A 288,358-nucleotide genomic window follows, 5' to 3' on the forward strand; every position below is an offset into this window, starting at 1 on the left:
CAGATTAACTGAGGAAAGTAAATATGTCCATATTCTGGCTGTGCTATTGTTATTCTAGAAGTTATGAGACATGCTGAAGTTTTAGAGCTATATCTGCTAACCTCTCTGCAGGTATCTGTTAGTTCTTTGGATTGCTCAAGCTTGCGAGAGGGTGATAGTTTTATTAGGGTTTCTAGACATTATTTGTGGATTGGGTAATGGAAAGGTCTGCGTGTCTGAAATTTGCTGCCCCCTCAAAATAATTTAACACGCAGCCATTAATGTCTAAACCACTGGCAACAAAAGTGAGTACACCCCTAAGTAACAATGTCTAAAATTGGGCTCATTTTCTTCTCCCGGTGTCATGTGATTTGTTAGTGTTACAAGGTCTCAGGTGTGAATGGGGAGCAGGTGTGTTAAATTTGGTGTTATCGCTCTTATTCTCTCATACTTGTCACTGGAAGTTCAACATGGCACCTCGTGGCCAAGAACTCTCTGAGGATCTGAAAAAAAGAATTGTTGCTCTACATAAAGAAGGCCTAGGCTATAAGAAGTTTGCCAAGAGCATGAAACTGAGCTGCAGCACGGTGGCAAAGTCCATACAGTGGTTTAACAGGACAGGTTCCACTCAGAACAGGCCTCGCCACGGGTCAACCAAAGAAGTTAAGTGCACGTGATCAGCGTCATATCCAGAGGTTATCTTTGGGAAATAGACATATGAGTGGTGCTAGCATTGCTTCAGGGGGTGGGGGAGGGGGGGGGGTGGGGGGTCAGCCTATCAGTGCTCAGACCATATGCCGCACACTGCATTAAATTGGTCTGCATGGTTGTCATCCCAGGAAGCCTCTGCTAAAGATAATGCACAAGAAAGCCCCTCAAACAGTTTGCTAAAGACAAGCAGACTAAGGACATGGATTACTTGAACCATGTCCTGTGGTCTGATGAGACCAAGATAAACTTATTTGGTTCAGATGATGTTAAGCGTGTGTGGCGCAACCAGGTGAGGAGTACAAAGACAAGTGTGTCTTGCCTACAGTCAAGCATGGTGGTGGCAGTGCCATGGTCTGGGGCTGCATGAGTGGTGCCCGCACTGGGGGAGCTACAGTTCATTGGGGGAACCATGAATGCCAACATGTACTGTGACACACTGAAGCAGATCATGATCTCCTCCCTTCGGAGACTGGACTGCAGGGCATTATTCCAACAGTTTGTCCTTCTGCACATGGCAATACTTCCCATCTCCCCTACCCCAGTACAGGATCATCCAGCACTGTACAAGCACCCACTAGTCCTTGTCACGGTGAGGGGGATACTTTTTTAGATTAGGGGGCTGTGAGTGCCAACACACCCACAGCCTCAACTAGGATGGGAAAAGGTACATTAAACAAAAAAAAGGAGAAAATGCACGAGAAGAGGAAGGAGAGGAGGAGCAAAGACACATAAAAATAGGGAGGAGATAACACCCGGCCCAAATACCATCAAAATTTACAACCTTTCTAGTTCTGTGTTTTCTGAGGCAGAATTAGATCTATTAAGAAAGGGCTTTAACTTTGCACCTCCCAATCTCCTTAATCTATTTGAATTATTTGTTGATTTAAACAAATTCACTCGGAACCTCATGGTTAAAAGATAATATGCCTTAAAGAACAATACCAATAGTCATGCCAGGAACCTCATTGCCTCTCCCTCATCTAAAGAAGACTGTCCAATCTTGAGCATCCTGGAGGATCTGTATACAGAAGGTCATGTTACTGAAGAGGAGGATATAGATCCTCTAGATGAGGGATTCCCAAACTACGTCCCTCCAGTTGTTCAGGAACTACAATTCCCTTCATGCCTAGTCATGTATGTGAATGTCAAAGTTTTACAATGCCTCATGGGATGTGTAGTTCTGCAACAGCTGCAGGGCCGTCGTTTGGGAATCCCTGCTCTAGATGAAGTGTGGAATAACTTCCCCTTAGGTGCCCCTACTGATGGGATGATACATTCCACATTCAAACCTGCCTCTACTTTCTACCCGCATTGGGTTAAAGGCAAAATATCCAGCTACGCCCTATTTCTATCATATCCTTAAGATCCATAAGGATGATAAAAATCCCCCTGGGAGGCCCATTTTGACAGGCATCAAGTGCCTTACCAGCTACCTTGGCTGCTACACCGACTATCATTTACAGGATCTAGTTTATAACCTTCCTTCTTATGTCAAGGATTCCGGCCATATGTTGGATTTATTATATAACTATACATGGCAGGACCAGCTAACTGCATTCCAAATCCAGCTCTGAAGAAGAGGGGACACTCCTCGAAACATGTCAGCTTTATTTGGATTTTTCCATTCCACAACTGTCACTAACCAGCAGACCATGCTGAGTGGAGGACCTGGTGGACTTTTATATATATATATATAAATATATTTTGCTTAACATTTCGTGTTTGTGAGTAGGATGTGTATAAATAAAAACAAAAATGAATCAACGCAAAGGTAATGAGCAAGGCTGGTGCGCCCCCTTTTTTTCCTTTTAGAATAACAAAACAAGGCCTGGGGGGGGGGGGGGGGTAAAATCTTCTGGAGCTGAAGTGTTTAAAAAAAGTGCAGGGACCTTTTTCCCTACAGGAAATGCAGGTGTTCTGTCAAAAAAGCTAACTCGTCTAAATCTCCAATTACGTCACTTCTGGTGACTCTCCAGCAGCAGTAATTGCAGATTTTGATGACGTGGCTATTTTCACAGAACCACATTAGCCTATACACTATAGTACATGATGACTTGTCTGTTTTGATAGAACACCAGCTAAGGAGTAAAAAAGTTGTCACAGTCTCGGAGGCGGCCATGTTGTTAGTTAGTAGCGGGCGAACTAACAATGTTCTTTCATTATATAGTGTACCGTAGTGTAAATGCTGCGGTTGTTCTGTGAAAATAGCTAAGTAATCGAAATCTGCAATTACTGCTGCTGGAGAGTCACCAGAAGTGACTTAATTGGAGATTTTTGACGAGTCGCCTCTTTTGACAGAAACAGGCACAGCAGCCCATTAAAATAAATGTGGCATGCAGAAACGCTCAGATGTGAACCTAACCTTAGGGAAGGGGGCGGGGGCTGGGTAGATTTTATTTAAATAAATATATGTACTTTAAGCCTTTTGAAGGTGAAAGAAGATTTTAGAATACATAACCAGCTGTTATCTCAGATGCACTATACTGAATGCAGCAGTAGGTGGCGTAGTATGACTTTCTTGTCACCTATTAGCATGCAGTTCCTCTTGTTGCTGCATTGGTGTAATCCTCAAGCTCCTGTTTGATCCCAGAACTGAAATTAAATGGAGGTTTGTTCTGCATGTTTTATTTAAGTTTTTCCTATGACTGCTCATTGAATTATTATTATTATTATTCAGGATTTCTATAGCGCCAGCAGTTTACGCAGCGCTTTACAATGTTAGAGGGAGACAACACAGTTACAATACAATAAAATACAAGAGGATTAAGAGGGCCCTGCTCAGAAGAGCTTACAATCTAATGGGGTATGACAGCAAATGAATGTATGCCAACTTCTGGAACAGGACAAAATTTCACATGACAGACTGAAATAATCTCTGGGTTATGACTGCAGTGGATTACAAATAATTTATATTATTAAGTATCTATGGTCAAAACTTATTATTCTATATTCAGCTCCACATTGTATTTCAATTATTTCTAGCCTACTCCTATTAATTTGAACAATCTTGACCTTTGTTAACTTACCTTTCGTATTTTTCCTTAAAGGGTAACTCTACTTTCGTGGGATAAAAAAAAAAAGCAAATAAAGAAAAAACAATATAGCGTGTACAATTGCGACACAAATTATATTGTAATTGAATGTTATTAAAAATTACCTTTCCTTTTCAATCTGCAGCTGTTGTATTTTCTGAAATTGCAATGCAATATGGCTACCTGGAGCTGTTCTGTACACAGAATGTGTACTGACCACACCCCAGAAACATAATTTCCAGCTTGTGTGATTGGCTCACCAATTTTCCCAGAAGTCTTCTTAAGATACAAGTCAGATTTCTGGCATCCCCTGCAATAAAAATCTAATTTTTGGTGAGATAATCCCAATAGAAACACGTCTAAATGGATGCAGGCCCAGCAGCTTTCCTCATTAGAGCCCTGCAGCTGCCACAGCTGATAGATAATTATGAAGCCACTCCCATTAGACCCATTCAGCACAGAGGCACAGAGGAACAAACAATGATTTCCTTAGAATGACAAAAGGTAGGAATCTGCAACAAAGTTTGTTAAAATCCTTGTATTGTACATAGATCACCCAGAGGGGATTTTTTTTTCTTAACAAAAGTGGAGTTACGCTTTAAATTCTGTTACATGTATTCACTATTCCCTGTGAGTAGGCAATGCTGTGTCACACATTTCACAGACCCTGCCTTCTGAAATACAGGGGTGCTGAGAGGAGGAGTTTGAGGAGGCGGAGTCATTGCAGGCAGCAAGATACCATGGGACATATAGTCCTTAGAAATTGAGGCAAAGCTGCAAACATGATAGCCAGCAGACAGGCAGAACTCACAACATGAAAGGAGATTTTTTAGGGAATCTTTTATTGGATTGTCAAAAATAACTATTGTTTGCATTTCTATTACGATGTTATAAAATTAAACTGTATGTTGTAGCCATAGATCCCCTCGAGTTGAATTGAGGAAATGTTTGGATTTAGCACAGTTGCTGTGTTTCCTGTGTAGTATTATTGGATCACTAATTGACTTTTCGTGTTGCCTGGAATTGCTTTTGAATAATTTAGCGATTTGTTTTGTTATTGATCACTGTGATGCTGTACTGTATGTGTGCTCTCTACGTAGCTTGGCTTTCTTGTAATGCGTAGCTAAACCCCAAAACAAAAATGTAAGTTATTGCAGTCTATCAATCCTTAGATGTGTTGGTTCATTAGTTTTCTTTTTAAGGTGTTTTCACTTTATTTTAACCTGTGATCCTGCCAGTAAGTCTGTTATTTGTGCTTTAACAGACCAGACTGTGCAAGCAAAAGTGGCAGTTTGAGGGTTGAGACAAACTATTATTTAATTAACCGGTTGCCGACCGCCGCACGACTATATACTGCGGCGGTCAGCCCCGGCCAGGCAGAGTGACGTATCGGTACGTCACTCACCTGTCACTGACTTGCGAGCCTATCGCGGGCGGGCGCGCGCCCGCCGAGGCGCGCGCCCGCCGCGGCTCGTTCACAGACAAGTCAGTGCGTGTGACCGGCGGACTCGATGTCCGCCAGTCACACTGCGATCGCTCCTGTGAAGGGAGAAAGACAGAGCAGCTTGTGTAAACAAGCTGCCTGTCAGTTCTCCCTGTGTAAAAGTGAAGATCTGTCCGTTCTACTATGTAGAACGGTTGATCTTTGCTTTTACACCAATAGGAATGTCCCTACACAGTTAGAATCACGCCCCTAGGACACACTTAACCCCTCCCTGTCCAATAAAGTTAACCCCTTCCCTGCCAGTGTCATTTTTGCAGTAACAGTGCATATGTATAGCACTGATTACTGCAGTAATGTCACTGGTACCCCCAAAAGTGTCAAAAATGTCAGTCAAGGGTCCGATCTGTCCGCCGCAATGTCGCAGTACCGAAAAAAAAATCGCAGATCACCGCCATTAAGCGTTAAAAAAAAAAACACCAAAAATGACAAAAATCTTTCCCGTAGTTAGTAAACGCGATAACTTTTGCGCAAACCAATCAAAATACGCTTTTTGCGATTTTTTTTTACCAAACATAGGTAGCATAAAACAAATTGGCCGAAAAATGTTAAAAAATTTTGATTTTTACTTTTTTTTTTGGGGAATTTCATATAAAAAAATGTGAAAAATATTGTTTTTTTTGCAAAATTTACGCTCTTTTTTTGTTTATAGCGCGTGATCAAAAAATCGCACAGGTGATCAAATACCACCAAAAGAAAGCTCTGTTTATGGGAAAAAAAGGACGTCAAATTCGTTTAGGTACAGCGTCGCACGACCGCGCAATTGTCCATTAAAGTCACGCAGTAAAAAATCGCAAAAAAAACCCTGGTCCTTTAGCAGCCAAATCCTCCGGGGCTTAAGTGGTTAAGACATTATTTCCAGAAGAAGAACTGTTTCTGTAACTGTCTAAAACGTGTTAGCGGAAAGTAGGCTTTATTGTTAGTCACTTTTGTAGTCCATCTAAATCTACAAGTCTATTAGTCCGCGAGTTGACAATTCTGCTGTCAAAGGGTAGCTACATTGCTCCTCCATAGATGCAGTGGAGAAGTGAGTGTGTAGCCACCTTAGGGCAGGGAGTGTGTTACTGGCTGGATCACCAGGTAGAATAATGGGGGGGAAAAAGTAATGCAACCCCCACTTCTAAGGACTGGTAACCTTTGGATACTATTTATTGAGCAATACTACTAAGACAACATAGCTGCATCACCATCACATTTAAACTATGCTCATTCTGTTTAACCATTTGCCGACTGCGCACAGTATATTTACTGCGGCAGTCACCCCCGGCCAGGCAGAGTGACGTAGATCTACGTCACTCGCCTGTCACTGCTATTAGAGCCAATAGCGGGCGAGCGCGCGCCCGCTGAGGCGCGCGCCCACCTCGGCTCGTTCAGGGAGGAGGGCGGGCGTGTGACCGGCGGACCCGATGTCCGCCGGTCACTCGCCGATCGTCGGTACAGCGGGAGAAAGGCAGAGCGGCTTATGTAAACAAGCCGCCTGTCATTCTCCCCTGTGTAAAAATGAAGATCAGACGGTTCTACTATGTAGAACCGTTGATCTTTGTTTTTACACCAATAGCATTGTCCCACTACAGTTAGAATCACGCCCCTAGGACACACTTAACCCCTCCCTGTCCAATACAGTTAACCCCTTCCCTGCCAGTGTCATTTTTGCAGTAACAGTGCATATATATAGCACTGATTACTGCAGTAATGTCACTGGTACCCCCAAAAGTGTCAAAAATGTCAGTCAAGGGTCCGATCTGTCCGCCGCAATGTCGCAGTACCGCAAAAAAAATCGCAGATCGCCGCCATTACTCGTTAAAAAAAAACCACCAAAAATGACAAAAATCTTTCCCTTTGTTAGTAAAAGCGATAACTTTTGCGCAAACCAATCAAAATACGCTTATTGCGATTTTTTTTACCAAACATATGTAGCATAAAACAATTTGGCTGAAAATGTTAAAAAATTTTGATTTTTACATTTTTTTTGGGGGGAATTTCATATAAAAAAAAGTGAAAAATATTGTTATTTTTGCAAAAATTACGCTCTTTTTTTGTTTATAGCGCATGATCAAAAAATCGCACAGGTGCTCAAATACCACCAAAAGAAAGCTCTGTTTGTGGGAGAAAAAGGGCGTGAAATTTGTTTAGGTACAGTGTCGCACGACCGCGCAATTGTCCGTTAAAGTCATGCAGTAAAAAATCGCAAAAAACCCCCTGGTCAGGAAGGGGGTAAAATCTTCCGGGGCTTAAGTGGTTAATACATGTATTTCTTTTACTGAGAATTTATTAAAATTTTGCAAAATAACAAGAGAAGTAAGGTGGTACAGAAACAAAGTGTACACATAAAATATCAGTACACTTTGTACAAGTATTGCTCCCCAAATGCAAATTTAGAGCAGCAAAGATCTAATACTGTAACAGAGCATGGGTAAGACCGGACATACGGAACATCAATTTGTGAGGATAAGTTGAGCGTCCAAGACATAAGGGTCATTTGTAAACATAAAAAGGCAAAAGAACAACATCTAGGCAATCGAGGCAGTATTATGCAGTCTGAACCACTGATGTCTTCATGATTCTGTGGCACAAATGGAAGATATGAGTGGAAGGCCTGGCCCAAAAAAAAAAGGGGGGTGACATAATATAGAGGGCCATGGCCTATACTATTCATCCGGAGCCTACAGGAGCTCAGCAGTGAGGGAGGAAAGCTCGAAAGGGCAGTCGGCAAGGAAAAAGGGGGTGACATAATATAGAGGGCCATGGCCTATACTATTCATCCGGAGCCTACAGGAGCTCAGCAGTGAGGGAGGAAAGCTCGAAAGGGCAGTCGGCAAGGAAAAAGGGGGTGACATAATATAGAGGGCCATGGCCTATACTATTCATCCGGAGCCTACAGGAGCTCAGCAGTGAGGGAGGAAAGCTCGAAAGGGCAGTCGGCAAGGAAAATAGAGGAAAGAGAGAGAGAAAGCGAGAGAGGGAAGGGAAATAGAGAAGGGAGAAGTATGGGTACCCCTGCTCCCCATTCACAACTAAGACCTTGTAACATTAATGAGTCACATGACACAGGGGGGGGGGGGTGGCTAATTGGGCCCAATTTGGACATTTTCACTTAGGGGTGTACTTTTTTTTGCCAACGGTTTAGACATTAATGGCTGTGTGTTGAGTTATTTTGAGGGGACAGCACATTTATACTGTTATACAAGCTGTACACTCACAACTTTACATTGTAGCAGAGTGTAATTTCTTCAGTGTTGTCACATGAAAAGATATAGTCCCCGTTCACACTAAGCTGCGGACCCGTTCTAATAGGAGCGACACAAGTCGCTCCGACTTAGAAAAAGGGTCCGGAGCTTCTTTGGGGCGACCCGGCGCGACCGTCATAGACTTCAATGTTATGAAGTCCGTGCCGGCCACTCCGAGGTCGCGGCGCGCTGCTCGCACCGCGACCTCGGAGGTCGCCCCCCCAAGTCGGATCGCCCCTGTGTGAACGGGGCCTTAATGAAATATTTACAAACATTTGAGGGGTGTAATCAGTTTTGTGAGATACTGTATGTTTCATGTCGCCCAAATCTGGGCAACCACGGAAGCAGTTGGACGGGTACGCTGGTAGACATTTCCACACGGCAATACATCTATTCCTTGTTCAATTGCAAGCGTTAATTATTATTCCCCGCCCTTCTTACCTACTTCTATTTCACACACAGGTGCACCTAAAAGCTACTCTGCCAGCTATACAAGTTCTACAACATTTTTTTTCTTTTTTTGTAAATGTTCTTTGACGATCTATGCACTTTCACAATTATTGTAATCGCATGGCTATACTGTATCTATGATCACATATGCTATACTACTGTATGTGCACCCCATACCACAAAATGATGGGGTGAGTTTAAAGGGGGTATCTAAAAATACACACTAACTTAGAATTTTTATTTTAAAAGCTTTAGAAAATAATTGGGTTGGTTTACTAAAAGAGTAAAGCATGTTCAGTTTGCAAAGGGAATTGTCACTTAGTTAAGGGAATAAGGTAAAGAGAAAATTAATTTTACAAAGAATACAATATAATTTATTATAAAATGAAAATAAAGAAAACTGGATTTTTACTCACACATGCCTGGATGATATAAATCAACACAGCTTGAGTCACTAAGCTAAGAGAAAATTCACTTTGCTAAGTATACTGCCTATACTCTTTTAGTACATCAACCCTACAGACTACATACTACAGTTAGTTGCACGTTTACTGCAAAAATATATTAAGACTTTTTAGCAGCCTCTGAAAAAATACCAATATGATGTCCTACCTTTTCTGAAAAGAAACATAATTTATCTTCAAAAGAGGTGACTCACCATATTGGCTATAGGAACAAGTATATTTTGTTTACTGAAAATGCAGTTATGGCTTAAAGCGATTGTAAACCTTAACCTTGTAAAGCAACCCATCCAGTTTATTATAGAAATGAAAGGCAAAACATTTGTGTGTGTGTGTGTATACATACATATAAAAACCAACATTAAAAATACCTTGTAAGTGATCACATACCCTCTCTTTTCAACTGCGTAAGAAACAGCAGCAAACTAATCTTCCCAGTGGAAGGCTGTGCAGGTCGGGGATGTGTTAGGACAAATCTGATCATTGGAGGAGAGCACACTAATGTCCCAGCAGAGCTAGAGAACTGACCACGTTGTGCTCTCCTGCTTAGTGTGGTTAGCTTTACAAAGGAAAGCAGAAGAGGGACTGGCAGAAACACCAGGGATTTCACACAAAGGAAGCAATACAAAGAGATCAGGATACTTTCTCATACAACTAATTGGTACAGCAGGCACATATCAGAAATATGAAACGTTGAGTTGTCGCTCCGAAACACACCGCATCTCCAATTTAGGTATAGAGCCTATGACATAGGCTCCTTACCATGTGATCAGCTGTGTCCAATCACAGCTGGTCACATCGTAACTAGGAAGTGCCGTTTATCGTCTTTTTCTCAATTCGACTGACAAAAGGTAGAGGAGGTAGAGGAGAGGCGATCAGCGGCTTTCCTGATAGAGGGGGGTCTGCTCTGATAATAAGCACATCGATTATCAGTGCAGACCCACTAAGGATGCCCACAAGTGCCCAACTAAAGTTCCAACCCGTGCCCAGCAAGGATGCCAACCCGTGCCCATCAGGGATTTCAATCAGTGCCCCCCCCCCAGGGATGCCAATCAGTGGCCCCAGGGATCAGTGCCCATCAGTGAAGGAGAAAAGTACTTATTTACAAAATTTTTCGTCTTTTTTTATTTGTTTAGCAAAAACATAAAAACCAAGTGGTGGTCAAATACAACCAAAAGAAAGCTCTATTTGAGGGAAAAAAATTATAAAAGTTTAATACGGGTACAGCGTTGTCATTCAAAATGCGACAGCACTGAAAGCTGAAAATTGGCCTGGGCAGGAAAGGGGTGAAAGTGACCAGTATTGAAGTGGTTAAAGCTGAACTTCACTTGCTCTATCAACATTGATAAATCCTTATGCTGCTTGCCTTAGTAAATAGTAAGGAAGGTATATTATATTTACTTGTTTTAAACTTTTTTTTTACATTTCTTGTTATTTCCAGGTTTCCTGGTCAAGGCAAATGATGTCATATGTCCCAGTAGTTCTCAGAAGGGGAGGAGGGGTATTCTCAGCTAAGCACACCCTCCTGTCTACATGCCTAAGGTAAGGGCAGATGGATTCCAGGAAGTACTACAGGAATACTAAATTAATTATCTGCCCTTACCCAAGAAGGCCATAGCCAGACATCTCAGGGGAATGATTTTCAAAGCGATTTCTCAAATTAAACATGGAGACATAAATGGATGGGGGAATTTGCACTGAACATAAAAAAAATTGATTCAATAGCATTTTTGGTTTGTGGTGCTCAGATGCAGTGTAGCTCTGCTTCAAAGTCTTAGGCCTCATGCACACTGTAGCTAAAAAAACATCCGTGTACAGGCATTTAGAGGCAGGAGCGTTTAGGTGCAGAAATCAGAACGCACAAAATTCACATTCAGGAGAGGAGCGTTTGGGCAGAAATAAATGCCTGACGATTCTAAACCCTTGTAAATGCATGAAAATGCACCTGAACATGCATTAATTTCAAGAGCCAGAATAAATGAATATTCTGGTCAGTTAAATTAATAAAAAATTTTAATGTCTGGTTTTCTTCTGCCAGGAGAAAAGAGATCAGAAGAGCTGGGCAAACGCCTAATATGCATGAGGTATGGTACAGTTTGTTTTCTTTCTACTGCAGACTAAGCAGAAAAGTCTGTTTCTAATTTGGAGACTGCTCCTTGTATAGAAGCAGAGATTTTTATGCAAAATTTAGGTATGCCCCCTGCAGAGTCAATCCGGTCATGGAGACGCCCAGAAGAGGGGCAAAACGCATTGGGGGGAGTTTCTGGTTGAATAATGCACTTTACTTTGTAATTAATAAAGCTCAACCCCACCTAGTCCCCCACCAATGAATTTTATATATATTTTTATTCATACTTTTTTAAAAAGTCTTCAGGCCAGTGCAGTGACATGACAGACCTCTTTCTCTTTACCCCTTTTTCCAGTGGTGGGCAGTCATCCATGTAGAGAGAGACAATTATGAGTCATTCTCAGTGTTGTTGTACTGCCATAGTAAAGACCCCTTTAGGCCCCTTTCACACATGCAGGCCATTCATTTCATCGGTTCAGTCACGTTTGGATGAAGTGTACATCAGTTTTTCATCAGTTTACATCAGCTGATCATCAATTTCTTATCAGTTTTTGCATCAGTTTGTTTACATCCACTACTAATGCAAAACATATAAATACATCTGTTTTTCATCCTTTCCTTTTTTAATGAAACACAAATAGAGCTTTGTACCATTTCAAAAAACGGATTTTGACAGATGCAGATATAAACTGATGCGGTGGCAGCCCATCCACTGGGGGCGCCGCCCCCCCCCATCCATGCATCCGGCCCCCAAATCTATATGCAGGGCGCCAGACGCATGGATTCCAATGGGTTTTTTTTTTAAGCACGTGATTAGAGCCAGAGGCTCTAATAGACTTAAAAACGGGTGATCTCGGGGCGCAGAGCACTGCGCCCTGAGCCCACCTAGTTGTGTGACAATAGCGAATGAATATTCGCTATTGTCACACGGATTATCCTCCTGGCCAATTCGAAGCGGGTCCTGATTGGCCGTAAGGAGAAGCCATCCTATTGGCAAAGGAAGAGGAGGAGGGAGGAGACGCAGGGGAAGCCCGAACCATGGAGGAGACTGAGGGGGAAGCCGCCACCGCCGCTGCCTGCCCTCCACGTGTCAGTCCAGGGTGAGTGAGCCAGCGACCGTGGGGTGGGGGGGTATGGTGAGCGGGCTGGTGCTGGTGTGGTCCATCTGACGCCCCCCCACCCCCCCCCCCCCCCCCGCCTATGGAGCACATGCTGCCACTGAACTGATGTAAATGGATGATCATCCGTTTACATTCGTTTTTCCATAGAGATGCATTGATGTCTGTTTTTCATTTGTCAACGGATGGATGAAAAACAGACAAATGACCCGCATGTGTGAAAGGGGCCTTAGGGAGTGGGACCATGATGCCCAGCTTTCACAAGAAGTGGGTTGAATAATGTTGGAAAAGGATGGGCACTGGATAGAAGAGGATGGTTTTGCAGCAGGATCCGCTTTTTATATTTTTATACTTGCTGGGTAATGGGTTTTTCTTTTTCTGAAATTTTTGTTGTTTTAAAGAGGTTGTACAAAAAAGTGCAAATATTAGAAGAAAGCATTTTGTAAATTACAATTAATTAAGTTTGGTAAATGCAAGTCTGCTAACATAAAGCAAACTCTTAAACAAGGAAATAGGAAGAATTGTAGGTGGGATGTCTTGTTCCTTGATTCCTGCAAAGGAAACCAGTCAATAATGGGATGGGGGGGATGAATAGGGTGAGATAAAGGAGGTAGGGATACTGTAGGTAACCCCTAGTTCACAATTTGAAAGTTTGAAAGCCAAGGTTGCCATGTCGCCAGGTATTTTTGCATACTGGTGACATGGCAGCTAGAGCACAACCTGGGTTATTCTGGATCTGGTTTCCCCCTGCTTTCCTAGGCATTGCCTATGTTTTCTTTTTCCACTGTACAGATGTTTACATTCTTTAGTTAGAGTTGAGTAATTAGAGTTGTGATCATCTGTTTGTAGGAATTTTAAGTTAAGCAAGGCATATTTTGCTTGTGGAGTCAGTGTGAGCCCCAACACTTTTGGTAGCATTTGAAAAACCTCAAACCAGAACTGTTTGGCTATCTAACATCCACCAGATGTGGAAAAAAGTACCTGTTTCTTCATAGCCTCAGAGGCACCTAGGAGAGTAGCCGGATACATAATAGGCGATTCCAGTGGACACAGGATACTATTGCATAAGAAGTTTGTAATTGGTCTTTACTACCAGAATATTATGTGACAGGACTTTGTTATTTCCCATATTTAGGTTCAAGTCCACAACTATATCTAATACTTATTTCAGGGTTTAAGAGTGAGATTGTTGTTTAGCTGGGGTGGAAAGCATTATTGTAGGCCTCTTTGTATAGATGGGGACAGGGTGTGTGATCTCCAATGAAAAAAAAGGCATCCAAGAGGCGCTGGGATTTTAATATGAGTTTAAAAAAAGTAGTGAGAGGGCAAAAAACATTTGAAGAGACCACTGGCTTATGTTAGGCTGCTCACAACAGGCGAGGCTAACCTACAGCAGGTTACCAGGAAAAGACGTGCATATATGGAAGGGGCGCCAGACCAAAAGATAAGAGTCCAAATTAATTTATTGATGTTTTGTTACATATACAGTAGTTACATAGTTAGTCAGGTTGTCCATCTAGCTAAACCAATAAAGAAAAAAAAAAATACAACCATACAATCCCATATACACAACCCTTTACCCACAGTTGATCCAGAGGAAGGCGAAAACCCCCAAAAAAGCATGATCCAATTTCCTACAGCAGGGGAAAAAATCCTTCCTGGTACCCCGAGTGGCATTCTGATATTTCCTGGATCAACTTTACCTATAAATGTTAGTACCCAGTTATAATATGTACACCTAGGAAAGAATCAAGTCCTTTTTTAGAGCAATCTACTGAGTTGGCCAGAATCACATTTTCACAGCTCTTACTGTGAAGAAACCTTTCCATATTTGGAGATGAAATGTATTTTTGGCTAGATGTAGAGTACCCCCTTGTCCTCTGCGATGACCTTAAAGTGAATAAACCAACACCAAGTTCACTATATAGACTCTTTATGTATTTGTACATGTTGATCATATCCCCCTTAATCTCCTCTTCTCAAGAGAGAATAAATGCAGTTGCTCTAATCTATCATCATAGCTGAGCACCTCCATGCCTCTTATTAGTTTAGTTGCCCTTCTCTGTACTTTCTCCAGTTCACCGATATCCTTTTTGAGAACGAATACCCTAAACTGAACTGCATATTCCAGATGAGGTCTTACTAATGATTTGCACAGGGGCACAATTATAGCTCTCTCTCTGCAGTCCATGCCTCTCGTAATACAAGAAAGGACTTTGCTTGCTTTGGAAACCTCAGCTTGGGATTGCATGCTATTGTAGCACCCTCCTAGGTAGGTGCTAGAGAGAGTATAGTTTTTGAATCCTGTCTGCTTACCAGAGGGATTGCAGGTATTGTTCTCTGCCTATCAGAGAGCAGGATCTGCTAGTGAGGTCTGCTCAAAGTGCTCAGGTGCAACTCAGTCTGTCTGCAGTGTTTTACACTGGTCCAATAGGGAGGTATATTGGACAGTGGGAGGATGAATGAGTGCACAGGCATTTAATACAGCCCTAGTGATTTGGCAGAGGAAAGTGCCTCATTGCATGCTGGGATACTGAATAAAAGCCAGAAGCACATGTGCTTGGGGCCTTTCATCTGGATAGCGTAGTCCCAGAGGGAGGGGGCAGCTGCCTCCTCCTCTGTAAAGGTGTCATGCAGCCTCAGGTAGTCAACCTGAGGGCCTAAAGAGCTAGAGAGGAACTGAATCTGGATGTCCTGTGAAGCTGACTGCGAGGGGAAGACACTGGAGGATCTGATTCTGCAGTATAGTGAGTACAGATCTGTGTCAAGGGGCCTGACCTAAAGGGGAGGCCACCCCTGCAGCTAGAAGAGTCAGTGGACAGGTGTCAGTAAAGAGGATGCTAGTGAGTGTCCTGAAGAGAATTTAGATCACCAAGCCTATTGCTGGACAGAAAGAGCAAGGAGACATAACCCTTTCCATACACGTGGCAGTATGGTTTAAGCAGTAAGACTGCTACCACAAGTAACCTGGTGAGGCCAAGTAAGAGTTGTCTTAATCCAATGTACATAGTTCCAGTTGGAGTATCCCACTATTCCCTTCTCCCATCCAAGTTCCACAACAAATAATAAAAACAAACACCCGTGGACTGTTTATAGAGCAACAAGCTATTGGGAGTAGGGATGAATGTGTGAACTTTACCCTAAGTGACTGTATGATAACTAGGCCCAACTAGTCATCATACAGCAAGCCCTACGGGGACAGTGCTACATTTGGGGGCGTCGTCCTGGATTTCCTCTGAGTTACAGCAGTGGTTGCTACCAGCAACGGCCGAATATTTGCCCAAGTAACGCTATGTCTTTTCAAGCAAAGTGCTGGAGTATCAGTGAAGAAAGTAATGTCTGCTTTACATTGATCAGTGCAAGTGCTTCAAAGTCATGGTCACGGCAGTGGTTGCTATCAGCAATGACCGGACATTTACCTAGGAAACAATATGTCTTCTCAAGTGCTGGAGTGTCGATGGAGAAAGGGTGTGCTGTATTGTAGGAGAAAATCGTGTCTGCTTTACAGTAACCTGAGCAAGTGTGCTTTAAAGTTATGTTCAAGAAAGCAGTGACCCAGGACGGGGGGAAATCACACATCAGTGGTTGTGTCTGTACATGGGCTGTGGAGGAAAATGTCTGCAGTCGGTTACAGCGGGACAATTTCAAACAGCAGCGAGGGAGTTTGGTTGACTTGTGAATGGAGAAGTGAAACAGAAGCTCAAGTACAGATAGAAGAGGCAGATGTATGTGTCTCTGTGGCAGGGAACACAATCTGCATTGCAGTACCATTCGTGCAGGCTGGGCAGTGTTATGGCAGCAGCGAAAGGAATTACTGCACCACGCAAGCAAGAGCGCGCCAAAGAGATCTGCCTTACAGGAGGAGCCACAGCCAGAGAGTCAGTTAATCTGGGGCTGTGGACGGAGTCGCCGTCTGCGGGCTGTCAATCCGAATGTCACGTCACGTTCACATCAACGTGACGCTGAGACGTCACTTCCATCCTCCATGTAGCTGAGGAGCAGCCACATGTGTGGAGGAGCAAAATGGCGGATGCCGGAGTGAGCCGGAGGACAGTGGCTATCCCACATGTTGGTGAAGAACCTGTTGAGCGGACTGAATTTCCGAATTCGACCCTGTTGGGCACTAGGGTTCGATTAGTGCCCAAAGGAAGTCTGGCCTTGTGCAGTGGAGGGGACACGGACCACCTAGGACTGGTATGTAGCAGATGCCTGAATGTGTCCATGTGGCTGCGGGGTCAGTGTGGGCACTGTGGCAACAAGTTGTTACAGATAGAATGGAGTGATTGCCAGCGCAGAAGACTGTATGTGAACTGGGAGGCAGGAACCACTCGTGACCCGCTGACGCCTAGAGTGTCTATTCCTGTTAAAAGAGGATGCAGAGTGCCGAAAGTACCGCTGGGGCCAGGACCAGTAATGCAAACCTGTACTACTGCAAGACCAGGGAGACCCACATCTCAGAGGTGCAGTGCATGCAAGTTGTGAGGGCCGGCAGCGGCCGCAAGATACATCAGTGACAGTCGCAACAATTAACAGTCCAGCTCTAAGAGGCAGAGGGGAGTCAATGGGCCCAGAAGTTGAAGGCTTCCAGTTCATCCAGTGAGGGGGAGGTTGGAGCTCTGCACCCTGTACACCATGCACCCCTGAACAACTGCGCACCCCTGAGCTCCGCACCCTGTACACTACGCACCCCTGAACTCCACACACTATACACTGCACACCCCTGAACTCCACGCACTGTACACTGCCCACCACTGTACACTGCCCACCCGTGAACTCTACACTCTTTACACTGCACACCCTTGAACCCTGCACTCTACACTGAGAACCACTGAAATCTGGACTCTAAACTCTATACATTGTGCACCCACGGAACTCCCCCTGGTTGAGTTCCTGCACCTATTGTCTGAGGAAAAAAGCCATATATATATATATATATATATATATATATATTGTGGGAGATTAGCTCGGTGGCGGGTATGGATGACCCCTTGGGGGGGTGCGTTTACACAGGGAGATAGCCGAGAAGTGGTTGCAAACAACAGTTTGGTTTATTCTCGCAATTTACTTCACACAAGTGCAAGCCTCAAAAACATCAAAATAAAAATAAAACACAAAATAAATCCTGTAGTGGTATTTGGTTCCTCGGACCAGTGGGTGGGACTTTGAGGCAATAGGTTGAAAGACAAAAGTAGTATGCGTTTTCGTTTATTATAAAACAATGTTTATCATAAAACAATATTTAACATGTACAAGACATGAAATATTAAGTGCTTGGATGGGTAAGAGGCCCATCCGTGATGGTGCACGAAAGAAAAGAAATGTGACACTTGTGAAAGATGGTGACTTTTTAGAGACGCAGATTCCTGCCATCCATGGGTGTTTGGATGTTGCAGGATGCGTTTCCATCCGACGCGTTTCGGCTGTGCCTTTTTCAAGGATTTTCACCGTATCTATATGACGATATTTTAGTCTTTATTAGTGTCAAAAAGCGATTTTTAGGCAATTTCATTAGTATAGTCTGAAGTCTTAGCTTACATTGATTTTTTGTGTGCAGTTACTGGATCGGTTATGGAGGTGCCCCCTCTCAGTTTCCCAGGCAACCACAAGATCCCAAAGAAAGGGAGGAATGGCGGTAACGTTTTTGTTCTGAAAGACCAAAAATTGGTGAATGGCATATAGTGTGTATAGGTGTATAGCCCTTTGACTTTACAAGGTTATACTCACAAGGTCCAGATAATGCTGGTTTTCCAGTCGTGAGTGCCCTTAGTTGTATTGGCTGTTCCTGGAATTATATAGGTATTTAATTAACCATGTGTATCCAAATATTAGGAATTTGTTGGGCCGCCAATGCTTGGGTAATAAAATACCTGAGGAGCGTCTTGGTTATCAGATGGTCTCTCTGTGAGAAAAAACACCTGCAGCGCTTCTTGGTTGCCAGCTGTTCTCTCTATCTAGGAGGGACATATACCATTATGACAGGGCTATAAGAATCCCATATGCCTGAATTTTGGTGTAAGGTAATGTAAAATTTTTTTTTAATTTACCTTACGGTACTGCAAAGGATAATTATTCAGACTGCAGAGCATTTGCCTGTAGTGGATAACCTTTCTCTTGCAAGATGATCTCTTCTGTGGAAAAGACACATCGTGTAGCAGCAAGGAGGAATGGATCCTGTGAAGTGCAAGGCTATATAGAATTCTCGAGAGGCTGTATGTGTTACCTGTGTCCAGCAGAGGGAGTCCTGTCAAAGAGTAGGGGTGGTCCGCCGTCCTCCAGGAGGTGCTTTCACTCCAAGGTCTGGAGATGAATGGCACACTGCAGGGATCCCCGACGCCTTAAATATAGGCCGCGCATGCGCAGTACAGCGCCGCACGGTCCTATCTGTCAGGGCGGAAGTGCTTCACCCGTGTCTGCTGCGCATGCGCCTGGGCTGCTGCGCGGTCAGTGACGAGGGATCTTATCCGTTGCCTGGCAGTTAAGGACGCCGCCGACACGGAGGAGGAGGGGCGACCAGGATGCCGTAAGCTGTTGGTGAAACCAACAAGTTTACGGCTTAGATGACAACAGCTGGTGTTTGGCCCCGAACGTTGCCCCGCCATGTGGCGGGGCTTTCCGTGCCGGGGGTTGCAATAGGGTGTTGGGGGGGAGCAAGTCCACCGATCGGGTCTGCATTTACAATTTATATGGTTATATCAAAGAACAATCACTTGGCATTGATTATATATGTATATACTGTTTTAACTTTTCATTCTAACAATAACAGGTCTGGTACATTCATTTTTAAGGAGAATGAAATAAGATGCCTTGAGAAGGGAAATAAACAAGGGGGATGTATGAAAGACTGGGGATTTATATGGGTCTCTGGTGTCAGTATCTAGGGTCTCTCCACTGGTGGAAGGGGAGAGAGAGTGATGGGGATTATATCGATGTACACAGAGCATTTGTATGTAGGGAGGACAATTTGGTCGGGATGGAAAATAGCCCCTCTATTTTCCATCCCGACCAAATTGTCCTCCCTACATACAAATGCATACAAATGCTCTGTGTACATCGATATAATCCCCATCACTCTCTCTCCCCTTCCACCAGTGGAGAGACCCTAGATACTGACACCAGAGACCCATATAAATCCCCAGTCTTTCATACATCCCCCTTGTTTATTTCCCTTCTCAAGGCATCTTATTTCATTCTCCTTAAAAATGAATGTACCAGACCTGTTATTGTTAGAATGAAAAGTTAAAACAGTATATACATATATAATCAATGCCAAGTGATTGTTCTTTGATATAACCATATAAATTGTAAATGCAGACCCGATCGGTGGACTTGCTCCCCCCCAACACCCTATTGCAACCCCCGGCACGGAAAGCCCCGCCACATGGCGGGGCAACGTTCGGGGCCAAACACCAGCTGTTGTCATCTAAGCCGTAAACTTGTTGGTTTCACCAACAGCTTACGGCATCCTGGTCGCCCCTCCTCCTCCGTGTCGGCGGCGTCCTTAACTGCCAGGCAACGGATAAGATCCCTCGTCACTGACCGCGCAGCAGCCCAGGCGCATGCGCAGCAGACACGGGTGAAGCACTTCCGCCCTGACAGATAGGACCGTGCGGCGCTGTACTGCGCATGCGCGGCCTATATTTAAGGCGTCGGGGATCCCTGCAGTGTGCCATTCATCTCCAGACCTTGGAGTGAAAGCACCTCCTGGAGGACGGCGGACCACCCCTACTCTTTGACAGGACTCCCTCTGCTGGACACAGGTAACACATACAGCCTCTCGAGAATTCTATATAGCCTTGCACTTCACAGGATCCATTCCTCCTTGCTGCTACACGATGTGTCTTTTCCACAGAAGAGATCATCTTGCAAGAGAAAGGTTATCCACTACAGGCAAATGCTCTGCAGTCTGAATAATTATCCTTTGCAGTACCGTAAGGTAAATTAAAAAAAATTTTACATTACCTTACACCAAAATTCAGGCATATGGGATTCTTATAGCCCTGTCATAATGGTATATGTCCCTCCTAGATAGAGAGAACAGCTGGCAACCAAGAAGCGCTGCAGGTGTTTTTTCTCACAGAGAGACCATCTGATAACCAAGACGCTCCTCAGGTATTTTATTACCCAAGCATTGGCGGCCCAACAAATTCCTAATATTTGGATACACATGGTTAATTAAATACCTATATAATTCCAGGAACAGCCAATACAACTAAGGGCACTCACGACTGGAAAACCAGCATTATCTGGACCTTGTGAGTATAACCTTGTAAAGTCAAAGGGCTATACACCTATACACACTATATGCCATTCACCAATTTTTGGTCTTTCAGAACAAAAACGTTACCGCCATTCCTCCCTTTCTTTGGGATCTTGTGGTTGCCTGGGAAACTGAGAGGGGGCACCTCCATAACCGATCCAGTAACTGCACACAAAAAATCAATGTAAGCTAAGACTTCAGACTATACTAATGAAATTGCCTAAAAATCGCTTTTTGACACTAATAAAGACTAAAATATCGTCATATAGATACGGTGAAAATCCTTGAAAAAGGCACAGCCGAAACGCGTCGGATGGAAACGCATCCTGCAACATCCAAACACCCATGGATGGCAGGAATCTGCGTCTCTAAAAAGTCACCATCTTTCACAAGTGTCACATTTCTTTTCTTTCGTGCACCATCACGGATGGGCCTCTTACCCATCCAAGCACTTAATATTTCATGTCTTGTACATGTTAAATATTGTTTTATGATAAACATTGTTTTATAATAAACGAAAACGCATACTACTTTTGTCTTTCAACCTATTGCCTCAAAGTCCCACCCACTGGTCCGAGGAACCAAATACCACTACTTGTTCTAATTAAGGGATGTTGGCACCTATACACTATACAATCCTACTCTAAACTCGGGTTTTCTTGAGCTCAACCCAAATCGCTTTACAAAATAAATCCTTGCTTCTGTGGGCAGCTAACTTCTCACATACAGGAACCTACCTACGGAGTCTGTCTCCAACCTACTGTTGGGCAAACTTTGCTGATCCTACAGCAGACACTCAATAGTCCATGTTTTTTCTTCACACAACAAATGTCCATTGATCATGTCCCTTTGCTTTTCTCTTTACATAGAACACATTCCTTTGTTTGTCTCTTCACATAGCAAACAGTGCATTTATTTCTTTCCACATAGAAATAGTCCAAGACCTCACCTTGAGTAGTCTTCAGTCTTAATTAATTTCCCCTTCACACAGGAAATGTCCATTGGTTTCTTTTCACATAGAAACGATCCAAGACCTCACCTTGAGTAGTCTTCACACTTGTTACCCTCCTCAGTGCACATCGCTTCAGGAGGTCTTCCCCATGCTCACACAGCTTTCAGGGGGCACACATCTGACTGTCCTCCTCTCCCCATGCCCACACAGCGTCAGGAGGCAGCAATGCTTAGACTTCCTTTGGACAAATTATAGAGGCCTTCATTCCCTCATTCTGAACAGCTGAATGGTTTTCAACTTCCTGCTGGCTATCTCTGCAGCCGACACCCTATAGTAATTGGTGAAATTTCTAAACCAGGTGGAAATGTATCTCCTGTCTGTGACTACATCCACAGATTTACCTGACTTCCTGTCACAATATATATACATACACACACACATATGCATGTGTGCTTGAGATTTGAGGTGCACACCCTAATGCAATAGGCTGTGCACAACTATGCCAGTGGACCAGAATAATGCTGAAGGAAACCTTGTGCGAGTTGCTACCTTGTGAGAGAAGGGTAGCTGCTCATTGCCTCTTCAGAGAAAGGGATGACAGAGCAGAGGATCTCTTGAAGAGTTCTTACAGAGACTCACAAGTAAGGCAAGCTTTGCTAAGGCTCCAGCAAGAATACCTTGCCGCCAGGAGAAAATGTGTTGCCTCTGTGTTACAGAAGGAAAGGACACTGTGAACACCAGTCGGGTGGACTCCGCATTTCTTCATCCTAACTTGTGGGTCTGACTAGAATAGGAAAGAGTCAGTGCCCTGGTATCTGAGAGGGACTGTGCCTATTGCTAGTCAAAAATGGTTCCCAGATGGAATCTGAGATAATGTGTTAGTTAGTCAGGTTGGCAGGACAAAAATTGTTCTGTTTTGTCTATTACAGGTGCACAACAGAGCGAAGAGTCAAGCGTGCCCTTAGGGGACTGGCAGTTTTGGAGATTTCTACGGGAATGTTAGCTTCAGAGATTTTGTGGGTGAGAAAGTCACCTCTACAGAGAGGCCAGTCTCACTGTAATTCGGTAGAATGTTTTAATTGCTATGTACTTACCTTTTCCCTTGCAGAAGACCTTCTGGCCTTGAAAAGGCCGTCTACTGCCTACATTTGTACATATGTAAAATTGCTGTTTGACAGGTGAGGGTAAAACATCCTAACTGACTAAACAACAGACCGATTTTTGTTTGGCGGGTGGTGCATTGGTTCAAATGCACCCTGTACCTTCCTATGTGTAAATATTGTACAGCAGAGACATATATTTTGTTTCACTTAATTTAGTGTATCCACTGGCTACATATGGGGTATGCCCCATGGCCCTGTACATATGTTATTTCCCCTTTTCCACGTTTGTGGGATACTCCTTGTAAATTTTGTATAGGTATTTTTATAGGGGCGGATGCCCAGAGTCAGTGAGGACATGGCTCAGTTTGGGGGGGGGTGGATGTAGCACCCTCCTAGGTAAGTGCTAGAGAACTGAAATCTGAGGTTCTGTGAAGCTTTCTGAGAGGGGAGACACTAGAGAATCTGATTCTGCAGTATAGTGACTACAGATCTGTGTCAAGGGGCCTGACCTGAGGGGGGCCACCCCTGCAGCTAGAAGAGTCAGTGGACGGGCATCAGTAAAGGGGATGCTAGTGAGTGTCCTGAAGAGAATTTAGATCACAAAGTATATTGCTGGAGAGAAAGAGCAAGGAGACTTAATCCTTTCTATACATCTGGCAGTATGGTTTAAGCAGTGAGACTGCTTCCAAAAATAACCTGGTGAGGCCAAGTGAGAGTTGTCCTTATCCAATGTACATAGTTCTAGTTGAAGTATCCCGTTATTCCCTTCTCCCATCCAAGTTCCACAATAAATACTAAAAACCAACACCCCTGGACTGTTTATTATTCAACGAGCCATTGGGAGTAAGGATGGATGTATGAACTGTACCCTAAGTGCCTGTTTGCTGGTAATCATTGGAGCCCAACAAGTCATCATACAGCAAGCCCTACAAGGACAGTGCTACACTATTATTAAGCTTATGACCTACCAAAACCTCCAGATCCTTTTCCACTATGGATTCCCCCAGTTGTTCTCCCCCTAGTATGTATGATGCATGTATATTTTTAGCCCCCAGGTGTATAACTTTACATTTATCAACATTAAACCTCATTTGCCACATAGTTGACCAATGAAACAGTGCATTGAGGTCGGATTGTAAGTTGTAGACATCCTGTAAGGAAGGTATTCCACTGCATAGCTCCGTGTCATCTGCAAAGACTGAAATTGCACTTTTAATCCCAGACCCTATACCATTTATAAATATATTAAAAAGTAAGGGTCCCAACACTGAACCTTGGGGTACACCACTGATAACCTTAGACCATTCAGAGTAAAAATCATTAACCACTACTCTCTGAATTCTATCTTTTACATTGTTAAAAGACATCCAGTGTGTTTTAGGGGTTCAAAGGAACTTCCCCTTTATCAGGGCTTCAGTTAACAATGAGAATATTGAGTGGACTCAAAGTAAGGCTTTCCTGTTTTAATCTGTGCAGGGAAGCCGATTGCTAGATCAGGGTTCCTGGCCAGCAGTATCTGCATCAGCAGTCAAAGGCTGGGTGATATGTCTGAGAGTTTGATATTGTGTGTGGGAAAGAGTTAGTTTATTTTGAAGAATGTTTATTTTGAAGTAATTAAAAAGGCATCACCCTGTCTTTTTCAACCAGTTTTATACTCATATGGCATCATGTACAGACATTCTCGAAAGATGATAGGGAATTGAAGCCTGACGAGAAGGCCAGGTTGTCATTAAATATCATGAGCGGCTTGTGGGGCATTAATAAGCCTCCTGAGTATTTGAAATTATCCCAGATGTGCATTGCATATTTTCAGCATTGGGTTGGTAAAATTCTGTCTGTTCTGTTTCAAGCATTGTCTTATACACATTGACATACCTCCCAATGATCTTGATCTGTGTGGCCAGTAGGGTCACCTGTTGAATCAGCGCTTCTCCACAGACAGCTCAACTCTCCAAAAAGTCAACAGAAGTTTAATCCAAAGTAGTTTAACTTGTAAAAGGCAATACATGGATGTTCAGAGGTCCAATCTATGTGTAATGGACAATGATCTTCTACAACATGTCTGCTATGAAGGCTGGAGAATATCTAACATGAGGAAGAAGGGGGAGGTTTAGCTAGGGAATAAACTAACCGATGTAGATACAGTATATATACATGAATTATACGATTTTACATGCATTACATTGCAAGTTGTAGTTTTACTGCATTACCACTAGGTGTCAGTAGAAATATATCATGCATTACATATCCGAGTCCAATGCAAGGTGATGGATGCATGATAAGGCTCCTTTTATAAGGGGTGGATTCTGTTCTGATCACCAGGGGATCAGCTCACAGATCCCTTGCTGATCAAAGGAGAGTGGGTGGATGACACATCCATATCTGCTCAGTGTCCCCCTCTGCTGTATGGGCGGTCGTGAGAGAACAGACTCCATTGTCTGTTTACACCTGACTACCTCTGATCTGATCTGAAACAGAGACAGGGAGCAGTGCCATGCCAAGCAGACCAATATTTCCCATAGACGCCAATGTTAAAGACAGGGAGCAGTGCCATGCCAAGCTGACCAATATTTCCCATAGATACCAATGAGCAATGAAAGCTGAAAATTGGTCTAGGCAGGAAGGGGGTGAAAGTGCCCTGTATTTAAGTGGTAAGGGGAACCCTATGACAGAATTTAAAAAAAAAACGGCATGGGGTCCCCCCCAAAATCTATACCAGACCCTTTGGGTCTGGTAAAGAGTTTAAGGGGAACTCAATGCCAAAACATAAAAAAAAGGCACGGGGTTCCCCCTCAAAATCCATACCAGGCCTTTTGGGTCTGGTACAGGTTTTAAGGGGAACTCCATGCCAAAATTGAAAAAAAAAAATGGTGTGGGGTCCCCCCCAAAATCCATACCAGACCCTTATCTGAGCACGCAGCCTGGCAGGCCAGAATGAGGGGGGGGATGAGCGAGTGACCTTCCCCTCCTGAACCATACCAGGCCGCTTGCCCTCAACTTGGGGAGGGTGCTTTGGGGACAATGGCCTTTTCCCGACAACCTTAACAAGGGGGCTCTCAGATCTTGGCCCCCCATGTGAATGGGTATTGGGTACATCATACCCCTATCCATTCATCAAAAAAGTGTACAAAAAAAATAAACACAAAAGACAGTTTTTGACAAGTCCTTTATTCACAAATAAAAAAAATAGTGTCCCTCGATGTAAATCATTGTCAATCACGACGCTTGCCGCACCCGAAAAATAGAAAAAGACACCTCGGCCTCTTCTGAGGTGTACTTGCCAAACGACACTCTTGAGCTTTGACAGCTCTTTTATATACAAGGGGTGGGGCCACCCGATTACGTCACTCGGTGGCACCGCCCCTTTCTGATGTCACATTTTTAAAATCTGTATTGCCGGGAGCCATCAATACATTACAGCCGCAAGCAAGTTTAAATTACATTTCTTCCTTTAAAAATGTCAGTATTGCTGCAACAAGCTACATACATCGTACAGATGCCCCACTTTACAGGCACATTAAGGGGACCCCCCAGGCACAATATTTAAAGGAATTTTTCATTTTTATTGTTTCACTTTAAGCTTTTTTAAAATCACTGCTCCTGTAAAAACGATTGTTTTACAAAAATTTTTTGCATTGCTACATGTCCCCCAGGGCAGTACCCGGGTCCCCATACACTTTTTATGGCAATAACTTGCATATAAGCCTTCAACCACTTGCCGACTGCCCACAGTAATATTACTGCGGCAGTGCGGCTCCCCTGGGTCCAGTCACATAGTTTAGACACAGCGGGAGGCGGGCCGCGGGAGGAGAGGCGGCGATTGCCTCCTTCCTCCCCCGATCATCTAGTAAACGGAGAGAAGACCCGCCTGCTTATGTAAACAAAGCAGGCGGATTTTCTGTGGGAACATCAGGGACTGATCTGAAGTTTCAGCTAAGCTGAAACTGCAATCTGTCTGTGTCTGTCACAGAACCCCCACCCACACAGTTAGTAAGCATACAGGCATACATTAACCCCTTTGATCACCCCCAGGGTTAACCCCTTCCCTGACAATGGCACTATTACAGTAACAGTGCATATTTTTAGCACTGATTACTGTAGTAATGTCACTGGTACCCCCAAAAGTGTAAAATATGTAGGTTAGGGTTCCGATCTGTCCGCCGCAATGTCGCAGCCCCACTAAAAATCGCAGATCACCGCCATTACTAGTAAAAAAAAACAATAAAAATGACATAAATCTTTCCTGTAGTTAGTAGACACGATAACTTTTGCGCAAACCAATCAAAATACGCTGATTGCGATTTTCTTTGCCAAAAATATGTAGCAGAAAACAAATTGGCCTAAAATGTTAAAAAATTTTGATTTTAAATTTTTTTTTGGGGGGGTAATGTCCAATAGCAGAATGTAAAAAAAATATTGTTTTTTTTCATAATTGTCGCTCTTATTTTGTTTATAGCGCAAAAAATAAAAATCGCACAGGTGATCAAATACCACCAAAAGAAAGCTCCATTTGTCAGAAAAAAAGGTTTGGGTACAGCGTCACATGACCGCACAATTGTCCGTTAAAGTAACGCAGTGCCGAATCGCAAAATAGGGCCTGGTCATTAAGGGGGAAAATCCTTCCAGGGCTGAAGTGGTTAAAATGAGGACTTTTGATTTTTCATGTTCTTGTCCCATAGACTTTAATAGAGTTTGCATGTTCGCTAGAACTTTTTCCCTGTTCAAGATGTTCTGCTGGGAACCAAACAGGGGGGTGTTCGGCCCATCACTAGTAGTTAGGGCCCATTAGAAATCAGTGTGATATTAACCACTTCAGCTCCGGAAGGTTTTACATCCTTAATGACATTGCCATTTTTTGTGATTTGGCACTGCATTATTTTAACTAACAATTGCACGGTCATGCAATGCTGTATCCAAATAAAATTGATGTCCTTTTTTCCCCCACAAATAGAGCTTTCTTTTGGTGGTATTTGATCACCTCTGTGGTTTTAAGATTTTTCGCTATAAACAAAAAAAGGCCGACAATTTTGAAAAAAAAAAAACACAATATGTTTTACTTTCTGCTATAAAACATTCCCAATAAAAATACATTTAAAAAGGTAATTTTATATCAGTTTAGGCCAATTTGTATTCTGCTTCATATTTTTGGTAAAATAAAATCCCAAAAAGCGTATTTAAATTGGTTTGCGCCAAAGTTATAGCGTTTACATACTATGGGATAGATTTCTGGATTTTTTCTTTGTTGTTATTAGTAATGGCAACGATCAGTGATTTTTAGCGGGACTGCGACATTGCGGCAGACAGATCAGACCCCCTAACTGACATTTTTGCCACTTTTTGGGGATCAGTGACATTAATACAGTAATCAGTGCTAAATATTATGCACTGTTACTGTAAAAATTACACTGGCAGGGAAGGGGTTAATACTGGGGGTGATCAAGGGGTTAAATGTAAGCCTAAATGTGCTTGCTAACTGTGGAGGGGGAAGGACTCTGTGAAAGGCACACAGACGATCTCACTGTGCCTGTTCGACAGAAGAGCCTTTGTTTACATAGGCAGACGGCTCTCCTGTCAGTTTCTCTGAAGATCGTGAGAGGCAGGCAGTGATGGAGCCCGCTCCTCCCGCGGTCTGACTCCCGCTGTGTCTAATCACAGCAGGAGCTCGGCTCCTGGGGTGCGCGCACCGTCAACACCGCGTGCATATAATCACATAGATCTACTTGATTATGAGCTGCCCTATGCATTAAGATAAAAAGCCTTCTGTGTGTAGCAGCCCCCTCCCCCAGCACCCCTAATACTTACCTGTGCCCCCTCTCTATCCAGTGATGTCCACGAGTCCCTCAGCCATCCTGGGACTCTCCCTCCTGATTGGCTGAGATACAGCCGTGGCGCATTGGCGCCTGCAGTTGTCAATCAAAATCAGTGAGCCAATCAAAAGAGAGCGAGAACGGGGCCAAATAGCAGCTCTGTTTCTGATTGGACACACAGAGCAGCAGCTTGGCTCGGGTGCCCCCATAGCAAGCTGCTTGCTGTGGGGACACTTGATAGGAGGGAGGGGCCAGGAGCAGGAACGAGGGACCCGAGAAGAGGAGGATCCGGGCTGCTCTGTGCAAAACCACTTTACAGAAGGAGGGAAGTATAACATGTTTATTTTATTTTTTTAAACAACCAAGACTATACAATCACTTTAATCTCACCATGCAAGCTAGTGGCTACTCTCCAATCTGTCCTGCACAGAAATCTGGTTCCAAGGTGGAGCATCCTCCCTAAGCAGCCTGGGACTTTTATAGAGCCCAGAGTGTTCAGTCTGCTTCAGCTGAGCTTGTTAACCCCTTAGTGAGCGAAACAGGCTCAATGCAGAGCACAAAAAGAAAAACAATTTATGTACAGCATAAATATGGGACAAATATATCTTACATCCTGGACACAACCCATAGTTTTTCCTGCCTTCCTATCACAGTTGGTAACATAGAGGGTAACACATAGTGGTGGTGGGATAGATTTATTGTAAGTATTTGCAAAAGAGGTTCCTGTGATATTCTGGTTTCTGGTTGCTGCAGCATTTCTCTGGCTCTGAGGAAGGGGGTTCGCCCCTGAAACGCGTCAGCCTAGCCACAGCAGCCCCATGCGACCATCTGCATGCCTATTCGCTATTTTTGGGACCTTGGCTACCTTGGAGATTCATGGTCCCTCAGACACTGTTGGGGGCCAGACTATAGTTTGAAAAAAAATATGAACAAATTCCAATGCGCATATTTTATTTGTAGTGCACAAAAAAACAGGAAAAACAATACAATATTTATTGGGAAAATAGACAAGGCTGCAAACAACCAAAAATGCCAGTTGTATACCCACATCCATTTTAATTGAACAAACAAAAGATAAAAAATCACACTGTATGGGTGTGTGTAGGACCAAAAATGTTACAGTGGATTTACAAAGATTGGACTTTAATGGGTAAGGTCTGGCAGTCAGGGAGCACACATGGGATGTAAAATATTCAAAAACCTTTATTTTAAATGGATAAAAACATAGCAAATGGGCATGAAGAATACATTACATCTTGAGACAGTACATCAAGGAAACCAAATAAGGACAATCACAATACTTCATAAGGTTTGACGCATTTCGCCAGATAGGTGAAAAGTGGCTTCATCAGGAACCATTATGATTGGTTGGTGTCCTTTATAACATGTAGAAAAAATACATAAACAAATGAGAAAAACTGTTTTTTCATAATATTCACCTATATAGGTCTAGAGTGTATATATCTAGCATTATACAGAATATAGACACTGCATGGTGTTTCAGTGTTCACCTATCAACAGAAGGCAATCTACTTTGACATCTGCAATTCCGAATTGCCCATACGGTCTGAAGTAGGTAGGCCTCCAAAATTGACCCTACAGTGGGTCAACCGAACCACGAGAGCATTGTGGACCAGACCAGGCCCATAGATCAACCAAAGAAAGTAGTAATAACCGGCAAAAGGGGTAAGTCCAGCAGGATATAATAGTGGTGAGCGTCCCATGCGCTTTGGGGTGGTAGGTAAAAATACCGGTACTTTCTGAAATGGGACAAGGGGTAGAAAGAGGAAGATAAAATAGAACCTAGGAAGTTGCAAGGAAAGAGAGATAAAAAACAGCAGAAAGCCCTGAACTTTAATGTCTCCCAATTACACTTTAAATAGTTAGCCCAAGCAGCGATCAGTAGATGACTATTCTTCAAAGGCAACACATATTTACTAGGCTGAAAACCTTGTGGTTAAGGATTAAATAGCAATAAGGGCTAAACACTGGTATGTAACAAGGTGGAGGGCATATCATACAGGTAAGATTAATCATGGATCCTCATGAAATATTAGTCTACCTCTCTCTTTCCTTGCAAACCTTTGCCCTTGGGGGCCGCATAGTTTGAGGACCCCTGGGCTAGACAATGGCACCCTGGCTGCCTTTAGGAATCAGAATGAAATCCTTGGACCCATTATCAAACCCTACACTGGTGCATTAGGCCAGTTCCTGGAGAATTAAGGAAATAATACCAATGAATGGCCCTCACGCTCGCCAGACCTAAAGCCAATAGAACACCTCTGGGACATTATGTTTCGGTCCATCCGACGCCGCCAGGTCGCACCTTATTCTGTTTAGGAGCTCAGTGATGCCCTGGTCCAGATCTGGGAGGAAATACCCTAGGACACCATCCATCGTCTCATTAGGAGCATGCCCCAACGTTGTCATCCATGCATACAAACACTTGGGGGCCATACAAACCACTGAGTACCATTTTCAGTTGCTGCAATGAAATTTCAGCAAAATGGACTAGCCTGCTGCATCATTTTTTCACTTTGATTTTTGGGGTGTCTTTGAATTCAGCTCTTAGTAGGTTGATAAATTAAATTTCCATCAAACAATGTCACATCCTTTCATTCCTAACATATTACCCAGTCTATATCAGTATAGATATCCCACGTGGTATTTTTCCCCTATTGAGATCTGATGTGTTTTCATAGTGTTACTGTAATTTTTTTGAGCAGTGTATATAATAAGGATTGGGATCCCTAGAGAAAAAGAGGAAAACATTTGAGAAAAGTGGGTGAAAAGGGATTTTGGGGATCTACTGTTGGGAGTTGTGAAATAATTAGGTACATTTTGGTAATACTTTTTATTTAGCAGATGTATGCAGCCCATGAGAGATAACGACGAATTGCGTCGTGCCTTCACTTTTTTTTTAACATCATGTATCACTGGCATTAATTTCAAAACAATATAATCAGTAGCATTTCTAGAAATTACCACACCTAAATATGTGAATTAGTCAACCCATTGTAGCTGGATTTTCCTAGAAGCATGTGTGATGGCACTTGGGTCTATTTGAAAGAGAAGGAACTTATGCCAATGGACCCATAGCCCAGTAACCCTTAAGGAGTTTCTTAGGACCTGCATTTCTCCTTGGAGACAGGAATCAGCATCACTGAGAACAAAAAAAGGTCATTAGCACACAGAGTCCTTTATCATCTAGGAACACTCTAAGCTTCTGCTATAGGGTCCACAGCTAAGATAACTATAGGTAACTATTGAATAAACCAGTGCAGGAGACCCTTCCTGCTCAAGAGTCAACACTTCTCATACATAAGGCCATTCTACCATATCAAAAGCCTTATCAATGTTGAGAGAGGCAACAGTTCTAGTGCTGGAATTTAAATGTTGAGCATAAATATTGGTGACGAGCGTACCAATGTTTATTTGTGTGGACTTATAGTTAATGAAAGCAGTTTGGTCTTGATTAAAGTGTGAATGAGCCATCTAAGTCTATTGTTGAGAGTTTGGTTAAGATCTTTAGATCACTATTCAGGAGTGTTATGGGCCTGTAGGAGGCACAGGGTGTTTGGGACGTTTGTGGATCAGGATAATGTGTGCTTCCTGCATAAAAAATGGAAGCAGGTCATTCACCAGACAGCAATTGCACAATTTGGCCAGTCTGAGAGCTAGTACCTCAGAGAGCAATTTGAAGTCCATCAGGAGGCTGTCTGTGTCAAGGCCTTACACTGGGGGATTAAGCTAATTACTTAAAGGATTTCATCCTTTTTTTTATATGTCACAAGGTCGCAAAAAAAGTCCCTACTTAAATCAAAGAGCCAGACTCATGCCAGCGGGTCCAGTAAAGAGGCGCGGTCAGAGGGGTTGAGGCCAAGGAAGAAGTATCTCCCCAATCGTACAGGAGAGCCCAGCAAAGGCGTGGGGGCAAAGAGAGGGGCAAGGGGGGGGGGCAGGCCCCCTTCTGTCGCCTGTAAAAGCAATCCAGCAGCTCTAATGCCGCTAGGATTACTTTTAGAGTGTGCAGAAACGCTGGAAAAAAACAATACCATGGGGATCATGACTATAGCTGCATTCATGTATAACTGCTTCAAAACGAGGCCATATATATATAAGGATGTTAGATGGCTATCACATTTTGAGAGACCCTAACCTGGAACGTTTATAGATACAATAAAATAAAAATAACATCCACCAGCTCCGTGATGTTGTCATGGAGGAGTGGAAGAGGACTCCAATGGCACTCTGTGAAGCTCTGGTGAACTCCATGCCCAAGAGGGTTAAGCCAGTGCTGGAAAATAATGGTGGCCACACAAAATACTGACACTTGGGGCCCAATTTGGACATGTTCACTTAGGGGTGTACTCACTTTTGTTGCCAGGGCTTTAGACATTAATGGCTGTATGTTGAGTTATTTTGAAGGGACAGCAAATTTACACTGTTATACAAGCTGTACACTCACTACTTTGCAAAGTATAATTTCTTCAGTGTTGTCACATGTAAAGATATAATAAAATATTTACAAAAATGTGCGGGATTTGCTTGCTTTTGTGAGATAATGTAAATCTATGTGGGTACTAAAGCTGTTAAAGCCAAAGGGTTTTGCTGCCTGTCGGGTGTGTTCGCTAAAAAAAAAATATTATGTATATCCACTTCAGCTCCGGAAGGTTTTACCCCCTTAGTGACCAGGCCATTCTTGGTGATATGGCACTGTGTTGCTTTAACCTGTTTACAACCGCCCGCCGCACATGTACTGCGGCAGGCAGCCGCTCCCAGATGAAATCGCCGTACATGCCGTATACGGCGCTTGCTCTCGGGAGTCTAGGGAGCGCCGCGGGGAAGCCGATGCAGCGGGCAGGCGGCTCCGATTGCCACCTGACACCCACGATCGTTCCCCGCTGAGGGAGAAGGATGGTCGGCTGTTGTAAACACAGCCGACCGTCCTTCTCCCTGGGATGATCATAGAGCTCATGTGATCCTGCTATATAGGATCACATGTCTCTGTGATCATTTCAGAAGCTACGCCCCCCCCCACAGTTACAATCACTCCCCAAGGCTTACATTTAACCCCTTGGTCACCCACAGGGTTAACCCCTTCCCTGCCAATGGCATTATTACAGTAACAGTGCATATGTTTAGCACTGATTACTGTAGTAATGTCACTGATACCCCCCAAAAGTGTCAAAAATGTCAGTTAGGGGTCCCATCTGTCCGCCGCAAGGTCGCAGTCCCGCTAAAAATCGCAGATCACCACCATTACTAGTAAAAAAAAAAAAAGGTAAAAATGACATAAATCTTTCCCGTAGTTAGTAGACACGATAAATTTGCGCAAACCAATCAAAATACGCTTATTGCGATTTTTTTTTACCAAAAATATGTAGCAGAAAACAAATTGGCTTAAAATGTAAAAAAAATTTTGATTTTTAAATTTTTTTTGGGAATGTCCTATAGCAGAATGTGAAAAATATTGTTTTTTTTTCCAAAATTGTCGCTTTTTTTTGTTTATAGCGCAAAAAATAAAAATCGCACGGGTGCTTAAATACCACCAAAACAAAGCTCTATTTGTGGGAAAAAAAGGAAGTAAATTTTGTTTGGGTACAGCGTCGCACGACCGCGCAATTGTCCGTTAAAATAATGCAGTGCCGAATCGCAAAATAGGGCCTGGTCAGGAAGGGGGTAAAATCTTCCGGGGCTGAAGTGGTTAAGCCTAAGCAGTCGTGCAATGCTGTACCCAATTAAAATTAATTCATTTTTTCCCCATAAATAGAGCTTTTTTTTGGTGGTATTTGATCATCTCTGGGGTTTTTATTGCTTGCGCTATTAACAAAAAAAGACAGACCATTTAAAAAGAAAAAAAAAATAAAAAATTTTTATTTTCTGCTATAAAACATTCCTAATAAAAAAATTAAAAAAATCAGATTAGGCCAATATATATTCTGCTACATATTTTGTACAAATCCTAATGTAAGTGTATTTTGATTGGTTTGCGCAAAAGTTAAAGCGTCTACAAACTATGGCATAGATTTATTGAATTTTTATTTTTTTAAATTATTATTTTACTAATAATGGCGGCGATCAGTGATTTTTAGCGGGACTGCGACATTGCGGCGGATAAATCTGACACTAAGTGACATTTTTTGGGGACCAGTGACACCAATACAGTGATCAGCGCTAAAAGAAAATGCACTGTTACTGTATAAATGACACTGGCAGGGAAGGGGTTAACACTAGGGGTGATCAAGGGGTTAAGTGTGCTCCTAGGGAATACTTTTTAACTGTGTGGGGGGATGGATGTGCTAGAGGAAAAGAGAGATCTCGCTCTGTGACAGAACAGGCGTTCTGTCATTCTCCTGCTCGATTGCGGGTGGCCGGCGGCCGCCAGACTCACTGATTGGCTCCTGCTGTGTCTAATCACAGCGGGAGCGGCACTCCTGTGGCGCGCGCGCCCCCCCCCCCCCCCCCCGAGAGCCCCCTGCACAAAATCGTGTACCTATACCTGATTTTACGCTGCTGGGCTGTCCTGCCGCAGTAGATATGCGGTGAGCGGTCTGGAAGTGGTTAAAAGGGGTGTCGAGTTTGACACAATGGAACATCTGCATGCTCTTTTATGGGGAGTTAAGGCCCAGCGAAGACACAGGAAAGTACCTTAAGACACTCAAGCTTGCTATAGGACATGGTAATACAGTAGCTGCAATGTGGAAAGGGCCATAATCATGGCTGGCCACCAGGGGGAAACAGAAGGACATCAAATCCTAGAACAGTAACATCCAAAAGTAAAAAACTTGAACCTCCCTGCAACACTGCTTTGCTGCACCAAGACAAGCAGTGATAGGGCTAATCCCCTGTAACAAAACAATAAAACGCTGTTCTATTTGAGCAAAAACAGTTCACTGTAGAGAGGACATCAGATGAGCGGAAAGCCCACGTCAGGCTCAGGTATTCAAGGTGATGCCTTCTGTAAGGGGCATAGCTACACTCCAAACAGAAAGGACCACATGGCAGGGCAGTTGCCTGTGGAATCTGCTTGAAGGAGCTATAATAAGGCACATAGGAGCGTGAAATTGTATGTCTACAGGGTATAGTAAACAGGAGGATAGTAGAAATACTTCAGAGTTCAGAAGACCAGAGAATTTGGGGTGTGTCCCTAATCAGTGGGCACTGAGCCAAGCTAAAGCCATGGCCAGGGTGTCGAAATGCACAGTGGTTCCCTCCAGGATATGGAGCCAACTTGGGTACAGTTAGCTGTTTTTCAGACCCCTATCTCTGAGCTGTTTGTGAATGTTTGTAAACTATTCTCTGAGCTGTTGTATCTTCAGAGAGAAGTCCAGGAATATAAAAATCTTTGCATTTTCAGGAGAGATCTTTGATGTTTCTGGCAGACGCAAGGAGCATGCGGAGATCTCTATAGTTGAGAAGTCCAATGGAGGAGTACCTGGAATAAGAGGGATAGGTGGTACTTAAGGGGCTCTCCAGACCACAAACATCGGCAGAAAGTCTTTGAGGCCCAGAAAAGTGATAGGAAAGTATTCACAGAAAACCTCCGGTTGGACCCCTCTGTGCGCTTTGGTAGTCCAAGCACTCCAAGCAGATCTTTACCTTGCCTTTGTAGAGCGTGAAGTTCAGTAAAGTAGGACCACATCCTCCACCTTAGAGATTCAGTCCTTAGCATCTGACAAGTGTGAGTAGAACTTATCCAGGTCATTCCTGATGAGACTGATGCCATTAGTCAGGGAGTCGATTTTTGCGGTAAGTGTCTCCGTACAGGCGGTAAGAATGTCCGCTCCTGATGGTCTGCTGTCTTGTGGGAATGGACTTTAACCTCACCATGGATTCAGAAAATGATTGCTGTGTAGTACAGCTAAGCCAGCCATACATGGATCGAAATTTGGCCAGTTCAGCAGGGAGCGGACTAATTTTCATTCATGTATGGGCACCCTGATTGTACACAAGTCGATTCATCGATCAACTTGTGTACAACCAGTCTGCCTGTTTTTTTTTTAGACGATTAGTGCTGCAAACTATAAGCCGGCAACACTAATCATTGTGTTCTGCCAGCAGACAAGGCTCCCCACGCTCCCCACGCTCCCCGACATCAGAACATAAAAGGGCTGTGGGAGGGATTCCCCCATCAACACTGAATGTGTCAATGGGGAAATCAAGCAATTTTCTTTCCTTTCAACTATGGAAGGAAAGTAAATTGCATAATGCTTGGCCTGCTTTAGAGTAGCGGTCAAAAAAAGCTGTATACAACAGCAAGGTCCAAATGGAATGCAAACCCTGTTTATTTGGCCACTGACCGCGTCTAGTCTTTGTCTCTTCCTTGCAGTTTACATTTGGCTTATATCTATAGGGAGGACAGCTAAAAGTAGACAGATGCTTGGCTTCAGTGCCTTCAGCAAATCAAAGGGCCTCAGCCCCATTCATCTTTTGCTCATTTGAACTTAAAGGAAAGTTTAACGCCACAAAAACCCATTATAATAAGTAATGATGACAAGGAATACATGGCCATACCTTCCAAGTGTCTGAGATGGGAAAGAGGAACACCAATTAGCAAAAAGTATTTAGGCAAAGAACACACCCCTTGCCACGCCACTGTCACATGGAGAATGAACAAATTTGATTAGGTAAACCAATAAGTGCTTTTTTACCCCTACCATTCCTCTATTTCGGCTTTGACATTTACAAATGTACCAAATTTAGAAATTGTACAAAAGGTTCAGCACTGTAAAACACTTTTTGATAAATGCAAACACAAAGAGTCAAAATATGAATGACAAAAGAAGCAGTCTCATATAGTAACTCACCCCACGCACAACACTGAATTAAGTCAATGGCAACTGTGATGGAACAATATTTTGAAGACCCAAAGTCTCAAAGCAGCTGCTATACAAAAACAGATAATAGCAAAGGTGTTGTAGAATATTTAAACTCGTAAAATAAAACTATAACACTAGCAGCGCTAGAAATCAGAACTGTTGTGTAAACCCAAAGTCCTTAACAACTCATGTAATATAAAGGCATATAGTCCATACAGTGATTAATCAAGCGAAGTCCATCAACCAGGGTAGGGGAGTGAAGGGTCTTGACTATTCACCAAGCTTCCACCACACTTCGGTGCTCCCCCCCTTATATGGAACACTCACCAGAAGGCGGTGAAAATAGAGCCTTCAAGCATATCCACCAATCGACGGGTATAGGACTCACTGCTGGACATCACCTAGCTCCTTCCTCCTCCAATATTCCTCCGTTCAAAGCACATGCAATTGAACAAAGTGGGGGCAACAATAGTGTAATTCCGCAAGATATTTATTAAAAGAAAAACACAATACAAGCCCCTCTCCCCTCCAGATGTCTACTTACAGGAGGGCAATGGAGTGAAGGCATAAAGCTAAAAATATGTACACCGGATGGCCACCATTCGTAATTCCTGCAAATTGTTAGGAACCCTGGACGTCCTGTGTGAAGTATTGAGCGACCGCGCACATCAGCTCTAGAGTATGGACTATATGCCTTTATATTACATGAGTTGTTAAGGACTTTGGGTTTACACAACAGTTCTGATTTCTAGTGCTGCTAGTGTTATAGTTTTATTTTACCAGTTTAAATATTCTACAACACCTTTGCTACTTTTTGATAAATAGTGCATTCTTTATACATCAGATCAAAATGAGGGACAAATGAGAGGGAAAGAAAGACAAAAGCAGGACTGGCCCAAGACATTGTGCTGCCTGGGTCCAAGAATGAAATACTGCCCCCACCCCCTCAAAAAAAAAAAAATCACCAAAAGGCCCCCACATCCATTATTTTATATAAATATAAAATATGTAGAGATATTATATATACTGTTATCTTGTTCCATAACTCACCACTGGACCGGTCCACCAAACACCAACTGTCTGTCCTCTTGTCTCTCCTGTGTCTGCTGCGGGCACTGCCTTAGAAGATCCAGCCTGCCCTGCGTGAGAAGGAGTGCGCTGATGTCTGACGTCATTGCGCACACCACGATCAGGGAGGGAAGTTCCCAGGAGGAGGCATTCCGCTCATACTCATCAGTTTGCACTACGGGCGGCAGTATGAGAAAGGGAAATGCCGCCCGTAACGCCCTGCAAACTGATGACACACAAAACTGCTGGAAAAAAAATCTTGGGTTTCGATTTGCTGCCCCTCTCAAAGTTCTGCCTGGCTCCAATGGACCCAGTGGGACCCATGGTAGGGCCGGCCCTGGACAAAAGGAATTTGTCCCAAAAGAGGGACAGTCCCTCCAAACCGGGGACAGTTGGGAGCTATGAGGCATACACACAGTTACAACAAAGGCAACTGGTCCTTCGTATTCTTTTCTACTACTAATAAATTGTGGTAAGAACATCTCTTGTCTAATGCCATGGAAAATGTATTTGGCCCCTATTTTTTTTTAGCAGCAGCAGTTCTCGTTTATTGTAGATCCTGAGTATGAAAACATAATTGGTTCCAAATCAGGCTTGACAAAAAGGTATACCAATGCCCAGAATAAGGTAATGGTATGATTAGAACATGAAACTTTACTGTATAATAATAAATATGTGCTCATGTTCCCATTAAGATAGAAATAAGCTTGGCCCACAATTTAATGTTAGGTTTTTTTTTTTTTTTTTAGTAGGCAAGCTCATTCAACATTTTCAAACTGCCACTCTGCATTTTCAGTGCATGTTTATAGCTGCAGTTTATTAATCTTTGTAATGTTTCCTATAAATGTTTGGAACTGGATGGAGTCCTATAATTAGATGCCCTTGCTAGCTACACAAGTATGTTGACCTTTTCTATTACTGGAAAGGAGGCTCTCCAGAATCTGACTTTGGACACATATCATAAACCGGGTCATAACCTTTAGAAGTCAAAAACATAAAATGTGGATGCTATAGAGAAACAGCACTGGAAAACGTGTCTCTAAAAAAAACACTGAACTCATTTAAATGTTCTGTTTTTGCAAGAGTGGCATCAGAAATCACTGAAAACCAAGGTAAATGACCATCTTTTCCAGAATAAATATTGGCATTCCAATTTTGTGAACGGAATACCTGACATAAGGTAAATATGAAGCCTGAAATACTTTGCCTATCACACTACTCTTTCTCTGGTTTTAGTAGATTTTGAGTTTGTGAACCAGAAACAATAGCAAGTGAAATGAGAGCTTCTAATCTGCATATTTGCTCCAGTATATTCATTTAAAGTCAGAAAGTCAGCACATTAACCACTTTACCACCGGAGGATTTTGCTGTCTTACGTCCAGGCCACTTTTTGCGATTCGGCACTGTGCGACATTTCCTGAAAATTGCGCGGTCATGCCACGCCGTACCCAAAAAAAATTTATGTCCTTTTTTTCCCACAAACAGAACTTTTTTTGGTGGTATTTGATCACCTGTGTGATTTTTACTAATTGCGCTATAAACAAAAAAAAGCGACAATTTTGAAAAAATAACAATATTTTTCACATTTTTTATATGAAATCCCCCCCCCCCCCCCAAAAAAAATGTAAAAATCAACATTTTTTATCATTTTAGGCCAATTTGTTTTCTGCCACATATTTTTGGTAAAAAAAATCGCAATAAGCGTATTTTGATTGGTTTGCGCAAAAGTTATTGCGTTTACTAACTAAAGGAAAGATTACTGTCATTTTTGGTGTTTTTTTTTTAACGAGTAATGGCGGCAATCTGCGATTTTTTTCCGGGATTGCGACATTGCGGCGGACAGATCGGACCCTTGACTGACATTTTTGACACTTTTGGGGGTACCAGTGACATTACTACAGTAATCAGTGCTATACATATGCACTGTTACTGTAAAAATGACACTGGCAGGGAAGGGGTTAATTTTTATTGGTGATCAAGGGATTAAGAGTAATGGCGGCGATCTGCAATTTTTTTGCAGGACTGCGACATTGCGGCGGACAGATCGGACCCTTGACTGACATTTTTGACACTTTTGGGGTTACCAGTGGCATTACTGCAGTAATCAGTGCTATATACATGCACTGTTACTGTAAAAATGACACTGGCAGGGAAGGGGTTAATTTTATTGGAGAGGGAGGGGTTAATGTATGCCTGGTGCTTACTAACGTGTGTGGGGGGAGGTGACTGAGTGACACAGGGACAGATCGCAGGTTCAGCTATGCTGAACCCTGCAATTTGACCCTGTCTGTCACTTAGGAGATCCGCCCGCTTTGTTTACACAAGCGGGTGGATCTCCAGACTCGATTCCCCGACGATCGGGGAAGAGCGGCGGTGATCACCGCCGCTCCTCCCCTGGCCCGACTCCCGCTGTAACTGAATACAGAATATGAATACAGTTACTCGCCCACAAGGGGAGGATTCCAGCGACGTAGGTCTACGTCGCTGGACGGGAACGAGCCACTTTGCCGCAGTACAGTCAACGTGACCGGTCGGCAAGTGATTAATAGAGTAATTAGTATTTTTCAAAAGGGGACCTATAGGCTCCACTCACACCATGGCGTTCCAGATTCTGTCCACGATCCCGAATCGTCTTAAAACACGGGACACACTTGCAATCACCGTTACTTTTAGCCTTCGTTCATATTGTAGCAATTTGTCATGCAATTTGACAGGTCAAGTTGCAGCCTATTGCCAGCAATGGCACCGTTCCAATCGGTGCAACGCCGACTTTGCGGCGCCGCACCGATTTGCAAAAGTAGTTCCTGGCGATTTCAGGTTGCCACTTCAATACACATCTGTGGATGAAGCCACAAAGATGTCTTTCAAGTCAAACCCAAAGTTGCACTGAAATGCAGTTTTGAAATTGTGCCATTTCAGATGAAGCCGCACGATTTCAAAGCCACGTTCAATGTGAACGAGGGCTCAATGGCACCCCAATCGCAGAGTGAATTTGCCGCCTGACTAATCGCTGTAAAATCACGCAAACAGAATCACAGGCATCCCGTGATTTTGTTTGCGCTTTTTTATTGTGATTTGTCGGATGCCAATACTGGCAAAATTGAACCGCGATTGGGGTGCAAGTAGGGGGATCGCAAAATTGTGCCTGCGATCCAGAACGCCATGGTGTAAACGAAGCCTAAAATAGATTCTAATCTGCTGATCACAGAAATACTTAAATGGTGGCCATATACCAGGCAATCTTGTGGCTTTAAAGCGGTAGTAAGCTGGAAAAAAAAAAGTTCCTCTGCAGGATAATAGCATAATGTGCTAGTATGCATCGCACATTATGAAAGATTTACCTTAGCGCGAGCCCTCCAGTGGTGTGCTGTCACCACTGACAGGGCTTCCATCTTCACCCAGTCTTCTCGGGCTCGGGCTGTTTGAGTGGCCGGGCCGAGATGACGTCTCTCCTGTGCATGCATGCGGGAGACATGGCCGCAGCATGGTAGACCTGATCGGATCGGATGTGTGAAAAGGGCCTAAATCAACTATCATTCATAAATTGTCTCCTAATGTTCACTGAACAAATTACAAACCCGATTCCAAAAAAGTTGGGACACTGTACAAATTGTGAATAAAAACAGAATGTAATGATGTGGAAGTTTCAAATTTCAATATTTTATTCAGAATACAACATAGATGACATATCAAATGTTTAAACTGAGAAAATGTATAATTTTAAGGGAAAAATAAGTTGATTTTAAATTTCATGGCATCAACACATCTCAAAAAAGTTGGGACAAGGCCATGTCTACCACTGTGTGGCATCCCCTCTTCTTTTTATAACAGTCTGCAAATGTCTGGGGACTGAGGAGACAAGTTGCTGAAGTTTAGGAATAGGAATTTTGTCCCATTCTTGTCTAATACAGGCTTCCAGTTGCTCAACTGTCTTAGGTCTTCTTTGTCGCATCTTCCTCTTTATAATGTGCCAAATGTTTTCTATGGGTGAAAGATCTGGACTGCAGGCTGGGCATTTCAGTACCCGGATCCTTCTTCTACGCAGCCATGATGTTGTAATGGATGCAGTATGTGGTCTGGCATTGTCATGTTGGAAAATGCAAGGTCTTCCCTGAAAGAGACGACGTCTGGATGGGAGCATATGTTGTTCTAGAACTTGGATATACCTTTCAGCATTGATGGTGCCTTTCCAAATGTGTAAGCTGCCCATGCCACACGCACTCATGCAAACCCATACCATCAGAGATGCAGGCTTCTGAACTGAGCACTGATAATAACTTGGGTTGTCCTTGTCCTCTTTAGTCCGGATGACATGACGTCCCAGTTTTCCAAAAAAAACTTCAAATTTTGATTTGTCTGACCACAGAACAGTTTTCCATTTTGCCACAGACCATTTTTAAATAAGCCTTGGCCCAGAGAAAACGCCTGCGCTTCTGGATCATGTTTAGATAAGGCTTCTTTTTTGGCCTATCGAGTTTTAGATGGCAACGGTGAATGGCACGGGGGATCGTGTTCACCGACAATGTTTTCTAGAAGTATTCCTGAGCCCATGTTGTGATTTCCATTACAGTAGCATTCCTGTATACGATGCAGTGCCCGAAGATCACGGGCATCCAGTATGGTTTTCCGACCTTGATCCTTACGCAAAGATTTTGTTCCAGATTCTGTGAATCTTTGGATGATATTATGTACTGTAGATGATGATAACTCCAAACTCTTTCAAATGTTTCTCTGAGAAACTCCTTTCTGATATTGCTCCACTATTTTTTGCCGCAGCATTGGGGGAATTGGTGATCCCCCCAATGCTGCGGCACTTCTGAAACACTGCCACTCTGAGAGGCTCTTTTTTTACCCAATCATGTTGCCAATTGACCTAATAAGTTGCAAATTGGTCCTCCAGCTGTTCCTTATATGTACATTTAACTTTTCCGGCCTCTTATTGCTACCTGTCCCAACTTTTTTGGAACGTGTAGCTCTCCTGAAATCCAAAATGAGCCAATATTTGGCATGACATTTCAAAATGCCTCACTTTCAACATTTCATATGTAATCTACATTATACTGTGAATAAAATATAAGTTTATGAGATTTGTAAATTAGTCCTTTCCTTTTTTGTTCACAATTTGTACAGTGTCCCAACGTTTTTGGATTTGGGTTTGTATTTTAAAACAAAATATTTTAGAATAAATAATAATAATAAAAAAAACTGTTGAAAGCACCTAAATTCGTCTTGAAAAAAAGTTTTTCAATTGATTTTCACCCTAATTGTTTTTTGGAAGTTTGACACAAGATTTAAAATCTAATTGAAAGCAACAAAATTGACAAGTATATGACATGCATAAAGCTCATCATATACCCAAAGATCAGACACAATTAAGATTTGATGTACCAAGTGTGTTGCTAAAGCTTAACATTTTGTCACCTTTGTCCATGTTGTGTGAGAAACAAGAAAAGTTACACAGTAACCACACACGCAGACAGAACTGGCTGTTCTGTAACCCGATTTTCCACCCCATCCTAATATGTTGTTGGGGGATTAAAACAGGTGCAACAGAATCTGGAGTAGCTTTGTATGGTTACCAGATTCTAACCTCAGCTTGTTCAGTTGAAATGGACACAGAGGGGTTGATTTAATAAACGCAAGTAGACTGCAGGTGGCCGCGACTACACGAGTGATAGCAAGCCTATTGTCACCTTTTTACATGTAAGTGCAATCGTCTTTTTATCATAATAAAGTATCAAAAGATAATGCGCTATTGGATACCTTTCTTATTCTCCTAACATACTATGCATCTTGTGGGGGAGTGCTGAGAAGAGGAGAGGAGTGTAAAAAGTGGCATCCCAGATGAGATCCAGCAGCAGGAGTGATCACACACTCTGATTGCTATACAGCTCTGGTAAGAGGCTATATTTTTCTCAGGCTGCAGAGAAATACAAGCGTGTGATTCTCCCATATGGTAAAGGGGTGTTGTCACTTCAAGGTGTTCTTAATTCCGCATTTATATCACTTATCTCTGGTAAGAAGCTATTCCTGAAGGTGGTGGGATTCAAGCGTGTCACTGAGCACTCAATATTGTTTCTTTCATCTTTGGATTGTCACTACTGGATAATTATCGCACGGACTTTATTTTACTTTTAGCACGGATACATATTGTGGACTTGATTTTTTTGTCACAAACCCTTTGGGGTTTATTCACTTCATGGTTCATATTGGTGTATTTGAATATACCCCTTGTTTTAATGGTTGTCACTGCATTGATTGATTTAAATCACATATGACCATTGGCACCTCATTAATTTAGGGCACCAGACCTATTTTTCCAATGTATTATTTGTCCAGATCAGGTATCTGGATCTTTGGTAGCAGCTTCATTTTTTTGCACAGAATTGTCAGCGCACTCACTATTACTTTATCAAGTAGACCAGTGGTCCTCAACTCCGGTCCTCAGGGCCCACTAACGGGCCAGATTTTAAGTATTACCTTGGGGAGATGCAGACTACAGTACTGCAATCACTGAGCAGCAAATGATATCACCTGGGATGTAGTTCAGTTATCTTGCAAACCTGGCCTGTTAGTGGGCCCTGAGGGACAGGGTTGAGGACCACTGAAGTAGACTGTACACTTTGCAAGTGCAGTTGCACTCATTTTGCCCCAGAGCTTAGTAAATGTGTTAAAGTTCTGCTGATTTCCATCATCCAATCATGTGCAAACAAAAAAACTTTTATTTTCCTCGCACCTGATTGGGTTTTCTTAACAAAATGAAGCTTTACCACATTATATTTACTAAGGAAAATGGGTGCAACTGTACTAACAAAGTGCACAGTCTATTTGCCTTTAGTAAATTAACTCTTGTGGAACAGACAAGCAATATCTCTCATGCGCGAAAATAAACTTAACTGCCTGCTCACAATCTTCTTGAAAATGTACACTTAGCTGCGCATGCAATATTCAATTTACATTCTTGCTTGGTGCCTGTGTTCTAGAATGTCAAAATTGTGTAATCTCATGCTGCCCAATCAAGACAGCCAAAGACCGGCACCTAGAAGCTGGGGAGAGGATGCCAGCAAAAGACCTCATGGGTGTAAGACTGTTAGAGCATAGGTAAGCATTGTAGACTTTGGTTCCCCTTTAAAGTGGTTGTTAAGCCACTTTATAGCATCCTGTCTGTTTATAAATCCTGTGTGCCCCTGTGTTTGTGTTTTATAAAAATAAGCCATTCTTTACGCTCACTTGACCCGCCGGCTCTCTCCTCCCCATCTGACAGCTGCAGCGGGTGAAGCTGAGGATTTTCCGCTGATGTCAGTCGGGAGGGGTGAAGGAGGGGAGGAGGAGAGGAGGAGAGAGGTGACAGGTCACGTGAGCGGCGATCTGCACTCTGAAAACTGGTAAAGAACGGCTTATTTTTATAAAACACAGACACAGGGGCACATAGAATTATTAATCAGACAGGATGGTATGAAACTTTAAATGAAACTTGAGCAGCAAGAGGGGAGGGGGGCGGACACTGACACAGGAGCAGACAGACAGGGAAGGAGAGGGGAGAGAGCACAGAGGAGGACAGGTGAGCTGCAGATGACGGAGGCACGTAAACTGACCACGGGGTTAGGGCTCAGCAGCCATTTTACAATGTGTTTAGTTTACAGAGTGGAGGACATAGCCAAGCAGGATCATCCAGGTACAACCAAGCCTCAGCGCTCACTTTGATGATTAGGTTGTCTTGAGCGATGCTGCTCTCCTTGGAGGGGAAACTCCAAAAACAATACAAAGAACGAAAAGGAGGGCGCAAATGCCTAGTGCATCAACTTCAACAACAATGACATTTATTAAAACTGCCGAAAACATATTCACAAACATGGTATGATATCAATCATCAATAATGCAAACCTTCAGTGATGGGGAAACCCCCCCCCCCCCCCCCGACAGTTGTAAATCTGACACGTTTTGGGAGACACTGCCTTCCTCAGAGCTGATCCAACTCAATGAAACCATATTTATACACTATTTCAGACCCAGTGGCGTAGCGTGGGTTGTCAGCACCCGGGGCAAGGCAAGTAATTTGCGCCCCCTATCCCACGGGATTTTAGTCTCTTCCACTAGATTAGTTAAAGAAACCCTTACCCCCTAAGCAAATGTATTGTTTATTATGAAAATACAGATTTAATTAAAATAAAATGCATCTAAATACAAGTTTGAATGACCAGCGTGCCCCCTTTCAATGCAGAGTGACCAGCGTGCCGTGCCCCCTTTCAATGCAGAATGACCAACTTACCCCCTTTCAATGCAGAATGACCAGCATGCCCCCTTTCAATGCAGAATGACCAGCGTGCCCCCATTCAATGCAGAGAGACCAGCGTGCCCCCATTCAATGCAGAGAGACCAGCGTGCCCCCATTCAATGCAGAGAGACCAGCGTGCCCCCATTCAATGCTGAGAGACCAGCGTGCCCCCTTTCAATGCAGAGTGACCAGCGTGCCCCCTTTCAATGCAGAATGACCAGCGAGCCCCCTTTCAATGCAGAGAGACCAGCGTGCCCCCATTAAATGTAGAATGACCCACTCTGTGACAGCGCCAGGCTGCTGACTCACTCGCTGCTAAACTTACTGAGCAGTGAGGAGAGGCAGTATAGGCGGGGCTTTGCTTTCAACGCCACCCCACCCTACACCAATGGATAGGTGATGCACAGTCCAGCCCCGCCCCGCCATTTTCAGCCATAGGGCGGCTGCGCTGGACATCTCCCAGCCTAAAGATGGAGGCAGCCGCAGACAGTGTGTGAACTGTGTATGTCAGAGTCAGACAGACAGAATGACACTGCTGATGCGCCCCCCCAGATGTTGCGCCCGGTGCGGCCAGCCCCCCCTGCACCCCCCACGCTACGCCACTGTTCAGACCTAGGGTACCTCCCATCGAGCAGCTGCACTGGGCAGGGCAAAAAAACTCAAAGGCATGGGATAGTGAGTATCCAACAGATATATACAGTGGGTACGGAAAGTATTCAGACCCCCTTTAATTTTTCACTCTTTGTTATATTGCAGCCATTTGCTAAAATCATTTAAGTTCATTCTTCTTCCTCATGAATGTAAACATAGCATCCCATACTGACAGAAAAACACAGAATTGTTGACATTGTTGCAGATTTATTAAAAAAGAAAAACTGAAATATCACATGGTCCTAAGTATTCAGACCCTTTGCTGTGACACTCATATATTTAACTCAGGTGCTTTCCATTTCTTCTGATCATCCTTGAGATGGTTCTACACCTTCATTTGAGTCCAGCTGTGTTTGATTATACTGATTGGACTTGATTAGGAAAGCCACACACCTGTCTATATAAGACCTTCCAGATCACAATGCATGTCAGAGCAAATGAGAATCATGAGGTCAAAGGAACTGCCTGAAGAGCTCAGAGACAGAATTGTGGCAAGGCACAGATCTGGCCAAGGTTACAAAAAGATTTCTGCTGCACTTAAGGTTCCTAAGAGCACAGTGGCCTCCATAATCCTCAAATGGAAGACGTTTGGGACGACCAGAACCCTTCCTAGAGCTGGCCGTCCGGCCAAACTGAGCTATCGGGGGAGAAGAGCCTTGGTGAGAGAGGTAAAGAAGAACCCAAAGATCACTGTGGCTGAGCTCCAGAGATGCAGTCAGGAGATGGGAGAAAGTTGTAGAAAGTCAACCATCACTGCAGCCCTCCACCAGTCGGGGCTTTATGGCAGAGTGGCCCGACGGAAGCCTCTCCTCAGTGTAAGACACATGAAAGCCCGCATGGAGTTTGCTAAAAAACACCTGAAGGACTCCAAGATGGTGAGAAATAAGATTCTCTGGTCTGATGAGACCAAAATAGAACTTTTTGGCCTTAATTCTAAGCGGTATGTGTGGAGAAAACCAGGCACTGCTCATCACCTGTCCAATACAGTCCCAACAGTGAAGCATGGTGGTGGCAGCATCATGCCGTGGGGGTGTTTTTCAGCTGCAGGGACAGGACGACTGGTTGCAATCGAGGGAAAGATGAATGCGGCCAAGTACAGGGATATCCTGGACAAAAACCTTCTCCAGAGTGCTCTGGACCTCAGACTGGGCCGAAGGTTTACCTTCCAACAAGACAATGACCCTAAGTACACAGCTAAAATAACGAAGGAGTGGCTTCACAACAACTCCGTGACTGTTCTTGAATGGCCCAGCCAGAGCCCTGACTTAAACCAATTGAGCATCTCTGGAGAGACCTAAAAATGGCTGTCCACCAACGTTTACCATCCAACCTGACAGAACTGGAGAGGATCTGCAAGGAGGAATGGCAGAGGATCCCCAAATCCAGGTGTGAAAGACTTGTTGCATCTTTCCCAAAAAGACTCCTGGCTGTATTAGATCAAAAGGGGGCTTCTACTAAATACTGAGCAAAGGGTCTGAATACTTAGGACCATGTGATATTTCAGTTTTTCTTTTTTAATAAATCTGCAACAATGTCAACAATTCTGTGTTTTTCTGTCAGTATGGGGTGCTATGTGTACATTCATGAGGAAGAAGAATGAACTTAAATGATTTTAGCAAATGGCTGCAATATAACAAAGAGTGAAAAATTTAAGGGGGTCTGAATACTTTCCGTACCCACTGTATATATATATATATATATATATATATATATATATATATAAATCTTTGTCCATCACCACGTGCAATGTCTACATCTCAGATTGCATGCGTCTCACCTACAGATATTTTATGGTGTACCCCTTACCCCTCAAGTGTGTGCCTCTTTTTTCTCATGAGTGCTTGCTTCCTTGTCATGTGAAGCGTGGAACGCACACTGATCTCCCTGGCCCACACATTAAACATCCGGCTCTAAGAACCGGAAGCACAGAGTGCGCATGGTGTCCAGGGAGCGGGGCACGTAATCCGAGCCCCACCTTCGGCTCCTATGGGAACCGATCCCCAACTCTCCTGATAGATAGTTGGTCGCACAGGGGCAGGACGCCCAGCTCAAGAACCCGATTCCCCCACCTTGAGTGTTGTATAAAATGTAGGATGTAATTGATCAATTATAGTCCTATCTATTAGACATAGATTATGTGCTTTTACAAGTACTACCATTATACGCTTTTTGCTAATGAATTTTGTTTAGTATTTTTTTATCCTATTTTACTCTTTATATATAGGTTTAGCTAGGAACTATACCAGAGACTTCCATATTTTTATTATGCATTTTTAAACATGTATTAATTTATGACTTCTAGAATTGTCATCATAAATATGCTATGGATGGCCCCTTCTCTAAGACTGTACCAGTTTGTACCCAAGAGAAAAAATTATATATATATATATATATATATATATATATATCTTTTTTTTAAATGGCAATGTCCTGGTATCATTTTGGACTCTTGGATTATGTGTGAATTCAGCACATTTTCTATTTTTGTTGCCAGCAGTTTAGACATGAATGGCTGTGTGTTGAGTTATTTTGAGGGGACAACTAATTTGCACTGTTATACAAGCTGTACACTCACTACTTTACATTGTAGCAAAGTGTCATTTCTTCAGTGTTGTCAGACATAAGATATAATAAAATATTTACAAAAATGTCAGGGGTGTACTCACTTTTGTGAGATACTGTATATGCTAAAGTATAGGGGAGATCCGCCCTCTGTGTCCACCCCATCCCCTATGCTCCGGCATACATGCTTTGTTTTTTAACTGCAGTGGTGAAATCACCTCCTACAGTGCTGGAGTCATGGATTTATGTATTGTGAGAGCAAACCCTGTTGCTGTCAAAATAAACAAATCAGTGCTGCAGCTGAATGGTGTATCTGCAAAGCAAACAACGGGTAATGATAAAACACAATATCAATAAAACATTAACTCAATAAAACAACTTTTTTTTATTGCAATCTGTGCCAAAAAAAGAGTAAAAAAATATATGGCGAAGCATAGGGACAATCCGCCCCTGTGTCCACCCCTGCCCTTATGCTTTGCCATATATGTTCTTTTTTTTTTTTTTTTTAAGTGGTGGTGAAATCACCTCCTACAGCGCTGGAGTCACTGATTTTACGTATTACGATAGTAGTCCCTGTTGCTGTCAAAATAAGCAAATCAGTGCTGCAGCTGAATGGTGTACCTGCAAAGCAAACAATGGTTAACAATAAAACACAGTAACAATAAAACATCACAGTATAGCATAAAATATAGTAAAACAGTAGAAACCGTAAAAGACAATTTTTTTGGCGTGTTTTTTTTTTTTTTATGGTTTTTTTTTTTTTGTCTTTTTTTTAGACTTTTATTGTATCTATAAAAGTTCCAGGTTAGGGTCTCTCAAAATGTGATAGCCATCTAACATCTTCCGAGACCCTGTGTGAAAGTGTGCCCTAGACTGTGCCGTACTATACCCTATACTAATACTCCACTAGTGTGTGGTAGCGATGGAAACAGTCACCGATGCAGAGACCAGGTTCGCCAGGACAGGAGGGACAAAAATAATGACACCTATATCCGCACTTGCTACAGACACGGCATATTTTTTGGGGTGTTCTTTGGGTAGGGGTACCAGGGAGGAAATCCTCGTGAATGGAAGACAGAACAACAACGTTCAGTTTGTCCTTCCACTTCACTGCAAGCAATTCATTGCACCTCAAGCAGGCTCTCTCCCCCTGACTAAGTGGGGCAATTACAAGCCATGGGGGTAGCCCCGGCGATTAGATCTCTTGGTGCCACATGCACCAATTCCTAATTGAAAGAGGTATCTAAAAAGTGGCACGCTTGTATAGAAGTTGTCCATGTATAAATGGTACCCCTTTCTGAATAAGGGTGACACCAAGTCTCAAACAATCTTGCCGCTGCTCCCTATGTAGTCTGGGCAGTTGGGGGACTCCATGCTATCTTTTCCCTCATAAACCAGAAAACTACATGTATAGCCTGTTGCCCTGTCAAAGAGCTTATACATCTTGACCCCATATCTGTTATGCTTGCTGTGGAGAAACTGTTTGAAGCAAGGCGGCCAGAAAACGTAATCAGGGAGTCGTCAACGCAGACATCTTGCTGGGGGACAACAAGGCTGCATATTTTTGGCTTAAGTGGTTTATGAGGGGCCGAATTTTTGTGGAGCCGGTCATATCCAGGGTAACCCCCGAGGACAACAGAGTTCATTGCCAATGAAGTGCATGAACCGCAATATTTGCTCATATCGAGCCCTGGCCATTGCAGCGGAGAACACAGGCAGATGATGAATTGGGTTAGTGGACCAATATGACCGCAACTCACTCTTTTTAGAAATACTCATGTTGAGGGATAGGCCCAGAAAGGTATTACATTTTGGAACCCTTATAGGTTTCCAGCTAAATTGTCTGGCAAGGATCAAATTTGGGTTTGCGGCGATAAATTGATTAGCATACAAATTGCTTTGGCCCACAATAGATCAGTACAGATCTTCAGTGAAGACAGTTAAAAAAAAATCAAGAGGAGTAAAATTGGCAGTTTCCACCTGAATTCTGGGTTGGCCAGTAAATGGGGGGAAGTACAGGCACTGCATAATCTGTGGGCTGCCAATCAGGATTTGCAAGCGCATCAGGGTGGGCACTATGGGCTCTGTGGGCCTGTGTTCGAATTCTTAGGTGGCTGCAGGACTCTACTTGTGCTAGCCTGAACTGCACTTATGGGACTCGCAATGTCACCGAGTGATATTGCAGTGGTGATTTGTCTATGACCAGAATGTACTAGGCCGCTGGTGCTCGCCAGTTCACCAGAAGGTTGAGCAGCCCTAGTACCGACACTCTGCTGCATATGAGAATCATGCAGTTGCTGCACCTCAGAAACAGAAGAACGGGGTCGGGTACACCTGACCTTAGCAGAGACCTCTACTCTGTTGTCAGAGCTATCTGTCAGGGTGCCACTGCACTCTACAGGTTCGTATACTGAGCCTGATTCTGACAGTGAGGCTTCCCGATCTGTCATGCTCAGTATCCTGTAGGCCTCTTCACTTAGTGTACCTTTCGTTTGACATTATAGCCACTAAATTTACAGGTACCTAGTGTAACTCGCAGGTAAAAAAGCATCCGATTGTCGACTGAACCACAGGCTTGACTCTGCTAACGCTGCAGTTTTGTGTGCTGTGTATTGGAAGTGACAGTGATCTATTGATACTGCACTTCTTGGGGGCTGGGCGGAGGGGCTAAATGCAGGTGCTGACAGGTATCAGAGCTGATTCTGCTAATGCCACATTTTTGGGAACACTTAACTATTGGGGACGCTTGTATAGTTCTGATCAGATCAAAGATATTGATCCATTCAGAAACGATACTAGTAATGGAGGTATATAGTGTGTGTGCGGGTGTTACTGGCAATAAAAGGGTTTCAATCTGATGCTATCTGGGATTGACCCTGACGCTGATGCTAACGCTAACTGGTGTCATCCTTGACACTAATACAGTGATCAGAAAAAAAGATCTGTACACTTTACTAGTGACACTGTGACAGGGAGTGAAAGGGTTAACTTGGGGGGGGGGGGGGTTAAAACTTTATTAGAAAATATGTGGCGGGACCCTGAAGCTATACTAAGACTGACACTGACGCTAACTAGCGCCACCCGTGACACTAATACAGTGATCAGTAACTTATCTGAATACTGTATATAGAGACACTGAAAGGGCAGTGAAGGGGGTTAACAGGGGATGATCAAAGGGTTAAATCTCTATTAGGGGATATATGGCAGGTACCCTAAACCTATCTGGGACTGACGATAACTACCGCTAACATCCCCTGGTGCTAACTTGCATCACCAGTGACACTAATACAGTGATCAGTAAATCATCTGTATTCTGTATATAGTGACACTGTAACAGGGAGTGAAAGGGTTAACTGAGGGGTGATCAGGGGGTTAAATATGTGCCTATGTGTACTGGTGTCAGTGTAGTGCTTGTGTACTCACTGTGATGCTTTCTCCTCTCACGCTGGAACCGAAAAGGGCTCCAGGATAGGAGATTGCATAATTTCCTGTGCTTACATTACACAGGCACAGGAGGTTCTGCAACCTGATCACCAGGTCCAGGCCATAAATCATTGGCCTGGGCGTGATGACTGATCTATTCTGAACCGAATCAGATCGCCACAGAGATGGTGGGCACGCATCACATACCTATACGTGATTTTGCGCAGCTGGGCTGCCCTGCTGCAGTATTTATGTATTTTATGCACAGTCCGGAACTGGTTAAAATAATGAAAACAACAACAAAAACAATTGAAAGTGCATTCACTATATCTGGTCTCCCACCGTACACAGAACATGGAAATGCAATTATTTTAGTAAATATACACTGATAAATACCTTTTTTCCATCAGCTGTATATAGCAATTAAATCAATCTTGTGACTTGTATCAGTGAGTGCTGATCGATTGTAGGAGGAGTTTTCATGTATTCCACGATTGTGCTATCAGGCTTCAAGACGCTTGATCCTGTCTGGACAGTTCTGATCACATGTACCCTCCCAAAAAAAAAAAAAAAAAACAACTCTCTAACAATGCACACCAAACTGTACAGCCTGACTCCAATATGTTATTTTTTGGAGTCTGTGGAAGAAGGAGATGATCAGAGAAGACAGGTTCAACTTTTTTACACGATGCAGAGGATTACCCCTTAGGATCCTTAGGGGTATAACAAGCATGCTTTACTGCATATAATGACTGATTTTACTGTTGTGGGTTTAGTAACACATACTCATTCACCTGGGGGGTCACTCTTTGTTATATTGCAGCCATTTGCTAAAATCATTTAAGTTCATTCTTCTTCCTCATGAATGTACACATAGCACCCCATACTGACAGAAAAACACAGAATTGTTGACATTGTTGCAGATTTATTAAAAAAGAAAAACTGAAATATCACATGGTCCTAAGTATTCAGACCCTTTGCTGTGACACTCATATATTTAACTCAGGTGCTTTCCATTTCTTCTGATCATCCTTGAGATGGTTCTACACCTTCATTTGAGTCCAGCTGTGTTTGATTATACTTATTGGACTTGATTAGGAAAGCCACACACCTGTCTATATAAGACCTTCCAGATCACAATGCATGTCAGAGCAAATGAGAATCATGAGGTCAAAGGAACTGCCTGAAGAGCTCAGAGACAGAATTGTGGCAAGGCACAGATCTGGCCAAGGTTACAAAAAGATTTCTGCTGCACTTAAGGTTCCTAAGAGCACAGTGGCCTCCATAATCCTCAAATGGAAGACGTTTGGGACGACCAGAACCCTTCCTAGAGCTGGCCGTCCGGCCAAACTGAGCTATCGGGGGAGAAGAGCCTTGGTGAGAGAGGTAAAGAAGAACCCAAAGATCACTGTGGCTGAGCTCCAGAGATGCAGTCAGGAGATGGGAGAAAGTTGTAGAAAGTCAACCATCACTGCAGCCCTCCACCAGTCGGGGGTTTATGGCAGAGTGGCCCGACGGAAGCCTCTCCTCAGTGTAAGACACCTGAAAGCCCGCATGGAGTTTGCTAAAAAACACCTGAAGGACTCCAAGATGGTGAGAAATAAGATTCTCTGGTCTGATGAGACCAAAATAGAACTTTTTGGCCTTAATTCTAAGCGGTATGTGTGGAGAAAACCAGGCACTGCTCATCACCTGTCCAATACAGTCCCAACAGTGAAGCATGGTGGTGGCAGCATCATGCCGTGGGGGTGTTTTTCAGCTGCAGGGACAGGACGACTGGTTGCAATCAAGGGAAAGATGAATGCGGCCAAGTACAGGGATATCCTGGACAAAAACCTTCTCCAGAGTGCTCTGGACCTCAGACTGGGCCGAAGGTTTACCTTCCAACAAGACAAAGACCCTAAGCACACAGCTAAAATAACGAAGGAGTGGCTTCACAACAACTCCGTGACTGTTCTTGAATGGCCCAGCCAGAGCCCTGACTTAAACCCAATTGAGCATCTCTGGAGAGACCTAAAAATGGCTGTCCACCAACGTTTACCATCCAACCTGACAGAACTGGAGAGGATCTGCAAGGAGGAATGGCAGAGGATCCCCAAATCCAGGTGTGAAAGACTTGTTGCATCTTTCCCAAAAAGACTCCTGGCTGTATTAGATCAAAAGGGGGCTTCTACTAAATACTGAGCAAAGGGTCTGAATACTTAGGACCATGTGATATTTCAGTTTTTCTTTTTTAATAAATCTGCAACAATGTCAACAATTCTGTGTTTTTCTGTCAGTATGGGGTGCTATGTGTACATTCATGAGGAAGAAGAATGAACTTAAATTATTTTAGCAAATGGCTGCAATATAACAAAGAGTGAAAAATTTAAGGGGGTCTGAATACTTTCCGTACCCACTGTATATATATATATATATATATATATATATATATATATATATATATATATATATATATATATATATATATATATATATATATAAAACTTTGTCCATCACCACGTGCAATGTCTACATCTCAGATTGCATGCGTCTCACCTACAGATATTCTATGGCGTACCCCTTACCCCTCAAGTGTGTGCCTCTTTTTTCTCATGAGTGCTTGCTTCCTTGTCATGTGAAGCGTGGAACGCACACTGATCTCCCTGGCCCACACATTAAACATCCGGCTCTAAGAACCGGAAGCACAGAGTGCGCATGGTGTCCAGGGAGCGGGGCACGTAATCCGAGCCCCACCTTCGGCTCCTATGGGAACCGATCCCCAACTCTCCTGATAGATAGTTGGTCGCACAGGGGCAGGACGCCCAGCTCAAGAACCCGATTCCCCCACCTTGAGTGTTGTATAAAATGTAGGATGTAATTGATCAATTATAGTCCTATCTATTAGACATAGATTATGTCCTTTTACAAGTACTACCATTATACGCTTTTTGCTAATGAATTTTGTTTAGTATTTTTTTATCCTATTTTACTCTTTATATATAGGTTTAGCTAGGAACTATACCAGAGACTTCCATATTTTTATTATGCATTTTTAAACATGTATTAATTTATGACTTCTAGAATTGTCATCATAAATATGCTATGGATGGCCACCTCTCTAAGACTGTACCAGTTTGTACCCAAGAGAAAAAATTATATATATATATATATATATATATATATATATCTTTTTTTTAAATGGCAATGTCCTGGTATCATTTTGGACTCTTGGATTATGTGTGAATTCAGCACATTTTCTATTTTTGTTGCCAGCAGTTTAGACATGAATGGCTGTGTGTTGAGTTATTTTGAGGGGACAACTAATTTGCACTGTTATACAAGCTGTACACTCACTACTTTACATTGTAGCAAAGTGTCATTTCTTCAGTGTTGTCAGACATAAGATATAATAAAATATTTACAAAAATGTCAGGGGTGTACTCACTTTTGTGAGATACTGTATATGCTGAAGTATAGGGGAGATCCGCCCTCTGTGTCCACCCCATCCCCTATGCTCCGGCATACATGCTTTGTTTTTTAACTGCAGTGGTGAAATCACCTCCTACAGTGCTGGAGTCATGGATTTATGTATTGTGAGAGCAAACCCTGTTGCTGTCAAAATAAACAAATCAGTGCTGCAGCTGAATGGCGTATCTGCAAAGCAAACAACGGGTAATGATAAAACACAGTATCAATAAAACATTAACTCAATAAAACAACTTTTTTTTATTGCAATCTGTGCCAAAAAAAGAGTAAAAAAATATATGGCATTTACAGGTACCTAGTGTAACTCGCAGGTAAAAAAGCATCCGATTGTCGACTGAACCACAGGCTTGACTCTGCTAACGCTGCAGGTTTGTGTGCTGTGTATTGGAAGTGACAGTGATCTATTGATACTGCATTTCTTGGGGGCTGGGCGGAGGGGCTAAATGCAGGTGCTGACAGGTATCAGAGCTGATTCTGCTAATGCCACATTTTTGGGAACACTAAACTATTGGGGACGCTTGTATAGTTCTGATCAGATCAAAGATATTGATCCATTCAGAAACGATACTAGTAATGGAGGTATATAGTGTGTGTGCGGGTGTTACTGGCAATAAAAGGGTTTCAATCTGATGCTATCTGGGATTGACCCTGACGCTGATGCTAACGCTAACTGGTGTCATCCTTGACACTAATACAGTGATCAGAAAAAAAGATCTGTACACTTTACTAGTGACACTGTGACAGGGAGTGAAAGGGTTAACTTGGGGGGGGGTTAAAACTTTATTCGAAAATATGTGGCGGGACCCTGACGCTATACTAAGACTGACACTGACGCTAACTAGCGCCACCCGTGACACTAATACAGTGATCAGTAACTTATCTGAATACTGTATATAGAGACACTGAAAGGGCAGTGAAGGGGGTTAACAGGGGATGATCAAAGGGTTAAATCTCTATTAGGGGATATATGGCAGGTACCCTAAACCTATCTGGGACTGACGATAACTACCGCTAACATCCCCTGGTGCTAACTTGCATCACCAGTGACACTAATACAGTGATCAGCAAATTATCTGTATTCTGTATATAGTGACACTGTAACAGGGAGTGAAAGGGTTAACTGAGGGGTGATCAGGGGGTTAAATATGTGCCTATGTGTACTGGTGTCAGTGTAGTGCTTGTGTACTCACTGTGATGCTTTCTCCTCTCACGCTGGAACCGAAAAGGGCTCCAGGATAGGAGATTGCATAATTTCCTGTGCTTACATTACACAGGCACAGGAGGTTCTGCAACCTGATCACCAGGTCCAGGCCATAAATCATTGGCCTGGGCGTGATGACTGATCTGTTCTGAACTGAATCAGATCGCCACAGAGATGGTGGGCACGCATCACATACCTATACGTGATTTTGCGCAGCTGGGCTGCCCTGCTGCAGTATTTATGTATTTTATGCACAGTCCGGAACTGGTTAAAATAATGAAAACAACAACAAAAACAATTGAAAGTGCATTCACTATATCTGGTCTCCCACCGTACACAGAACATGGAAATGCAATTATTTTAGTAAATATACACTGATAAATACCTTTTTTCCATCAGCTGTATATAGCAATTAAATCAATCTTGTGACTTGTATCAGTGAGTGCTGATCGATTGTAGGAGGAGTTTTCATGTATTCCACGATTGTGCTATCAGGCTTCAAGACGCTTGATCCTGTCTGGACAGTTCTGATCACATGTACCCTCCCAAAAAAAAAAAAAAAAAACAACTCTCTAACAATGCACACCAAATTGTGCAGCCTGACTCCAATATGTTATTTTTTGGAGTCTGTGGAAGAAGGAGATGATCAGAGAAGACAGGTTCAACTTTTTTACACGATGCAGAGGATTACCCCTTAGGATCCTTAGGGGTATAACAAGCATGCTTTACTGCATATAATGACTGATTTTACTGTTGTGGGTTTAGTAACACATACTCATTCACCGGGGGTGGCATCTTTATTATTAACATAGTGTTCCAAATTTCAATGTGCCCCCATCCAGAGACCACATTACCCACCACCACACATTTGTGGGGAAGAGACCCTTGTCCTCTCAACACTGGAATAAGCTGCTTTCTCAATGTAGGTGTTTGGAAGCTGGCAGTGGGTTATAGGGGGGGGGGGGGGATCAGGATGACAGGGGGTAGTGTATTAGGAAGGTATCGGTGGGTTGCCAGGTGTAATAAAGAGGAGGATGACAGGAGGTAGTGTATTAAGAAGGTTGCAGTGGGGTGCCAGGTGTGATGAGTATGACAGGGGGTGGGGTGTTAGCAAGGTTGCAGTGGGTTGCCAGGTGTGATGAAGATGAGGAGGAGGATGGCAGGGGGTGGGGGTGTTGTGAGGTATTAGTGGGTTGCCAGGTCCGATGAGGATGAGAGGGGGGTGGGGTGTTAGCAAGGTTGCAGTGGGATGCCAGGTGTGATGAAGATGAGGAGGATGGCAGGGGGTGGGGTGTTAGTGAGGTATCAGTGGGTTGCCAGGTGTGATGAGGATTACAGGGGGTGGGTTGCCAGGAGTGATGAAGATGAGGAGGATGGCAGGGGGTGGGGTGTTAGTGAGGTATCAGTGGGTTGCCAGGTGTGATGAGGATTACAGGGGGTGGGGTGTTAGCAAAGTTGCAGTGGGATGCCAGGTGTGATGAAGATGAGGAGGATGGCAGGGGGTGGGGTGTTAGTGAGGTATCAGTGGGTTGCCAGGTGTGATGAGGATTACAGGGGGTGGGGTGTTAGCAAGGTTGCAGTAGGTTGCCAGGAGTGATGAAGATGAGGAGGATGGCAGGGGGTGGGGTGTTACATAGTTAGTGAGGTTGAAAAAAGACACCAGTCCAACCTATGATGTGTGTGTTTGCTTTTACCCGTACATTGTATACCCCTGTATGTTGTGGTCTCTAAGGTGCCCATCTAACAGTTTTTTGAAACTATCAATGCTCCCTGCTGATACGACTGCTTGTGGAAGAGAAATTCACATCCTTACTGCTCTTACAGTGAAGAACCCCTTACGCATTTTAAGGTTAAACCACCTTTCCTCTAGTTTTAGTGAGTGGCCACGTGTCTTATTGCATCTCCTTTCTCTGAATAGTTTGTTCCTTATGCTAGGGTCGCCAGTACAGTATTTGAACATTGATATCATATCCCCCCTCAGTCGTCTCTTCTCCAGAGAGAATAGGTTCAGTGCTTGTAGTCTTTCCTCATAGCTGATGTCCTCCATTCCCCTAATTATTTTTGTTGCCCTTCTCTGGACTCTTTCCAGTTCCAGCACATCCTTCCTGAGGACCGGTGCCCAGAACTGGACAGCATACTCCAGATGTGGCCGGACCAGTGTCTTGTAGAGTGGGAGAATAATCTCTTTATTTCTGGAGTGAATCCCCTTTTTTATACATCCCAGTATTCTGTTGGCTTTACTTGCAGCGGCTTGGCATTGCATGCCACTGACCAAGCCTGTTGTCCCAGTACCCCCAAGTCTTTTTCCATCCTAGACTCACCCAGAGGCTCCCCCCTAGTGAGTAGCTTGCTTTCTGGTTTTTGGCCCCCAAGTGCATTACTTTACATTTTCAACATTAAACCTCATCTGCCATGTAGTTGCCCACCCCGTTATTTTGTTCAGGTCCGCTTGTAAGGTTTCCACATCCTGCTTGGAAGATAATGGCATGCTTAGTTTAGTATCATCTGCAAATACTGAGATTGTACTAGATATCCCCTCCTCTAGATCATTTATGAATAAATTAAACAGGATTGGTCCCAGGGTGTTAGTGAGGTGTCAGTGGGTTGCCAGGTGTGATGAGGATTACAGGGGGTGGGGTGTTAGCAAGGTTGCAGTGGGTTGCCAGGAGTGATAAAGATGAGGAGGATGGCAGGGGGTGGGGTGTTAGTGAGGTATCAGTGGGTTGCCAGGTGTGATGAGGATTACAGGGGGTGGGGTGTTAGCAAAGTTGCAGTGGGTTGCCAGGTGTGATGAAGATGAGGATGGCAGGGGGTGGGGTGTTATTAAGGTATCAGTGGGTTGCCAGGTGTGATGAGGATGACAGGGGGTGGGGTGTTAGCAAGGTATCAGTGGGTTGCAAGGTGTGATGAAGATGAGGATGGCAGGGGGTTGGGTGTTAGTTGCCAGATGGGATGAGGATGACAGGGGAGAGAGAGAGAAAGGGAAAGGCACAGCAAGAAAGAAAGAAAGATCACAAATATGAAAAAAGGAAACAACACATTTTTGGCACGATCTGTATTATTTATGAATTTAGAAATTGGGAAATATTTTTAAAAGTTTAGATACATCTATGACCTCAATATGCATGTCTGCAGGCTGTAACTGATGCTGTTAATAAGTAAAACAAAGAACACTGCAAAAACATGTACAGTATAGGGGTCTTATCTCCTTTATGGAATCACTTCCTCTTGAAATCCACTATAGCCTATGTCCTCGTGCTTTTATGGGAGGTTGATCATCCATCAATCAAGATGTGACCCCCCAACCACTGTTCTTTTTTTTAGTTACTGGGCATGGAGGAGAAGGGATGGACTGGGCTGTTATTTAGGATCCTTATACACGCCCACGTGTGATGTCGATACCATGTGACCTGAATAGCTCAGCTAAAAGCAGGAAGTGTCCTATCCAGCAATAGAGACCAAACTGAGCATGTGCAGCTGAACTACACTTACTGTGCTTATCTGTACTTGTTCAGAGTGAATGTGCAGGAGGGGGAGGATCTGTCCATACAGGATCACACAGCCTTTTAACACAATGCAGAGGATAAATCACTTAAGTTACACAGTGAGTATAACAAGCATGCTTTTCTGCATCTACAGACAGATTTTACGGTTGTGGGTTTAGTAACACTTTAAAGATTGTTAGGCAACATATGCCAAGCAATTCTAGAAATGCAGATGGCATTTCAAAGCTATTTAAATGCATGCGTTCAAAAGGCAACTGTGAGGCTATTCTTGCTGCCGAAGCTTCTATTTTTATTTGGCCACTGAGTATTTAGACTCGCTGTACTGGGTTGGATACCTGCAAAATATACACAACCAGGGTATATTGCATCTAGCCTCAGTTACAGTAGCAATTAAAGTAAACCTCTGAGGAAATGTAGGGATAACGCTGCTAACCTCCTTCTGAAAAAGACTAATTTATTGGGGGTTGTTTCGACTTGTTTGGCTTCACAGTATTTTGAGTCACAAAATCTAACATTTTATCTGCATACTTATTCCAGGTAGTAACATACACATAATGTGTATGTGTATATATATCTCACAAAAGTGAGAACGCCGCTCACATTTTTGTAAATATTTTATTATATCTTTTCATGTGACAACACTGAAGAAATTACACTTTGTTACAATGTAAAGTAGTAAGTGTAAAACTTGTATAACAGTGTCAATTTGCTGTCCCCTCAAAATAACTCAACACACCGCCATTAATGTCTAAACCGCTGGCAACAAAAGTGAGTACACCCCTAAGTTAAAAATGTTTAAATTGGGTCCAATTAGCCATTTTCCTTACCCGGTGTCATGTGACTCTTTAGTGTCTCAGGTGTGAATGGGGAGCAGGTGTTATAGGTTTGGTGTTATCGCTCTCACTTTTTCATACTGGACACTGGAAGTTCAACATGGCACCTCATGGCAAAGAACACTGAGAATCAGAAAAAAAAGAATTGTTGCTCTACATAAAGATGGCCTAGGCTGTAAGAAGATTGCCAAGACCACGAAAGAGCTTCAGCATGGTGGCCAAGACCATGCAGCAGTTTAACAGGGCAGGTTCCACTCAGAACAGGCCTCGCCATGGTCGACCAAAGAAGTTGAGTGCACGTGCTCAGCATCATATCCAGAGGTTGTCTTTGGGAAATTGATGTGGGATTGCTGCAGAGGTTGAAGGGGTGGGGGGTTAGCCTGTCAGTGCTCAGACCATAAACCACACACTGCATCAAATTGGTCTGCATGGCTGTTGACCCAGGGAGCCTCTTCTAAAGATGATACACAAGAAAGCCTGCAAGCAGTTTGCCGAAGATAAGCAGACTAAGGACTAAATCTGGAACCATGTCCTGTGGTCTAATGAGACCAAGATAAACTTATTTGCTTCAGATGGTGTCATGCGTGTGTGGCGGCAACCCTGGTGAGGAGTACAAAGACAAGTGTGTCTTGCCTACAGTCAGGCATGATGGTGGGAGTGTCATGGTCTGGGGCTGCATGAGTGCTGCTGGCACTGGGGAGCTACAGTTCATTGAGGGAACCATGAATGTCAACATGTACTGTGACATACTGAAGCAGAGCATGATCCACTCCCTTTGGAGACTGGGCCGCAGGGCAGTATTCCAACAGGATAATGACCCCAAACACACCTCCAAGATGACCACTGCCTTGCTTAAGAAGCTGAGGGTAAAGGTGATGGACTGGACAAGCATGTCTCCAGACCTAAATCCTTTTGAGCAGCTGTGGGGCATCCTTAAATGGAAGGTGGAGGTGTGTAAGGTCTTTAATAGCCACCAGCTCCGTGATGCCGTCATGAAGGAGTGGAAGAAGACTCCAGTGGCAACCTGTGACGCTCTGGTGAACTCCATGCCCAAGAGGGTTAAGGCAGTGCTGGAAAAAGTTGGAGGCTACACAAAATATTGACACTTTGGGCCCAATTTGATTTCCACTTAGGGGTGTAGTCACTTTTGTTGTCAGCAATTTAGACATGAATAGCTGTGTTGCGTTATTTTGGGGGGACAGCAAATTTACACTGTTATACAAGCTGTACACTCACTACTTTACATGAAAAGATATAATAAAATATTTACAAAAATGTAAGGGGTGTACTCACTTTTGTGAGATACTGTATATTTATTTATTAGTGTTTGGCAATTTGGCTTTTTAGAAGGAAAGCCATGGCAACCTCCCATGTTTCTTCTACTACATGTATTCTTTAACTTTAGGCTAGGTTCACAACCAAGCTGCTCTGCAAGCTGCGCTTATTCAGGCAATGCAGCCCATTCATTGGCATAGGCTCTTGTGCCTGTCTGATGTAGGAAAAAGGTTCCTGCACCTTGTTTAAAATGCAGCTGGAGGGAAATCACAAGGTGCTTTTGTACCATGCTATTTCCTGCAACAGAAAATCCTCAGATGCGTGGGTGCCAAAAAGAATGACTTGCAGCCCCACACGTCTACAAAAGGAGTAGTGCAGTATGCCTGCAGGTGGTTGTGGGAACAGGTGCAATTTACATAGTACCCCACACCCACACATGTGTGAACCTAGTCTAAAGTAATACAAGATAATGGGAGTGGAGGATAATTAAGTCATAGTTGCTGAATACCTTCCTTTCATTTATTTATGTTGGCTTTGCATTTAATTTTGGGTTGAGTAAATTATAAATGAGAAACATCAATATTTCAACTACTGACAATTAGTGTCACCTTGTAAAAGGCTTGTAATACAAGAATAAGGGGCAATTAAGATTTGTCTACAATTCAAGATGCTCATCTAGATTAAACTTCGCATAACATTTGTGTACACAAATAGGGCTTGTCCTAGTCATGTGGGAATTCTTTTATGTGTTTTTGGTGTGCAGGGGGGAAGGAAAAAAAAAAAAAACTACATTCATTAATATATAACCTATTAACTGGTCCTATGAATTTGTTTCTCATAAAGTGATTGTAAAGTCTCTCTCTCTCTGTTATTTAAAAAAAAAAAAAAAAAAAACATGTTATACTTACCTCCTCTATGCAGTTTACAGAGTGGCCCGGATCCTCCTTTCTCCTTACCTCTTCTGTGCCCTTCCCTCCTGTTGAGTACCCCCACAGCAAGCAGCTTGCTATGGGGGCACCCAAGCTGAGTCACAGCTCCCTATGTCCATTCAGACAGAGCCGCAACCCGGCCCGATCCCCTCTCTCTGATTGGCTGACTGATTGACAGGAGCAAATTGCACACTGATGCTGTCTCAGCCAAGGAGGAGGGGGTCCCGGGCAGCTGAGACACTCCTGCAAAATTGCTGGATAAAGATGGTAAGTATTAGAGGGACTGCTGTACACAGGTGGTATTTTTATCTTAATGCATATAAAGCAATAAGATAAATAAAAATAGGATGGGGGGGGGGGGGGAATCTGTTAGGCCTTTCACTGGGGAAATTTCTAGTAGCACTGTGGCAGGCAAAGAATCCTACAGCCCCAATACCAATAAAGTTGGGATGTGGCGTAAAATCTACATACAAACAGAATGCAATAATTTGCATGTCTCATGAAGCCATGTTTTATTCACAATAGAAAACCTATCAAAATGTTTAAACTGAGAAGAAAAAGAAGAAAAAAAAAAAGTACTATTTTAAGAAATAATGGGATTTTTTACTTACTGTAAAATCCATTTCTCTGATGTTCATTGACGGACACAGCTCCTCATTTTCATGACTATATGGGTTATACTGCCCCCTACAGGAGGAGTAGGACAATAGGCAGACAAAAACACGACTATGCCTATGGGGCAGTCCCAGGGGGTATACTCCCACTCTCTGCTATAGGTATTCAGTTTTGTTACAAGCAGTGTCAGAAGAGAAAAAAATCCAAATCCATAAGGGGCAGGTGCTGTGTCAATGATTTTCTGGTAAGTAAGTGACCCTTAATGGAATAAGCCTGAACCAGAGTCTGTCTGATCCATCTGGAAATGGTCGGTGAGTCTGACTTTCTTAAAGACTCTGTAGCTGCCAGGTGCACCCTTATTGCCTGCACCACATCCAGGGAATGCAAATAAACTTCCTTAGGATGCTTAGGCCTGAGACCACAAGGGAAGGCAACACGATGTCTTCATTCAAATAAAAATCAGAGACGACCTTCGGAAGGAACGACAGACATGGACAAAGAACCACCTTATCCTTGTGAACCACCAGGTAAGGTGCACGACAATACAGCACCGCCAGCTTCGACACCCTGTGCACAGAAGTGATAGCCACCAACAAGGCCACCTTCTGGGATAACGTAAGCAGGGGAACCTCCCAAATATCTTCAAAGGGAGGCTTCTGGAGAAACTGAAAACACCAAATTGAGGTCCAACGGCAGCAACGGAGACCGCACTGGAGGAATCAAATGTCTCACTCCCTGGATAAAAAGGTACGCACCAGGGAATGTGTGGTCAACGAACGTTGAAAGAAAACCATCAAGGCCGAGACGTGGGCCCTGCCCAACCCCTTGTTGGAGGAAAGCCAAGACTCGAGTCACCGAAAAGGAGCGAGGGTGAGACCTGAGGGATTCACACCACGCAATGTACGTCTTCCAAGTATGATGGGAAATCTTCCTTGAAGTAGATTTTCTAGCTTTAACCAGCATAGGAATCACCGACTCAGACAAACCTCAATCCTTAAGCACCTGGCTTTCAACACCAAGCCATCAAAACCAGCGACTGTAAAGCAGGATGGAAAATTGGCCATCCTAAAGCAGGATGGAAAATTGGACAACCGATCTTCCAAGGGGCATCAGCGAGCAGCCGTACTAGATCAGAGAGTAAAAACTTTGAAAACTTTCTGATGTTGGAACCAGAACAATCACCCCTTGAAGTAACAAGTCTTGTACTGCCCCATAGAGATCCCCCTATGCGATCTGGGGACATGTGCAGGTTGGAAGGGAAGAACCTCGAACTTGTAGCCGGAGCAAATTACTTTGTGAACCCACTTGTCCAGGGAGATCCACGGATCCGGAAACCAGCAGAGACATCCCCCCACTCCAGATATGGGTGAGGGCGCCCGCTTGTGGCTTGCCAGACCAAGACCTCTTAGAACCCCCGGCGGAAGCCCTGAAGTGCATAGATCCCTGGTCTTGAGACCTTGAGGGAAGAAAAGGCCGCTTGTGAGCCGAAAAGAAAGGCCCCTGTCTGCAAAGGGACTCCTTACCCTTGGAAGCCTGAGGAAGAAGAGTACACTTTCCCCCTGTGAGGCCTTTGATAATGTCCTCCAAAAAAGCTCCAAACAGATGATCTCCTACAAATGGAAGATCTGATAAGGCCTTGTTAGAAGCCTGGTCTGCAGACCAGCAGTTCAGCCAGATAATACGCCGCAGGACCACTGCTGAGACAGACAATCTAGAAATCAAGGGAGAGGCATCCAGAAAGGCATCACAGACAAACTGTAGCCCTATGACCAAATGATCCCCCCAAAGACTCCAAGACCGCTGTCAGTTGTTGGGACCTGAAGGGCCTGACAGCCTCTGAGAGGGGATCAGATGGTGAGTTATGCTCCAGGGACTCAATGAATGGAGAGGGAAACCCACACAAAAGAAGTGTAAACCCACAAGGCCCAGCACAGAGCACTACCGCTGCAATAAAAGAAAGCGTGAGTGAAAACCTCACAAAAGGACTCATCACCACCGGCCAGGTACTCACAGCCCGAACTAACTGCACACCATGCGACGATCAGGAAGAGGAATATCCATGAATCAGCACTAGAGGCAGAGGAAGGGCTCCCACCACCCAATCACCACCCATCCGACTCTAAAAACATGCCTGACACTTATTTCCATTGGAAACCATAGGAAAGAGGCCACAGCAGCCGTGCCACCCCGCTCCATCCCCCATCAACAGTGCAATACCTCAGGCCGACCTAAAAGGTAGATGTGGGCAGAGAGAAAGGGGAAACGCTGACTGGTAGGGAGGGGAGCCCGGGGTCCAACCTTCGCAGGGGGGCCATGTCTACCCCAAAACCCACAAGGGGTAGAGGGGGACAGCTACTTGCCACACAAGGAACAGGGTGGGCACTGCTCCAGACAGACCACTGCTCCATCGCAGTGTGTGTGCTGTAGGCCAGGAGTAATCACTGCGACTTAGGCCGAAGCCAGTTGGTATGCGCCCTCGCGAGACGTTTAATTTGCAGGCCAGCCCCCCATCCAGTGGGGCTATGTCATGGAGCTGCAGTCTGCAAGCGCTTGCTGGGGGGGACCATAAGGATCTAGATTATCCAGGTCGTCGCCCAGTCCGGCACTTGATTGTAGATCTTACAGAAACAAAGTAATAAAAAAGGAGGGAAAAAAAATTCAATTTAAAAGAAAAAAATTGCCAGGAACAGAGATCTCAACAAAGAACTAGGTCCTTACTCCTGATTAAGCAGAAGTAGTTTTACTCCTGTAGGGGGCAGTATAACCCATATAGTCATGAAGATGAGGCGCTCTGTCAATGAACAAAAGAGAAAAGGTAATTTTGAAATGGAAGGCAGCAACACATCTATATATATATATATAAAAAGTTGTCTGGGAGCGGAGACCAGTTGCTGGAGTTTTGGGAGAGGAACGTTGTCCTATTCTTGTCTGATATAGGATGCTAACTGCTCAACAGTCCTGGGTCTTGGTCGTATTTGACGTTTCAAGATGTGCCAAATAATTCTCGATTGGTGAAAGATCTGGTCTGCAGGCTGGTCAGTTAACCCCTTTCCCAAAGACAGTACACACACATACCGCCCCACTGGACTGGGCTTTTTTTTCTTTGGAGCAGAATTTATGCACACTTTGCTTTGTGTTGGGAGCATGCTCCCAGAAGAGACTGGACTCTCATCAAGAGCCCCGGCTCTTGCCTTAATGATCAGGACTCGGGACTCCCGGTTCCAGGTCACCTGATCGCTGTGATAGCCTCCAATTGGCTATTACAGTGATCAGTCACTGTGCATCCACCCGTATTTACTTTCTCTGCTGCATGGAGAGAACAATATGTTGTACCTTCCTCTCCTTGCAGGAGATGAAGCTGTAAACTAAAAACCGTGTGAAAGTAATAATTTATAAAAATTAAATGGATAGATCTAGGTCAGTGGCAGTGTTAGTGGTAGGGTCAAGGTCAGTGTATATTTTTGGTAGGAATTTTTATTTTTTTCTTATTAAAGCATTTTTAAAATTAGTATCAGTGTGTTTAAAGGAAAATGCACACCATTGCTTCTGGGTCTTACTACAGGTACAAACAGCAAATAACATACACATATCTGGTATCTCTGTGATAGTCAGGAGGAGAATTTCTTTTGTTTTATGTGTTGGTGGGGAATTATCATAAAAGCAAGAAATACACAACTAAAAATTTTTTTTTTTTTTTTAAAAAGCTTTTTATTAACCACTGATATTCTTTATCAACAAAAGAAACCCCAATTTGTCCTGGAAAAAAAAGAAAAAGGTACAATTCAGCTGGATACACAAAAGTAGTTTGACATGTTTTGGTAAATCTGTACATATCACAAGTTGCAAAACTGTATTTATTAACATTTTGTTTTACCCTCAGTCACTAAGGGGTTAAGCACCCAGACTCTTCTGCTAGGAAACAATGCTGTTGTCATAGATGCAGCATGCAGTTTAGCATGCCCCTGCTGAAATATGCAAGGTTTTCCCTGGAAAAAAAAAAAAAATGGATTTTTGTCTTACCGTAACATTTTCTCTGAGGTTCACTGACTGACAGCTCCATGTCTTCTAGACCCTTGGGCTTATGTTGAGCTCTCTTCAGGAGTATGACTAGGCGGAAAACTTTTGGCTAAGGCAGGTCCCAGGGGGTATACCATCACTTCCTGCTATAGGACTTCAGTTTGTAACAAGCAATGTTAGAATAATACATAACGCAACAGAGGGGCAGGTGCTGTGCCAGTCAGTGAACCTTCAGAGAAAAGGATTTTACAGTGAGACAAAAATCCAGTTCTCTTTCATTCACTGATGGACACCGCTCCATGTTTTCTAAAACCTTGGGATATCCCAAAGCAATATCAACATGAGGGGTGGGAAAAACACAGCAATGCATATAAATTCCCAACAAGGCTAAACATAGCCAACCAGGTAAACCAGGCACTCAACCAGAAACAACTGTAGCTCACCACCAGGAAAAAATACACCCTCGGGGGGGGCGGGGGGGGGGGGTTTCAACCACAGCCTGCAAATCTTTGCGCCCTAGTAAAATGCACCTAGACAGGGAAAGGAGGAACCTGACCCTTTATAGAATAGGCCTGCACCACTGTCTGCCTGATCCATCTGGAAATGGTCGTAGCAGATGCAGCTTGCCCCTTACGAGGTCCATCCGTAAGAAGAATCGGATTTCCGAATCGACTTAGTCACCGCCAGGTACACCTGATTTGCCCTGACCACATCTAATGTGGAAAAATAAATTTCTTTAGGCTGTTTTGCCTTAGGACATAAGGACGTTAACACAATATTCTTCATTCAAACAAAACCCTGAGACCACTTTAGGAAGGAACGCCTGACAGGGTCTCAACACCACTTTGTCCCTGTGAACCAACAGGTAAGGTGACCGAAAGGACAACGCAGCCAACTCCAACACCCTAAGTGCAGAAGTAATAACTAAAAAAAGCTACCTTCTGCGAAAGAGTGAGCAGAGGGAGTTCACAAATGGTTTCAAAAGGAGGCTTTTGAAGTACTAACAGTACCAAATTGTGATCCCACAGAGGTACCAGGGATCGCACAGGAGGAGCCAGATGGAGAACTCCCTGCACCAAAGTGTGAACCAAGGACTTCGCAGTCAATGGCTTTTGGAAAAATATGGCCAAAAGCGGAATTCTGGCCCTTGATGGTGCCCAGAGTCAAAACGTTGGTCTACACCTAGTTGTACAAACTCAAACAGGGAGAAAGCCCCCGGGACTCACACCAAGTAATGTACGCCTTCCAAACTCTATGATAAACTTTTCTGGAAGTAGATTTCCTAGCTTTTAACAAAGTAGGAATCACCAACTCTGACAGCACTCTGTCCTTCAGCACCTGGCTTTCAATAGCCAAGCTGTTAAAGCCAGCGACTGTAAAGCAGGATGGAAGATTGGTCCCTGAGACAGAAGATCTTCCCTGAGAGGAAGTTTTCCAAGGGATGTCTGCTAGCAGCGTTACCAGGCCTGCATACCAAGACTGGCAAGGCCACCAGAATGACTGGAATCCCTTCTACCTCGATTTTGCGTAGCAGTCTCGACATAAGTTGAATTGGAGGAAAAGCGTAAATCAGACGACACTGACCCCAAGGGGCCACCAGGGCAGTGTCGGCCAGAGGATCCCGAGACCTTGACACAAACCTCTGCACCTTCCTGTTGAGATAAGAGGCCAACAGGTCCACATTGGGGGTCCCCCACCCAAGGCACAGCTGATGAAACACCTCAGGTGAAGAGATCATTCTCCTCGATCCAACGCCTGCTGACAGTCCGCTTGCCAATTCTCTACCCCTAGAATGTGCACAGCAGAGAGGGCACAAATAGTTCTGCCCACCTCAAGATGCCAGATATTTCCCGGGCCACCAGGGCACTCCTTGTGCCCCCTTGATGATTGACATATGCCACAGCCGTAGCATTGTCCGATTGTATCCTCACAGGGAGTCCCTGCAGACGATCTGTCCACTGAGACAGACACCCAAATCTCCAGGATGTTGATCAGCAGACTGGACTCCCCTCAAGTCCAAACACATTGGGCTGAGTACACACCCAAGACACCTCCCCAGCCAGACAGACTGGCATCTTTAGTAATCACTGCAATACAGGGGGAAGAAAGGATTTTTCCAGGCAAAGCGCAAGGGAGCAGAGCCACCATATCAGAGACCGCCGAGGCGAGTCTAGTGCCATCAGAACGACCAGAATGCCTTCCACCACCCACCGGCGAAGAAATCTCGGCAGGAGTATGAACGGAGGGAAGGCATAAATCTGCCGATACAGACCCCCAAGGAGCCACCAGAGCATCTGTGGCGTCGGTCAGAGGATCCCGAGACCTGGCCACAACCCTCTGGACTTTTCGGTTGAGACTAGAGGCAAATAGATCCACCTCCCGACTCCCCCACCGGACACACAGGAGGCGAAACACCTTCGGATGAAGGGACCATTCCATCCAACACCTAACGACTCAGGTAATCTGTTTGCCAATTCTCCACACCCAGGATGTGAACTGCGGAAAGAGCTGGAACATAGGCTTCCGCCCAAACCAGAATATCGGCCACTTCCTTGGCTGCCAGGACACTCTTGGTGCCCCCTTGATGATTGATGTAAGCCACAGCCGTGGCATTGTCCGACTGTACCTGAGCCGGAGAACCGCATAGCAGGCTCGTCCAATGGAACAGGCAAAGCTTGATCGTTCCTAGCTCCAGAATGTTGATCGGCAAGGACTGACGCCCAAGTCCCCTGGGCACAGAGCTTTCCCAGCACTCCACCCCAGCCTGACAGGCAGGCATCTGTGGTGACCACCTTCCAGAACAGTGGCAGGAAGGACTTGCCCTGACAAGGCAGGAGACTGGATCCACCAGGATAGAGTCGACTTCATAAGAGGACTCAAACAAATCTTCTGGTCCAATGACCGAGGGTCCCTGTTCCATTGTGGCAGAATCTTTCTGCAGAGGCCTGGAATGAGTAAACACGACCGCTTCAAAGGTCGACATCATCTTCCACCAGAATTCTTGAAGGGTCTGAACTGTAATAGAGATGTTGTCCAACAGATCCGAATGAGAGCCTGCTCGCAACAGGAGAGCGTCCAGATATCCCAAAATTGAGATTTCTCTGACGTAACAAAGCCAGTACAGGCGCCAGGACCTTGGTTAAAAATTCTGGGAGCAGAGCCGAGACCAAAGGGTAATGGCACAAATTGAAAAATGCTCCTCTGCCACCGCAAAGAGAGGAATCGCTGATGTCCCTCGAAAATAGGGTCGTGGAGATATGCATCCTTGATATCGATGGAGGCCAGAAAATCCCCCTGATTCAAGGATGCCACCACCAACCAAACGGACTCCATTCAAAACTTCTGCACCCACTGAAAGCGGTTCAGAGCCTTGAGATCCAGGAGTGGACGCACCTTACGCTCCTTTCTGGGCACCGTGAATAGAAACCTTGAGAGCGTTCATGCGGAGGAACCGGCGCGATCACACTTGAGCCAGGAGGTCCTGTACAGCTTCCCGAAGATCTTTCAAATGCTCTGGAGACAGGTGAAGATTTGACTGGAAAAACCTGTCCCCTGTCCGGGACCAAAATTCAATTTTGTACCCACAACAAATCAATTTGCAAACCCATTTGTCCTGAACGAAGGAAGTCCAGGGTTTCTGAAAGAAGTGCATTCATCCCCCCACCCCAGAAACGGGTAAGGGCGCCCCTTCATGCTGAAGAGGACTTGCCCGCAGCACCGGACTGACTGGTCTTGTCCCAGTGCTTCTTAAACCCTCCAGAAGCTCTGAACAGCTTAGCTTTTTCTTGCACCCCGGGGGCACGGAAAAACTGTCTATGAGCAGTAAAGGAAGGTCCGCGCTTAGCATGGGGTGTTTTACCTTTGGAGGATTGAGGAAGAAGAGTACTCTTAAGCTGGATACACACTATCCAACTTTTGGTTAGATTTCCTTCAGATTTACCTTTTCTATGTAGTGCAAGGGCCTGCCAGATTGCATACAAATTGAAAGGGTTTAGGTTTGACCTTATATTATATGGTTTTGGTAAGTCTAAAGGAAAAAGTCTTCAGAAAATCTTATAGCATGTATGGCCCTTTACTGCCAGTCAGAACCTGGATCAACTCATCCAGTGAGTCAAACGCTCTCCCAGAAAAGGGCTTTCTTGGAAGCTTGGTCAGCCGACCAGCTCTTTAGTCAAACCAGTCAAGCCATGCGCCGTAGGGTAATCCCCACAGCCGAAACTCTGGCCACCAGGGGAGCCGCATCCAGGGACGCAATACACAGGAACATCATGGCCTGGGCCATCTGGTCCATTAGTTCTGGGGGAACTACGTCAGGGTCCAAGTTCCCTTTCAGAACCCTAATCCATTCCATAACTGTATGCGATACCAAAACAGACACAAAGAGGGCATCCGTGGCGACCACATCAGCCTCTGAATCAATCAGGGGACACCACCAAAGATGGAGAAGGCAGCGGCCATTTTCAGCTATTAATCTTTGTCATGACAAAAATCAACTTTTATTGCCAGGCTTTCCAGAGCTGCTGAAATCGCGGCCAGCGAGTGCAATCCAGACTATCCGGGAGTCGCACAGAGTGGGTCTGAGGGTGAAATCACAGCCTGGGACTCCATATTCAAAGTTACAGAAAAACCGAGTACTGTCACTTTAAGAAGCGCCAATAGAGATCCCCACCGCCCCAATCTGCAGATTCCCCCTTAAATATACACTAACAGCAGAGTGTGCAGGGATATGCCCACAAAGACCCCAGTACTGTACCACCACCAGAGAAAACCCTCCTGAATGGCCTGTAGCAGGAAGAAGAATCACAGGAAGTGACCTTGGCCTGGATGTAAACGGTCACACTGCTAATGCAGTACATAGGACTACACAAAAATGGTTGCCAATGCATTTTAATAGGAAGCTCAGGGAAAATGGCTGCCCCATACAACTCCATGAGAAAAATATTCACATTGCCCACACTTAAGATGGCGGCGCCCACAGCATACCATGCGGCCAGGGACACCCCCCCCCCCCACAATGAAGGCCTCAAGGATCTACAAACAAGACCCAGCAAGCAACAAGGTACTATTGCCACCCCCCTTAGGACACCAGGCACCCCAGTTACATAGCCCCCTGCAGGGCGGGAGACAGACAGGGTACAGAGGTCGGGTACCTGACAGGCCAGGGGTAATCTTTTAAGAGGTACAGGTCCCATTATCCCCAGGAGGGCCCACATCCCCCCCCCACAGGACACCAGGGGCAAAGGGGGGGGGGGGTCATATTTACTCACCATACAATGGACCGGGTGGGCTCCGCTCCAGGCAGACCTCCTCCCACACCAAGTGGGGGTGCTGCCAGCAGAGGGGTACGCTGCGACTCAGGGCGTTCCAGGTCGTTGCGTCCCGGCGAGGCGACCGCTCCTATACTCATCCCTATCTGGAAAGGGGAACCGTTGTGGCAAGGCCTAGTGCGGGACTATAAACCTGCTCACGTTCATAGGCCAGGCTGGCGAGACCAAAAGGATCTAGATTATCCAGTGCGAAACCCCAGCCGCATTCTTTGCAGAACAAGAGGATCCCCCTTACCACTAACTAGCAAGTGAAAATAGAAGTAAAACAAAATATTCTGAAAATAAATAAAAAAAACTGAGACCAAAGTCCTAGCAGGAAACCTAGGTCCTACTCCTTCTCTAGGCAGTAAAACTGGTTTGCTGAGCAGAGGGTGTTTGGGTTATGCCTGTGGGGACAGCCCCGTGGGCATGTGTACATTTACATTTTTCCTGCCTAGACAACTCCTGCAGGGAGTAGCATAACCCATTCAGCTAATGAAGATGGAGGCTGCTTTTTTTTCTTTCAAAAAGAACCCCCCTGCACCCTGCTGGAGCACCATAAGTATAAGCGCACCCGCAGCGCTGTATGTAGCAGAGAAATGATCGTATACCCACTAGAACTCACCACTCCAGAGCTGGAGAGTGCCAAACAGTCTGCCATACTGCGATCAAAGAGGAAATACTGACACTAGAGGCCCCTGCAGCACATCACCGCACACAGACTACAAGAAAATGGCTGCCTCTATTTGCAATGGAAAACCCAAAACATGGCCGCCGAAGCTGGGTAAACATCATCAATGGCAAAAAGGCAGTGCTGCGCAGGACCCCAGGGAAATAATAATCCACCAGGAGGAAACCCCCCCTGCAGCACCAAAGTGACAGGCACCCCTAAAGGGGGTCATCAGCAACACACCCACCACTTTCCAGCCCAGCACCAGTGAAGCCCCCCCACCCGAAAACACACCCATGCTCCCCAAAAGAGGACTGGGGGGGGTGACAGTGGACAGGTGAGGGCGACCAACGCAGGGGAACCCCACTAGGGAGAGGGGGGGGGGAAGAACACAGGAGGGGGCCTACCATCCCCAGGGAGAGCCCACAACCACCCCAGCAATTACCAAAGAAAGGAGGAGGGAACACTACTACTCACCACACCATGGCATTAGGCAGGCACCACTCCCAGCAGTCCATGGCACCATCTTGGAATGGGAGGTGCTGTGACTGCCGTCATTACCAGTGCTATGTGACCTTGCGAGGCATTTCACTCACCGGCTAGCCCCCGTCCAGTGGGGCTATGTCGCGGCCAACCTAGCGTGGAGCTAATAGTTGGGTCGTGCTCACAGGCCAGACTGGGACAACCATAAGGAGCTAGGATATCCAGTGCGTTGCCTAGTCCAGCTGTTGATTGTGGTTCACACCGGAACAAAATAAAGAAAAATTCCATTTAAAAAAGAAAAAAATTCCATTTAAAAAAGAAAAAAATGCCAGGACCGCAGATCCCAGCAGGGAGCCAGGTCCTTACTCCTGACTAGGCAGAAAAGTCTGAAGTCCTATAGCAGGAATTGATAGTATACCCCCTGGACTGCCTCAGGGGCGTAGCCAAGTGTTTCCGCTTAGTCCTACTCCTGAAAAGAGAGCAGCATAAGCCCAAGGGTCTAGAAGACATGTGTCCGTTAGTGAACGAAAGAATATACTTTTCCTGGATGGGAGCATATGCTGTTCTAAAACATGGATATACATCTTTCAGCGTCAATGGTGCCTTTCCAGATGTGGAAGTTGCTCATTCCATACATACTAATGCATCTCTATTCCATCAGAGATACAGGCTTTTGAACTGAGCAATGATCACAAGCTGGAGGGTCCTCTCGCCTTTAGTCCAGGAGGACAAAGAGCCTATGGTTTGCCAAAAAGAATTGTCAAATTTCAAAACACCTGACCACAGCAGTTTTCCCTTTTGCAACAGACCATTTTAAATGAGCTTTGGCCCAGAAAAGTCCATGGCGTTTCTGCATCATGTTTAGATATGGTGTCTTCTTTGCATGATAGACCTTTACCTTACATTTTGGATGGCACAGTGAACTGTTCACTGTAGGAAGTATTCCTTAGACCATGCAGTAAATGTCCATCACAAAATCATGCCTGTTAATGCAGTGCCGTCTGAGGGCCTGAAGATCTTTGCCATTCAATATTGCGTTTTGGCCTTGTCCCTTGCGCATAGAGATTTCCCCAGATTCCCTGAATGAGGTTACTGGCCTGTTTACCAATTAACCTAATTTGTTGCAAAATGTTCTTCCAGCTCTTCCTTGTTAGTTCCACCTATTTCACCAACTTTTTGTTGCCCTGTCCCAACTTCGACTGATTTTCTTAAAATGGAAAATTTGTTAGGTTTTCTATTGTAAATGCATATGAGATTTTGAAATCACTGTGTTCGATATTCCCAAAAAAGTTGATACTGTGTAAAATCTACATGTAAAATCTGGTCTTAACACTTTTTAGCAGATTAGGGTAGGTTGGAACTTCTGTCAGTATTGCCATTTTCCAGACATAAGGGATGGGTGGAGGTGGGCGGGAACATAGAGAATTGCAGCATTACTCCTCACCACTGTCCCAGTTTAGCACTTGAAACGTCTCATCACAGCTGGAGTGCTAAGGTTACCTAAAACTATAGTTGAAAAAAAAAATTAAAATCTGTGCTTCACATCTCCATTGTGCACTGTAGAATTTAGTTAAGCATGAAACAGGTCTTGTATTTTAGGATTGCTTAGGCCTGCTACATATTGTTACCAAACTTGAGTTTCAGGATGATCTACATGGGCTCAGATTTTATCAACTGCATGCTGGATTTAGCGCGACATGGCTGTGGCGTTGCTCTGGGAGTGATGTGAACTAAATCCCCTAGTGGCAGAGGGTTCGTTATTGCATATGTAACATAGTTCGCTATAATGAATATGCACAAACAGAAAATGTACAATTGGAAGGTACAGTTTTATTATCCTTCATATTTAATACAGAAGTGCTGTATAGCCTTATTACATTAAAGGTAAAACCAACGAAGGATAAAAGTGTTTAAACATCACATTCCACATACAGCTTTTCAGGAATGTAAAACCTGGAAGTTTATCCTCTTGAATAGAAATAACAGGGCACATCGCTTTCCAATTCCTCCGAAACATACATCTTTACAAAAAAAGTATTTGCATCAAATGTCCTAACAGTGCAGATCAGGAAAAATATATATAAAATGCATTTCGAACACTACATAGATTACAAATAAATTATTGGAAATCTCAACACACATACAAGTCTTGCAGTCCAATCCATTTTATTTAGTAGAAATATATTGATATAAATTATGAAAAGTATAGGTAATCAAAAGAGAAAAACATTGATGTCTGCATATGAAGGCCCGCTTCTATTAAGAAGAGATTTAAACATTGCAAACATCTTTCAGTGTGTGCGAATCATATAAATCAGAGGCAGGAAGGCAGCCCAGAACATGCTGGTAACCTGCAAGTCTCTGGCTGCCTAACTCTGATATAAAGGACCTAAAATATTGATTTATTTTGTAAACATTTACAAAGTAAATGACACTTTATGGACATGGCAAAAATGAACAGATAAAACATTACCCCCTAGATGCACCAAACAAACAAGTAGGTGCCATTAACATGAAAAGAAAACCAGATTTAAAATACATAAAATACATTATGTACACAACCTTCAGTACGTGCCTGTATCTAGACAAGTGAATCATTTAAATCATAATACATAAAAAAGGAGAAGCAGTGCACTTCTACTACAATTTATATGGTTTTACATATAAAAATATCAGAAAGGGAATTTATAATTTATCTTTTTTTTTTTTTTTACAACTTGGCAGTATACAAGCTCTACAAGGAACCCATGCCTAAAATCCACCAATGCAGGGGATATTCTATACAAGCCCCAAAAGAACATAAATCTGCAGTCAAATAGCTATATTAAATGGTTAACAGGAAACAGACTAGTAAAAAAATGTCCCCACTAGATATTCACATGTGTATATGGTAGGCACAGATCCACAATCCACTTCACTCAGATCTCACTCATTTTGTAATGAGAGAAGATCTGTGTCAATGACAGAACTCATTGGTGGCTTTTGACTTGCTTCAAGTAGGTTTTGCATTCCCATAAATGTGTATGTATTGTGAATGCAAGACCCAACTGACAAAAAAAAAAAAAAAACTGTTGAACCAAGAACAAATTGACTGAAAAGGTCCTAGAACTAACCAAAGGTGTCTCTTGTGCCTCAAGACAGTGTGGTTGTCCTGTTGAAAAAAAGCTTACATTTCTCCGACCACATTAAAACGCAGTTTCAGCAATTTAAACTTAAAGCGAAGTTCCACCCATCTGCTTCCTCCCCTCCTCTGGTGCTACATTTGGCACCTTTCGGGGGGGGGGGGGGGGGGGGCGCGTACCTGTTTGACCACGGCGCTGTCCCTCAGAAGTTAGGCCCCCTCCATCTTCCCCTGCTGCCGAGCCAGTTCGAATGCGCAGCACGCTTAGCACACGCACAGTAGGGAACTGGCTGTGAAGCTTTAGAACGAATGGCGGTGGCAGCTGATCCGAAAACCAGCTGGGGTGCTGACATTGCGGGCTCCCTGGACAGGTAGGTATCTATATATTAAAAGTCAGCAGCTACAGTATTTGTAGCTGTTGACCCAATTTTTTTTTCTCTCCAGCTGGAACAGAACACTGCTTTAACACAGACATTACATGGGTTTACCCGTGTAAACTGCAGATGAATGCAAACCTTTGCATTTCAAAACACTTTAGAGAACATAAAAAGGTCAGACTTGCAAATGATGCTAATATACCACCACCTTGAATAGGTGTTAAAAAAAAAAAAAAAAAGAAGGATAACCACTTGTGTTCATTATATTGCAAGGATTTTATCAAATCGCACTGCAGATTCACTGCCCACTTGGCAGAACCTTACATTACATTGTGTTAAAATCCCCTAGGTCTAAGGGGGGGGGGGGGGTGTATAGTCATATGGTCAGTTCGCAGTTCCTTATTACAACAATTGAATGACATGATCAAGACATTGTATTTGGTATAAAAGGATACAACAGCTGAATGGTTTAGCAGTTCTAGGAAATATGGAATAGGAATATCTGGCTGCAGACAAATGGTAAAATGACTTAAAACCCAAGTTGACAGACTGTTGGCACACCAACTGTAAGAGAACACCCATATACAAGAAAGTCACTTTAATATTGCTTGTCTTAAAAAAAAAAAAAAAAAAGGAACAGCTGGTTGTAGAGCCAGGAAGGGTGACTTGTGCCTGAACTAATCATACAGTTTTACGGAAGTGGGAGTTACCCTTTTAAAGGTTTACCCTCCTGTGATTAAAATTCATAATAAACTGCATTGGTTGAAGAAAGCTATAGTGAAATAACAGTATGTGCAGTCATAAGCTAAAGTGGTATTTTGTCTCATTATGCCATCACAGATACTGTGCCTTTTCCTATTACCTTGCAAATCCTGGCAGACCTAAAAATACAAATACTCTACATTTATTTTTATCAAATGTAATTTGTTGAATTTGACTTCATACCAGCATTTAGCAATCCTCTCTACAGCAGAGCTTAGACGCCGAGATGGAGGAGCAGGACTATGAGTCAGTCAGGTGTGTGGTGTAAACATTAGTCTGTTGCTGCTCTTTTGCTGTCCGTCCACCTGGGTGTGTAATGCAGCTGTGCAACTATTGGGGCTCTGGACAGAAATAAATATCCAATGAAAGGAAAAATATCTTCCATCTATGTAGTTTATCTGTGCATTTACCCGCTTGCAGTCACATAGCCAGATGCTTAGAAAGTTAATGGCCATTTTCACTCATTGCTACAATTTACAGTGGAAGCGCTGTATTAAGATAGGAACCTAGATTACTGCATCCCTATGTGTAATTACCCAAGAAATAGTGCTCACCTCACTTAATGAGAAAACAAAAGATCTCTAACCACTCAGTGGGTTATATTGTTGTATACCTTGCTTGAGAGTTGTGTTTTGGTCAATCATCTCATTTCAAAAACATATTTACCCCTTCCACAATGATTGCTATAGATGCTACAGCAAGCATCTTAGACACTGAAGAAGCTTGCTTCCACTTAAAAGAAGAAAAATACAAGGCGGCAGACTAGGTGTCCATTAAATTAAACAAAGAAAATAGAATCTATTTTAATAGAAAAACATATCAAAATGCCAAAATGTAGATTAAAAGCACACACAAAAACACAATTATTTATGACTGAAGTCCAAAGTCCATATTCTCAAGCTGAATGAAAATTATTCAGTCTTCGCTATACATTTTTTTTTTTTGAGGTAACATTACTTATTCCAAGAAAGAAAAGCATACTGTATAATAATATAGATCTGTATATCAAAACCGATCCCAGAAGTCTAAACCAGCTCTACAAATCAGTTTTTGAGAATATGGACCCATGACTACAACTATATTTTAAGGTGACTTGCATTTGCACATGACATACACATTATACTAGATGCAAATTCAATGGTTAGAGTTCAAAAGGCAGTACAAATTCCAGAAGATTCCTGTGGCATTGGTGAGCCAAAGAACTAATTTTACAACATTTTGTCTGGTGAAATTTCCGGATTAAACTCTTGTTAAAGTGCATGTTTTAGGCCCACAAATTAGTCAAAACTCCCCGGAGGTTGCTTTGTGTAAAAAGATAACCAAAAACATCAAGCCCTAAAATCTATATTTTTGCACTTTTATAACCTTGCACTTTATTTACAGTATATTACACTTTTTTGTATTGATAAGTTATTTTTGTATTGATAAGTTATTTTTTTTTTTTGTTGTACATTTTAAAACAGAGCACTATTTTTTTGGTTATATCTAAAATTGTGTGTATCTGTGAAGCAGCGACTAACTTTGGTACATATTTATCCATAGGCGACACTTGAAAAGCCTTTAAAAAAGGTCCTCCTGTGTAGAGTTAACCATGTATGACGGCCATAGAATTTTTGCTCTCGCTCCAGGATGCGTGACAATGCCTTGTGTGTAACACAATCATTGCTTTTGTACGTAGGCACACCTGAAGAGTTTCTTATGTACATGTACTTGGGGGAGGGGGCTTTAAAATGTTTCTTTGGGTGGTGTTACTTTACTTTTTTTTTTTACTTAACTTTATTGCCATCACATTGAGGGCTAAAAATCTGTGCTGCTGCCAATAAGCCTTACATCGGTGGCAGCAAGTGGGTTAAAGGCACAGTCCTTTTTTGCCCTCATAACTAATAAATGCACCCACATTGATAAAATAAGATTACACATATTGAATGATTGCATTGAAGCTTGCATAGCACTGCAACTGCATAGTGCACTGCGGGTGCAATTTTGTGGTTTACATACCGCATTACACCCTAAATATGGGTTGTAACATGACACATGGTCACAATGGTGGACTTTGCTTTCAAACGTTTAATGAATAAAAGGGAAAATCTCCATATTTCTTACTGATTTGTTCTGTGGATGTACTCTTTCCCCACCTTTTGATCATTACTCTAGTCAAACGGGAGAGTGGAGGCAGAAAGAAGCAAATCCCCACCTCTACCAAGATAGTCATCTCTACAAAGACAGCGCAGAAAGGTGCAAACGTCAGAATTATCGTCCTTCTGCTTACGTTGCCATCTTGACTCCCAACTGCATCAGTGATATTCCAATTGGCAAAGTAGTCAAAGGATAAAGCAAATAAGGGCCTCAGAACTTGCAAACAAAACAATGGCAACAACCATATTTCAAATTCTAAATTGTTCACTTTAAATGCAAATCATTTAGCAGAATTCTTTTAACATTTCACTTGACAATTGAATTGAAAATTAGTCTTTGGCTTTTTCAGTAAAATAACTCACAATGACGATAAAAAGTAAAGTATAATAATGCTTTACACTGCCAATGAGTAGAGGGTAGCTGAATGGCAAATGCATGAAACCTGAATTACACTGAACAGTAGTAACTTGATTATCCAATATCCTCCGCTAATACATTGTTCTTTTGTGACATGTACATGACGCAGAGTGCGTTATACTATACACAGAGTAATAGAATGTTTAATCATATTTGCCACGCAAAGGCCAACATTTGCTTTCATAAGAAACACTTGGAAATTAGTGCTAGTGAAATAAGGCAAATGATAAAACTATTTTGCAGCTGGATACAGTTAGAGTAGCTTATAAAATATATTTAAATGAGATGATAGAAATATATAAAAAAGATTTCCATTCTCACTCTGACTTGGATCCATCTGATTAAAGTGAAACACGATAAACTAGTTTTCCAAGCAGCATTTTCTAAATCTGTGCTTGCACAGGCAAGCACAGACCTGTAACCACCAAGATTAAATATAGCTTAGTTTTCCATTGTATAAAAAGTATGTATGTATAGTAGATATGGAGAATGAAGCCCATTTGAAACTTCATTTGGTGCATGTCCCCAAAATTCTCTAATATTGGCATCCAGAACAAATTATTTCAGTTAACGTTGATTAAATTGGTATTAAAAATGGCAACACAAAAATAAACACACAGCTTTGTACAGTGAAACAGGTTTACGATTTACATACAAATGATAGACATGATAATCTAGTGAATCTCTTCTTCCAGCTCTCGGTTTTTCAGTCCTGCGTTACTTCTTACATCATCAAACGAGTAACATGCAATTATCTTCCCGTTCTTGAACACTGTGTGGAGAAGATCCTGTTAAAAAAAAAAAAAAAAAAAAATCAGTGTTAATAGGACATCCTTCATACAACAAAAACTTGGCAGTTCAGCACAATTTTAACTACACAGATTTCATGAACAAAGGGCCAGACTACCCATATATTGGGTGTAGTCTTCGTACACAAAGATGTTCAAGGCTTATTTGTATCTGTTCATTCAATAAATCATAGTATGTGGATTGCTGCAGCCACAGATGGTTAAAGGCCAAGCATAGTCCACTCTGGACAAAAGTCGGACGATCGGTCGGCCGATAATCGTTGCGTGTGTACGAGGCATTAGTCTTGACTAAAATGGGACTAAAACTAAAATGTGGCATTTCAGTTATCTTTAGTCGAAAATTTGCAGTACATTTTAGTCGACAAATCGAATGGATTTAGTTAAATTGTAATGCATTTTAAGAATTTATCTAGAATTTCCAACTTCATTACATACTCCTGGAGTTAAAAAAAATAAAAAAATCATGTTATGTTGATGTTATTTATGGTATTAACCAATTCAGCCCCGGAAAGATTTGGCTGATCAAGGACCAGGCCCTATTTTGCGATTTGGCACTGCGTGAATTTAACAGACAATTGCGTGGTCGTGCGAGGCTGTACCCAAATGAAATTGACGTCCTTTTTTTCTCCACAAACAGCTTTCTTTTCGTGGTATTTGATCACCTGTGAGATTTTTATTTTTTGCGCTATAAAACAAAAAAAAAAGGAGCGACAATTTTGAAAAAATTATATTTTCACATTTTATATGAAATTCTCAAAAATGTAAAAATCAAAATTTAACATTTTAGGCCAATTTCTTTTCTGCTACATATTTTTGTTAAAAAAAAAAAAAAAAAAAAAAAACCACAATAAGCGTATTTTCATTGGTTTGCGCAAAAGTTATTGCATTTACTAACTACGGGAAAGATTTGTAATTTTTATTGTTTTTTTTTTTTAAACTAGTAATGGCGGCAATCTGAGATTTTTTTTTGCGGGACTGAGACATTGCGGTGGACAGATCGGACCCCTGACTGACATTTGACACTTTTGGGGGTACCAGTGACATTATTACAGTAATCAGTGCTATATATATGCACTGTTACTGTAAAAATGACACTGGCAGGGAAGGGGTTAACTATTGGTGATCAAGGGGTTAAGTGTGTCCCTAGGGGTGTGATTCTAACTGTTAGGGGGCGTGGCTAGTGACGTAACCAGAGACATGTGATCCTATATAGCAGGATCGCATAGCCTCTGTGCCTACTTCAGTGAGACTGACAGACGGCTGTGTTTACATCAGCCGTCTTTCTACCTCTCTTGCGGGAGATAGCGAGTGGCCGCGGCGCCTCGGAAAAGGAGGAACCTGACCCTTTAGTGAATAAGCCTGAACAGTCTAGCTGATCCATCTGGATATGGTCGCAGCAGACGCAGGCAATCCTTTATGAGGTCCCTCAGTAAGGACAAAAAGAGCATCCATTTTCTGAAAGACTCAGTGGCCGCCAGTTAAACCCTGATCGCCCAAACCACATCCAAAGAATGCAAGGCAATTTCCTTGGGATGCTTGGGCCAAAGTGAAGGCAGCACAATGTCTTCATTCAAATGAAAATCAGAAACCACCTTCGGAAGAAAAAGGCTGATTAGGTTGGGAGTACCACCTTATCTTTATGGACTGCCAAAAATGTGAGCGGCAGGACAACGCTGCCAATGCAGACACTCTGTTGGCAGAAGTGATAGCCATTAAAAAGGCAACCTTCTGAGACAATGAAAGCAGAGAAATCTCCGAATGTTCTTAAAAGGAGGCTTTTGAAGAAATGACAATACCAAATTCAGATCCCACGGAGGTAGCGGGGGCCATCTCGTGGGAGCCATATGGCGCACTCCCTGTATGAAAGTGCGAATTAAGGCATGCTTAGCTAACGGGCGGACATATATAGCCAAAGCACTTGGCCTTTGATAGTGCCTAAAGCCAACCGCTGTTCAACCCCTTTTTGCAGAAAGGCCAAAACCCTAGCTACTGAAAACAAGTGAGGGTGCACCTTCAATGATCCACACCATGAAATGTATGATTTCCACATATGATAGATCTTTCTGGAAGTCAATTTTCTGGCCTTCAATAGTGTAGGAATCACAGAGTCAGTAAGACCTCATCTCTCAACATATGGCTTTCAACAGCCAAGCTGTTAAAGCCAATGACTAAAGCAGGATGGAAGATCGGCCCTTGAGACAGCAGATCCTCCCTGAGGGGGGGGGGGGAGTCTCCAAGGAGCATCGTCGACCAACCTTACCAGGTCTGTGTACCAAGAACTGCGAGGCCAGTCTGGTGCCACCAGAACGACTGGAATCCCTTCCACCTCTATCCTGGGAGGGAACTGGGAAGGAAAGGCATAAATCAGCCAATACCTAGACAATGTTCTTTACCCTTTTAAATTCGTTAAATCAGCCAATACCGACCCCAAGGAGCCACCAGTGCATCTGTGGCGTCAGGCCAGGAGGATCCCGAGACCTGGCTACGAACCTCAGAACCTTCCTGTTGAAACGAGAAGCAAACAGATTGACCCCGGAGTCCCCCACCAGACACACAGGAGATGAAAGACCTCTGGATGTAGGGACCATTCCCCTCGATCCAACACCTGATGACTCAGGTAATCCGCTTGCCAGTTCTCTACAACTTGGATGTGTACAGCAGAGAGGGATGGAACAAACTTTCCCACCCAAGCCAGAATCTCAGCCACCTCCCTGGCTGCTAAGACACTCTTGGTGCCCCCCTGATTGATGCAAGCCACAGCCGTGGCATTGTCCGATTGAATCCAAACCGGACAATCTCGCAAACAAGTCGTCCATTGGCTCAGACAAAGCTTTATTGCTCTGAGCTCCAAAAATTGATCGGTAGTTTTGGCTCTTCCACTGTCCAGGTTCCCTGGGCACAGAGCTTTCCCAGCACCCTGCACTAGCCCGACATCCGTGGTCACCACTGTCCAAAACAGCGGCAGGAAAGACTTGCCCGGGCATAGTGCTGGTGACTGAAGCCACCACAATAGAGCAGACTGTGTTGTGGCTCAGCTGAATCAAATTGTCCAAGGACTTCGGATCCTTGTTCCAATAGACAAGAATCTCCCTTTGTTAAGGTCTCATGTTGAACTGAGCAAATGGAATCACCTTGAAGGTTGATACCATCAGACCCAAAGCCCGCATGCAAATCCGAAAGGGAACAGTTTGTTTGCCAACAGCAACCAAATCTCCCCCTGCAACTTCTGCAGCTTGGCCAGGGGTAGAAAGACCCTCTCCAAAGCTCAATCCAGAGTCAGGCCCAGCTATCCAAAGTCCAGTATCAATGAAGGTATCAGGGCGGATTTCTTGAAATTGTTATTTCCACCCGAAATCTTGCAGGGTTCTGACAGTGATCAACAGATCGCCCAACAGGGCTGAATGAGAGTCTACTCTCAATAGGAGATTGTCCAGATACTCCAGTACCACAATCCCTGTTGGTGCAGCAATGTCAACACTGGGGCCAGTACCTTGGTAAAAACCCTGGGGGCGGAGGCGAGACCAAAGGGTAACGCCACGAGTTGATAATGCTCCTCTGCTACGGCAAAGCGAATAAACCACTAATGCCCAGCGTAGATAGGGGATGTGTAGATATGCGTCCTTGAGATCTATGGAGGCTAAGAAGTCTCCCTGGTGTAGGGACTCCATTACCTTGCGGATAGATTCCATCCGAAAAATCCAGGATTGGATGCACCTTGCCCTCTTTTCTGGGCACAGTAAACAGGTTTGAATAAAACCCTCAAAAGCTTTCCTGAGAGCAGGGTTCATACACATTTTTACCAATAAAATTCCATGACTTCACGTAAATATTCATGACCTAAAGTTTCATGAAATGTCTATGTAAACATGTTAAATAAGAAGAAAATCCATGTCACACCCAGCATATTTTTACTAAAATAAATGACAAGCTTTGTAGTGAACAGTACCTCTGCAGTTAGGGTTTTGTTTCTGGATACAGCGCGACTCAAAATGGTCCCTTGTTTTACAGTGGATGAGATGGAAGCACCGCTGCCGCAGCTGGGGGCCGGTTTCACTTCAGGCGCACGGGTGAAAAAGCCAGTGATCGGATTGTAAGCTGTCGAACACGCAGCAGCAGACTGGTGTGTTGCACCTTTAGCATGGCTAGACAGCGCTGCCTCTCCCATGTTTGAAATGTCAAACGTTTTATGACACACTGTATATTTAGCACGTTCCGGGTCCTGATCTTTCGCCAGCCACCTCTCATACTTTTCATCATAAAGCCATACATTTTAAAGCTGCATTTCCCTGGCATTGCTACTAACTTTAGCTGAAACTGTGTTACCCCCATAAAGTTAACTTGTAATTTGACCAATATACTGTAACTGGAGAAAAGATTAATGGCCGCTCCTGCTTGGGGATAAAACTTCAGTTCAGGCAGTCATGATGAAGCTGCAGCCAGACTGGTATGGATGGCACAGTCAGATGCACCAAATGTGGCGCTTACTCTTTAGGCCCAAGCCACAGTCATGGAGGTGCAGGTGGACTGGTATGGATGGCACAGATGCACAAATGCGGCGCTTACTCTGGTCTATACTCAGGGGTCAAGTCCTGGGGAAAAAAGTGTGGGGCTGTGGACATGATACAGGAGGTGGTCAAAGGCTGCGGACATGATACAGGAGATGGTCAAAGGCTGCGGACATGGTACAAGAGATGGTCAGAGACTGCGGACATGGTACAAGAGATGGTCAGAGACTGCGGACATGGTACAAGAGATGGTCAGAGACTGCGGACATGGTACAAGAGATGGTCAGAGACTGCGGACATGGTACAAGAGATGGTCAGAGACTGCGGACATGGTACAAGAGATGGTCAGAGACTGCGGACATGATACAAGAGATGGTCAGAGACTGCAGACATGATACAAGAGATGGTCAGAGACTGCAGACATGATACAAGAGATGGTCAGAGACTGCGGACATGATACAAGAGCACAGGGGAGGGGAAGCAGAGAGCACAGGGGAGGGGGAAGCAGAGAGCACAGGGGAGGGGGAAGCAGAGAGCACAGGGGAGGGGGAAGCAGAGAGCACAGGGGAGGGGGAAGCAGAGAGCACAGGGGAGGGGGAAGCAGAGAGCACAGGGGAGGGGGAAGCAGAGAGCACAGGGGAGGGGGAAGCAGAGAGCACAGGGGAGGGGGAAGCAGAGAGCACAGGGGAGGGGGAAGCAGAGAGCACAGGGGAGGGGGAAGCAGAGAGCACAGGGGAGGGGGAAGCAGAGAGCACAGGGGAGGGGGAAGCAGAGAGCACAGGGGAGGGGGAAGCAGAGAGCACAGGGGAGGGGGAAGCAGAGAGCACAGGGGAGGGGAAGCAGAGAGCACAGGGGAGGGGAAGCAGAGAGCACAGGGGAGGGGAAGCAGAGAGCACAGGGGAGGGGAAGCAGAGAGCACAGGGGAGGGGAAGCAGAGAGCACAGGGGAGGGGAAGCAGAGAGCACTGGGGAAGCAGAGAGCACTGGGGAAGCAGACAGCACTGGGGAAGCAGACAGCACTGGAGGAGCAGAATGGCACGGAGGGGGGGGGGGGGGGACTGGAGAGACTTAAGGGGGGTTTGGAAAGCATTGCAGGGGGGTTGGAAGGCACTGGGGGGGGGAAGCAGGGAAAACCAGGGGGGTGGAGAGCACAGGGGGAGGGAACTGAAGAACACTGTCTGGGGGGGAACTGGACATCACTGAGAGGAGAGACAGGGAGCACCGGGGGGTGGAGAGCACTGGGGGAGCCAGAGAGCATGGGGGGCGGGAAATGAAAAGCACTGTGGGTAGCTGAAGAGCACCGGGGGGGGGGGGGGCGCTAAAGAACACGGGGGGGGGGGGGCTAAAGAGCACTGAGGGGGCGGTTAATAGCACTGAGGGGTGGGGGTTAAAGAGCATGGGGGGGGCTAAAGAGCACTGAGGGGGGCCAGCAAAGGAAGTTGTATAGTAGGGGTATGGGGCAGCTGCATATAGATGAATTGAACTTTCCATATTCCTCCTGCAGCCGCTGAGGAGGAGGAGTAACAAGCATTCAGCGACAACAGGAGGAATATAGAAAGTTCAATTCATCTCTATGCAGCTGCCCCATCCCTCTCCTATCCAGCACACAAAACAAGGCTGCTCAGACACTCTCACTGACCTTCTTCCTGCCGCTGCAGCTGCCTTCTTCACAAGGAGATGCGGGCGGCCCGGCGGAAACCGGCCTAATACCCCCCAGTGCGGCAGCGATGCGGGCGGCCCAGCGGACACCGGCCTGAAACCCCCCAGTGCGGCGATACGGGCGGCCCGGCGGACACCGGCCTGACACCCCCCCAGTGCGGCGATGCGGGAGGCCCGGCTGACACCCCCCAGTGCGCCTCCCCCCCCCCCCGCTGGTACGCCCCTGGGAGCGGGGACAGTAAGGGCACTATTTCTTGGTTTCAGGTTTAAGCGGATCAATCCGCCGCAGAGTTCCTAACCTGTCACGGTCTGTTCATATTGAAGAGGCCAGTGACCAGGCTTCAGCTGTGCAGCGCGCTGCAGCCGATTAATCCGCCTAAACCCGAAACAGAGAAAATAGTCCACTTACTGTCCCCCGCTCCCACAGAATACAGGGGGCCCGGAGACATTTTCTAAAATTAAATAGTTGCACAAATTCCATGACTTTTCCAAAACTTAGTGGGGTTTACTCATTTTCCATAACTTTTCCAGGCCTGGAAAGTGTCATGTCAAAATCCCATGACTTTTCCAGGATTTTCATGACCGTATGAACCCTGTGAGAGGGAACTGGCACAATCACCCTTTGTGCAAGCAGATCTTGTACCGCCTCTCGTAGATCCCTTAACCGTCTGAAGATAGATGAAGATTGGACGGGAAGAACCTGTCCGAAGGTTGAGACCGGAATTCGATCTTTTACCCTGATTGGATCAGTTTGTGAACCCATTTGTACTGAATCAAGGCAGTCCATGGTTCTGGAAAGAAGCAAAGATGTCCCCCCCCCCCCCCCACGAGCGGGTGAGGGCGCCCCTTCATGCAGACGAGGATTTGTCTGCAGAACCAGACTGGCCGGTCTTTGATTTACCTGACCATGGCTTCTTGGAACCCCCAGAAGACCTGAACGGCTTTTTTTTCTTGCGACCCGGAGGTACGAAAAAGCCGTCTATGAGCAGTGAAGGAACATCTAGGACGTGGCGCCTTGCCCTTAGAGGATTGAGGGACACTCTTCCCACCCGTAAGACCTTTGATCAGTTCATCCAGAGAGGACCCAAACAACCTCTCCCGTAAAGGGAAGATCAGTCAAGGCCTTCTTGGAAGCCTGGTCTGCCGACCAGCTTTTTACCACACTACGAGTCTAATGGCAATCCCCACTGCAGACACCCTGGCTACAAGGGGGGCCGCATCCAAGGACACACAAAGCGAGCCCAGAACTCCTCCCCAGCCTGACAGGCTGGCATCCGTGGTGAGTATCGTCAACAGCAGAGGCCAGAAGGTCTGGCCCTGCGTCAAGGGCAGCGACCGGAGCCACCACAAGAGATCCGACCGTACTTGGCGACTCAGAGAAATCCTCCTGTCCAAGGACTGAGGCGTTCTGTCCACCTGGCCAGGATCTACGCTTGCTCCGAGTTCTGGTGTGAAATTGAGCAAACGGGACGGCTTTGAAGGCCGAAACCATCTGACCCAGAGACCGCATGCAGGTCTGCAAAGAGGAGAGATAGTTGTCCCTGAGGGCCCTGATCTCGTCCCGCAGGGTCCAGAGTTTGTCCTCTGGAATAAAAAACTCCTGCCTGAGCAGAGTCCAGGACCATTCCCAGGTACTGAAGACGAGCTGAAGGAGTCAGTGCCGACTTCTGAAAATTGATGGTCCAGCCGAACTCCTGGAGCGTTTGAACCGTCACGGCCAGATCGCTCGTCAAAGTCACACAAGAGCTCGACCTTAACAAAAGGTCGTCCAGGTAACCGAGGACCGCAATGCCCTTTAAACGCAGCAAAGCTAGAACAGGAGCCAACACCTTGGTGAAAACCCTGGGAGCCGAAGCGAGACCGAAAGGCAACGCCACTAACTGGTAGTGCTCCCTAGCCACTGCGAAGCGGAGATATCCCTGATGACCCTCGTATATAGGGATGTGCAGATACGCATCCTTCAAATCGATGGAGGCCAGGAAGTCCCCGGGACTCAATGACTCCACCACCGACTGGATGGATTCCATCTTGAACTTTTGTACCCATACAAAGCAGTTCAGAGATTTCAGGTGCAGAATCGGACGCACCTTGCCCTCCTTTCTGGGCACCGTGAACAGGTTGGAGTAAAACCCACGAAACCTGTCTTGTGAAGGAACGGGTACAATGACTCCTTGGGCAAGCAGATCGTGCACCGACCCCATGAGATCCCTGAGACGATCGGGAGTCAGCTGGAGATTGGACGGGAAGAACCTGTCTGCGGGGCGAGATCGAAACTATCTTGTACCCTGAACGAATCCGCTCATGAACCCACCTGTCCTGAATACTGGACAACCAGGGTTCCTGAAAGCAACGCAGACGTCCCCTCACCCCAACGGGTGAGGGCGTCCCTTCAGGAAGAGGTGGACTGGGCCGCCAATCCAGACTGACCGGTCTTAGGCTTACCTGACCATGGCTTCTTGTGGCCACTGGAAGCGTTTACCCTTATCCTGAACCCCGAAGGCACGAAAGGAACTACGCTGAGTTTTGAAGGAAGGCCCCTGCCGCAAGCGGGAGGACTTACCCTTAGTGACCTGGGGCAACAGAGTACTCTTACCTCCTGTGAGCCCCTTAATCAACTCATCCAGAGTATCCCCAAAAAAGACAACTCCCCACATAGGGAACATCAGACACCGTCTTTTTGGAAGCTCGGTCAGCCGACCAGCTTTTTAACCAGGTAATGCGGCAGATTGCGACCCTGACCGTGGACAATCGGGCGCCTAACGGTGCCTCGTCACACAGGTACATCCCAGTCTGGGTGATCTGATCCACCATGTCAAGGACAGTCGGAGAGGCCGACTCCACCACCAGGGTGCTCCGAAACACCTTGGACCATGCCGTGAGAGGCCATCACCGGTTGTAGCAGGGAACCCGCCACCAGGTAAATGTGGCGGGAAACCACCTCCACGCGCCCATCAGCCGGATCCCTGAACACCGGGGAATCCTCCACTGGCATCAAGGTGGATTTATTTAGCCTAGTCACAGTGTGATCCACTTTAGGGGACACCGTTCAACGTTTGTCCACGGCCTCCAAAAAGGGATAGCGGTGGGAAAAACGCTTAGGCACCACCAGCATATGTTTAATGCGCCGCCACTGGTCATTCATAATTTCGTGAAATTCCTCAGGGCAGGGAAAAAATCGGACCTGACTAATAGGGCCTGCGGAACCCGAACGCAGCCCGCTTACTTGACTGAGATGGCTCATCGTCAAGATTGTGGTTTCTTTTATGGCCCTAATGTGAGCATCCACCGTGGCGCGTTCCCACGCTACAGAGGAGGAAGATTCCTCCTCCCCCTCAGAAGCAGAGGACCGGGACCCCTCAGGAGTGACCGTCAGTGGCAACCAATTCGGGCTCAGAATCTGTGGACGGAGGGCACAGGCTGTTTTTTGGAAGAGTGTTCCGACATCAGCAGATCCACCTCGGACACTAAAGTCGCAAGAGCAGCAGATGAGGCCATGGAAGAGGGATCAGGGGTATCTGAAGCCCCCACCAGGTCTGCAGGGAATTTGTTGTCCCGGGAGTCCATTTTTGCCATATAAATGAAAAGGGACGCTAAATCGGTGGTCCCCCCCCCACACAGCCTGCACTAACTGATAAGAGCCCCTGACAATAGCCACAAGAAAAAAATCATTTTTTCAGAAAAATGGCTTAGGCACAGGTAAAAATCCCCCAGGCTGTCAGTACTTGCCACCATCGCTGCTCTCTAAGATGTGTGAAGAAATGACATTATGCCTCTAGAGGCCCAGCCCTCGAGCCACAGAAAAAGGTGCCTATAAAAACTATGTAAAAAGACACTGGGAAGATGGTAGCTTGCCCTTAATAGGCATGTGCCCTCATCCAAGATGGCGCCGGATTGGGATTTAGAGCAGTATCATAAAATGGCTGCAGCCCATACACAGAGCTTAGTGACCTGCCCACACCTAAAATGGCGGCCGCTCTAAACGGTGCCAAAAAGAGCACATACAAGCATTCTGGCTACCACAGGGGACCCCAGTGAGACCCCCTCAGAGCTATGGAGCACCCCCCCAAGTACCCCCCATACAGCGCCCTCAGCAGGGGCAGGAAGGGAGGGAATTAACCCCAAGCCGGCCAGAAGGGGGATTCCTACAGAGACCACCAGCCCTGCTATCCTCAAAGAGTGGGCCCACAAACCCCCCAAAAGTCTCCAGGGACAATGGGGTATCAGTACTCACCAGTGCAGGGAAGCAGGCACCGTTCTGATACGGGAGACCTCTCACCCCAAGCATCAGCCAAGTAGGAACAGCATTACTCACCAAACCACGGTATACAAGGTGGGCACCATTCCGAACAGACCACCTCCCACCCGGGGTGGGGATGCTGCCAGCCAGGGTGCACGGGCGTTAAGGTCATGTCCCAGCAAGACAGTCCACTCACAGGCTCAACCCCATCCATCGGGGCTCTCTGGTGAGGCCTAGTGCTGGATTATAACCTGCTCACGCTCGCTGGCCAGGCTGGGAGACCTTAAGGATCTAGATTATCCAGTCCAAAACCAAGCTGGCTGTTGCTAGTAGTTCTCCAGGATCTCTAAACTAGTAAATAAAAATTACTAGGTCCTACTCCTAAACTAGGCAGAAGCAAACTAAGGGCTGTAGCAGAGTGTGTGGGGTTATGCCTACAGGGACAGCCTCATAGGCATGGTAAAGCCTTTTCCTGCCTAGTGTCCTATTCCTGATGGGAGGAGCATAACCCAATAGTCTAAGAAGATATGGAGCTGGGTCTCTCAATGAACGATAGAGAAAATTTGCTTTATTTGAATCGATTATGACCATTACCACTTCTCTGGTTATCACTTTATGCACATACTGGATGGAACATACCACAACGAGGATGAGACTCTTATAGGCTCAAATATTTGTAATCTACTTACTGGGCCATATTCCTCTAGATCCCCCTTTCCTTCTTCAAGGGTCACAAATGAATTTGCAGTTTTGTGAAGAGATAAGCGCCCTTTCTTTGATCTTTTGTTTGGGTCTGCCACAGGATCTTTAAATACATTAACCTAACAGAAAAAAAAAAAAAAAAAAAAAAAAGGAAAACATTTTCATTGCACCCAATTTTTTTTCAGAAACATTCAGTCAAAGGCAGCAAAAACTAGATGTAATAGAGGTTATGCGGGTTAAGTGTTAAAGTGTCAAAATCATATACACATACCCCAAGGCCATTGGTCACCACATAGCTACATTTAAATGAGCAATTTAACAAGTCTCTGGTAAGTTTCTGCAGCAGGGCCCCTCCAGATCCAAATGCAATATTCTCAATGCTCCACTTATGTTGCTTCATGCCTTCTACAATCTAAAGAGGAGAAAAAGAAACCTTTATTATAAAACCAAGTCTTCACAGATACCTCGACTCAAGGCGGTAAGTGGTCTTTCAGGACAAGAGGGATATAGATCTTCTGTGTCCTAACACTTACAGAAAGTTGTTCAGCACAAAAAGAAAACTACCGTATTTATTATCATATAACACGCACCTTCACTTTAAGAGGGAAGTTTTAGGAAAAAAAACATTTTAAATATTTAAAAACAGTACACTGCCCATTTCATTAAACAGCCCCCCTATACATTGCACAGTTCCCCCCATGCACACTACATACCTCCTTTTATTACAAAGACCCCTTTACATTGCACAGCCCCGCTGCACTCCCAGGAGACCCTCAGTCTCCTGGGACAGCCCTGACAGCGTACTCTAAAGTAAAAACAAAATCACTGCCAGTCCCTTTCCATAGATACTTCCTACAATGTGTCACTGTTATTGTAAACCGTTGCCTCTAAATACCTCAGTAGCTACGTTCTTTCATGGCCGGTCATGTGACTGCTCTTGACGTTTAATGGCCGGTCATGTGATCGCTCTCCTCCACCAAATCTGAAGCTACACTCAGAGGAGGAGGACCGGGAGGAGGAGAGCAGTCAGCAAGAACGAAGCTAACAAGGTATTTAGAGGCAGCGTTTTTCAATGACAGTGATATAATGTAGTAAGGATCTATAAAAGGGCTGGCAGTGATTTTTTTCTTAACTGCAAAGTATAACACGCACCCACTGTTTACACTATATTTTCAGGGGAAAAAAAGTGCGTGTTATACGCCGATAAATACGGTATATTCCTACTGCCGCCTTAAATTATTTTTTTTTCTGAAGCCTGAAATAGTGATTTTCTACATTGATATGCTGGAGTTGCCGTAGAGCAAGTTGCTCATCTAGAGTGGTGTATGGATATTTCTTTGGATCAAGAAACATCCAGTGTGGCTGCATTGAAAGGGGATAATTCAGAAATTTTCAGCATGAATTGAACAGACTACTGTCTGTATCTAGAATGAAAACGGATTTAGGCAAAAACTCCCAATTTTATTTAACCCCTTAAGGACCAAGTCCATTTCTAACATTTGTTGTTTACAAGTTAAAAACAGTATTGTTTGCTAGAAAATTACACACACACACACACACACACACACACATATACATATACATACACATACATACATACATACATACATACATATACACACACACGTATGGATTTTGGACTTCCTGTAAAATCCATTTCTCTGATGTTCATTGATGGACACAGCTCCTAATCTTAACCATTGGGTTATGCTGTCCCCTACAGGAGTAGGACACTAGGTAGAAAAAAAAAAAAAAAGTCTGGCTATGTCTATGGGCAGTCCCAGGAGGTATACTCCCTCTCTCTGCTATAGGTACTCAGTATTGTTACAAGCAGTGTCAGGAGAATTACAACTCCACAGAGGGGTGGGTGCTGTGCCTGTTAATGAACATCAGAGAAATGAATTTTACCGCAAGTCAAAAATCCCCATTTTCTCTTTTGTTCATTTACAGCTCCTGATCTTTAATTTGGGACGTCCAAAAGCAGTGTTAAAACATGAGGGGTGGTAACAGCGAAAAATAAATCCCCAAGGCCAACTATAGCCAACTAGGTGAACAGGAGCTTAACCAAAATAACTGGAGCTCGTCTGAAAAAACAAAACACCCTCAAAGAAGACCAGGTCCTCTAAACAGCAGCCTGCAAACCCTTGCAAATGAAGCATCCACAGATGCCAACACAGCCACCTTATAGAACTTTGTTAAAGTGTCCACGACCAGGTGGCCACTTTGCAAACCTGCGTAACTGATGCCTGACGGAAGGCCCAGGAGGCATTGAGCGCCCAAGTAGAGAGTGTGCCTTGGCAGGGAACCTGACCCATAATGGAATAGGCCTGAATTACCATCTGTCTGATCCATCTGGAATTGGTTGCAGAGGAAGCGGACATCCCTTTCCGAGGCCCATCCATGAGCACAAATAGGGAGTCTGATTTCCTAAAAGACTCCGTAGCTGCCAGGTACACCATAATCGCCCAGGCAACATCCAAGGCATGCAAAGCAATTTCCTTTGGATGTTTTGGCCTGGGACACAGGGAGGGCAACACAATGTCTTCATTTAAATTAAAATCAGAGACAACCTGGAGGAAGGAACGACGGACAGGGGCGAAGAACCACCTCATCTCTGAACCACCAAGTAAGGTGAACGACAGGTAACGCCGCCAATTCCGACACCCTGCGTGCAGAGGTGAAAGCCCCCAAAAAGGCCACTAACCGGGACAGCCTAAACCGGGGAATCTCCCGAAGATTCTCAAAAGGAGGCTTCTGGAGGACTGAGCACGAAATTGAGGTCCCAAGGTGGCAACAGAGACCGCACTGGAGGGGTTAAGTGCCTTACTCCCTAAAGAAAAGTACGCACCAAGGAGTATGTGGCCAAGGGCCATTGAAAGACGACTGCGAAAGCCAACACCTGACCCTTGAATGTACTCAAGGCCAGTTTCTGCGCAACCCCCGTTGTAGGAAGGTCAAGATCCGAGCCACCGATAAAAGAGCAAGGATGAACCCCAAGAGACTCACACCACGCACTGTACGTCTTCCAGGTACGATGGTAGATCTTCCTAGAAGTAGATTTCCTAGCTTTCAACAGTGTCGAAATCACAGATTCAGATAACCCCCTATCCTTCAGCACCTGGCGTTCAAAAACCAAGCTGTCTAAGCCAGAGACTAAAGCAGGATTGAAGATCGGTCCTTGGGACAGCAGATCCTCCCTGAGAGGAAGCTTCCAAGGAATGCTGGCAACCAGCCACACCGGATTGGCGTACTAAAGCCCGGCAAGGCCAGTCTGGAGCCACTAAGATGATCGGAATTCGTTCTGCCTCGATCCCACGTCAAAGTCATGGCAGAAGCTTGAGAGGGATGCCGTAAATAAAATGATACTGACCTTACAGGGCTACCAGCGTGTGTGGCATCCGCAAGAGGATTCCTTCACCGAGCTACAAAACTCTGCACCTCTCTGATGAGCCGGGTACGCCAACAGACCCACCTCGGGGATGCCCCCCCCAGGAGACACAACTGATGAAACCCCTCCATATGAAGGGACCATTTCCTATGGTCCAACGCCTGCCGACAGAGGTAATCGGCCTGCCAGTTTTCCACCCAGGGAATGGGTCTGGCGAAGAGGGCCATAACGAACCGTTCTGCCCATCTTAGAATGCTGACTACTTTCAGAGCCACCAGGAAACTGTGTGCTTCCTTGGTGATTGACATAAGCCACGGCCGTGGCATTGTCCTATTGAATGCGCACTGGACAACCCTGAAGACGATCCGTCCAATGATCCAGACATAGTCTGATCACTCGGAGTTGCAAGACATTGATCAGCAGTCTGGACTCTTCCAGCGTCCAGATCCCCTGAGCAGAATGCCTGCCTAGGACACCTCCCAAGCTGGACAGGCTGGCATCCGTGGTGACCACTGTCCAATACAAGGGGAGGAAGGATTTTCCCAGTCAAAGCACTGAAGAATGACGCCACCATATCAGGGACTCCCGCATTTCCCGACTCAGCCGGATCCGATTGTCCAGAGACTGCAAAGTCTTCTCCCATTTGGTCAGAATCTCTTTGCAGGGACCTCCTATGGAACAGTGCAAACGGAACCGCCTCGATAGCCCAGCATCTGCATGCAAGTCTGGAGGGACGACCATCTGTTGGACAGCAGGAAACTAATTGCAACCTGAAAATTCTGGAGTTTATCCAGAGGAAAGAGCCCTCTGGCTATGGCCGAGTTCAGAGTTGGGGCCAGATAGTTCAGCCTTGTAGAATGAGCCAGAGAAGACTTCTGAAATTCAGAATCCAGCCAAACTCTTGCAGAGTTCGTATTGTGATCTCCAGGTTTTCCACCAGAGCAGAGGGAGACTCCGCTCGCAGAAGGAGATAGTCCAAGTAGCCCAGTACCGCGATCCTCTGTTGGTGTAGCAAAGCTAGCACCAAGGCTAACACTTTTGTGAAGACCCGAGGAGCACAGGTGAGACCAAAAATATACGCCACAAACAGGTAATGCTCCTCTCCCACAGCAAAGCGGAGAAAACGCTGGTAAATGGCACATATTGGAATATGCATCCTTGATATCGATAGAGGCGAGGAAATCTCCCTGAGACAGGGATGCCACCCACTGTTCGAAAAGATTCCATTCTGGACTTCTGTACAAAGCAGTTGAGCGCCTTGAGGTCCAGGATTGGACGCACCTTGCCTTCCTTTCTGGGGACTGTGAAAACGTTCCAAAGTCTGAATCTGGACAATCACCCCTTGAAGGAACATGTCTTGTACTGCCCCAAACAGACCCTGTAAACAGTCTGGGGACAGGCGCAAGTTGGAAGGAAAAAACCTTGCTGGGGGACAAGAGTGAAACGTGATCTTGTAGCTGGACCGAATGACTCCGTAGACCCACTTGTCTTGCACCAGGGAAGTCCACAGATCCGGAAACCAACAGACGTCCCCCCCCCACCCCGATACGGGTGAGAGCACACCTTCATGCTGAAGGAGCCTTGTCCATGGGTCTGGAGAAGCCCGATCTTGGCTTGCCAGACCAGGTTCGTTTGGATCCTCCTGAAGAGGCCCTGAAAGGCTTCGAGCCCTTGTCAGTCGACCCTGAGGGACAAAAATTGGATTTTTGTCTTACCGTAAAACCCTTTTCTCTGATGTTCATTGATGGACACAGCTCCAGAATCTTCTTGACCATTGGGTTATGCTGCACCCTACAGGAGTAGGCCACTAGGCAGGAAAAAAAAAAAAAATTTACAGTCCCAGGGGGTGTACTCCCATTTTGCTGTAGGCATTCAGTTTCGTTGCAGTGTCAGAAGAAAAATAACCCAACTCAGAGGGGTGGGTGCTTTGTCCGTCAAATATCAGAGAAAAGGATTTTACGGTAAGGCAAAAATCCAATTTTCTTTCGTTCATTGACTGACCGTTTCAGAATCTTGACAATCTGGACGTCTCAAATCAGTGCCAAACATGAGGGGTGGGGGGGGGAGAAAAAAAATAAAAAAAAAAACAGCAGACAAAAATTCCCAAAGGCCAAACCTAGCCAACCAGGTAACATGGAGCTCAACCAGGAACAACTGGAGCTCACCTGAAACACATACACCCTCAAAGAGGACTAGTCCTCTCAAACAGCAGCCTGCAAAACCTTGCGGCCAAAAGCAGCATCTGCAGATGCCGGCACATCTACCTTGTAAAATTTTGTGAAAGTGTGCACAGACGACCAAGTGGCCGCCTTTGCAAACCTGCATCGCTGACGTTTGATAGCTGAAGGCCCAGGAGGCACTAAGCACCCGTGTAGAATGCACCTCAACAGGGAAAGGAGGAACCCGACCCTTGATTGAGGAGGCCTGCACTACCATCCGTCTGATCCATCTGGAAACTGTCGCAGCAGACGCAGCCAAGTCCTTGCAAGGTCCATCCGTAAGGACAAAAAGTGAGTCCAAATTCCTAAAATGATTAGGTTGCCGCCAAGTACACCCTGATCGCCTGAACCACATCCAGGGAATGCAAGGCAATCCTCCATCGGATGCTTAGGCTTAGGACACAGGGAGGGCAACACACTGTCTTCATTCAGATGGAAACCAGAGACAACCTTAGGAAGGAATGACTGGCAAGGGACAATGTAAGCAGAGGAATCTCGCGAATCATTTAGAAAGGCGGCTTCTGAAGAACAGTACCAAACTGAGATCCCATGGAGGCAACGGAGACCGCACAGGTGGAGCCAAGTGGCGAACCCCCTGAACAAAGGTGCAAACCAAGGAATGCGTAGCTAAAGGAGGTTGAAAGAAAATCATCAAGGCCAAAACCTGGCCCTTGATGGTACCCAAGGCCAGGCGCTGTTCCACACCTCTTTGGGAGGAACACCAAAAATCGAGCCACTGAGAACGAACGGGGAGAAGCCCCCAAAGACTCACACCACGCAATATACGACTTCCAGACACAATCAATCTTCCTAGGAGGTAGATTTTCTAGTTTTTAACCGTGTGGGAACCACCGAGTCAGACAACCCCCCATCCTTAAGCATCTGGCTTTCAACAGCCAAGCCGTTAAAGTCAGCGACCATAAAGCAGGATGGAAGATCGGCCCTTGGGCCAATAGGTCTTCTCTGAGAAGGAGTCGCCAAGGGACATCAGCTACCACCTGAATTAGATCTGCATTCCAAGACCGGCAAGGCCAGTCTGGGTCCAATAGGATGACTGGAATCCCTTCTGCCTTGATCCTTCGAAGTCTCAGCAGAAGTTTTAGAGGGGGAAAGACGTATATCAGATGGTACTGGCCCCAAGGAGTCACCAGTGCATCTGTGGCGTGGACTAGAGGATCCCGAGACCTTGCCATGAATCTCTGCACCTTTCGGTTGAGGCGAGAGGCCAACAGGTCCACCTCGGGAGTTCCCCACTGGAGGCACAGCTGATGAAACACCTCCAGAAGAAGTGACCATTCTCCCTGGTCCAAGGCCTGTCGACTGAGGTAATACTCTTGCCAATTTTCCTCCCCTGGAATATGTACAGAAGAGAGCTGGAATGAAACGTTATCGCCCACTTTAGAATGCCGGCTACTTCCTGAGCCGCTAGGACATTTTTTGTGCCCCTTGGTGATTGCCAAATGCCACGGCTGTGGCATTGCTCAATTAAATCTGTACCAGACACACTTGGAAGGCGAACCGCCCAATAGGCCAGACAAAGTCTGATTGCCCAAAGTTCCAGTACATTGATCGGTAGTCTGGACTCCTCCAGAGTCCAAACCCCCTGAGCACATTCTGTGCCCAAGACACCTCCCCAGCCGGACAGGCTGGCATTCGTGGTGACCATCATCCAGTACAGGGGGGAAAGGAAGGATTTTCCCTGTCGAAGAGCTGGACAGCGAAGCCACCATATTAGGGACTCTTTCGTACCCCGGCTCAGCAGAATCAGGTTGTCTAGAGACTGCGGTTTTTTGTCCCACTTGGCAAGAATCTCTGCAGAGGACTTGTGTGGAACTGTGCAAACGAAACCCCCTCAAAAAAGGCTGACACCATCAGGCCCAGCACACGCCTGCAAGTCCTGAGAGATTACCGAGTGCTGGAAAACAGAAGTTGAATGGCATCCTGAAGCTTGTCCAGCGGAAGAATCAACCATGGCTGAGGCCAGGTTCAGAGTCAGACCCAGATAGTCGAACTTGGTGGACGAAACCAGAGCAGACTTCTGGAAATTCAATGTCCAACCAAACTACTGCAGAGTCTGCACAGTGATGTCCAGATTGTCCTTTAGAGCAGTTGGAGACTCTGCTTGCAGAAGATCGTCCAGGTACCCCAGTACCGCAATCCCCCGTTGTCACAACAATGCTAACACCGGGACCAACACTTTTGTGAATACCAGAGGAGCTGAGGCGAGACCAAAGGTTAACGCCACAAATTGATATTCCTTGTTCCTTGCCCATGGCAAAGCAAAGGAAGCACTGATGCCCGACATATCGGGATATGGAGGTAAGAGTCCTTGATAGAGGCCATAAGATCCCCTTGATGAAGGGACGCCACCACCGTAAGGATAGACTCCACCTGGAACTTCTGTACCCGCACAAAGCGGTTCAGGGCTTTAGGGTCCATGATTGGACAAACTTCTCCTCCCTTCCTGGGAACTGCAAACTGGTTTGAAAAACCCCCGAAAACGTTCCGAGATTGGAACCGACAATCACCCCTTGCAGTAGCAAGTCTTGTACTGCCCCGAAGAGACTACGCGGGCTGTCTGAGGACAAATGCAGGTCGGAAGGAAAAAAACGCTCTGGAGGATAAGACCGAAACTCAATCTTCTAGCCGGACCAAATCAACTCGTGGACCCACTCTTGAGTCAGAGAGGTTCACAGGTCCAGAAAAAACAAAGACGTCCCCCCACTCCAGATACGAGGTGAGGACACTGCTTCAGGCAGAAGAGGGCTTGTCTGCAGGTCTGGAAGGACCTGCTCTCGGCTTGCCAGGCCAGGGCCTCTTGGAACCTCCGGACACATTCCTGACGAATTTGGATCCTTTGTCTTGAGACACTGAGGCATGAAAAAGTCGCTTATGAGCTGATAAAAAAAGAAGAAAAAAAGGACCATGTCTGCGACGAGACTCCTTGCCCCTGGAAGCCTGTGGGGGGAGAGCGTTCTTCCCACCTGGGACTCCCTTAATGATTTCATCCAGGGAAGGCCCAAACAGGCAATCCCCCACAAAGGGGAGAGCCGATAAGGTCTTATTGGAAGCTTGGTCCGCAGACCAGCATTTCAGCCATATCATGCGCCAAAGGACCACTGCCGTTACAGACATCCTAGAAACTAAGGGAGCCGCATCCAGAGGCATCACAAACTGTAGCCCCTGGACCAACTGGTCCAGCAACTCCGCAAAGGCGGGGGGAAATGCCATTCCCCCCCTCCAGATCCTGGCGCAAAAGCTTTGCTCACTCCGTCAAGGTCAGGGACACCAAGGCAATGGTGAACACCGGCCTAAGAACTGAACCAGCCATAGTAAACATGTGCCAGACCAAGGTCTCCACCTTCCTTTCGAAAGGGTCCTTAGAAGCCAGAGACTCCTCCACCAGAATTAGAGTGGATTTGTTTAGCCTCGAGACTAGAAAATCCACCACAGGAGGGACCCTCCACTTTAGCAGGGACTCTTCAAAGGGGTACCGTCTAGCGAAAAGCTTAGGTACCGCCACATTGCGTATTGGGCAACCCCACTTGCTCGCGACAATTTTGTCAAAATATGCAGGAAAAGGAAAAGCCCTGGCCACTTGAGGATTTTTGGGTACCGAAGATGACCAGTGCCTCCAACGCAGCCAAATCCTCAATTTTTAAAGTTTCCCACACCGATACAATCAATGCATCCACCAGCGTTTTCATTTGCAGCTGTAGTAAAAGAGGAATCATACTCACTATCAGAGCACTCAGGGTGTGTGGACGCATACCAAGCAGGGTGACTTGTGTCCGCGGCGGCCAGATCAGACTGAATCTGAGGAGACAGAGGAGGCAGGTGAAGGCGGTGGACGCTTTTTGCAGGACCATCGACCTCGGACACTAAGGACTCCAGAGCTGCCACCATAGCAGACAGGGTGGACTGGGACCCAGAAGGGCCCGCCTCCTCTAAGATGGGATCAGGGGGTGAAATGTTCTCCAGGGACTCCATGTTAACCAGGGAACCACTCAGGCAATTGAGAAAAACATTGCTAAGAGACCTCCACCGCCACGCTAGCGGCACCACAGGTCCCAGCACAACCAAATTGCTGATATAGCAGAGAGTGAGCCGCAGGGCACCCCCAGGAACTCACCACGCCCGGTCAGCACAGAGCAGAGCGCCGGATGATGTATACCATGTGGCGATCCAGGAGAAAGAGGAAGCCCAGGAGTCAACACTGGAGGTCCACAATAGCAATCACCGCCCACAAGGCTCCAAAAACATGGCCGTCGCTCTATTCAATGGGAAACCACAAGAAAATGCCCGCCGAATGTACAGTTAGCCATCCAAGGCAAAATGGTGGCTCCCGGGACCCACAGAGGACACCAAGGGACATCTGTACAGTAAAGGGGGACCCTGGAAGGAGCCCCCATTAGGACACCCCCCTGTACAGACTGTGCGTTCAGCTGCTGGCCCCCGTTCCCCAGCTCGACACCCCCAAAACCTGGAAGGGCATGGCCGCCCCCGGGGGGGGGGACAGGAGGGGGGAGCTAGGTGTGGGTAGATGGGGGGTAGTCCACAGAGGACCCAGACATATGGAGGGGGACGCCACCATGCAGGAAGGAGGGGGAATGCGGGGGTCGGACCATCCCAGGGAGGAGCCCCAGTCCACCCCGAAAGGCCATCAGGGAAGGGGGAGCACTACTTACCATACCAAGGAACAGGGTAAGCACCGCTCCAGGCAGACCACTTCTCCATTGGAATGGGGGTACTGCGGGCCAGAAGGCACGCTGCAACTCAGGCCTTGACCAGGTCGTATGCGTCCTCGTGAGATGTTTAACTTGCAAGCCAGCCCTTGTCCAGTTGGGCTACGTCGTGGCCGACCTAGCGTGGAGCTGAAGTTTGCACAGGCTCGCTGGCCAGACCATAAGGATCTGGAATATCTAATCCTTTGCCCTGTCCAGCAGTTGACTATAGTTCTCACAGGAACAGAAAAGAAAGGTGGAAAAAATATTTAAAAAAAAAAAAAAAAAAATGCTAGGACCAGAGATCCCAGCAAGGAACTAGGTCCTTACTCCTGACTAGGCAAAAAAAAAACAAGTGGCTGTATCCCCCCTGGGAATGCCCATGGGTGTAGCCAGAATTCTTTAAACTTTTTTTTCCGCTCTGCTCACACACACCACCAGAATTCTTTTCTGCCAAGTGTACTACTCCTGTAGGGGGGGGGTTAACTAATGGTTATGAATACCAGGAGCTGTGTCCCGTCAATGAACTAAAGAGATAGGTATTTGATCTCCTAAAGAAAAAAAATGACTTGCTACTCGGTGGAGAAAACTGGAATTTTTGTCGTACCGTAAAAGCCTTTACCCTGATGTTCATTGAAGGACACAACTCCATATCTTCCTTGACCAATGGGTTATGCTGCCCCCTATAGGAGGACACTAGGTGGAAAAATATTGACTACGCCTATAGGGCAGTCCTAGGGGGTATACTCCCACTTTCTGCTATAGGATCTCAGTTTTGTAACAAGCAGCATCAGAATACATAGCCCAACTCCACAGAGGGGTGGGTGCTGTGTCCATCAATTAACATCAGAGAAAAGGATTTTACGTTAAGCCAAAAATCCAGGCGTTCTTTTGTTCACTGACAGACACAGCTCCATATCTTTCTTGACTGATAGGTCGTCCCAAAGCAGTGTCAGAATGAGGGGTGGGAAAAAACAGCAAAATGAGGGGTGGGAAAACAGCAAAAAAAAACTGAATTCCCAAAAAGGCTAAACAGAGCCAACCAGGCAACCAAAGAGCTTAACCAGAAATTAACTGGAGCTCACCTACCAGGAAAAAAAAAAAAAAAAAAATAACACCCTCAAGGGACAGGAGACTGGCAATGGCCTGCAAAACGTTGCGGCCAAAAGCAGCATCCGCAGATGCGAGAACATCCCCCTTGCAAAACTTTGTGAATTTGTGCACCGACAACCAGGTGGCCGCCTTGCAAACCTTAACCACTGACGCCTGATGACGGAAAGCCCAGGAGGCACCAAGCGCCCTCATAGAATGCACCTCAACAGGTAGAGGAACCTGACCCTTGATGGAATAGGCCGGCACCACCGATCCATCTGGAAATGGTTGCAGCAGATGAGGCCTGCCCCTTACGAGATCCATCCTTAAGGACAAACAAGGAATCCAATCTACGAAATCGACTCAGTCACCGCTAGGTACACCGAATGCCGGAACCACATCCAGGGAATGTAAGGCAATTTCTTTAGGATGTTTTTGCTTAGGACACAAGGAAGGCAACACAATGTCTTCATTTAAGTGGAACCCCGAGACAACCTTAGGGAGGAAAATGACTGACAGGGACGTAGCACCACTTTGTCCCTGTGAACCACCAAGTAAGGTGACCGACAGGACAGTCCAGCCAGCTCAGACACCCTGCATGCATAAGTAATAGTCACCAAGAAAGCCTCCTTCTGTGACAGTAAGCAGAGGAAGTTCACGAATATTTTCAAAAGGCGGTTTTTGAAGAACTGACAGTACCAGATTAAGATCCCACAAAGGCACCGAGGACCTTACCGGAGGAGCCAAGGGGCGAAGCCCCTGCACTAAGGTGTGAACCAAAGAATGTGACCAACGGCTGTAGTAAGAAAATTGACAAGGCTGAAATCTGGCCCTTGATGGCGCCCAGAAATAAATGCTCATCTACACCTTTGTAGAAACTCCAGCAAACGTGCTACTGAAAAGGAACGGGGGGAAACCCCCCTCCGAGACTCACACCAAGTAATGTACGCCTTCCAAACTTGATGGTAAATCTTCTCGGAAGTAGATTTCCTAGCTTTTAACAGAGTAGGAATCGCCAAATCCGACAACCCCCTATCCTTCAGTGCCTGGCTTTCAATAGCCAGGCCGTTAAAGCCAGTGACTAAAGCAGGATGGAAGATCGGTCCTCGAGATAAAAAGATCTTCTCTGAGAGAAAGCCGCCAAGGGGCATCAGCTACCAGTCTTTACCAGGCCCGTGTACCAAGACAGTCGAGGCCAGTCTGGGGGCCACTAGAATTACTGGAGTCGATTCTGCGCAGAAGTCTCGGCACAAGCTGTAGCGGAGGAAAGGCATAGGTTAGGCGATACTGGCCCCAAGGGGCCACCAGAGCATCTGTAGCGTCTGCCAGAGGGTCTCAAGACCTTGCCACAAACACTGGGACAGGCAAAGCCTGATCACCCTGAATTTCCAGGATGTTAATCGGCAGACTGAACTCATCCCGAGACCAGAACCCCTGTAGCCAATTTTTGGACAGACGCAAGTTGGAAGGAAAGAACATTGCCGGGGGCAAGGACCGAAACGCGATCTTGTAACCAGACTGGATCAGCTTGTGGACCCATTTTTCTTGAAAGATCCACGGGTCAGGAAAGAAGCAAAGATGTCCCCCCACCCCATGTATGTGTGAGGGCGCCCCTTCAGGCAGTGGAGGACTTGTCTGCAGGGTCAGCGGAGCCTGCTTTTGACTTCCCAACCCAGGGTCTCTTGTAACCTCCCGCGAAGGCATGGTAGGATTTAGGACCCTTGTCCTGCGGGACGAAAGGGCCGCTTGTGGGCCGAGAAAACAGGACCACTTTTGCAGGGAAGCTCTGCTTTTAGTAACCTGCAGAAGCAGGGTGCTCTTACCTCCCGTGAGACCTTCAATGATCTCTTCCATAGAAGCTCCGAACAAGCGGTAACCCACGAAGGGGAGATCCGTCAGCACCTTCTTGGGAGCATGGTCTGCAGACCAGCATTTCAACCAAATCATGCGGTGCAGAGTCACCGCTGTCACAGGCACCCTGCAGGCTAAGGGGGCCGCGTCCAGAGAGGCATCACAGATATACTGTAACCCCTGTATCAACTGATCTGCCAGCTGCGCTAGTTTAGGGGAATGCGGACACCTTCCGGATCCTGGCGCAGAAGCTTTTCCCATTCAGTTATGGCCTGGGAGACCAAGGTTATGGCAAACACTGGCCTCAAAATAGAACCTGCCCTGGTAAACAGGTAGCGGACCAGAGATTCAGCCTTCCTGTCTATAGGGTCTTTAAAGGACGGACCGTTCTCCACCGGTAACAGTGTAACTTTATTCAACCTGGAGACCTGAGAATCCACCACCGGTGGAACTGTCACTTTAAGAGGGACTCTTCAAAAGAATACCTCCTAGCAAAACACTTCGGTATCCCAACCACGCGTTTCGGGGAACTCCACTGGCTAGCGACAATCTAGTTGAAATAGGCAGGAAAGGGGAATACTTTAAGTCACCTTGGATGGTCTGCGGGTGCAAATTGCACCGGCACGACTGATGCAGCATTTGCTGTGTCCACCAGTTTTAAAGTTTCCCGCACTGATACAATCAGTACCTCCACAAGGGCCTTTTCTTGCGCAGATGTAGTGGAAGAGGAATCATCCTCACTATCAGAGCATTCAAAGTGCGAGGTGTGCAGACCCTGTGGGGTGATTTATGTCCACGGCGGCCAAATCAGCCTCAGAATCTGAGGATTTTTACTAGGTCTCTTCTGGGGAGCCATATCCACTTTTGACACCAATGACAGGACCGCCGTCATGCCCGCCAGGGCAGACTGGGACCCAGAGGGTGCCGCAGCTTCTGAGAGTGGGTCAGGTGGTGACGCACTCTAGGGGCTCCATGGTAAACTGGGGCCCCCCCAGCAAGCTCAATACAAAAAATTCTGTAAAAATGCTGTAAAAACCCCCCATCGCTGTACAGATGGCACCACAGGTCCCAGCGCACCAAGCAGTGCTGCTAGAGCAGAAAAGCGGGAGTATATACAGCCCCAGGAACTCACCACTACCGATTTAGGATGGACAGAGATCACCCAGCTGCCTGCCAATCAGAAAAGAAGAGGACAAAGCTGTACCGCCACTAGAGGCCCCCTGTCGAACACTGCTCCATTTGGCTTCAAGAAAATGACCGCTGTATAAATGAAGCCACCAAAAACATGGCCACTGGCCTACAGAAACATGGCCGCAGAGCTCCCATGCATTAGGCTATGGGAAAATGGTGGCGACTCCCAGGACCCTTTAGGTATTTTTAGTCGGCAAGGGGGGCCTAGACAGGGTCGCTGCGACTTAGGCCTCGACCTAGCGCAGAGCTGTGGTCTGCACGTGCTCACTGGCCAGACCATAAGGATCTAGGATATCCAGTGCATCACCCAGTCCAGCAGTTGATTATGGTTCTCACTGGAACAGACTTGATTGTAGAAAGAAAAACAGAAGGAAAAATGTTCAGTTTAAAAAGGAAAAAATGCCAGGACCATAGATCCCAGCAAGGAACTAGGTTCTTACTCCTGACTAGGCAGATAAAAACTGAGATCCTACAGCAGGAAATGGGAGAATACCCCCTAGGGCTGCCCTATAGGCATATCCAACTTATTTTCGCCTAGTGTCCTACTCCTGTAGGGAGCAGCATAACCCATCGGTCAAGGAAGATATGGAGCTGTGTCTGTCAATGAACGCAAGAGAAAACCTTGTTGGCAAGCACAGAGGTAAGACGTTTCCTGTAGTCAGTGACCAGTTAGTATTTGCACACATCTCAGAAGGGATTATGGTCCACTCTTTTCCTTTGAGTTGTCAAGCAACAGCCAAGAAACCTAAAGTGTTAGCTCCTGCCATACATTTTCTATAGGATTAAGGTCTGGAGACCGCCACTCCATAACCTGAATGTGCTCTTTGAGCAACTCCTTTATTGCCTTGGTGGAATGTTTTGAAGAACAATTTCCCCTAAACGGTTGGGACTTTGAAGCTTCAAAGTCCCAACCGTTTAGGGGAATTTTTTCATTATGTCACACAAGGGATGTGGCACATGCAGAGTTTTACCACCATTAATTCTTTGATGGCGGTATGTTTTGGGTTATCATCATGCTGAAACACCATTTTCAGTGTTCTGGCTGAAGGAAGAAGGTTCTCATCCAAGAGTCAGCTTGTACCTTTAGAGAAACAGCCCCATAGAATAATGTTTCCACCTCCATGCTTGACTGTAGGGATGGCGTTCTTAGGGTCAAAGTCAGCATTTTTCTTCCTCTCCACCAAGTACTAAGTCAATTTTTGCATGAGGATCAAATACTTTTTACTCACTGAACTGCAACCTAAATTTATAGCAACTGTTTTTATGGGTTTTTATGGATTTTTGGTTAATATTCTGTCTCCATCATTTAAAATACACCTATGATAAGAACTATAAACTCTTTAATGCTTTGTAAGTGGGCAAACTTACAGTGGGTGAAATTATTTGATCCCTGCAGGTTTTGTATGTGTATAAATCTAAATGCCTGCTGGTAATTTTTGCTCATAATACAGACTGCTGGGAAAAACAAAGATTAAAAATCAAAAATCACATGCATCCACTCCAACAGAAGATGATTTTAGGCTAGAGATATGTTAAGTTTTGACACCTAAAGGGATGCCATTTTCTTATTACTACACCTGTATTAAAAAAAGGCAAAGCCCCCAACTTAGCAATGAAGGGGACATGGGTAACCGGCAATTTCTTCAGATCTTACAGTATCTAACAAAGGTGAGTACACCCCTCACATTTTTGTAAATATATTATATCTTTTCATGTGACACTAAAGAAATGACACTTTGCTACAATGTTAAGTAATGCGTGTACAGCTTGTGTAACAGTGTAAATAAGCCGTCCCCCTGAAAATAACTCAACACAGCCATTAAAGGTCCAAACCGGTGGCAACAAGAGTGAGTATACCCCTAGCTGAAATGTCCAAATTGGGCCCAATTAGCCATTTTCCCTCCCCGGTGCCATGTGACTCGTTCCTTTTTCTCATGTGTGAATGGGGAGCAGGTGTGTTAAATTTGGTGTCATTGCTCCCACTCTCATACTGGTCACTGGAAGTTCAACATGGCACCTCACGGCAAAGAACTGAGGATCTATGAAAGTAAAAAAAAAAAAAAAATATATATTATATAATCTCTCTCTACATAAAGATGGCCTAGGCTATAAGATTGCAAACACCCTGAAACTGAGCTGCGGCACGGTGGCCAAGACCATACAGCAGTTTAACAGAACAGGTTCCACTCAGAACATCCCTAAGTGAAAATGTCCAAATTAGGCCCAAAGTGTCAATATTTTGTGCGGCCAACATTTACCATTTTCCAGTCTTAACCCTCTTGGGCATGGAGTTCACCAGGTTGCCACTGGAGTCCTCTTCCACTTCATGACGACATCACGGTGCTTGCACTGATCCATCTTGCGTTTGAGGATGCCCCACAGATGCTCAATAGGGTTTAGGTCTGGAGACATGCTTGGCCAGTCCATCACCTTTACCCTCAGCTTCTTTAGCAAAGCAGTGGTCATCTTGGAGGTATGTTTGGGGTGGTTATGTTGGAATACCGCCCTGCGGCCCAGTGTCCGAAGGTAGGGAAACAAGCTCTGCTTCAGTATGTCACAGTACATGTTGGCATTCATGGTTCCCTCAATGAACTGTAGCTCCCCAGTGCCGGCAGCACTCATGCAGACCCAGACCATGACACTCCCACCACCATGTTTGACTGCAAGCAAGACACTTGTCTTTGTACTCCTAACCTGGTTGCCGCCACACACGTTTGACACCATCTGAACCAAATCAATTTATCTTGGTCTCATCCATGTCCTTAGTCTGCTTGTGTTCAGCAAACGGTTTGCGGGCTTTGTGCATCATCTTTAGAAGAGGCTTTCTTCTGGGACAACAGCTATGCAGACCAATTTTATACAGTGTGCGGCGTATGGTCTGAGCACTGACAGGCTGACTCCCCAACCCCTTCAACCTCTGCAGCAATGCTGGCAGCACTCATACGTCTGTTTCCCAAAGACCACCTCTGGACAGGATTCTGAGCAAGTGCACTCAACTTCTTTGGTCCACCATGGCGAGGCCTGTTCTGAGTGGAACCTGTCCTATTAAACCCCTGTATGGTCTTGGCCATCGTGCTGCAGCTCAGTTTCAGGGTCTTGGCAATCTTATAGCCTAGGCCATTTTTATGTAGAGCAAAAATTATTTTTTCCAGATCCTCAGAGTTCTTTGGTCACTGGAAGTTCAACAGGGCACCTTATGGCAGTCAGAGTGAGAGCGAGAACACCAAATTTAACACCAGCTTCCCATTAACACCAGGGACCTTGCAATACTAATGAGTCACATGACACCGGGGAGGGAAAATGGCTAATTGGGCCCAATTTGGACATGCACACCTAGGGGTGTACTCTTTTTGCCAGCGGTTTAGACATCAATGGCTGTGTGTTGCGTTATTCTGAGGGGACAGCAAATTTGCACTGTTATACAAACTTTACACTCACTAACTCACATTGTAGCAAAGTGTCATTTCCTCAGTGTGGTCATATGAAAAGATATAATAAAATATTTACAAAAATGTGAGGGGTGCACTCAGTTTTGATTTGAGGGTATTTACATCCAAATCTGGTGAAGGGTGTAGGAAGTACAACAGTTTGTATATGTGCCTCCCACTTCTTAAAGGGACAGATTAACAATCATAAATCAAACTTTCACTTTTTAATACTTGGTTGCAAATCCTTTTCAGTCAATTACAGCCTGAAGTCTGGAACGCATAGATATCACCAGTCGCTGTGTTTCATCCCTGGTGATGCTCTGCCAGGCCTCTACTGCAACTGTCTTCAGTTCCTGCTTGTTCTTGGGCCATGTTCCCTTCAGTTTTGTCTTCAGAAAGTGAAATGCATGCTCAATCAGATTCAGGTCAGGTGATTGATTTGGCCACTTGCATAACATTCCACTTCTTTCCCTTAAACTCTTTGGTTGCTTTCGCAGTGTTTCGGGTCATTGTCCATCTGCACTGTGAAGCGCTGTCCAATGAGTTCTGAAGCATTTGGCTGAATATGAGCAGATAATATTGCCCGAAACACTTCAGAATTCATCCTGCTGCTTTTGTCAGCAGTCACATCAATAAATACAAGAGAACCAGTTCCATTGGCAGCCATACATGCCCACGCAATGACACTACCACCACCATGCTTCACTGATGAGGTGGTATGCTTTGGATCATGAGCAGTTCCTTTCCTGCTCCATACTCTTCTCTTCCCATCACTCTGGTACAAGTTGTTCTTGGTCTCATCTGTCCATAGGATGTTGTTCCAGAACTGTGAATCCTTTTTTAGATGTTTGGCAAACTCTAATCTAGCCTTCCGGTTTTTGAGGCTCACCAATGGTTTACATCTTGTGGTGAACCCTCTGTATTCACTCGTGAAGTCTTCCCTTGATTGTTGACTTGACGCACATATACCTACCTTGTGAAGAGTGTTCTTGATCTGGCCAACTGTTGAAGGGCGTTTTCTTCACCAGGGAAAGAATTCGGTCATCCACCACAGTTTTCTGTGGTTTTCTGGGTCTTTTGATGTTGCTGAGCTCAATGTGTGTTTTTTTTAAGGATGTTCCAAACAGTTGATTTGGCCACTATTTTTGCCATCTCTTGATGGGTTTTTTTTTTCCCAGCCTAATGATGGCTTGCTTCACTGATAGGGATAGCTCTTTGGATCTCATATTGAGAGTTGACAGCCACAGATTACAAATGCAAATAGCACACTTGGACCTTTTATCTGCTTGTAAATGGGATAATGAGGGAATAACACACCTGGCCATGGAACAGCTGAGCAGCCAATTGTCCCATTACTTTTGGTCCCTTAAAAAGTGGGAGGCACATATACAAACTGATTTAGATGTAAATACCCTCAAATTAAAGCTGAAAGTCTGCAGTTAAAGCACATCTTGTTTGTTTAATTTCAAATCCATTTTGCTGGTGTATAGAGCCAAAAAGATTAGAATTGTGTCGATGTCCCAATATTTATGGTCCTGACTATATATATATATATCTATATATACACACACACACACACACACACACACACACACACACGTGTCAAGTATTGGGACGCTTGCCTTCACATGAACTTTGATGGCATACCAGTTTTAGCCTGTAGAGTTCAATATGGAGTTGGTCCACCCTTTGCAGCTTTAACAGCTTCAACTCTTCTAGGAAGGCTGTCCACAAGGTTTAGGAGTGTGTATATGGGAATGTTTGATCACTCTTCCAGAAGCACATTTGTGCAGTCAGACGATGTTGGACAAGAAGGCCTGGCTCACAGTCTCCACTCTAATTCATCCCAAAGGTTTTCTATTGGGTTGAGGTCAGGACTCTGAAGGCCAATCAAGTTCCTCTACGCCAAACTCGCTCATTCATGTCTTTATGGATCTTGCTTTGTGCACTGGTGTGCAGTCATGTTGGAAAAGGAAGGGGCCACCCCCAAACTGTCCTTACAAAGTTGGGAGCATGAATTCGGCCAAAATGTCTTGGTATGGTGATGCCTAAGTATTCCCTTCAATGGAACTAAGGGATCAAGCATAACCCCTGAAAAAAGACTCCACCATAATCCCCCCTCCACCAAATTATTTGGACCGGTGCACAAAGAAAATCGATAAAGACATAGATGAGCGAGTTTGGGGTGGAGGGACCCGAGTGGCCTGCACAGAGTCCTGACCTCAACCTGATAGAACATCTTAGGGACTTTTTAATCAGAGTATAGCATCAAAGCAATTAAACTCCAGGTATATTGATCTGGTCAGTTAAGTAGCAGAGGGGGTTGATACTCCGTTATAGCTGAAATTAATGACAGTTGCACTAGATGGGCAACAATGAGAACCCCAAAAACAGGAACACTACTGGTAGCATGAAAATACCTGGACCCTCTAGAGGTTGCACAGGCAATCCAACTCCTCCAGAAGGCACATCAATACGTTCCATTTCTGGAAGGTTTGCTGTCTCTCCCAGCAGTCTCAAAAGCATGGAGAATTTTCCATGAGACAGGCAGTTACTCAAGGAGAGCTGGACAGGGCTGTAGAAGGTCCTTAACCCATAAGCAGGACCGATACCTGCTCCTTTAGGTAAGGAGGAATAGGATGAGCACTGCCAGAGCCCTACAAATTTACCTCCAGTAGGCCACTGGTGTGAAGGCCTCTGACCTAACAATCAGACTTCATGAGGGTGGCCTGAGGGCCCGATGTCGTTTAGTGGGCCCTGTTGAGCTCGATTGGCATTTGTCATTGAACACCAGAATTAGCAGGTCCGCAATAGCACCCTATGCTTTTTACAGATAAGAGCAAGTTCACCCTGTGCACATGTTGATAGGCATGAAAGGGTCTTGAGAAGCCATCGAGAACATTATGCTGCCTATAACATTGTTCAGCATGACCGGTTTGGTGGTGGGTCAGTGATGGCTTGGGGAGTCCTATCCATGGAGAGAGGCACAAACCGTCTACAGGCTAGACAATGGCACCCTGACTGGCATTAGGTATTGGAATGAAGTCCTTGGACCCACTGTCAGACCCTACGCTGGTGCAGTGGATCCTGGCTTCCTCCTGGTGCACAACAATGCCTGGTCTCATGTGGCGAGAGTATGCAGCCCAATGAAAGCCTTAGGAGAAAAGCTACATTTTAGGCAACAAAATCCAAACAATAATCCAACTAGAGTCCAAATATTAAACAGGTTTCCAGCAGACAGTTCTAAAAGGGCTTTACTTAAATTCTGAATAGTCTGAAAAGTCAGAATACTGTAGCAAAAGTGATACAAAAATTTAACAAAGATGAAACTGCAACCATCTCACAGGGACGTCAACGGAAGTGGACAGGATCATCTGATGAAAAGGGTTGAAGAAAATCACCATGCAAGTTCACTGCAGTTAGCAAAAGTGGAAAGCCAAACTGGGGTGATTGTTTCCCGTGACAATACAGCGTACACTGCAGAGGAATGGCATGCATAGGTGTCATCCACGAAGGAAGCCTCTCCTAAAGCCCATGGTACAAAAAAGCCTGCCTAGAATTTGTGAGGGGCCCATGCTGAGAAAGAAGAGGACTACTGAGACTCTGCACTCTCGAGTGCGGAGACAAAGGTAAAGGTTTTTGGAACTGACGGCTTTTAAAAACTGTATGGTGTCACAAAGCTGGGGAGTACAAAGAAAAATACATGGTGCCTACAGTGAAACATGGTGGTGGCAGTGTCCTTCAAGGGGGCTGCATGAGTGCTGCTGTCAGGGAGCTTCATTTCATTGACGGTATCATGAATTTACAGATCTACTGCTCTATATTAGAAAAGATGCTACCATCACTCCGTACCCTTGGTTGTCGTGCACTTTTCCCAGCATGACAATGATCCAAAACACACATCCTTAAGGGCCATGCACACTAAGATTTTCTGAAGACTTTTTCCTTCAGATTTACCTTTTCTATGTAGTGTAAGGGCCTGCCAGATTGCATACAAATGGAAAGTGTTTAGGTTTGACCTCATATTATATGGTTTTGGTAAGTCTAAAGGAAAAAGTCTTCAGAAAATCTTATAGTGTGTATGGCCCATAAGGCCACTGCTGTATTTCTGAAGAACAGGGTGAAAGTGATTCAGTGGCCAAGTAGGTCTTCTGATCTGAACCCAATCGAATAGAGAATTCTGAATAGACATGTTGAGTATCACTCTCCATCCAGCATCTAGGCTCTAAAAGAGGTGGTTCTTGAAGAATGGAAAAAGCTAGATGTTGCAATATGTCACAAACTTGTTCATTCCATGCCTAGAAGACTTGGTGCTGGCCTTCTAAATCATGGAGGTCATACAAAATACTAGATGTAGCAGCTTTTGTTGTGGGTGTATTCATTTTTGCATCCACTAATAAGAGGAAATTGAATATTTTGTAATCCCAGTTTTATTATTAACCCTTACGTTCATGTAATAAGCTAAACAAATGCTCTATAAAACTCAGTTTTAAAAGGAACATTTCAAAAAGGAGTGTACACTTTAAATGCGGAGCACTGTACATACAAACACACACACACACACACACACACACACACAGTGAATGGCCTTCTACTGTGAGCACTATGATCGCTCACAGAGATCACAATAGTAAGCAAGCGGTCATGCATTAAAGCCATTCATGACCCTTGTGTTTACATGTTATGCGATTGCTGTGATTAGTCACAGCGAACACAATACTTGGGCTATTCACAGCGGCCGGCTACCTAGCAGAGTGATCCAGTTTCCACTGGACACCGTGATCTCAGGATCATGCCGCTGCGCGCTCCAGGGGAGCCTGCACAAGCCGGAGGATGTCCCTGCCGTATCACTACAACATAGAGGGCGGGTAGTGGTTAAGGCAACAGACTGCAGCATAAAAAAAAAAAAAAGAAAAACACAACACACTTGCCTCTTGCAAAGTATTTATATCCACGCCGTCTCCCTGTATCACACGAAGATAAGGAGGCAACACCTTGTAACCTCTGGAGTTTTCTTGCGCAGGGAATTTCCTTCCTAAAATCTCCAGAACCTGCAATTACAAAATATTATAACATAAAGCATATTTTGTGTTATTTATTTGGCTTCCAGAAAATTTACAGTACAACTTTTTACCTTTAAAACGGTGTCCAGAGGATCTCCGGAATCTGGCCGAACTATTAAAGGAGCATCTGGGCTTCTTGATACAATCAAACTTCTTAAATCTTCTCCCCAGATTTTCTCACAAGCATTGTAAATGTCATAACTGTCACTAACTATTGAAACCGGTACTGAAGAAAACTGTGTCACAATATGCCTAAACGCGTCCGTCTCATGGTCTTTACCCCAGGCTGTGATTGTACTGAATATAGGAACAGAAGACCAAAAAGGTAAATCAGGGTTATTGTATTTACAGAAGATAAAACAAGTAAAAAAAAAAAAAAAAATTGGAAAATGTCCCACCCCCCCTACAACCACTGAAACCTAACAGACTATATTTTATAAAAACAGACAGAGCTGGCCATAGACAAGTTGAAAACCAAACGAAACTTGTCGATCGTCAGTTTTTCGCATCATTAGTGTGCCAGCTGTGACATGCTATTTTTTTGCCACAATGGCTGAAAAAACATGGATTTTTTTAAAAATAAAAAAAACTAAACAAATGGAGCCATTTGTTTTTCGATCGACAGAATGTTTGGGTTTTCAACTAGTCTATAGCCAACTTAACCCCTGAAGGTAATCTGCGCAAAGACAAAATGTAGCCTGTCACTGCTAACCACTATTTCTAAAAATGCTAGACCCCTGGCTCATTCTGAAGCATCATGAGTCACTGACCAGAAGTATGCAGACAGTTCTGATTTTGTTATATGCTTGCTCTGGCTCAAAGTATAGAAGTAGACACAGCAAAGCAACTAATATTTTCAAGAGAGATCAGAGCTGGCAGCCTCCCTTTCTCCCAATAACCTTATCCTGCAGCTTTCCTCATCTGTGAGGGGAAAAGTATCATTCAATGGCACTGGAACATAGCTCATATGAGCAACAGCAAAAGGAACATCAAATACTATTCATAGTAAAGTGTGTAAACTAGTTACTGATAACAGACCTCACACAAAACCCATATGTTTCCATACAAAAATCACTGACAGCACTTTATCATCATTTAAATATTTGTCTTTTAAGTTTGGTTTGTACACCATCTTTTTTTGAGACGCTCATTACAAGCCGATTACTGCAGTTAACTGAAACAGGAACAAAGCAACTAATGTCCACACATTTCCTTCTCTATTCCTTTAATTGTTCAGGAAACCATCTCCATTTTGAAAACGTATACAGCTTATTCATCTCCGAAATCATTTCAGATAAACATCTAAAAACGATCCATCCAAGAGAGCCATAGAACATTTTATAACTCAAGACTTTCATTAATCACAATTTAAAGCAGTAATAAACCCAACATATTGCAGCTTACCAATTCTTAGATGTGATGGCTGCATTAGTCTATTTAGGCTTTTAGCCACCAAGTCTGCTATTCAACAGAAACACTCTTGCAGATTTAGCAGTTATAGAGGAGGAGACCAACTAAAGAAGTGCTTAAAATGATCAGCTTTTATGTACAACCTGTGTCCCAAAAGGTTAAAACAGTTCACTAACTGATTATAATAAGTATTAGGGCTCAGTTCACACTGCTGCAACTTGGGATCAGACTTGTGAGACCCCAAGTCACATGACGTGTGAAATCCCATGTTGGCCAATGAGAGCGGTCTTAATTAGCACTCTGAAGTCACTACAACTTTAGAAAAGGTTCCTGTACTACTTTTAGGCAACTTCTATCCAACTTGTGCCCATAGACTTTAATGGAAGTTACCTCCAAGTCGGATCCTCTAGCGATACGATTTGTATTCGACATAACAGGAGGATTACCCAGGCATTCACAAAAGTCGCATAAAGTCTCAAAGTAGTAGTGGCCAGCAAATCGCTTGGAAGTAGCCTGTAAATTGTATGACTTGTCGCAGTAGTGTGAACCGAGCCTTGGCGGGAGTTTACCTTTAATTTGTTACTGTATTTAAATCTGCTAGTCCATCTTACAATCCCCTCCCCCCCCCCCCAGACTAACATGCTGCTGTCCAAATCTGCCCTTTGCTATCCTTCATCCAGTGGTATCTGCATAATACTGGTGTGTTACTGTCCAGATCATTAGAAAAACCAAAAAAAAAAAAAAAAATGAAAAAACGAATCCAGCCATCACATCTGATTGGTAAGCTGCAGTATATTATATTTTTGGTTTGGGGTTTGATACAGCTTTACTTTAAGGCTATACCAATCAAAATTGCGGAATTTTTTTGTCACTAGTTCAAAAATTAATAATATAATAATAATCTCACAGGCATATAGCAGAAACAATTTTTAAAATTTTAATTTTCAATATTATTGAACCGGATGCCAAAAACATCCAATATTAGGGTAATCTGCACACAATTCATTTTTGACACACCAGATGGCCAATGATCGAAGCAGTATAAAAACACAAAACCACAAATGTAATAGATTGCAGCTTACCAATCATTAGATGTGGTGGCTGCATCAGTTCTCTTTTCTTTGGCTTTTTCCCCTCTGTTTTCACCTGGTGATCTGGCCAGTAACACACCTCCTGTATTTGTGAGAAAACTCTGAAGGAATGCGCACAGGAAGCACAGCAGACAGCAGCACTGTCAAGTCGGGCGGGACAGGGAGTTTGAATGTTTTAGCAGATTTAAATAAACTAATTGAACCCAAACTCCAGCTCACTTTACAAGCAAGAAATCAAAAAAAAGGTTGGCACTCACATAGTTGTGCACATCAACACATTTGTTTAACATAGTGACAAAATCCATTAAATGCATGCAAATCATCTTTCAATCAATCAAATGACATGCCTTTACATAATGTGCCAATTAATCATAAAATATATATTTTAGAAAGCATTTTAGATCACAAAGCTGTATTTCTTCTGCTGTAATCACTCCAAATGGTTAAATGATGGAGATGCAGGAAATGCCTCCACAGGAGACAAAGTAAAACATTTCCAGTGTAGTATGTTTATTATAAGTGTTAAAAAGAGGCAAGTAAGTATTTGCACTCACATGGACAAGTGCCTTATTGGCATAATACGGTGAAACGTATGCGAGAGTGGGGATGTCACTTCCGGACCCTGTGTGACATCCCATCTGGGCTGACAGTTAGAACGAGGCTTGAGCCGCACGCCAGTGTCGGCAACTACGAGTATCCGCACAAGCTGTACACACCTGTGCCGGTCTAAGGCACTTCTACATGTGAGTGCAAATACTTACCTTGCTTCTTTTTAACATATAAACATACTACACGATTGAAATTTGTAACTTGTCTCCTGTGGAGTAATTTCCCGCATCTTCATCCCTTAACCATTTGGAGGAATTTAGCGGAGTGATCACAGCAGAGGAAATATAGCTTTGAGATCTAAAGCGCTTCCTGACACTTATTGAATGCGGCTAAAGCCTGCATACCAGCATTGTGGAGACAAACACAGCCGCCTACTGTGCGGCTATGGGTTGCCAAAATTGGGGAAATTCATAGGATGGAAATGTTAACAGCCGCACGTACATGCAGGGAAGAACGTTGTAGGTTTAGATGGCAGGCATGGTCACAATATACGTGCTCAGAGGAATATTTACGACTGATAAGCTAAATACGGAAATAGGAAGTCCAGGAGACCGGGGACAGAGGAAGGTGGACTGGAGAGAGGGAAGGGGACTAGAGAGTAGAGGAAGGGGCTTTTCCCCGTCTCCTCTATTCCCCCCCCCTTTTTTTTTTTTTTTTCTTTTTTTTTTTTTTTTTTTTTTTTTTTTTTTTTTTTCATGTCCTTTTCCCCCTGATCCCGCCCCCCTTACGGAGTGTCAGTGGAGGGATCCTTAGAAGCCTGACGTGCGCGTCAGGAGGGACAGTATAGATGGAATACATGAGGATGATATAGAATGATGATTGTAGAGTGGTAAATTGGCTGAGCTTCCCACCCTCTAGGGCGAGGGGGAGGCGGGGGGTTTTTCTTTTTTTTTCTTCTTCTCTTTCATCTGCCCCCCCCTCCCCGTTCTTCTCTCTCTTTTTTTTTTTTTTTTTTTTTCCTTGGGGTGTGTATTGTGTTTTTTTTGGCATGAAGTGGGGGGGGGATGTTAAGTAATTTATATGTGTGTTTTTGAATTTGGATGGGGAGGGTAGGGGGGAGTATCATGATGTGGCACATAATAATTATGTCACTTAAGATGGTGCAGGGGGGGGATTACCCCCCCTTTTTTTTTCCTTTTCTCCTTTTTTTTTTTTTTTTTTTTTTTTTTTTCTCTCACAGAGCACAATAATTTAATAACTCCAGTATATATATATATGCAGGAGGAATACAATGGAAGGAATTGTAACACGATTGGGGTTTTTTTTTTTTTTTTTTTTTTTTTTTTTTTTTCCTCACGATGCAAGTTAATTTCCTCAAGATGCGAGGATCATAGAAGTAGTAAATTTTTCATTAATTCACCTTTTTTTTTGGGGTTTTTTTTTTTTTTTTTTTTTTTTTTTTTTTTTTTTTTTCTTTCTTTTTCTTCTTTTCACGATGCAAGGTAACTTCCTCAAGATGTGAGGATCATAGAAGTAGTAATTTTTTTCATTAACTCACTTTTTTTTTTTTGGGGGTTTTTTTTTTTTTTTTTTTTTTTTTAGGGGGGGGTGAGGGTGGGAGGGGGAGGCCAGGAGAGTACTGCTATATGCTTTTGAGAGTATTGTTTGTAGGTTTTGATGTATGTTTGGTGGATTTTATGTAATTAATATGTAATGTATTGAAAAAAACAATAAATGTAAAAATTAAAAAAAAAAAAAAAAAAAAAAAAAAAAAAAGCGCTTCCTGATCCTCTTGTAAAAAGGGGGGGGGGGGGGTCGGACACCTCTGGTGAGTTCACATCCATTATCTGAACACTGGTGGTGAAGACAGAAGAATATTTTCCATTAAAGAGCATTATTGGTGTTGGGAACAGTCACATTGGACACATACATACTATGATTAACAGGCACATTATGTAGAGCCATACCAAAGATCAGGATTATATGCATTTAATGGATTTTGTTGCTATGGTAAACGAATGTGTTGATGTGTACAATTAGTTATGTGAGCACCAACCTTGGTTTGATTTCTTGTTTAGAGAGGAATCATTATTCACTATTTAAAGGGGCAGCCACACTTTTTTTTTTAGAATCTTAGGGCACCATACACTGGTATTTTATTTATTACACTTTATAAGCAGTTACAACCAACAGTTTCATTCCCCATTTTTGGGATAAGTTTTGCTTGAATAAATAAAAGCTGATCATTTTAAACGCCTGCCAGTAAGGGATTGGTCTCATCTTGCTGATACATTCTGCTGGAGAGTGCTATAAAAAAAACAACAAACTTGCTGGCTGGATTACTAGATGAAAATAGAAAGCATAAAGAAAATAAATAAAAACTAATACAGCCATCGCGTCTAAGAACTGGCAAGCCGCAATGTAATAAAAGGTTTATTTTTATTTTTTACACTTTAACATTTAATGTTCTGTTGACTGACACCAAAAAACTTTTGTATGCTAAGCTATTTGAAAATGCTCAGGGCAAAAATATGCACTAGGACAGTTACCATTTTTCATTTTAGCTGTGCACATCCCAAGAATGTGCCACTAAACACGTATTTAAAAAAAAAAAAAAAGAATTGTGTATTTTATTCAGTAAACGAGTAGAATGTACTCTTTTCCTTCATTTCGTCTTTGAAATGCAAGCTTTATTCTGGTATTCTCAGACTAAGTTTGTTCTACATGCTCCAGTCTTGTGTATGTGAAGGTAGCAACCATTTACTGCTTGCACCCCAGATGGACGACACATCTATGTACAAGAAGAATTTAGCGCAGGTGTATAACATCTAAAAAGATAAAGGAAAAGGAATTGGCAGCACTCCAGGTTGAGTCAAAATCCAGATTTATTGACTGGACATCCAAATATGACAATCGTGACAAGGTAGACGCGTTTCACACACTGACTGCTTAATCATTACCTTAATGATTAAGCACACAGTCAGTGTGTGAAACGAGTCTACCTTGTCACGATTGTCATATTTGGATGTCCAGTCAATAAATCTGGACTTTGACTAACCTGGAGTGCTGCCAATTCCTTTATCAAGTTTTCACGGAGGCGAGCCGGGGCATGCACCGGTGTGAGTCATCAGGCAATCACACCACCTTGAGCAGTGAGTTCTTGTCTTTTCAATAACATCTAAAAAGGTTCCTCCCTTTCCTCATAACCATCTTATTTGTTTCAGCTCCCAGGCTCTTGATTGAGCTAGCCTATACTGATAGCATCTTTCTCCCACTGCCTCTGAGCTGTTGGGAGTAGTAGGGTGGGAGGAACCCGAATTTGTCATTTTTATTTTGACACATGTGCAGTGGCTTGATTTAGCCCAGAGAGCCATGAGAATTATCGTACGCAGAGCAGGTAATCTGAAACAATGAGCACTACTCGTTTTACACTAGTAGCGGTGAGGGTCATTAAGTGGAGGATCGGGAATGCTCACAGAAAAATTGAAGCATGAAAACAATCGGAAAAGACTTAAAAAAGAAAAGGGGGGGGGGGGTGCGTGTGTGGAAGTACAGCTGTGGTATACTGGACATTTTAGAAGCATTGATCGAAGAAAAAAAGCGAAGTGTGACATAAAACATATCTAACATTTATTTACCTGTGTTCAGCAGCTGGCACAGAAAAGCCCGGAACTGGGTCTTTTGTTCCATAGTATCGCTTTATTAAACAAATACCAGCTACAGTATCTGTTCCTTTAAAGTTCACCAAGTGAGCTGATGCTCCAATCCCAGCAGTCTGAAGAAGGGGGGGGAGAAAGTGTTCATATTATGTTCTTATTAATAGTTCGTGCTTTAGGGTGCCATTTATAAAAGCCTAAAAAGGTATATATAAAGGCCTCATGCACACTGCTGCTGTTTAACTCACGTTTTGTGAGTTTGGACATTTTTTTAAACAGCCCTTGAACTCCCCTCTGTTATCCTATATGTCCATGCACACGGACGTTTTCAGCAGTTTATCAGCAGGGGAGTTTATAGGCTTTGTGTCTGAACCTTCCAAAAATCACATTCAAGAGCAGTTCTTTTGACCACAAAAAAACACATGCGCATCAACTCTAGGCAAGTTTAGCACATCAGCATTTATTTCAATGGCCAGAAAAAAAATTTAAATTTTACCCAATAAAAAAACTCCCAAAGCTCTGCTAAACTAAAAAAAAAAAAAAAAAACCTTAGGTGAGTTTAACCTGCTGATTTCTTCCTGTCAGGATAAACAACGTTTACAAGAAACCAGTGTGCATGAAGCCTAAAACAATTCATATTCAGAACTTTAGCAGTTTGAGCTTAAAAAAAAAAGTAGGACTGGGAAAAAATGTTTTATACTCACCTAGGCGGCTGCATCTGTCCCCCACAGGCTCTGCACTGAGAACTGAGCAATCAAACACGGCCGATTGCTCAGTTCTCCCTTGGGTTTTGAGTAGAGAGGTGACCATCAGTCAACAGCTCTGTCCTGCCCCTTTAGCACTCACTGGAGCACTGGGTAGTGGAGGGGGCAGGAACGGCTGGCTCAGGCATCTAGGTTGATCCCCACCCAGTCGGGATAGATTGATGGACCTTACAAATATCCACCTCTTCACTAATATACTGTATAATCATAGCTGGGGGGAAAATAATAATAAAAAAAAAAAAAAACGGAAATTCGTGACAAAAACAAAGGGTGGCAGTCTATCCTTGTGAAAGTAATTTAATACCTGGTGGGCAGCCATAATACATACAAAAAAAACTGAAAACCTATTATACTTACACATTTCCTCCATATAAACTAGTCAGATTCTACTTGTAAAATGTGCAATTACGCAATGCGAGTATTGAGGGAGGCATTTATCTGCCGAGAGGCTGCTGTTATCAAATGGAACACAGGGGAATCGGGTTAGGTCTACTGCTATGAAAACATTTACAGTAGATCTTAAGATTTCTAGTTTAGCAGATCATTTAAACCACTTCCCACTCAAGGACGTACCCGTACATCCTGGGTTTCAGTGGTTATACTGGGATAATGCCTACACCTACAGGCATCCCGGTACCATTATTTTCAGCCAGTGATTCTGTAGAAGGCAGAAGTGATCCCGAGTGGCTAATTAGCCACTTGACCACTTCTGCGGGTGGCAGAAGGGGGTCCCACCCCCCCTCCTGCTGCCTCCTTCGGGGCTCTCTGGTCTTATTGCGGAGGCCAGGAGCGATGCTGCCTGGGACAGAGAGGAACTCGCGTAGTTGCCCTCTCTCTGTAATCCTGGAAATCAGGAGCAATGAGTATTCGTCAGTTCAGGTTCCGCCCCTTTGTTTACCTGGTCACCAGCGGCCAGAGAAGCACCCGAATGGACTGATCTCTAATAGACCCCAAATCTCTCCATAAAGAAGACCAGTCATGGCCCATGCTATCACAAGGGATGTAAAAAATGTGAAAAAAAAATTTCAATACACCATTATATTCTCTAGGGTCTCTGCTTAAAAAAATATATAATGTTTAGGGGGTTCCAAGTAATTTTCTAGCAAAAAACAAAAGATTTTTACATGTAGGAGCGAAGTGTCGAAATAGGCTTGGGAAGAAAGTGGTTAAATTCTACAAGTACCATTTTTACATGCTATGTTAAAAAGTCTGGTTATGAGAGAAGCACGAGAAATGCCATTAAGGATCTCTTCTGCTTTTAAAAAATTTAATTTCTGGCTTTTATACCAACCCTGAAATACAATAAGGTGGAGAGGATGTGCTCTAATTACTGTGCATTCATGCACTTGGACCTAAAATGTAACTTTTTTTTTTTTTTTTTTAATTTAATAAACAAGTTTCACCTTTATTTCATAAACTTACAGAACAGAGCTCAATACCAACAGGGCTAGCAAAGAGTCCTAATCAGAGGCTCTCACCTGTCTGTAGCTGTAAAAGAGGTAGGTATTCTAATCTGAGCCTACTCAAACGTGTCTAAGCACGATTCAAATGAACCCATATAGTTAGCCTCTATATAGGAGTTTTTTTTTTCAAGAGTGAACAAAACATAAGAGCAATAAACGTCAGAAATGCCACAAGGCTGACGAGAAAACATGTCGGGCTCACGTTGGAAGATTTGGAGAATGTTTTGAGCACAACCCAAACATTGTGTCTTTAAAAATTGGATTTTTGTACTTAATTTCTCTGAGTTCGACAGACAGCGCTCCGTGAATCATAACTACTGGGTTATATTGCCTCTTCCAGGAGTAGGACTAGGTAGAACAGAAAAAACACCTGGCTATGCCCATGGGAAATGGGCCGTCCTCAGTTGGTATATACCCCCCCCCCCCCCCGCTCTAGGTAATAAGTTTTTTTTTTTTGCAAGCAGTATTAGAAGTATCAGAACTCCATAGAGGGGTGGGTGCTGTGTCTGTTGAACTCAGAGAAATAGATTTAACGGTAAATACAAAAATCCCATTTTCTCTTTCGTTTGACGGACACAGCGTTTCATAAATCATAACTACTGGGACATCCAAGAGCAGTGCCAAAAAGGAAAACGAGGGGTGGGAAAAATAAACCAAGGCTAAACATAAGAGCTCTTAACCAGGACACAAGAGCCCCATGTAAAAAATTTAAAGCTTAAAAGAAAAAAACACCCCTCAAGAGGGAACAGCCCCTCAAACAGCAGCCTGCAAAACTTTGCGACCAAAAGAAGCATCCGCAGATGCCAAAGTATCTACCATTTAGAATTTCGGGAAGGTATGCACCAACGACCAAGTGGCTGCCTTGCAGACTTGCGATATTGATGCCTGATGACGGAAAGGCCCAAGAAGCACTCAGCACCCGAGTAGAATGTGTCGTGACATGGAAAAATGGAACCTGACCTTTAATGGAATAGGCCTGAATCACCGTCTGCCTAATCCATCTGGAGATGGTAGCCGAAGAAGTAGCCACTCCTTTCCTAGGTCTGTCCAAAACCACAAAAAGCGAGTCTGACCTCCGAAAGGACTCCGTAGCTGCCAGATGTAGTACACTCGAAAAGCACAAACCACAACCAAGGTATGCAAAGAAAATTCCCTGGGATGAGCCAGCTTGGGACACAAGGAAGGCAACACGTCTTCATTCAAATGGAAGTCATACAACTTTGGGCAGGAATGGACAGGGACGAAGAACCACTTTATCCCTATTGGCCACTAAATAGGGACTGCAACAGGATAATCCCGCCAATTTTGATACCCTGTGGGCCAAGGTAATAGCCACCAAGAATGTCACCTTCTGGGATAACGTAGGCAAGGGAATTTCCAATTCTCAAATGGAGGTTTCTGGAGAAGCAAAAGTACTAAATTTAAAACCCATGGCGACAAAGGGAGCTAGTACAGGTGGAGCCACATGTCGAACCACCTGAATGAAGGTACAAACTAAAGAGTGCGTGGCTAGGGGTTGCTAAAAGAAGATTGCCAGGGCAGACACCTGGCCCTTGATGGTACTCGAGGCCAACTTCTGATCAACGCCGTGTTGAAGAAAGGTTACGATCCGAGCCACAGAAACGGGTTACGATCCGAACCACAGAAACTGATCGAGGATGGGGCGCCAATCGACTCACACCAAGAAATGTACGCTTTCCACATACGATGGATATCTTGCTGGAAGACTACTTCCTCACCTCCACCATAGAAGGGATCACTGATCCAGACAGACCTCTATCCCTCAGAACCTGGCTTTCAATAGCTAAGCCATTAAAACCAATTACTAAAGCAGGATGGTAGATCAGCCCTTGGGATACCTGGTCTTCTCTGAGAGGAAGCCCCCAGGGGACTTTTATGGAAGATCCTCGCCCTCGATTCCTCGCAGGAACTGCGGAAGCAGCCGGAGCCCTTGGACGCCTGCAGTGTCTGCCAGAGGAACCCGTGATTTTGCTACAAACCTCAGTATCCTCCTGTGGAGCTGAACCTGCTGAAGGAGCTGCATGTAGGACTGTGCAAACAGAACTAGGGCTGGGCGATATGGCTGAAAACTGTATCACGATATCAGTGTTTCATATCGGTCGATATCGATATATATTGATATTTTTTATTACCCATTTAAAATAAGGACCCTAGGGTGAGAATGCAGGGCGGCGGGCATGGTGCAGGAGAATGCAGGGTGAATGGCATGGTGCAGGAGAATGCAGGGTACTGGCATGGTGCAGGAGAATGCAGGGTACTGGCATGGTACAAGAGGATCCGGGGTTGTGGGCATACTACAGGAGATGCAGTGCTGTGGGCATGGTACAGGTAGACCATGCCCGCAGCACTGCATCCCTTGTAGTATGCCCGCAGCCCTGCATAACGGCAGGTAGTGAAGCTGTTTCACTTACCTGTTCCAGAGGCGCCTTAGTTTTAAAAATGGCGCCGATACGTCATTGCGCACGCGCCTTCACCGCTCGTGTAATTTCGGCTATTCCCAGCCTCTCCCGAGCGGCGGCGGCGCGTGCGCAATGACGTGTTGGCGCCGGGCGGCGCCATTTTTAAAGTTTATCGTTCAAGTTTTCTTATTGCTATCAAGCACGGCACTATCGCGATACATATCGGTATCGTTTTATCGCCCAGCCCTAAACAGAACTGTCTTGAAAGGTGGATATCACTAGACTCAGAACCTGAATGCAAAATGGGAGAGAACTATACCGGTGAATCACAGCCTGTGGTTCCTGAAGTTTGTCCAGAGGAAGGACCACCTTGGTAAGAATTAGAATCAGACCTAGGTAAATCGATTTCCTGGACAGGGATAGGGGGGACCCTAGGTAGTTAAGATTATCACCTGAACCTTTGCAGGAATAAAATCCGCACAAGGAAACTCCGGACCTAAAAAAAACCTAAAGGACAAGCTTTGTCCCCCTTTCTGGGTATCCCCCAAATAATCACTTTGTGGATCCCCGTGACGCTCATGGAGGTCCAGGAGGCAGGAAACCAGCAAAGATGTCCCCCCCACCCCAATATAGGGTGAGGGCTGACCTTCATGCTGAAGGGGTCTTGTCTGCGAATCTGGAGAAGCTAGCTCTAGGCTTACCAGACCAAGCATGCTTGGAACCTACCGAGGAAGATTTGAAAGATCCATTTCCCTTGTTCTTCGTCCAAAAGCATCCAAAAGCATGAATTCATTTTCTAAGGGCTGAGAAGGAAGGCCCCCATCTGCGACGAGGCTCCTTCCCTTTCCTAGACTATGGCAGGAAGGTACTCTTCCCCTCCATGTGAAACCCTTAATGATGTCATCCAGGGTAGCCCCAAACAGGCGATCGCCTTGAATGGGCAGATCAATGAGCGCTTTCCTAGAGGCTTAGTCTACAGACCAACTATTAAGCCACAGCACGCGTCTAATCACCACTGCTGAAATAAAGTTTGGACAGCACAGGAGCTGTATCCAAAGCTGCATCACAAATAAACTGCAGCTCATGGACCAACTGGTCCACTAATTCAACATTGGCAGCGGGGACCTGCTCACCCCCCCAGGCCCTGGTGCAAAAGCTTGGCTCATTTAGTTAGGGTCTGACACACCAGGGCTGAGGCAAAGACTGGCCGCAACGTCGAACTAGCCATAGTAAACATGCTGCATGCCACAGCCTCCGCTTACCTGTCATGGTAGCTTTGTTCAACATAGAAACAGGAGGGTCCACCACTGGTGGACTAGTTCATTTTTTAAAAGTGACTCCTCAAAAGGGTAACATACAGCAAAATGTTTGGGGACCACAAAAGGTAAATTTTTGTTGTTCGCATTCCTTACAGAAAAACCTGTCAAAATAAGGCACATAAGGAAACCCTTTGGCGTGCGAGGTGACTTATGCGTACCAAACGACACAGCCCCGTCTGTGGCTATATCAGCCGCACCCTCCATTTTTAAAGTCTCACGCACTGCAGTGATAAGTGAATTCACCAGCGATTTTTAATTCGCTATTGGGACCATGGTCATCCTCACCATCTGATGGATCTGGGGGTGGGATATTAATCTTCACTATGGGATGGACCTGGGGGTGTGATTTTAAGCCCCCCTGGACGGGCCACGTCCACAGCGGCACCAGGCTCAGAATCAGATGAGACAGACTGAGCAGGGAAAGGTGGGGGGACGCTTCCTCCTGGGCCTTTGCCCACCCGCCACTTCCACCCGGGACACTAAGGGTTGCAGGACCACCGTCCGAGCAACCATGGGTAGCTGGGGTTCCGAGGGACCTGCCAACTCCATGAGCATGCCAGTGGGGGACGTGTGACCTTGAGGCTCTATAAAGGAAAGGAATGGGAGGAGCGCAGAGAATTGGGACCCAGCATTACCATGGACGCCATCTTTGTTCATATGTCCCGGGCACAGGAAGAGGAAACAGAGGTGCTTCGGCATCCCCACGAGGCTTCGGTCGTCTCCAGGACTAAAGTTCTAAACCAGCTGAGGACGGGCCGAGGACGGGCCATGGGTGTAACCAGGTGTTTCTGTTCTGCCTAGTCCTACTCCTGGAGGAGGCAACATAACCCAGTAGTTATGATTTATGGAGCTCTGTGTCAACAATGAACGAAATAAATACTACACAAAACACATTGTTTGAGTGAGTTCAGATTAGAATACCTACCCCTTTTACAGCCACAGATATTAGTATTGAGCCACATTGTCCTGTCAATTTATGAAAAAAAAAAAAAAAAAAAAGTCGAGCACATCATCTCCACTTCATTATTAATCCACATTGGGGCTGTTTGATTATTGATAACATGATGCTCATGCTTGTTACCCAACATTTTTTGCCAACAGACTTAAATTCTTTGAGTAATTGACCTGGAAAAACTATGCAGATAAAGACCTCTTGCTTTGACTTTCGTCTGCATACTTGTACCAGGTCAGTAACTCAAACTAGCAACACCATTGGATCAAAATAACCGGCAAGACATTAAATTGTTCCTGAAACCAGTTTTGTGATTTTTATCTACAGGTAAACCTATAATAAAGCTTACCTGTAGATAAATTATCCACAAGATATTCACACTGGATGCAGCCAGTGACATCACCAGCTCATGCCCTCTGAATGTCTGGCATACCCTGCCGGAGCCCACAACCAAGACTGGGGGAAGATGGATGTCCTGTCAGCAGTGACAGTGTGCCGCTGGAGGGCTTCACTTCAAGCAAATATTTCATGTTTTCAAAGCACATTATGCAATTGCCCTACAGGGAGTTTTTTTTTTTTCTTCCTACAAACACATTAACATTTTAAGAAGCAGGTAAAAAGAAATATCAGCCCCACCTTATGTCTCCTATGTGATACAATGTCAGTCAGGATAATACAATACATAAAAACCACCTCAATGTTAACACCACGAAACCCTCATATCAGAAACAGATTAAATAGTAAAAATCAATGAATAATGTCTTACCTCTTGTGAAGAAACTCCTCTGTAGCCAAAGTCATGTAATTTATACTCTAGTCCTGTCAGGCTACCAGATGTTTCCAGCAAATACTTTGCAAGAATTTTCTTTTGCTCTCTTGAGTTTGTTGCTACAGTGATGGGATACCATGTTTGAACAAGGATGGTCTAAAAAAAAAATAAATAAAAAAAAGGATGATTAAATTAACTGCTGGCATACAAGCATCTAGTGTGCTTTAATATATATACATACACACACACACACACACTGCTCAGCATAAGAAGAGTACAACCCAACAGATTTGTCAGAAAACCTTTACTTTCCTTTCAGAATCAACATTTTCTATGGGACGCTATACTACAAAACACTCCTACAAACGAAGGAGATTAATTGCAACCAAGATTTTGTTAATTTGCACACACAAATTCAAGACCATGTTGCAAAAAATGAATACACCCCAATGAAAGTATTAGGTACAAAGCTAAATTGGACAAGAAAATCCGAATTACCAAAAATTAAACTACAGGAGAGTCCAATTATTCATTAACCGCTTGCTGACCAGCTGCCGTAGTTTTACTGCAGCAGGTCGGCTTTGTCCCACGAAACAATGTACCTGTACTTCACTTTGTGGGATCGCGTGCACCCATTGGCCACAGGGGGAGCCAATCAGCGGGTCTGGCTTCCCGTGGAGGCAGAACAGCGGTCTGCGGTTGTAAACACAGCAGACCGTTGTCCTGTTAGTTATGAATACAGGGATCCTCCGTTCTTATTTAGGAACACAGGTCTGTGTGTCCATGCAGAAAGACCATCCCCCCTAGTTAGAAAGCACCCCCCCCCCCCCCGGGACACATTTAACCATTTGATCGCCCCTGGTGTTCACCTCTTCCCTGCCAGTGTCATTAGTACAGTAACAGTGCATATTTTTAGCACTGATTACAGTAGAAATGTCACTGGTCCCCCAAAAGTGTCAATGTCCGTTCGGTGTCCGATCTGTCTGCTGCAATGTCCCAGTCCTGCTAAAAATCGCTGATCGCCATCATTACTAATAAAAAAAAAAAAACTGGATTTCTGTCTTACCGTAAAAATTTAATTTTTGCAAGAACTTACCGTAAAATTATTTTCTCCGAGTCCTCTGACAGACGCAGCTCTGGAAGTTTCTTCACTAATGGATTATGTGCGCCCTCCTGAGGTGTAAGCTAGGCAGTGAAAGCTTTCTCTAGGCATGTCTTTAGGGGCAAGTCCTATCCACATGACCCCAGACACACCTGCTCATCTAATCAGTTTCGTAGCAAAGCAGTGAAAGAACACAACCAACCCCAACAGTGGCAGGAGCTGCGTCTGTCAGAGGACTCAGAAAATTATTTTACGGTAAGTTCTTACAAAAATTCAATTTTCTCTTACGTCCTCTGACAGACGCAGCTCTGGAATTTTCTTCACTGATGGGATGTCCCATAGCAGTGCAAGCATGAGGGGTAGGAAGAACGCAGTCTCTTCAGCAAACAGTGGCCTGCAAAACTCTGCGGCCAAAGGAAGCATCCGAGCATGCCATCACATCAATCTTGTAGAATTTTGTAAAAGTGTGTACAGACTACCAGGTCGCCGCTTTACACACCTGAGCCACAGAAGCCTGATGGTGAAAAGCCCAAGAGGCAGTCAGCGCTCTAGTAGAATACGCCCTCACAGGGAAAGGAGGAACCTGACCCTTCAATGAATAGGCCTGAGCAATAGTCTGATCCATTTTGATATGGTTGCAGCAGACGCAGCCAAACCCATACGAGATCCCTCAGGAAGGACAAACCGGGAATCAGACGTCTGAAAGGATTCCGTGGCCGACAGGTAAACCCTGATCGCTCTAACCACATCTAGTGAATGCAGGGCAAATTCTTTAGGATGCTTGGGCTTCGCACAGAGCGAAGGCAACACAATATCCTCGTTGAGGTGGAAAGCCGACAACACCTTGGGGAGAAAAGTTTAGTTAGGTCTTATAACACCTTATCCCTATGAACGACCAGATAAGGCGAACGGCAAGACAGAGCCGCCAATTCAGACACCCTGCGAGCAGAGGTCATAGCTACCAGAAAGGCAACTTTCTGTGACAACAAAAAGGCAGAGAAAGTGCTCTAATATTTTCAAAGGGAGGTCATTGTAGAATGGACAAAACCAAATTCAGATCCCACGGAGGTAAAAGGGGACCTCCTCGGCGGAGCTAGATGACGCACCCCCTGAATAAAGGTTCAAATCAAGGAGTTAGTCGCCAAGGGACGTTGGAAATAAATGGCTAAGGCCGACAACTGACCTTTAATCGTGCCTAGAGCCAAACGTTGCTCCACTCCTTTCTGCAAGAAAGCCAAGACCCTCGCCACCGAAAAGGAACGAGGATGCAACCCTTGCGACCCACACCAGGCAATATACATCTTCCAAGTACGATAAATTTTCCTGGAAGTAGCCTTCTTAGCTCTCAACAAGGTAGGAATCACAGCCTCAGAGACCTCTGTCTCTCAACACCTTGTCTTCCAACCGCCAAATCCTACCAAAATGTGATGCGCCAGAAATATAATAAAAAAGTGATGACTTTAAATACAATAAATCATATCCAGTTCATAAGGCACATAGCAATGTGTGTGCTTCCAATAAAGTGATATGAAGAGTGTCCCCGTATCCAATTGAAGAAAATCCAGTGATGAAAACAAGTTGTAAACACCAATTAGTGAATCCCTCCACCAGGTGAATTAGCCTCTCACCTTCCTAAAGGACCCAAACGGGCCAGCAATCACATGCATCATGGATCAGACTTCCAGGAAAGAGCCACACTGTATTGCACCTCGAGGGATCCCGGGACATATAAAAAACAGATGAAGAAATCTAGTGCTCTCTGCTTACTAATAAGGGTGTGCTTTATTAGAGAAAGGCAGATCAACTCACATTTGTTGGGCACTCAGCCGTGCCTGCTGTATAAGCGATGTCAGCGATCTGTTACCAGAGAGAGACTCTGCATCGGCCACGCACGCTCCGTCCCCCTATACGCGTTACGTCGAGCGTAATGCTCCTTTGACTTCCTCGGTAGCCGACGCAGAGTCTCTCTCTGGTAACAGATCGCTGACATCGCTTATACAGCAGGCACGGCTGAGTGCCCAACAAATGTGAGTTGATCTGCCTTTCTCTAATAAAGCACACCCTTATTAGTAAGCAGAGAGCACTAGATTTCTTCATCTGTTTTTTATATGTCCCGGGATCCCTCGAGGTGCAATACAGTGTGGCTCTTTCCTGGAAGTCTGATCCATGATACATGTGATTGCTGGCCCGTTTGGGTCCTTTAGGAAGGTGAGAGGCTAATTCACCTGGTGGAGGGATTCACTAATTGGTGTTTACAACTTGTTTTCATCACTGGATTTTCTTCAATTGGATACGGGGACACTCTTCATATCACTTTATTGGAAGCACACACATTGCTATGTGCCTTATGAACTGGATATGATTTATTGTATTTAAAGTCATCACTTTTTTTATTATATTTCTGGCGCATCACATTTTGGTAGGATTTATAGTTTATTGTGATTTGTGAAACACGATTGGTGTATGCTGCCGGATACCACTTATATACTTTCACACACCTGATTTATGCACAGTGAATTGAGGTTGAGTTATTTTATCACATATATTGGGTTTGCGCTGATAGTTTTTTTGTATTCCAACCGCCAAGCCATTAAAGCAGGATGGAAGATCGGCCCTTGAGACAGCAGATCTTCTCTCAGAAGCAGCCGCCATGGAGGCTCAATGGCCATCCTCACCACGTCTGCGTACCAAGACCGGCGAGGCCAGTATGGTGCTACTAAAATCACCTGCACTGTCTCCACCGCCAACCTATGAAGGAACCGAGGCAACAGTTGTAGCGGAGGAAAGGCATAGATCAGCCGATAACGGCTCACAGGCCCCACCACCAGTGCGTCCGCGGCGTCGGCCAGAGGATCTCAAGCCCTGGCCACAAACCAGGGATGCACCGAAATTTAGAACACCGAAATTATCGGCCGAAAATGAGCCTATCCCATTTCGGCCGATAATGGGTTAACATTGCCGAAATTAATATGGCCGCCGTGAGGAAGGCGGAGGGCGCAGCGCAGGGCAGGTTTTAAAAGTCCCGCCTCTGGCCGGCCGCCCGCCTCTCAATGACGTCCCTACTACTATGATCTGTGTATTAATGAAGGGACATACCAGACGGGAGGGCAGGGCGAGCGACTGCTAATAGATATAACTATGTGATCCTTCCCTGTCAGCGGGACTGTGTGTGAATGAACTGACCTGACACCGGGCGGGGGGGAGCGGCCGCTAATAACTAACTATGTGAGCCTTCACTTCCCTGTCAGGCATGTATCTCCGCTGACAGGGAAGTGAAGGCTCACATAGTTATAGTTATTAGCGGCCGCTCCCCCCGCCCGGTGTCAGGTCAGTTCTCATTCACACACAGTCCCGCTGACAGGGAAGTGAAGGCTCACATAGTTATATCTATTAGCGGCCGCTCGCCCCGCCCTCCCGCCCGGTGTGTCACTTCATTCATACACACATCATAGTAGTGACATCACCGGGAGGCGGGCCGCTGGCCAGAGGCGCTTCTTTTGAATGAAGGACACCCGAGGAGGGACGTTGAGGCAGTGGGGGAGGAGGGGCTGAGGCAGCTTACCAATGGTATTTGTATTATGAAGCATGAGGGGTTAATGTATTGTCACTGCTGGTCACTGATGCATTAGTGACCGACCAGTGGCAGTTAATTAACCCCTTTGTGCTGCATTAGCGCAACCCGTATCAGTGTTAATTAACACTGGTTGCACGAATGCAGCACAAAGGGGTTACCTGCCACTGACTGGTCGGTAACTAATAGATGAGTGACCAGCAGTGGCAATACATTAACCCCCTCATGCTGCATAATAGAAATACCATTGGTAATTAATTAAATTAACATTTTGCCAACCCGTCACAGTACATATACTGTGACAGGGTGGCAGCGACAGGTGTACGTCGCTACCTGTTTTTGGTGTATGCCCCTCTTCTACCCATCTTAAATTTTTTTTGGGGGAAAAGTCATTTTCGGTTTTCGGCCAAGGGCATCCTGCATTTTCGGTTTCGGCCCAGAATTTTCATTTTGGTGCATCCCTACCACAAACAGCTCTACTTTTCTGTTTAGACGAGATGCAAACAGATCCACCTCCGGAGTTCCCCATCGGGCACAGAGGAGGCGAAAGACCTCCGGATGCAGGGACCATTCCCCCTGATCCAGAGTCTGACAACTCAGGTAATCCGCCTGCCAGTTCTCCACCCCTGGGATTTGAACTGCAGAAAGAGCTGGAACGCCACTTTCTTGGCCGCCCGAGCACTCTTGGTGCCCCCTTGGAGATTGATGCAAGCCACAGCCGTGGCATTGTCCGTTTGAACTCGAACCGGGAGACCCTGTAACCGAGGCGACAACGTTCCTTGGACGCAAAGAGTGTCCAGTACACCACCCCAGCCCGTCAGGCTGGCATCCGTGGTGATCATCTTCCACAACAGCGGCAGAAAGGACCTGACCTGCCCTGTCTCAGAGCGGGTGACAGAAGCCACCACAAGAGCTCTGACCGTGCGAGACGGCTTAGCCAAATCATCCTATCCAAGGACTGTGGATCCTTGTTCCACTTGGCAAGAATCTCTGCTTGCAGAGGTCTCGTATGAAATTGGGCAAACGGGACAGCCTTGAAGGCAGACACCATCAGCCACAGAGCCCTCATAAAAGGTCCACAGGGAAGAGAGATAGTTGTCCTTCAGGATCCTGATCATGCCCAGATACCTCAGTCGTACTGACGGAGTCAGCGCAGACTTCAGGAAGTTGATGGTCCACCCGAACTCTGAATGCCAGGTCGCCCGACAGGGTGACACAAGAGCTCGCCCTTAACAGGATATCGTCCAGATAACCGAGGACCGCAATCCCCTTCTTGCCGAGCAAAGCTAAAACCTTGGTGAAGACTCTGGAAATGGAGGCTAGACCAAAGGGTAATGCCACAAATTGATAGTGTTCCTCCTCCAACGCGAAACTGAGATACCGGTGGTGGCCCTGGTAAATAGGGATGTGCAGATACGCATCTTTTAAAATTGATGGAGGCCAGAAAAATCTCCTTGTTGCAAAGACGACATCACCGACCGGATGGATTCCATCCGAAACTTCTGTACCTGCACAAAGTGGTTCAGCGATTTGAAGTCCAGAATTGGACGCGCCTTGTCCTCCTTCCTGGGCACCGTGAACAGGTAAAAACCCCAAAACCTGTCCGGCTGAGGAACCGGGACAATAACGTCCTGTGTAAGGAGATCCCGCACTGCCTCCCTGAGATCGGCCAAATGATCCAGAGACAGACGGAGATTTGATGGGAAGAACCTGTCTGCTGGGCAAGACCGGAATTCGATCTTGTACCCTGTACAAATCAATTTGTGAACCCATTTTTCTGGAATCAGAGACGTCCAGGGTTCCCGAAAATGGCTCAGACGTCCCCCCACCCCTGAACTGGGTGAGGGCGTCCTTTCATGCAGAGGAGGACTTGTCCGTCGAACCAGACTGACCGGCCTTGGGCTTACCCGACCGAGACTTCTTGTTTCCTCCAGAGGCTCTGAACGGTTTGCCTTTTTCCTGCGCCCCCCCGAGGCACGAAAAAGCCCCCGGTGAGCTTTGAAGGAAGGCCCCACCGCTTACTGCGAGGCACCTTACCTTTTGAGGATTGGGGGAGAAGAGTACTCTTGCCCCTTGTTAGGCCCTTGATTAACTCATCCAAGAAGTCGCCAAAGATGCTTTCACCCAAAAAGGGAAGGTCGGCCTTCTTAGAAGCCTGGTCCTCCGACCAGCTCTTCAGCCACACCATGCGGCGTAATGAGACCCCTACTGCAGACACTCTGGCAACCAGAGGGGCCTCGTCCAGGGCCGCATCACACAGGTAGACCAACCATGGCCTGGACCATCTGATCCGTGAGTTCAATTGGAGTCGGAGGAACCGACTCAGCCTGCGGGTTGCTCTTAAGCACCTTGATCCATTCCGTAACAGTCTGAAAAACTAAGATGGAGGCGAACACTGATTTGAGCAGCGAACCTGCCACCAAGTGTAAGTGGCAGGAAAGTGCCTCCGTACGCCTGTCCACCGGGTCTTTAAACGGGTACCACAGTTAATTTATTCAACCGGGAAACAGTGTAATCCACCTTAGGTGCCACTATCCAGCGAGTGGAAACCGAGTCCGCAAAAAGATAACGGCGCAGAAAGCGCTTGGGTACCACCAGCATGCGCTTAATGCACCACCATTGCTCATTCACAATTTCGTGAAAGTCCTCGGGACGAGGAAAAACCTGACCCGACTTTTGGGCTTTGCGGGAGCCAAAAGACAACCCGCTTTCCTGACTGTGTGGGCTCCTCACCCAGTTGCTTGCAATCTGTGCCACCTACCAGTGCTCATCATTGCCTTCTCTTCAGTGCCCATCACTGCAGCCTATCAGTGTAGTCTCATTAGCGCAAATCAGTGGAGAAAAACTACCCGTTTACTAAATTTAACAAACTATTTCAATTATTTTGCAAGAAATAAAAACCCCAGTGGTATCTAAATACCAACACAAAGCTCTATTAGTGTGAGAAAAAAAAAGGATTATAAAAAAAGTTTTGTTTGGGTACAGTGTTGGATGACCAAGCAATTGTCATTCAAAATGCAACAACTGAAAGCTGAGAATTGGGCTTGGTAACACGGGGGTACATGCACAGTAGGCAAGTGGTTAAATAGGGGCACCCTGGAGGAGCAGAACATAAGGGGGAACTCTGCAGGAGGATGTAAGGGGGCACTCTGAAGGTAGTAACTCCTCCAGAGTGCCCCTTAGTGCTTCTAGAGTGCCCCCTTATTTCTTCCAGAGTACCCCCTCAACACTTGAGGATGTAAGGAGGCACTCTGGAGGATGCAAGGGGGGTTCTGTATGTTATAACCTCCAGAATGTCCCCTCCTTTCCTCTCCCGTCAGCAGCAGCTGCAGATAATTGTGTTTCCTATGCTTCAGTTCATGAATGGGCAGCAGCCTCTGTCTCCTGTTTATTTTTCTGCAGTGCAGCTAAGGCTACAAAGAAAAGGGACTGGGGAATGCGTCCTTTGTCCCTTTCTCCGTCTCAAAAAGGGACTTCAGGGGTCTATGTAGATCCATGATACTTCATCGAAAATCTTATATTAAAACAAAAATTTAACATTTAAAATAAAAAAAAATGAAACAAAATGTTTTATTGGTTTAAAAAAAAAAAAAAAAAAAAAAACACAATAAGGCTGCATAATTTAGCCACACCAACTGCACCACAGCACAATATGCACACCACAGATCCCCACCTCCTTGGTAGGGAACCCCAGTGCATTACTTTTCCCAGGGGCCAATGATGCTGTAAAGGTGGCACATTCCACATGAGACTCCTGGTGCCCTTATTGGGTCGCCAGCTTTAAGTCTCCTGCCACTCTGCATGCCACGGAGCTTGGTGCTCCTCCACATGGCCCTGCCACATTGTTGCGTCATTAAGATGGCTGACGCGTAGTGGCCATCATTAAACCTGGGGGCCCCCATGATCTCCGATTGCCCGGGGGCCGCATTAGTTGTCAGTCCGCCCCTGCACAGGAGATTAAAACACCTCCTGGTGCAGGGACCACTCCCCTTGAAACACCTGACTCCTCAGGTAATCCGCTTGCCAGTTCTCCACACCTGGAATGTGTACAGCAGAGGAGGGCTGGAATAAATTTTTCCGCCCAGGCCAGAATCCCAGCCACCTCTTTGGCTGCCAAGACACTCTTGGTGCCCCCCTGGCGATTGATGTAAGCCACAGCCATAGCGTTATCGGACTGAATCCGAACCAGACAATCTTGCAGACGAGTCGTCCAATGGCTCAGACAAAAGTTTATTGCTCTGAGCTCCAAAACATTTATCGGTAGTTTTGACTCTTCCATCGACCAGGTACCCTGGGCACAGAGCTTCCCCAGCACCCTGCCCGATAGGCTGGCATCCATGATCACCCCCATCCAAAATAACTGAAGGAAGAACTTGCCCTGACAGTGCTGGAGACTGGATCCACCACAACAGAGCAGACCTTGTGTTGTGGCTTAACCGAATCAAAGAGTCCAAGAACTTTGGATCCTTGTTCAATTTGACAAGAATCTCCCTTTGCAAAGTTCTGGTATGGAAGTGAGCAAACGGAACCGCCTCGAAAGGTGGATACCATCATGTCCAAGGCCCGCATGCTCTAAGAGGACAGATTGTTCACCAACAACCACCGAATCACCTCCTGCAACTTTTGCATCTTGTCCGGGGGAAGAAACACTGGCCAAGGCTGAATTCCAGAGTCAAGCCCAGATAATCCAGTCTCAAGACAGGTGTCAGCGCGGATTTCATGAAATTGAAGTGCCAACCAGAATCCTGCAGAGTTCTGACAGTGACTGTCAGATCCCCCAACAAAACTGAAGGAGAGTCCGCTCTAAACAGGAGATCGTCTAGGTACCCCAGTACCACAATCCCCCGCTGGCGCAGCAATGCCAATACCAGTGCTAAGACCTTGGTTAACACTCTGGGAACTGAGGCGAGACCAAAGGGTAAATGCCAAAGATAGATAATGCCCCTCTGCGACCGCAAAGCGAAAAAAAAAAAAAAAAAAAAAAAAAAAAAAAAAAAAAAAAAAAAATCGCTGGTGTCCAGCTTAAATAGGGATGTGTAGATATGCGTCCTTGATATCTATGGAGGCTAAGTCGTCTCCCTGGTGCAGCGACACCACCACTGTGCGGATGGATTCCATCTGAAACTTCTGTACTTGCACAAAGCAGTTCAGGGCCTTGAGATCTAGGATGGGACGCACCTTGCCTTACTTCCTGGGCATGGTGAAGAGGTTTGAATAAAACCCTTGAAACCACTCCTGAAAAGGAACCGGTACAATCACCCCTTGCGACAGCAAATCACTGCACCTCGCAAGTCCCTTAATCGGACTAGGGATAGTCGAAGAATGGATGGGAAGAACCTGTCTGATGAGCGATACCAGAATTCGATCTTGTACCCAGATAAGTTCGTGAACCCATTTGTCCTAAAACAAGGAGGTCCAGGGTTCCAGAAAGAAACAGATGCGCGCCCCCCCCCACCCCAGAATCGGGTGAGGGCACCCCTTCATGTAGACTAGGACTTGTCTGCAGGTCCAGATTGGCTGGTCTTTGCTTTCCCCAACCACGGCTTCTTGGAACCCCCAGAAGACCCGAATTATTTACCTTTTTCTTGCGAGCCTCGGAAGTTTCAGTGGAGAAAATGCATAGATTGGCCGATATTGACCCCAAGGAGCCACCAGTGCACCTGTGGCGTCGGGCAGAGGATCCGAGACCTGGCTACAAACCTCTGTACCTTCTCATTGAGTCGAGAGGCTAACAGGTCTACATCAGGTGTCCCCCACTGGACACAGCAGGTGAAACACCTCCGGGTGTAGGGACCATTCCCCCTGATCCAATACCCGACGACTCAGGTAATCAGCTTGCCAGTTCTCCACTCCGGGGATATGCACGGCGGAGAGGGCTGGAACAAAAATTTTCTGCCTACTTTAGGATCTCAGCCACCTCCTGGGCAGCCAGGACATTCTTGGTCCCCCCTTGATGATTGACATAAGCCACGGTCGTGGCATTGTCCGATTGTCCAGTGACTCAAGCAAAGCTTTATTGCTCTGAGTTCCAGAATATTGATCGGGAGTCTGGACTCTTCCAAAGTCCAGGTCCCCTGGACACAGAGCTTTCCAAGCACTCCTCCCCAGCCGGTCCAATACAATGAAAGGAAGGACTTGCCCTGATGCAGGGCCAAGGAACAGAGCCACCACAGAAGAACACTTCTGTGTTTTGACTCAATCTAGTTAAGATTGCCCAAGGTTTTTGGATCCTTGTTGCACTTCACAAGAATTTCCCCTTTGCAGAGAGTCCAGAGTCAGCCCCAGATAAACCAATTTGGAGGTTTGGACCAGAGCAGATTTTCTGAAATTCATGGTCCAAACAAACTCTTGCAGAGTCCGTACAGTGATTGACAGATCGCCCACCAGAACAGAGTGGGAGTCTGCCCTTAAAAGGAGATCGTCCAGGTACCCTAGTACCATAATCCCCTGCTGTTGCAGTAATGCCAATACTGGAGCCAACACTTTGGTGAAGACCCTGGGGGCGGAGGCGAGATCAAAGGGTAACGCTACAAATTAATAATGTTCCTCTCCTACCGCAAAGCGAAGAAAATGCTGGTGTCCAACTTAAAATAGGGATGTGCAGATATGCGTCCTCGATATCGATAGAGGCCAAAAAGTCCCCTTGGTGTAGGTGATGTGTTGCCACTACAGTGCAAAAGGACTCCATTCGAAACCTCTACCTGCACAAAGCGATTCAGAGCCTTGAGGTGCCGAATTGGACACACTTTCCCTTCTTTCCTGGGAACAGTAAACTGGTTTGAATAAAACGGAATTTTTGTAAAATCTTACCTGTAAAATTCCTTTCTCTGAGTCCTCCGACAGTGCCCGCCTCTTCATAATCGTCACATATGGGGGTATTAGACTTTAATCCGAAGGAGTAGCTAGGCAACAGAATATGTTAACATTAAAGCTTTTAACATATCCCACCCTCAAGGGGTGGTCCCCTCAGTCAATACCCTCCTACTTCCTGCAACCATATCTCAGTTTTAGTGGAATAGCAGTAGAGTATACAACCAAACCCCAAAAGAGGGGCGGGGGCGGCGACTGTCTGAGGACTCAGAGAAAGGAATTTTACAGGTAAGATTTTACAAAAATTCCGTTTTCTCTTACGTCCTCCGACAGTCGCCGCCTCTTCATATTCGTCACATATGGGGACGTCCCAAAGCAGTGCAAACATGAGGGGTGGCAAACGCATCCGCGCCGAAAGGCAACGCAGTCTCCGCATCAAAGAAAGGAACCTTACCAAAGGAAGGAAACCAGCTGGGCAACAGAAAAAAACAAGCGCTCAACAGGAGCAACAACCCAGGAAAAGACAAAAAACCAGGGGATACAAAACTTATCCCAACAGCCAGAGGTCCCCAACAAGGGACCCTAGGGAACTGCCGCACTAAGAACCTTGCGGCCAAAGGAAGCATCCGCCGATGCCTGAACATCTACTTTGTAGAATCTTGTGAACGTGTGTACGGTCGACCAGGTCGCCGCCTTACACACCTGGGCTACAGAAGCCCCATGACGACAGGCCCAAGACGTACTCAAAGATCTAGTAGAGTGCGCCTTCACAGGCACAGGGGGAACCTTCCCCTGCAAAGCATAGGCCTGTTCAATGGTCTGCCTGATCCATTTTGCGATGGTAGAGGCCGAAGCCGCCATGCCTTTCCGAGGACCCTCTGGCAGAACAAACAAGGAGTCCGTCTTTCGAAAAGACTCAGTCGATTTAAGGTAAACCCTTATCGCCCGAACAACATCCAGAGAATGCAATCTCACCTCCTTTGGATGTTTAGGCTTCGCGCACAGCGAAGGTAAGACAATATCCTCATTAAGATGGAATTCCGAAACTCGTTTCGGAAGAAAAGAAGGATTAGGTCGCAAGACCACCTTATCCAAATGAACGACCAGGTACGGAGACTTGCAGGACAAAGCTGCCATCTCCGACACTCTGCGAGCCGAAGTGATCGCCACCAAAAAGGCGACCTTTTTGGACAACAGACAACGAGATCTCCCTGATCTGTTCAAAAGGAGCACGTTGCAACACAGACAGAACGAGATTCAAGTCCCAAGGGGGCAAAGGATCCCTCCTAGGAGGAACCAGATGCCGCACACCCTGAACAAAAGTGCCAACCAAGGAGTTGGAAGCCACGGGACGTTGAAACAGAACGGCCAGCGCAGACACCTGACCCTTTATCGTAGCCAGCGCCAAACGCTGATCAACACCCGTTTGAAGAAAAGACAGCACACGGGAAACCGAGTACGTGCGGGGTGAAAACCCCCTGGACTCACACCAGGCAAAATAGGCCTTCCAAGTACGGTAATAAACCTTCCCCAAGGAAGACTTCCTCGCGTTGATCAAAGTATGAACGACCTCTGGAGAGAGACCCCTCTCCTTCAGGACCTCGGTCTCAACAGCCAGGCCGTCAAAGCCAGCGACTGTAAAGCAGGATGGTATATCGGTCCTTGAGACAGTAGATCGTCTCGAAGAGGCAGACGCCACGGAGCGTCGACCGCCAGATTCACGAGGTCTGCGTACCAGGACCGGCGAGGCCAGTCCGGTGCCACAAGAATCACCGTGCTGCGTTCCGAGTGTAACCTGCGAAGGAACCTGGACAGCAACTGAATCGGTGGAAACGCGTACATCAGCCTGTACTGATGCCACGGGGCCACTAACGCGTCCGACGCGTCTGCCCGAATGTCGCGCGTCCTTGCCACGAACCTTTTCACCTTGTTGTTGAGACGAGACGCGAACAGGTCCACATCTGGAAGACCCCACTTCGCACACAACATCTGGAAGACAGCCGGGTGGAGAGACCATTCCCCCTGATCCAGGGTCTGGCGACTCATAGTCCGCCTGCCAATTCTCCACTCCCGGAATGTGAACCGCCGTTATCGCCGGGACATGAGTCTCGGCCCAAGACAGAATGTCGGCCACTTCTCGAGCCGCTCGGGCACTCCTGGTGCCCCCTTGGTGATTGATGTAGGCCACCGCCGTGGCATTGTCAGTCTGCACCCGAACCGGGCAGCCCTGCAGCCGGTCCGTCCAGCGATGAAGACAGAGATTTATCGCACGCAATTCCAGAATGTTGATCGGAAGGGAAGACTCCCCCTCCGACCAAGTTCCCTGGGCGGATAGAACGCCCAGAACACCACCCCAGCCCGACAGGCTGGCATCCGTGGTGATCACCGTCCACGAGACAGGACGAAAAGACTTGCCCCCGGACACCATCGGGGACTGGAGCCACCACAGAAGGTTTCTTCTGGTGCGATGACTCAACGAGATTTGAAGATCCAGAGATTGAGGTCGCCCGTCCCACCTGGACAGGATCTCCGCTTGGAGACCCCGCGTGTGAAACTGGGCGAAGGGAATCGCCTCGAAGGCCGAGACCATCAATCCCAGACATCTCATGCACGTCCGCAGGGACGAGTGCGGAACGTCCCTGAGGGACCTGACTTCCTCCTGAAGAGTTCTGAGTTTGTCTTCCGGCAGGAAGACCTTCGCCTGCACCGAGTCCAGAATCATTCCCAGTAGGGAAGACGAACCGACGGACTCAGTGTCGACTTTGGAAAATTTATCGTCCAACCAAACTCCTGCAGAGTTTGCATCGTGACAGACAGGTCCTTCTCCAGACCCTGGCTGGTCACAGACCGAACCAGAATGTCGTCCAGATACCCCAGGACAGAAATGCCCTGGGCCCTCAATAATGCCAGAACCGGTGCAAGCACCTTGGTGAAGACCCGCGGAGCCGAGGCGAGACCAAAAGGCAACGCCACGAACTGGTAGTGATCCTCCGCAATGGCAAATCGAAGGAACCTCTGGTGACCCTCGAAAATGGGGATGTGAAGATACGCATCCTTCAAATCGATGGAGGCCATGAATTCCCCCGGAACCAGGGCAGCCACCACCGACCGCAGGGATTCCATGCGGAACTTGCGAACCCGCACAGAGCGGTTCAGAGCCTTCAAGTCCAGAATTGGACGAACCTTGCCCTCCATTCTGGGCACGGTGAACAGATTGGAATAAAACCCCCGAAATCTGTCCCAATGAGGCACCGGAACCACCACTCCCTGAGCCCTCAGGTCCCGCACCGCCAGGTGCCGGTCCCGCAAACGCTCTGGAGACAGTTGAAGATTTGAGGGGAAAAATCTGCTCTCCGGCCGAGAGAGAAACTCGATCTTGTAACCAGATCGAACGATCTCCCGAACCCATCTGTCCCGCACGCGGGCCAACCAGGGTTGAAGAAAACCGAGCAAGCGTCCCCCCACCCCAAAACTGGGTGAGGGCGCCCCTTCAGGCCGAACTGTTATGGGCTGCAGATCCGGATTGGCCGGACTTCTGTTTCCCAGACCAGGGCTTCTTCTGAGAGCCTTGACCTTTGAACGGCTTGCCCTTGTAGTGCAGCCGAAAGGCACGAAAGGACCCCTGAGGGGGCCGAAAATTAGCATGCTTCTTCCCAGAAGCCCCCTTAGCCTTGGGGAAATGGGGCAAGAGAGTGCTCTTACCCCCGGTGATCCCCTTAATCAACACATCCAAGGACTCCCCAAAAAGGCGAGACCCATCATAAGGTAGATTGGCTAAGGTCTTATGCGAAGATTGGTCCACCGACCAACATTTTAACCAAACCAGGCGGCGAGATAACACCGCCATGCTGTGCACACGTGCAGCCAATGGAACCAGGTCCAGGTCCGCATCACACAGATACATGACACCCTGGTGGATTTGATCCACCATATCCAGGGTCGCCGGCGAGGCCGAGTCGGCCACTAGGACGCGCCTAAGCATCTGCGTCCAACTTGCGATCGCCTGGGCCGCCATGAGAGAAGCAAACAGAGCTTTAAGCATAGAACCCGTAACAGAATAAGTATGACGGGCAAGAGACTCCAATCTCCTATCCGTGGCATCATGGAACACAGGGGAATCCTCTGCAGGAATCGCAGTGGCCTTGTTTAAAACCGCAATTGCGTGATCCACTGGGGGAGGCACACACCACCTCTCATCAGTGGAAGGCGAGAAAGGATAACGCAGCTTGAACCTACTTGGTACAGCAAAAGGTTTGCGCAGATTGCGCCATTGTTCCTTAACAGCGCGCTGAAAATCATCATTGCAGGGAAAAACCTGCGGTGTCCTGCGTTTCCTCTGCGTCCCATAGGCCGCCAAGGCAGCGGGGGGACACACTTCATCCTGCAAACGCAATGTTTGCTTTATGGAAGCAATCAATTCATCCATGATTGCAAGCTCTTCAGGCGAGCCAGGGGGAGGAATTATCAACCCCCTCAACTTCAGCCTCCACTTCGGACCCCACTAGATCTAGGGAGGAGCGGGACCCCGATAAGGAGGCCCCCGCCATAACAACCCCATCACCTTCACCCTCAGAATCAGAGGAAAGAGCAATTCTGGGTCTTTTAGTAGATTGAGCAGCCACCAGCATCTGCACCTGAGCAGCAAGGCCAGCCACAATAGTGGCTAAATCCCCCCCTGGGGGGGGAAACAGCGGTCCCCTGGCTTTCCACCAAGGCGGTAGGAAATTTGCCCTCCTGAGAATCCATTGCCCCTGTAATACCAGACAATAAAGGGTTAACTGCCCCTTTAAGCAAGCGCGGCAAGCGCAGCCCACCGCACCACACTCAAGCACAATGAGACCCCCACAGGGAATATGCAAACTGAACACAGGCAATGGATAGCAAGAACAGAAGGATAAAACCTGAGGAGACCCTCGCCGCTGCTGCTGCCTCGATTGGTTGTTCCTGGAAAGAGGAAGTGATGCTGCCAGGGCGCTCTATGAAAGCCTATGGAGGCTACAAGAAAATGGCCGCCATGCATGTAAAACATGCGGCCGGAGCGAGTGTAGGCAAAATGGCGCCGTTTGGCGCCGAAACCGCCGCTCCACAGTGCAGTAATGCACACATGTCATCCATGTATAAGAACACATGTCAGATCGCCGCAGCGATCGCTGTATATGCCCAAACATGCCAAAAAAACATGCCCCACAGCACACAGCTTTTCACACTGACCAGGCTGACACACACAGTGTCACACAGCTCCCCCCCCCCCCCTTGCAGCCCACAGCATGCAGCCGAGAGATAGGGAGACAAGCAGTGTGAATAGAGGCAGGTTACACAGTCCCAGACTGACACCCCCCCAGACAGACAGGTCCCCACATAGATACACTTACCTCTCAATGGCGTGGGGGACCCGCACAGGCGAACAAGCCGCTGCACATGAGGCAGGGAGAGTCGCAATTCAAGACACACAAAATGGGGGTTAAGAAACCGCACGGCGTCCAGTGAGGTAGCCACCTCACCAATCATCCCTGCACCGAACAGGGATGGGTCGTTCACTGTGCCAGGAGCGTTACCTGGCTGAACGCTCGATGGCAGGCTGGGAAGCCACCGACCCACGACCAGGGGGGATCAGCCCGAGACCCAGCCCGCATGATCCTCTTCATCAGAAGAACTAACGCTGACAAAAATAACAGCTAAGTAAAGGTAGAGAGAAAACTCAAACAAAATTTCAAAAAGAAGAAAGAGTCTGGGGCAGAAAGCCCCAGCACAGGAAAAGCCAGCCACTCCTGACAAGCTAGACATTAAAACTGAGATATGGTTGCAGGAAGTAGGAGGGTATTGACTGAGGGGACCACCCCTTGAGGGTGGGATATGTTAAAAGCTTTAATGTTAACATATTCTGTTGCCTAGCTACTCCTTCGGAGTAAAGTCTAATACCCCCATATGTGACGAATATGAAGAGGCGGCGACTGTCGGAGGACGTAAGAGAAAACCAGTTTAACAATCTATCCGACGGTCGGGATCTGAATTCGATCTTGTAACCCGGTCAGATCGTGGACCTTTTTGTCCTGAATCCAGGAGTTCCATGGTCCCGGAAAGAAACAAAGACGTCCCCCCACCCCAGATACAGGCGAGCGCGTCCCTTCATGCAGACGGAGATTTGTCTCTAGATATGGAAGGGCCTGCTCTCAGCTTACCTGACCAAGTCTTCTTGGAACCCCCAGTTGATCTAAACGGTTTAGATCCTTTCTCCTGCATGTCGGGGGCACGAAAGGGTCGCCTGTGTGCTGTGAAATAAGGGCCCTGTTTATTACGCAATGACTTGCCCTTAGCGGATTGAGGAAGAAGAGTACTTTTTCCACCTGTGAGTCCTTCGATCAGTTCAACCAAGGAAGACCCAAATAAGCAGTCCCTTGTAAAGCGGAGATCTGATAGAGCCTTTCTAGAAGCCTGGTCAGCAGACCAGCTTTTTAGTCACACCATGCGTCTAATGGTTACCCCTACCACGGATACTCTGTCTACAAGAGGGGCCGCATCTAAAGATGCATCTGGTCCGTTAGCTGTGCCAGGCCCGGAGGAAGCTGTTCTGTTTCCAAGTCACATTTTAGTAACTTTGCCCATTCTGTTATGATCTGGGACACCAGAGTGATAGCAAAGACTGGTCTAAGTATTGAGCCCGCTATCACACGTAAGTGGCGAGAGAGTCTCAATCCTATCCACAGGATCTTTAAAGACCGAAGACTCCTCCACTAGGACCACAGTAGTAGATTTGTTTAGTCTGGAGACTGGATGGTCCACCTTCGGGGGAACGGTCCATTTATTGGTTAGAGCGTCCGCAAAGGGATAGCTCCTCTTAAAGCGCTTCGGCACCACTAACATGTGTTTGAGGCACCCCCACTGTTCAGAGACAATTTTGGCAAAAATTTCCGGACAAAGGGAAAACCTTGCCCGACTTGAGGATTTGCGTGTGCCAATTGACACCTGCGTCCCTGACGCTGCAGAATCATTCGCCATTTTTAGAGTTTCCCGTCCTGACACTAAGTGTCTCCACCAGCGAGTTTTCCCACGCGGCAGCAGATGATATATTGTCCTCACCTTTAGAGTGCGATAACGCAGAAGCCTCAGGGTAGCACGTGTCCCCGGCGGAAATATCACCCGGAGGTTCCCCAAACCCCAAGGAGGGGGATCAGCAGGTGAAACTTGCTCCTGGGACTCCATGTGGACCCAGACAGTGCAGTGTCTTTAACCACTTTAACCACTTAAGCCCCAGAAGATTTTACCCCCATTCCGACCAGGGTTTTTTTTGCGATTCGGTACTGCGTGACTTTAACGGACAATTTGCGCGGTCGTGCGACGCTGTACCTAAACAAATTTGACGTCCTTTTTTTCCCCACAGAGCTTTCTTTTGGTGGTATTTGATTACCTGTGCGATTTTTTGATCATGCGCTATAACCAAAAAAAAAGAGCGTCAATGAAATTCCCCCCCCAAAAAAAAAAAAAATGTAAAAATCAAAATTTAACTTTTTCGGCCAATTTGTTTTAGGCTACATATATGTTTGGTTAAAAAAAAAAAAAATGGCAAAAAGCGTATTTTGATTGGTTTGCGCAAAAGTTATCGCGTTTACTAACAAAGGGAAAGATTGTAATTTTTGTTGTTTTTACGCGTAATGGCGGCGATCTGCGATTTTTTTTGCGGTACTGCGATATTGCGGCGGACAGATTGGACCCTTGACTGACATTTTTGACACTTTTGGGGTTACCAGTGACATTTCTACAGTAATCAGTGCTATACATATGCACTGTTACTGTAAAATTACACTGGCAGTGAAGGGGTTAACTTTTTTGAGAGGGAGGGGTGGTGTGTGTCCCTAGGGGCGTGATTCTAACTGTGATTGGCTGTGGCTTGAGCTGTAGGAACAGTGATCAACGGTCCTACATAGTAGAACCGTATGATCACTGTTTCTACACAGGGGAGAATGACAGGCGGCTTGTTTACATCAGCCGCCTGACTTTCTCCCCTTGCACCGATGATCACCGAGTCACACACGCGGGGGGGGGGGGGGGGGGTCCGTGACCGCGCGGGGGCGCGCGCTCACTCCCTAGACCCTCACAGGCTAGCGACGTAGTACTACGTCGCTCTGCCTGTGAGGAGCGGACCGCAGTAAATAGTCGTGCGGCGGTCGGCAAGCGGTTAAGAATACTGCAACAAAAATGGCCCCACACCGCTGCACTACAAGTCCCAGTTACTAAGTACTGCAAATAGCAGGGCGAGAGCGACCCACAGGGACCCCCCCAATAGACTCACCACCTCCTGATATCAAGCATAGCAGAGTCTGTCTGAAATGTGCAGAAACGATCCTCACAGGAAGAGGAAGTACCTGGGTCAGCACTAGAGTAAAGACCTAGCCACTCCCTGCTGTGCAGCATTCAAGGACTCCTGAGAAAATGGCCGCCCAATGCATTTCAATGGGATACCACAACAAAATGGCCACCCATGCATTTCAATTGGGACTTTTAAAAAATGGCTGCTGAACGATCTATAAGAAAAGTGGGCATCCATGGAGCCCCATGCGGTCTCCAGGGTCCCCTGATGGGTCCAGCAATCAATTTGCATCGGGGGGGGGGGGGGGGACAACGGCAGGGACCCCCACCAGGATTACCGCCCCAAGCAGATCAGGCAATAGCGGCATTGGCGAAAAAAATGCTAAGACCGAAGTCCCAGCAGAGAACTAGGTCCTTACTCCTGACTAGGCAGAAACAAAATGAATCCTATAGCACAGTGGTCCTCAACTCCGGTGCTCAGGGCCCACTAACAGGCCAGATTTTAAATATTACCTTGAGGAGATGCAGACTAGAGTACTGCAATCAATGAGCAGCAAATTAGATCACCTGGGATGTATTTCAGTTATCTTGCAAACCTTGCCCGTTAGTGGGCCCTGAGGGCCAGGGTTGAGGATCGCTGCTATAGCAGAGTGATTGGATGTATGCCCTCAGGGACTGCCCCATAAGCATGGTAAAAGTTTTTAAAGCCAAATATCTGTTTGACGTGTATCATTGCAATTTTTTTGCATGCGGTGACTTGACCTGCAGCTGTTACTGGACTGGTCCCGTTGATTTGTTTTCTTTTCCATTTTAGCAAGCTGCCAGAGACCCTATACCTATTAACTTTATTCTAGGACAGTGGTCTCCGAACTGCAGCCCTTTGGGGCCCATTTCTCCCACTGGTGCCAACAGCAGGGCTCCGTTTCTCCCACTGGCACCAACAGCAGGGCTCCGTTTCTCCCGCTGACACAAAGGGGAACTATTTCTCCAGCTGACACGAGGCCACGTTTTTTTCCACTGATGCTGGGCCTGAGACTTTCTTCCCCCACTGGCCACAATCCACCCCCTCCTAGAAGTCTGGCCCTTTGTTTGAAACGTTTGGAGACCTGCTCTAGGACAAGACAGAAGAACATAGTGCCTCCGATTTAGCGCAATCCATCTTCTTACCACCTCTGCTGCAGAGGAGGACTCAAAGTGTGGGTCAACTGTAAGCATACACAGCAGGTGCACTGCCAAGATACCATGGAAAAAAAAAAAAAAACCAACAGATGAGAAGCAAAGCTCATAAAAGCATTACCATTAAAAAAAAAAAAAAAGAAGATTAATGTCACAAACCTCTATCCAGTTTGTAAGCCAGTAGCATTCAGGATCTGTATTCTCTACTGTGAACAGGACATTTCCCCTGGGGATAACACTACCTTCAGGCACAGCCTTCACTTCAATAGGCAGATGTCCATCATATTTCTTAAAAAAAAAAAAAAAAAAAAAAAAAAAACACACAATATGTTAATAGGAGCAATGGGACATTTTTGTTACAAACATGGCAGTTTAATACAGTGAAGTAGTATCACTGAATTAGACATGTTTACAGTACTTGTCCTTCACATAGTGTTCTCAAGCTAGAGCACAGAAGGCTGAAAAATTCCAGGCCCACAAATCGCACTGTGCACTAAAGTTTAAGTGCCATTTTCCCCCAAAAAAACGGTACAAATGCTACAAATGTGACAGCATGGACATTTTACAAGGTTATGTTGTCCTTCAATGTTATCACATATACAGTTACAGGAATCAGTGGTCTGTACACTTTTTTTTTTTTTAAATCAAACACAAGTTTGTGGTAAACATAACCAGGTACAAAAACTTGGTATGAGTATGAAACATTCAAAAAAAGGAGCACACAATGGGTACAACATTATACATTTCATAAGCACATGTCCATAACATAAGGAGACTAAACAGTTAAACATTGCTGTCAAAAGTGTGTGGTAATACATGCATATGGAAAAAAATACCGAAGTCTCAGGGAGAACACTACACTCGGTGGTGAGGGGGGGGGGGGGGGTGTGTGTATGTCCTCAACGGCTGAACCCAAGCAAACGTACAGGTGTGATAGTTCGCATTCCAGCAAGATTCCTAGTCCCTACAGGTCTGTGCGAGCTCCAGTCATCTAGTCCAAACCTTGTCGAATTTGGCAGGACACCCTCTATGTCTATAGGATTTTTGTAAAATCTTACTGTAAAATTCTTTTCTCCGAGTCCAGACAGTCGCCACCCATTCATACAGTCTTCACAATTGGGTATTGGCCTTCTACGCAGGAGCAAGCTAGGCAGTAATTTTTTGTTACAACAAACATTAACTAGACACACCCACAGGGGGCCATCCCTCTGGCCTATATCCTCCAGCCAGTACCACTCTAATCCAGTTATGTAGCAAGCAGTCCATGAAAAACCATCAACCCCAAACAGAGGGGAGGGAGAAGACTGTCAGAGGACTAAGAGAAAATAATTTTACGGTAAGATTTTACAAATATTCTATTTTCTTACGTCCTCTGACAGTCGCCGCCCATTCATACAGTCTTCACAAGTGGGACGTCCCAAAGCAGTGTAGGATGTGAGGGGTGGGAAGACGCAACCTTAAAATAGGCAACGCAGCACCCAGGTCAGTGAAAAAAAATAAAATAAACCCCATGACTAAGCCATTAAAAAAAAAAAAAAAAAAAAAAAAAAGCATGTCTCTAAACCACTGCCGCACTCAAAACCTTGCGGCCAAAAGAAGCATCCGACGATGCCAACACATCAAGTTTGTAAAACTTAGAACAGGTGTGTACAGAAGACCAGGTCGCCGCTTTGCACACCTGAGCCACTGACGCCTGGTGGCGAAAAGCCTAAGACGCACTAACCACTCTAGTAGAGTGCGCCTTAACAGGGAAGGGAGGAACCCGATCCTTAATCTAATAGGCCTGCACAATCGTCTGTCTGATCCATTTGGAAATTGTTTTGCCGCCGATGCCACTGTACCCTTCCGAGGTCCTTCAGGAAAAGTGAAGGCAACACTATCCTCATTGAGATGGAAGGCTAAAACCACCTTAGGAAGAAAACTGGTTTGGTCGCAGGACCACTTCATCCCTATGAACAACCAGATAGGGGGAGCGGCAAGACAGAGCCGCCAACTCATACACTCTGCGAGCAGATGTGATCACCACTAGAAAGGCAACTTTCTGTAACACAGGCAGAGGGATCTCTCTGATGTTCTCAAAGGGACGTCGTTTTAAAAACGGACAGACCCAGATTCAGGTCCCAGGGAGGTAAGGGAGCATTTTTCTGGGGAGCCTTCCTCTGGGGAGCCAGATGACACACCCCCTGAATAAAGGTGCGAATCAAGGAATTAGTCGCCAAGGGACGCTGAAAAAGAATGCCCAAGGCCAACAATTGGCCTTTGATCATGGTCAACGACAGGCGCTGATCCACATTCTGTAGGCAGGCCAAAACCCTCGCCACTGAAAGGAGCTGGGTTGAAGACCTTGTGACTCACCAGGCAAAATATGCCCTCCAGGTGCGATGATAAATCTTCCCAGAGGAAGCTTTTCTAGCTTTTAGCAAGGTAGGAATGGCAGCCGACGGGATACCCGTCTCTCAAGACTTGGTTTTCAACAACTATGCCGTCAAAGCCAGCGACTGTAAAGCAGGATGGAAGATCAGTCCCTGAGACAGAACATAGTTTTAGTGGAAGCCGCCAGGGAGGCTCGACAACCATCTGCATAATGTCCGCGTACCAAGACAGACGTGGCCAGTCTGGAGCTACCAGAATCGCCAGCATTCATTCCGAGGGTAACCTGCAGAGGAACTTGGACAACATTTGAATCGGAGGAAAGGCATATATCAGCCGATACCATGCCATGGCACCACCAGCGCGTCCGAGGCTTCCGCCAGAGGATCGCAAGATCAAGCCACGAACCTTTCCATTTTTTTGTTGAGACGGGATGTGAGCAGATCCACGTCCGGAGACCCCCACCGCATATACACAGAAGGTGAAACACCTCGGGGTGTAAGGACCATTCCCCCGGGTCCAGGGTCTGGCGACTCCGATAGTCCGCCTGCCAGTTTTCCACACCTGGAATGTGGACGGCCGAAATTGCAGGAACATGCGATTCGGCCCATGACAGAATCTCGGCCACTTCCCTGGCCGCTCGGGCACTCCTGGTGCCCCCGATTGATGTATGACACCGCTATGGCGTTGTCCGTCTGCACTCGTACAGGGCAGCCCTGAATCCGAGCCGACCAACGGAACAAACGGAGTGTGATTGCTCGAAACTCCAGGACATTTATCGGTAGGGAGAACTCCTCTCCCCGACCACGGCCCCTGGGCACAAATCGTGCCCAGAACTCCACCCCAGCCCGACAGGCTGGCATCCGTGGAGAGCCCCGTCCACAATAACGGCCGGAAGGACTTGCATTGTGTCAGAATCGGTGACTGGAGCCACCAAAAAAGATCCGATCTCACCTGGTGGCTTAGAGAAATCCTTCTGTCCAAGACGGAGGATGCCTGTCCCACCCTGCAAGGATCTCTGCAGAGCCAACACAGGAGCCAAAACCTTGAACACCCTTGGAGCCAAAGCGAGACCGAAGCTGTTAATGCTCCTCTGCGATTGCGAAGTGGAGATACCGCTGATGACCCTCATAAAAAGGGATATGCATCTTTTAGGTCGATGGGAGGCCATTGATTCCCCTGGACTCAGATGCCACCACTGACCGGATGGATTCCATCCAATGAAGCGGTTCAGTAACTTTAGGTCCAAAAATCGGACGCACCTTGCCCTCTTTTCCGTGCATTGAACAGATTGGAGTAAAACCCCCGAAACCTGTCCCGCGGAGGGACCGGCACGATGACCCCTTGGGCGAGAAGATCTTGAACTGCCTGTTGTAGATCCCAGAAACGATCGGGATTAAGATGGAGATTTGATGGAAAGAATCTGTCTGCGGGGGGGCGAGATCGGAACTCGATCGTGTACCCTGAACTAATGAGCTTGCAAACCCACCTGTCCTAAATATGGGACAGCCAGGGCTCGGGAAAACAACGCAGATGTCCCCCCACCCCGGATACGGACGAGGGCGTCCCTTCAGGAAGGGGTGGACTAGGTTGCCTGCCCAGCTTGACCTGTTTTGGGCATACCCGCCCAAAATTTCTTGGGACCACCAGAGGCCTTGAAGGACTTACCCTTTTCCTGTGCCCCGAAGGCACGAAAAGGACCCCCGGTTAGTCTTAAAGGAGGGACCCCGCTTAGCACAGGGAGATTTACCTTTCAAGACTTGAGGCAAGAGAGTACTCTTACCCCCAGTAAGCCCCTTGATCAGCTCATCCAGAGAGTCACCAAAAAAAAAAAAAAAAAAAGACGATCCCCGCATAGGGGATGTCAGACACTGTCTTCTTAGAAGCGTGGTCGGCCGACTAGCTTTTCAGCCAAATGCGGCGGATTGCAATCCCAACCGCAGATAGACTTGCGACCAAAGAAGCCTCGCCCAAAGCCGCGTCACACAGGTACATCAAGGCCTGTGTCATTTGATCCAACATGTTCAGCGCAGCAGCAGAAATCAACTCTGCTACCAGAGTGCGCCTCAGAACCTTTGCCCATTCTGCGATAGTCTGAGAGACCATCACTGAGGCGAACACCGGTTTCAGCAGGGAACCCGCCACCATAGACATGTGGTGGGAAAGCGTTTCCACCCTTCTATCCGCTGGGTCCTCAAACACCGGGGAGTCTTCCACAGGCATCAGGGTGGATTTATTCAGTCTGGAAACAGAGTGGTCCACTTTAGGAACCACAGACCAGCGAGTATCAACCGAATCCACAAAGGGATAATGGTACTTCAATCTCTTCGGTACTACCAGCGTCTGCTTAATGCGACGCCATTGGTCATTTACCGCTCCTAAAACTCCTTGGGACAAGGAAAAACCTGACCCGACTTCAGGGCCTTTGCGGGTCCCGAAGGAAACCCGCTTACCTGCCATGGAAAGCTCATCATCAAGATTTAAAGTCTCCTTAACGGAGCTAATAAGTGCGTCTACCGCAGCACGGTCACGTGCCATCCCAGAGGAAGAATCCTCCTCCTCCACATCCGACTGAGAAGACAGGGACCCCTCAAGGGGGACATCGCCCGTGGCAACCAATTCAGGCTCTGAGTCAGAAGACTGAGAGGGCATAGGCCGTTTCTTTGTAACTCGATCAGACATCAGCAGATCAACTCTTGACGCTAAAGTCGCAAGTGCAGCAGATAAAGAGGCTAAGGAAGTGGGATCGGGAGTATCTGAACCACCAGCTAGGTCTGTGGGGAATTTGCTATCCTGGGACTCCATATTAGCAAAAATGACAGTGGCCCTTTAAAACGGTGGTTCCCGCAGACCCCTATCGCAAACTGCACTACAGGTGGAGACCCTTCCCTTAACTAAAGCTAAACTGACAAAAGAGTGCTAGCAGAAATATAGCCAGAGAAAACCAGTAAAATCTCCCCACAGTGTCCCTATACATGCCACGCTGCTTTTGAGAAGGCTGATTATAAAGAAGAAGTGACCTCACGCCCCTAGAGGCAAAAGCCAGCCATGAGCCACAAAAAAATGGTGCCCCGATAGAGTCAAATGGAGGAAAAGCATTTAGAAAATGGCCACTGCTAAGAAAGGACATCCGCCCACACTAAAGATGGCGCTGGCAATGATGGAAAATGGCCGCTGCCCTCACTCTAAGGCCAAACAGCCAGCCCTTACCAAACATGGCGGCCAGGGGAAACCGTGCCAAACGCTGCAGAAAACGCCCGCACTGGACCCAACTGGAATCTGCACAGAGCACCCCCAAGGAAGCCCCCACACCCCCCCCCCTTATGGCGGTCTGCACCGCAGGAGCGCCCCCGCAGGGACAGGGAAGGTAAGACACAGGAGGCCATCCCACGGCCATGAGGGGGATATTACAGCAAACTTTACATGTACTGCCATCCCCAGAGTGGGCCCACTCAATACCCCCTCAAAAACCTGTTCCCAGGGACAGAGGGGTAGTCGTACTCACCATACCACAAACGTGGGCACCGCTCAGACACGGCAGACCTCCCACCTGGGTGGGGGTGCCGTCAGCCAGGAAGGATGCTAGCAACCCCGGGCGTTCCGACGTTGAGACATCCCAGCGAAGATAGAAAAACTTTGCAGGTTCGTCCCCACTTCTAGGGGCACTGTCGTGAGGCCTGGGCGTACCAAAAGCCTGCGACGCTCGATGGCAGACTGGGACTCCGTAAGGGTCTATATTAACCAGTATGAGGCCCAGTTCTGCTGACGCTTTTAGTCCTCCAAATTCTGACTAACTAGCGTAGGTGAGAAAAAATAAAAAGCTATTTTTAAAAGAAAAAAAAAAAAAAACAGACACTAGGTACCAGCGGGGAAAACCTAGCCTACTAGTGACACTAGGCAGCAAAGAACTGGATTAGAGGGGTACTGGCTGGAGGATATAGGCCAGAGGGACGGCCCCCTGTGGGTGTGTCTATATGTTGTATTAACAAAATTACTGCCCATCTTTCTCCTGCGGAGAAGGCCAATACCCAATCGTGAAGACTGTATGAATGGGCGGCGACTGTCAGAGGATGTAAGAGAAAATGTATCTATGTCATCGTCAGGTAAGAGTCCAAAGGGCCCGTATCAGGCAGCCAACGAGTCTGCATCCGTTCCACCGTCAGATCAACATCAGCACTGTGCAGCTCAGTGTACAGTGCAGATATCAGGCCGACATGGGTGTCACCAACACTCAGACTTGTATAAAGTACTCGAAACCCATACTTGAGTAAAAGTACAAGTGCTCGATCAAAAAGTGACTTGAGTAGAAGTGGAAGTGCTCGATCAAAAAGTGACTTGAGTAGGAGTACTAAAGTATTCAACATTTTTTGTACTTAAGTATTGCAAGTAGTTTTTTTTTTTTAATTTTGCTACTCAAGTACTGAAAGTAAAAGTACCAGTAGTTTTGAAAAAAATTGCTACTCAAGTACTGAAAGTAAAAGTACAAGTACTGTGTTATGTAGTTATTAAAAGAAAGAAGTCAAAACTTTGAACATCATATTGTTTATACATATTCGCACTGCGACCAGTACCTTTCCTGGAAGGAGGGGAGGATTTTTCCCTGGTGTCGCTGCTCACAGGCTAGCGCTTCCTCCCAGAGTTCAAAGCGGATTGAATCATGCCATCCCAGCAGGACCTTCTCTGAAAAACTGGTCCCCTGTGCTGTATTTGCATCTCTCGCAACCTCCTTCCAAATTCCTCTTCCATGGCGGCTATCTGTACCTCTCCTCTTCTGCTCCCCGGACCTGGGATCCCGGTGGAGGTTGGAGGTTTGGATGTTGCAGACTGCAGGAAGCATCCCACCGCTGCCACCAATGCAACAGAATCCAGACACCACCGACTGGGTATCTCCGCCAGTAACCTGCTTCCTAAAGCTCTGAACACGGGATCTGCGATTCTGGCTATAGTTACCCCAAAAATTCCACAGTACAAGCTTTGGAGTCATCCAGAATCAAACTGTTTATTCAAAACACAAAGCACATGGATATGAACACTTCAGGGACAACCCCTCCCCCTTAGTCAATCCACTCAACATACCCATCCCATAATAAAAATATAACAAAGGAATGCAGGTATTCAACAACAACAAACCCCCACTAGCAAGCGTGTGATTAGTGCAGAGCCGGCCTGACTGGGGTTTTTGGTCACCCTGTGCTCCTTACAGACACAGGGTGACTTACACATAAGAGGCACCGGAGATGCTGGACAAGGAGTCTCCCAACCTCCCTAAAGCAATTGGGGTTCCACAAGCCCCCCAACCAAAGTGACTCACGTCACAGTAGTCAATGGCGTAGGACCCCGGCCCTGTAAGAGCACCTGCATAGGAGTAAAAGCCGGTTGATGTGGTCTCCTACAGACAAGCATTTGGTAGCTGAGTTCCTCCAGTTTGCGGAAATAGTAGAAGTGTGAGTTGGGATGCTATATAGTACGACTGAAAGTCTGGCAATGCCACTCCACCCCGTGTAGTTGGATTTTTAAGTGTAGCCCAGGGCAATTTGTGTTGCTCACAAAGGAATTCAGAATATCAACAATTTTGAACAGTTTTAAAGGGATTAGGATCGGTGAATGCCAGAACACAAAGAAGTTTGGGTAAAAATAATTTTAATGAGGTTCACCTGCCCATAATCCCGAGGGGAGTTGTGCCCAAGTCTGAGTCCGCTGCTTTAACAGGGTAAAACAGGTTCTATTGTCCACAATGTAATCCGAGGGTGATCTTGTGACTATTCCCAGGTAACGTATTGCCGCGACCCTCTGCAATTGGAGGGAGTCCGAGGGGGGGGGGGTGCAGAGACGGGTAGAGGGGAATTGAGATTTGGACCAGTTAATTTTCAAACCGGAGTGAGACCCCAAACTCCTCTATGACCTGTAGCGCAGTTAGAAGGAAAGCATCAGTGTCCTTTAAGTTCAAAAGCCTATCGTCCGCATAAAATACCTATAGTTTCCTTCAGGGATGATTGGCAGACCATGTATAAGGGGGAGAGTGCGAAGCGCGATCGTCAATGGCTAGGGCATAAAGGGGGCACCCCTGTCGGGTCCCACGGCCAAGGGGTCCGACATCCAACCGTTCACCAAGATCCTAGCCACCGGTAGATAGAGTGCCTGCACCCACCTAATGAAGGCCGTGCCGAACCCAAAGGCATGCAAGCACTCCCATAAGTACCTCCATTCCACAGAGTCGAAAGCTTTAGCGGCGTCCAACGCCACCACCACCCTAGTGCCCACCCAATCATGGTCAGCATGAAGATTCATATACAAACGTCGGCCATTCATGGCAGGGTTTTTTCCCAGCATGAAGCCAGTTTGGTCAGGATGTAGAAGGGCGAATATTATCTTATTAAGACGGATCGCAAGGAGTTTCGCCAGGATTTTGACATCTGCCTGGAGTGAAGATACGGTGGGGGATAGGATTCAGGGTATTGGGGATCTTTACCGGGCTTGGGGAGCACTATAAATGGTAGCCTTAGGTATGGAGTCCGGTAGGCAGCCCGAGTCATAAATGTGGTTATATAGAGACAGTAACTCGGGGGAATAGAGATTCAGAGAAGGTCGCACAAAAGTCAAGGGGTAAACCGTCAGAGCCTGGGGCTTTGGCCGGGGCTAGGGAAGCGATAGCAGCAGCAATTTCATCAGCCATCAAGGGAGCATCCAGCTCTTCCTGCTGAGCTATGGACAGCTGAGGGAATGAGATGCGCTGAAGGAACACACGAGTCTCCTGGGCGGTAATAGTCGTCTGAGAAGCATACAGCGTGACATAGGAGCGAATTTCTGCAGCCACCAGCGGTGGGTCAGAAATATTGGACCCATCGGGACCTCACAGCTGCACCACTACTGGAGGGCTAGTATCCTGGTGAGCCAAATAGGCCAGCAGTCTGCCCACCCGTTCGCCCTGTTCAAACACCCGCTGTTTGCAAAAGAATAGCTTTTGTTTTGCTTTCTCATATAGCAGTTGATCAACAAGTCGGGCGTGGGATTTAAGCACCCATATAGTTTCAGGCGACGGGGCATTGGAGCAAGCGTCTGTCAGCGAGGTCAAGTGGGCTTGTGCATTTGTAAGGAGAGAGTGAGACTTTTCAGGCAGTTGGCTAGGGTTGCCTGAACATGAAGCTTAAAAGCCTCCCACACCAGGGCCGCATCTGAGGACCCAGTGTTGGCAGTGAAATACTATGACTATTCACGGGCTAGTCCCTCCTGATCCTCTAGGGCAGTGAGCCAAAAGGGGTGAAGACACCCCTGGCGGGGAACTGTCTGGGGGGCTATGCGGTGCGAGGCCTAGCATGGGGCATGGTCTGACAAAGACCGGAGTTCAAACCAAGAGTCTTGCAGCAGGGGGGAGCAGGGGATCTGAGACCACAATAAAATCTATATGTGAAATCGTGGAGTGTGTAGCCCGAAAAGCAAGCGTAGGAGCGTGTGTTAGGGTGCTGGTATCTCCAGGTGTCAGTCAGTGCTAAGTCTCTGAAAGGGCGGGTAGGAGGAGGGGGCCCATGTGGGTGAGAGCAGTGTAAATAGTCCAAAGTCAGGTCCAACACCATGTTAAAATCACCCATCCACACAGACGGGACATTTGGATATTGGGCCATAAAGGACAAACCTTTTATCACCACCGAGCTGTAGGGAGGAGGGATGTAACAAGCCAGGAGCAAATATTGCTTATTCTATAGTGTTACATGCATGAAGGTAAACCTGCCCTGGGGGGGTCGGAACGAACGGATATAACTGACAGATGAGTATTTTCTGAAAAAAGAATTGAGACACCCCTGGAATTAGCAGTGTAGGTGGCGTGGTAGGTCCAGCCTATCCAGGGGAGCTTAAGTGCCAGCTGGAGTTGGCCTGTGACATGTGTTTCCACCAAAACCACAATGTCCGCTCTGTAGTTAAGGCAACCAAAAACAGCGGAACATTTCAACTTATCCCTGAGACCGCGGACATTTCACGTGAGGAATTTCACGGTAGCCATAGTGGTGAAGCAGGAGGAGAAAAAAAAAAAATATCCGCGATGGGTGTCCCCAGAGCAGGTTTATATGAAGTCATAGCGTAGTTTAAAAATAACCACAGCAAGAATAAGAATTAGAGTTGGTTCACACTAGCGCGACTTGTCAGCCTGACAAGTCGCGCTCCCTTGCGGTCCATTGACCGCTACAGTACCCATTCTAATAGGAGCGACACAAGTCGCTCCGACTTAGAAAAGGGTCCTGTACTACTTCGGGGCAACCTCGGAGTGACTTGCATAGACTTCCATTATGTGAAGTCCCTGCAAGTCGCCCCTGAAGTCATGGTGCATGGTAATGCACAAGTCGCCCCCGAAGTAGTAAGGAGTCGTGTCGCAGCAGTGTGAACCGGCTCCAAGACATAGAAAATAAACAAAAACAAAACAATAATAACATTCCCTCTCCGCGACCCCAACTTTTCGGGAGCATAAACACACAAGCCAATGAAGAGTAAGCACATAAGGATATAGGTTTAGAGGGCCGCAGGCACACAGTCAGCCCTAAGAACAGGCAAAAGAAAGGCCATCTCTCCGTTGCATCCAGTAACTGATTGGGTCAATCACTGGTGGTTAACGGAATGGTAGTAGGACACATGGTGCAAAACAGGTTCAAACGTGTTCAGAGCAAGGCAGCAACGCTCCTTATACAGGCTCCCAGTTCTCGAAGGAAAAAAAAAAAAAAATAGGGTTGGGCATTTGGAAACGCCTGTCATGTGTGTGAGTAGGGATCATACGGAAGTCCAGGAGTGTGGTGCACGCAGGGTCCCAGAGTTCAAATCCGAGTAGAGGACATCAACAGCCAGTATATAAAGGCCAGGTCAAAAGGATAGGCAATATAGGAGGCATATAAAAGTGCTGTGCCTACCTAGGCCAAGAAAGACAGTACAGTGCGGGTGCACCTAGCTGAGAAGGGTACAGCGTCTCATGCCGAGCAGTAAAATGAAACAAAGGTATAGGATAACCTGATGACGGCAAGAAACAAGCTTCTCAAGCAGGGCAGTTTCCCAATCGCATCTGTTTGGATCTTCAAAGAAGTGTGCTCTGTCATCGGATACCACTCTCAGGCAGGCAGGGAACAGCATGGCATACTTTAATGGTGCACGCGGAAGCGCCTTTTGACGTCAGTGAAGCGGGAACATTGTTTCTGAACTTCCACTGAGAAGTCTGGAAAAGCTGCTATGCTGCCATTTTGAAAAGGAATGTTGCCGCGTTCACAGGTTAATCGAACTATAGCATCACAGTCACGATAATTGAGGAATGTTGCGATAAATGTGCGATGTGGTGCACCCTCAGGGGGGCATACGGTGGGCCCTTTCCACTGCAAATGTCGCAAAGAAGGCATCTCTGCCAAAATGGTTAATCAGTAGAGTTTCTAGAAAGTTAGCTGGATCAGGCCCCTCAGGCAGCCCAATAAAACGCGAATTGCAGCGGCGTGCCCTGTTCTCCAGGTCATCCTGTTTCTGGGCTGATTGCTGTATCTGGCGCTGCATAGCTTCAGCTGCATGTTGAATGGGGTTCTCATCCTCAGCCCTGCTAATCCAGACCTCAGTCTCCACCACCCTGTCCCTTAGCCTAGCCATGTCCTGTCTAATGTCCACCTTTACCTCCTCTATCTTTGTAGTCCGCGTGGCTTGGCATGTGGAGATGGCCTCTAGGACCCTGCTGGTATCGGCTGCGGGAGTCTGAGGGAGCGGTGCCATCTTCGGTCTCCATGTAACACTCCTGCTGGCAGAATTTGTCTAGCTGCTGGGCGGTAGAGGAAGCTTTCCGCGGCGGCATGGTCCCAGGGTTGGCGGTGATCTCCCCACGGATAGCAGGTAAGGGTCAGGCAGGGAAGGGCATGCAGGATGAGAGAACAGAATACAGGAGCGGAGCTCAGCTCGTGTGTCCTACTCCATTGCTGTCCAGGCCATGCCCAACAGTGGTCTGTACACATTTATACTGCCCTTAGGCCTCTTGCACACTATGCTCTTCTGAACCTTTTACTCTTGACAGGAGAAAAGCAGCATTAAAAACAGGTCTAAAGTCACATTTTTCAAACTAGTTTAGATGGGTCAAGAGTTTGGACACGGTTTTCAATAGTAATTCCGGCCAATGAAACAACCCCCCAAAATTCTCATCTTTTCAGTGACTAGAGCTGCACAATTATTCATTAAAAGATTGATCTCGACTCAACCCATCACACAATCTTATTTCAGCATTTCCATGATTCATGTTAACAAATGCAGTTCCATATCGATAACCAAGATTGGAAAAGAGGTAATATTTATTATTCGCTTCAATTTAGCCAGGTGCAAGGAAGAAATTTGTAATCTAAAGACAGCTTATGTATTGTTTGAGAAGGGGAGGAAATGGTCAGGTTTACCTTTCAAATACTTCTTTAGAATATACTGCAATCCATAAAAGACCGTTTCATCATATTTCACCTTCCTAAATTTAGAGTCCTCGGTTTTCTTTTCCCTCAGTAAAAGGCACATGACAGTCCGCCTGGAGTTTGCCAAAAGACATCTGAAGGACTCTCAGACCATGATTAACAAAATTCTCTGGCGTGATGAAACAAAGATTGAACTCTTTGGCCTGAATGGCAAGCAACATGTCTGAAGGAAACCAGGCACCGCTCATCACCTGGCTAATACCATCTCTACAGTAAAGCATGTGGTTGCATTTCAGCAGCAGGAACTGGGAGACTAGTCAGGATGGAGGGAAAAGATGAATGCAGCAATTATTCATTAAAAGATTGATCTCGACTCAACCCATCACACGATCTTATTTCAGCATTTCCATGATTCATGTTAACAAATGCAGAGCAGTTCTCTGCTCACAGCTGTCAAAAAAAAAAAAAAAAAAGAAAAGCCAGCAATGTTTATCAACAGTGCTCAGCCATAAAAGATAAAAAGAAACATTGTATCTTTAAGCTTATTTACAGATCAAAAGGGATGAACTTCGGTCTGTAAATAAAGTCAGTTTAGCCCCCGTTCACACTAAGGCGACCTGTGAGGCGACCTGGTCGCCTCACAGGTCGCCTCCCATAGGGAAGCTGCGGACCCGTTCTAATAGGAGCGACACAAGTCGCTCCGACTTAGAAAAAGGGTCCGGAGCTTCTTTGGGGCGACCAGGAGGCGACCGCCATAGACTTCAATGTTATGAAGTCCGTGGCGGCCGCTCCAAGGTCGCGGCGGGCTGCTCGCACTGCGATCTCGGAGGTCGCCCCGGGAAGTAGCGTCGCGTGTATGTGAACCGGCGCTTAAGCAACCTTTGTGTTTTTTAAAATTGTTCCTCTGTTTAACCTCTTATTAACCCTTAATTTACTCTAATCAACCTCACCGACTCATTCATTTATTATCCTGTCTTTATTTTATAAAACTATTAATATTTAAAAGAGAATCCGTTTGCTTTGCTCAATAATATTTTTTTTACACCTTTAACATATTTACACGCTTCACATTTCAAAATTAAAAGAAAAAAAATATATGTTTTTATTTGTAAAATAACTTTTCAATGCTTTGTACCATGGCGGACAGCTGAAGAGTAAACAAAGTTGCAGTAGGCATTGGTAATTGGTATCGGCGAGTACCCAAAAAAAAAAAAAAAAAAAAAAAGACCCTAATATAACTTGATAAAAATGTTATTTCTTTACACATTTACATTTATTTTTCATTACATTTGATTGGAGTAAAGCGTATTAGGTCTTATTTTATTGACATCTTGTTTGATAACCTAATGCTCATTGGCATGTACATCTGGTGTGCCATTTCTACCCTAGCAAATCTGGCAGCAATTCACATCTTTAGCCATGTTAATTGAGGGATTAACATGTATGCAGACTTCCTGACACCAAGGATGGGATTATGTAACTGGATCAGAGAGGTCCCACAGCTTCACAACTCCCAGTCTACTCTGACAATTATTCTACATAATTGTGTTACCTCTATATAAATGTTATATTTCTGACAATTTATTTTAATCTCCAAATCTGGACAACAAAATGATGCTCACCTCAAGGATGTAATTCCATCCTTTCTCATTAAAAACGTCATCTTGGAAGTGCTCTCTATAAACTTCTTTGGCTTCTTGAATTTTTTCTTTGGTCACAACCTTTCCTGTTGGTGAAGAAAAAAAAAAAAAAAAAAAAAAGCAGTAGTAATGCAGTGTCAAATGGAGGTGAGATGTCAGTTTTCATAAGGGTGAGCTCCCGTTCCATATCGATAACCAAGATGATTGGAAAAGAGGTAATATTTATTATTCGCTTCAATTTAGCCAGGTGTAAGGAAGAAATTTGTAATCAAAGACAGCTTATGTATGGTTTGAGAAGGGGAGGAAATGGTCAGGTTTACCTTTCAAATACTTCTTTAGAATATACTGCAATCCATAAAAGACCGTTTCATCATATTTCACCTTCCTAAATTTAGAGTCCTCGGTTTTCTTTTCCCGACACTCAAAGTAGGAATATACTTTGGTTGTGTTTGGAGGATATTGTTTATAGTGAGTAACCTGAAAAAGAGGAAGAAAAGAGAATGTACTTAAAATACAAATCACCCACTGAATAGTAAAAATACAAATCACCCACTGAATAGTAACTTCTAGAACTCTTTTAGATCAAAAACACAAAGTCCCTACAGTGAAATCAATACATACAGTGCATCTTATTCCAAAATGGATTAAATTCCTAATTTTCCTCAAATTTCTACAAATACCCCATCCCCATGACAATGGGAAAGAAGTTTGCTTGAAATCTTTGCAACAAGAAGAAAAAAAAAAAAAAAACACCACATGTACACAAGTACTCACAGCCTTTGCCATGCCACTCAAAATTGAGCATCCTGTTTCCACTGGTCATCCTTAAGACGCTTCCACAACTTGGAGTCCACCTCTGGTAAATTCAGTCGCTTGGACATGATTTGGAAAGGCACACCCCTGTCTATTTAAAAAGGTCCCATGGTTAGCAGTGCATGTCAGAGCACAAACCAAGCCATAAAGTCCAAGGAATTGTCTGCAGACCTCCGAGACAGGATTGTTTTCAGTAACAGATCTGGGGAAGGGTACAGAAAAATGTCTGCAGCATTGAAGGTCCCAATGAGCAGCACAGTGGCCTCCATCATCCGTAAATGGAAGAAGTTTGGAACCACCAGGACTGTTCCTAGAGCGGCCCACCCGGCCAAACTGAGCTATCGGGGGAGAAGGGCCTAAGTCAGGGAGGTGACCAAGAACCCGATGGTCACTCTGACAGAGCTCAAGCCTTTCTCTGTGGAGAGAGGAGAACCTTCCAGAAGAACCACCACCTCTGCAGCATTCCACCAATGAGGCCTGTATGGTAGAGTGGCCAGACGGAAGCCACATGACAGTCCGCCTGGAGTTTGCCAAAAGACATCTGAAGGACTCTCAGACCATGATTAACAAAATTCTCTGGCGTGATGAAACAAAGATTGAACTCTTTGGCCTGAATGGCAAGCAACATGTCTGAAGGAAACCAGGCAACGCTCATCACCTGGTTAATACCATCTCTACAGTAAAGCATGTGGTTGCATTTCAGCAGCAGGAACTGGGAGACTAGTCAGGATGGAGGGAAAAGATGAATGCAGCAATTGACAGACATCCTTCATAAAAACCTGCTCCAGAGCACTCTGGACCTCAGACTGGGGCGAAGGATCATCTTCCAACAGGACAACGACCCTAAGCATATAGCTCAGATAACAAAGCAGTGACCAAAGGACAACTCCGTTAATGTCCTTGAGTGGCCCAGCCAGAGCCCAGACTTGAACAAGATTGAGCATCTCTGGAGAGATCTGAAAAAGGCTGTGCACCAACGCTTCTCATCCAACCTGATGGAGCTTGAGAGGTCCTGCAAAGAAGGGGAGAAACGGTCGAAAAATAGGTGTGCCAAGCTTGTAACATCATTCAAAAAAAATTGAGGCTGTAAATAGTGACAAATGTGCTTCAACAAAGTATTGCGCAAAGGCTGTAAATACTTATGTACATGTGATTTTTTTTTCGTTTATCATAAATAAATTTGCAAAGAATTCAAACAAACTTCTTTCACGTTGTCATTAGGTGGTAATGTTTGTTTGTAGAATTTTGAAGAAAATAATTTAATCCGTTTTGGAATAAGACTAACATAACAAAATGTGGAAAAAGTGAAACACTGACTACTTTCCGGATGCACTGTATGATGAAAAATACTGGAACATCTGACTGGATAAACTAAAATTTTTTGCTGTTCATGTATTTACGAGAGGCCTGTAATCAGGACAATCAATGGACACTCGAAAGCTGGCCATACACTGAGCGAAACCTTGACAGTTCAACAGGGACAATATGAATTTTGATCAGTGTGTGTCCCTGCTCAGAGGTTGATCATTTGAATTAAGGGGGGATGGGGGAAGAATTTCTCCATCCTCAATTGTATGGATGGAGGAATCAAAGTCCTTTAACTACACTTGTTCCTTGCTGTTAATATAGTGAAAAAAGCAGCCAAAGTGAAAAGGATGACTGCTACCAGGAAACAGTCTATTTTCTTATATTACCAAGGAAAATACCAATGCTGCCACTCACAAGATAGCACACAGCAGGCGCCTTGAGACAAGACAGAAGCCGTGATATGCAATGTGTATCACAATCTATGTTTTCAGGCGCAAGAGCTCCGACGCATGCTTTTACATTTGTACTTGCATATGTTGGGGGGGGGGGGGGGGCGGTTGTGTGCTTGGGTGTAACCTTTAATTTTTTACAATTAAACTTTTTCCCATCACAGGGAACAAAAAGTCCCCTATGTGATGAGTCTTGATAAAAGGTTCTCTTTAATGAGACATCCAGGGTCTCCCCTGTGCTCCACTGAATGTATTGCAATGCACACCACAATGCATTACATTCTTTTCCACCGATGATAGCCGGGGAAACTAAACGGAGACACGGAAGTGAGGTCATACACATCACTTCTGGGTTTGCAACAAGAAGGGGGGGGGGATGAAGAGAGGACATACGTCCGCTCTCTTCCCTCCCCTCTACCCGGCAGCACCGGCTGTGCTGGTCCAAGGCCATGGCAAGTAGATCCTGGGATACATAGGGGAGGGGGCGGGTGGAGTGTGTGGAAGCATTCAGGCAGCAGCACAACCACACTAATGCTTCTATCCAACATATAAACCCTGCTTTTTGTCGCAGCAGGGCTAAATGTTAAATACTACCTGACTGGTGCCCGGAACTACATTTCCCAGGCATAGAGTGATAGGAATTGTGCAATCCTGCACCTTGTGCGAACAGTGACAATAGCCCAGGGGCCAGAATGCAATTTCTATTTGCCATGGTGACATGGGATTTATCGCATCCTGTTTTACTATAGAACATGAAAATTTTGGGCAAAAAAAAAAAAAAACTCTATAAAGCCTACACATACATACATATACACACACACACACACACACACACACACACACACACACACATCTTTTGAAAAAGACAAAAAAAAAAAAAAAAAACACCCCCACACAAAATAACTGAATATTGTGCCAGTGTGAAAGTAATTATGGTAATCCTGGATCAGCAGCCATGATTACACCATGGACAGCACATTTTGGCTTCATGTACACTACAGCTACTAAACTTAACCTTAATGTGCTAGCATGTGCTTATCAGCTCCTAGGGGGCATTTAATGCACTGCTCAAAAAAATTAAAGGAACACTCAGTGGGGAAAAATATCATGCTGGATGCCTATACTGATATGGACTGGGTAATGTTAGGAACGAAAGGATGCCACATTTGATGGAAATGAAAATGATCATCCTACAGAGGACCTGAATTCAAAGACACCCCAAAATCAAAAGTGAAAAAGATGCACCAGACAAGTCCATTTTGCTGAACTTTCATTGCAGCAACTCAAAATGGTGCTCCATAGTTTGTATGGCCCCAAGTGCTTTGTTGCATGCCTGACGATGTCAGGGCATGATCCTAATGAGACAATGGATGGTGTCCTGGGGTATTTCCTCCCAGACCTGGCCATAACTGAGCTCCTGAACAGACTGAGGTGCAACCTGGCGGTGGCAGATGCACCGAAACAATGTCCCAGAGGTGTTTGATTGGATTTTGGTCAGATGAGCATGGGGGGCCATTCAATGGTATTGATTCCTTCATCCTTAAGGAGTTGGCTGCATACTATCGCCACATGAGGCCGGGCATTGTCCGGCACCAGGAAGAACCCAGGACCCACTGCACCAGTGTAGTGGGGTCTGAGAATAAGTCCAAGGATTTAATCCCGATACCTAATGGCAGTCAGGGTGCCATTGTCTAGCCTGTAGAAGTCTGTGCGTCCCTCCATGGATATGCCTTCTCACACCATAACTGATCCACCACCAAACCAGTCATGCTGAATAATGTTACAGGCAGCATAATGTTCTCCACGGCTTCTCCAGACCCTTTCGAATGTGCTCAGAGTGAACCTGCTCTCATCTGAAAAGCACAGGGTGCCAGTGGCAGACCTGTCAATTCTGCTGTTCAATAGCAAAAGACAAATCAAGCTCCATGGAGTCGGGCAGTGAGCACAGGGCCGTCAGGCCACCCTCATGAAGGCCGTTTCTTATGCCCCATACACACGTGCAGATTATCTGCAGACTTTTGTCTGCAGACTTACCAAAACCATATAATATGAGGTCAAACCTAAACACTTTCAATTTGTATGCAATCCAGCAGGCCCCTGCACTACATAGAAAAGGTAAATCTGCAGACAAAAGTCTGCAGATAATCTGCACGTGTGTATGGGGCATTAAGGTTTGGTCAGACATTCAAGACCAGCAGCCTTCTGGAGGTCATTTTGTAGAGCTCTGGCAGTGCTCATCCTGTTCCTCCCTGCACAAAGGAGCAGATACCAGTCCTGTTGATGGGTTGAAGACCTTCTGCGACCCTGTTCAGCTCTAGAGTAACTGGCTGTCCTAGAATCGCCTTCATGCTCTTAATACATGGCATTGCCAGAAGGTTTGATGTGTCTCCCAGCAGTTTTGATGTGCCCTCCTGGAGGACTGCCTGTGCAACCTCTATATGTTCCAGGTGTCGCCTCATGCTACCAGTAGCGACACTGAACAGAGCAAAGTGCAAAACTAGTGAAAATCAGTCAGAAAAAAAAAAAAAAGGAGTAGGGGCGAAAAAAAAAGTCGTTGTCCACCTGTAAAACAATTCCTGTTTTGGAGGTTGTCTCATTGTGGCCCATCTAGGGCACCTGTTCATTTAACACCAAAGCATCTGCAACTGATTAACAACCCCCTCTCCTATGATAGAGTTTGACTCAATGTGATACTCTGATTAAAAAGTGTACCTTTAAAGTTTTTGAGCAGTGTATCTATCTTTTTTTTTTTTTTTTTTTCTACTTGTCTTAATGGATTGATTTAAAGATTACCATAATTATTTAGGTTATATATTAGGGGTAAGTGCTGTACATATCCTATTTTACATCCGTATTATCAGACAATTACTGTGACCTGGGGATTTTGGGAGGGGGAAAACACACACACTTTACAACCACATCTTGCAGGGAGACAGAATAGCGAGTGACAGCAGGTGCTGCTCTACAAACCAGTACGGATATTCACAACAGGTCATTCAGCTCAGTGCGTCTATCTGTGGCTGTTTCCAAACACACAGCCTTGGCAGATGGATCACACAGCCCCTGCAGCTTTAAGTGATCTTTTAGGATTGTGAACAAGCAGCGTTGCGTCATCAATTTCACCAGCTCGGACAACGCTAATTGTTAATTAATAGTAAAAGATCATACAGCAACATCTTGTGTAGTTTTTAAAAATGAAGGAAACCCTGCTTTCTTATATAAAAAACATTTTGAAATATTCCCCTAGAATGCCATAAAAAATAAATAAAGTCAAAAATAGGTGCTAGGACTATACACAGAATATTAGATGGCAGAATGTAGCATCCATCATACAGACATCTCAAATGACTGAATCACCATCAGCTTCATTGTACCAAAAACACTATGTAGGATAGAAGCCAATTACCGTCCCTTGGTAATCCAGTGGAATACTGCATAAAATGTTCATAGGGATGTGCCTTAAGGGCTTGTTCACAATAGCAACCACTAACACATGCCACTGTGCGCTGGGAGTGCTGATGAGCCTATACCGACAGTTTATTTTTTTTCCCCTAAACCTTAAATGAAATGTCACAAGTGACAATTCATTAGGTTCTGTTGGCCCCAGTGTGGTGCGATACGGTGGATTGCATTGCACCATGCTGTCCTAAAGTAAAATTATTGCATGCTGTTATTTTAGATTTCATACAAAGCATTAATTACCCATCATAACACAGTCGCATTAGGGAACTGGCTGTAGAGCCGCAAAGCTTCACACTGCCGGGTTCCCTTACCGGCAACGGCAGCACCCGACAGCATCAGCTGGGGTGCCAACATCGCTGGATTCCAGGACAGGTAAGCGTCCCAATATTGAAAGTCAGCAGCCACAGTATATGCGACTTAATTTTTTGGAGGTGGTGGTGGGGCGGGGTTAAGGGGTGTAACTCCGCGTTAAAATGGCTATAAATAACGCAACCACTTTCAGATTGGAGGATTTGGCTGCTTAATGACCAGGCCCTATTTTGTGATTCGGCACTGCGTGACTGTAACGGACAATTGCGCGGTCGTGCAACACTGTACCCAAATGAAATTGATGTCCTTTTTCTCCCCATAAATAGCAGCTTTCTTTTTGGTGGTATTTGATCACCTGTGCGATTTTTATTTTTTGAGCTATAAACAAAAAAAACGCGACAATTTTGAAAAAATATTTCACATTTTTTTTTATATAAAAAATTCTCAAAAAAAAAGTAAAAATCAAAATTTAACATTTTAGGCCAATTTGTTTTCTGCTACATATTTTTTTAGGCCAATTTGTTTTCTGCTACATTTTTTTTTTTTTTAACCAAAAAAAAGTAAAAATCAAAATAACATTTTAGGCCAATTTGTTTTCTGCTACATATTTTTGGTAAAAATCGCAAGCCTATTTTGATTGGTTTGCGCAAAAGATATTGCGTTTACTAACCGTGTTTTTTTTTTTTTTTTTTACTAGTAATGGCAGCGATCTGCATTTTTTTTTGCGGGACTGCGACATTGCGGCGGACAGATCGGACCCCTAACTGACATTTGACACTTTTGGGGGTACCAGTGACATTACTACAGTAATCAGTGCTAAAAATATGCACTGTTACTGTAAAATTGACACTGGCAGGGAAGGGGCTAACAGTACTGATGATCAAGGGGTTAAATGTGTCCCTAGGGGCGTGATTCTAACTGTCAAAGGGCATGGCTTGTGAAGTAATCACAGAGACATGCGATCCAATGTAGCAGGATCACAGTCTCTGATCACTTCAGAGAGAATGACAGGCGGCTGTGTTTACATCAGCTGTCTGTCCTCTCTCAGCTGCGGGAGATCGCGAGTGGCCAGCAGCCATCGGAGCCGCCGGTCACATGCACTGGCTCCCCAGCTGATGAGCGGGGGCAGGAGCGCGCCTCCGGCGGTGCGCGATCGCCGTACATGTGCGGCACTTTGCCTGGGAGCGCCAGCCTGCTGCAGTACATCTGCGGTGGCTGGGGCTAAAGTGGTTAACAACTTTAGGGCTCTTTCACACGGGCATTCCGCATGACCGTATATTATCCTTTTTTTTGCGGATGAAATATGGACATAATGTAGGTCAATGGCTTTGCGGATGTCAGCGGATGACCATCCACTGACATCCGATTTGCGTCCTTTCAGTTCTGTTCCATTTTTTGGAACGGAACAGAACCCTATTTTTGTTCCGTTTAAAAAACAGAACGGATGCAAAATCGGATGTCAGCGGTGTCATCCGCTGAAATCCGCATTGCCCATAGACATACATTCTGTCCGTACATCATCCGCAAACGGATGGGATGATATGCGGACATACGGACCGGATGACACAAGTGTCATCCGTGTCTGTAAAAAAAAAAAAAAAAAAAAAAGTGCCGCAGCGGAGAAAAAAATCCGGAGCGGCCATGTGAAAGAGGCCTTAGGTCTTTGCTAATGTTAGAAAGCATAAAAAAGACAGAATGATCCAAAAATGTCCTTATTTATGGGATGTTCATTAAAATCCTAAAAGATAAAAGCAAAGCCATGCATGATGCATGACTGGCTGGCAAAAATGCAGCAAATTCCACACACCATTGTGAACTTGGCATTATGTAAACGTTTAATTCATAACAAATACATCATTCATGCCGAATATTCAGAAAGCTGGAAGGAACACACATGTTCAGACACTATAATTGATGAAACAATATAAGTTTCATTCATCCAAAACATAGGGTGGTTATAAGTCAGCAAGTTTAACTAAATTGTTATTTTAAAAGCTTAAAGCTGTCAGAACATCTCGACTCCTCTACTCCTGCTTATTATGGTGTGAGGGGAAAAACATCCACAAGGACAAAGCCCTGTCGTGATAATGGAACTCGCTGGTCTGTGGGTACTGGCCTATGATTAATTTAAACAGCAGAAAATGGTCCAAAGGAAGATGCTACGCCATGTATTTTTTCTTTTTACTATTGACTTGAACATACTATATTGCATTTCAATTACAGCAACCTTTTAGGCCCTTTTCACACTTGTGCGACCTGAAAGTTGCACAATTTTGCATTGACTTACAGCAATACCTGTGTAATCTTGAGGTCTATGGACCTCAGGTCGCATTAAAATCAGACCAAAGTAGTGCAGGGACTACGTTGAAGTCGCACAGATATGAACGGTGCTCATTGGAAATCAAGGGGTATGACTTGTCATGCAACTTTGCAGTCCCAAGTCGCAGGACAAGACGCAAAAGTTTGAATAGGGCCTTATGGTCAACTTGCAGTCTATGTTGTAGTAGTAGTAGTAGTAGTAGTAGTAGTAGTAGTAGTAGTAAAGTGCTTACCATAGCTTGCAATCTAGCTTAGTCTTTGTTTACAAAACAGATTGCTAGATCATATACTTAAAGGCTAAGAGACTAAGGCCCCTTTCACACTAGTGCGACTTGTCCCGCAAAAATCGCATGACAAGTCGTTTTCCATTTTTTTCAATGAGCACCATTCATATCAGTGCGCTTTGAAGTTGCACCGACTTCAAAGTAGTTCCTGCACTACTCTGCCACGATTTGATTGCCTTTTGAGCCATAGCTTTCAAAATCGCGTCGCATAAGTGTGAAAGGGGCCTAAAGCCCCATACACACACACGATACGAAAATCGGAAGGAAAATTTCGTCCAAACTGCCGATTTTCGGATGGTTAGTATAGTGCTTTCAACAGCCGATTACGGATTTTCGGACAACAAAAACTGGATGCGCAGGCTATAAAATTATCGTACGTCAACACAACGACCGATTTTCGTTTAATTAGTACAGTTTTCGTCTGAAAAAAAAAAAAAAATCGTAAGAGCAAGACTAGGTATGCTCAGAAACGAAAAAAAGAACACATACAAAAAAATTCAACACATGACATCACTTCTGAAGTTGAATTCTGTCGTAAGGGAATTTTCGTATGAAAGTAACCTCTTCACTTTCCACATGAGACTAGCATGCAACAAAAAAACGGATGAAAGATCGTTCGATAATACTTTAGGCTGTGGATACATTATACAATTTTCTTTAGATTTACTGTCAACTATGTAGTACAAAGGCCTGCATAATTGAATACAATTGAAAGTTGTTTAGTTTTGACCTCATTATATGGTTTTTGGTAAATCTAGCACAAGAAAATTGAACATGTATGGCCAGCCTAAGTTCACATTTGTTCATCTTTTTTTCTAAATTCCAGCTCCCCTTTGTACCAATATAGCATTAATGCAATTCTTTTAACCAAGCTTTCCATGTATTCTACACACACTGACCTCATAGCGGTTTGAAAACCCTCCTCCATTACTTCTGCCTTACTTCCTGGACACACTTTAGGAAGGAGTTGACTAGCTGACCTCATTAGCACACACCCTGCATCATCTACCCTCCTACCCATCTCCCACTTCAAGCTGCACGTTTTTTTAAATGAAATTCAATCAGTGATCAACTAAATACACAGGCATACATTTTTCTTTCTTCCTACCTTAAAAAGGAGAAGTATAGCCAAAGCTCATGGATCAGGAGTTCGTTGTGCACTTCTGTGATCCGTTTTCAGCAGAGAGCGGGCTAAAGTCTCCTTTTTGCCGATGTCATTGCCAGTCCAGGCTCGGGCATTATCACGACCATGGAGTCGGGATCCTCCCACATGCCTGGACCAGCACCCGGCACTGTCTTTCAGCGAGCCGCCCGCTCCTTCTGCAGCCCAGCCCTCCAGTGAGCGAGGAGGGGCAGAGCAGAGAGCTGCTGACTGACCACTGCTGAACTCCCCCCTCCAAAATCACTTTCCCATTGGATAAAAAACTACATGTACTTTGTTCTATTTATCTTTCTAGGGGAAGCTAGCTATGATGTCAAGACTGGACCCTTTACCTCAGCACACGACCGTCCGACACCACAGCTAGCAGGAAGGCAGGCAGTAGGGGATCCGGCAGTGTAGCCGATGTCAGATGTGACCACCAGCAAGAGTGTCCCAAGAAAAAAAAAAAAAAGGCTTTGGGGGACCAGTCTCATGGAAGAACAGGCCTGCGGTAGCTTAGGCAAGTAAAAGTCCCTTTTCCTGGTACCCTAGACAAACATTTGCATTTAAGGCAATTGTAAAGTCGCTTTTTTTCCCCCCCTCTATTAAAATAACCAACATATTATACTTGCCTCCTCTGTGCAGTGGTTTTGCACAGGGCAGCCCAGATCCTCCTCTTCGCGAAGTCCCTGGCTGGAGCTCTTGGCCCCTTCCTCCTGTTAAGTGCTCCCACAGCAAGCAGCTTGCTATGGGGGCACCACAGCCAAGCTACAGCTCTGTGTATCAATTCAGACATGGAGCTGCCGCCATTCGGCCCCACTCGCTCATGATTGGATAAGTTTGGCGCCGCTGCTGTGTCTCAGCCAATCAAGAGAGAAAGCCCCAGCCAATCAAAGTATACTCTCTCTCTGCTATAGTCAGTTTTGTTACCAGCAGTGTCAGGAGAATTATAACTCCACAGAGGGATGGGTGCTGTGTCCGTCAATGAACATTAGAGAAATGGATTTTACGGCAAGTCAATCCGATTTTTGCTCTTTCGTTCATTGACAGACAGCTCCGGTCATTCTTTAAAATTGTGACGTCCCAAAGCAGTGTCAAACACGAGGGAGGGGGAAAGAGTCAAAAAATTCCCAAGACTAAACAACCAAAAACTGGAGCCCACCTGAATAAAAAATACACCCTCATAGAGGACCAGGTCCTCTAACAGCAGCCTGCAAAATCTTGCGGCCAAAGGAAGCATCCGCATATGCCAACACATCCACTTTATAAAACGTTGTAAAAGTGTGCACCGATGACCAGGTGGCAGCCTTGCAAACCTGCGTCACTGACGCTCGATAACAGAAGGCCCAAGAGGCACTAAGCGCCCTAGTAGAGTAACCCCCTGGTTGATAGGCCTGAAACTGTCTGATCCATCTGGAAATGGTCGCAGAGGAAGCGGAGAACCCTTTGCGAGGTCCATTCGTGAGCACAAAGTCTGACTTACTGAAAGGGTGTACCTGGAAGCTACGGAGTCCAATTGCCAAGACCACATCGAAGGCATGCAACGCAATTTGCCTAGGATGTTTAGGCCTGGGACACAGAAGGCAACACAATGTTTTCATTCAAATGAAAGTCAAGAGACCAACTTAGGAAGGAATGACGGACAGGGGCGAACCATCACCTTATCCCTGTGAATGACAGGATAATGCCGCCAGTTCCGACACCCTGCGCGCAAAAGTGATAGCCACCAAAAAGGCCACCTTCTGGGAACGCGTAAGCAGGGAAATCTCCCAAATAATTTCAAACAGACTTCTGTAGAGCTGAAAGCACCACATTAAAGATCCCAAGGCTGTCACGGTGCCCGCACTAGAGAAACCAAAATGACAGACATCCTGAAGAAAAGTTCCCACCAAAGGTTGTAGGAGAAAAAAAAAAAACAAAAAAAAAAAAAACAAAAAAAAAAAACGCCAAGGCCAATACCCTGCCCTTGATGGTACTCCAGGCAAATTTCTGTTCAACTCCCTGTTGAAAAAAAGGTTAAGACCGAGTCCCCGAGAAGGAGCAAGGAAGAACCCCAAGAGACCCACACCACGCAATATACGTCTTCCATGTACGATGGTAGATCTTTCTAGAAGTAGATTTCCTAGCTTTTAACAATGTAGGAATCACCCACTCAGACAAGCCTACCTTTAAGCACCTGGCGTTCAGCCAAACCATCAAAGCAAATGACTAAAGCAGGATGGAAGATCGGCCCTTGGACAGCAGATCCTCCCTGAGGGGAAGCTTCCAAGGGAGGTCGGCGACCAGCTGCACTAGATTGGCAAGGCCAGTCCAGGGCCACTAAGATGACTGGAATCCCTTCTGCCTCGAGCCTAGGTAGGAGTCTGGGCAGAAGCTTGAGAGGAAGAAGACATAGATCAGAGGATACTGACCCCATGGGACCACCAGCACGTCTGTGGTGTCTGCCAAAGGTTACCTTGACCAGACCACAAACATCTGCACCTTTCTGTTGAGCCGAGATGCCAAAAGATCCACCCCAGGGGTGCCCCACCAGAGACACAACTGATGAAATATCTCCAAATGAAGGGACCACTCCCCTTGGTCCAATTCCTGCCAACTGAGGTAATCTGTCTACCAATTTTCCCACACCAGGAATGTGCACGGTGGAGAAGGCTGGAACGAACCGTTCTGCCTACCTTAAAATGCCGGCTACCTCCAGAGCCACCAGGGCACTTGTGCCCCCTTGGTGATTGACCTAAGCCACTGCTGTGGCATTGTCCAATTAAATGCGCACTTAGCATCCCTGAAGGCAATCCGTCCAAGGCACGGGAGTTCCAGGACAACAGTAGCCTGGACTCGTCCAGATGCCCGGAGCAGAATGCTTGCAGAGGACGCCTCCCCAGCCAGATAGACTGGCATCCATGGTGACCACTGTCCAGTACAAGGGGAGGAAGGATTTGCCCAGCTGAAGCACCAGAGAATGAAGCCACCATATCAGGCACTCCTTTGATCCCCAGCTCAGCCAGATCGGATTGCCCAGAGACTGCAGTTTTGTCCCATTTGACCAGAATCTCCCTTTGCAGTGACCTGGTATGGAACAGAACCTCCGCGAATGTAGATACCATCAGGCCCAACACCCGAATGCAAGGCCGGAAGGATGACCATTTGTTGACAGCAGGAGGCAAAATGCAGCCTGCAATTTCTGAAGTTTGTCCAGAGGAAGGAGCACTCTGGCTACGGCCGAGTCCAGAGTCAGGCCCAAAAAGTCCAGCTTCGTGGACGAAACCAGGGCAGACGTCTGAAGAGTCAGAATCCAGTCAAATTCCCACAGAGTTCGTATTGCGATCTCCAGGTTCTCCACCAGAGCAGAGGGAGACTCCACTCTCAGAAGATCTTCCAAGTATCCCAGTACCACAATCCCCCGTTGGTGTGGTAAGGCTTGCACCGGAGCCAAAACTTTTGTGAAGACCCGAGAAGCAGAGGCGAGGCCAAAGGGTAATGCCCCAAACTGATAAGGCTCCTCTCCCACAGCAAACGGGAGAAAACACTGGTGACTGGCACATATTGGAATGCGAATCCTCGATATCTATAGCGGTGAGAAAATCCTTATGGTGCAGGGATGCCACCACCATTTGAATGGACTGCATTCTTCTCCTGCACAAAGCACATCAGTGCCTTGAGGTCCAGGATTGGATGCACTTTGCCTTCCTTCTTTTTGACTGAACAGGTTTGAGTAAAAACCCTGAAAACATTCCAAAGTTGGAACCGGGAGGATCACCCTTTGAAGGAACACATTTTGTACCGCCCCAAACCGACCCTGCAAACGGTCCGTGGACAGGCACAGGTTGGAAGGAAAAAACCAAGCCGGGGAACAAGAGTGAAACTCGATCTTGTAAACGGGCAAAATGACTTAGTGGACCCACTTGTCTTGCACCAGGAAGGTCCATGGTTCCGGAAACCAGTGAAGTCGTCCCCCCACCCCCGATACGGGTGAGGGCATAGAAGGCGCATTGTCAGCGAGCCTGGAGAAGCCCGCTCTCAGCTTGTCAGACCAGGGTCGCTTGGATCCGCCAGGAGTCTCTGAAAGGCTGAGGGACGAAAAATCTTATGAGCCTAAAAGGAAGGTCCACGTCTACGATGAGGTTCCTTGCCCTTCGTAGCCGGCGGAAGAAAAGGTACTCTAAAAGGCTGAAGGTTTACATATGCGTTTGCAAATGCGTGTCAACTAAATCCCTGTTCTTTATGTATATTGAGACAGGTCTACTTGGTTGGTGGCAGACTGGAGGGTGAGTACATCAGACTGGGGGCTGGCTGGCTTCCATGCACCTCTTTTAATCCTTTTCAATTCGTTTTTTCCGATACAGGGATGGAGACGCTGGGCATACCTGCCAGTGTCTCATTTAAAGTCCCACATAGCCCACATTGTCCTCGATATCTATAGCGGTGAGAAAATCCTTAGGTACTCTAAAAGGCTGAAGGTTTTTACCTTCATGCATTCAAGCAGTGCCCCCTGGGCAAGATGCTTTCTATGGGGGCACTGCTCGAGGGGGGGAGGAGCGAGGAGCACCAGCAGAGGTACTGGGGAAAAAAAAAAAAAAAAAAAAGAAGGATCAGTGCTGCCCTGTCCAAAACCACTGCACAGAGCAAGTATAACAGGTTTTTAATAGGGCTGAAACAACTAATCGATTATAATCGTCAACTAATCGATGAAAATAGTTCAAAACTATTTTCGTAATCGATTAATCGGTCAGCCGATTAGTTGTCCTGCATACAGAATGCATTATTTGTTTACATATCAGAAAATACAGTGCAGCGCACATACAGCTCAGTAAACCATCCATGCATGTCAGTAGATGACAGAGAACTTGTGAATGTGTGAGGAGCAATGCCTCATGGGAAATGTAGACCTGGGCAAGAGAAGGAACCAAGTGATTCTAAAGGCAGAGGTTTTTTAACCTTGCTATAGGGACACTCTATACAGTACTATACTTTGCTGCTTCCTATAGGGGCACTTTGAAGGCAGGAGAAGCCGGAAGTGCCGTGGGGGGGGGGGGGGGGGCGCAGAAGAGGAGAATAAGTGCTGCTCTGTGAAAAATCATTACACAGAGAGGATAAGTATGACAAGATTGTTGTTAAAAAGAAAAAAATCCAACGTTTACAATCACTTTAAGGGCTCTGTGCTGGGAAGATCAGCATCTGAACCCAGAGAAGGTGGAGGCCGATAGACTAGAGGTGATATAAGGCATTACAATTACATTTAAAGTAAAAGTTTACTAGTATTGTGCATTATATTTAAATTTCTTTTTTTCATGGATATAATAAAGTCTCAGCTTTTAGTACTACTTTAATATATAAATGTTATTTTTCCCCCTCCACCCTTCATATAGCTTCATGTTTGACTCCAAGTTAAAATATCCTGCATATCCGACTTCTGGGCATATTTTTTTTATATACATACACATAAAAAAAAAAAAAAAAAAAGCATGCTGCTGCTACTAAATGTCTTCTGCTGCCCATACATGTATTGGATTTTTGGACAAAAATATTTGCATCTATATTTGTTCAAAAAGGATTTGTATATTTGTTGAATAGAGGAGTGTTGTTTGAAAATTCCCTTTGCTCTTAACAATAAATTTTAAAATGAATATAACTTCTGAACAAAAACCACATACACTATTTGAAGATTTGTTTGATCGAGAAGTTTTCTATTCTGCTCCTTCAAATTTTCCTGTCACTGTGGTTGACACCGGACACCAAATACACTAATTGTTAGAAAAATTGGATGAATGTTTTTAAAAATTTTCTAAAAAAAAAAAAAATTTAGTTTGCGTATTACCAGCATAAGTGACAGCAGGCACAGGGAGCTTGTATCAAACTACCTGCCTATTAATAAGGGAGTCTATCATGATTATATACAAATCCGGTCTGAAAATTTGCAAAACAATGTTTTAGGTCTTTTAAAAATATTGGTCTCTGAGTCTGATATGTACCACATTTAAACCTCTAATAATACATATATCTGTTTCAGAGTGGATTAACCACTTGCCGACTGCCGCACGACTATCTACGTCGGCGGTCAGCCCCTCACAGGCAAACTAACGTAGGGCTACGTTGCTTGCTTGTGAGGGTCTAGGGAGCGAGCGCGCGCCCCCGGAGGCGCGCTCCCGCGTGGTCACGGACCCCCCCGCGCGTGTGACCAGCGGACCCGATGTCCGCCGGTCACTCTGAGATCGGCGGGGGAGAGGGAGAAAGGCAGGCAGCTTGTGTAAACAAGCTGCCTGTCATTCTCCTCGCTGCAAAGACACTGATCACATGGATCTACTATGTAGATCCGTTGATCAGTGTCCTTACAGCTGAAGCCACAGCCACAGTAGAAAGCACGCCCCTAGGGACACACACAGCCCCTCCCTCCCAAATAAAGTTAACCCCTTCACTACCAGTGTATTTTTACAGTAACAGTGCATATATATAGCACTGATTACTGTAGAAATGTCACTGGTAACCCCAAAAGTGTCAAAAATGTAAGTCAAGGGTCCGATCTGTCCGCCGCAATGTCGCAAAAAAAAAAAAAAAAAAAAAAAAAAAAAAAAATCGCACAGGTGATCAAATACCACCAAAAGAAAGCTCTGTTTGTGGGAAAAAAAGGACACCAAATTCGTTTAGGTACAGCGTCGCACGACCGCGCAATTGTCCGTTAAAGTCACGCAGTGCCGAATCGCAAAATACCCCCTGGTCGGAATGGGGGTAAAATCTTCCGGGGCTTAAGTGGTTAAAGATCCAACTATATAGCTGGATATTTATATTTACCACTGCATACAGATATTCAAGAATATTTACTAAATTAACCACTTTTTTTTTTAGGTTTTTATCCGATTAGTCGATTAATCGAAGCAATAATCGGCCAACTAATCGATTATGAAAATAATCGTTAGTTGCAGCCCTAGTTTTTAAACAAAAAAAAAAAACCAGAAACAACGAAGCTTTAATATCACTTTAAGGCTCAGGGTCTCTGTGAAATAGCACAGCAGTCTGACTTGAAGATGAAGTGACCCATTTCTACTGCACAGTGACACTTTTAATTGTAGGTGTAGTTTGAATTAGAAACATTATTTATAAAGAACACCACCACTTTACACAGAGTCCATCTGAAAAAAGTAAAGGTTGAACTGTTTCCTCGAAAATTAATGCTGTCTGATAGACAGCACTAGATTAAGAGAATAGCGCAGTAGCAAGAATTCTGTCGGTCATCATAATGGGTATTTCCAGAGCAACTTCCATTGTGGGGATTCCACAATGACACACACTTTCTGCTGCTCCCAACTTTCAGTTTCTTTTCTGTAGAATAGCGCTTCCCAGAATTCTAGCTTTTTGACAAGAACTGGGTGAGCCACGATATGTACAACTGACAAACCTACATGTGTGCCAAGTCCTATGAAACTGGGACAGGGTTTACTGGATTCACAAGTTGTAATTGTAAAGAGAAATGCAAACATGAAAGGCAATTGTATTCAAACTGAACTGTGGGATAATCCTTGAGTGAGAGACTGCACTGTAATGGTTAAATGTTCACTTTGTCAATGGAGGAACATGAAAAGCAACTAAAGTTTAGGGCTGCAATTAATGATTTTCTTAATCGATTAGCGGGCCAATTGTTTATATTAAATTAGATAAAAACCTAAAAAAAAAAAAAAAAAAGTGTGGTGTATAATTATTATGAAAAAAAAAAAAAAAAACAATTCTTGATTAATCTACACACAGTGATAAATCTAAATAACCAGCTATATGAGTGGGGAGCAAAATATCTAATCCACTCTGAGAAGAACAGAAGAGATATGTACACATTATTAGAGGCCAAATCTGGCACATTTCAGACTCCGATCCAATTTATTTTTTTTTTTTTAAATACAAAAAAAAGGGACCTAAAACACTGTTTTGCAGATTCTCAGACAGCACTGCATTATAACATATCATACACAATAAAAAATATATCCAGAAGTAGGATATACAGGGTATTTTAACTAGGAGTCGCCCATGATGTTCCATTTGGGGGGGGGGGATTTATAGTACTAAAGACACTTTTTGCTTGGATATACCATAACCATTTTAAATTTATTGCACAATTTTATTTTAAAGTGGAAGTAAACTCTTCCTTTTTTTTTTTTCATTTTTTACTTCCCCATCAAAGTAAATGCATAATGTACTAGTATGCGTCGCATACTAGCACATTATGTGACACTTACCTTAATCTCCGCCTGTCTTCCTTCCGGGTCTGCGGACTCCGACTGTATTAGTGGCCAGAGCCACGTGATGTCCCTCCCACGCATGCGCGCAGGAGCCGCCGGTCACGGCACATGGCTCTGAAGAAAAAGGCACAGGCAGCTGTTTCTTCAGAGCGCAGGTGCCGATGAGGTCATCAGCTGCATGCAATGTAAATATCTCCTAAACGGTACACGTTTAGGAGATATTTACAGTACCTATAGGTAAAAAAGTTATAAAGGTGGGTTTACAACCACTTTGAGTACATTTTTGACATTGGACTAAAATTTTTAATGCCCCTATAGCGTTCGTATGGGCTTTAGACTTGTGTTAATGAGCTTTAGTATGTGAGTTAGACTAGCGTTTTACAAGCATCAGTGAAGAGCTAGAAATGCTCCCCAAACACCCTATGGGCAATATTAAAGTGTTTGAGGAGTGTTAAGGCCCGTTAAAAACAGTTCCACAAACGCCTATTTTGAAATGGGACATTAGAGGAAATCAACTAATTTTAACGCCCCCGCAACCACACACGCTTGTCAGAGCGTTGTCTATGGTAACTCTTAGCATTGTATGGGAGGCGTCCAAAGGCTTCCCTGACTCGACATGAGGCTTCAATATTGAAGTGACGCAACGATAACGCTTCATGTTTTGATAATGCAAACAGCACTGTGTTGTTCATTATATCGTTTGCATAGGAATTTTAGGGGCATTTTTAGCACCCCATAAAACACCTTCAAATGTCAGTGTAAAAACTTAACTCCACTTTTGTTGAGGAAAAAAAAATTCCCCTCTGGGTGATTGTGTATATTGTCGTGATTTTAGCAACTGTTGCAGATTCCTACCTTTAATTATTTTGAAGAAATCGCTACGTTTGGGTCCATGTGGAATATGAATTCAATGGGAGTGGTTTCATACGAGGGGTGTTCAAGCCAAACCAGGACTTAATTTTACAGGTATAAAAAAGGGACTGCTAGCGTGGCAGTATTACACGAAGTAAAAGTGGCAAGTGTGTCCTATTACTGATGTACATGTCGTGGGCCAGTGCAGAGACCGGTAATCAAGATAGACGACAGCGCTTCTGTGTACATGGAACAGCGTGTGGTGAAGTTGATGAAGTTTCTTGTGAACAAAGATGTAAAACCAACGGATATCGATGAAGGACTTCAAGCACAGTACAGCGATGAGATGCTCAGCCGCAGTAGGACACCTGACCGGCACTGAAGAGCTGAAGTCTGCACTGCGTTGAAGGATCATTTTGAAAGGGAAGGCCAGGATTTTCTAGATCACGGACTCCAAATATCCGAATATTTACAGTCTATGGAGTCAGGATGCTCAGTTGTGTGTATTGCTAGAGTTTTTTTATTCTAGGGAGGGTACGTGATCACCACAGGGCCAATCAGCACTGTCCAGACATGTTCGGACAGAGAATCAAGGGTCTTGAAGCCTGATAAAACAATCGTGGGAGAAATGAAAACTCCTCCTACAACTATCAGCACTCACTGATACAAGTCACAAGATTGCTCTAATTACTAAATACAGTTGGGAAAAAAAAAAAAAAAAAAAGGAGTATTTCAGTTTATATAGTTGCATTTCCATGTTCTGTGTACTGTAGGAGACCAGAAATAGTAAATGCAGGATCTGCAAAAAAAAAAAACACCTTTACTACTGCTTTACAACATTCTCACAAAAAGGCCTTGCATTCAGCAGAAAAGTTCTACAAACTGTGGTAGGCTTATGTTAGTCAGTGTTCCCCCTCATGTTGCGGTCCTGGATGATTGTGGAAATCCCCTGTTCTACCACTAACAGTATTTCTAGGAATCTTCCCTGACATGATATCTTCCTCCGACCCCTTCAATTTTTGTCCTAGTGCACTAATGGAGGTATTCTACCTTATCCTCAACCAAGGAGACAAGGCAGGTTGGAGGGGTTTTATCACTATTTTGCTTGCATTTCCCAAGGAAAGAATATATAAAATGAAAAAAAAAAAAAAAAAAAAAAAAAAAAAAAAAAAAAAAAATGGGGGCAGACTCGATTGACCACTTTTCAAGAAATGGGCCACTGGAACACTAAGCATACACTAGCCTTTTATTTGTGATCACATTTTTTTTATTACATCATGTGGATGGCCAGGTGCGTGCCAACTCTTCATGGAAACTGCCTCTTTTAGGAGGATAATGCTCCATGCCATACTGCGATAATGGTTTGAAGAACACGAGTTTGAGGTGTTGACCAATCCTCCAGATCTCAATCCAATTGAACATCTGTAGGATGTGCTAAAAAACAAGTCTGAACCATGCAGCCCCCACCTCGCAACTTACAGGACTTAAAGGATCTGTTACTGACGGTTTGGGGCCACATACCAAAGCACACGTTCAGAGGTCTATTGACATCCATGCCTTAATGGGTCAGATCGCTAATGGTTGCAAAAAGGGGTCCTACTCTGTATTAGGTGGGTGACCGGTATATTTTACACTGTGCTTTAAAACGTCACTTTAAAGTGGAACAAAAACTTCCCTCATCTCCAGTAATGCAAATTCTGCTTGCTCCCTCACTGGTGGCTCACATCTTGTTGGCTTTTTCCAGATGCAGGATCTACAGCCATCTTGATTGGCCAAGCTGAGATGATGCAACTCTTATGCACATGCACTGGATTTAATTTACCACTGTGCTCGGCAGATGCTAGATCTGTACAGGGAGCTGCAAATGTGAGGCACTAAAAATAAATGCAAAAAGGGAAACTATGTTCCTGCTGGTAAACTTTAACGTTCTCCTTTAAGGTCATGTATGATTCAAATGACAAGAGGGGGTGTGAGGGCAAGGGTATGCTGGATTTGGGTTTTAAACTTTCATCAGTGCTAACCTTCTACAATGTTCTCACTACTGCTCCCTGTCATTACCTACTATTTCATACAAGATTCTCTTATTACATCCTGATTATATCCTGTAGATACCCAATTCCAATCTCACAAGGTTTCTTAACTCAGAGGGCTCTAGATATATAGGAAATTCAGCCATAAGTGACAAAATTGCTTACATTTACCTTGCAATACCGCTTAGAGAAGATTTCTTGTTGACTGCACTACCAATATGCAACTTCATTAGGCCCTTTTCACACAGGCTTTCCGATCAGGTCCGCCTGTCAGTTTGTAGGCGGATCTGATCGTATGCTCTACGCACCCCTATTGAGCAGGGGATGTCAGCGGTGGCAGAAGTGTAAGGTTTTTCACTTGGGGACTAAAACATAAAACCACAATACACTTTAGGGGGGGGGGGACCTTTCGGGGAATCAAAAATGGAGAAAGACCTGGGAGTCTTGGTAGAGGATAGACTAAGCAATAGCATGCAATGTCAAGCGGCAGCTGCCAAAGCCGGCAGAATATTAGCATGCATAAAGAAAGGGATGTATGCCAGAGATAAAACTATAATCCTACCACTTTATAAAACTCTGTGCGATCGCATCTGGAGTATTCTGTCCAGTTCTGGTCGCCAGTCCTCAGGAGGGATGTGTTGGAGCTGGAGAGAGTCTAGAGAAGGGCAACTAAACTAATTAGGGGATTGGAGGACCTTAACTATGAAGAGCATTTACAATCGCTTAATTTATTCTCCCTGGAGAAGAGACGCCTGAGAGGAGACGTGATAGCAATTTATAAATACCTCAATGGTGATCTCAGCATAGAAAAAAAGCTATTCATTCGCAAGGATTGCATGAGGATTCGAGGACATACAATGCGATTAGAGAGCGTTTTGACCTCAGGCAACGCAGGGGGTTCTTTACTGTTAGGGCTACAAGATTGTGGAATTCTCTACCACAAGAGGTAGTTTCTGTGGGAGTATGGCTACTTTCAAAAGACTGACGTACATCTCAAGGATCAGAACATTAAGGGGTATGAGAGATGATTACGGCCACGCGCATCTACACAGGTTAACCTGGATGGACCATTGTCTTTATTCAACCTCAACTACTGTAACTATGTAACATGTCCGCTGACAGCCGATATCCAAACCTATTCTGTTCTGTGAAATCCAGACGGATGGAAACCCTATTTTCCATCCATCTGGAGGATCGGATGAAATCTGACAGGCGGTCCTTTTTCATCCGATCTCCCATTGAGGAGAGCAGGGATCTGACAGGTCGTCTCTGCAAAGTAAGCGGAGACGGACCTGTCAACCGCCTGCTCAGCAGGGGATCAGCGGATCCATCTGATCGTATGCTCTTCAGGCAGCAAGAAAACTTGCACTAGAAACAAAAGTTGTTGAATTTTGCCCCTTTCACACGGGAGATCCAATCCGCCTGTCAGTTTTTCAGGTGGACCTGATCGGATGCTCCATGCATCCCTATGGGGGAGCGGGTGTCAGCAGAGACCTCTCCACTGACACTTGCTGCTATCCGGACGAATGGAAACCCTATTTTCCATCCGTCTGGAGGATCGTATCGTATTGGATGAGAACTGACAGGCGGTCTGTTCTCATCCGATCTCCCCATAGAGGACAGCGGGGATGTGACAGCTCCATCTCTGCACACTGAGCGGAGACGTCATCTGCCTGCTCAGCGGATCAATCCCCCACTGAACAGAACAGACTCAATCGGGCGGTGCGCCCGTGTAAAAGGGGCCTTTCCGTGATTTTGTGCCAATGAAGTCTCACCAGCGACAGCTGTTCTTTTAACATGGCCATAGGGTAAATTTGTCAGCTGCACATGGTGATTCAGAGTTCTGTCACAGGATACATTTTTGGGAAACTCCGTTATAGAAAAAAGAAACTGAAAGTAGAGTAGCAGGGAAGGGAGTGTCAGAAGTGGTTTCAAAATAGTTCTGAAAACCGTTAAAATACATACGCCTACATGTTCTCCATTGCACAATCCAGTGCCGTGTGTAGAACATGATTTCCAGAACATTTCAACATTAACCTTTTTGTTGGAAGACTGCTAAGCATTATAAATATCTGAACTCCAGAAAAAAAAAAAAAAACACGGAAGTAGTGTCCGTATAACAGGGGTGGGGAACCTCCGGCCCGCTGGCCGCATGCGTCCCGCACGATTCTTCTGTCCAGCCCGCACAATCGTTGCGATCCGCCCCCCCCATGCCGCTGTGTCAGAAGGAGCCGATGGCTCCGTTCTGACACTGTGGGTGGACCCGAGGCGCAGCAGAGCAGTGCACCTCGAGCCCGCCCATTTGTGTGACAATAGCAAATGAAAATTCGCTACCGTCTCACGGATCCGCCTCCTCCTCGGCCGAGGAGGAGGCGGGACGCGGGAGGACTCGAAGAGACGTTAAGTGCACTGGGGCTTGGCATGCAGTTCACTCTGCATTGTGGTCAATCCCTCTGCATTGAAAGGGGGGGGCACGCTGTGGTCACTCCGCATTGAAAGGGGGGGGCACGCTGTGGTCACTCCGCATTGAAAGGGGGGGGGGGCACGCTGTGGTCACTCCGCATTGAAAGGGGGGGGCACGCTGTGGTCACTCCGCATTGAAAGGGGGGGGCACGCTGTGGTCACTCCGCATTGAAAGGGGGGGGCACGCTGTGGTCACTCCGCATTGAAAGGGGGGGGGGCACGCTGTGGTCACTCCGCATTGAAAGGGGGGGGGCACGCTGTGGTCACTCCGCATTGAAAGGGGGGGGCACGCTGTGGTCACTCCGCATTGAAAGGGGGGGGCACGCTGTGGTCACTCCGCATTGAAAGGGGGGGGCACGCTGTGGTCACTCCGCATTGAAAGGGGGGGGGCACGCTGTGGTCACTCCGCATTGAAAGGGGGGGGGCACGCTGTGGTCACTCCGCATTGAAAGGGGGGGGGCACGCTGTGGTCACTCCGCATTGAAAGGGGGGGGCACGCTGTGGTCACTCCGCATTGAAAGGGGGGGGCACGCTGTGGTCACTCCGCATTGAAAGGGGGGGGCACGCTGTGGTCACTCCGCATTGAAAGGGGGGGGGCACGCTGTGGTCACTCCGCATTGAAAGGGGGGGGCACGCTGTGGTCACTCCGCATTGAAAGGGGGGGGGCACGCTGTGGTCACTCCGCATTGAAAGGGGGGGGCACGCTGTGGTCACTCCGCATTGAAAGGGGGGGGCACGCTGTGGTCACTCCGCATTGAAAGGGGGGGGGGCACGCTGTGGTCACTCCGCATTGAAAGGGGGGGGCACGCTGTGGTCACTCCGCATTGAAAGGGGGGGCACGCTGTGGTCACTCCGCATTGAAAGGGGGGGGCACGCTGTGGTCACTCCGCATTGAAAGGGGGGGGCACGCTGTGGTCACTCCGCATTGAAAGGGGGGGGCACGCTGTTATACCTGAAGGGTTTCACATGTACTGTCACTTTAAGGCTGGCTCCACCCAGGAGTGATGACAAGGGTCAAGGGGCAGAGTGGCCATCTTTAGACACATGTAGAGATGTATTGATATGCAGAGCTGTCCTGTAATGCTGTACAGTGAGTCCTGAATAAACAACCGTTGTTCCAGACCAGAGTCCTGTGTCTCTCACAACACGGAGAATATAACAGTGGCGACGAGGATGGGATTTACAAGGTTACTATCCGTGTGAGAAAGGAAAGGAAGAAAAAAAAACTCTGGATTGTCAGGAATACAAACACCCACAGAGCCCAGCAGGAAAATGTCATTGATCGGGACATTAAGTGAATTTGATGGCGAACAGACAACGTGGATTTCTTGGATTGAAAGATTAGAACAATATTTCTGTGCAAATGCCATCCCAGGCGACAGGCAAGTAGCAGTGTTTCTGACAGTGGTTGGTGCTAGGACATATGACACTCTTAGGGATCTCCTTTTCCCTGAAAAACCAGCAACTAAGACTTTGGCAGAGCTCCTGACACTGTTAGGGAATCACTTCCAGCCTACACCACTAGAGATTGCAGAAAGATTCCGGTTCTATCAGCGGCAGCAGCAGCCGGGTGAAGATATTAAGGCTTATGTGCTCGCCCTTCGCAGACTAGCCTCAACTTGTTCTTTTGGGGAGTATTTACCAACTGCACTGAGGGATAAGTTTGTCATGGGACTGAATAGTGAGTCTAGCCAAAAGAGACTGTTAACAGAGAAAGACCTTACCCTTACAAAGGCAATTGAGATAGCTTCAGTGATGGAAATGGCTGTGAAAGATACAGAAGCTTTGAACCCCCAGAGCAGAAGGGAAGAGGTTAAAGAGGAAGTTTTCAGAACAGCAGTCAAGCAAACTGCAGCTAACTGTAAATATAGAACCTCACCAACCAGGACGTCAGCTTGCTACCGTTGTGGGAATACAGACCATGATCACAAAGTCTGCCGGTTTAAGGATCAGCTCTGTCATAATTGTGGAAAGGCAGGCCATCTGAAACGAGTCTGCCGTAGTAAGAAGGTGCGAAATAAACAACCTCTGAACCCCAGGACAAAGGCATATATGGTGGGAAGATATACATCGTCATCTGAATCAGAGGATGAGGAAGTGCTCCACAGATTGGACATACATCATATGCATTCAGCACCCTCAGCAATGACTGTAGAGGTAACCGTGGAAGGAAAGAAACTCAAGATGGATGTAGACACAGGAGCAGCAGTTTCAGTTATCACCCAGAAACAATGGAGAAAACTTCTGATCCGAACAACTGTCCGTCCAACACCAATCAAACTGCAGACATATTCAAAGCAGATACTCCACTCACTGGGGTACGTGAAAGTACAGGTATCCTACAAGGGTCAGACAAAGAGAATGCCATTATATATCCTAGAACATGGGGGACCCCCTCTTTTTGGGAGAGACTGGATTGCTCACTTTGGCATGCCAGACATCGCCATTAACCCCTGCAACACCGTGACCATCCCATCAGGGGATGAAGAGGGATGGGTGAAGTCCCTGAAACAGCGATTCCCGCAAGTCTTTGATAACCATTTGGGAAAAATAAAGCATGACTGTGTGAGACTCAGGCTGAAACCCAATGCCCAGCCTAGGTTCTTCAAAGCTCGGACGGTACCTTTCGCACTCCGAGCAGGTGTGGAAGCTGAACTAAGCCGGCTGGAGGAACAAGGTGTCATCTCAAAGGTAGAGCACAGCGAGTGGGCATCACCAGTTGTACCAGTAAAGAAAGCGAATGGGGACTTACGCATTTGTGGCGATTTCCGCATGGCACTAAATTCTCAACTGGAGATAGACCAGTATCCCCTACCCAGAGTAGATGACATTTTTGCCTCTCTTGCAGGAGGTCAAAAGTTCACCAAGCTTGATCTCAGGCAAGCTTATTTACAGTTTGAGGTCCACCCTTCGTCCCGCAAGTTTCTAACAATCAACACTCACAAGGGACTGTATGAATACAATCGGATGGTGTTTGGGGTAGCCTCCGCCCCAGCCATTTGGCAACGCAAAATGGATGAGATTTTGGCGGACATTCCTTTCACACAGTGCCTGTTAGATGACATGCTCATCACGGGCCTGACGGACCAGGAACACAAGCGTAACGTGGAGCTTGTGTTGGCCAGACTCCAAGAGCAGGGTCTAAAAGTGAACTTAGCGAAATGCCAATTCATGGTACCTAAATTGGAGTTTTGTGGCCACCTTGTGGATGCAGAGGGTATACACACCACGGAAGCCAAAGTTGATGCTTTAGTAAAAGCTCCAGCCCCGACCAACGTCCAGCAGCTGCGATCATACCTGGGCTTGCTGAACTATTACCACAAATTCCTGCCGGATCTAGCACACACTTTGTTTCCATTAAACAAGCTTTTGGAGAAACACTCCAGATGGAACTGGTCGGCTGCATGCCAACGTGCTTTTGAAGTTTCTAAGCGAAAGCTGTTGGCGTCACGCATGCTCGTGCACTATGACCTCCAAAGGCCTCTCACCTTGGCTTGTGATGCCTCACCCTATGGTCTAGGGGCTGTACTATCTCACGTTTTACCAGATGGGTCAGAGAAACCTGTGGCATTCGCCTCCAGGTCCTTGACAAAAGCAGAAAGCAATTACTCTCACATTGACAAAGAGGCTCTGGCGCTCATATGGGCAATTAAGAAGTTTCATCTTTACCTGTATGGTAGGGAATTCACCATACTGACTGATCATAAACCACTCCTTCAGATCTTTAGCCCTGACAAAGGCATCTCCCAGACGACTGCAGCCCGTCTTCAACGCTATGCCCTATTCTTGGGAGCATATAGCTACAAAATCCAGTATCGCAGCCATGATGCCAACGCTAATGCAGACGCCATGTCCTGTCTGACAAGGACATTAACAGACTCTTCTCCACCTGTCAAGAGTTGTCGTTACACTAGCCTGTCCTTTCTGTCTTCCGGGGAAGTAGCAGCCCATACAGCCAAGGATACCTTCCTTAAGACAATACTCTCCTGGGTACGGTACGGTTGGCCTGCAACTGTCACACAGGATTATGAGCCTTACTTCCGTAGGCGTCTGGAATTAACTGTGTCTGGCAACTGTGTTTTATGGGGAGACCGAGTGATCGTTCCACAGACCCTCCGGAGACACATTCTGGAATTGCTACATACTGGTCATCCCGGGGGCACACGTATGAAAAAAAAGGCCCGAGGCTATGTGTGGTGGCCAAACCTCGACTCCGATATCACGACATATGTGAATGCACGGAGAATATAACACACGCTGTGGTCACTCCGCATTGAAAGGGGGGGGCACGCTGTGGTCACTCCGCATTGAAAGGGGGGGGCACGCTGTGGTCACTCCGCATTGAAAGGGGGGGGCACGCTGTGGTCACTCCGCATTGAAAGGGGGGGGCACGCTGTGGTCACTCCGCATTGAAAGGGGGGGGCACGCTGTGGTCACTCCGCATTGAAAGGGGGGGGCACGCTGTGGTCACTCCGCATTGAAAGGGGGGGGCACGCTGTGGTCACTCCGCATTGAAAGGGGGGGGCACGCTGTGGTCACTCCGCATTGAAGGGGGGGGCACGCTGTGGTCACTCCGCATTGAAAGGGGGGGCACGCTGTGGTCACTCCGCATTGAAAGGGGGGGCACGCTGTGGTCACTCCGCATTGAAAGGGGGGGCACGCTGTGGTCACTCCGCATTGAAAGGGGGGGCACGCTGTGGTCACTCCGCATTGAAAGGGGGGGCACGCTGTGGTCACTCCGCATTGAAAGGGGGGGCACGCTGTGGTCACTCCGCATTGAAAGGGGGGGCACGCTGTGGTCACTCCGCATTGAAAGGGGGGGCACGCTGTGGTCACTCCGCATTGAAAGGGGGGGCACGCTGTGGTCACTCCGCATTGAAAGGGGGGGCACGCTGTGGTCACTCCGCATTGAAAGGGGGGGCACGCTGTGGTCACTCCGCATTGAAAGGGGGGGCACGCTGTGGTCACTCCGCATTGAAAGGGGGGGCACGCTGTGGTCACTCCGCATTGAAAGGGGGGGCACGCTGTGGTCACTCCGCATTGAAAGGGGGGGCACGCTGTGGTCACTCCGCATTGAAAGGGGGGGCACGCTGTGGTCACTCCGCATTGAAAGGGGGGGCACGCTGTGGTCACTCCGCATTGAAAGGGGGGGCACGCTGTGGTCACTCCGCATTGAAAGGGGGGGCACGCTGTGGTCACTCCGCATTGAAAGGGGGGGCACGCTGTGGTCACTCCGCATTGAAAGGGGGGGCACGCTGTGGTCACTCCGCATTGAAAGGGGGGGCACGCTGTGGTCACTCCGCATTAAAAGGGGGGGCACGCTGTGGTCACTCCGCATTGAAAGGGGGGGCACGCTGTGGTCACTCCGCATTGAAAGGGGGGCACGCTGTGGTCACTCCGCATTGAAAGGGGGGCACGCTGTGGTCACTCCGCATTGAAAGGGGGGCACGCTGTGGTCACTCCGCATTGAAAGGGGGGCACGCTGTGGTCACTCCGCATTGAAAGGGGGGCACGCTGTGGTCACTCCGCATTGAAAGGGGGGCACACTATACCTTGATTATTGAAGGCCCCTTTCACACTTTTGTGACCTCAAAGTCACGCAATTTTTTACAGCGTTTTTTGCCGCAAAGCAATGCCTATTACATTTATGCATACATTTTGTGCGGCCCCCGAATGATGTTACAAAAATCCAAATGGCCCTTGGTAGAAAAAAGGTTCCCCACCCCTGCCGTATAAGGTAGAAATTGGTCACTTTAAGACTGCTGGGTCTGTGAACACATGCCTTTAGCCCTTAATTACACTTGCACTCCTGCGTTTAGATTTTGTTCTCTGAAAAGTATAAAATGGGATTGGACGTACCGTAAAATCCATTTCTCCAATGTTCATTGACAGACACAGCTGATATTCATAAAACATTGGGACGTAGAAAAGTGGTGTTAAACATGAGGGGTGGGAACCAAATACCCAACCAGGCAACAGGAGCTCGACCAAACTGGAGCCCACCAGAAAAAAAAAAACCCTCAAAGAGGATTAGGTCCTCTAAACAGCAGCCTGCAATACCTTGTTACCATTTGCTACCAAAAGAAGCATCCGCAGATGCCAACACATCCACTTTATAAAAAAACTTTGGAAAAGTGTGCACTGACGACCGTGGCCGCCTTGCAAACCTGCGTCACTGATGCCTGATGAAGGAAATCCCAGGTGGCACTAAGCGCTATAGTAGAGTGCACCTTGACAAGGAATGAAGGAACCTGACCTAATAGAATAGAATAGGCAAGAACCACTGTCTGATCCATCTGGAAATGGTCGCAGAGGAAGCAAACCACCCTTTTTCGAGGTCCATCCATGGGCACAAAGATTTTGAATTCCTGAAAGATTCCGTAGCTGCCAGGGACACCCAATTACCCGGACCATATCCAAGGCAATTTTCTTTGGCGGATATTTAGTCCTGGGACACAGGGAAGGCAACAAAAGGTCTTTATTCAAATGAAAAATCAGAGACAACCTTTGGAAGGAACGACAGACAAGTGTGAAGAACTGCCTTATCCCTGTGAATCACCAGGTAAGGTGGACAGGATAACGCCGCCATTTCCAACACCCTGCATGCAGAGGTGATAGCCACTAAAAAGGCCACCTTCTGGGACAGCGTAAGCAGAGGAATCTCCCGAATATTTTCAAAGGGAGGCTTCTGTAAAAGCTGAAAGCACCACATTAAGAAAGGTATGCACGAGGGAGTGTGGGGGCAAAGGCAGTTGGAAGAACACAGCCAAAGCAGACACCTGGCCCTTGATGGTAGTCAGACCAATTTCTGTTCAACGCCTCGTTGAAGGCAGGTCAAGACCAGAGTCCCTAAAAAGGAGCGAGGAAGAACCCCCCCACCATGCAATATACGTCTTTCACGTACAATGGTAGATCTTCCTAGAGGTAGATTTCCTAGCTTTTGACAGTGTAGGAATCACTACACTCAGATAAACCCCTATCCTTCAGCACCTGGCATTCAACAGCCAAGCCATTAAAGCCAGCAACTAAAGCAGGATGGAAGATCGGTCTTGGGACAGCAGATCCTCCCCGAGAAGGAAGTTGCCAAGGAACGACAGCGACCAGCTGCACCAGATCAGTGTACCAAGGCCAGTCCGGAGCCACCAAGATGATCCAACCCCTGCCGACTGAGATAATCCGCCTGCCAATTTTTCAACCTGGGAATTTCCAAGCCAAAGTGCTGAAAGCTAGGATATCTACCTCGTATGGAACGGCTCAAACAGAACCACCTCGAAGGTAGACCACATCAAGCAGAGCACCCGCATGCAAGTCCGGGGAGCTGACCATTTGTTGGACAGCATGAGGCGAATTGCAGCCTGCAATTTTTGGAGTTTGTCCAGAGGAAGGCGCACTCTAGAGAAGGCCAAGTTCAGAGCCAAGCCCAGATAGTCCAGCTTTGTGGACAGAACCAGAACCCAGCTGAACTCCTGTTGGAGTTCGTATTGTGATCCCCAGGTTCTCCACCAGAGCAGAGGGAGACTCCGCTCGCAGAAGGCGTTCATCCAAGTAGCCCAGTACTGCGATCCCCCATTGACATAGCAAAGCTAGCACCGGGGCTAACACTTTTGTGAAGATCCAAGGGGCAGATGCGAGACCAAAGGGTAACGCCACAAACCGATAATGCTACTCTCCCACAGCCAAGCAAAGAAAACGCTGGTGACTGGCACATATTGGAATGTGAAAGAAGGCATCCTTGATATAGGAGGCGAGGAAAACCCCCGATGCAGAGATATTACTGCCGCTCGAATGGACTCCATTCTGAACATCTGTACCCGCACAAAGCAGTTCAGCTTCTTGAGGTACAGGATCGGACACACTTTGCCTTCCCTTCCAGGGGACTGAACAGGTTTAAATAAAACCCCTGAAAAAGTTTGAGGTCAGAACCGGGACAATCACCCCTTGAAGGAACAGGTCTTGTACCGCCCCAAACCGGCCCTGTAAGCGGTCTGGGAACAGGCGCAAGGTGGAAGGGAAAAATCTTGCCGGGGGACAAGAGCAAAACTCGATCTTGTAGCCAGAATGAATGACTTAGTGAACCCACTTGTCTTGCACCCAGGAAGTCCACAGGTCCAGAAACCAGTGAAGACGTCCTCCCACCCCCCAAAACGGGTGAGGGTGTACCTTCATGCAGAAGAAGCTTGTCCCCGGGTCTGGAGAAGCCCGATCTTGGCTAACCAGACCAGGTTCATTTGGATCCTCCAGAAGAGGCCCTGAAAGGCTCCGAACCCTTGTCAGTCGACCCTGAGGGACAAAAAAAAAAAAACACAACAACAACAACAAGTATGAGCTGAGAAGAAAGACCCACATCTACAAAGAAGTTCCTTGCTCTTAGTAGCCTGTGGAAGAAACGTATGCATCCCCCCCCCCCCCCCCAGTAGATGTTGAGGTCATTCAGAGTAGCTCCAGACAGGCAATCCCCTTTGAAAAGGAAGATCAGTCAAGGCCTTTTTTAAAGTCTGATCCTCAGACCAGCATTTGAGCCAAAAAACACGCTGAATGACCACTGCCAAAACAGAAGGGAGCCGCATCCAAAGAGGCATCACAGATAAATTGCAGCCCCTGGACCAGCTGTCCCACCAGCTCAGCAAAGGCAGGGGAGAGCTGTACCCCCTCCAGGTCACAGTGTAGGACCTTAGCCCCCTCAGTAAGGGTTTGCATCATTAGGGCAATGGTGACCACCGGCCTCATGCCTGAACCAGAGTGTACATAGCGCGGGCCACAGCCTCCGCCTTCCAATTAGCCTGATCCTTAAAGACTGGGGACTCTAACCGGAATCATGGTTGCCTTGTTTAACCTGGAGACTGAAGGGTCAACCACCAGTGGCACAATCCACTTAAGCAGTGACACCTCATAGGGGTAACACCTAGTAAAGCGCTTAGGACCCCACGGGGATGCTTTGGAAACCACTCTGTCAAAATAGGCAGGGAAAGACCTGAAATCCCTTTGCTGCTTTGGATGGCTTGTGAGTGCCAAAGGGCACCTGTGCCTCAGTTGCAGCTTCAGCTGCATCCTCCAGCTTCAGGGTCTCACGCAAATATACAATCAGCGCATCCACTAGCGCCTTTTCGTGCACAGTCGCAGACATGGAGGGATCCTCCTCACTATCAGAGGATTCCAGGTGCATGGTTGCAGACCAAGCAGGGTGACCGATGTCCGTGGCAGCCGAATCAGATTCAGGATCTGATGAGAGATGAGGCCAGGGAAGGCGAGGGGCGCTTTTTGCTAGCCCGTTGCTCGCAAGCCACCCGGGACACAAGGGACTCCAGGACCGCCACATGGATGGATTCTTGGGACCCGGGAGGCCCCACAGCCTCAGAGGGGATCAGGTGGAGAAATGTGCTCCAAAGACTCCATTAGTCACCAGGGAGACACCACTGGTAAGGGACAACCCCCACCACGCTGGCAGCACCACCCAGTCCCCAGTCACAAAAGCACGAAGCGATCCTCAGCAGAGAGGGAGAGGACCCCACCAGACTCACCACGAGAATCTGCACTACACGTGCAGCAATTAGAAGTAAAATGATCCAGGAGTCAGCACCAGTGGATGAGGAGGGACTCCCACCGTCGAAATCGCCACCCACAGGGCTCCACTGTCATGGCCGCCGCTATTTCTAATGGCAAACCACAAGAAAATGGTTTGTCGGACTACACAAGCATGGCCGTTGTGTATAGAAACAAAAGCTACAACAAAATGGCAGCACCACAAGGCTTTCAGGGACTCAGGAGGGAGACCAGGCCTCAAGGACAGATCCAGAGGCAGGACGGGGGGGGCTGGCAGGAGCCCCCACCAGGTCCACACATTTGATCCCAGGAAAGTGACCAGACCACCCAAATAGCCCCAGCATGGAGAGGCAGGATGAGAAACGATGCGACTCGGGCCGAGACCCGGTCGTATGCAACCTTGCGAGGCGTTTAACTCACAGGCCAGCCCCCGCCTAGTGGGGCAATATTGCGGCCGACCTAGTGCAGAGCTGAGGTCTGCGCATGCTTGCTGGCCAGACTGGGGTGACCACTGGATCAAGATTATCCAGCCCGTCACCAGGTCCGACAGCTGATTGTAGATCTCACAGGAAAAAATCCACGAGAAAAAGCAATTCTATCTAAAAATTTGTGCCAGGACCAAAGATCCCAACAAGGCAAAAGATCCTTACTCCTGACTAGGCAGAAAAAGTTAAAAAAAAGAGGGAGTCTACCCCCTGGGATTGCCCATGGGTGTAGCCAAAATCCTTTTCAGCCTAATGACCTACTTCTGTGGGGGGGGGGGGATTTTTTTACACTGCAAAGCCAGTGTTTAAGACAAACATAAAATTTAAAGGTGAATCAAAAATATCATGACAAGGGTCTGAACCTTTTCCCAACTCAGTGATTGTTTTTATTTGACAGGTTGGGGTTATATCTTCCACTTGGATGCAGTGGCGTCGGCAGGGGGGGGGGGGCTGACCGGGGCTTCAGCCCCGAGTGTGCCCCCAAAAAGCCCCCCGGTGTCTCGTGTGAATCGTTTTCAGTTATTAGCCCGGGGTGTCAAATATGCTCCTCCTTTCGGCTCTCAGCTGAGCAGCGCTGCAGCCAGAAGACGGAGGGGGGTGGAGGCGGAGCCAATGCTAGACGGCAAGGAGAGGAATTTGAAATCCTCCTCTCGTCATGTGACAGCAGAAGAGGTTCTCGGAGCGGAGGAGGATTTCAAATTCCTCTCCTTGCCGCCTAGCATTGGCTCCACCTCCACCCCCCTCCGTCTTCTTCTGGCTGCAACGCTGCTCAGCTGAGAGCCGAAGGAAGCGACGGACCAGTAAAGCACGGGGGGGGGGGGGGGTGGAGAAGGAGGAAGAAGAAGGCGAGTGCCTGGGGGGGGGGGGGGGGGGAGGGGGAAGTAGGTGAGTGCTTGAGGGGGGGGGGGGGGGGGGAGGAAGGAAGGAGGAAGAAAGTGAGTGCCCGAGGGGGGGGGGGGGGGGGGGGGGGGGAGGAAGGAAGGAGGAAGAAGGGGAGTGCCCGAGGGGGGGGGGGGGGAAGAAGGTGAGTGCCTGAGCAAGTCTCTGTGTGACTGGATAGGAGGGGCATCCTTGGAAACCATCCACATAAGGTTGTAAAAGATCCCCAATCAGTGGCGGCCGGTGTACAGAGGGCGCCGCCCCCCCAATCTGCATGCAGGGGCGCCGGACACAGTTCAATGGGATTTTTTTTTGGCATCACCTGATTAGAGCCAGAGGCTCTAATAGGGCGATGCAAAGAGTGGACCCGGGGCGCAGAGCAGTGCGTCCCGAGCCCACCCATTGCGTGACAATAGCGAATGAAAATTCGCTATTGTCACACCGATCCTCCTCCTGGCCAATCAGGAAGCGCATCCGATACGCACTTCTTGATTGGCCGCAAGGCAAACCCCTTGCCATTAGCCGAGGAGGCGGCGGAAGGACTCGGAGACGCGCCGCCAGTCACCAGGACTCAGAAGAAGCCGCCCGCCGCTGCTGGAAGGACTCGTGGAGACGCGCCGCCGGTCACCGGGACTGAGAAGAAGCCGCCCGCTGCTGCTCCAGGTAGGTAAGGGGGCACGGACGCTGATCTCTGCATTGGGGCACGCACGCTGGTCACTCTGCATTGAAAGGGGGTGGGCACGCTGGTCACTCTGCATTGAAAGGGGGCAGGCACGCTATACCTTAATTACTGAAGGCCCCTTTCACACTTTTGCGACCTCAAAGTCACGCAATTTTTTTTACAGCGTATTTTGCCGCAGAGCAATGCCTATTACATTTTTCTGTTTGCGTTCCCCCCCCCCCAAAAAATGTTTTCAGCAACAGCCGCCACTGTCCCCAATATACCTAGAATAATGTGCACATATTAATCTGCAAGTGTTCACAGATATGTATAGGTCAGAGTGTTTAACTGACAAAGAATGATGTGCCACAGAACTGCTGTTGATTTATTTTTCTGCACTGTATCTAATAAATGCATACTTAACACCATCCCCTTTCCAGTACCCCCAGAGCTCTTTCAGGCCCCCCCCCCCAATCAGTGCTCTTTAGCCCCCCCTCCCCCAGGGCTCTTCAGCTCCCCACAGTGCTTTACAGCCCCCCCATGCTCTCTGACCCCCCCCCCCCTCCCCGTACTCTGTCCCCCTGGTTTTCCCTGCCTACCCCCTTGCTTTATAACCCCCCTGCAATGCTTTCCAACCCCCCCCCCCCCCATTTCTTTCCAGTGCCCCCTCATGCCCTTCAGCTCCTCCTGTGCTCTCCAGCCCCCCTAGTGTTCTATCTTCTATCATGTCCACAGTCTCTGACCATCTCCTGTATCACTTCCACAGTCTCTGACCATCTCTTGTACCACGTCCACAGTCTCTGACCATCTCTTGTACCACGTCCACCATCTCTGACCATCTCCTGTAGGATGTCTCCAATCTCTTACTCAAATTTAAACAAACACATTGCGAATAGTATTAGCTAGGGCTGGGCGATTTTGCCTAAAAAAAAATCTTCGATTTTTAAAGAAAAATTTGAGTTTCATTTCGATTTTTTTTTCAATGCACTTAATGACTGCAGACATCAGATATAGTGTCAAAAGTGCAACTTTATTGCTATGATTGTCCTCAAGAGTTAAAATGCGTAGAATCCCAAAACAAAAAGTAAATGAGGCTCTGTCATTCAACAATTTCAAGCTTTAACCCAGGTTTAAGCAAAAGTGCAACAACTTCACAGTAGCTTAAATTTTCTGTTCAAGAAATCAGATACAAATTTTGTAACATGTATTACAATTAAAAAAAAAAAAAAAACTCTTCTCAGTATATTGTGAACTGTGAATATAGAAAATGAAACATGCCTGTGGCAGCGCAGACATATAGCCTGCTCAAAGAGTGAACAAATGTAAACTTTTATCAATAACAAAACACGTGCTTGTTAGCCCCCGTTCACACTGGGGCGACCTGTCAGGCGAACTGGTCGCCTGACAGGTCGCCTTCCATAGAGAAGCTGCGGACCCGTTCTAATAGGAGCGACGCAAGTCGCTCCGACTTAGAAAAGGGTCCGGAGCTTCTTTGGGGCGACCTGCATAGACTTCAATGTTATGAAGTCCGTGCCGGCCACTCCGAGGTCGAGGTGCGAGCAGCGCGCCGCGACCTATGAGGTCGCCCGGCAAAGTAGCGTCGCCCCAGTGTGAACGGGGGCTTAGATCTCTGAAACATTGTGCATGCTTATTCTAAACATTTTTTGCAAGAAAGATGAGCCTGTCCACAACCTCTGGCTTAATGCAGGCCCGGTTGCAGGTAACTATTCCCCCACCCACACTAAATACCCTCTCTGAGGGGGCACTAGTGGCTGGAATAGAAAGATATATTTTTTAGCCAGTAAGCTTAACCTTGGAAAGTTGGGCTGATGCAGCTTCCACCATTCAAGAGGATCTGTGTCTGGCTCTATGTCTGGACAGGTGTGGCTAATCTCTGTCTGTACCTATCACAGCCCCTGTACAGGTATAACCCTGCCTCCCCTCAGACGCACCGCCCGCTTCCTCTCCCGGCAGCTGACGTCACATCCAGGCCTGGCGGTGGCCGCTGATTGGCTCGTTCCTCGTAGACTCTGAGCAGAGATGGCAGCGGCGGTGGTCCGGTTACTGGGGAGTTCTCGGTGTGTTGTGGCCGTTTCCCTGGCCTGGCTGTGCAGTGTGCAGCGGACTAGGAGCTGGCTGGAGCCCAGGGCGGCCCGCCTGTACAGGTAAGTGTCCCGCATGCAGGCCATAGGGCCCCTGAGTGACCTCTAGTGTGTGTGTGTGTGTGTGTGTGTGTGTGTGTGTGTGTGTGTACTCTCTATGGTTACGCGGGGCGGGGGCTGGCTCATATCACGCTATGGAAAAACTATAGTGGCAAAAAACTCGAGTTTGAAAAAAAAAAAAAAAAAAATCGTTTTCCACTAAAAAAATCAATTTAATCGATTTTTTGCCCAGCCCTAGTATTAGCGATCCGTTTATGCCAAAGGTAGGACTGTTCAGGGAAGGCAGAGAGTGCAAAAGGGGGCGCTGTGATTAGAGAGATAGGGGGCTGTGAAATGTTTGCAATAAATATTCTTGAAAACATTACAAATTTTTTTGGGTGTTTGTACATTTTTAAGTTTAGGGGGGGGGGGGGTGCCAGATATAGGATCCGCCCCGGGTGCCAAATGCTCTAGGTACACCACTGCACAGATGGCTGTGGGTGAGTGACGGAGGGCTGATTTTTGAAACCTTAGCCCATATTAGCCTTTTAACTTAATTTACTGAAAATGTACAAAAGGCACCCTAAACCATGTGGCAACCAATTAGAATTCATCTTTTGGTAGTGTGATGTCAGATAAGTAAATGCTGATTGGTTGCCGCATTTTGCACGGTTTCTTGAAGAAGCCCTTGATGTTCAACTCTCCCAGGAAGTCATAGAGGAGCTGACTCCCCATTTTCTGGTTACAGCTACTTTGGAAAGATTTGGTGTTAGTGCTTAATCTAGACTACTGGGAAATCATTTCTCTTGTGTGTTGTGGATGTTCTGGGACCTCTGCTATTTCCAAAATGGCTGAAGAAGTTCCATAGGAGCCTCCAGAAAGGCTTCTACATGGGGCACCCCGATTGCCATAATTGGTGCTCTTAATTGCTTTATGGGAAGAGTTACAAGTAAAAGTGGAGATTAGAAAGTTGACAGATTAACATGCGTGTGGTCACATTTTATAAGATTTTATGGTGGGGCATTGGGCAGGGCTGGGGGGGGAGGGGCATTGGGTGGAGCTTGGGCGGGGCTTACTTTGAAATGTGGGAGGGATTATCAAATTTACCTTCGGGCTGAAGCCCCTGGTCTTTTTCTCACCTAGCAACGCCGCTGCTTGGATGTTTTAAAATTGCTGGGAAAAAAAAAAATTGTTATATACCCACTGTACATACGCATACTAGGGTCAGTTTAAACTAGATGTGATAGTGAATGTGGGTTATTGCACTCAGCAGTATACTCACAATAAAGTGCTAATGCATAAATAACATAAACATATGAACCAATTATTTAAAGGTGAATATTCCAATGAATATAGCAATAATAAAAATAATAAACATAGTCCTTGAAAAGTGCTCGGTGCAAACTTTAAGTTCCAGCAGCAAATACAATTGGACTTGATGTGAAATGCCTTCACCAATCACCATACACCCAGTGCTCGGATAAAATACTTCTTACCAAAAGAAGTTGACCCCTTAATTATAGGGGGTCATGATCGCAATGTATCTCCACAAGAGCTCCAAAATCTCCTATTACAGTCTTCACATCCAGTGTGTGATAAGCCAGAAGTAAACAGATGACTCCGAGACTCCGGACTTTGCTATAGTCATGCAGCTGTCCTCAGGTGCTGCCCTGTACACGGCCCGCTGCAGCACTGCTCTGGGATCACACACAAGCCCCGCCCACTAGCCCAATGCTGCTCCACACTGGCAGCTCTCCTCTCCTCAGGCTGCTCCTCTCTGCTATCCCCTTGCAGGCTCTGCCCAGTCAGCCGGTCACGTTGATTCATAAATCATCACAGAGGATTGTATTTTTTTATAACGTGTGATAAAAAGCAGTGCTGCAGCGGGCCGTGTACAGGGCAGCACCTGAGGACAGCTGCATGACTATAGCAAAGTCCGGAGTCTGAGTCATCTGTTTACTTCTGGCTTATCACACACTGGATGTGAAGACTGTAATAGGAGATTTTGGAGCTCTTGTGGAGATACATTGCGATCATGACCCCCTATAATTAAGGGGTCAACTTCTTTTGGTAAGAAGTATTTTATCCGAGCACTGGGTGTATGGTGATTGGTGAAGGCATTTCACATCAAGTCCAATTGTATTTGCTGCTGGAACTTAAAGTTTGCACCGAGCACTTTTCAAGGACTATGTTTATTATTTTTATTATTGCTATATTCATTGGAATATTCACCTTTAAATAATTGGTTCATATGTTTATGTTATTTATGCATTAGCACTTTATTGTGAGTATACTGCTGAGCGCAATAACCCACATTCACTATCACATATTGCGTTTTCACGTTTTTATTGCTGCTCGCTAGAGGAAGAAATTCCCTAATTTTTCACATTTATATATTTATTGTTAAATATCACTCCATTTGCGCAGTTCTTTTTTCGGTTACACCGAATTTTGTTTTTCAGTTTAAACTAGAGTCAATTAACCTACCAGCATGTTCTTTGGAGTGTGGAAGGAAACAGGAGTAACTTTTTTCTTTGAACTTGGTGCTCCTTAGCTGCTGCAAGTTTTAGACACTTCCAGATGAGCAAAGAGCTGCTACCCTCGCCAAACGCTGTGGCTCTTCCTTCTAGCACACAAGTCCACTACAAGCCAGCGAGAGGAACCACATGTGGTGAAAGTAGTGATTATTCACTTTGAATACTTACAGCGGCTAAGTAGCAGAAAAACCGTGGCGTTTGGAAGACATGGGCCACCATAAAAGGTTGTACTTTTACATGTACACTTTGCAAGGGACCCTGTGGTGATGGGGTCAATTAAAACAAACCTGTTGCTTTGCTCTGAACAGAAGCACAGAATTTCTTTAAAGGGTACGGTCATTCAAAACTTGTGTTTCAGGTTTTAATAGATGCCTTTAAGGCCCCTTTCACACTTGTGCAACTTGTCATGCAACTTTGGACATCAGAGTTGCACATGTCATTCCCCAGGTTTTCCAATGATATCCATTCATATCTGCACAAGTTAAATTTTCAGCAACTTCAAAGTAGTTCATGCACTACTTTGGACTTCAATTTTAACCCTCAGAAGTTGCATGAAAGTCAATGAATGTTATAAAATAAAACTTGTGTGCAACAGTTGTCCAATAAAACTGGTTAAAAGCCAAAGTCATATCTAAGTTGCATCCAGCCAAAGGTGCGCCAAAGTCGGTGCAACGTTGGATTCGTACAAGTGTGAAAGGGGCCTAAGTTGCATCACATGCAGCCTTCCTGTATTGCTTGGAAATTGTGGAGATAGCCTCCATTTACACTTGTGTGACTCCAAAGTTATGCAACTTTGAATGGGTGCAACTTTGACCACTGATGGACAACTGTTGCACAAATGTTCAATGTTGCATGTAAAAACAGTCAGGCGAGACTTTCAGGTGACTTGAGAGTAAATTCACACCTGAGCGTAGCATTTTCGCACGTTTTTTTACCGCGATTTTACTGCGATGTTTACAGCAATTTACAGGCGTTTTTTGTGCAGGCGTTTTTAGATTGAATAGAGACCATTGGAAAAAGCCTGTAATCTGTCCAAAAAGAAGCTCACGTACTTTTTTGAGCGTTGGGCGTTTTGCTCACAGCGTCAAAACGCTCAGATGTGAACAGGGGCCATTGAAATGAATAGGATTTGTCTTGTTGGGCGTTTTGAGAGCTGATCCTAGAGCAGAAAAACTCCCCAAAAACGCCCCAAAACGCCTACATGTGAACGGAGCCTTAAGATTAAAATCTATGGATCTCAAGACGTATAAAAAACAAACTAAAGTAGTGCATGAACTACTGTAAATTGCATACATATGAATGGTACTTACTGAAAAACATGGGTTGTGACTTGTCAGGCGACTAATGCCCAAAGTCACACGTGTGAATGGAGCTTGAGTGACTTGGATTCACATTTCCTGGTGTGGTCCTTGCTGCGCTTTGGGCAAAGCCCAATTAAACATGCAGGTTTTGTCCGGGTTAGCTCTGCTTTCTCAGACTAGGATGTCCTGCGCTTTTAGTGCAGTTTTATAAAGTGCACAAATGATGCAGCATGCAGGAGTTTTGATGTGCTTTCTTAAACGACACCAAAACCGCAGGAACTCAAAAGTCTTTGGGAAAATGCAGCTAACCCACATGAAAGCATGGGCTAGCTGTGCTTTAGAAAAAACGCATTGGGCAGTGTGAAACCGCCCTTAAGGTCTACAACTGGGTTAGCCAGGTCCACACGCCAACCATGGCCATTATAAATGGCATAATCCTTTTAATTTTTACATTTATACTTGTTAAAAAGATTTCCCATCACTTCACATCTAGAAGAGAAATACCCCAAATAGGGTCATACACAGCAATAAAAATCTAATAGAGGCTCTAACCCTTCCCGGCATCAGGAAAAAAGCCTAAATCTCTAGCTGGAGATGTGTTTGTGTACATTTCATGGGGTATCAAACCTAAACTGTAGTTATTTTTAGCCTTAATGCAAACCTATGCTAAGAATATGCAGGCTGCCATTGCCGACCAGCTGCCTGCTTGTTATTTTGACCCAGTGTCTTCTATGTTTTACCCCCCTTGAAGTAGTTTGCAGTTTTGACTTTACTTTGACATTCTAAATGGCATTACTGTTCCAGGTCAGTGATTTATCAAGCACTGAAGGCTGAGATTGTATTCTTAGAAAAAAGGTCAACAATAGCAGCCCCTAAATCTATCTCTGTACTGTACAAGTTTCCTTGGAAAAAACACCACACACACTATAGATTGTCCTGGTGTGAAAGAATGTACATTGAAACTGCAAGTGCTGCAATCCTTTTTCCATTTGTGCCATCACAGGTTTAACAGAATTGGGAGTTTCTCTGGCAATCATGCAGATTGTAGAAATGCGGAAACTTAGCAGCACAAGATCTTTCAGACAAGGGATGCAAAGGGCACCGGTACACATACCTCACCCACACTGAAAGATCTTTTATTGCTGGTGTATTCAAATTTCAACTGCAGTAGACCAGATACTCCAGCAGCCAGACCTCTCTGCAGTTATTTGTTTTGCCACCCCACAAGTCCAATAAAGGCATTACTCATAACACTGAGGCTACGTTCACATCTTGGCGTTGCTATTACAGGCGTTTGATTGACTAGAGACTAGGGCTGAACGATTGTCGATGTGATATTGACTATCGTTCTGCGGGCGTGGTCGATATTCATATCGCCGAAGACACGATATTTATCATTAGGCAGGGAGAAGTCGGGACTCGGGGGAGAGGAGTGTGGTTATGAGTAAGCAACTGGGAATGTCGTGAAACGTGTCAACCTTGCACGTCTGTCTGTACATTGTCTGTCTGCCTTCACCTTGAGGAATAAAAGGAACTACTTTTTTATTTCAACTTGTGACCAGAGTGCGGTCTCATGTTAGTAATTTCCTTACGTCTTGAGAGGAGGACGACACAGTGCTGGCAGCCGTCCCACGCGTTCAGCGGTGAGCAGCACGCCGTGAGCAGCTGCACAGCTAACCAATCACGCGTGCCTGCACACCTGATTGGTTCCCTGCGCCGCTACTCACGTGATTGGTTCGCTGTGCCGCACTCACCGCATGGTCAAGAGAACTAGCTCCAGGGCGGCAGAGGGAACGTGTGGGACAGATGTCATGTCGGGCTATGTTCTTTTACCTCCTACCACAACTGTGAGTCCCGACTCTGCCTAATCCGTCTTCTGCATTCCACCCAGAGAAATATCGCGATATATATCATTGAAAACGAAATATCGCAATGTTTTTTTTTCCCCCCCAATATCGTGCAGCCCTACTAGAGACCAATGGAAAACGCCTGTAATCTGCCCAAAAAGAAGCTTGTGTACTTTTTTTAGCGTTGGGCGTTTTGCTCACGGCGTCAAAACGCTCAGATGTGAACAGGGGCCATTGAAATTAATAGGATTTGTCTTGTTGGGTGTTTGAGCTGATCCTAGAGCAGAAAAACGCCCCCAAAACGCCTACATGTGAACGTAGCCTGATGGTCAATTAGTTTATTCTACAACATAGCTGTCTAAAGCTTATATGCAGCTTGATTTTCAGACAATGCAGCAGGAAATTCAAGCCATGGGTGGCCTGCATTTTTAAGGTGACTTTTGTCAAAGAAGTGGGGTGGAAGTAGTCCTACACAAGTCTACTAGACCACTACACAGACCTACCCGATTACTATACTGATCACTACAACAACCTACCTGACCACTACACAGACACCTACACTGACATTCCTTATTCCTACACTAACTAACCTGATCACTACACTGACCTACCTAATTTCTATACTGAACCCTACACAGACCTACCTACACTGACCTGACCCCTACACTGACCCCCCTTGCGGGCATGGTACAGGAGAATGCAGGGCTGAGGGCATGGTACAGGTGTACCATCCCCGCAGCACTGCATCTCTTGTAGTATGCCCGCAGCCCCGCATAATGGTAGGTAGGATTAGGATGTAGTGTGAAACATTTTTAAAGATTTGTATCATTCATGACTTTTAAACAGTGCCTAACTGAGGGTGACATCAAAAACTTTGTCTAAGCCCTGGAAATTACTCACGAGAACATGCATGGTCTACCAAGATTTGGGATGCTCAGCATTTCCCAGGATCTTGCTGGAAGACTTGTGGTGTAAGCCTGTCCAGTGCAGAAGCTGGGGGTAAAGTAAATACAGCTTTCCCCCAACGGGTGCGTTATTCTACAGCCATCAGATGACTTTAAAGGAGGGAGGGAGGTCTGTTCTTGCTTACCTGTTCCTGAGGTGCCATGGATTTAAAAATGGCGCCGCCAGGCAACAACACGTCATTCGCCCCCGCTCGGGAAAGCATGTATATGTTAGGCTATTCCCAGCATGCGCTGTGACATGTTGGTTCCGGGCGGCAAGTCGGCCCGGCGACATTTTTTTTTATGACTGTTTAAGTGACACTGGCGTGGCCGCGGGAGCGCCCCCCTCCCCCCCAGATTTTGCACCCAATGCGGCTGCCCCACCCCAGCATACCCCCCCCCCCCCTCGCTGTGCCACTGGCTGAACAGTTACTACCCAATCAGATGGAGTCACTGTTCAGATATTCTGACAGCTGCAAGCTCTGTGGCAGTTAGGATGCAATAGCCAGCGGGGGGAGATTCCTTCATCCACATAGAAGTACTACAGCGTATGCCCATGCAAGAGCCTTGTTTGCCACAAGGGGATGCACAGGTGTTCCGTGCAACTCGGTGTAGGCAGACCCATTACTTTCAATGGGGATGCTGCAGCCCAGTTTTACAGCTGTGCAGGTGAATGGCCCAGAATGCAGACAGTAAGCATTTAGGGCCATGCATAAAAACCAAGTGTGGAGAGAGACACTATATGTGAGTGGTTAGTCTAACTGGCATAACAGCAGCAATATGGGGCTTATTCTTGCTCCCACTGACAATAGGACTTTTTACTCCTCGCACAGACAATAGTGAATGAGGGGGATACAGCATCAGTATGCAGGTGGGTAGAGGGGGTCCCTAAGAATGGAGCTTCCTGGAAGGGGTTCTCTCTATTAAATACATGGCCTTAGTTTTTTATCCTTTAAACCACCTTGGGGTCCACTTTTTTCCATTCTAGGAGTTTACTACTTTAAGTGAAGGTGACCTTTTTTAAACGTGCATATAAATCGTCAGGCAAGTAGAAAGTTAAGAAGTTTTTTTTTCCTATTTAGTTATCAAGCCAAACTCATGCTTTAGCAAATAGTGATGCATGCGAGTCACAAACAGGTTAACAAAGTCAGCCTATTCAAGAATTAATTGCTGAGCAAATCCTTGTCAGCAACTTGTCCTTAAATGCCACAAGCTAATATGTTTATATGACAGTGTATGACTAAGCAGGTTATGATCTTGTGACAAAAAAAAAAAAAAAAAAAATTTTATTATATATATATATATATATATATATATATATATATATATATATATATATATATATATATATATATATATATATATATATATATATATATATATATATATATATATATATATATATATATATATATATACACACACACATACACACACACATATACATACATTTACATACACATACATAAACCATTTAGGAACTTGTGAGATATTTTTCACTTTCAGTTTAATAGAGAACGCAGAATGCAGAAACAGAGGTAAATACTACAAATACGTTCAATTTCTCGCATCAAGCCTAACAAAAAGGCATTTACTTCCTATTTTGCATCTTTGACTGGGAAGACAATGGTGATACGGTCATACAATTCAGGTTTAACACAAAAAAAGACTTCCATTCATACACAGGGAAGTTTTAATATTCGATTTTAAAAGTGTAACCAATAAAAGTGCCTCATTTTTTTAGGCCATGTCAACGGTATAAAAAGTGCACTTAAGTGATAAACCTCAGGATTGTCTGGCTTTATGCCAATATGCAGATGTAGATCTTTACTGGGTAGTAAACTCTGGGTAAAGAAACTTCATAACGGGAAATGTACTAAACCTACTATAATAAAGTAGTATTCCAGACCATCAGTACAAGCCCTGGTTGGTGTCATGTAATAGTATTGCATACATTAGATTTGCCCATGTGTACTGAATTACTAACACAAGAACTGCAATGTCATAGTTCAATGACATTTCTATCACCGGAGGCAAATACCAACAGAAAAACATAGGATGATTAATTTACAACACGCCATCATATCTACACACTTGTAAAATGCATGTCTCCTGTTCCAGATTTGTCATTTTTCCATTTTCACCACACGGAGCTGTGTTCACATTTACCACAACATGCAGATTTATTTGACTTATGCAGGAGTTGCGGCATGAAAACTTCACAAGAACATCATTCAGCTACAGCTCCCTGCCTAAGTATGATAAAAATGGCAGAAGTACTGAATATTTTTTTAAGTGGTGAGCCACAGGTTTTTCATTGTTCAAAGACCCTGAGAAGATGGGTCCCCAAAAACCCAAAAATTTTAACACATAAGAACCCAGAGACACGGACGCCCTTCACACCCCTCCCCCCCATGACATAGGAGAGTAAGATGGTGGAGCAGGACGTGCAGCACAGTAAAGTCACTGGATGAATGAGTATGATTCTAGAGCACAACCTAGCATAACAAGTAAGAAGGGATGGCGGGAAAAAAAATAAAATAAATTGAACTGGTGGTAAAATTATTTTTTAAAAGGCCAATTACAGTAAACCTAAAATGCTCCCTTGCAGAGGGACTGCACCTGCACTGCAAGGGTTCACTACTCATTTATGTCCAAGGAACAGAAAAGCCCTTACCTGATCCTCTGTGCCCTCATGGTAATTGCTACAGACTGTATGGTTTTGATGGTGCCAGAGGACTTCATCAGCTAGAGGGCAGAGAGACTGGTCTAGTAGTGTAGGAGTAGAGGGTCAGGTAAGTAAAACTGCTTTATCATGCCCCGTAGGTTTGCTGGAGTTTAGCTTATGATCCGGTTCACACTTATGCGATGCGGGAAGGCTGCGAATTCGCAGCCTGTTCCCGCATCGCACACGCACCCCCAGCAGTTCACACTGCCATATGCGATACGCTGGGGGTGTCAATGTAATCTTAACGACACCCCCAGTTTGATCGCATATCGCAGTGCGATCGTGCAGTTCGCACAGGATCGGATCGCACAAGTGTGAACCGCTGTGCGATCCGATCCTGATGCGGCTGCCAAAAAGGGTCCTGTGCGAGTTGGGTGCGGGTGTGAATTTAGCCATACAAACTGTATGGCTAAACTCGCACCGCACAGCCGATCGCATGTAATGAAGGAGCAGTGCGCTCCAACATTACATGCGAACCCCGCACTCGCATAAGTGAACCGGGGCTAAATACTAAGGGGCCTTTTTACACTGATAGGTTTTTCCTGCGTTTCTTTTTCTTTGCAAGAAAAATGCAGGAAAAAAGGTTTCCCTTTAAATCCTATGGGACTTGTCACACCACTGCGTTACAGGTGCAGTGCATTTTGAAAAGTCCTGCATCTTAAGTGCAATTTTGAAAACCACACAAAAAACGCAGCTTCTCATTGAAATTAATAGAAAGTCGCTGCAAAAAAATTGCAGGAAAACGCACCACAATTTTGCATTTTTGAGTCACATGTCCATTTTTCACAGGTGCAGGCAACCCAAAAAACACCAGAAATGCACCTGAAGCACAGAAAAATCCCAGTAAAAACATTTATGCTTTTTACCACGATTTTGCTAGAGAAGTGTGAAAGTACATCATGTCAGCACAATCACTTTTCATTTCCTTTAACAAAAAGTGTAGAAAATATGTTTATGAACATGAAAAGACTGATAACCACTTCAGTAGGAAGAGGAACTAGAGACTGGTAAATGCTTTTCTAACATTGACCTTGGTGGAGCCCTCTGCCCCAGACCTCATTCCACAGATCAGATGACACTGCTATGGTTGTTCGGAAGTGAAACTGCACGAATAGAACAAGGATTGGCTAACCATGGAGTAAGTAAGCTCTGTACAAGTAGAACAAGGATTGGCTAACCATGGAGTAAGCCCTGTACGGGTAGAACAAGGATTGGCTAACCATGGAGTAAGTAAGCCCTGTAAGAGTAGAATAAGGATTGGCTAACCATGGAGTAAGTAAGCCCTGTACGGGAAGAACAAGGATTGGCTAACCATGGAGTAAGTAAGCCCTGTAAGAGTAGAATAAGGATTGGCTAACCATGGAGTAAGTAAGCCCTGTACGGGTAGAACAAGGATTGGCTAACCATGGAGTAAGTAAGCCCTGTAAGAGTAGAATAAGGATTGGCTAACCATGGAGTAAGTAAGCCCTGTACGGGAAGAACAAGGATTGGCTAACCATGGAGTAAGTAAGCCCTGTAAGAGTAGAATAAGGATTGGCTAACCATGGAGTAAGTAAGCCCTGTACGGGTAGAACAAGGATTGGCTAACCATGGAGTAAGTAAGCCCTGTACGGGTAGAATAAGGATTGGCTAACCATGGAGTAAGTAAGCCCTGTACGGGTAGAACAAGGATTGGCTAACCATGGAGTAGGTAAGCCCTGTAAGAGTAGAATAAGGATTGGCTAACCATGGAGTAAGTAAGCCCTGTACGGGAAGAACAAGGATTGGCTAACCATGGAGTAAGTAAGCCCTGTAAGAGTAGAATAAGGATTGGCTAACCATGGAGTAAGTAAGCCCTGTAAGAGTAGAATAAGGATTGGCTAACCATGGAGTAAGTAAGCCCTGTAAGAGTAGAATAAGGATTGGCTAACCATGGAGTAAGTAAGCCCTGTACGGGTAGAACAAGGATTGGCTAACCATGGAGTAAGTAAGCCCTGTACGGGTAGAACAAGGATTGGCTAACCATGGAGTAAGTAAGCCCTGTACGGGTAGAACAAGGATTGGCTAACCATGGAGTAAGCCCTGTACAAGTAGAACAAGGATTGGCTAAACATGGAGTAAGTAAGCCCTGTACGGAAAGAACAAGGATTGGCTAACCATGGAGTAAGTAAGCCCTGTAAGAGTAGAATAAGAATTGGCTACCCATGGAGTAAGTAAGCCCTGTACGGGTAGAACAAGGATTGGCTAACCATGGAGTAAGCCCTGTACAAGTAGAACAAGGATTGGCTAACCATGGAGTAAGTAAGCCCTGTACGGGAAGAACAAGGATTGGCTAACCATGGAGTAAGCCCTGTACGGGAAGAACAAGGATTGGCTAACCATGGAGTAAGTAAGCCCTGTACGGGTAGAACAAGGATTGGCTAACCATGGAGTAAGTAAGCCCTGTACGGGTAGAACAAGGATTGGCTAACCATGGAGTAAGTAAGCCCTGTAAGAGTAGAATAAGGATTGGCTAACCATGGAGTAAGTAAGCCCTGTAAGAGTAGAATAAGGATTGGCTAACCATGGAGTAAGTAAGCCCTGTAAGAGTAGAACAAGGATTGGCTAACCATGGAGTAAGTAAGCCCTGTACGGGTAGAACAAGGATTGGCTAACCATGGAGTAAGCCCTGTACAAGTAGAACAAGGATTGGCTAACCATGGAGTAAGTAAGCCCTGTACGGGAAGAACAAGGATTGGCTAACCATGGAGTAAGTAAGCCCTGTACGGGTAGAACAAGGATTGGCTAACCATGGAGTAAGTAAGCCCTGTAAGAGTAGAATAAGGATTGGCTAACCATGGAGTAAGTAAGCCCTGTACGGGTAGAACAAGGATTGGCTAACCATGGAGTAAGTAAGCCCTGTAAGAGTAGAATAAGAATTGGCTAACCATGGAGTAAGTAAGCCCTGTATGGGTAGAACAAGGATTGGCTAACCATGGAGTAAGTAAGCCCTGTAAGAGTAGAATAAGGATCGGCTAACCATGGAGTAAGTAAGCCCTGTACGGGTAGAACAAGGATTGGCTAACCATGGAGTAAGTAAGCCCTGTACGGGAAGAACAAGGATTGGCTAACCATGGAGTAAGTAAGCCCTGTACGGGAAGAACAAGGATTGGCTAACCCATGGAGTAAGTAAGCCCTGTATGGGTAGAACAAGGATTGGCCAACCATGGAGTAAGTAAGCCCTGTAAGAGTAGAATAAGGATCGGCTAACTATGGAGTAAGTAAGCCCTGTACGGGTAGAACAAGGATTGGCTAACCATGGAGTAAGTAAGTCCTGTAAGAGTAGAATAAGGATCTACCACTACTGGACTGCCAGTGCTGGACAGATCATCAAACATACCTATTCTAAGATTCCAAGCTTATGGCTTACCACTATACATGGGTCAGGTGCAAGATTTGGAAAAGAATAGTCCTTTCTTACCCAAGATCTCAAGGATAAGATTACTGTGGTCCTGTCCTGCACATACCACAAGGTAAACCAAATCAAGGAAACTCCTCTGCAAGATTCCATTTATAAATATAAATGGCCTGATGAGTTCAGAGCGCAGCCAGCATTCAGGAGCTAATGAATGACCACACATCATAAAAGCTCAAATCAAAATGGATAAAATTGAATAAACACTTCATTACACCCAACCTGCTTTATAAGGACTGTAAATTCAGCAAAGCGCTGTACACCATTTCTAGACAAAGATTTCAACATTTCACCCAAGGAGGAAGTTTTTTTTTTTTTTTTAAACATTGTTTAGTGCCTGATGGGACAAAGTTTTGACAGGTACACAGGGACTCTTGTGCATGGCCCTTAAGGAGGAGCACGTCTGGGCCCATGCACCAGCCTGCACGCCTGTTCTACTCATATGTGCAGGTGAGTAGGTTTCACCGCTGCATCGCCTTTCATTAAAATTGGCTGCCTTCACGCTGCACTGGAAACATTAATAGCTGGTTCACATATATGCGATGCGGAAACCCTGCAAATGCACTGCAGGTTCCTGCATCGCATTCATATCACAGGCAGTTCACACTGCCATATGCAAATCAATACAAAGTTAACGACAACCCCCAGATCAGTTCGTTCATGAATCGGATCGCATAGGTGTGAACACCCATGCGTACAGATTCTGCTGCAGACCCAAAAAAGGGTCCTGTGCGAGTTGTGTCCAAATGCGATGCAAATTCAGCCATACATTTTGTATGGCTGAATTTGCATCACACAGACATCGCATGTGATTGTCAGAGCAGTGCGCTCCGAATCACATGTGACCGTCGCACTGATGTGAACCAGTAGTAAAGCCCCGTACACACGCACAAATTGTTGGCCGTAAATTGTCGGCCAACGTCCGATCTGCCGATTGTAGGCTTGTTAGTATGATGCTTCCGACAACCAACTGCGAATTTTCAGCCGAAAAAAATCTGGTGTGCATGCTTTAAAATTTTTGTTGGCCAACAAAGAACGGCCGATTGTTCCTCAGTCAGTACAGATTTCGGCAGACAAAAAATCAGATGAGCAAGACTGGGCATGCTCAGAGAAGAAAAAACACACGGAAAGTCAACCATCACATGACATCACTTCTGGCCTCCGGCCTGTTTTAACCCCTAAATGCCGCAACAAAGCACCACAACTATGTGTATTGCACACAGTTGCAGGCGTTGGAGCACATCTCTATTTGCTTGATTAGATCATGTTCAGCAGTGACACCATCCACAGGAAGCAACGGAAGGGATACATTTTGACACCTTATGATATGATGGACGCTAAATAAAATAAACCTACCTTCCTGTTTGCAATCCACTGTGAAATGTACACGGAGGTGCGTGTGCACAGCTCCATTTACATTTCAGGTGCAGTGCAATTTGCCAGGATGAATGACGTCATCCCACACTGGCCAAAGACCAGCACTTCAAAGAAGCTGGGGAGATGTCCCCCCCAGAACCTTGTGAGCCTCAGACCGTTAGGCCCCTTTTACACTGGCGGACCGTTTAGATCCACCGTCAGTTTTTTTGGCGGATCTGAACGGGCACCCCAAGCATCTCTATGGGGCATCGGACGTCAACGGAGACATGTCCGCTGACATCTGATCCGTCAAATCTGGACAGATGGAAACCCTATTTTCGATCCGTCCAGCGGATCGGATGAGAACGGACAGACGCCAATTTCCCAATAGAGAACAGTAGGACCTGACAGCTCTGTCTCCGCACACAGCGAGGAGACACAGCTGCCATCTGGCTGCTCAGCGGGGGATCGATCCCCCGCTGAGAAAAACTGAGTCCACCTGACGGACTCCCTGTGTGAAAGGGGCCTTAAGCATAGGTGGCCAAAGACTAATACCTGGAAGAAGCTGGGGAGAAGATGCTGGCGTGTGACCTTGTGGGCGTCAGATAGTTGGAACATAGGCGAGTATTCATTCATTTAGTTCCACTTAAAATGGCTTAAAACAGGCGCTAAGTTGGCAACATGTTACCTCCCAGTCATCCTCTGAAAAGCAATCCACCGCAGATCTCATTACAAAGGGATGAGGGGATAAAGCAAACAAGCCCTTAAAATAGAATTACAGGCTCTACTTACCTAATCTTAAAAAGCTCCCTCTTAACCCCTATGTTAACCCGTGTAAAGTCAGCCATACAATGGTTCGAATCTTGGCTTGTTCAGCAGGAACAGGCAAAGATTCAACCATTAATGGACAGGCTAAATGTACCAAGTTGATTGATCAATTTGGGTACAACCAGCTTGCCGGATTCTCTTACGATTATTGCCAACAGCTGCTATAGCCGCTAGCGATAATCACTGGGTGAGCCATCACCGCCAGGAGAAGACAATTGCTTGGCAGGACGGATTTCCCTGTCAGCACTATCCGTGTTGAGGAAATCTTATGAATTTCTCTCTTGTAACCCATAGTTTCAGGAATGAAATATACAGTGTACGGTCTGCTGAATGCTAGAGGAGTCACACCTCTTTGTGCAGGTGCATTTGTGAAAGCACAACATTCCATTCATTTGTACCTGCAGGGAAAAAAAAAATAAAAATGATCGGTCCCTTTTAAAAGCACGATGGCAGGCCATCAGCAAGGAGCTGCACAGTGCTGTGGCACTATTAAGAATGGCACCCTCACAGGTCTGCTAACATTGCGTTTTCTATGCGGGTCGGAAACCAGTGCGATTATACACCGGTTCCACAACAGCAAAATGTGTGAACCTAGGCTAAGAAAGATCTGTATGCTTGCTTATTTTCAGCTCGCTCCAGTCACTAGTAGCAATGGGTTCGGCCGTGTTCAGTCTGAGATCGCCAGGAAGCCGGTGTTCTGCTGAAAACTCCAACTTGCCAAAATCTCTAACCACGTCATTTACAGTAACTGTACAGCAGCAGTATTTGAAGATTGAAATGTTGTTTTTTTTCACAGAATACTGGCAGCCTATACACTCCGGTACACAATGAAATGAGTGGACACAGTTTGCCCGCCTGCTACAAGCCAAAAACATGGCCGCCTGCAAGACAGTGACACCTTTTTCCCTACTTACCCGGTATAGTGTCAAAACACTCTACTCGTGTACCGGAGTGTAAAGGCTGCCGGTGTTCTGTGAAAACAAACTCGTCAAATTCTCCAATTATTGCTGCTGTAGAGTCACAAGTGATGCGGTTGGAGATTTGGGCAGAACACCGTCACTGCACACCGCCAATCACAGGCAGCGTGTGTATGTGCAGTTGCCGGTCAGGAAATGCCTCACTGCCTATGATTGGCAGTGTACAGTGACAGCTTTCTGGCAGGCTTGATACGAACACACCCAAGCCCATCACTGGTTACAAGACCTCCTATGTCAGGAGGGACCAGCTGCAGGAGAGGATAGAACAGCTGGTAATGCCTGGGAGCTGTGACACCACCCATAAGATCCCATGGTGCAGCAGTTGTTGGTGCTCCATCCTCTTCCCTGCAGCTGCCACTAGCTGACACAGGGGAGATCAGGTGAGCAGAACAGCCTGAAAAAAAAAAAAAGTACGTGGATGTTTCTTAGACAGGATGGACAGTATAAGTGTTGGGGGGGCATCAGGATGGGACTGGTCCAAGGGGGCAATTACCGCCCCAGACTGCTCTGATGCCCCGTAAAAAGGCTGCACCGCTTCTGTCACAGACATGCCTAAAGGAATCTTGGTGAATGGAAGTAAAAAGTCCCCTGTGCTGACTTCCTGAGTGCAGGATGAAGACAAGGACAGAGCGCAGGCCTCCCCCTAGCATGGATGGTGTAAACTGTGTGAGCAGAGGCCGGTTCCATGCCCCACTGGAGACTCTGCTTTGCCAGGCAGCTCTGACCGAGCTGTCCCAGGTCCCCAACTGCCCCCTGCTGGCCAGGTCAGGAACCCAGATACGGCCAGTGAGTAGAGTACCTGGAGCGGAGCTTCAGCCTGAAATGTCAGGAGGAGGCTGGCAGAGTCACTGCACCATGGGCCTATGGTTTTTACTTACCCCCTGGGCCAAAAGTTGCCAGTCAGCCCACCCTGGAATTCTACAATGTATGGGGCCCCTGTATTACACTGACAGCATTGTAGGTGTGGAGGTCACCCCATGTGTGAGTAGATCTAACAGAGGAACCCTGGACAGCACTTCCTGGTGTCAGGAATGAATGACATGTACAAAGCCAGCTACATGTCAGTCATTCATGACGTCAGTGAGGCAGAAATTGAGCCCCGAGCAGCCTCTGGAGGCACTGTATAGTGATAGGAGAAGCCTGGGGTAGAAGAGGAACTCCTCACATCCTGCCTATAGGGGGAGCCCTTCCTATTGATGTCCACCTTCCCCTATACCTGTAGTGGAGAGGCCTCCTATGAGGACACCCTCCATACACTGACACAGCTCAGCACTGACCTTCACCGTGCCCGGGTCACCTCAGCGGATGAGGGGGCTGAGCGCTCTCACACAGGCCGTATACTCGGCTGAGGTGAAGGCAGGCTATGGGCACCTTCCCGGGTCCGCTCACCTTGTACGAGTCAGTGGCCAGCAGAATATTGAACTGCGGTTCCCCGACCTCCATGTCTGCTCCGGGCACTGTCACCATGCTTCGCGGGCACTCTGCTCTGAACAATACTGAACCGCGCGGCGTTCCGTTCTTCTATACCTTCTACAGTGCCAGGCCGGGGGGCGGGGAGGCTGCCGTGACGTACAGGGGAGTGGCCGCCATCCCGAACCTATTCTACAGTAGCGATGCTCGGAAAGAGAGCGGCTTCTTTCTTGTAGGGGGCGGGGCTTACAACAAGGTGACGTCAAATCGGCAGCCGGACTGGTTACTGATTGGTTGTCCTCGACACACCGGGGTTCGCCTAGCAGCACGTGTGTAGGCCACGCCCACCCCAGGTCTGCCTGCTGTCAGTTTCGGTTTTAGAGAACAAGCGGAGGAGGATAAGAAATGAAAGTGGTGTGATCCTTCAATACCGTGCGGCCTGAGCTTACTGCTCTCATTTCTTCCTCCATGTACAGGAGACGTGATAAACGATGCCCCATGACAGGCAACAGAACGACTATCACTTTCCTTTAGGTCCCTGGGGGGGAGGCAGCTTGGGACAGGTGGAGATCCACCTGATCCACATGAAGGAGAACCCTGGGGTGCAGCACATGGCCACCTCATGGTAAGAAACAGAAATTTACTAGCCAGACCCCAATGCAAGTGAAAATGGCACGAAGAAAACTTACAATTCTAATATAAGGCAATGTCACTGCAAATACAATAAAACCTTGGATTGAGAGTAACTTGGTTTCAGTGTTTTGTAACACAAGCAATTTTTTTTAAATACATTTTGGTTTGATTAACAAGAAACTTCTTGATATAAGAGTAGCGTCATGTCACAACAGAGTATAAAAGAAGAGAGGTGCCTCTAAGTGTAGCAATATGGTTACATTTAATGAAGGTACAACATTTAGCAACTCACATGGTTGATGATTAAAACAGGTACATCTAAGTATGCAGGCATCTGGGGTAAAGCTGTGCACATAGACTGTCCTCCGCACCGCCATCAACGTCATCCCTTCCACGCTCAAGTCTTGCTTTCAGATCACTCTACTGCAGGGTAGTCTTCCTGGTCACAATTGCAGACCGAGAGCCGGCGGTAAGGACAGTCTATGTGGACAGCTTGACCCCGGATGCCTGCATTCTTAGATGTGTCTCTTTTAATCGTCAACCATGTGAGTTGCTAAATGTTGATAAAGAAAAATATCAAGTGGTATTGGTGTTCCGATACACCAGACCCTGACTGAGCCCCACAGGGGACTGTGTATCGTGAGGAAACACCACAACCTGGGACTTTGTAGGCAGGAGTTAATTGGCATAAATAGAAAACCAGTTTAAAATGTAATAGTTTTATTGATACATGTATACAAAAATGTTAAAAAAGACACAGATGCAAATACATCAAAGACAAACAATGTGCAAAATATGTGAATACATGAAATTATGAACCATGTCCTAGAATTGTGCGGTCACCCAGGTACAACATGTTTCGTCGACTCTACGGGCTTCTTCGGGGACCATGGATACTGGTGACCTCTATACAGGTTCTAGGTATAGATAACATATTATCAGTACATAAATATATTGACTTCTTAAACATCATGTTGAAAAAATATAATAAAGACATGACACTATATATGTTGATCATCTGAGTGTAGATATAAAGTCAAACACTCACCATTATTTTAGGATTTGGGGCATAGTCATGGATCGACAATTGATGGCGTGGTCTGCAAACACAGCCGGGAGATAATCCCAACCCCGGACAAAATCCAGGCAGAAAAATCCTCAGGGGATAGTGAATACCGGACCAGGTTAGACCAGACATCGGTTCCAATATGGCAAAAAGGGAGAAAGGAGATATATCTGCTCCCTGCCTTCAAAAAGAAAACGCAGGAAATAACAAATGTATGGTCAAGATGGAGGAACAAGGCAAAGCGCACCCAAATTGCCAGGACACTGTTATGGTCATCGTTTGATCGGTGTGGCAAACATTAGTCAGGTAAGATGCCCAAGGAGAATATAGTACACCTGGAAAGTGCATCGAAAAGACCAAGAGATATGGCCAGAGTCGTCATTAACAATTCCACTCCTGTGTTCCCAGTAGTGAATAACCAGGTAAAGATAGTCATGCAAGAGGCAGGATGAGATGAAATAAAGTAAGACCCAGACAACCAGATAACCTAGCCAAAAAGGAAGTGTAAGAGGTAGATGGGAATGATAAAGGGAGGGGTGCCCCTGAAGATAAGAGAAGAGAGCACGGAAGATACAGGTGTTCGTAATGTTTGCCAGACAAGGTTCATAATCAGTCAGGTCACTTACCGAAGTAGCAGCGTGTCCAAAAATATGCTAACAGCTCGGCGGATTACACCAGTCAGTAGTCGTGTCCTACCTGAGCTGTACCGTTGCTGGTCATTAAGTACCTGGTCCCACCGGAAGTGATGCGGCCGTAACTGGCCTCTGTAAATCACTTCCGGTGCGGGCGCCATTTTGCGGTCCCGTTCAGCATAGCCCGCCAAAAACAGGGGAGGCGGGGTGCCGAGCCTGGATCGCCACATCCGTCCAAAATAGGGGGCGGACTCTGGGAAACTGGGGAGGAGGCGAGAGATGTTCAAACAGCCTCACATACCCTCCCCTGGCTTGGCGCCCGAGCATCCACCATCAAAAAAGACCTACAAGGGGGAAATTTTGATAATGCCATCCTCAAGAGTGAAGTAAGATGGATTTATCAATTGCAGGCCACCAAACCCCCAGGGTTAAATACCGCATTATCGTATAAACCCTTTCTAGAATAATAATGAAAATATTCTGTAGTGATTGGAGACGAGATTGTCCCTTTTTCTCTTTTTTGTAATTTTTTTTTTTGTGTTTGGATTTTAACCCCCTTTCTTTTATGTTCTTTAGACTTTGCAGGCATCCTCGGATGCCAGTGTGTGCTGATTAGCACACCTATAGTATTGAATCTATATAATTGTGTATTGTTCCATTTCAAACAATTATGTATATACAACCAATTGTAGATTACTACATGTGAGTTTGATGTGTTTCATTGTCTTGTATATAGTGGCAATATGGTCTGTGGGAAGCCAGCCGGAAATACCCAAGATCCTCTTTTTTGATGGTGGATGCTCGGGCGCCAAGCCGGGGGAGGGTATGTGAGGCTGTTTGAACATCTCTCGCCTCCTCCCCAGTTTCCCCGTGTCCGCCCCCTATTTTGGACGGATGTGGCGATCCAGGCTCGGCACCCCGCCTCCCCTGTTTTTGGCGGGCTATGCTGAACGGTACCGCAAAATGGCGCCCGCATCGGAAGTGATTTACAGAGGCCAGTTACGGCCGCATCACTTCCGGTGGGACCAGGTACTTAAAGAGGTTGTAAACCCGTACAACCTTTTTTTTTCTTTGGGCAACCTGTAAGAGAAACACATAATTATGCAATACTTACCTTAGAACGAGCCCCCGCCGTGCAGCCCGCTCACATGTATGACGGGCGACATGTCCAGTCGCCCGTCTTCCGGGATTGCGGCATTCGGCCATCTGATTGGGCGGAGCCGCGGTGACGTCACTCCCGCGCACGCGCGTGGGAGCCGACAGTCACGGCACGGGTCTCTGAAGAAACGGCACCAGCGGCCGTTCCTTCAGAGCGCATGCGCCAGTGATGTCACTGGCTGCATGTAAGGTAAATATCTCCTAAATGGTACATGTTTAGGAAATATTTACAGTACCTATAGGTAAGCCTTATCATAGGCTTACCTATAGGTTAAAGTGTCAGAGGAGGGTTTACTTTAATGACCAGCAACGGTACAGCTCAGGTAGGACACGACTACTGACTGGTGTAATCCGCCGAGCTGTTAGCATATTTTTGGACACGCTGCTACTTCGGTAAGTGACCTGACTGATTATGAACCTTTTCTGGCAAACATTACGAACACCTGTATCTCCGTGCTCTCTTCTCTTATCTTCAGGGGCACCCCTCCCTTTATCATTCCCATCTACCTCTTACACTTCCTTTTTGGCTAGGTTATCTGGTTGTCTGGGTCTTACTTTATTTCATCTCATCCTGCCTCTTGCATGACTATCTTTACCTGGTTATTCACTACTGGGAACACAGGAGTGGAATTGTTAATGACGACTCTGGCCATATCTCTTGGTCTTTTCGATGCACTTTCCAGGTGTACTATATTCTCCTTGGGCATCTTACCTGACTAATGTTTGCCACACCGGTCAAACGATGACCATAACAGTGTCCTGGCAATTTGGGTGCGCTTTGCCTTGTTCCTCCATCTTGACCATACATTTGTTATTTCCTGCGTTTTCTTTTTGAAGACAGGGAGCAGATATATCTCCTTTCTCCCTTTTTGCCGTATTGGAACCGCTGTCTGGTCTAACCTGGTCCGGTATTCACTATCGCCTGAGGATTTTTCTGCCTGGATTTTGTCCGGGGTTGGGATTATCTCCCGGCTGTGTTTGCAGACCACGCCATCAATTGTCGATCCATGACTATGCCCCAAATCCTAAAATAATGGTGAGTGTTTGACTTTATATCTACACTCAGATGATCAACATATATAGTGTCATGTCTTTATTATATTTTTTCAACATGATGTTTAAGAAGTCAATATATTTATGTACTGATAATATGTTATCTATACCTAGAACCTGTATAGAGGTCACCAGTATCCATGGTCCCCGAAGAAGCCCGTAGAGTCGGCGAAACATGTTGGACCTGGGTGACAGCACAACTCTAGGACATGGTTCATAATTTCATGTATTCACATATTTTGCACATTGTTTGTCTTTGATATATTTACATCTGTGTCTTTTTTAACATTTTTGTATATAGTACATGTACCAATAAAACTATTTCATTTTAAACTGGTTTTCTATTTATCTATTTATGCCAATTAACTCCTGCCTACGAAGTCCCAGGTTGTGGTGTTTCCTCACGATACACAGTCCCCTGTGGGGCTCATTCAGGGTCTGGTGTATCGGAACACCAATACCACTTGATATTTTTCTTTCTCACATGTCCTTAGGGATGTGGCAGGATCTTTCTTGGCTTACTGGCATCTAGTGTCGGCACCCAATACCTTTGATTGCTAAATGTTGATGTAACACCCTCCTAGGTAGGTGCTAGTGAAAGAGTATAGTTTTTGGCTCTGTCTACTTATTAGAGGGGCTACAAATAATATATATTTAAATAACAGCAAGTTTATTAATGAAACATTTAATTTATAATCGTCCAGACGAAGCTACGCCATTTGGAAGCGAAACGCGTTGACGTCATCATCACCGCCGGCACACCCACCAATGTCTTAGACACGGACAACGGAGCAAGCGAACGGAAGCAAGAGGTCGGGGATCGGCGACCGCAACTAGGAAGCAGCGGAAGGTAGAAAATGGAATGAGCAGCTATAGAGTGCAGGTCAGGTAAGTGCAAGACTGTACTGGAGCACATTGGAAGAAGGGGTGAAACATCAGCGATATAACTGACAGAGTGTGGAGAAGACAATAGGTGTGTACCGAAGGAACCATATCGAAGGAACCAATACCTACCCGCCCTACAAAAAGCACACTCTGCATAGTCCCCAAACGCACTGAAACAGATCGGTAGAGGGGTGAAATATCAGCCATACGGCTAACAGAGTGGGGAGAAGGGAATAACGGTGCACTGAATAGATGGGTACCGAAGGAATTACATCGAATTAACCATTACCTATCCGCCCTATAAAAGCACACTCTGCATAGTCCCCAAACGCACTGAAACACATCAGTAGAGGGGTGAAGAATCGGCCAATGGCTGACAGAGTGGGGAGAAGGGAATAACAGTGCACTAAAGAAATGACACAGAAGGACCCAACACCTATCTGCCCTACAAAATACACTCTGCATAGTCCCCAAAAGACATACTGAATTCTTAATCATCAACTAACACCCCTGACACCACTCTATACACCCGCAATAAAGGGAACCATACTTGACAGTAAATCACAAGAAATCCCCATTTTCCCTACCTACATACCGCTGAGAAATCAATTATCCAACCAGCATTCAGAAAAAGTAAAAGGGAAGAAATAAAAAGGTGTAGCAACGGTAACTACCACTGGAGTCAAAAGTATTTGTACAGACTCTGGACTGCACACCAGCACCCCGGAATTACTTTTCAATGATGCTAACTGGAAAATAGCCATCCCACTAGACCTACCTTCCAAAAAACCCCAATTTTTTCAGAACATCTTAGTCGAAAACCCCCCCCCCCTTTTTTTGAATTATACCCTGTTTGTCCATAGACACAAATCGCAGGAAGATATACTTTCGGTATTTGACCAGAAACAGTGAAAATTAGCCCTGTGAATGAATTATTATGCGTCGGCCGGTACTATGTTAAATGTCTATTGTTTTATGTTGTATGTCTTGTTCCTCATGAATATACTGGTACACAAAGAATTAAACACTGTACGGTTATGATTATAAATTTAATTTTTCATTAATAAATAGATTAGGCAACAGCATGCAATGTCAAGCGGCAGCTGCCAAAGCCAGCAGAATATTAGCATGCATAAAGAAAGGGATGTATTCCAGAGATAAGACTATAATCCTTCCACTTTATAAAACTCTGGTCCGACCGCATCTTGAGTATTCTGTCCAGTTCTGGTCGCCAGTCCTCAGGAGGGATGTGTTGGAGCTGGAGAGAGTCCAGAGAAGGGCAACTAAACTAATTAGGGGATTGGAGGACCTTGACTATGAAGAGCGTCTACAATCGCTCGATTTATTCTCCCTGGAGAAGAGACGTCTGAGGGGGGACATGATAGCAATTTATAAATATCTTAATGGGGATCCCAGCTTAGAAAAAAAGCTTTTCATTCGAAGGGATTGCATGAGGACTCGAGAGCATACAATGCGATTAGAGGAGAAGCGTTTTAACCTCAGGCAACGTGGGGGGTTCTTTACTGTTAGGGCTACAAGATTGTGGAATTCTCTACCACACGAGGTGGTTTCTGCGGGTAGTATGGTGGCTTTCAAAAGACTCTTAGACTTACATCTCAAGGATCAGAACATTCAGGGGTATGTGAGATGATTACAGCCACACACACCTACACAGGTTGAACTGGATGGACTATTGTCTTTATTCAACCTCACCAACTATGTAACTATGTAATAAACTTGCTATTATTTAAATATATATTATTTGTGTCCTCAAATTTGTTTTGACCATTTAACCATCTTTAGTTCTGACCGCTGCACAGAACACCTCTTTATATGCATTTTTAGGTTAGGTCAAACACGTATTATCAAAATACAGGGACCTCTAATAGCAATTGTGAACCCAATGCTCCTTGCAGTAACCTTATGCTATTATTAGAGGGGCTGCAGGCAAATCTATATTGCTCTTTGCTTACCAGAGAGCAGGAGGTCTGCTCATTGTGCTCAGTATGCGATTCATTGTGTCTAGAGAGTGTTTCACACTGGTCCAGTAGGGAGGCCTGTTGGACAGTGGGAGGAAACCTGACAAATGAATGCATAGGCTTTGATACAGTCCTGGTGATTGGCAGTGGCAAGTTGCCTCAGTGCATTCTGGGATACTGTATAAAAGCCAGGAGCACATGTGCTGCGGGGTCTTTGGCTGGAGAGCAGTGTCCCGGAGGGAGGGGGGCGTCTGCCTCCTTTGTAGCAGTGGCAAGTGATCGCAGGAGGTTATCCTGAAGGCCGGAGGAATGGATGAGAGGAGCTGAACCCAGAGGTCCAGGAGAGCTGACTGAAGGGGGACACTGGAGACCCTGGAAAAACAGTATCGTGAGTACAGGGACTCCTGTCAAGGGGCCTGACCTGAGGGGGGGTCACCCCACATGTAGGATAGTCAGAGGACGGGTGTCGGCAGTAAAGTGAGAGAGAGGATGCTGAGGAAAGTGTCCTGAAGACAACCAATAGTTCACCAAATCGTCTTAAGAAAAGGGATTTAATTCTAATTCACCTTTAGTGCCAGGGTGAATCAACAGCCTGGCTGTACATGAAGATAGAAGTCCTCCAACATTGTACATAGTTAATTCGGAGTATCCCACTGTTCTCTTCTCCTATCCCTAATATATAATAAAACACAAAACAACCAAATACCCCTGGACTGATTATTGAAACGAGCCAAGGAAGGAGAACAAAAAAACTGTTTGCTGGTAGCCCAGGGGGACCCGGAAAGTGTGATTCTGGCAGTCCTTAGGGGAGTAGTGCTACATTGAACCTTCATTAAATGTAACCATATTGCTTTACTTAGAGGTGCCTCTCTTCTCTTTTATACTCTGTAGCTCCTGCTGGATTTTGCTTTTAATCCCCTTGTGGAGGCTGCCATTTGTGGATGGACATTTTATGGTTACACAACCTATCACATTGCTAGAATCTTTTTATATGGATTATAAATTGAAGGACTTATGAATAAATGGTTGTGGAACGAATCATCTGAGTTTCCATGATTTTTTATGGGGAAGTTCGCATTGATATAAGAGTGCTTTGGATTATAAGCATGTTTCCGGAACAAATTAAGTTTGCAATCCAAGGTTTTAGTGTTTTATTAATATTATACAGGATTTCTATAGCGCCAACAGTTTTCCCAGCAATTTACAATAAAAAGTGAGACAATACACCAACAATACAAGAGGGTCAGAAGGGTTCTGCTCCTGCCAGCTTACAATCTACTAGGAATGGGCTGTTGGAACAAATGGTAATAGACGAAGGCAGGATAGGCTTTCCTGAAGACTCCCCTAAAAGTGGACAGAGTAGGAGATATCCTGACCGATTTGGGTAGTGAGTTCCAGAGGATGGGAGAGGCCTTTGGAGAAGTCCTGGAGACAAGCATGGGAGGAGGAGGCAAGTATAGAAACTTATCCCACCTTATAGGGTTAGGTTGCCTAGTACACACAATCAGAAAATTGGACTAAAAATACAGCTTTCGAAGCGATTGTCTCATAATCTGATTGTTAGTACATAGTTTTCAAGAACCGATTATGACAGCTTATGCAAAATTATCAGAAGAGACAAACACGAACATTTTTCTCATACAATATCAGAACAAACAGATTTTGTTTATTCAGTACAGTATTTGTCCGAATAAAATCCGAAGACCAAGACCACGCATGCTCAGAAACAAACGAATGGGAAAATTGTATCAAATACCATAACTTTCCTTTCCTGACACCAATCCATGGCAGCATATGTGTGATATAGCTCTGCCCCTGAATCCACCCACAGGACCTGTTTATATATCTATAAAAGGAAAAGAAGAGCAACCTCCCACATTCTCCATAAAAATAACATAAAAAAGGGAGGGTGCATATACTGCCATGGATTGGCATCAGGAAAGGAAAATTACGGTAAGTATTTATTACAATTTTCTGTTTTCCTGACACCAATATAGCAGCATATATGTGAGCTAAACAGGGAGGGCTGAAAATGTATACTCAAACTTTATTACAATAGACATGGAAGCCTGTACCGTCATTTGACATATGAACCCCTGGATCTTCCCTGTAGCGCCTGAGGCAGGTGCATTGCGCCAACCAGCCTGCTGCTTTGCATAACCTCCATAAACATTGTGCATGCACTGTCCAAACTTAAAGATGTAGAGATGGACCTAGCTGAATGAGTCTCTGCCACTTCTGGAGGCTCTTGCCTGGCCCCACTGTATGTTATCTGACACTTGGACTTTGACACCTCAAGATGACAAGGTTTTGCTATAGCTCCCCTCCCCCCTCCAAATTCCCCTTCCTAGCAAAAATACTCTCCCCCCTATGACAAATTCTTTCTCTCCCTAAATCTCCCCTCCCAGCACAAGGCCTTCACCCACAAATTCCTGTTCCTCTGAATTTGCTTGATGAAAACATGAACAGTCTCCCAGAGGATTTTAAGTAGGAAGAGGCATGAAGGTAGGCATTTTAGACAGTTGGTTCATCCAGGTTGTGTGGGTTAGGTACTGTCTCTGCTGGAAAGGATGGAACCACCACGGCGCCACTTTGTAAAATGAAAACAGAGGGCACTTTGAGAACAAATGTGCTCAGGGGCATTAGGCACCAACTTGTCCACAAGGTATTAGATGTAGGACTCTGTAGCCCCAAGGGCTTGCAGATCCAATACTCTGCCCCTTGAAGTTATCACCTGAAGTTTTTGAGGGACACTGACTCTCGAGTGATGTCCCACTGAGGACTGCCTTCTGTTGGTGCAAACAGAGTCCTGGCAAGGAAATCCAGGACCAGAATAAAAACCCATTGGGGAACGTTATTCCTACTCAGGGCAAAGTCTCATATGCGTTCGCCTGGCAGCTCACATGCCCATTTTCCTTAGTGAAAGCTGAAATTTGAGCTCTTACAAAACTAGACTGAGCTCCAGATCCATGTGAAGAAATTATAGCAACTGGGCAACCTACGGGTCGCGAGGATCAAAATTCTGCTTAACTGCAAAAACTGTGAACCTGTTCCAGACTTCGGAGTAAATAGCATTCGTTGACTACCTTTCTGGATCCTTGCCAGGATTGAACCACTTCCAGCGGATGGCCCAAGTCCTCCAATCCTTCTTTCAATTTCCAGTCCATCCTGGGACAGGCGTTGTAGAAATATTGGTAGCTGAAGTGCTTGGTCTGGACTAACTTCTAAAGCTAGAGTAAACCCAAACTCAATCGGGCATGCTTGCTATCACAGTGAGACTCTCAGACAACAGTCTCCTCTGAAACTTCATGACCAAAGGTAGTAGAAGAAAGGCATCTGCTAGGTGACTATTCGCTGGGTGAGTGGGAGCATCCACCTCCTCCAGCAACAGGTGAGGGTAGCAAGAAAGGCACCTTGTGAATGGAAGGTGATGCTGAGGGAGACCCTATATTTGGGTGATATTGGAAAGATCTTCCAATGAAAGACTCATTATTTGGGAACCAAAAACACCTGGTGTGATAGTACCTTTCAACATCCTGGGCGCCCAGAAGATACACTGCCCATAACCCCTGAAGATTACAGTCAGTCAAGGACATGACAGTTCTACTTCTATTGGAACTTGTCATTGGTTCTCCTTTGTTTCTGAATGTATGACACTGCTGGTGGGTTGACCTCATGCAGAATAACCAGTAGAGCCCAAATGTGAGGCAACAGCGCATATAGTGTTATCCCAACTGTTCAGATTTTCTGTACATTGGAGACTACCCTGTCTGACAGGAAACTCCACCTGTCTTGTGTTTTCCGAGATGACTGCAGGTGGCGATCCACCCTGTAGCACTGGCATCAGTGGTGACATTGTTCCAGGATAATGAACCTACCAGACAGGATCGAGTGAGGGTCCCCTGACATACCCATCACCAGAGGCTCCTGCGCATTTGGGGAGAAGCACTTTAAATCGGCTTGAATTGCCTTCTGTGTTGTAAAAAGGAAATTTTTGGAACGTCCAGAGAATCCAGTGTTCCCAGGATAACATAGGAATGCAAGACACCATAGTTTCCAGGAGACCCCTGCATTGGGAAGCTGACAACTACTTGGCCCATTTGGGAAAGGAGGAGAAATGTAGTTGCTTGAGCAGTGAACTGGGCCTCCGTATCGATAACTAGTCAGATCTGCTTCAACACAGAGATTAGGACCTCCATAAAGGTCATTGGTGAGGTGGATTGTCCTAAAAGGAAGGCGCACAAACTGGAAATGTCCATCTCCCACTGAGACTGAGCTTCTTTAAATTCAACACTTATTACAGTAAGAGCTACAAGACTGTGGAATTCTCTACCACAAATGGTAGCAACTGCGGGGAGTATGGCTACTTTTAAAAGACTCTTGGATGTACATCTCAAGGATCAAAACATTCAGGGGTATGTGAAATGATTTACGGCCACACACACCTATACAGGTTGAACTGGATGGACTATTGTCTTTATTCAACCTTAACTACTATGTAACTATGTAACTATTGATTTACTGAGAGGACATCCACCTCCTGAGTGGAATGTGCTATTCTGGTCAGGATTAAGACATTTTCTAGAGGGTGATGTCTAAACCATGAAATGTAACCAAGTTTTACTGTAGAAGTCACCCACAGATCCCAAAAATGGGCTTTACCATCTATGCACACAATTGGCCACCCTGGCCCCCACCACACTAGCCATCAACAAGACTTCTACAGAGGAAAAGGGGTTGAAAAGAACCATGGCTGTGCTTCTTCTAGAAAGGTGTTCTTGCATACCTTTACATCTCCTCTTGAAGTTTTCCATTCTGGCAAAAGGATCAGTGTGTTAAAAATAAGGGGAACTAATATCCTATGGATGTGTGATAAATTCTGAAGCATTCTCCGATGCATAGGCCAGGTTGGGAGGGACCCTGGGGACAATGATAACTAGCGTCTCTTTCAACTCTATCTCTGCTGCACACACAACATTTCTTTTGGTGTCTTCTTCCTGATTCTGTGGGGGGGAATGTTATAGGGAATATGTTGCTCATGAAGTCGACTTACACTATCATAGGGAATGCTTCCTGGGGCAGGTCCTTACTGGTAAATCAGGGCAGTGACGATATCTTCAATATGCATCATATGGTGGGAGGTTATCTAGGGGTGAAAACCGACATGGTGAGCTTTTCTGTTAACAGTTCACTGGGTTTCTAGGTCATGAGAATAATCCACTGGCCAGAACTTGCCCAGTATGCAAATGAGTTGCTGGGCTGCCCTGCATCCAGCATGCTTTCTGAACAGGCATTCAGTGCTGCCGGGTGCTTTGTGACATATAAAAGAGTGTGTCTGTCCACAGACTCCATTGACTGTCTGACATTTATCAAAATGCATCATTCCTGGATTAGCAGCAGCTATCAAGCCCCTGATGCCGATGTCGCCCAATAAGTGTTTTTGGGATGTGGAATCTCTGCAAGAGTGTCTATGCTGCCTAGCTTTGTGGGTGTTGATTTTATCTTTAAGAAACATTTTGGTAAAACGGAATTTTTGTAAAATCTTACCTGTAAAATTCCTTTCTCTGAGTCCTCCGACAGTCGCCGCCTCTTCATATTCGTCACATATGGGGTATTAGACTTTGCTCCGAAGGAGTAGCTAGGCAACAGAATATGTTAACATTAAAGCTTTTAACATATCCCACCCTCAAGGGGTGGTCCCCTCAGTCAATACCCTCCTACTTCCTGCAACCATATCTCAGTTTCAGTGTAATAGCAGTAGAGTATACAACCAAACCCCAAAAGAGGGGCGGGGGCGGCGACTGTCGGAGGACTCAGAGAAAGGAATTTTACAGGTAAGATTTTACAAAAATTCCGTTTTCTCTTACGTCCTCCGACAGTCGCCGCCTCTTCATATTCGTCACATATGGGGACGTCCCAAAGCAGTGCAAACATGAGGGGTGGGAAACGCATCCGCGCCGAAAGGCAACGCAGTCTCCACATCAAAGAAAGGAACCTTACCAAAGGAAGGAAACCAGCTGGGCTACAGGAAAAATAATTGCTCAACAGGAGCAACAACCCAGGAAAAGACAAATAACCAGGGGATAAAAAACTTATCCCAACAGCCAGAGGTCCCCAACAAGGGACCCTAGGGAATTGCCGCAATAAGAACCTTGCGGCCAAAGGAAGCATCCGCCGATGCCTGAACATCTACTTTGTAGAGTTTTGTGAAAGTGTGCACGGTCGACCAGGTCGCCGCCTTACACACCTGGGCTACAGAAGCCCCATGACGACAGGCCCAAGACGTACTCAGAGATCTAGTAGAGTGCGCCTTCACAGGCACAGGGGGAACCTTCCCCTGCAAAGCATAGGCCTGTTCAATGGTCTGCCTGATCCATTTGGCGATGGTAGAGGCCGACGCCGCCATGCCCTTCCGAGGATCCTCTGGAAGAACAAACAAGGAGTCCGTCTTTCGAAAGGACTCAGTCGATTTAAGGTAAACCCTTATCACCCGAACAACATCCAAAGAATGTAGTCTCACCTCCTTTGGATGTTTAGGCTTCGCGCACAGCGAAGGCAAGACAATATCTTCATTAAGATGGAATTCCGAAACTCGCTTCGGAAGAAAAGAAGGATTAGGTTGCAAGACCACCTTATCCAAATGAACAACCAGATACGGAGACTTGCAGGACAAAGCCGCCAGCTCCGACACTCTGCGAGCCGAAGTGATCGCAACCAAAAAGGCGACCTTCTTGGACAACATAGACAACGAGATCTCCCTGATCTGTTCAAAAGGAGCATGTTGTAACACAGATAGAACGAGATTCAAGTCCCAAGGGGGCAGAGGATCCCTCCTAGGAGGAACCAGATGCCGCACTCCCTGAACAAAAGTGCCAACCAAGGAGTTGGAAGCCACGGGACGTTGAAACAGAACGGCCAGCGCAGACACCTGACCCTTTATCGTAGCCAGCGCCAAACGCTGATCGACACCCGTTTGAAGGAAGGACAGCACTCGGGAAACCGAGTACGTGCGGGGTGAAAACCCCCTGGACTCACACCAGGCAAAATAGGCCTTCCAAGTACGGTAATAAACCTTCCCCGAGGAAGACTTCCTCGCGTTGATCAAGGTATGAACGACCTCTGGGGAGAGACCCTTCTCCTTCAGGACCTCGGTCTCAACAGCCAGGCCGTCAAAGCCAGCGACTGTAAAGCGGAATGGTATATCGGCCCTTGAGACAGGAGATCGTCTCGAAGAGGCAGACGCCACGGGGTGTCGACCGCCAGATTCACGAGGTCTGCGTACCAGGACCGGCGAGGCCAGTCCGGCGCCACAAGAATCACCGTGCTGCGTTCCGAGTGTAACCTGCGAAGGAACCTGGACAGCAACTGAATCGGTGGAAATGCGTACATCAGCTTGTACTGATGCCACGGGGCCACCAACGCGTCCGACGCGTCTGCCCGAGGGTCGCGCGTCCTTGCCACGAACCTTCTCACCTTGTTGTTGAGACGAGACGCGAACAGGTCCACATCTGGAAGACCCCACTTCGCGCACAACATCTGGAAGACAGCCAGGTGGAGAGACCATTCCCCCTGATCCAGGGTCTGGCGACTCAGATAGTCCGCCTGCCAGTTCTCCATCCCCGGGATGTGCACCGCCGTTATCGCTGGGATATGAGTCTCGGCCCAAGACAGAATGTCGGCCACTTCTCGAGCCGCTCGGGCACTCCTGGTGCCCCCTTGGTGGTTGATGTAGGCCACCGCCGTGGCATTGTCCGTCTGCACCCGAACCGGGCAGCCCTGCAGCCGGTCCGTCCAGCGATGAAGACAGAGATTTATCGCACGCAATTCCAGAATGTTGATCGGAAGGGAGGACTCCCCCTCCGACCATGTTCCCTGGGCGGACAGAACGCCCAGAACACCACCCCAGCCCGACAGGCTGGCATCCGTGGTGATTACCGTCCACGAGATAGGACGAAACGACTTGCCCCCGGACACCATCGGGGACTGGAGCCACCACAGAAGGTCTCTTCTGATGCGATGACTCAACGAGATTTGAAGATCCAGAGATTGAGGTCGCCCGTCCCACATGGACAGGATCTCCGCTTGGAGACCCCGCATGTGAAACTGGGCGAAGGGAATCGCCTCGAAGGCCGAGACCATCAATCCCAGACATCTCATGCACGTCCGCAGAGACGAGTGCGGAACGTCCCTGAGGGACCTGACTTCCTCCTGAAGAGTTCTGAGTTTGTCTTCCGGCAGGAAGACCTTCGCCTGCACCGAGTCCAGGATCATTCCCAGGTAGGGAAGACGAACCGACGGACTCAGTGTCGACTTTGGAAAATTTATCGTCCAACCAAACTCCTGCAGAGTTTGCATCGTGACAGACAGGTCCTTCTCCAGACCCTGGCTGGTCGCAGACCGAACCAGAATGTCGTCCAGATACCCCAGGACAGAAATGCCCTGGGCCCTCAATAATGCCAAAACCGGTGCAAGCACCTTGGTGAAGACCCGCGGAGCCGAGGCGAGACCAAAAGGCAACGCCACGAACTGGTAGTGATCCTCCGCAATGGCGAATCGAAGGTACCTCTGGTGACCCTCGAAAATGGGGATGTGAAGATACGCATCCTTCAAATCGATGGAGGCCATGAATTCCCCCGGAACCAGGGCAGCCACCACCGACCGCAGGGATTCCATGCGGAACTTGCGAACCCGCACAGAGCGGTTCAGAGCCTTCAAGTCCAGAATTGGACGAACCTTGCCCTCCTTCCTGGGCACGGTGAACAGATTGGAATAAAACCCCCGAAATCTGTCCCGATGAGGCACCGGAACCACCGGAGCCAGGTGCAGGTCCCGTAAACGCTCCGGAGACAGTTGAAGGTTTGAGGGTAAAAATCTGCTCTCCGGCCGAGAGAGAAACTCGATCTTGTGTAACGCTCCTGCGTTTTTATATGGTGTGGATTTTCAGCTGCAGAAATAGTTCCACGTCAGTAGCCATGTAAGAGATATGCTGAGATACCATTCCCAACCTCAATGACTCATCATGTGTGGAAGGTCTTATTTCAGCCAGTAAATACACACAATTAGCAAGCTGGTTCTTAGAGTGACTTTATGCATGTGGTAACACAATGATGAAGGTTGTGGGATAGGTTGAGTGGAGGTGGTAGGTGATAGACACTTGAAGGTGAGACAGTAGCAGATGCATGCAGGAAGGTTTAGCAATGTTGTATGATAGCAGATGATAGAATAGCAGGTGGACATACAAAAGAGATCAACCCAGTGCAGAAAAGTAGCAGTAGTCTCAAGAGCTAGCAATCTAGTTTATGCAGATGTGATAAACAGTCTCTACTATGCAGAGCTAGATAGTGTAAGCTTAGTATAAGTTTATAGAGAATTCCCCTGCGGGGTACTTAGCACTATTAGCGATACAGCCGAAGGGTGGTTCAGGAGAGGCGGATGATCCAGTAGCGGGATACAGGGATCAGCGCAGCGAGGTTCCGTCAGCGAAGTAAGCTTGCAAGCATGGAAGCTTCAAGCAAGGTTAGCATCCAGATAAGGGTGTTTGAACGAACACATGTGAGTGAGAACCGACGCCTTAAATAGCCATCTAGTCCGGCGCTGAGTGATGACAGCTCCAGTCTTAAAGGTGTATGCGCACCTTTCCAAAAGTAAATGGTAGGGCGCATACACTTGTGGAAAGTGTAATTTAGGGTACCAAAGGTACCGGAACATTACAATACCCCCCCCTTAAGGCCTGCTCCTGAAGGCCTCTGGAGCTGGTTTGTCTGGGTATCTCGCATGAAAATTGCGGATTAATCTAGGGGCATGTATGTCAGAGGTGTTTAGCCAGGTGTCGTCTTGGGGCCCATAGTTCTTCCATCTAACCAAGTACTGAAGTCTTCTTCTGTAGATACGAGAATCCAGAATCTCTTTTATCTCGTATTCTTCTCCACCTTCAACTTGTACAGGAGGGGGAGGTGGAATATTAGGCCTTATTCCTTGGTCCGGAACATGGGGTTTTAGTAGCGACACATGGAAAATGGGATGGATTTTTAGGTCCATTGGCAATGTAAGCTGCACTGCAGCTTTTCCAATAAGTTTCTTGATTGGGAAAGGTCCCAAGAACAGAGGTCCAAGCTTTTTGCTAGGGATCTTCAGTCTCAAGTTTTTTGTTGAGAGCCAAACGAGGTCCCCGATAGTATACTGTGGAGAAGGTCTTGTACGAAGATCATAGTACTTCTTTTGTTGACTGTGAGCGTGTGCAATGGTAGTATTTAGTAAACCCAGAGAATCCTTTATTTGGGAAAGATAGTCTGAGGCTACTGGGTTATTTGAAGGAAGGATGCGTGGAGGGAGAATAGAGGGATGGAACCCATAGTTCAAGTAGAACGGACTCTGCTTGGTTGTACTGTGAGTTGCGTTGTTGTAGGCAAATTCTGCCAGGGGGAGAAGATCCAACCAATCATCCTGTTGGTAAGAAGTGTAACAACGTAAATACTGCTCGATGCATTGGTTGACTCTTTCAGTCTGTCCGTTGGTCTGCGGATGGTAAGGAGAAGTGAGCTTCCGCTCAATCCGTAGTATGTGACATAGTTCTTGCCAGAATTTAGAAATAAATTGGGATCCACGGTCAGACAAAAGAGTTTTTGGGATACCATGTAATCTGAAGACATGTTTCATCAGGAGTTCTGCCGTTTGTTTGGACGAAGGTAGTCTGCGAATAGCAATGAAATGTGCCATCTTTGTCAGATGGTCCACTGACACCAAGATGGTATTAAATCCTTTGGAAGGAGGCAATTCTACGATGAAGTCCAATGACAGAACCTCCCATGGAGTTTGGGGTATTGGTAGACTGCATAGTAGACCGGATGGTCTCGTAGTGTCAATTTTGGACCTGGCACAGACATTGCATGAAGAGGCGAATTTTTGTATAGATGTTTTCATGTCAGGCCACCAGAATTGCCGAGAAATCAAATTGAAAGTCTTTGTCATACCCATATGTCCTGCCATAGGCACATCATGCGATAATTCCAAGATCTTGGTGCGTAGGGTAGGTGGTATGTAAAGTTTGTCGTTGTAGTAGAGGAAGCCTTCTGCATCGGTAGTTAGTTGTGGTGGGGGTGAATCCAACCTTATACCATGCAGAACCTCTTCCTTCAAGGAACGGACAACTCCAATAATGCGTTTGTGAGGTATTATAGGAACGGAAGGAAGTTCAAAGTCGTTTTCTTCAGTTAGTCGTGATAGTGCATCCGCCTTTTTGTTCTTATCTGCAGGTGTGTAGGTCACTAGGAAGTTAAACCTTAGAAAGAATAGTGACCATCGTACCTGTCAATGCGAGAGAGTTTTGCTAGTCTGAAGATATTGGAGGTTTTTATGGTCGGTGTATATAATTATTGGTAATTGGGTGCCTTCGAGTAAATGTCGCCAATTCTCCAGAGCCAATTTTATAGCAAGCAGTTCCTTCTCACCCACGGGGTAATTTATCTCGGGACTGCTCAGGGATTTAGAAAAAAAGGCGACTGGATGAAGTGGTGAAGTGGGGGTAGGTCGTTGGGAGAGTATTGCTCCTACTGCCAGGTTTGACGCATCTATCTCCAGAATGTATTGGAGGGATGGGTCTGGATGGCGTAATATGGGAGCGGAAGTAAACCTTGTCTTTAACAAGTGGAAAGCCTTATTTGCTTCTTCTGACCATTTAAATGGTATTTTTATGCTAGTGAGCTGTGTGAGGGGTCTCACAATAGCAGAAAAGTTTTTTATGAACTTCCTGTAGAAATTTGAAAATCCCAGGAATCGCTGTAGCGCCTTGCGTGTAGTTGGTGTAGGCCAATCCTGAATGCAGGATATTTTACTCATGTCCATCTCGATTCCTGTTTTGGATATGATGTAGCCTAGAAAGAGTACCTCATCTTTATGGAACAAGCATTTCTTCAGCTTCACATAAAGATTATGTGCAAGCAATCTCGATAATACAAGTCTTACATGTCTTATGTGTTCAGACAGGGTCCGTGAATATATAAGTATATCGTCCAGATATACCACAACACAGACATCTAGTAAGTCTTTAAAAATATCGTTTATAAATTGTTGGAAAACTGCAGGGGCATTGCATAGGCCGAATGGCATCACAAGATATTCGAACAATCCGTATCTAGTTCTGAACGCAGTCTTCCACTCGTGTCCATCACGGATTCGAATGAGATTGTATGCTCCTTTCAGGTCTAATTTTGAAAAATAGGTAGCTCCACGCACCTGCTCAATGAGCTCAGGGATAAGCGGTAGAGGATAGCGATCTTTTATTGTGATAGCATTCAATTTCCTGTAGTCGATGATAGGTCTGAGACTTGAATCTTTATTGCGAACAAAAAAGAGTCCTGCTGCTGTGGAAGAAGTGGAAGGTCTAATAAAACCTTTTTCCAAGTTCTCATCCAAATAGGTTTTGAGATGGGCAAGTTCATCCTGTGAAAGAGGATAAACATGACCGAACGGCAATTTGCTATTTGGGAGTAGATCAATGCTACAATCATAGTCTCGATGAGGAGGTAATGCTTGAGCATTTTTCTCAAGAAAAACCTCAGAAAGATCCTGATAACATAGTGGTGCAATCTCATCTGTCACCACAGACAGAATCTTCCCGGAAAATGGGAGGTTACACGTTTCCTCGCAATAACAAGAAGGGAAGGTCAAGGACCGTTTCTTCCAATCTATGGTTGGTTGGTGTGTGTGCAACCAGGGAAGTCCCAACACAATGGGAAAGTGGGGTGATGGTATTAAATCGAAGGTAGAAGTCTCCCTATGAGACTCGTTAATAGTGACTAGAAGTGCTTGTGTCTGATCGGTGATCGGACCAGAGGATAACGGAACACCGGTAATAAGACTTACTGAGACAGGTTTGAGTTTAGAAATAATAGGAATTTTATTTAAAGCAGCAAAACATATATCCATATAATTTCCACAAGATCCTGTGTCAATCATGGCCTTAGTAGTAATCCTGTTCTGGTCCCACTGTAATGTCAAAAAAACAGAAATGTAGGGGTTAGTGAATGAAGTTGTCAATCCTCCTAGAGAGACATGTGAACACTCACCCTTCTTTTTGTTGACTAGGGGACAGACGTTTATCTTGTGATCCGGGGATGCACAGTACAAGCAGAGATTTTCATTTCGTCTTTTGGCTTTTTCCATAGTTGATAGCGGTGGGCGTATGGTTCCTACCTCCATAGGAACGGCCAGACTCCGAGAGGAAACGGATAATGGCATTCCCATCTTTTCAGCCTTTCTTTCTCGTAGTCTTCTATCTATGGTAATACTGAGTTGTATTAATGCATCCAGGGTTTTTGGCAGATCCGCTCGGGCGAGCTCGTCCTTAACGGCTTCTGATAGGCCAAGCCTAAATTGGGTTTTCAGAGATCCATCATTCCATTCTGAATCAAGGGTCCATCTCTTGAACTCTGCGACAAAGTCTTCCACAGGCCTCCTTCCTTGTTTCAAGGATCTTAACTGAAGATCAGCAGTACTCTGCCTATTGGGGTCATCATATAGGCTAGTGAGCTCTGCCAGGAACAAGGCATAGGAGTTGAGAAGCTGGTCGTTTTTCTCAAAAAGAGAATCTGCCCAGGCTCGAGGATCGCTTGATAGGTAAGAAATAATAGTACAAACTTTAATGTGATCAGTAAGGTAGGTACGAGGTTTTAGCAAAAAAAGTAACTCACATGCGTTTTTAAATTCGCGAAATTTTTTGCGATCGCCTGTAAATACCAAAGGGGGATTTATCTTGGGTTCAGGGGACTGAGCAGAGGTAAGTTGTGTCAGTCTAATTACCTGCTGCGACAGAGCCTGATTGTCTTCTTTTAATTCAGCAAGTGCGTGTATTAACGCAGATACTTGCTGTTTTAATTGTGTCACCTGAGTGGTTATTTCTGGAACTATTTCTGCTGAATCCATTTTTAGGTTCGTTCAATCTGTAACGCTCCTGCGTTTTTATATGGTGTGGATTTTCAGCTGCAGAAATAGTTCCACGTCAGTAGCCATGTAAGAGATATGCTGAGATACCATTCCCAACCTCAATGACTCATCATGTGTGGAAGGTCTTATTTCAGCCAGTAAATACACACAATTAGCAAGCTGGTTCTTAGAGTGACTTTATGCATGTGGTAACACAATGATGAAGGTTGTGGGATAGGTTGAGTGGAGGTGGTAGGTGATAGACACTTGAAGGTGAGACAGTAGCAGATGGATGCAGGAAGGTTTAGCAATGTTGTATGATAGCAGATGATAGAATAGCAGGTGGACATACAAAAGAGATCAACCCAGTGCAGAAAAGTAGCAGTAGTCTCAAGAGCTAGCAATCTAGTTTATGCAGATGTGATAAACAGTCTCTACTATGCAGAGCTAGATAGTGTAAGCTTAGTATAAGTTTATAGAGAATTCCCCTGCGGGGTACTTAGCACTATTAGCGATACAGCCGAAGGGTGGTTCAGGAGAGGCGGATGATCCAGTAGCGGGATACAGGGATCAGCGCAGCGAGGTTCCGTCAGCGAAGTAAGCTTGCAAGCATGGAAGCTTCAAGCAAGGTTAGCATCCAGATAAGGGTGTTTGAACGAACACATGTGAGTGAGAACCGACGCCTTAAATAGCCATCTAGTCCGGCGCTGAGTGATGACAGCTCCAGTCTTAAAGGTGTATGCGCACCTTTCCAAAAGTAAATGGTAGGGCGCATACACTTGTGGAAAGTGTAATTTAGGGTACCAAAGGTACCGGAACATTACATCTTGTAACCAGATCGAACGATCTCCTGAACCCATCTGTCCCGCACGCGGGCCAACCAGGGTTGAAGAAAACCGAGCAAGCGTCCCCCCACCCCAAAACTGGGTGAGGGCGCCCCTTCAGGCCGCACTGTTATGGGCTGCGGATCCGGATTGACCGGACTTCTGTTTCCCAGACCAGGGCTTCTTCTGAGAGCCTTGACCTTTGAACGGTTTGCCCTTGTAGTGCGACCGAAAGGCACGAAAGGACCCCTGAGGGGGCCGAAAATTAGCATGCTTCTTCCCAGAAGCCCCCTTAGCCTTGGGGAAATGGGGCAAGAGAGTGCTCTTACCTCCGGTGATCCCCTTAATCAACACATCCAAGGACTCCCCAAAAAGGCGAGACCCATCATAAGGCAGATTGGCTAAGGTCTTACGTGAAGATTGGTCCACCGACCAACATTTCAACCAAACCAGGCGGCGAGACAACACCGCCACGCTGTGCACACGTGCAGCCAACGGGACTAAGTCCAAGTCCGCATCACACAGATACATGACACCCTGGTGGATTTGATCCACCATATCCAGGGTCGCCGGCGAGGCCGAATCGGCCACTAGGATGCGCCTAAGCATCTGCGTCCAACTTGCGACAGCCTGGGCCGCCATGAGAGAGGCAAACAGAGCCTTAAGCATAGAACCCGTAACAGAATAAGTATGACGGGCAAGAGACTCCAATCTCCTATCCGTGGCATCACGGAACACCGGGGAATCCTCTGCAGGAATCGCAGTGGATTTGTTTAAAACCGCAATTGCGTGATCCACTGGGGGTGGCACACACCACCTTTCATCAGTGGAAAGCGAGAAAGGATAACGCAGCTTGAACCTACTTGGTACAGCAAAAGGTTTGCGTAGATTGCGCCATTGTTCCTTAACAGCGCGCTGAAAATCATTATTGCAGGGAAAAACCTGCGGCGTCCTGCGTTTTCTCTGCGTCCCATAAGCCGCCAAGGCAGCGGGGGGACACACTTCATCCTGCAAACGAAGCGTTTGTTTTATGGAAGCAATCAATTCATCCATGATTGCAAGCTCTTCAGGCGAGCCAGGGGGAGAATTATCAACCCCTTCAACTTCAGCCTCCACCTCGGACCCTACTAGATCCAGGGAGGAGCGGGACCCCGATAAGGAGGCCCCCGCCATAACAGCCCCATCACCTTCACCCTCAGAATCAGAGAAAAGAGAAACTCTGGGTCTCTTAGTAGATTGAGCAGCCACCAGCATCTGCACCTGAGCAGCAAGGCCAGCCACAATAGTGGCTAAATCCCCCCCTGGGGGGGAAACAGCGGTCCCCTGGCTTTCCACCAAGGCGGTAGGAAATTTGCCCTCCTGAGAATCCATTGCCCCAATATCAAATGCCGGATAATAAAGGGTTAACTGCCCCTTTAACCGCTTGCCGACTGCGCACAGTATATTTACTGCGGCAATCGGCCCCGGCCAGGCAGAGTGACGTAGGTCTACGTCGCTCGCCTGTCACTCCTTCCAGAGCCAATAGCGGGCGGGCGCGCGCCCGCTGAGGCGCGCGCCCGCCTCGGCTCGTTCACGGAGGAGTGCGGGAGTGTGACTGGCGGACCCGATGTCCGCCGGTCACACTACGATCGCCGGTACAGCGGGAGAAAGACAGAGCGGCTTGTGTAAACAAGCCACCTGTCAGTTCTCCCTGTGTAAAAGTGAAGATCAAACAGTTCTACTATGTAGAACTGTTGATCTTTGTTTTTACACTAGTAGACCTGTCCCTGCACAGTTAGAATCACGCCCCTAGGACACACTTAACCCCTCCCTGTCCAATACTGTTAACCCCTTCCCTGCCAGTGTCATTTTTGCAGTAACAGTGCATATATATAGCACTGATTACTGCAGTAATGTCACTGGTACCCCCAAAAGTGTCAAAAATGTCAGTCAAGGGTCCGATCTGTCCGCCGCAATGTCGCAGTACCGCAAAAAAAATCGCAGATCGCCGCCATTACTCGTTAAAAAAAAAACACCAAAAATGACAAAAATCTTTCCCTTTGTTAGTAAACGCGATAACTTTTGCGCAAACCAATCAAAATACGCTTTTTGCGATTTTTTTTACCAAACATAGGTAGCGTAAAACAAATTGGCCGAAAATTTTAAAAAATTTTGATTTTTACATTTTTTTTGGGGGAATTTCATATAAAAAAAAGTGAAAAATATTGTTGTTTTTGCAAAAATTACGCTCTTTTTTTGTTTATAGCGCGTGATCAAAAAATCGCACAGGTGATCAAATACCACCAAAAGAAAGCTCTGTTTGTGGGAAAAAAAGGACGTGAAATTCGTTTAGGTACAGCGTCGCACGACCGCGCGATTGTCCGTTAAAGTCACGCAGTAAAAAATCGCAAAATAACCCCTGGTCTTTTAGCAGGAAAATCCTCCGGTGGTAAAGTGGTTAACAAGCGCGGCGAGCGCAGCCCACCGCACCAATGGATAAGAAGGATATAACCTGAGGAGACCCTCGCCGCTGCTGCTGCCTCGATCGGTGTATCCTGGAGAAGAGGAAGTGATGCGGCCAGGGCGCTCTATTAAAGCCTATGGGAGGCTACAAGAAAATGGCCGCCATGCATGTAGAACATGCGGCTGGAGCGAGTGTAGGCAAAATGGCGCCGTTTGGCGCCGAAACCGCCGCTCCACAGTACAGTAATGCACCCATGTTATCCATGTATAAAAAAACATGTTAGATCGCCGCAGCGATCGCTGTATAGTGCCCAAACATGTCACAAAACATGCCCCACAGCACACAGCTTCTCACACTGACAAAGCTGACACAGACAGTGTCACACAGCTCCCCCCCCCTTGCAGCCCGCAGCATGCAGCCGAGTGATAGGGAGACAAACAGTGAGAACAGAGGCAGGTTACACAGTCCCAGACTGACACCCCCCCAGACAGACAGGTCCCCACATAGATACACTTACCTCACAATGGCGTGGGGGACCCGCACAGGCGAACAAGCCGCTGCACATGAGGCAGGGAGAGTCGCATACAAGACGCACAGAATGGGGGTTAAGAAACCGCACAGCGTCCAGTGAGGTAGCCACCTCACCAATCATCCCTGCACCGAACAGGGATGGGTCGTTCACTGTGCCAGGAGCGTTACCTGGCTGAACGCTCGATGGCAGGCTGGGAAGCCACTGACCCACGACCTGCGACCAGGGGGATCAGCCCGAGACCCAGCCCGCATGATCCTCTTCATCCGAAGAACTCACTAATGCTGACAAAAAGAACAGCTAAGTAAAGGTAGAGAGAAAACTCAAACAAAAAATCAAAAAAGAAGAAAGAGTCTGGGGCACAAAGCCCCAGCACAGAGAGAGCCAGCCACTCCTGACAAGCTAGACATTGAAACTGAGATATGGTTGCAGGAAGTAGGAGGGTATTGACTGAGGGGACCACCCCTTGAGGGTGGGATATGTTAAAAGCTTTAATGTTAACATATTCTGTTGCCTAGCTACTCCTTCGGAGCAAAGTCTAATACCCCATATGTGACGAATATGAAGAGGCGGCGACTGTCGGAGGACGTAAGAGAAAAAAGGTTTCATGGCCACAATTAACACCCAAAGCCCAATTTTTCTGCCGCTGTTTGACCAGGGGGAAGAAAATTAATTTTTTTTACAGCAAGCAAATTCTTGCTTTCATCAAGAGTACCTTTATTGGGTTACGGTGTGAAGGCACCAGAAACATCCAAAGCCCAATTTCTCTGCACCTGTTACTTCTATCCAAAGTCTCCGAAACAGACACCAGAATTTATCCAAAAAATCTTTAATCTTGTTTCGAGTGCACTAAATTGTGGTCTCATCATACAGACTGGCTCCCCAAAAAAGTAAAGAAAGCTTACAGGGAAAATGTCATTTTTTTTTCTTTATAAATATAATTTTTGCTGCAGCAGGTTCTATACAGACACTGTATTTAACCGCTTAAAGACCAGCAGATATACTGCGGCAGGCTGGCTCTCCTGCGCAAACCGACGTAGGGGTACGTCGGCTCACAATAGCGGGTCTCGGGCGTGTGCACGCACTGCCGGCGGCACGATTGTGTGGGCATCTGAAGCCGCAGTGTAATCTGCTGTATCCTTCTTCCTGATTCCAGGGAGTGTTCTGGGAGTTCTTCCTGATTCTAGCCTCCTGGGAGTGATAACAAACAGCTCCCAGGATGCAATGCAAAGGCGGAAGTGATGTCGGTGGCCGTGGCCACAGAGGGGGAAGAAGGAGGAAGGACAATCAAAAATGCCCTGAAAATATGGTAAGGGACCCCCGAAAAAAATTGAAAATGCCCAATTGTTGATCAGCATAGCGAGCACTCCAGGAATCACTAAAGTTGCAAAATAGGCCGAAACTAGTCCATGGAATATTTTATATTTTGCCACAAGATTCGGAAAAAGGACAAACATTCTTTGTCATTTTGTCATCACAACAGTTTTTTTTTTTTTTCACACAAAGTTGTCAATTAAATGCTATATTGCTCACACATGCCATGGGTATATGTGAAATTACACCCCAAAATACATTATGCTGCTTCTCCTGAGTACAGGGATAACCCATGTGTGAGACTTTTTGGCAGTCTAGCTGCGTACCTCCTACAGCGCTGGAGTCACGGATTTATGTATCGTAAGAGCAAACCCTGTTGCTCTCAAAATAAATAATTTAGTGCTGCAGCTGAATGGCGTACCTACAAAGTAAACAACGGTTAATGATAAAACACAGTACCAATAAAACATTAACTAAGTCTGTGCCAAAAATAGAGTAAAACAGATATGGCCAAGCACAGAGGAATTTCGCCCCTATGTCCACCCCTGCTCCTATGCTTCGCCATATTTGCTCTTTTTTTAATTGTGGTGGTGAAATCACTCCCTTCAGCACTGGAGTCGCTGATTTTACGTATTGTGAGAGCAAACCAGGTTGCTGTCACCATATGCAAATCAGTGCTGCAGTTGAATGGCGTACCTGCAAAGAAAACAATGGTTAACAATAAAACACAGTAACAGTGCAGTAAAATCATAAAATTACATATCAGCAAAGCAAATAATAAAAACACAGTAACAATAAAACATTAGAGTATAGCAGAAAATACAATAAAACAGTAGGAAGAATAAAATGACAGAAGAATAATACGACAACTATTTTTGGCTTTTTTATTTATTTATTATTTTATTTTATTTTATTTTTTGTCTGTGGCAATATTTGCAGGCATTGGGCCTGAGGTGGGTCTGCCATTGTTACCGGAAACACTTCCAACACATTATGAAAACCCAAGTGTGAGAACTGAGACAATGACCATTTCGGCATCTTTGGTTTGTGTTGTTTATTTTATAATGGGGATGGGAAAAGGGAATGAGTGGGATACTCCTCTGGCTCAACTAGGTTCAACTGGGACTCTGTACAGAAAAATGCCTGTTGGCGCTGTCCTGACACCAGCTGAATGCCGACCAATGTGAGTAGCACAGGCTAGCCTGAGGTGCGGAGTCTAAGCATCCACCTGTCTTCACCAGAGCCTCTGATGGTGAGGATGGATTTGGCTGCAGGTGGATACCAGGTCACGATCCCCAGGGTCGCCCCCCCAGAGGGTAACCGGTCAACGTCTGAAGATGGATGAGCAGACAAGGAGGATCCAGAAGAGTAGGCAAAACAAGCCGGGGTCAGGACGGGCAGCAAACAAGTGAGGTCAGGGATGAGCCAAAGGTCAACAGGAATCAGACGGGAATCAAAAGGAAGCAGGTTCAGGAACACAGAAGAGCTGAAGACAAAACAGCAAAGTGCAAATGCACCAGCTGCCTTTAAATAGGCCTTCTTTGGCGCCAAAACGTCCGGGTCAATGCATGCAAACATGAGAACGCATAATAGCGAACGCGCATGCGCATTGGCTAATGCGTATTAGCCAGGAGCTAATTCGCGCATGCGCATTAACCAATTAGCGCTTGAAAATACTGTTATGCTGAACTTGTGCTAGAACTTCAACTCCTTGGTTAACTCAGAAGATCCAGGACTGTAATGATCCTTGACTCTTGACACTCTGTCTAGCTCAAAAGTCCTGTGTATCACTCCCTCCAGCCCTTCACTGACTGGGGTAGCTCCTTGTAACTGCTTGTACTGCTGCAACTCTTAACTCTGCACACTTGACTCTTCAGGGCCCAACCGTTGGCGCCCCCTCTACACTTCCAGGGTCCTCTCACTAGGCAACCTCCTTTACACTTCAGAGTCCTTTCACTAGGCAACCCCCTTTACACTTGCAGGCTCTAGGATCCCTGGGACCTTCACCGGAGTGGTCCCCTCTACACTAGGCAGACCCCAGGGGCATTTCACAGTACTCATGACCTTGGAATGCTTTCCTGGAACTGAACCCCTCTTTCTCCACTGGTCCTCGGCACACCGGATCCTCTCTGCAGCTCAGCTTTCCTTTCTGGATACTTAGGCAGCCACCAAAGACACTCAATCTTTCTGACAGGAGGAGAGTTAGCCGTACTCTTCCCGCCAAAGATGCTGCGTCATGCGTTCCCCTCAAACTTATACCCACTCCCAGAATCCTTTGCGGCAGAATCTGCCTTCTGGGGTAGATACAAGCCCGAATGAGCCACTGATTGGATTTCCTCCACTGCCCAATGAGAATCCTCTCACAGAGCCAGTGGGGAGACTCCCCTCTCAGTAACCACTCCTGGGAGACATGACAGCCCAGCTGAAATCATGACCCCGCTGTTAGGTCGCCAAGGCCCATTATACTTTTACCTAGCACCTACCTGTAGGGTGCTACATCCACCCCACACCAAACTGAGTCAGGTCCCTCTGACTCTGAGGCAGCCGCCTCCTATCAAAAACACTGCCAAAAATTCAGGAGTATCCCACAAACCTGGAAAGGGGGAGAAGGGAAAAACGAATGTACAAATAAATTACGCTGAAAAAATATAGCTTTACATACTCTGCTATACAAATATACAAACATTTTAAGGTGCATGAGAACTGATGCACCCCCCACTAAACAAACTCACTTGGTGGGGACCACGAAGAAAAATACAATGCAAATCTCCTAACTAACTATCTCTAAGATGATCCCACCTGTAGAGAGAAATGGAAGAAAAAGTTAGTCAACTGCATACACATGGGAACATACAAGACTAACTATCTTGACAGTTGAATGGAAAGATCCTCCATTTAGCTTTAAGGACGACCTTTCCACTCCCTCCCTGTCTACCTCTGCTGACCAGTATCTTGACTCGCCGGGTCCACTTCTTTCCAGTAAGAAACCTGTACCCTGTCACTGGCTAACTAGGCAGAGTCCTTTGATGAAGTAAAACACAGCGCCCTCTTGCTGCCTTTAAAAGTACTTCTTGAAGGAACAGGGCAAGTCACATTGCTGTATGACCTGCAGTCCTGCTGAGTCAGGGAAGTAGCACAGGGGTCCTGTAGGGCACCCCCCACCAGAATTCCTGGTCACACTTGAACTTGCAACAAATTACATCTTCCCCTTGTCAAAACTGTGGACAATTTCCCACACAGTTATTTGTAAGGACAGAGAAGGACAAGAGAGCTGCGGATGACGGAGGCACGTAGACTGACCACAGTGTCAGGGCTCAGCAGCCATGGTATACTGTGGTCAGTTTACAGAGGGGGGGACATAGGCAGGCAGGATCAGCCAGGTATTTTAGGTGATAGAAAGGGACAAATTACACAGCAAAGCACGGTGCTGTATAACATGCTTTAAGGGAACAGGATCATTTTTTTAGGTCAACAAATGCTTTAAAAATAAATGCTGCTGTTTGATCTTTAAAAATAAATACTCAAAATAAGTATAATGACTAAGCCCCTCCCCTTCATGACTATGTTGAAAAGGGGCGTAGCATGGGGGACCTTAAAATGATGCCCCCCCCGCCTCCCCCTGAAAAAAGTTCTGCGGATGCCCATGTTTGGTATATAGAAATATTTCCATTATCAAAATAGTTTGGAACATTTCCACAGTATATGTAGTAAAGTGTCCATCTCAGCATTACATTGTGGGCAGTTAGGAGTATCTTTTCTATTACATTTATATATTTTTTGAGGTGTGTGATAGGTTCTATGAACGATAAAGAGTTGGGTAAGTTTCTGTGTGGGGAGAGTGAGACCTGAAGAACACTATAAAGAATATTCGTTCATTCAGAATCTGAGATAGGACAAACAACTGCTTACCACCTTTCTCCAGAATGAAGTGCCTGGCTCTATGTTGTATAATGGAGCAGTGTGAAGAGATTGAACCACTTTTAGTTAGAGCAGCACTAATATATTGCCATTTACTAGTTTTTGTTTGTGCATATTAAGCATGTCTTGATTGTAAATATTAAAAAAAAAACATTGTTTATGCCATCCAAACTCATCCTCTAAGTATGTATGGTATCAATAGAGTTGAGGGATATAAAGTATTTCCCGCTTGGTCCACACTTCAAAACCCTTTAACCACTTTACCACCGGAGGATTTTGCTGTCTTACGTCCAGGCCACTTTTTGCGATTCGGCACTGTGCGACTTTAACTGACAATTGCGCGAACATGCAACGCCGAAATTTACGTCCTTTTGGACATTTTTTTTGGATACAGCATCGCACCACCACACAATTTTCTGTTAAATTAACGTAGTGCTGTATCGCAAAAAATGGCCTGGTCATTAAGGGGGTAAAACCTTCCGGTCCAGAAGTGGGTAAATAACAAACATGTTATACTTACCTGCTCTGTGCAGAGGTTTTGTACAGAGCAGTCCCGATCCTCCTCTTCTCGGGTTCCCCACTGTGCTCCTGGCCTCCCTCCTGCAGTGTGCCCCCATAGCAAACAGCTTGCTATGGGGACACCTGAGCAGGGTCGCTCCCAAGCCACTGCCACGTGTGTCCATTCTCACACGGATCATGGCTTGGTCCTGTCCCCCGCTCTCCCCTCATCGGCTCACTGGCTGTGATTGACAGCAGCAGAAGCCAATGGCTCTCGCTGATGTTTTAGCCAATAAGGTGGAAGAGATCCAGTAGAGCCGCTGTTCTCGTGCACATCACTGGATCAAGATGGGGCTCAGGTAAGTATTAGGGGGGCTGCTGCACACAAAAGGTTTTTTATCTTCATGCATAGAATGCATGAAGGTAAAAAAAGCCTGCAGCCTTTACAACCACTTTAATTTTAATAATTCAGAGTAATTATAATTTTTTAAGAACATAGTGTAAGATGTATGTCAGGATTCAGTTGCAGACATGGCCAGATCTGCTACAGTCAGAAAACTGGGACCAGACTGTGTATGCATTAAGTGAGATTTATTTACAGTGAAACAAAATCCTTCCAAACACCAGCACACAGCAAACATAAAAATATGAGTGAACCAAAAAACCCAGTGACAGAATACCTGACTAATAACTAACAAACAGAAGCCTAACTAACAACTAACTATTTACAATATATTGAAATGGGGAACATTGAAAAGCAGGTGAAAACTGGAAGTGCACTGAGCAGATGGGAGGGGGGAAACAAAACTGGGATCAGGAACAAGAGGGAGCGGGTATAAGGCAGCAGGATACAGGGTACAGCAAACCGGGCAGGAGCAAGAACAGGAGAACAGCTATCAATATCTGGAAGCAAGCAAAACACTGGAGCAGGAGGCACTTAGTAGGGGAGGACCTAAATACCCTTCCAGCAGCCAGCATCAGGCGGAAACTGATTACTGGGGTATGATGGCTGCTGGAAGACACCCACTGGTGGATATCACAACCTTCTGCCCAGGGAACCATAGTGCCACCAACAGGTGATCAAGGGCCTAAATTATCTATCGCCTTGTCTTTAGGGAAAATAGTACTAAGTATCAATTTTATAGGAACGTGTTGGGTACAGCAAAACCTCCAGAATCTTTAGGAAACTGCAAGGATTCCAGTTTGATCCTTGGATTATGCTTTCTCCTGAGGAAGTCCCTAAACATTGTGTTTATTCCCTAGAGATTTTAGGTATCCACAGTGGAGCATTATGTATAATCTACAATAGTTGTGCAGCCCATATTATTTTGAGTAGGTTAACTGCCTACCACCGTAATCGGTATCTTACACTAGCTGGTGATCCTCTGTTGAAATGTATTTTAACAATAGTAGAGATTCAAAGCTATATGTTTGGAGGTATCTGGTGTAATTTGAAATTATAGATACATGAATAAGTCCACTATTTTTATCTGGTAAGCTGTCACAGGAGAGGTTCAGTGATAGGGTCAACTGGCAATAAAGTTGAATGAGAATAAGTTGAATGAGAATCCCTAGAATCCCTAGAATAAACCAAATTCTATAAAGAGGTGCATTATTGTCTAAATAGTAGAGGTTGTATTTCCCCAAAACAGCAGGGCAATACTGGCATATACTGCCAGTTTTGCCTCGGTCTCCCCTACTGAAGACCACAATATTTGGATCAGCATAGATAAGTGCAGCTAATGGCTTTATTGCTGGGGCAAACAGAAGCGGGGAAAGTCAGCACCTCTGCCTGGTACCTCTCCATAGTATTAATTACTAAGTACTAATTCAAACTTGTGGATCAGTAAACAGTATAGCAGTTTGACCTAGGAGATAAACTACTGTCCCAAATTGAATGTTTCCAATACCTGCCAAAGTTAGCACCATTCCACACTATGAAATGCTTTAGCGGTGTCCATTGAAAGTATGGCTCTATTTCCCATATACATTGCCTTGCAAAAGTATTTGGCCCCCTTGAACTTTTCGACCTTTTGCCACATTTCAGGCTTCAAACATAAAGATATAAAACTGTAATTTTTTTGTGAAGAATCAACAACAAGTGGGACACAATCATGAAGTGGAACAAAGTTTATTGGATATTTTAAACTTTGTTAACAAATAAAAAACTGAAAAATTGGGCGTGCAAAATTATTCAGCCCCTTTACTTTCAGTGCAGCAAACTCTCTCCAGAAGTTCAGTGAGGATCTCTGAATGATCCAATGTTGACCTAAATGACTAATGATGATAAATAGAATCCACCTGTGTGTAATCAAGTCTCCGTATAAATGCACCTGCACTGAGGTCCGTTTAAAGCGCAGAGAGCATCATGAAGAACAAGGAACACACCAGGCAGGTCAGAGATACTGTTGTGGAGAAGTTTAAAGCCAGATTTGGATACAAAAAGATTTCCCAAGCTTTAAACATCCCAAGGAGCACTGTGCAAGCGATAATATTGAAATGGAAGGAGTATCAGACCACTGCAAATCTACGAAGACCTGGCCGTCCCTCTAAACTTTCAGCTCATACAAGGAGAAGACTGATCAGAGATGCAGCCAAGAGGCCCATGATCACTCTGGATGAACTGCAGAGATCTACAGCTGAGGTGGGAGACTCTGTCCATAGGACAACAGTCAGTCGTATACTGCACAAATTTGGCCTTTATGGAAGAGTGGCAAGAAGAAAGCCATTTCTTAAAGATATCCATAAAAAGTGTCGTTTAAAGTTGCCACAAGCCACCTGGGAGACACACCAAACATGTGGAAGAAGGTGCTCTGGTCAGATGAAACCAAAATCGAAATTTTTGGCAACAATGCAAAACGTTATGTTTGGCGTAAAAGCAACACAACTCATCACCCTGAACACACCATCCCCACTGTCAAACATGGTGGTGGCAGCATCATGGTTTGGGCCTGCTTTTCTTCGGCAGGGACAGGGAAGATGGTTAAATTGATGGGAGGATGGATGGAGCCAAATACAGGACCATTCTGGAAGAAAACCTGATGGAGTCTGCAAAAGACCTGAGACTGGGACGGAGATTTGTCTTTCAACAAGACAATGATCCAAAACATAAAGCAAAATCTACAATGGAATAGCTCACAAATAAACATATCCAGGTGTTAGAATGGCCAAATCAAAGTCCAGACTTGAATCCAATCGAGAATCTGTGGAAAGAACTGAAAACTGCTGTTCACAAATGCTCTCCATCCAATCTCGCTGAGCTCGAGCTGTTTTGCAAGGAGGAATGGACAAAAATTTCAGTCTCTCGATGTGCAAAACTGATAGAGACATACCCCAAGCGACTTACAGCTGTAATCGCAGCAAAAGGTGGCGCTACAAAGTATTAACTTAAGGGGGCTGAATAATTTTGCACGCCCAATGTTTCAGTTTTTTTATTTGTTAAAAACGTTTGAAATATCCAATAAATTTCATTCCACTTCATGATTGTGTCCCACTTGTTTATTCTTCACAAAAAATTACAGTTTTATATCTTTATGTTTTAAGCCTGAAGTGTGGCAAAAGGTTGAAAAAGGTCAAGGGGGCCGAATACTTTCTCAAGGCACTGTATATAGTTGGCAATTGGAAGTTTAAATACAGTCTCCCTATATTGATACATGGAGAACTATTTGGGATACAACCTGACTGATCTCAATGAACTAGTTTATGTATATTGCTTGATAAACAGTTGGAAAGGACTTTGGCAAGTATTTTTAATATTTGATGTTAACAAGGATAAGGGTCTACGGAAACTCAGGTGTGTTGGGTCTTTCCATGGTTTGGGCAGTACTACAATATTTGCTTCATGCATTAGTTGGAGTAAGGATCTGGAATCCTTAGCAGATATTAAATGTGTCAGTAACTCTTGAATTCAAATATTCCTCTAGATACCACTAACTGCTCTGAAACATTAGGCCTTCAACACGCATTTCAAGGCCCCTTTCTTTATTCTGTTTTAATTGTGAACGAGTGTAAAACCATAGCCTTCCTCTTACTTCTCCCTTTCCACCTAACCGTCCCTCTTGATCCCCTCCCTACCCCCCGAATTTTCTACTCATGTTATTCCTTAACTGTTCCTTGACATAATTTCCCCCGTTTCTGAGGTTTTCCCCTCAGACATTTTTTGTTCTTCTCTTTCTGGAAATTTGAAAACTTTTGGGTGACATTGCACATCCCATTGTTCCAACTGACAGTTATTTGTTTGACATCTTGAACAGCCTGTAGGAAACACAGGTTATTTGTTTGTGCCATCCAGTTATCATGTAATGTGAACATTCCCTTGTCGGGAGAACTGTGTAATTGCTGGTCATGATGTGACCCTTTCAAAATAAAGAATTTAAAAAAAAATGTGTAAGTAACTCAGGGAATGGGAGATCAATGTATTTTTTGTAGACTTCCATGGATAGGCTATTGCTCGTTGCTTTATTATTCTGGAATTTGGAGACCACCTGTTGTAGCTTCTCAAAAGTAATTGGGGCATTTAACATACCTCTGTTCTTGTCCTCTATCCTAGAGAGGGGAGCTTTATGGGGGAAATTAGGAAAAATAAGAACTTCCGCGCTATGGACTAAATGGATAGATAAGTGAATAATTAAGTGAAAAAAATGTGTATAAATAAATAAATAAAAAATATGTAGTAAATGTATAAATTATAAAATATATATATATATATAGATATATCTAAAAATAGGCTGCAGCCTCCCTGGATGATAGTCCAGAGACTATGCACTGGATATAAAAGGAATAGGGGTAATGGCGCTGCCTATATAATTTAGATATAATAAAAATGTAATAAGCTGTGATGCAAAGTGCCTTAAGCTAAAAACAATAATGTGTAATATTCAAACAATAATATATTCCATAAAAACTTCAATTAAGTGCAAGTGCAAGGTATAAAAGTGCCTGCAGAAAGATTGGAAAGTGACTGGTGCAATAATTGTATGAGCAATAAATAATATTTAACATGCAATATTAATGTGCTAAAAAATAAGGTGCTATATAAAGTGAGCTGTTCCACTCATACCACGTGTTGATATGGGGAATAAAAAAGTGCCAACAGAGCAAAAATAGAAAAAAGTTATTATTTTAAAAAATACAGCTTGCAATGTCCAATAAGGAAAGATCCAGTAGAAAAGTCTATATCATGTGCGGTGACTTCAAAGGCAATAAAGGTGACAGCACTCGGAACAAACCAACACTCAGGTGAAAAGGTGACCCCGTGGTGGGTGGTAAGGTGCTGGGATTCCTTTGATAAAATCGCACACTTACCAGAGACACCCACCCCACACAGGGGTATAGAGCGGGTGTATTTATGGGTCTGGCAACCTAGCGGTATCCTCCTATCCCTGGGTGGAGGGCGTGTGCCGAGGATCAGGCTGGTCCTGGTGTGGATGTACCCTAGGATGGTCCCCTGTGTGCCTTCCTGCCTAGGTATGTTCCGAGGGATCCACTCAGCTCCACTCCCGATATTTAAACCAGAAAATAAATGGTGGACATAGTGTAATTCCGCAATATGCTTTATTGAGCAAAAAAATGAAAAGGTACTCACATTGAACAGGGAAAAAAACGAGCGTGACTGTATTGTCCGAGCGCTTGCGATCCAAGCCTCATTCCCATATAGGTTTACCGGAAATGACTTGACACGCTGTACGCGTTTCGTAGCTTGTACGTCATCAGCAGCGTGACGTCACGCTGCTGATGACGTACAAGCTACGAAACGCGTACAGCGTGTCAAGTCATTTCCGGTAAACCTATATGGGAACGAGGCTTGGATCGCAAGCGCTCGGACAATACAGTCACGCTCGTTTTTTTCCTGTTCAATGTGAGTACCTTTTCATTTTTTTGCTCAATAAAGCATATTGCGGAATTACACTATGTCCACCATTTATTTTCTGGTTTAAATATCGGGAGTGGAGCTGAGTGGATCCCTCGGAACATACCTAGGCAGGAAGGCACACAGGGGACCATCCTAGGGTACATCCACACCAGGACCAGCCTGATCCTCGGCACACGCCCTCCACCCAGGGATAGGAGGATACCGCTAGGTTGCCAGACCCATAAATACACCCGCTCTATACCCCTGTGTGGGGTGGGTGTCTCTGGTAAGTGTGCAATTTTATCAAAGGAATCCCAGCACCTTACCACCCACCACGGGGTCACCTTTTCACCTGAGTGTCGGTTTGTTCCGAGTGCTGTCACCTTTATTGCCTTTGAAGTCACCGCACATGATATAGACTTTTCTACTGGATCTTTCCTTATTGGACATTGCAAGCTGTATTTTTTAAAATAATAACTTTTTTCTATTTTTGCTCTGTTGGCACTTTTTTATTCCCCATATCAACACGTGGTATGAGTGGAACAGCTCACTTTATATAGCACCTTATTTTTTAGCACATTAATATTGCATGTTAAATATTATTTATTGCTCATACAATTATTGCACCAGTCACTTTCCAATCTTTCTGCAGGCACTTTTATACCTTGCACTTGCACTTAATTGAAGTTTTTATGGAATATATTATTGTTTGAATATTACACATTATTGTTTTTAGCTTAAGGCACTTTGCATCACAGCTTATTACATTTTTATTATATCTAAATTATATAGGCAGCGCCATTACCCCTATTCCTTTTTTATGGGGGAAATTGTTGCTAATCACAATCCATATGTTGTACCTTTGTGACATACAAGGGTTTTAAGTAACATTTAAATTCTCATAAAATAGATGGTTTATCTCATGGGTGTCCAACCTTTTAGCTTCTCTGGGCCACATTAAGTGTAGAGAAATTTTTCTCGGGCGGCATATATCAGTAATAAAATGTCGCCGCACCCTTCCCGCACCGGTGCACCCCCCGTACTAATTTAACACAACTAGAGGATGATCAAATTAAATGGAATCAGTATACAGAGGGTTACTTCTTCTGAGAGATAATAAAGGAACACTCTAACCACCCTGACCACTTCAGTGATTTGAAGTGGTCATGGTGGTAGGGGTCAGAAACACTGCACATGCTCGCCCCCCCCCCCCCTTTAAGGCAGCCTCTGCCTACCGTTAGTTGGAAGCCGCTGTGGCCATGCCCCCGACTCGACTTCCTTCCTCCCTAGCAAAATAAAAATTGTCAGGGGGCAGTGGGCCCCATTGCCTGGGGTTCCGGGCCGCAGGTTGGACATGCCTGGTTTATTTGATGAGGCCTGGACCATGTTCGAGTGCAGGAAGTCTACAAAGGATCGAGTTATTTGTGACTTTGCAATCATTGCCAGCAATTTGCGAGTGTACTCCCCTTCTTCAAAATATTTTGAGCAGTGAAAAACCTTTTAGGCTCCATTTACACCTGAACGTATCGTTTTCAGGCCTTTTTCTTGGGCTTTTTTCAGGTGTTTTTTCTGTCTTTTTTTCAGGTGTTTTTTTGCAGGTGTTTGGAGGCATGCATTGACATCTAACTAAAACGCCTGTAATCTGCTAAAAAAGAAGCTAATGTACTTTTTTGAGCTTCAGGGATTTTGCTTCAGGCGACAAAACTCTCATAACAGGGGCCATTCAAATGAATAGGATTTTGCTTGTTGGGCGTTTTGAGACTTTCGAGATTATCATTTTACGAGCTGAAAAACGCTCACGTGTGAACAGGGCCTTACGCTTTTTACAAATACTGTATGTCCAAAGATGGCATCAAGCCAGGTCTTTTCATTCTCATAGAATCAGTATGTTTATTTCAGCCTCTTCTATGCTACGCATTATATCGATTTGCCTAGTAGAGGTTATAACCCTCGATATTTCTTTCATACACCTCTAATAATTGCTATAAAGTTGTCCCACACAATGCAATAGGAGGTTGTGTGTCTATTTACAGTAAGAAGTCCTGAAGTTGATTAAAAGTACTCTTATTGTTTGGAAAAGGAGATAGCCAAAATTAATTTAAACTAGTATTTAACCCCTAAATAAACATTTCTTTTTTTACAGCTTGCCAGTTCTTAGACGTGATGGCTGCATTTGTTTTTAGGCTTTCCTTTTTCTGTTTTCATCCGGCGATCCTGCCAGTAAGTTTGTTGTTTTTCAAAAGACAAGCTCTCTTCCAGATGTATATATTTACAGGTATGTGACAAACCATTAACACTGGTGGGAACTTTCAATGATAAGTGTCTATTTATTCATGTAAAAGGCCAAAAAGAAAAACAAAAAGTTTGCTATAACTATAAAGTGTGAGCTACAGTTTGGTTTCAATTGGTTAGGTTATTTTCATCTGCTAGTATATTAACATTTAACATTTAATATTTAACATTTAACATTCCCCTCTCCACAGACTGACAATGTTGCTGTCTGTTGTGCCCCCTGTGCTTCTTCATCCAGCTTTCAGATAGACAATACAGGAGGTGACAACAGAGGAAAAAGGCCTAAACAAATAAACGAATGCAGTCACCACATTTAATTGTGGTGATTGGTAATTTGACAATGGTCACCAGGAAAATTAGAGAGAGTAAATATCCGCAGCTGTGGGGCAGACAGTAAAACAAATCTGACAGATGTTCGAACCGCTAGTCCAAAACTAAAAAAAAAAAAAAAAATTGGGGGGTTTTACATACACTTTAAAAGTATCATACACAAGGATATTTGATGGTTAGCTGAAAAAAGTTGACCCTTGGACGCTTGCTTTAAATATAATATGGGCATGCACGAGCATGAAAGGAAAAACACGACAGGATAAACCTGTTAGGTTTCTGATCTGTTTTTCTTTTGTTCTGAACATGCTAGTTGCCTGGCTATAATATTTACACTTTAGCTTCAGTACTTAAACCAAGAAAAGATAACATGCACAGTGGCCAGCCCAAAGATCATATATAAATAAGGATTGATGAGTGATGACTTTCACATATTCCTGAGGAGCATACTGTAATGCTACCCCTGTAGGAACCACAAAGTAGATTGCCATGGTCCTTTTCCCAATAGTTTTCTTGCAGTACAACACACAGTTCCAACCACTCTTCAGGCTCATTAACCAGTCTAGGAGTATGCTTTTATTATTCGTAGAACTTGGATAGGTAGTGGGTAAAGTTAGGATACTCTAGTAACCCTTAGCAATGATTTGAGGACACTGAACCTTCTTTTACAGAACTATGAGCCAAGCCCTTGTATAATTAAATACTGGACTGGACTTTTCAACAACTTTAATAGAATTATCTTTCTCTGTGGACAGTCCATGCAAAGTCATTTCACTAAGAATTAAATGCACTACGCTCTTCAGGACACAAGACACAATGTCCCTGTCAGGAACTTGTTGGCTATAGCGCAGCTTTTTGAGACACATGCAAATGCACAGGTACCGCCTTGCAGGTGCCTGTTTTGCTGTGCACAGGCGCACACAGATGCGCACGCGCTTGAGCATGTTTATACACATGCATTTGTCGCATTTACCATTGATACTGACGCCAAGTGACCGATGTTAGTGCAGCAACTGCACTAGTCCATTGCCGTCTGATCTCCAGCTATAACCATGCTCCTGTATCTGATTCTATTGACTTCTGTGTTTGATCTGGATAGCTCTTGACTTTGCTTCAATGCTACCTGCACTGACCTCGACTTTTTTCTGGAATTTGCTCTGCCTGATCTTGTGTTGCCAACCTCTGCCTGTACCCGGACACATAAGTGTCCCTCATTCTCAAGTTCCAGGTATGCTATCATACACTCTGTACTCCCTTCCCACACTTAATGGCATACACTCTGCCATCCTTTCCTGGACATACCATCATACCCTTTCTACTCCTCCCCTGTAACATGACTGCTGAGAAGCATAGGCTCAGTTACAACCAACTAATAACCATGCCTTGCCCAAAAATGACACAGAGGTTGATAAAGGGCAAAGCCACAGCTTTACTGAAATTTTCAAATATAACAAAAATTTAGTGCCAGTCACAGTTATACTATGATCACACGTAAGCAATAAATTGACATAGACTAAGAAGCCTGTCCTTGCCATGAGTGCCAGACAGGCATTAGACTGGTGTCCCTCATTGCCATCTCAAAATGTTGGGAGGTATGATTTATTGGCAGGTTCCTCTAACCTGCATTTGACCTCTTTTTGATCGGCATTTGATCGTCTAGGCTGCATCAACCTGCTGCAATCTAACTTTGTGTTTTCATTGACTTCTATGGAGAGAGAAGCAGATCTGATGTGAACATAGGCCTTAAGGTACTGTAGGTATTGGTGTAGTCCAATACTGAAAACCAGTATTCAGTCACTGCATGCAGTCAATGGGCTGCAGGGCTGATCAGCGTATTCTGACAGCCCTGTTGTCCTGCTGTCAGAATGCAATGACACAGTGGGAGGATTTCCCCATCCACCTCGAGTGTGTAGATGGGGAGATCAGCTCAGACTTTTTCATTCAGCAAGGTGGCAAAAATACTGAGCCATATTTGGCCAGCTTCAGAGATTGGAGACGCAGTGGCTGTATGGACTTACCCACAAAACTGAGTTTGATAGGTGTAAGGGGACATCTCCATTCTCTAACAAAACCAGCTTAACCACAGGGAAGACAAAACACTGCTCCAGGTCAGTCTCTTGCTCCACTTCCACTACCACACTAATAGGTGCTGGCTCTATTTGCAGCAGTGCTACCCCCGCAGGAGCCACTCAATAAATGCCCAGGATTCTTTTCCCAATAATTACCACACAGCCAAACACAAAGTCCCAGTCACTCTTCACTCATTAACCACTTATTGACCGCCCACAGTGTATTTACATCGGTACATTGACGTTAGCTGCCATAACCCAGGCATTTTTTTAAATGGCGTGCAGTCCGCTTTAACAAAAGGGTAGTCCCAGTGGCAGATTTGCCACAGGATCAACTTTATGGGCTTCCTGGTTCTTTTCCCTGCTTACCAGAGCCATCGGTAGCGGGGAAAACAATCTGGTCTGCTGTCCTCTCAGGCAGGAAGTTGAGTGAAGATAAGATGCCCCCACTCGACTCTATGGCCTTGGAGGACCGGAGCAACGTCATATGTCACTTCCTAGCAACAACCTTAAAGAGCCCATTTTTTTCATCATGAAAAAAAAATTTTTTTTTTCTTTTATAGTGTAGATGTGAGGTCTTTTTGACCCCAGATCTCACATTAAAGAGGTCTTGTCATTCTTATTTCTATTACAAGGGATGTTTACATTCCTTGTAATAGGAATAAAAGTGATCACAATTTTTTTTTTTTTAAAAAAGGACAGGTGTAAAAATAATAAATAAATGATAAAATAAATAGGAAAATAGAGAAAAAAAATGAAAGCGCCCCGTCCTCATTAGCTCACGCGCAGAATCAAACGCATGCCTAAGTCGCTCCCACATATGTAAATGGTGTCCAAACAACACATGTGAGGTAACGCCGTGATTATTAGAGCGAGAGCAATAATTTGAGCCCTAGACCTCCTCTGTAACTCTAAACTGGTAACCTGTAGAAAATTTTTAAGTGTCGCCTATGGGGATTTTTAAGTACCAATGTTTGTCGCCATTCCACGAGTGTGCGCAATTTTGAAGCATGACATATTGGGTATCTATTTACTCAGCGTAACATTATCTTTCACATTATAGAAAAAAATTGGGCTAGCTTTACTGTTTTCTTATTTTTTAATTTAAAAAAATATATTTTTAAAAAAGAAAATTGCATTCGTAAAACGTCTGCGCAAATACGGTGTGATAAAAAATATTGCAACAATCTCTATTTTATACTCTAGGGTCTCTGCTAAAAAAAATATATATAATGTCTGGGGGTTCTAAGTAATTTTCTAGCAAAAACTGATTTTAACAAGTGTCAGAAATAGGCCCGGTCCTTAAGTGGTTAAAAACTTGAACATGAAAAAGTAAAGGGTAGTTGTCAGATACTCCAGTAACTCCTAGCAACAAACTTGAGAACACTAATCTTCCTCTTAGAAATGTAAGTCTTTGCTTGTAGCAAATGTTGGACTGAGCTTTTCAAGAACACTATAATGGTTCATTCTCTTTAGGTAGAATGTATTCTATTAAAAGAGATTTAGCAGAAGCAGTAATGTGAGCAAAAGTCCTTGTACAAGAAGCTAATGGACTGAGCTCTTCAGAACACCACAGACAATGTCCCCTTTGAATAACACTGACTCTAGTACAAGAGGGTTTGCAGCAGCGCACAGTTTCAGGTATCTCTCACACCAGCCTGTATTCATTAATCTCCTTGGAAAATTGGTTGCCTCCTTCCAATATCTTCCAAACACTTTCTCAGTGATACCAGACTAGATCCCCAGACCAAAGTCCCTCAGCCAGCTTCAGCAAACTTTCAGTAGAACAGGCCCCAGCTAGCCCAGCTGTGTCTTCAATAAACAGCAGACATGTGACAGGCTTGCCTAGGGGCAAACAGCCCTCTCAAACTGTTATCTCCTACTCAGGGACAAGACCCCTCTGTTCTAGGTATCAGAGTATTTATACACATTCCCAGCCACCACCTGGACAATTCTCCCCAGAGATTGGTCGGGTCTGCATAAACATGCGGCTGCTGTATTTGACTCTCCCTGCCCACTATTTTCCAGAACATTTCCAGACAGACAGAGGGAAGCACTCAATTCTGAAGCCACTTAAACACAGAACAAGCCTAACTAATCACACACAGCTATACTGACTACAGTGAGCCAGAACTAAATTTACCTAACCTTGCACCTATCTAAGAGGGTGCTACAACGGAAAAAGAAGAATATTCTGGTTGGCTGCATGTCTAAAAAAATCATCTTTATTCACAAATTCTTCATTAAAGAGAATTGCCAGCTCTAAATAATGATTCATTGCTGCCCGAGATATCACCCTTCTTATCCAAGAACATACGGGTAGGAGGTGGTAAAGCAGGCTTGAAAAATGAGAAATATGCTGGCCGCACGTCTAAAAAAAGTACCTTTATTTCTTCATAAAAATACATATCCATAAGACATAACGGGGTAATACAGCATCTGCAGCTAATACGTTTTGTGCTAAATTAACACTTAATCATAGTTTAAAAACGTACATCTCACACAGGTAAATATACTGTAAGTATTACATGTTTGTTATTTTTATTAAAAAAAAAAAAAAATCGAACCTTTACAACCCCTTTATTGCATAAAATACATTAAGATAAAAACACTCCTGCCTTTACAACCACTTTAAGGTATACCAATTTTGAAAATTCATGAGTACTTAGTTTACTGTATATATAGATCAAGATATTTTAAAATCAGTCATCAGTTTTCTAAAGCATGTAAGATAGTTAGGAAAGTCCCCAATCTCATAATGCTATGATATACTGTCTGCCTTTAGGCAGTCTCTGAAAACTCATCTCTTCTGGGAAGCCTATCCCACCTCCACCTTACAACTTTACTTTTACTTTCTCCAATAACTTATTACCACATAGTTATTACGTTTTTTATTACTTGCCTCTCCCTTTGAAATTGTAAATTCTCAAGACCATGGCCCTTCTAATCCTTTTCTATTGAATTGTATTGTAACTGTACTGTCTCCCATTATACTGTAACGCGCTGCACAAACTGTTAGTGCTATATAATCCTGTATATTAACATTCTTAACATTACTATACAGATATTGCTCCTATAACACTAGGGCTGTTTTTATAATGTAACATATGTATACAGTGCATCCAGGATGTATTCACAGCACTACACTTTTTTCACATTTTGTTATGTCCCAGCTTTATTCCAAAATGGATTAAATTCATTCTTTTTCTCAAAATTCTACAAACAATACCCCATAATGACAACGTGAAATAAGTTTGTTTGAAATCTTTTCAAATTTATTAAAAATAAAAAACAAAAAAATCCCATTTAAATAAGTTGTCAGAGCCTTTGCCATGACACTCAAAATTGTCTACAACTTGATTGGAGTCCACCTGTGATAAAGTCATAGTTACATAGTTACATAGTAGGTGAGGTTGAATAAAGACAATAGTCCATCTAGTTCAACCTGTGAAGGTATGTGTGGCTGTAATCATCTCCCATACCCCTGAATGTTCTGATCCTTGAGATGTAAGTCTAAGAGTCTTTTGAAAGCCACCATACTACCCGCAGAAACCACCTCTTGTGGTAGTCAGTTGTCTGAACATGATTTGGAAAGACACACACCTGTCTATATAGGGTCCCAAATTAACAGTGCATGTCAGCATGTCAGAGCAAAAACCAAGCCATGACGTCCAAGGAATTGTCAGTAGACCTACGAGACAGGATTGTATGGAGGCCTGCCTGGAGTTTGCCACAAGACACCTGAAGGACTCTCAGACCATGAGAAACAAAATTCTCTGGTCTGATGAAACAAGTATTTAACTTTTTGGCCTGAATGGCATCATGTCTAGAAAAAAACAGGCACCACTCATTACCTGGCCAAACCCATCCCTACAGTGAAGCATGGTGGTAGCAGCATCATGATGCAGGGATGTTTTTCAGCGGCAGGAACTGGGAGACTACTCAGGATCGAGGAAAAGATGAATGCAGCAATGTACAGAGAAGTCCTTGATGAAAACCTGCTTCAGAGTGCTCGGACTGGGCCGAAGGTTCAACTTCCAACAGGACAGCGACCCTAAGCACACAGCCAAGATAACAAAGGAGAGTCTATGGGACAACTCTGTGAATGTCCTTGTCAAAGCCCAAAATTGAACCTGATTGAACATCTCTGGAGAGAGATCTGAAAATGGCTGTGCTCTGATGCTTCCCATCCAACTAGATGGAGCTTGAAAGGTCCTGCAAAAAATAATGGGAGAAACTGCCCAAAAATAGGTATGCCAAGCTTGTAGCATCATACTCAAAAAGACTTGAGGCTGTATCTGATGTCAAAAGTACTTCAACAAAGTATTGAGCAAAGGCTGTAAAAACTTTTGTAAATGGGACTTATGTTTATTTTTGTTTTTTTAATAAATTTGCAAAAATTTCTAACAAACTTCTTTCACGTTGTCATTATGGGGTATTGTTTGTAGAATTTTGAGGATAATAATTAATTTAATAATTTTGGAAAAAGGCTGTGACATAACAAAATGTGGAAAAGATGAAGCGCTGTGAATTCTTTCCGGATGCACTGTATGTGTTTAGCATATTAGGCATTTCTATGAAGAAAAATATATTTTACAGCTTGTTATTGAGCATCGGGTTTGGATTATAACCGTATTTGTTTCAAAAGTCTCTAGAAAATTAGTTTTTTCTTCTTTTTGCATAGAGTGGATGTTTGAAAATGAAAGGACAAGAAATTAGGGCAGCAGGGGTCACTGTGACTGAAAGATACAGAGGGCAATAAATACGTCATAGCGGGACTATCAAAAGGTACTAAAAACAATGTTTTTGTTCTATTCTCTGTATTCAATTCTGAAATACAGTTTGCTAAATCCAATGAATAATTGTCTCACAAGCAATAAACTTTAGAAAGTTGAACCTGTCAAACTTGATCACTTGATCAAACTTGTCACCTGTGCATCACACAATTAACGACAATAGATCTGCTCAACTAATATTGTGGACACTCCTATGCAGGTTTGACAGGTGTTTCCAAATTTTTGCTGGTTTCTGTTAACAAGAGAACACGTTTATCCAGGTTTACAAAAAAAAAAAAAACCCTATCTTTACAGCAAATTAAGGTAAAAGAATAAAAAAAAAAAATAGCTTAAGTACTTTGCCAATGCTGAGCACATTAGGCACCCTCAGATTGATAAAGCCAACATATGAGGCATTCTGGCAGAGACTACAGTGGATTTCGTTTTTTGCAATTGCAATTGTGTGGTGCATTGATGGGTGCCAATTTCCTCCTTCCCTGGCAAAATGTATATTGATTGGAGGGAGGAATTTTATATTTTTTCCCATCTTAATCCATTTATAGTTATTTATTTTGGTATGGCAGAGTCAATAATGATCTGCTTATCATTTGGGTTAGGAATAATGCTACTTTTGATATTGCGCCACGTAAATGCCAATGATCTTAATTAAAAGTTTACTGGTAATTGTCTCAACAGGGTCATAGATTTGCGTGATGTCACATTGGAAGGTGATCCCTTTTCCCAAACTGTTTCCTCTAAAACATTTTGTAATCCCACCACGGGTAATACCACTTTACTGGCCAGTAGTTGCCAACCAGCCCACACTCTAAAGGCCATACCGGTAGGTGAGTTTACTAGAGCAATAAGAAACTGCTCCACTGAGGTTTCTTTTAATAATGAATGTCAAGTAATCAGCAACAGTATGCGTTAAAAACAGGGGTTTAGTTAGCACACATTTGTGTAAGCTACAAGGCCCCTTCACAACACCCTGTATCACTTGCAGTCCTAACCCTTTTAAATTTATGAGAGTCTCCACAATGGGAGCACATACATTCTAATAGATAGATAGAGGGCAGGTGGGCCTGGAGGTAGCCCAATCCTCCTTAAAGGCGCAGGGACACCCTGGACACCCAGCACATAGCACAATGGCAGCAAAGGTGTCTAGTGTGTCCCCTTAGCAATATTTACACCAGTAACAAACAAGTGGCCCCTGCCCCCATCTATAACTGGCCTTCACAGCAAAGAGCACATGGAAGGGCAAACGCATGAAAGACAAAACCAGAGAAATTTGCAGTTCAAATCACCAACCAGTTTGCTTACCAACCAAATTAACCTGTGTTATGTGTTAAAAACAGGGGTTTAGTTTGCACACATTTGCAAATGCATGCGTAAGCCACGGCACCCTTCACGGCACCCTGTATCACCTTTTAAATTTATGAGAGTCTCCACAGTGGGAGCACATGCATTTTAATGGATAGATAGAGGGCAGGTCGGCCCAGAGGTAGCCCAATCCTTCTTAAAGGCGCAGGGACACCCAGCACATAGCACAATGGCAGCAAAGGTGTCCAGTGTGCTTCTGGTTTTATCTTTCATGCGTTTGCCCTTCCATGTACTCCTTGCTGTGAAGGCCAGTTATATGGGGCAGGGGCCATTTCTTTGTTACTGGTGTAAATATTGGTAAGGGGACACACTGGACACCTTTGCTGCCATTGTGCTATGTGCTGGGTGTCCAGGCTGTCCCTGCGCCTTTAAGGAGGATTGGGCTACCTCCAGGCCCATCTGTCCTCTATCTATCCATTAGAATGCATGTGCTCCCACTGCGGAGACTCTCTTAAATTTAGAAGGGATAGGACTGAAAGTGATACTGGGTGCCGTGAAGGGGCCTTGTAGCTTATGCATGCATTTACAAATGTGTGCTAACTAAAACCCTGTTTTTAATGCATACTGCTGGACAGGTTAATTTGGTTAGTAAGCAGACTGGTGATATAAGCTGGGAATTTCTCTGTTTTTGTCATTCATGCATTTGCCCCTCCATGTGCTCCTTGCTGTGAAGGCCAGTTATAGACGGGGTAGGGGCCATTTCATTGTTACAAGAGTTCCAAACAGCCTGTCACCTTTGTCACATCGTAATCGGTTGAAAACCATCAAATTACTGACATCATAAAGAGGAACCTCCCTACTCTGTTTTCTGATTTTATCCAATGGTGTTAGTTTTTCCAGCCATCGCGCACCTACCTTTAGGTCCCTTTTATCTCCCAGTCTTGTGTCTTTAGAATGATAATAAGATAATAAGAAAAAAAGCTTGGTTATCCTATCTGGGTTCTTGTAAATGTGGACTCAAAACTTGTAGATATTGTCGCATACATACTGTGCTCAAGAGTTTCGTTTTTGCCAACACTAAGGAAGAGTTCAAAATACAGGAATATATCATATGCTGCACAGATCATGTCGTTACCTATTCAAATGCACTGCTTGTAGTTTGCAGTACTTTGGTTGTACGATTTATCCACTTCGTTCCCGTATAGCAGAACATTACTGTGATAGTTTTAATTAAAGTGCTAAAAACAACTTCACTGTATCCAAACACTTTAAGGATTAGCCTAAAGGCAATATGAGTTCTTTCAGCTTTGTTGGTGTTGAGAGAGTGTTGCCGGCAACACGTGATGGGGAGATAAATACCATTGATTATTAGAGCATGAGGTCTACTGGATTTTCCCATTGCAGACCTGCATCCCTTTTGGTCTTAACCATAGATGGGATGTGGATTTGTATCTGAAATGATTTGCATTCATCTTTATATTTTTTGGCTGTTTTTGCTTCATATTTAAGCATTTTTGTTTGTACGCCCATTTTCTGATTTTTTTTTTTTTAGCCCTGCTCTCTCTATACTCCATTTGTGAAAGGGATAAGGTAAAAAGCTAATGTGGCTACAGACATTTAAAAAGTGTTCCCACACTACTGTAAGAAATAAATTAATACATAGAATCAGTGCTGCTCTGCTCAACACCTAAATATCAATGTAAAACAAACAAACAAATGCCTTCCAGAGGGTCTAAAACACAAAGATAACAAAAATAGATAACAAACCTAAAACAAGTGCTTAAAACGAATATTGAATAGATAAATAACAACTGTCTTGTGGTATCACACAAACAACAAACTAATCAAAAAATAAAAGCCAGGCTGATCATCTAACACATACAAAAGATACATTTTAATATAAATAGATGATGCCAACTCCAATATAGAAGATAGTAATATATCAAGTGTTCAACGATCTGAAAAACAAAAAAAGTATGTATGAAAATTGAACACAAATAATTCAATAAGTGATTGGGTAATATATAATATACAGTTATGGACAATTTTATGCTTATAGTGCTCTTTTTTGCATTTTTTTGTATGTTTTGATATTGAGTCATGTGACCCTTGGGGTTGACCATGTGATTTAGTCTTCACTATTTAAGCTGCTTTGTGTCACTTATTTGTTAGCCATAATTAAAGAAATGATTTGTATTTTTTACTGTTGTTCACCTGCAATAATAAAACAATGTTTTGGCCGACTTCCATGACATCAGTCTTTCTCCCTTTTTAATATGGCATTTTGTGCCACAGATGTGATGAGAGTACAGAGCATGGATCATACTCAGCACAAGCTGCCCTCTGCCAGGAACCGCAAAGCAAAAAGACCACTTTACCAGAGATACTGAGCGCAGAGTACTCTGGCAGAGACATCCTGAGGGCAGTGTGTTTGGGAGATGCTGAAGACTCTGCCAAGGACATTGTGAGCACAAGGGGTACTCTGCCAGAAAAATACTGAGAAAATGGAGCAAGGGGTCATTCTGACAATCTTAAAGTGGTTGTAAAGGTAAAAGTTTTCTTGTACCTTAATGCATTCTCTGCATTAAGGTAAAAAAAAAAAAAAAAAAATAATTGAGGCTCCCCTCCCCTAGCCACTCCAAATATTCACCTGAGCCCGATTTCCATCCAGCGCTGTTCACATCTGCAGCAGCTCCCAAAAGGGGAGGATAAGGGCTGCTTTGTGCAAAACCATTGCACAGAGCAGGTACTGTAAGTATGACATGCTTATTATTATTCATTTTTTTAAATAAAGCTTTACAATCACTTTACAAGCAATCTGGCAGCAGTACAGCAGTTAAAATAGAAGCATGGCTAAAGCTTTGTTGGTCATGGTTCTCTTCTGGGAAAAAGGAATGCCCTTACTTTTGCTCTCCTGTGACCCAGAATGCAAAAAAAAGCAGGTTAAAGCCTGCTGTCAGCTGACATCACACAGCCACTCCGGTCTCTGAATAGATCCCGACCATATTGTCAAGATCCATCAAGCTACCCGATTGACAGCTTGCTCTGCCTCTTAATGAGCAGCTGAAATACAAAGCCAGCTGTGCCCACCCCCTCTCCTGCCTGGCTTTGCAGGGAGTTCTGGAGGGGCATAGTGGAGAGCTTTGACTGTACAGTCACCACTCTCTGCTCCGAGAAGATCAAGAACTGAGTGATCGGTGTGTAGGGGGTCAGCCCCTTGAATGACTGAACTCCATTACACTGTACTTCTATTGAGAAATTCCCACAGACTGTCATGCATCTTTCAGCCACAAGATGTCACTGTTGTTGCTTTAAGTGAAAAGGATCTTTCTGGAAAGGAGGAGGGAGCAGGAAGTTCCTGGGACGGTGTGGTGTTCGTCTCTCTATGGCTGTGCTGAGCTGAGAAAAGGGACTGCATGCTGTGGCCTTGAGAGGGCATATAGACTGTATAATCCAGGGACAGAGCAATAGGATCTTGCCAGAGGAGACAGAGCTGAACTGTGGTACTACGGACTGCAGCTGAGAACCAGAGAAAGAGAGGAGAGAACATCCCAGAGCACCTCAAGCAAGTTACAGAGCAAGGGGCCAGACTGCAGTGACCTCCAAGTGACAGAACAAGATAAACAACCTGCAAAGAAACCCAGACCAGTGCATAAGAGACTGCAGCTACAGTGAGCAAGGGACAGATCCAGAGACCTGACTGCATCCACCATCACAGAGACTGAGATAAAGCAGCTGTACCTACAGAACTGTGAGTGTGCACCGGTGCTAATCTGTGGCAGGGCATAGAGCAGGTTTCTGTATACAGAACGTTGCAGCAACGTGTCCCGGTTAGCGGGAATCAGATAGGATCATATAACAGAGTAGCCTGTATTTCTGTGTGTGCGTTGGCGGGAGCGCCATTTTATGTATCACATTGCAGTTAACTTTGCTGTAAACCTATGTAATCTGTTATTACTGTTAACATCATTCTCCGGCCATTATACTCTGTTGGTTAATAAAGCCGGTATCTGCTTCAGCCTCTCTGTCTGCTGTACCGTACTTGAATTCTGCATTGTGGTCCCCTACTCCTCTGACCGCTACAGGTGGTCATGTGATCATTCAGTTCTCAGTCTTAGAGCCGACAGGGGACAGCTGTAGCACTCTGAATAGATCCCAACCATATTGTCAGGATCTATCAAGCTACCTGATTGACAGCTGGCTCTGCCTCTCAATGAGCAGCTAAAATATGAAGCCAGCTGTGCCCACCCCCTCTTCTGCCTGGCTTTCCAGGGAGTGCTGGAGGGGCAGAGCGGAGAGTGGCGACTGTACAGTCACCACTTTCTGCTCCGAGAAGATCAAGAATTGAGTGATCAGTGGTCATGTGATCATTCAGTTCTCGGTCTTAGAGCCAACAGGGGACAGCTGTAGCACCAAGGTGACTATGGATGCATGTTTTTTTTTTTTTTATTACATCCCCATTAATGACATAAGTACATGTAGCAATTACTCAAATACAGTAAAATATACTGTACTTACCCACAAGCCAGAATGTATTATAGAAGGGATGACTGATGTAGAGAAAAGTAAAACAACATATTAAAAGAGGCTTTGGAAACTTGCACTTGCAGTCAACAGTTCTGGCAAGGCAGCTCTTATTCAAGGCTTCCCTTAATGGGCACCCAACAGTAGCTCAAGCCATACAAATATAAAAAGGAGCACCATACCAAAAATGGGTGAGAAAGACCCAGATAATTCTAATTGTTGGTAATATAGGTCAAATAAAGATAGCCAACACATTCTGGGGGTCAAACCAATCCATTGCTCCATTGTTACTCAGAAACTGTTACATTGTCACTCCGTGTGGAGAGTATAATACTGGTTCTTTGTGAGGTCACTGTTTTTCCTGGATCCATCCATATTTTATCGTGTTGAGCCATGATGGAGAGAGAGTGGGGTTGACCGTGAAATGCAATGGCTGTTTTAAATGATTTATTTACCAGCTTTAGCCGGAAGCACTGATCAGTGTATTCTGACAGCAGGGAAGTCTCCCCACCGCCAGAACACAATAGCACAACGGGAGTGATTGCCCCTTCCACCTCAAAAGTGTGGTTGAATGAAAAAAAAAATAAATGATTTACGCATAGCCAGCTTCAGATACGCCAGGGGTATGCAAACTGAGGCCCTCCAGATGTTTCAAGTGCCATGAGGCATAACTGTAACGCTCCTGCGTTTTATGTATGATGTGGATTTACAGCTGCAGAAATATTCCACTTCAGTAGTCATGTAGAGAAACGCTGAGACACCAATCCCAACTCCCAAAGACTCATCATGTGTGGATGATCTCAATTCAGCAAGTAAATACACACACTCAATAAGAAGTTCCTGGAGTGATCTATGTATATAGTAGTATAGAGGTGATAGGCTGAAGAGACAGGTTGAGTTGAGACGATAGGTGACAGACACTTGAGAGGAATGTTCTTGAGAATGAGATAGTAACAGGTGGGATGCAGATAGGTTAGCAATTATGTATGGTAGTAGATGATAGGATAGCAGATGACATACAGGAGAGACTAACCCAGTGCAAGAGCAGATGATAGTAGGCTCAAGAGCTAGCAATCTAGATAGTGCAGATGTAGTAACAGTCCTTAGTATGCAGAGCTAGACAGTGTAAGCTTTAGTATGAAGGTTATTGAGGTTTCCCCTGTGGGGTACTTATTACTAGTAGCAATGTAGCAGAGGAGAGGTTCGACAAGAGCGGATGATCCGGTAGCGGGATACAGGGATCAGCGCAGCGTGGTTCCCACAGCGAGGTATGCTTGCAAGCATGAGAGCTTCAAGACAGGTTAGCATCAAGGCACATCTAGGCACACAGCAGGTTGAACGAACACATGTGAGTGAGAGCTGGTGATTTAAATAGCTGTTCAGTCCGGCGCTCAGTGATGACAGCATCAGTCTTAAAGGTGTATGCGCACCTTACCAAAAGAGAATGGTGGGGCGCATACACTTAGGAAAAGAGTAATTAGGGTACCCAAAGGTACCAGAACATTACAGTACCCCCCCCTTAAGGCCGGCTCCTGAAGGCCTCTGGAGCTGGTTTTCGATATAAGAATCGGAAAAAGCTGGTTGCCGATGTGAGAATCGGAAAAGACTGGTTGCCGATACGAGAATCGGATAACACTGGTTGCCGATACGAGAATCGGATAATACTGGTTGCCGATACGAGAATCGGAGAAGACTGGTTGCCGATATGAGAATCGGATAAGACTGGTTGCCGATACGAGAATCGGATAAGACTGGTTGCCGATACGAGAATTGGATCAGGTTGGTAACCGATGTGAGAATCGGATCAGGTTAGTAACTGATGTGAGAATCGGATAACTTGTTGCCGATATGAGAATCGGATCAGGTTGGTAACCGATGTGAGAATCGGATCACTTGTTGCCGATACGAGAATCGGATCAGGTTAGTAACCGATGTGAGAATCGGATCACTTGTTGCCGATATGAGAATCGGATCAGGTTGGTAACCGATGTGAGAATCGGATCACTTGTTGCCGATATGAAAATCGGATCAGGTTGGTAACCGATGTGAGAATCGGATCACTTGTTGTTAGGGTGTCTGCTACATGAACCCCTCACTAGAATCGGACGCATAACCATCCGAAGTAATCCTAGTAGTCCTAGCAACCAATGCTTCTTCAAACATCCTCAGATCCTTCCTACATACCACCGTGCCATTAGAAGCGCGTACGCAGTCAGGTGCAAGAATCTCAATGTTTTCATTGGAAGCTAGAAATGTACTTGCAAAAATAGGAGTATCTATACCAACATCTGCCAATTTCTGGGTGTCCTTTTCTGATATAGAACGGGGACAGGGCTGGCAACAGCCTTGGTAATTTTCAGGCTGTTTTTCAGGGAAGACAGTTCGGATTCGCCTGGCCTCCATTGGGAGAGCCTTAGGCCTATGGGGTCTAGTTGGGCAGGATGTAATGAAATGTCCCCCTTCTCCACAATAAAAACAAAGGCCACAGATTCTCCTGTGATCTTTTTTTTTTTGTAAGGACAACTTAGTATGTACGGCACCAATCTCCATAGGCTCCTCATCCATCTCTGTAGGATCAGGGTTCAAATGAGATGTGTCAGAGTGACAAGGCTGACTGTTTAAGGCAGGCTTGGACCATGACCAGGCAGGATCACCATATTCATTTGGTTTCCTTTTTTCCCTAGGTAGCCGGGGTCTGCGGTTACCTGGAGCAGGTTTAGGAGTAGATTTTTGGGAGGGGAGACACTGGGAGTGCATCGCAATTGCAAATGATTCCCAATTGTCTAGGATCGGACTTTTTTCTTGCAGTTTCTCGTATGCCCACGTTTTCATTTTGCCAGAAAGCAAATTAATGGCAGCATGCACTTTAATAAAGTCATTATGATAGGTCCTAGGCTTAAGGATAAATAGGAGCTCACAATCCATACGAAAAAAAAGAAAAGAGGAACGGGAACCATCAAACCTGTCTGGTAGAAGGACAAGAGGTTCTGGGGGTTGAGCAGCAGTAGGCTGTGTCAGTCTGGCCACCTGCTGCGTCAGAGCCTGATTGTCTTCTTTTAATTCAGTAAGTGCGTGTATTAACGCAGTTACTTGTTGTGTTAACTGTGTCACCTGAGTGGTCATTTCTGCTGAATCCATTTTATCTGGTTCGTTCAATCTGTAACGCTCCTGCGTTTTATGTATGATGTGGATTTACAGCTGCAGAAATATTCCACCAGAAATAGACACCAATCCCAACTCCCAAAGACTCATCATGTGTGGATGATCTCAATTCAGCAAGTAAATACACACACTCAATAAGAAGTTCCTGGAGTGATCTATGTATATAGTAGTATAGAGGTGATAGGCTGAAGAGACAGGTTGAGTTGAGACGATAGGTGACAGACACTTGAGAGGAATGTTCTTGAGAATGAGATAGTAACAGGTGGGATGCAGATAGGTTAGCAATTATGTATGGTAGTAGATGATAGGATAGCAGATGACATACAGGAGAGACTAACCCAGTGCAAGAGCAGATGATAGTAGGCTCAAGAGCTAGCAATCTAGATAGTGCAGATGTAGTAACAGTCCTTAGTATGCAGAGCTAGACAGTGTAAGCTTTAGTATGAAGGTTATTGAGGTTTCCCCTGTGGGGTACTTATCACTAGTAGCAATGTAGCAGAGGAGAGGGTCGACAAGAGCGGATGATCCGGTAGCGGGATACAGGGATCAGCGCAACGTGGTTCCGACAGCGAGGTATGCTTGCAAGCATGAGAGCTTCAAGACAGGTTAGCATTAAGGCACATCTAAGCACACAGCAGGTTGAACGAACACATGTGAGTGAGAGCTGGTGATTTAAATAGCTGTTCAGTCCGGCGCTCAGTGATGACAGCATCAGTCTTAAAGGTGTATGCGCACCTTACCAAAAGAGAATGGTGGGGCGCATACACTTAGGAAAAGAGTAATTAGGGTACCCAAAGGTACCAGAACAGGTACCAGAACATTACAATAACAAGACTCTGACAGCCACAAGCATGACAGGATGTGTACAGCTGGAGGGCCACAGTTTACATATTCCTGAGATACACTAACAAATTGAAGCCAAATTCATGCTCACACTTTAGCTGTTACAGAAACATTTCTTTTGTTCTGGGATAAGGGTTTTACATAAATAAATATATAAAAGTTGACCATTGTGAGCACCCCTGTAAGTAGTAGATGGTTTTTCTCAACCCTCTAACTGCTACATCAGTTTTTAAAAAAGGAAAACAAATGCAGCCAGTACATCTAAGAATTGGTGAGCTGCAATAAAATAAATGTTTGTTCTTGAGTTTAATACCACTTTTAGGTAAGTTTGGTCTCTGTTTTGAGGTGGAACAAGTGATAACGTGTGGTCTGTGATTCCTAGGCAATCTAAAATCCCAAGGAGCAGGAAAATGTCCTGCTTGACTTGCACACCAGGCACAGGAGCATTGAACATTCTGGGACGTACAGTACACATGATCTAGGGAAGCCCAGCTACATCTGCCCCAGACCCTTTGATATGCCTACTTTTTTTTACCTTTGATGTTAGTTGCCAATTGACTTTAAAGAAATCCGTTTTCTTTACATGTTACATTTAGCCCAGCGCCCTCTTGTGTTCCCTTTAGTAAACTACCTGTTTTGGGATTCTGGGATAGGAGAGCTGTTCATTGCCTATGTTTTTTGTGATACATGTTTTTATATACAGTTATGGACAATTTTATGCTTATAGTGCTATTTTTGGAAAATTTTTTGTATGTTTTGATATTGGGTCATGTGACCCTTGGGGTTGACCATGTGATTTAGTCTTCGCTATTTAAGCTGCTTTGTGTCACTTATTTGTTAGCCATAATTAAGGTCTGATGGCCGAAATGCGTTGGATTTTTACTGTTGTTCATCTGCAATAATAAAACAATGTTTTGGCCGACTTCCATGACATCAGTCTTTTTCCCTTTTTAACATGGCATTTTGTGCCACAGATGTGATGAGAGTACAGAGCATGGGTTATACTCAGCACAAGCTGTCCTCTGCCAGGAACCGCAAAGCAAAAAGAGCACTTTACCAGAGATACTGAGCAATCTAAAATCCCAAGGAGCAGGAAAATGTCCTGCTTAACTTGCACACCAGGCACAGGAGCATTGAACATTCTGGGACGTACAGTACACATGACCTAGGGAAGCCCAGCTACATCTGCCCCAGACCCTTTGATATGCCTACTTTTTTTTACCTTTGATGTTAGTTGCCAATTGACTTTAAAGAAATCCGTTTTCTTTACATGTTACATTTAGTCCAGCGCCCTCTTGTGTTCCCTTTAGTAAACTACCTGTTTTGGGATTCTGGGATAGGAGAGCTGTTCATTGCCTATGATTTCATAGGTGGCCAATTAAAATACAGCATTCTCTAGTAAGAGCAACACAGCTTGTAGTTTGAACAAACACTGCAGTTCCTTGCTCAAGAATTTCTGCAGTTAGGGTTCCCACTAGCAAACTTGAGTAGTTTCCTAGGGTTTAAACAAGCTTCATAATTTCATGATAAAGGTTACTGCAATTATTTTTATTTAGTTTTGTTCACCACAAGGAGCAGTTATTACATTGAGCGAGAGGTGTCCCTTGCACTGGTGGCTCCTCTCTTATTTTGAGGCTTTTGAAGACACCATTGAGCCTGACCAAATCTCCAAATCCCTTAGTAGAAATGCAGCCCCAAACTTGCAAGGAACCTCCACCATGCTTCACTGTTGCTTGCAGACACTCATCATTGTATCACTCTTCAGCCCTTCGTGAACAAGCTGCATTCTGCTACAGCTAAAATTTTAACTCATCAGTCCAGAGCACCAGCTGCCATTTTTCTGCACCCCAGTTCCTATGTTTTCGTGCATAGTTGTATCACTTAGCCTGGTTTCCACGTCAAAGGTATGGCTTTTTTTTTTCCATGAAGACCACGTCAAAGCCTGGTTTCCACGTCAAAGGTATGGCTTTTTTTTTTCATGAAGACCACTTCTGCCCAGACCTCTCTGGACAGTAGATGAGTATTCCTGGGTCTCACTTGTTTCTGATAGTTCTGCGCTGATGGCACTGCTGGACACCTTCCGATGTTGAAGGGAAGTAAGCATGATGTGTCTTTCATCTGCTGCATTAAGTTTCCTTAAGGCCCGTACACACGAGTTGAAATTCGGCCGGGAATTTTCGTCTGACGACCGATCTGCCGATTTTCGGCTTGTTAGCATGATGCTTCCGACAACCGACTCCGACTTTTCGGCCGAAAAAAATCTGGTGTGCAGGCTATGAAATTTTTGTCCTCCGTCAAAACACATCCGATTTTCGTGCAGTCAGTACAGATTTCGACAGGGAAAAATCTTATGAGCAAGACTGGGCATGCTCAGTGAAGAAAGAACACAAAGAAAGCAAACCAACACATGACATCACTTCTGAAGTAGAATTTTTTAGGGGCGAGAAAATTTGTGTGCAGTCTAGGCACATTCCAACCAACAAAACACCACTCCGGACAAAAGTTGGACGACCGGTCGGCGGAAATTAGTTGCGTGTGTACTAGGCTTTAACCGACCACTGCGGTCCTCAACGTTGCCCGTTTTCTTTGCCTTTCTTCAAAGGAGCATGAACAGCACAACTTGAAACCCCAGTCTGCTTTGGAATCTTTGCAGTATAAACTACCTTGTGTCTTGTTGCCGTTCTTAGTCTTTCCATAGTGTATGACCTGTGACATGAAACTGTCTCCCACACCCTCACCTTTGGCTGTCAGCAGAGTTTGGCTGCTCCTCGCAAAGTTTTACGCCTCTTACACAACTGGTTCTGTTTCAGTGAATGACTGTGTTTCAACTTATATATAAAATTGATGATTAATAGCACCTGCTTGGTATAATTGGTTAATCATACACCTGACTCTAATCTTGCAGAATCCCTGACTTTGTGCAAGTGTACAAATGTAAGAATTGATGCTGATTTGAAGCCAAAGGGTAGTCACACCAAATATTGATTTGATTCAGATTTCGCTCATTTAACTTTATTAAACTATTATAATATATATTTTTGAAAGCATTCTTACTTTACAGCATTTCTTCACACCTGCCTAAAAGTTTTGCACAGCACTGTCTATCAAATTAATCTTCCATTATATCCAAAAAAGCAACAATGAGTATTTAATAACACTTCCGTGCTTCAGAAAATTCCCCTATTTCCCACAGTAAATCAGTATATGGTATAATTTTTCCTCAGATACATTTCAATTGAAATGAAAGGGCACCACCCAGTGGTAACAAGATGATTTACATGTACTGCTTATTTCTGACATGTTACAAGCTGGCATTGTTTGCTTTATACGCATCGTTGTTGTAAATATAGATATTTTCTGCGTTCCCACCAGGGGCGGATCCGGGGGGGGGGGGGTTAGCAACGGGGCAATTACCCCCCCCCCAATCAAATATTATAAAATGCTACTGACTCCGGGACATAGCCACCCTTCTAAACTAGATTGTCGGAACTGGTTGCTAGGGCCGCCCCGCCTGGGGTCTAGCAACCAGTGACGTCGCAGTATCACTCAGAGTGAGGCCTTAGCGGAAAGAGGCCTGCGCCTAGTGCTTCACTGCTCAGCTGTAACCACCCACCTCCTTCTTCTCTGGCTCGCAGCAGCATGAGAGGGAGTGACTTGGCAGTAGGGAGGGACTGGTCAGTGTGTGTGTGAGAACTTCTTCATGCCAGTGTATCCACCGTTCTGCTTTATCTCCGGTGCCCGTAGCCCACCGCCGCCCGCAGAGAGAGCGTCTTGCAGCAACCGGACTGAGTTATATCTGAGTGCTGCTGCTGAAGTGCTGGCTGGGCTGGCTCAGATCCACGGCTGCCATAGTTCTCCTCCTCCCGCCTGTGGCTGCCTGAGCGACTGTCTGGGGGACCAGAGTGGACCACTCACCAGAGCTCACCCCCAGAGAGGGAATAAAGTGAGGTTTGGATGGAATAGTAGTATACAGTAATGAAGGAGAAGGTGAGTGACATAAGTGAGTGAGGGGGACAGTAATGAAGGAGAAGGTGACACAAGTGGGGGGACAGTAATGAAAAAGAAGGTGACACAAGTGGTGGAGGGGGACAGTAATGAAGGATAAGTTGACACAAGTGGGGGGGACACTAATGAAAAAGAAGGTGACACAAGTGGGGGAGGGGGACAGTAATGAAGGATAAGTTGACACAAGTGGAGGATGCTAATAAAGAAGAAAGTGACACAAGTTGGGAACAGTAATGAAGAGGAAGGTGACACAAGTGGGGGACAGTAATGAAGAAGAAGAAGGTGACACAAGTGGGGAACAGGAATGAGGAAGTAGAAGGTGACACAAGTGGGGGACAGTAATGAAGAAGAAGGTGACACAAGTGGGGGACAGTAATGAAGAAGAAGAAGGTGACACAAGTGGGGAACAGTAATGAAGAAGAAGAAGGTGACACAAGTGGATGGGGGCAGTAATGAAGAAGAAGGTGACACAAGGAGGACAGTAATGAAGAGGAAGAAGGTGACACAAGTGTGGAACAGTAATGAAGAAGTAGAAGGTGACACAAGTGGGGGACAGTAATGAAGAAGAAGGTGACACAAGTGAGGGACAGTAATGAAGAAGAAGGTGACACAAGTGGGGAACAGTAATGAAGAAGAAGAAGGTGACACAAGTGGGGAACAGTAATGAAGAAGAAGAAGGTGACACAAGTGGGGGACAGTAATGGAGAAGGTGACACAAGTGGGGAACAGTAATGAAAAAGAAAGGTGACACAAGTGGGGGACAGTAATAAAGCTGACAAGTGAGGGGATATGATGGTGACACAGGGTAACAACTGAGGGAAAAGTAATAAAGAAGAAGGTGACACAAGTCATCATCATTATCATCTTTTGTTTGGGCAGGTAATAATATCTAATGTGTAATGATAAATATCTAATATTTAATAATCTAATCTAGAATGATAAACGTGCCACTGTTTTAAACAAGGTTAGGACTGTATGATACGTTAAAGTGGAGTTCCGGCCACAAAAAAATTTTTTCAATGAAAATACCCCCGGGACAGTCAGGGCTAGTACATTCCACAATGGCTAGCCTCTGATCTGTCCCGGTTCTCACTTACCTGCAAGAAGAAATACTCACTTTTAAAATTTCTTCTCCAGCGTTGCCATCTCTGATGTGGGCAGCTGAAGCCAGCGCGTCCTCTTCTGCGTCCTCTTCCGTGTCCTCTTCTCCCAGAATGCGCCTGCACTGGCCTCTCTCGTCACTTCCGGTGTGGCGCCGCATTCCTCTTTAGCAGGGAATGTGGCGTTGCACCGGAAGTGACGAGCGGGGCCGGTGCCGTCGCATTGATTCCTGGGAGCGATGACGTTCAGCTCCCAGGAATCATTGCAAACCGGAAGTGACGGCGCGGGCCGCGGCCGCCGAGGGAGGAAGTGGAAGAAAGGTGAGTATATCTTTCTACAATAACAAGGTAAGTAAAAAAAAAATAAATAAAAAATGTCAATTTTGTGGCCAGAACTCCGCTTTAAATATAGTTCTGTAAGCAACACCTTATCTTCTGGCAGTGCCCCTCTCAAGACTAGACTCTGGATCCGCCCCCTGGTTCCAACTTTGTTTTAAGTTAGTCTTTTGTAGCCCTCTTTTGGGAAGGTGTGGGGGGGGGGGGGGGTAAGTTAAGACAAATAGCCCTCCCTACACAGGATATTATGCTAAACATGTATTGTAGGTAAATAAAAAAAAAAAAACAGAAACTTCACTAGGTGAAAGAGTGGGTTTAATAATAAAGTAGGCAGTGCCGCCATTTAGGACAGGGCCTTTGTAAACCGAAGGGATTCCCTTCTTCAGAAATTATACAGGGGTACAGGGGTTAGTATGTAGAGAAGTGTACAGTAGTCAGTAGTATGTAGGGCAGTCTACAAAGGCATGGCTCCCAGCTGTCCCTGATTTTGAGGGACATTTTTGTCTGAGCTATATAGTTGTATTTAAAATGTACTCTTTATCTTTCAAAAAGTGTTTCCCAGTGCACTGCTAAACCTTTCGTCCAATTTCTACATTGCTGCATTTGTAAATTTCAAAACACAGTATAAAGGAATAGCAATGGTAAAAAAAAAAGCACTTGTGGGTTTAACTAATCATTTTTTTTTTATAATTCTCCTTTAAGGGAGCGTGGCAGGGGTGTGTGTCATATGCCTACACATTTTTGCTGATAGGTGTCCCTAGTTCCCATCGCAAAAAGTTGTGAGGTATACAGAGGTCAGTAGTATGTAGAGAGGTGTACAGAGGTAAATACGTAGTATGTAGGGCAATGTACAGAGATCAGCAATATGTAGAGCAGTGTGGAGAGGTCAGTAGTATGTAAAGAAGTGTACAGAGGTCAGTAGGATGTATTGCAGTATACAGAAGTCAGTAGGGTGTCGGGTACTGTGCAGAGGTCAGTAAGATGTACAGAGGTCATTAGAATGTAGGGCAGTGTTCAGAGGTCAGTTGTATGTAGAGTAGTGTACAGAGGTCAGTAGTATGTAGGGTAATGTACAGAGGTCAGTAGTGTGCAGGGTAGTGTACAGAGTTCAGTAGGATGTATTGCAGTGTACAGAAGTTAGGGAGATGTAGGGCAATGTGCAAAGGTCAGGGAGATGTATTGCAGTGTACAGAGGTCAGTAGTATGTAGGGTAATGTTCAGAGGTCAGTAGTGTGTAGGGTAGTGTACAGAGTTAAGTAGGATGTATTGCAGTGTACAGAGGTCAGGGGGATGTAGGGCACACTGCAGAGGTCGTTAGTATGTAGGGAAGAGGACTAGGTAAGTCAGTTGGGCAGTGGACGGGTCAGTAAGGCAGAGGATGGGGTTAGCCAGTAGGGCAGTGTACTGGGTCAGTCATCAGGGCAGTGGATGGTGTCAGTCAGTAGGGAGGTGTAGGGGTCAGAAGAGCAGAGGATAGGGTCAGTTACTAGGGCAGTGGATGGTGTCAGTCATTAGGGCAGTGGAAGGGGTTAGTAGGACAGTGGTTGGGGTCAGTAAGTAGGGCAGTGTAGGGGTCAGTAAAGCAGAGGACAGGGTCAGTCACTAGGGCATTGGGTGGTGTCAGTTATTAGGGCAGTGGAAGGGGTCGGTAGGACAGTGGACAGTGTCAGTCAGTAGGACAGTGCACTAAGGCAGTGAAAGGGGTCAATCAATAGGGTAGTGGACTGGGTCAGTAAGTAGGGCAACAGACACCGTTTTAGGTCAGTAGACAGGGTCAGTAGGGTGGGAATTTGCGTGTACAATACAGGGATTCAGCAGGGCAGAAACTCCCCTTACATGCAGAGCATGGAAGTGCCGACAACACACTAATGCTTTTTGTTCTGGTGTGCTGATCGACACTGGTCCTCCTCTCTTGTCCATTCCATGTGTTTTTACACACAAGGGCCTAGGATAGACATGAGAGAAGGGCCAGCAGGGATAAGCAGTACACTGGTATCTCCCCTACCCTACCCCACTCTGCATATGTGGAAGGTGCAGTTAGACTGGGGATCAGCAAGGCAGGGATGAAATCGACGGGTTGCCAACCTCCGTCATACAACTAGAGTGAGGTGTTGGGAGCGGGGGAGGAGAGTGATGGGCGGAGCAGGGGAGGAGATTTCCTCTCACACTGAGCTACACTCTCACTTAGACAGCAGGTTCGCATTTGAAGGGGGTGCTGTGGCTGCCTGGCACTTTTGTTTTGTGTTGCTACATAAAATAAAATTTATGTCAGGTGGCCATGGAACCTCCTGTGGGTTTGCATCCAGTGCAGACCACATCCCTGGTGTAGCTGGCCAGCTATAACCTGTCCTAGGTTGCTAATATGACCTACATGCATATACAGCTAGACCTGCTAATAACTTCAATACAGTGCATATGTTTATGTGTGAGAGACAAAAGCAGTTATTTACTGTGATTTTATGTTTGGATGTCATATAACAGTTGTATGTTGTGTTCACAGAAGCAAAAAGGAAATATGCCTTCATTAATATGCCTGTAAGGTAAGCTTAGACACAGCAGAATTTAAACCAGAAAGCACAGAGTTAAACTTTATTACACATGAGTTGTGTGGCCAATCACAGCCAATCTCACACTCAGCAACAGTCTTGGCCAATCACAGCCAGCCTTACACCCATTTTTTCTCTGAAGCCTCATGCTTTAGCCAGCCTTCTCATTCCACTACAGAGAAAGAGAGCTGAACAGACACACAGATCCACAGAGTATGTTTTATGGAAGCAAGTGGCCAAAAATAGGTAATTAACAGTTATTTATGTTCCTATTGTTAGCAATGTGATTAGAGCTGTATACTGAACTAGTTATGTGTTCACTTGTAGTTCCACCAAACTCGAACTTAAATCAAACCACCGAACAAACTTCAATCATTATAGCAAACAGCAATAGAGAGAAAAATATATCCACCATTTGTTATACTGTATTCAGCACATGTTTGTACATGGACTGTCTGCTGCAAAGTGTCAGTGTTATCTATGAAGAAAAGTTAATAAAGAAGATATCTTAAGCGTTTGGTGTGCTCTTTAAACCTACTGCTTTCCATAGAATGGTATTGGAGGAATTTATAGGGTAACAGACAGTCTGGTTAGACTGAAGTCAGAGAAATCCAATTCTTATAATGCCACAGCGCATAAGGCACTTTGTAGTGCTGCGCCTGCCACAGTGGAACTATTTAGCCCTTTGAGGGTGAAGTGATAGTGCTCCTCAACTTGCACAGTAAAGAGCGCATCTGAGCAGCGGAGCTACCATAGAGGCCATAGAAAGTGTGGTTTAGTCAAACTGCAGCCGACTCTTAAAGTGGCAGAACGGCAAAGGCAAGATAGTCACAGAAGGGGCGCCAACCCTCCTACGATTCCTAGAGAGAGAAAAAGACGCATGGTGGGAGTCCAAAGTCCAGAGCTAGAGTGCCTGCACCGCTACTCACAGAGAGATCACGAACTGCAGCCAGCTAGTTTCCCGCCAAGAGGCCCAAAGCCTGCAGCATCGCGCATCACAAGTCAGCACAGAGCATCGCAAGACAGCTCAAAGCATCGCAAGTGAACGCAAAGCATCACAAGTCAGAATAGAGCATCATATCAAGAAAAGACAAGTTTCCTTGTCTTTTGCTGGAGACTTGTCTAGGTTGTTCCAGCAACCTACAGATCACAGTATCCTGCTCTTCAGAATAAGGTCAGAACTTTCCTTTATTACTTATCATTGCAATAGGCTTGACAATAAAAGAGACATTTTCGTGTTCAGGAATAAAAGGACTGTAAGTAAAGAACAAGGGGCAGTTGTAGTACACGGACTCTAAAGTATTTAATGTGAATGTCATTTTTTTACTGCCTGCACCTATCGCATTTAAAGTGAAAGTCCTTTTTTTTTCCCTGTACCTATTGCTATTGCATTTAAAGTGAAAGCCTTCCTAATATTCATATTGAGTGTTATAGCATTTAGAGTAAAAATGGCTAAGTCTAGTATTGCTATGCCACTGTTAGAGGATACAAAGATAGATACGTTGGAAAGTGAAGAGCAAGGGAACCTGTCTGAGGTAAAAGAGTCTGATGCAGCATTAATTTCACCCCAAACTGATATATCCCAAACAGATGAACTGAGACGTTCAGAACGTATCAGAAACCCGACCCCAAAGATGCTGGAAAATTTGGAGCAAGAAGCAGCATTAAAAGGAAAAAAGTTCACAAGAATGTATGATAGGTGGAAATTATACATTATAGGTGTTCGTAGAAAGCTAAAGCAATAAAGTTTAAAAGGAAATTTGAGTGATATTATAGAGATGATAGAAGAATCTGAATCAGAGCTCATCCCAGGATATCGTAAGGAACATGGACACATGTACTGCAGTCACTAAAGATTTAGTAAAGCTCATGAGAGAACTATCATCTGAAGCTAACTATGATGAAGTTAAGGCACGAAAGAGAATGAACGAGCTCTTTATGAGAGACTATGCTAGGTCCTTAGGGGGAACCACAATCTCAAGCGGGACTTCCTTCAGAAGTGCCAGTAACATATCAGAGTCCTCAAGTACCTTAATAGCCAAAAGAAAGGAACTGGTCGAACAACTTGCTGTCAAGAAAGCAGAAATTGAGATGGAATCTGCAAATGAGACGCAGCGCCTACGAAAAGCTGAAATGGAAGCTAAAATGGAGGCACAGCACCATCAAATGGAAGCTGAAATGGAGGCACAGCGCCATCAAATGGAAGCTGAAATGGAGGCACAGCGCCATCAAATGGAAAGTCTGGAGACGCTGAAAGAAGTCAAGATTATAAAAGCCAGACTAAGAGTACACGAAGAGGACATAAATAGTAATCATAAGTCCAAATCTGTACTAAGTGAAGATGCAGACTCCTACTTCCTTTCATACGCCCAGGAGAATGAAAGGAAATCACCTGTATGTAGTGAAGGAAAAAGTCAGTGC

General features: G+C 45.4%; 1 protein-coding gene across 1 annotated transcript; it reads right to left on the reverse strand.

The window, feature by feature from the left end:
• Positions 1-82,713: 82,713 nt before the first annotated feature.
• Positions 82,714-222,100, reverse strand: NAMPT (nicotinamide phosphoribosyltransferase). Its single transcript, XM_082255986.1, has 11 exons — positions 221,915-222,100; positions 167,537-167,693; positions 167,199-167,302; positions 152,966-153,094; positions 131,841-131,999; positions 124,139-124,275; positions 117,522-117,747; positions 117,319-117,438; positions 94,766-94,906; positions 94,482-94,613; positions 82,714-83,371 (listed from the first exon to the last, which is right to left on the reverse strand). The coding sequence occupies exons 1-11, from the start codon at positions 221,990-221,992 to the stop codon at positions 83,258-83,260; spliced, it is 1,497 nt and encodes a 498-aa protein (XP_082112112.1). The 5' UTR covers positions 221,993-222,100; the 3' UTR covers positions 82,714-83,257.
• Positions 222,101-288,358: the final 66,258 nt, after the last annotated feature.

The sequence above is a fragment of the Pelophylax lessonae genome (genome assembly GCF_965119305.1).
Source record: "Pelophylax lessonae genome assembly, chromosome: 4".
NCBI classification, from domain to species: domain Eukaryota; kingdom Metazoa; phylum Chordata; class Amphibia; order Anura; family Ranidae; genus Pelophylax; species Pelophylax lessonae.

Coding starts and splice junctions, on each gene's coding strand:
- NAMPT (XM_082255986.1), bottom strand. CDS start 221,992: ATGGTGACAGTGCCCGGAGCAGACATGGAGGTCGGGGAACCGCAGTTC. Junction 117,439..117,521: donor CTCTGGACACCGTTTTAAAG/GTAAAAAGTTGT, acceptor TTGTAATTGCAG/GTTCTGGAGATTTTAGGAAG. Junction 83,372..94,481: donor ATCTAGAGGAATATGGCCCA/GTAAGTAGATTA, acceptor TTTTTTTAACAG/GATCTTCTCCACACAGTGTT.